We start from the raw sequence: 244,084 nt of genomic DNA, 5'->3' as shown, positions 1-244,084 counted from the left end.
TCCCTGCCTATTTGTTGTCAAAACAATAAGGTACCCCTGTAATCACATAGAACGTGGATAAAAAGAAGGGTTTGAGGGTGAATATAACTGCCCCTTTGTCTGGAGCACATTTGTTATTTATAGGTCAGCCACAATGTAACCTGTAGTGCTAAGCACTTGAAGTTGATGGACAGGAGCAGCAGTACTTTTAAAGTGCTCAGAAGTGCTAATTACCTTAAAAAAGAGATACTTAATCTCTCATATGGAAGTCTGTAAGTACACTTGAATTTCATGTGTTCACACTTTTTTTTTTCCCCAGTCCTAGAATGATGGTGGCATTACACACTTAACTTGGAAGGCAGTGTTAGAAGAACCTAGACATTTGTGAGGAGCAACACTGAAAGGTTAGCAGACAGTTTTCTTAGTACAAAGTTTAAATACTGTGCAATACATGAGTAAATAGACAAGGACTCTGCATGAATGCAAAGGAACTTAAATTTTGAGTGGCTGGTTTTTCACAGCATGCTTTCCATTGTGAGTGAGCTCCTAAAGTGATGCTTAAAGTAGCTAAATAATTCGAGTATATATATAGTAGTAAAGTAAACTTGCAGACACTTCTAACTTTTGTTAATTTTGAGGCCTTGGCAATCCTTATGTTCTAAACATTAAGCATCGTATTAATGTAACAGTAGTTACTACAAACTGAGCAATCTACTAAACAGCATTTACATGGTAGTGTGAACAGACTGTCACAAGCAGACTTGTGTAAAGTCTGCATCCATTGTGTCTTACTTGCCGGTCTCTTACTTGCTTTACATCTGGGGTAAGTATTGGCCAGATTGCAGAGGGAAGGAACTGAGATGCTGCAAGGTAGGTACATGTGCTGAACATCATATTAGGAGGCAGTTCTTTTTAGAAGACAGGTGCATTGCTTGTAGAGGTAATTGATCAAAAGCATAAGAAAGTAGTTGCAGAATACAGCTACAATATGGCTCTAAGTGAATTGCTGAGACTTTCCAAGTCTTGACTCAATCTTGCTTTCAATTCCTTGCAAGTAATTCTAAAGAAGACTGCCTAATCCAGAAGAAAAGCAACAGAACAGGCAGGTACAAGGTGTCAATTTTGGAAAATACCTTTAAGATGGATGAGTTTGCAGGTCTAGAGAAATCAAACACCTCTAGAATTAATTAACAATTGTTCCCAGTTTTTTCATTGATCCAATTTATACCTTCATCAAATTAATTTTTACCACTTGAACATTTGTGCAAATTTAATTTGTTCACAATAATACAGTAAGTAAACCACTGTGATAGAACAGGCCTGAAAAAATATTGGGGTTTTGTGTGTGTCCATAAACAGTAATTCTGCAAGAATTGAATGGTTAATTAGTTTAGCAATGAAGCAGTGCACTTGAGTAACCAACAGTAGGTAATTTGAAGACCAAAGACTAGAGCCATTAAGCCAAATATATAATATATGCTAAAGCTGTAAAAAGTGATACTTTTCGTAACAACTTGTGAAGGAGCATACACAAATATGTACATACAAATATATACATTGTAACATCACAATAGAGAGTTGATGCTTTGCTGGATCTCCTTTCTTCCTTCCAGCAACAATGTCTCCATACACTGCTGACTTTACAATATTCGTTTTATTTGCATATTTGAAAATATAAAACAAAAACATCAGTGAATTAGGGTAAAGCTGAGGGAACATACAACACATGTTCATTAATCTGAAACAGTCAGGCACCTTTATTGCCACTAATCACATAAAGTACAGTCCTGTTTTCAACTTGTGCACAGTGGTACATTAGGTCGATTTGGTTTAATTTCTAGTGCTGTGCACTTTTCAAAGAAGTTGCTGAAAGCAGTGATCTGTGGTAAACGAAGAGTAGATCACTATGGGTATTCTTGTTTTCAAAATGAAAATGTCCTACAGGAAACCTCTCTTTAAATAGCAGTCAAAGGACCAGGCTGTGATACACAGTTGTTCTTCATGTGACTTTGGATACCTGTGTTCTCCCAGGTGGAAATCACAGTCGAGAGTGTATCTGCTTTGGCTTCTTGTGTTAAATGTGAGTGCTTTTCTGCTAAACGTGACAGGTTGAACTCTATGAACTGCATCTCTTACTACTTAGTAGGTGCTCTTAAATAGTTTTCCATTACTTTGGATTTTCTTCTTTTAATACCATGTCCACATTTTGAGATGTTGAAAAAAATGATTAAAGAAGTCTTCATTTTAGCATTTCAGTTCATTAAGAAACTCTTACAATGTGTTTCAGTTTTGTTGAGTCTTTTGTGTTGTTTTGACTGTCAATTAGAACCAAGGAGGTGCGCTGATGATTCTCTACTATTTCAGCAACACTGTCAAAGCGCTGGATAAAGAAAACAAAAAATAATTAGTGCTGGCTTCCTTTAATGCTTTTTTATCTTTGATTTTCACATCGTTGAAGAGAGTTGAGCTATGACTGTTACCAGTTGAGATGCTGCCTTTTAGTAATAGCGCTGATCCTGCTTTTAGTTTTGATTCTAGTAATAAAGAGATTAAATTTGGACAGTGGAAGATATTATGGCTACTTGCTGTTTCATCCTTTCCATTTGTGACTGTCACCTGTACAAACTGAACCACGAAGTTTGTTACAGGCCATAGTACACTGACACTGCTTTGACTTTACCTCAGTCTGTACTAGGCTGCAGACTGGCAGTTTGGAAGCTGTGTCAGATGTGATTCAGACACCGAGGGAAGCCTGTCTCCAGTAACACGGTACAGACAGCTATCAATGAGAACCATTTTGGGTATGCAGTTTTAATGTTTGTCACAGTAAATTAATATCCAGAATCTGGTAGGTCTGTTGCTTTTCCTTTTGGTCTTTGGTCAAATACAGATTTTGGACTATCTGTTTATCCTGAGGTCATTTTTGACCCTTTGTTGAAGGCCAGGTGAGCTCTAGGCTGTTATTTATTCTGTAATCTCAAAACGATTGCCTGGGAGGCAGATACTTAGGCTAAGGCAAGCCTACTTTCACATTGCTGAAAAGCCTCCTCTGTGCAGTGATAACAAACTGTTTTTATTGGTATTTGGGTTCCAAGTTTCTGTTTTGCTGTCAGAGCAATTATCTGTGTGGTATAATAGCCAACTAGAGATTTTTTCACTACAGAACTAGAGTTTAACATTTTCTTTATGTGAAAATAGTATTAAAAGTATTCTCATTTTTTATAGAGTGTTTTGTTTTGATTTCGAATGTGGCTGTTCTTACTTTAAAATTTTCCAAGGAACTTTAATAGAGTCTTAGAAGGTAAATGGAGGACTATAAAGTCAGAAAAATCATGTAGCAGCTACAGCTCTGATCCTGTTAACTTTTTTCAAGGTAGTTCTAAGAGTATGTTTTAAATCTGATTTGTGGATTTAATTACTCACAGTATGCAGGAGCTGACATTACACTGGTTTCTGTGGCTTGACAGATGAGTCATTATAAAGGGTATACTTTTATCGTGATATATGAAGAATCTTTTTGGTCACAGGGCAATGTATCTTAATCATTTGCTTATTAAAGATATATAACTAAAACTATTTGGAAAAACACCCCCTCAGCATCTCACCTCTTCACCACTTTTTTCTCTGCCCAGTGCATATTGTCGTGTTGATTCAATAAATCTTATAGGAATGTTGTATACTCTTCTGTTGTAAAAGACAACCAGTGTGTATGGTTGCCGTGAGTCCTGCCCAGAACTCTTTCTTATTAGGAAAGATCCATCCTGAAAAGAGAAAACTAAGTAAACATTTGGCTCATTTTTTCCAACAACTTAGTTTGCTTTTAGCTTAGTATTTTTATTTATATTGGCATTAAACTCTTTTCTCCCATTGGAAAAACTGTACAGCAGCAGATGAGAAGTAGCTGTCTAACAGTATCTTACAAAGGTGTCATTTAAGAATCACTTTTGCTTCTACGTGTCCTTTCTTTCAATCAGAGAGAAAAAGAAGAAATAAATACACAGTGGCAGCCATCTCATGGGGTCCACAAATTATTAGGAAACAAAGGTGCTATCAATGGCAGGAAGTAGGCAAAAAAGCAGAGGTGGAGATACTGCTTCTCCAGAGCTGTAAGAAGCACTCTCAAAGTCAAGCACCTGCACTACTGACAGTGTAGCCTGTGCTCACTAATGAGCAGCAGCCTACACTTGGTGGTAAACCCTGTGCTCTGACCCTTTATTCTGCTTTGTGGAGTTAGGCAAGAGTGGGAATGTACCTGATGCTGGGAATGCAAATCTACATGTTACTATTCCCTCTTGGGACACTAGTTTTTGCACACAGAATACCTGAGAGAACTCAAATTCTCCAAGTACCTAAATGCACAGCACAGCTATTTCAAAATGCATGGCAAGGTCAGCCTTTCCAAACACCTGCTGTTTTCACAAGAGCCATTGGACAGTGGTGGAAGTCACTTAAAAGTCATGGGGCTTTGCATTTCTTTCAAGGGATGCTCGTGAGCTATCAGATCTTTCTCAGCTCTCCAGTCAGTAATAGCTTTCTCTGCAGAGTTCCATCTTTGAGTTACACTGATGTAACTTTGTCTTGTGAGGAAAACTATAGTTAAATAGTTTTGCCACAATAATTTCAGTTTTGACACTTGACAGTACTTGCATGGCACAATATTCTGATTTAATCAAAGTACAACTCATGTTCTTAAGAACATTTTGGATTATCTTTACCTGTTTTTGAATTTTTGGGGTTTTTTATACAATAGACATGTTTTAAAAGTGACCTACCTTGTTTGAACGGTACAATGCATCTTCTGCCATTTTCCTATCACAGGCAGCAGCATACCATGCTTTACTGTGAACACCAGCATCCTAGAAAGAGAGTGTTTGACTTGTAAAATAATAACAATAATGAATATGGCCTGTAGGGAAGTTACTACTAAATAAGGACAGCTGTGAAGGACTAAAATGCAAAACAGAGTCAAGAAAAGTCTTTGCCAGGAGCTCACTGTTCTTGTTGGATAGAGGGTAGGACAAAAAAAAACCCCAGTGTCAAAGCAGAGGTAACGTGTAATTGAAAGCTAATAAATGAGAGGAAAGCAGTCAGGTTCAAATGGAGGATAGTTTGATATTTAAAGAAGGAAGCTATTCTAGTAGAATTTAAAGAGGGTATCCGAAAAATGTGGAGGAATAAACAGACCATTATCAATTTAAACGCTGCTCAGCTGTGGCCTAGCTAATGAGGTATTCAGATTTGGTAGTCATCTGAGCTTCAGGAATGAAGTTTCCTGTATACTTGATGCTGTTTGTGAACACAATCATGATTGTCTTCACCTGGATGTCATGAAGGTTGGGTAAGTGCGTCTTTTGCTTTTTTTGTTGTTATTAAGTAAGGACAAATGGATGGAGTCCTTACAAAACATCGGAATAATTAATGTCTTCGCTCTAATAATATAGCAGTTCAGCCCACAGAGCTTTCACCTAAGACATGGATTCAGTTCTGGTTCTCTGTTGGATTGATTCTGAATGGATCCTTAGAATTTGAAACCGTGCTCTTATCTAAAAGGCATAAACCCATGTTTACTGTGGAGAAGGATTATATCTGTGACTCAATACAAGAGAGGCTTACGTTTTGTAACATATTTCTTGGGTGCCTCATTTCTATGTGTTAGCCCTTGTAAACACCTCACCAAGATTATTCTCCTCCTCTCCCTTCTGTTAAATGCTTGGCAGTGTGCTGTACAGCAAATGAACTTAACCTGTCCTTCCAGTGGGAAACATGGCAGAAAGGACTATGTGGATGCAGGCACAGGTGCAGACCTGAAAGTACAAGGTAACGAGACTTGACAACCTAAAGATTCTATTTTAGAAGACAGAAGCTGTCATGGCAAAGGAAGTACAAAGATAAAAAGATGTGAGGAGGTGATGGCAATTGGGAGTGGTACAAGAATATAATTTGAGTAAGAGAAGTAATGGTAGAAAACTGGGTAGTGAGATGACCCAGGATTGAACATACATTTGGGGAACAGGAGTGGAGCTTAAGGGAAATGTATGGAGGATTTTAGAGAAGTATGAAAAGGAAGGACAGCATGAGGGATTAGAAGCAACATGAGACTTACGCATTATCAGTCTTCAATAGCTAGATGAGAAATTAGTAGGTTATCAAGGTGAGCCCTTGCTGAGGAGGCTGATGTAAAATCTAACTCTTAAGTGAGTGGAAAGGCTATAGAAATAGTGTTGAGAGCATTTCCTAATGAATAGATCTGGGTATTAACCTTTCTGATTATTTGAACAGTTTCACTCCAACTTTACAGTAACAAATTTAGTGAGAAAATTAATTTTCACGCAAACTTTGCCACCTCTATACAAAACAGATTAAAGATGAGGTTGCATATTATGGCTGAGCTGGTCTAGCTGGCTTATTGCTGCCAAAAAGGAAATATCTTGGCTTCTTCTTTGTGCTCATCTGATCCCATAGTGACATAATTCACTTTATTAATCTTGCATTTGAAAAAAAAAATCTGTTTCCCGTTTTGTTTTGCCTTGTTTTGTGTTTGACAGTCACATAGGTTTTCTGTCAGTTTAATGAGTTGGCTCAGCCCTCTGAAGGATCAGGAAGGAACACCAGAGAAGTCTGTGGCTCAGGGGAGCTCACAGTAAGGAGAGAGCATTGCACTGAATTCTTAGACTGGCTCAAGCCATAACATGTAACTGTACCTTCAAAGTTCTGTGTATTTCTCCAGTCACAGTATTCATTGGAAAAAGAAAGGATGAGAAGAATTGCATGTATGAAAGGTACTTGTCCATGTAGAGAATGAGTCCAGTAAACAGATCTTTTGTTCAACAAAAAAAGGAATCAACTGCCCCCACACTTTTCTGCTACTGTTTTCTGTGGCCTGTAATGTAAAAGCAACCAGCTGCTGCCCAAGTTTGGATGGCAACCAAACAGTGAATCTGCAAGCACCTGTATTGTGCAGGATAATACAGCAAATGATACCATGTACATAATTGGAAAAATAACACTAACAGGTTTTTTGTTTTTTCTTTTTTTAACAAAATGGTTCTTTTATTAAGCTCTGTTTTTGCCCATGGCTGCTACATAAAAAATGCAAATGTAATTGCTACAAGCTGTTTTATTTAGAGTCTGCTGGATTGTTTATTTCAAAGTAATTCTTGTAATAAATATCCAGTATGATATAGAGTTAAAACTTTTCTAGCAATTGAAATCCATTGTGTTTCTTCATAGTTGTAATATCTTTGTTATGTCAGGCTTTAAAACATTTAATGTTACTGGCTGTGCATAATAGAGCCTTTGTTTTATGGTCAACAGGACTATTTTTACCTTGTTTGTGACTACTAGGCCAGTAAGAATGGCTTTCTTCCTGCATTTTGTAGTCTCCCTTCATCCAAAATGAGAGTAAGGGGAATAGTAGTACTGAAATGAAAATAACTTTGTATTTGCTTAGATTGTTCAAAACTTAATGTTGCAACAAAACGCATAAAAGAAGAATTGGCCATAAAACTGACAGCATTAACTGTAATGAGAAGAGATCTGTTTGAAGGAACAGCAAGGAGAAGGACTTGGGAGAGACTAAACCAAATGGGCAGAGGCATCATAGGATCATTGTATCTGCTGACTGCACATTATTTTTTTTCTGTACACAGTATGTAGAGCTGTAAGTTTGGAAAAAAAGAGGCAATTAAAAACTCTTTATGGCCATCTATATAAAAGACTGGACATGTACATCACCACAGATTTTCGTGTTTCATTCATGTTAAAAGTATGAACTGAGAAGTCAGGAAGACATGAATCTAAGAAGCTTCTTTGAGTTTTGTTTAAAGTGACTAGTAGAGTGCCAAGGTTTGGTATACATATTTTTCTACAGTTTGTTAAACCTCTCCTATGCTATATGTTCTAAGAATTTTTTTAACTCAAGTTGACATTCAGACTTTTTTGTGCTACAGAAAATCCTCGCTGCCAAAGGGGACATAAATGCAAGGAGTGTCATTTTTATTTTGAAAGGGAGTAGGGGTGGGAATGCTATTTTAAAATAAATGATAAGAAGATTTCTGTAATATGAAGTTAGCTGATGTTATACCTGGTCTGCAGAACTTGAGATAGACGAAGTGCTGCTGTGAGGGGAAGTACCCAGAGAACGGTTTGCAGCTTCTGGCACTTCTAGAAAAGAGAAAGTGTGTAAGTTTTCAAAGTATGTTATGATGTATGAAATCAATTCGTTACAAGGGCTTTGGAAGATCTGGAAACACTTGACCTCTGATATCACTCAGGAAAACTATTTACTGTAAATGGATGACGGCTCTGTGAGTGCTGGGACACTTGCCTGCCCAAAAGAGTTAGCCTTGCTTATATAGAGAGAAAACCAGTTTGGTTAACAATTTGGTTAATATTCAGATCTAGACATAGGGTACAAGTAAAAACTCCACCAATGTTACAAAGGAGATCATAAACTGACCAACTTAAAAAATTCAGTGGGACCAGAGAGCTCAGAGACAGCTGCGTGGAGGAGGTTTAGAACTTCTTGTGTAGTACAGATGCAACTGTCTGAAAGCTGCATTTCAGGTAGAGGGGAGACATTATAAGGAGCAGTTTCAGCTCTCAATGAATTAAAATCACCTGAAGAAGGCTAATCAATATTAAGAATTTTGGGGGTTTCTGTAAAATTTTGACTGATTAGCTGCAAAAGCTACAGTTGAAAAGTAAGAACTGCCAGAAGTCAGCATGAATTAGACTTGACAAAAGGACACTAAAGTAATAAAAGGACATTAAAATAAGTAATAAAAGATTCCTTAGTAGTATAAAAAAGGAAAGGGCTTTATGCAGTAAAAATTTATTGATTTTAAAGGTAATCTAGGTACTAAACAAATACAGTTCTGGTACAGAAATGGAAATTTCCACCACAAAATTGGAAGCAAAGTTTAACTTAGTACAACTGAACTGGTAGGCCCACATGATCTTTAATGTAGAAATTTAAAAAAACTGGCATCTGAAATTCAGGGGTGGAAACAGTTATTTTAAATAATTTTCAAGTCAGGATGGTACCAAACGTAATTGTTGTACCTAAGGTGGAAAAAGTGACCAGAGCATCTACAGGCCTTTCTGTCTGATTCCACAGAATACAAGGCCCTAGGAGAGAATTTGAAGGAAATAACATTAAAATTTGGAAGTAAAGGTACAAAAAGCAAGGCAAAATCTGAAACATACCCCAGAAGATAAAGTGTTACAGCTCTTTCATAAAATAACAGTTCTACAGAGAGGGAATATGGCACTACACTTACTCCGGGCTTCAGTGGAGCATTTGATACTGTGCCATGTGAGAAGTACTTTTATGGAAGAAGGAAAAAGTTAGGCTTGTATGGGGCAAAGAAAAGATGGCAGGCTATGCTGAAGGAACATTAGTGATTAGAGACCAGTTTTATGTGTGGTAGAGTTGTTATTGGACCTGGCACAGGAGAAGATTATATTAAAGAAAGTTTACTGTTCAGAGCATCATTTAGCACCAGATGATCTCAAAGAATAGCCACACCTCAGAGAGTAGTAAGAACTCATGCTTCAAGTTGAAGCACATCAGTTGCGTGACAGGAACAGACCAACTTAAGAGCATCAGTCGATTTCATTCATGTGAACCATTGTTACGCTTCCTCAGCACAGGAGAGATAATTGCACCGTACATCAAGCAAACATTTCCAGGAAATAAATGCACTAATAACAGCATATAAGTTCAAGCTACACCAAATGCAGATTTCTATGTGCAGTTCTCAGCATCTATTTACAATGTGAAAGATATGTTGAGGCTGAATATGTGGAGTAAAGGGCTTACAGGAAGGTCAGACAAGTGTCTGCTAAAAAGAAAAAATCTGAATCTAATTTACACTTCTGTGCAAATAATGTACATATTACTTAATTTGTTTTAACTATGAAGTGAAACAAAGTCCCTCTTGGAAAGCACTACTTACAGAAGAACTTCAGCATTGTTATTATAAAAATACCTTCTTTTTCTTTCCCCTTCTATAAAGAAAGAATAAATGAAGGCAATAATAGTCTGTCTGTCTGTCTTCTGGGCAACAGAAGCCTGCAACAGCCCAGATATGTCATATTTAGGATTCTTTTGTGGCAAAGAAGATTGATGGTATCTTTATTATTCTGGGAAATGATCCAAACTGCCTCTGGTAGAAATTTCCAATAGTCATATATGGAAATGAAGCACCCAATTTCCGTCAATAACCCTGACATGCTCCCTTAATTTCAGTAGCTGAGCTAAGACCCTGGATACTTGATCCTCTCTTTGTATGCATTACAGATGCATGAACTCCAAAGTAATTAACATATGTGGCATTTTGAAATAATCTTAAGTCAAATATTAATATGAAATTACAAGTTCATCACATTTTCATTCAAAAGCTGAATTATACTTACTTGGCAGAATTGAGGACTTCTGGAGCAGAGGCCTGAAATAAATATCAAGAGATTACGGAAAGGTCTGAGGAGATCTACCCTGCTCCGATATCAAAATTGTGTATTTGAAGATGCAGTGATAGAATGTGTTCCATCTCACCCACTTGTCCTTTGAGAAATAAGAGTCTGATACAGGAATTAAAAAATTATATCCCACTAGTACTAAAACCTAGGAATTTAAACAAGGTTTAACTCTCCATCACTTTATGAGAGATTATATCCTTCCATCCTTCTGGTGATGGTTATAGTATTTGGATGCATTCATTTGCCATGTTTTATTTTTTTTGCTACTATGAGTCTTCAGGAACTACAAGTGTCAAAATTAACAACAGAAGGCTACAGTGAAAACAATGCTCCCCTTTAAGCCTCTCATAGCTGCGTTCAGACCAAGCAGTAGGTGCTGGTGCACTGAAATACTCAAAAGATGGAAAGGGATCTTACTTTTGGGGAACACTTGGAAGGGGTGGAAGTGGAAGCTCTTGGCTGGAACCTCGTCGTCTTTCTGCTGCTGTAGGTTTTTCTGTAGTTTGGGAAAACAAAGGGTAGAATCAAGATTTCTTCAGAAACACATTGTCCCAGATAAGAGAGTCCCAGTAGCTGACGGAGGGTTTCTCTTACTATAACTTTTTGGGTTTTTCCTTACATGGCAGCTTGCCATTGTGCTGCTTTCTTTGTTAACTAGAGGCATACCACCAAATTTCTTGGCAAATAGCTGTTCTGTGAGTTCCTGCAGGGGCTCAGTGGGAGACTTGCCTTCTGAGAGACGAGCTGTGTGACACAGGGGGAGGATGCTGGGGCTTCCTGGCTGCATCCCACCCTGGTGTCACACAGCAGCTCCTGCTGAACTTTTGCCTGGAGGAGCAGAGACATCCTCTGTTTTGTGCCTGTGCCAGGAGCTGGCTCTGTGCGAGGTGCTTCTGGCTGAGTTCTGACTGATGTGCTTGCCTGTTGCCTCCCTTCCCCCTCCGCCACTCAGAGGGCTCCATGGCACAGGGCTGGCCCATCATTGTCCTATGGTACCCCACCCATAACCTCAACAGTTTTACTGGGAGAACAATGATATTCAGTGCAACTAAGGCTGGCCAGATCCAGTCTGAAACTGCTAAAACCAAACACCCCTCAACAACCTAGCAAAAGTTGAATGTGGTGTTATTTCTTTAGTGTTTTTAATAAGAAGGAAATTTAATTCTGACAAATGTCAGCTTTTTCACAGTAGTGGAGATAATTTACCTTCATTTGCAATGAAGTTCTCTCTGGAAGGTAAACATGGTTTCTGCAATAAAACAGAAGGACACCAAGTATTAAATGGCATGCCACTTGTACAGCAAATGTTTAGTTTTTATACTTTTTGTGAACTGGTTTACATTTAAAATTGACAACATCCTGGAGGAATTAGGAGGTAGAGGCATAGCCATTTTGTGAAGAGCCTCTTACTTGCACAATCTTGAAGTTTGGGATTTTTCAAAGTAGATGTGGAAAGAATCCCAGTTTGTGGGTAATGGATGGAGAAAAAGTAAAATCCAGAAATATGTGGGGCTGGGGTTTTTTCCCACTTCCGTTGGTAAGTTTATGGTGAAACAAATTCTTATCTCAGGCCCAAAAATGAAGAGTCTATTCCAAATACTTGTGAATCAGAATTTGATTTTGACCCTTAGTGAGCTATGCTCACGAATGTCTGAACACATTTCTTTTTACTGAAAGTTAGACTGTCAGTTTAGCTCACAGTAAAAACTCAACCAACCTGCCAGTTTCAATTTTTTTTTTTCATTTTGAAACAGTGATAATAAACTGCTAGTTTTGGAACATTTTTCAAATTAATTTCTTTGAAAATTGCAACCACTCCTCTTACTTTCTCCCACAAGAGATTTTGGGATGTTTTTCTAATGATGAAATACTGAAAAATGTCTGACAAATTCTGGTAAAATTCTGCATATTTCTTGAGCTGTCACTCTTACAGTAACCTCATGTTCCCCATAGGCAGCCCTGTATATTTCCTGGAATACTTCTGAATGTCCTGTGTTCCCATTTATTTCTCATTTATTCAGTTCTTGCACTGTGTTTATTGTTACATCTTAGAGTATTGACTCCAAGCATCCGTTTAATCAAATTACTTTTCCACTTGGGTTTTCTCACTACTCTTATTTCATAGAAATGCACCCAAATATTTCTTTTCATTATAACTCTCCCCTAGTCTTTGTATGCATGCATGTTGTACCCAAACTTATGATAAAATTTTTATAATAAATTAAAAATTTAATAAAATTAGCATTTGATAACGCCATTACAAGTCAACTTACTGGTGAATTTACCACATTAGAAGTTTTCTTGCTGAAGATTGGAAGAAAAAAAAAAGAGTATGGTTACTTAGCAGTTAAGTGAATTCATTTAGCAAATGAATGAAACTAAGCATCAGTTCTATCAATCCCCAAGGTATTTCTGTCTAAGATGGCATGCAGGGGATAGCTGTAGGAGTTAGAAACAAACAAGCATAAGAAAAGAATGAGAGTATCCGATGTAATATGGATATTTGAGAAAGGTACTTATGCAAGGAGCTACATTCTGTCTAATACTTAAGACGACAAGTTGGGTGGAGCAGAAGAACATTAATGAAAAGCACAACCCTCCATGTTTATAGGCTTGATATGCTACTGTTGCAGTATGAGACTAAATGAAGCAAGCAAGCAGCTGCCAGTGGCAGGCAGTGAAGGGCTATGCCATACAAACAGTATTCCTCTAGAAATAACAAAGTATTAGCTTGCCTTTAATTCATTAGGATGTCTGTCTTGAACAGCAATAAAAATTATTCCCGAATTTCAATTACCACAGACAAGGATAGGAGTTAGCTCCTAATACACCTCGTAAAGCCCTCCCCATCAAAAAAGTAGTTTTAATATTTTTCACTCACAGGCCCCTTGGTAATGGAGATGGAGCTGCTCCAGTGGGAAATCTGGATTCTTGTGTATTACTGGACCTCTGACCTAGAGATGCAAACAACATATTAACTATGCAATGTTAACTGTATCTAAACAGTGGATTTTCCTCAATGCCACTTTAATGTTAATGTCATAAAAGTAAAAACTATCCATTGGTTTAACTTTTGTCTTAATATGTATTCACTCTAATTATACTAGAAAACAGTTCAGTAACACTTCTTGCTTACTGCTGACTGTTACAGATAAAATTCACATTGACACACTACACTGCTATATTAAGGTCACCAGTGGCATATTAATCCCTATTATATTGCCATACTTACTTTCATCATTATTGTTTGCTTCATGTTCCTGTAATGAAAAAATAGATTAGATTTGACATGAAGGAACTAAAAAAGGAATTCCTGAGTTCAGGTTTGGGTCCTCCACTTCAAGAAGGACACTGAGGTGCTGGAGCATGTCCTGAGAAGGGCAAGGAAACTGATGAAGGATGTGGAACACAAGTCTTGTGAGGGGTGACTGAGGGAGTTGGGGTTGTTTAGCCAAGAAAAGGAGGTTTGGGGTAACTTTATTATTCTCTACAACTACCTAAAGGAGGTTGTAGCTGTGTGTGTGTGTCAGTCTCTCCTCCCAGGTAACAAGTGATGGGACAAGAGGAAATGCCTTAAGTTCCACCAGGGGAGGTTTAGATTAGATAACAGAAAAAAATTCCTCACTGAAAGGGTGGTCAGGCCTTGGACAGGCTGCCCAGGAAAGTGGTGTGTGGGAGGAGGAGTCCCCATCCCTGGAACTGTTCAAAAGGCATGTGGATGTGGCACTTGGGGATATTGTTTAGTGGTGAACACGGTAGGGCTGGGTGAACAGTTGGACTCAATCTTACAGGTCTTTTCCAGCCTTAAATGATTTTTGATGAGAAGTGCATAAATAATCAATATGGCTTTGGTATCTAGTAATTTTTAAAGAAATGTGGGGGTGACAGTGTGTGTGTGTATCTCTTAAGGTCTGAGGTGATTGATGAATGCATCCTTAAGGACCAGAGAGGCACCTGTAGAATGTGGATGCCTTGTAACCAGTAGAATCTTTCCATGTATGTTAGGTGAACTACTGACCAATAGTGTACTGGCATATTATATGCAGAAGTGGATAAAAGTGAAGCTGTTACTAAAAATAAAGTCCTTTGTCTTCAGTGAGCCTTCTGATCACACTGCAGCCTGAGTTGTCTCTGCCTCCTATGACCACTGCTAAACTACTCTACATTACCTCAAAAAAGGGTGACCCCAATAAAGAGATATTTGTACAGAATGCATATAGTATGCTTTTAGTCAGCTTTTATGATGTCATATGGAAAATTTTAAGCAAACATCAAAGTTTGAACTTTCTAATAGTCTTGAGATTCCCTGTAGCATCGAGAAAATTGGGGCCTGATTTCTGCTGTGAGACCTTTTTGTTTGTGTTTAATTTCTGAGCTAGAAGACAGAATTTTTGCAGCAGATTTGAATATACTAAAAACACATCTTCCACTGAATGGAGGAAATTGAGTAATTGTCTTTTACCCATGCTAGAATTGAAGTAATCCAAATAATTTCCTGGCTTCTTTTGGAGATGCTTACTTTTGGCTCTCATTTCTTGTCTTTCAGGGAACCAGACTCCCACATAATAAGTACCTTTCAAAAAGGCACCAGTTACTGATTTGTCCATCTTCATCTACTCTGTTAATGGCTTTTCACTAATGTTGGTCACAAATGCATTCATTCTCTGGTTGGAGAGGTGTAATCCATCATCCAACAGCTAGGGAAGTGAAATGCGGAAAAATTATTCTCCTAATCAGCCCAGGCTGTCTAGAGGAACAAGGGTTACAGTTCTGTGCACAGGATCAGTGCTGGTTGGTGTTGACAGTGGATTGAATGGGAGCAGTTAACAGATGTTTCAGTTATTGTTTGGCTTTGTCAGTGTGCCTAGTCAGGGATGGAAAAGCACAACACAGCATTGGACAAACATCATGCTCATTACCATGTTTTTGTTTAAAACTCTAAGGGCCAACCACTTATACAACAAGCAAAGACCCCAAAATTTGGACTGCATTGTGTAACTCCTTCCCAGGCTGTGACAAATTGGCTAACTGCAAGTACCCAAGAGCTGAAAATACCCATGGTACAGATGAGTGTTTGTTTGGGAGTTTCATCCTTGGAACTGTAACTAACTTGGTAAGTGGCTCCAGCAAAAGGATAGTCTCTTTTTATTCTCTGCAAAGCTAGGATGATATCCATCTCAGAGCTAACCTCTGAGGAGGCATTAATCGAGAGAGGTTTCAGTTGCAATATGGCACTTGAGTCTGTTCTGAAGCAGGAGCAGTATTTTTAGTGCTGCTCAGATAGTGGAATTCCTGTCCAAAACTATCCCTTCAGAAGCATTTGTTTTTCTAATCTTGTATAGGAAAAAAAAGCTGAGAAACTGTTTTATGAAAAAGAAATCCTGAATTTGGCACCACTTGAGAATTGTTCAGCATCCCACAGGATACAGATCTAAATGGGAAGAACTTTGTGATGGGGTGGAAGGCAAATGGAAATGCTGATACTGTTGTATGCACAGAATACTTGGTATACATAGAAATTGAAAATAAGACTATAAGATGTTCATATTCCACCTACACTATGTTACCATAAAATCTAACCCTATGGTATGACCCCAAATTCCTAATTTTAAGTGTCTAATTTCTCTGTATAGCTATTGGTAGACTGATTATATTTTAGGGACAATTCAGAGCATTAGGCCAGGACAGAGTTTGATGCACATGGCTTTTGGCACAGATACTGATGCAGTTACTGTCACCCTGGTTCTTGATAGTTGGCTCCTCACACACACCCTCTTGCCCTGGCACAATTCTGAGTAGAGCTACGGTGCAAAACAATTTATGGAACTAATCTGGCTGAAAAAGAATCTTATGCATTTGTTTTTGCTAATTTCTGCAGTCAGACAAGTTTCCAAGTAGTTTGCTTCAAAAAATCTTTGTTCAGCACAGTGGAAGGGACAGACTGGGGACAAGAGTAGAGAGAGAAAAGAATTGACTGAAACACAACCTTAGGAACAAAAAGCTTGTGATTAGTCCTTCATGGACTGCATTTGCTAGTGATACTGGTTGCTCAGACTACCCAGTCTGACATTTTAGAAGGTTCCCATTTTCAGAAAGCATTAATCATTCACCAACTGAAAGGAATGAGGCTCATGGAAGGTACTTCAGATTGGGCAAAATCACCCTTTGCTACTTAATGTTCCCAGGGTTCAACTGGTATATTGTAGTACAAGAAATTATTTTTGTGGACTGAGAAATATATCCCTTAAAACATTTGAACTTCTTCTTGGATCAATACAGATGTCCAATGCTGTTTTGTCCAAAAGATTAAGAATGGCAATTACAATATTAGATGAATCTGACATTGAGTAATCTGTTTCTGTTATTTAATCCAGATAATAAAAAGCATCCCTCTATTTAAATATAAGACACAGGACAGCCCAAGTTTAACAGTGGCCCATTGATTACTCACTGTTTTTAGATGAAGACGACTTCTGGGAAGAGGTAAAATATTTCTGAAAAACATGCACAATAAATTGAGTAGGATTTATTTATTTAATTTCTTGGTTCAGATATGTCTTTTAAGATCTAGAGAGAAGGAAATCTGCTGTAAATGGATTAAATTTCACCTATGCAGCGCTGCAGTGGTTGTGGTGATGCTCTGCCCTTGGTGTGGAACTACTCTAGAAGAGCTTCTGTCCTGGACCTTGGGTCCCCTGGGACTGTGCAGGACCTCACCCCACTGTAACACACAGAGCGTTGTGGGTGCCACCTGCTCTTCCTGGAGCACATATTTTGTAAAGCAATGTCCTGGACAGAGACAGTGGTTACGAAGCAGCTGCCTACACTTCTGGGGACACAGGAGTGAAGTAGGCTGCGTACTCAAGCATCCTTTTTCTCTTTTCATTCAGAGACTTGAAATATAAATTGTCGATCTACCATGTCCAGTTTCTTTACAGCAATCCTGTGGCCCTTGCAAAAACATTGCGTTTGCAAGAGTGGAGAGATGGCTAATAGGACTTTAAACTGGCTTGCAGAGATATTTTATCCCTGCACTGGATCTCTAAAGGGGTATTCCAGAAAATACAATCCATTTAGCAAACTGGCTTGACTACAGAAGTTCACAAGAAGAAACCTTTCAGTTCTCACCTTGTCCCAACATCCCTATCTGTGAGTGTCCTAACAATTGTTTGGTGTCTGAAGGCTACACAATAGAGAGGAGAAATTTTTTTCTCTGCTAATATTTCCTATAGATCTAAGCTGCTGTTGACTTACCTGGAAGTGTCCTGCTTGTGTGGCTCTCTGGTCACGCTGTGCATGTGGGACTGCTCTGTATTCTGAGCAGGCATAGACAGAAGTGGCTTAGTGAACCTTGTAATAAAATATGCATTAAGAAAGGAAAATTAACAACTGTGAATACAAAGAAAACCTCTCTTTCTCCTCCCCTACCACCTCAAAATTCTAAAAAGTACCCTTAAGATATTTCTTTTTAATACATGTTGCCTTTGAGTTATTAAAATTAACATAGAAATAGTTGATAATTGTATAGATAATCTGAAGAGATATTTACCCTTTATATATATTCTACAGAAAGAGTTATCAAATATGTAGTATCTAGATGAGAAAACAGATTTTCTGACAAGTTTTAAACAATGCACAGACATTCACAGCAACTGGTTACCTGGTTACCGGTGGTGGTGGTAGTGATGATTTTTCCTGTAAGAGAAAATGCACTGAGTTTTTTGGTCACTTTCTTCATAAAATACATTTGTATGATCCTATTTATGTTACCACATCAAGATATTAGTTTTGCATTGTGGTATAGATTTCTACTAGAGCTCTATCTGGTGATCTGCACTAGGACATGGATAGGACGTGCACTAGAAAGTGGATAGAAAATTATTCTGTCAGAACTGTCATTGCTCCTCTGATGCAGTTCTGCTCTGTAAAGCATTCCCTCAGGCTGCTTCTTCCCAAACTGGAAAACTATCTCACAGGACTTGCAAATTTCCAACCTTCCCATTTCCTCTTTTCTGCAGACCTTTAGAATTGGTCTGCCAGTTTTTCTGAGAAAGGAATGTCAGAAAGTTTTAAATGCAGACAGAGATTTGCTGCCATTCTTCCTCTTTGAAAGACGGATAATCTTTTTTCAGAATCACATTTGTACCCTGCCTGACAGCAATGCGAGTCATACTGTAGACAGGCCTCACCTCTTCTTCAGGAACCTCGTAGACTTCTGTAACACAAGGAGGGTAAAAAAGTGTTCCTTGGTTAGCAAAAACACTGCATTCTTACCAGAAAAACTGATCAAAATTTGTGTCAATTGTACTTCTGACTCTGGAAAAATAACTTGGGAGAATCTGCTCAGAACTTGACTCTGCCTCCAAAACCCCAGAGTAGCAACACCTCTGGTCTTCTAGGAGGAACTTCAGGAAGAGCCCCAGAAATTCTGATAAACAGTCACTGTATTATTAAGTTTCTTCCCCCCGCTACAACCTTCTGTTGCACTTTCCTTCTCCCCTCCCGCTTCCCCAAAGCAAGAAGAATGCTTGTGTTGTGCAAACCCAGGACAGTTTGGAAAAAACTTATTAGCACACCTGTGCCAGCGTTTAACGTCTCCTTGACTCTCAGGAAGAGATCAGGGAAATCATAAATACAAGCTGGCACATTTGTGTGGCCAGCATCCATCCATGAGCTCTGACATGCAGGTATGTTTTCATTCACAGGTATTATGAGCAAAACCCACAAACATTCTTATCTATGTCCATTTTTTTTAATGAAAATAGAACGTCAGGCTTCCTCATTATTGCGCCGAAGTGTTCCAATTCCCACCAGGGGGAGATGTTTTATTTTTTAGTAACATCTCTCAGGATCTGGTTTTTGCTTGACACTGATTTACAGAGAGGCTGAGATTGAAAAGCACATTTTAAAATGTCTAGAAAGTAACTCACGAAATCTTAAGTCATTCAGAAAAAAATTTAGTTTACAACTTGTAGTTTGCAGCTTGAAAGCTAAACACATTACTAATGAATATGCAAAGCTCTTTAAAGAAGAGCTGTGTGGTAAGTCTATAAAGGTTACATTCCAAGCAATTAATGGGATAATGAGGATGCAAAACAACTCTGAGTTGGCACTGGAAGATTAAACAAGTGTATCTGCACTTACAAAAGCAAATAGGATTCCCCTTATTTGCTTCTGCTTTTGTTTGTTTTGGTGGGGTTTTTTTTCCAAATAAATTGCTCTTCATAGAACTTAGATGGGAACACAGTTTTTAAAGGACATGAAAAACACCAGGCTATATGGAATTTCTATATGGTTAAATCTTAATGGGGTCTTAAAGTACTGGGTTTTGATTCCTATAGTGAAATGGGATTACCAACATAGTGAATCCTGTAATTGTTTTTGCTGTATTGATCTATTTGCATTCCTCACTACAGCAAAAGATTGAAAGTGAATTAATTTGGGCAAAGAACTTGTTCTAGTTTTATTCATGCTTAAAATGGATTTACTATTCAAGCTAGACAAAGCAACTGCTCATAGAAAAACTAAAGGGGAATGTATTTTTCTTTTACTGAAGTATGTCATAAGGTTTGTGTTATGGATATATAAAGCATAATTTAATATTCCTCAGTCTTAGATTATTTTATTTTTACAGTGATACAAACTCCACATACCTTGCATATTGGAAGTAAGAGAAGGCTTTGGAGAAGTAGAGGGGGGTGGCTTTTTTGTCTTCACAAATCTGTTCACAGGAGCTAAAACATATTTTATTCATGTACATACGTGCATATGTGTGTATATGCATCTATATTATATATATTTTTATCTATATATACACACCCATATATGTTAACAAACTAACAATGGAACATTTTTACAATAATAATGAATATTAAGTAGGTTCAAGTGGTAGCTTTTTTGCATGACCTTGAATAAATCAACTGAGTCGGAAGACAGCTCCTAGTTTTAAAAAGGAAACATTATTCAGTGTTCATGCCTTCCTGAATAGGTTTGATACTGTCAGTGATGTCAGAGAGCACAACTACATAGTCTTCTCTGTTTACTTTTCACCTTTGGACTGTAGTAGTTTCACTCTCCAGGTAAATATACTTCAAATAGTGAGATTAAATACAAAATTAAAAAAAATATAATCAAAGTCTGTCTTTATCTACTGAAATACATAAAAATGCTTGTTCTTCACCTGAGGCACTTCAGTAAATAAAGGATTTTAATGCTGTGCCTCCCTTGCATGAGCAGGGAGATCATGTGCCTGGTTGTACAAGGGACGGACTTAGAAAGAGCTGAGGGAGAGAGGCAGAAATTCCAGTAAGTTTAAAAGTAAAAACAATTAAAAATAATTTTCCTTGGCCTGGTCATGAGCCAAACAAGCCAGTGCCTTTTTACAAGCTGTGTTCTCTCTAACTGCTGCATCTTCACTCTTGAACCCTAGCAACAGATATTATTTGATCCATTTTTTCCACTGTTGTTCCTAATAACACAAAAATTATAAACTTAAATGACTAAAACTCACATTTTGCAGGTAGTGACATGCTGCTTTCTGTGGGTTCAATGTAGTTATCATCATCATTGTCCACTGGCACAATGTAATTATCCTATGAGAAATGCAGGACAAAAATCTATCCGTTAATCCTCCATCATGTCAACAAACTGTTGGGATTGAAGCCCTGGCAGCAGTTTATAATAGTTGCCATTTCACAGTGACTTCTATTTAGGACATTTATCATCCCTTGCAGATGGGATTCCCCATGAAAACCCTTGACCAAATAATTCCAGTTTTAGACTGCTGGATGAAAGCCATCCCTTCCCTTTGATCTTGGAGTAGTCTTTGAGGTCAGTGTTTCCCCATTGCCTGCAACTTCTTACGGATGATCAGAAGTGACTCTCTGGTCTAGAGTATCTTGTTACTCAGAGGAGGTAGATACACCCTAGGAATCAGTATAGAATTCACAGGTCATTGTTTGTGATGTACAAAGTGATTCGTCCCATAGAGGCTAAAGAGACCAGATCATGGCATTGCTGTAATCTGTTTTATTGGTCTGGGGTCACTGGACATTTAAACGGCCAAAACAAGAATATCTGTAAACTTTACCTCATCATCACTACACTCCTTAGGCTTCGGTGGTACTTTTGGTTTTGCAGCAGGAGATGGCAATGGCAGGGATGGCACACATGGTTTCTTTGGTCTGGACATGGCTGGACTGGGCGTACTTGGGAGAGGTTTGTTGATGGGAGGAAGCTGTGGGTGACTGGTGCGATTGTCTTTTAACATGGAAGAAAACAACAATTTTAGCAAAAATTACACATTAGCCTCTTCACTGTCTTCTACCACCTGTGCAAATGAGTCTTTTCTTGTGGCTGCAGCTCAGGTCAAGAGGCAGACCTGAGCACAGGTGGTCTTGATGTTGAGACTTGTGTGCAAATTGGTCCTATTTCATTGCTCAAGGTACCAACCGAGTCCTCTGTATCAGTCTGTTTAACTCCCTGGGGAAACAAAGAGCTACACAGCTCTCACACCCATGGCTGGCTGGTGTAGTCCTTTCTTTAGTATGTCCTGTGCTGGTATGAACTTTGATGATAGGAAGTGAGAAAGAACCTATCTGATATACCAGAAAAACAACTGTTACAGAGCAGAAAGGGTGGGACCAGAACTTAAATTATGCCAGGTTCTCTGGGGTGTCACTTTAGCAGTTCTCTCTACAAAGGACGCATGAATGAAGTGCTGATAAACTTCTGTGACTATGTATGTGGTTTTTTAGCATTTGATGAATATTCTGCAACCAGTAACAGTCTTGTATCATACAAAAATGAAAGCAGGCATTGTTTCAATGTTTCTCTTATGCATGTCTCTGTCATTCACTTCATTGCAATCTGTGCTTGGTTGAAAACAATTGAAACAGAAAGAAAAAAACCGCATTTATAATGGATGGATTTAAACTTGATTCTATCTGTTTTTTCAGGATATATATCATCCTTAATACCAATCATAAAGGACGATATGGAGTGAATATTTGGGATGTTTTATCCTCTGTTTTACTGCTTTTGGAATAATGATTGAAGTAACAGAGAAGATTCAGAAGTGAACTGTCTAGTCTTATATGCCTAATCTTCAATGTGAATTCCTGCATCATAATATGTGGATTAATCTGGAGCCAAGTCAGTGATCGCTCCCATACCTTTGCTTGAATTTTGTAGTTAGTAGATGTCTACCAAAGTCTCTGGGACACATTAGATTAAAATTCTAAACATAACTACCATCAATACTAGCTTGTTTCATGCTGTAATAAAAAAAATCCGTACTCCTGAATGCTTAAGATCTGATTGTCAGAATTAAAATCAAACTCTTGAGGAAAGGACAGTTAGTCCTTTTGAAGCCACTTGTCTTCTGGTACTGATCAATAAGCAATTATCAAGGTGACACAGTCAACTATTCCATAGCTACCTGCATATTCACCCCTAGAAATAGGGAATGCAGAGGGAATCTTCTTTTTCTCCTTCTCACTTGGAGGTGGCTCATAGCTATCATCAGGATTCTCTTCACTGGGGACCACATACATCTCAGAGTCAGAGTGGTCATCTGGATTTTCATAATCACTGTCCTAGAAAGACAGAACTTCCCATTTCTCATCTCATAACATACTTATGGCTTCACAGCAATGTATAACACCAATATCCTTGCAGGAGTGCAATAGCTAAATTACAACAATCTATTTGTGAAAGGACACATTACATTCTCTTTTAGTGCTTCCTCATTAAACAAACAGGCACTCCTGCATGCCTCCCCTTCTGCTCCTCCAAGGAACTTCCTGCTCCCTGTCTTCTTGCTGTCTCCAAGGAGTCCTTTCACCTCAAGAGCTCAGTCTTCAAATTCTGGACCAACAGCTTGTTTCCCTTCATAGGACGTTTTCTTTCTAGTTCCATCTAGGACTCTTGCTGTGTCTTGTCACTTCCTCTCCCTTTCCTATTAAAAGGGTAGTCAAGATCTAACTCCTGAAGGAAACTGGTTGCTTCAGGCTGACAGCTGCACCATTACTTTACATGGCTGATGACCATGACTTGCTTAATTCTAATGCTTTCTAAAATCTTAGGAGAAATCTTTCATTTTTAGGAAGTGGCTTTCCTCTCCTCACCTCTCCTACCCTCCCTCCCCCACATAAAAGATCTTACTGGTTTCAGAAATTATTGTTCAGTTTGAGAAGTCCCTCAAATTGATGCCATGTGCTTACTTTATCCGAAAAGCTTAGTGTCCATGACTACCATTGACAGTGCTAAAAATCAGTGGCTACTCATGATGTAACAAATTAGGTAATATTTCAGTAGATGATTCAACCCCAAACTTTTCTTATTATTTCTTGTCCTAACTTGTTGTTACAGTAAGCTCCAACTACCCCAAAATATGTACTTACAAAGTCATCTGACCATTGTTCCTCTTCATTGTCTGCATGTTCTAAACCAAACAAAGATTATTTAAGGTGATGGAATAGTGAACATAAATGTTTATCTTAATAGTTTTTTCAATCCATACTTATCATATTCAGTTTTAAAAGAGTGGTCAAAATTTCTAAACAGTTCAGAGCAACACATCTGGTAAATTAAATGCCTTCTTGCTTACTTTGGACAAATTGTTTCAGAGCTGTTGGAAAAACATTAGAAAATGGCAAACTGCACATGATCTGAACAGCAGAGAATGCACTTTGCCCACAGTGTCCTGCTAATGCATCTCATTTTTAAGTACGGGTGACAATTTCTAGATAATGGAACTATTGCTGACCCCCAGGCCCTACACTTTCTTCTTTCTTGGTTAAAGCTCTAAGATAGCACACTAATTACAAGTGTTTATGTTATATATGGACAGTTATCTGCTAAGTTCCAACCTATTTACTTTGCTTCAGTTATTGTCTTAACAAGATGGTTGTTAACTTGTAAAACTAGCCATGAATTAGTTTGTAGGCAGTGCTGTAGGACAGGCAAGTAGAGTTCAACCTCTAAGATAATACCATTAATATAATAATTACATAATGAATTAAGATTTTGCATCTGTGATCATTCATTTTGTCAGTTTTTCCCTGTTTACTTTCACATCGCAGTTTCCAGTAAGGAGAGACTGGATGCAAATTCTCCTTCATTTTTCACAACAGCCTACATATGGATAAAGACTCATTTTGAAGAGTAGTTACTTGCTATTTTTTGCTAGCCTTTCATTTCAGAGGTGTGAACCACCTTCAGAGTTGTTGATAATGGTATCCTCTTCTCTCATTAAAAACAAATTATGAGGGAATGTATAACTGAAATACTGTTAGGCATATACATAAGAAATTTACATAGACATGCAGTTTAAATTTACATTGCTACAGACTTACCTGAAGCATAATCCCTTTGTGGTAGACTTGGTGGTGGCTTTTTTTTAAGGCTGTAAATGATAATTATTACATTTATGATCTTATAAGTAACAATCACTAGAAGGGAGCATTAGCCAGACACATAAAAAAGCTGATAACAAAAGATACCTGCAGCTGAAGAAATACAGATTATCATCACAGATGGTTAGCAGATAGCTGCAGAAGAATGCTTTGAAAAGCTAGAAACAGATAAGACATTAAAATATAATCTAAGATTTTAATTTTTTTTTTCACTAAGAACACATGTTGAAAGAACAGCTTCCTTGCTCACCCCCCTCCTTTTTGTTTCCAGTTCAGAAACAGAGCAAAGATAAATGAATGTCTGTTGGAAGATGAAAATCTGTTCAGGTTCACAGAGGCTTTGCTAAGACTCTGACAAAAGAGAGTGATGTAGCACTCTCCATTGGTATTGTTAGAACTATAATTTTGTATGCAGTTCATTTGCTGATTAATTTTTAAAAGTACATCAGGTCTTTCAGTGCCAGATTCTGTTTCTACTTATAATTATTTTATGATGTTATGTCCCTTTTTTGGTAAAAACTGTTATAATGGCACTTTTAATACCAAGTGAATATAGAGATAATTTGCAGAAATATTGAGATGATTGCTATGGCTATACATATTCATATGCATATGTATGTGCCTGTATATATATTTAGCAAGTAGAAGTACACATGTATATAATACATGTGTATACATATATATATATATATATGTGGATATTCATATATACTCCTCCTTGCTAAGTTGCAGTTGTCCAAAGAAGACACTGAATTACAGTAAGTTGAATTATTTTATAATGTAACAAAAGAAAAGAATTTGAGTTTAAGGTCAAGATGGAATGGTGCATGTGTAACATCAGAGCCCAGACTAATGCCTCTGAAGATGAAAAAAACCCAACCCTTTGCTATTTATAACCAGATAACATAATCAATGAAATTAAAATGACTCTTCAAAGTGACTTTTGAACGTTGTCTGACATTGTCTGACAGCTGCCCTGTAACACTGATGAGACCCCACTGTGGACCTGAAGCTTTGTCCACTGAATTGATGGCTTCACTCGTTCTTCAGTCAGGTCCTAACAAATTCATTTGCACAAATGAGCAAGTCATTAAAAAAAGAATCCACGAAGAATTTAAAATGCTTTCCTATGATCTGTGAGCAATGGTGATGTCTACAAATTTTGCTTTACCACCAGAATTTGTCACTCAGTATTTAAGTCCTGGGCATGCTGCTCAGGTGTCATTGTTCAGGTACTACTGTAACTCAGGGTGGTTGGCATGCTGGTTCTAACACATCAACTTTTTCTACCTGTTCTAAGGAATGTTTTCGTTACTTCTGAGTTGAATTCATGGAATTCTGTTGTTCAGATAGTCACCTAAATCACTCCATACACATGCATGATTCAATGAATAAATGGTGTAGGCATTGCTAAAGCTCAAAAAAGCCCAATCACCCTCTTCCCTCTACTCCCTTCCCCACGCCCAACAAATAAAAAACAATCCAGGGAGATTATTTTTGCAATATTGCAATTCACAATATTAATTATTAACACTAATGATGGATAGTTGCTGCCTCCAAAGTTTTAACTTCTGCAGCATAACATAACAGTGTTCAAACAGTAAATTAAAAGCATTCTCAACAGCCCTGCTGTTCTCTTCCTTCAGGTTAGCACAGCCATGTTAGATAGAAAAACCCAGGGCCACTGCCAGGGCACATCTCAGCTCTCAGAGAGAGTAGACCAAGATCTATTGATGTACTTTGCAACATGTCTATCGTTAGTTGTTCAGAAATGTTAGAGACTTGGAAAATAGTGGAACTGAGGCAACAGTAAGAGGCTGGCTGGGTCATGGTGTAAAGTTACATGGTTTAAGCAACATTACACATTTCTAAGCTGCTAAGCAGAAGGCTTCCACACTTTGCCCCAAGCCCCAGAAATCCTGGCAGTGGCCCTGTCAGAAAATGTAAATATGTTATAACAAAAGCATATGAAGTACAAAAGTCTGTGTCTAAGCACCTATCATGCTATTGTGCAGCTATGAAATAGCATACCGATCCCAAGTATCTTTCCCAGTTTTGCAAATTAAGGCCACTTGTTCATTTTGGAACCTGAATATCAATAGAAGAAAAGAAATTATGCTTCTGTCACAGAGCTGAAACAGTTCACAGCCACATCTCTATTTGCTAGTATCTCTGCAAATATGTTATTTATTCTAAAATTCAAATCCACTTTAAAAGTAATTCTCACTGTATTTACTGAATGCTAGATCTGTAATTAGGCTCTTTGCTTTACAGGAGCCAGAACTTTACCCAGTGTGCAAGCCACAACACAAGCTCAAAAGACTTAACTCCTATTCCAAGGCATGGTTATGGAGCTATTTCAGATTGTGATGTCATTATCCACACAAATGCTGCAGAATGGCAATTGACTTTGTCCTGTTCCCCTGAAGTTTATGAGAAAGGACTGAAGAATCAAATGCCATCCAACTTAGCATACATACTGTAGTGTATTTAATTTTAGTATAAACATTTTACCTTCAACAAATAACCAAGAAACATTTGAGACATTTCAAGCAATGGGGTATAGATGCCTCTCACACAAGAACAGAATGCATAGTACAGAAATTTACACCAGCTTAAAAGAGAATAAGCTATTCCATTTTCAAACGATGTATTCCGAGATCGCCCCCCTATAGCATACTGAGCATGATCCAACAAAACATTTAGGCATGTGCTTAACTTTTCTCACATATATGGTCCTGTAGGAACAGCAAATATTAATTACATACTTGGAATTTGCAGCACCTATTTGTTTTCCTACACTAAATGGAGAATTTTTAAATAAACTCCAGCAGAGGTTGGCGTGTTTTGCTCTAGCAACACTTTTTTATGCAGGCTACACCCAGAAAAGTAACCAAACACATGCAGTAGTAGCCCTTTCTGCATAGCACTTAATTCTCCCACAGGTGCATTTCCCCACTAGTGTTTTTGCTCACTCCCTCAGCATTTAAGATGTGCCTGAAAACTCAAATGTTTTCAAAAATCCTTCAATTTTTCTATTTTAAAGTCTGTACAAAGACTCCCTTCTTAAGGGCCATTTAAACTTAATAGTTTTTACAAAAATTATACTGATATCATTGCTTAGTTGAGTATTTATAGGACATATTACTTTTAAGTGAACTAGATCATCACATTTGTGATTAAAAGATAAATTAATTGAACTTTGCCAGAAACATTGCTAGAGTTCCAAAAGGTGTGATGCAGCTGACAGATAAACTTTTCCTGAACTGTGTTCATGATCTAATGGAATAGTTTGTTGTAGATTTGGAAGTATGTGACAATTGTACAAGACAAAACTAATCTGAAACACTCTTTTTTTTTTCTTTTGGAAAGTGTTATTACTACTCTTTCACACATTTTCTTTACAATGTTCTATGATAGTGAAATAGCATCTAGCTGTGATTTATTTTTCTTCACTTTGACGAAATATTGTTATATTAATGAAAATCCTGGCACTCAAAATATTCTATTCAGCTACACAGTGACTTTCATGATTCTTCAGAATAACTCATAAAATTAGGTATGATTTTTTTTTGTCATTTTCTTTTTCTAAGTGTGGTACATCTTGATTTTAGTACATTTCTCTCATTATTTGGTTCATAGAACACTGCTTTTCCCTTTGCCAAGAACTGGATCATGGATTTTTTCTAGTTACAGCCATGCAGATCAAAGAGACATTTAGTAATGCAATGACCATTATTCTCCCTGAAGTTACTGCCTAAGTTGTAGTTGTAAATGGTATAGAAAAATGGGCCAGACAAATCTGAAGTAGACCTACCCAACTAAAAAGCTGGGCAAAACATCTTCTTTTCATTTTTAGGTCACATAGCAAATATATTGGCAAGAAATGGACATATTTGGATTGTGTACTGTAGACACGTAACTACAAGCACATGATTTCTGATGGCATTGCAAAGGAGGTTTTGAGAACATGAGATATTGCAACAAGGTGAGCAAACTGACCTTCTAGTTTCCTATTCAACACAGTAGGTTAGCACCTACCAAAACTTCAGGGTGAAGTCCTGACTTTGCTCTACATTCAGTATGACTTTTAGCACCAACTCTAGTGGAGCCAGGTTTCCACAGAATGAAGCCCAGAGGCTTAAAGCTTATGATTTACAGATGACTGCTATGTCTTTATGGCGTGTTTCAAGCATAGGCAACCATTCTGCAGCATGAAGCCTGTGATTTCTCTACTTCCCTCTTCTGTACTACCAAGGATGTGAATATGAAAAAAATACCCCCAGCTCTCGTTGTTTATACAATGTTGGCTACACCCATTGCTTCTACACCTGAGTGCATAAACCTCTTTGACACCATGATCTGCCCAGCAGCTGCGACTCCACTACTGTAAACAGTGTGGTATATAATTAAGGGCAAGCAGGTGACTGCTATCCTGCAATTTTTTACTGCCAGAAAATTTTGAGTCAGGATGGGGAACAAACAGGAACTTTTACCTAATGAAGAAACAACTTACCAATTTCTTTCCTGTTCCCACCACTGCTCAGGCTGCCTTCTGCAGACCTTTAAGAGACACGTGAATGGTAGAGGAATCCCTCCACACCTGCACCCCAGATGGACTAAAATGGAGAGCAAGTCTCCATGCAAGAACTCCTCTTACATTTCTGCATAATCAAGAGCCAATCCAGATTGTAGAAGTGTTTTAACAAATACTGGTAATAAGTCCAATGTATTTGAGTAGCAGAGGTTTACAGTATAAATCTGTGTGACAGCTTTAGGTTTCAAATATGCAAATACACTACTTGAATTCCCTCAAATTATTTTTACTTATAATACATTTGAATTTGATGGGTTTATTCCAGTATATCAACAGACTCTAAATCTGTGCTACATAAAGCAAATTTTTAAAAGAAAAAATCTGGCTTCAGTCGTGTTTAGTTCCTTAACACCTAATAAAATAATTCTGTAACTGAAATGGAAGTAATGGTCAACTGGTTAATGACATTTTTTGTAAAAAGTGTTTTAAAATAAAAATCAAACAAAAAGTCCCTAAAGGGCACATTGAAAGGAATACAGCCAGTTCTAATTCTGTAAAGCTTGGCACCTCTTGTACATATCCTCAGTGTTGTCAACTCAAGCTTTTATTGCAACTCATTATGTGCTGGGTTCAAGACATCGGTTCTGGAGTCATATGCAAATGTAAGAAATTCTTTCTTCAATTTTTTAAAAAACTAAATTTCTGATCTTGCTAACTACACAAGAGATTAATAGGATTCAGATGAAACAGAGTAGCATCAGAAAGATTATTATACGTATACTTTTTATATCTCAATTTGTATTCTTATAGCTGGAAGAGTTGAAATGTGAGCTTTGTCCTGCAGTCATACATTGAGAGAGTTTTTATGAGCCTGCTCTTTTTTATAGGTGTTTTTTTTTAATCTTGGGTGAATCAAAGAACTGCAGGGTTATATCAGCAATTTGTATCTGACATTTAGTGATGGTACTTCTGACCTTCCCAGCTTCCACTCACTACATTTAGTTCTTGTTACTTCACCCTTGTCTTTCTTCCCCTCTTACTCTGTAGGAAGGACACACAGAGCAATACTGATTAACAGGAAAATTCACATTCAGGCAACTCTGGGAGACAGTTTGCAGTCTCAGATTATAAACCTGAGATGCTTCTGTTGTTTTTGCCATCTGCTTTCCTCTCTGAGGCTTTTGAACTGGACCCACTGCAACATTATTAATTACACTTAAACTACTACCACAAAGTAGGAAGCCACTCTTCATTAAAAGGCAGCAGCAACAACAACAAACCCTCTTCACCCTCCTCTCCTTCAAAAACCCACCAAAACCCTTTTGACAGCCTACAAGCCTACAAGGACCCTGGGAGCAGGTCCTAGCTGAAACTACAAGTTTTTTGCAGTTGGGTCTCTGAACACAGTGGTCTATTTATATATACCCTGTGTTCGAAACAAACCCACACAAAATAAATTAAAGACCAAAGTAGATGAAAGAGGGTAATTTTAATGGAAAATCTCCTTTTGCACTTGTGTGGAAATAACGAGTACATACACCAAGTGACTGTGATTTACTGCAAATTGCAGCAGTGTTAAAGAGGATGAGTAAAGGAAAAAATTATCTCAAGAATCTTATCAGGTGTTTAACCCTCAGAGCCTGCTCAAGGTCTGTGGACAGAAACAGCTGTGAAAATAAGACCACAAAGCAGGGCTTGCAGGCTAAGGGAACAGGAGAGGCAGGTGATTGCTGCTGCTTCTAGAAATGTATCCCACTCCTCTGCCAGGGATAGCAGCCGCCCCACAGACACCAGCCCCACCTGGGGCAATAGCTGAGCCAGCCTGGCAGTGCAGAGCTCTTGCACAAACAAACCAGGCAGAGCCCTATTGCTTCTCTCGAGGGTGTACTGATTGCTTCATAGAGACCAAGTATTAGTTCTGCTTTTTCCTTTAAGTGAGCCATCGTGGTCACTTTGAGAACTATTTTAAACAATGTTCCCAGGTGCCTTTTATGTACAAGAGCTGTATTTCTAGAATTTAATATGGTCATCCTGGAAACACTGCAAGTACTGTGTGCTAATTAACTTTTCAAAGTACTTATTACGTTTGTTGCCAATGACCCATGTAAAGAAAGACATTTGAATGAGAAAATCACATCCAAATGGAAGTCCTTGCAAATGAGCTTTTGCATTAAGAAAGTGTGTTAAATAGCTAATTGGTTTAAATAGATGTTTGACTGGAAACAGCGAATAGTGTATTCATTTGACAGGGATGCACAATTACTGGAATTTCTTTCAATGTATAAATGCACATGAATATTTTATGATACTCCCATGCACGTGACATCAATATGCATGCTGTACAGCACTTCTTACTGGAATAAGGAAGTGGATAATAATGCTGGATTTTGTTTTATGGGACTGAATCACAAGAGGACTTAACATTTTTATAGGAATTTTACCTATGATGTCTGATGAGCTGGTTCAAGATAGAGCTCAAATTAAACTTAATTGCCATAGGTGGCCTAAGCAGTTGCCTAAGGAGAAAGGCACAGATCCAAACAACAGGCGATGACCCCTCCCAAAGAACATTCAAGAAAAGTCTGTTTCACTCAAATACTGTTTTTTCAGGGCTACAAACACAACCTGTTACTGGAGTCCAACTTTTCAGCTACTTTATGATAGTTTTAATACTAATGAGAATTCTGAATGTCACAGTCTGAACTGAAGCTCTTCACATACACTGAAGTACATCCCTCTAGAATAACATGATCCCTCCACTAAAGCATTATGTATTATGTTACGATGAGAACTTCCCCAAACTGATAAAACTAGAGACTGATTTCAAACTTACTTTTTGAACTTGTTTATTATGCCACTTTCATTTTTCTTGATGTCGTGCACCATCTTTTGAAGCTTCCTGTAAGATATTAAACAAAGCCAGCATTAAAATTACCAAGTGGTAGAACATCCATTTCTATAAATTAAGAAAACTATGCTTAATATATCCTCAATAAGTAGTTTAGCTGCTAAATAATTTGTGCATGAATTTTTCCTCCCTTTTGAACACAGCCCTTTAGCATTATTTGTGTTATCCTTCTTAGTACAATTAAATGCAGTTTAAACAATCAATTTAATAGTGAGTGCATCAGGAAGAAACATCATTGCCTAATATTTCAATGTTAACAATTTGCCCAGAACTGTCTTTAGAACACTGCACAGCTACAATGGGAATGCCCTCTGACTTCTGACTTTACATGGAACATTTTACCTCACGTTGATAGTGTTTGCAGTTACAATGGCAGGGAGAAACCAATACATTCATGGGCTCAGGCCATTTGAGAAACTATTAGAGTATTGATGACTTTGAGCTGTAAAATCACATGATCTTAGGACTCCAGTTACATGTACTGATCTGGAATTGTAGTTTGTTTCATTCATCAGTTGCACTGATCTCATGAGAATTTTAATCACAACTATTTGAGTTTCTTATTTTTCGGTCAGCAAGTATCATTTAGAATCCTACCCCCCCTTTTCATTTGAAAAGCCAACAACACTAAAATCAAGTCAAAGTCAAGAACATAGATAGAACTTTTTGCAAAAGACAACTTCATAGTGAAACCTGTCCAAAGTCTGCAGATACTAGAACCTTCTATAGAATGCATATATATTTTTAGTTTCTTCACACAGTATGTGTTCTTCCTGTTCATCTAAACTTAGCCTTTTTTATTACATGAATGATGAAGATTGTAGCACAAGCAATATTGTTCTTTTATTTTCAAAAAGCACTTAAAAAATTTGCCTTCCATTCTTCATTGTAAGTTATCCATGTCATTGCACATTTTAGTCATCCCTACTTCCTCTCTGATGCACAATCAGGGTACCAATAGACTCTTGGATGCTTTGCTTATAAAGAGAAGTACAAGCATCAAGGTACTCTTTCTTCTTTTTAAAGTTTTCTTTAAACTTGCAACCTTATTATTCAGAAGGTTGAGTAATGCACAGAGCTTCACTAAAAAGAGACAGCTTCCAGCTTCATCATTAGTAACAAAAAACTTTCTCTTGAAAATTAAAACAATTTTTTCATAGGAAATTGGAATTAGATGAGAATGAGCTAATGAAAATCTGGAAGTAACTGCACTAACGTGATTATTTATCTGCAGTCCTTGGTTTGGGCTGAGCAGACAAGTAGCCACTCAAGGCATCATGTAGCAGTTGAATATTGGGCTTATGCTGGAAAGGATCTTTCTACCTCTGCTACTGATTTTAGAGCAATTGTGTTAGTGCAAATTAATCCCATTTTATCAGACTTGCTTAAAAAGAACAGTTGAATAACAGAACTTCTAAGTTTTTAGAAAACTGAATAATGAAGACTTACTTTATTCTTAATAATGTTTATTAACGGAACAGAAAAAAACTGATCCTTTCACTATGTCAGCTGAAATTGAAGGATAATCCACATTTTTACCAGCCCTGTAATAGAATAATATGGTATAACCTTCTCTGATAAGCTGTATCATGAGTCTGATACTTGAAGAGTATTCCTAGCACCTCAATCTTTCCCCAAATTTACTTAAAAAGCCATTTAACCTATTCTCTCTAGGTGCTCAATTCAGAAAAAAAATAGTTATAATAATGGACAAATAATTCACAAGCACATCTTTAACTTTTGCTGAAAACTCAAATTATTAATTTACAGCAAAAATATACAGTGTTACGTGCTGATATAAAGAAATAAATTACTTATAGGTGTGAAAAACAGGTGCACAGCAAAATGTTCCAAGATTTCCAGCAACAATGTATTACTGTCAAGGAAGCTTGGATTATTATCTAAACTAAACAGATACAATAAATCTGGGGTGAAAAGCTCAGATGAACTTCTGCTTTTCTGTGGTATTTGTTCTTGGTTTTTTACCTAACAGATTCAGCTTTTGGTTATGCTTGAAAGATCCCAAATAGCCATTTTCCACAGTTTACTGTTTCTGTGTTGTGCCCCAGCTGGCACCTGGCAGTGTCTATGAATTAAAAGTAATGAGGAATGAAAAGACTGAGAGGAGATTTAAATGGTTTGGTTCCAGTTTGGGGAGAGCGGTTGTCTGCCAGCACTTGTGTTTCCTTCAGAAAGGCTCGCCAGACTTCAATCAGGCTTACATGGAAGCCTCAGTTACATTTCTTCCTGAGTTTGTTGTTCACTTGAGACAGGACTCAAACATCATCAACAACAAAAAAATCCAGTTGTAGATTTATATCTGAGTATTGCTTATTGCTCAGTGCTGACATGAATATATCTTTACATGAGCAAAGTTAGGGCTTTATTTTAAAAAAAGTGGGCTTTTTTCACCTTACCGCTTTTATTCTATATTATCATTTTGTTGCAAAAAAAAAATTTACACACAAATAAAACCCACCCCAAAACTGCTAACCACAAGTACTGGAACAGTTTGCTTTTCATTTGACCATATTTAGGTGATTTGATTAGAGTATCATGGATGTTCCATGAGTCTTGAATAAGGCTATAGATTAAAAGATCATTTTAATACATATTTCTATTTAAAAAGTGCATTTAAATTAGAGATAATCACATGTGCTGTTGCTGGGATGCAATTTTTTCTATGCAGATAGTCTGAAAACATTCCAATTTTTGCATAATCAAATTTCCTAAAAATCTATCTCTCTTATTCTTTTTATGGAGGCATTTCATTTCCCAATTACAACTCTGATAAACTAGAGAGTACCTAACATCTGTTTGTGTGAATTTTTTCAATCTTTAAAGTGACATAGCTCTTACAGGAGCTGTTAGAATACTTGTTTGTTGCCTCTGGACCATTTAACTTGTATCAAGCCTGTGAGAGTAAGCAGATAACCAGGGCACTGTGTAGTCCTAATTGTAGGAAGTCATCAAGCATGGCTGATCTCCAGTTCAAGTGGAACCTCCTTTGACCCATAAAGTTGAACATACTGCAAAAACCAGTCTATCCAGTCAGCTCGAGGCTGAGATTTCTTGAGGTGCCAGGCAATATAATAGGCAACAACTGAAAAGTGTTACAAAGAGCTATCTGACCTGAGATCTTAGAGAGTCAGTAGAAAAGTTGAGAGGCAGATAGGAAAGTCTATGGCAAGAGGATTCTCCAAACCTTTAGTGTCTCAATCCCAAGCCCAAAGGCTGTTCCAGAGAGATGAGGAAGGTGAAGCACAAACCGGCATTTATATGCGAATGTTTTGCCTGGATCTACGTATCTGACCAGTGCTACAATATTTTTTGTATGGCTCTGAAATACTTAACATTTTACTCCAAGTAAAGAGGTTCTTTGTGGGAGGACTTTATCAGAGCAGCAGCCCTGAGAGTATCTAGGAAATGGAGGCTACCATGGCCAGTGCAGACAGCCCTTGCTTCAGGTACATAACTACAACCCTCTTTCTTCACAACATGTCTGAGTCAGGACCTCATTACCAACTAATGTTTGTTCTCTTGTGTTCTCTTGGGATGAGCAAATACAAGAAACATTCAAGGACCTCAGTCAGCTAGTACTGTAAGTGAAAATAATAAGTAATGGTAGTTTTACCTTGCATTGCATGTAATTAAAGATAATTAGAGGTCAAACTTAAGAGTTGCTTCTTAACTACAAGCACCAACTCTTCTTTCAATATGGTTGAGAGCTTTTAATGTAAAATAAGGCTTGCAGGTAAAGGTGCAGTCTGTGTCACTGCTAATCTTTGAAACACATTTCAGCAATAGACAGATATTTTGAGATCCAGCTTAATTGTGGCAGTTACAGACTGCATTGGACCGTTGGGATCCCAAACTCACTGCAGACAATAGATTTTCAAAGTTTTACAGATGAGAAGTTTGGAAGTCTTGGCTTTAGGTACTTCTAAAAAATTATTAGGTTTATTCCAAATACCTTAGAAATTCTACATGTTGGAGGGATTAAAAAAAATAAGAAAGAATCCTAAAATGAAACACTTTCTGAATGAAACAAAACTGTGTTGCAACTTTTCATACCTTACCAATTAGAACCTCTAGTAATGAAAGGATTATCAGCTCTACCGACAAAGTGTAACGGAAGGAGGAAAGTTTGGCCACTGCAAATACTGTATATCCTGAAAGAAGGATTTGCTGTGTCACAAAATACCTAGCTGCACTTAAGGACTGGCAGAGCTGCCTTGAGATGAAACAAAATGAAACAAAACCACCCTCCCTTTGATCTGGTCATGGCTCAGTGTATGAGGAATGTATGATTAGTGAAAGAAGGATGCTGGATGAACCTGGCCTGTGACACATCCCCACCTTCAGACATCAGCTGGAAGCTTTTGGCTCTTTTGCATACACACTATCCTACAAAAGTTTCTGAAGTTAAAATAATTTTTAAAAGAGAAAAATATAACTAACATGAAATAACGTGTGCAACAAGCTTTCAACTCAGACATGAGATGAGGTATAGAGTCCCCAGACTTGAAAAAGAGGAGTCTGTCCCCATTTCAGACAGATCTGTTGTAATATGGAATTTTCCCACCATTTAGACTAATTTTTGAGAAACTGTATTTATTACTATTATAAATCTGTGAAGTCATATACAAATATATATTATGTAGCTATGTGTATTATGGCTCAGAGCAGTCAGCATGAATGGTTCCTCTGTGGTCATGACCTTTTACTGCTCCTGGGAACAGAGAGGGATCTCCTGTGTGCATGAACAGCACAGTTCACCTACCTGTGCTCAGGGAATCCACTACTTTGCACCTTCCATGTGCACACTGATTGTATTTTAGCTGCACAGCTGCCTGTGTCACAGGGCAAGTGACAGCCTCCAGCAAGTGACACCCCTCTGACCTTACAGGGTCTCTGGGCAAATGAGGCACAATTGCTTCAAGGTGTCTGGCTGTGAGCACTTGCAGCTGGGAAGGGTCCTGATAATGTTTTTGGATGTCGGGCTGAACTGCAGCAACAGTATGGAGTTCTGGCAAAACAAAACCCAGTTTTAAACGATTCATAGGAAGGCTTCTCTATTACAAGCATACCTCCTTATCTGCTTATCTGGAGGATTAGAATCATACCTCCTTAAATTTCTGGTGTTTACAGGGCTGTCTGAATTATCCATTTTGCCTCTGGAAAAATCCACATCCCTACTCACAAACCCGTTTCTTTACTTAAAGAAGGGCAGAATTGTGAACGTAACACATTCAAACATATCTGGAAGGGAAGATTTGCAAGCAATATTGAGACATTCAGCATTAAGGGACCTCAATATTCTTTCTCCTCCTCACATCAGTTCAGTCTTTAACTGATAAAGTTAAATTAGTTTTAAATAGTAATATTAATTTTAAAAATTAATCCAACTGTAAGTCAGACAGTTTGCACTCCAGTTTCCATTCTTGTACCTTTTTGGGTACATCTCAGAGTTTCTCACTGACAGGACAACCTGTAGTTCTGTGCCTAGAAAGTAATATTTTCTGAAGATCATCACTATGTCCATTCACTTAAAGCAAGAGTGTAGGTAGGTGTAGCACTTATTCTTGTCTTAAGAAAAGCAGCATAAGAGACCACATTAAAACAAAAAGTAGTTTTTTCTTGAAGGTTTTTGTTTGTTTGTGAGGGTTTTTTTGCTATTTCCAAGCAAATTCAAATGCTTAGCATTGGAAACCTAGAATGGGATTCAGTAAGTGCAAATTTAGCCTTAAAACAAAAACATCTCCAAAAATACACCCCTTCTTCAGCTATGAATTTTTACAGAAAAGAACCACAAAACAGAAAGCAACGAAGAGTATAATGGTATTTGGAGCAGAAAAGTTATTAGAAGATAAAAACTACAACTCAAGAGTAGAAAATTTAAAATTAATACAGCTACCTCTGTTAATTAAAAAACCATGTTAAAATATGAAACTAAAGAAGGAACAACATGCCTAGCCCTCTCCTTTATGGCTTCTCACAGTACAATTATTCCACCACGTTCACCCCAGCTGGGCTTTGTTTTGTGTTTCCATTAGCCTTCAGTTTTATAAACAGCTATGCAGGTGACCAAATTAAGAAAGAAAGTTATTGTTTCTGGACAAAGGGGAAGACTTCTGCTTGCTTTTTCAGGAAGAACCTGCTTTCCTAGAAGGGGATTTGTAAAAGTACCACTTAACATTTAAAAAGCTTGAAGCTTTTATCTGGACCTTTCTTATCAAAATAAATTAACAACCAAGAGAAGTACCACCTCTCCCTTGAAGAGCTTCCATGAACACAATGCTCCTGACATGGTCTCTCTGGGAAAGAATGTGGATCTTAGTGAAATGGGTGTCTACCTAAGATGTATTTTCGTTATTTCTGCCAGTTTTGTGTATCTAAGACAATCCAATTAAATGATATAAAACAACTGTATCCCCTTCCACCTCCCTTCTAAGTCCTCAGTAGAAAGCAAAAGGAAATACCCAAATGCAGAAAGCAGCTAATTCCTCTCATTAGACCTCCTTCAGATATAGGGGCACACCCGCCCTATATGCCATGATCCCTGAAAGAGCGAGACTGAAGTCCTCTGCAAGGAAATGCACGCTGTCATCAGCCAGCTGGGTTGGAGCTGGTGTTTTCAATGACTGTTACATGTGTGCAATGCATAAAGACAGGGTGAATCCTTGAGGTGCAGTCAGATAAACTACTTCAGTTGCTGCTGGTCCAAGATACAGCCCCTCCTCCACTCTGGGGGCTTATCGCAACTCATCCCCTGCAATGGCTTCCATGATGGAAGAGAAGGAAGTTTGGAGCTGGAGTGGTAATCTGTGATACCAAACCTTCCATTCAAGGCCCCAAGCCTTTGATCTTTATCTGTAAAGCTATCTCAAAGCTGTGAAGAGAAGTTCAAAGAAGCTTGCTTGTGGGGAGAAGTCAATTACAGCTACCTATCTGAGAGGAAGAGGGAACAATGAATTCTTCTGAGGTGTTCATCAGATGCACAAGGGGGAATGACTATAAATAATTTATAGTCACTTTGCTAAGAGTGTTGATTTTTTAAAAAGTCTCAATAACATCCTATTCTGCTCACTTTTGAATCATCCACTATTTTGCCTAAAGGCACACCTCATAATTAGAGCAGGTGTGTGTTTACATTGTACACACAGAAGCACAAAAAGGCTAAATATTGATTATACTTTTCATCTTCATATGCCCTCTACATAATCTTCACAAAGAAGTTGTCAGTCCCTCTTGTACTACTAAGTATCATGTAAAGGCACAATACATCCTTGACATAAATCAGTCCTGACATGAAAGAATAAGTACTTCGAGGTGACTGTGAATTCTGCATATTGGAAGAACCCATGAAGATTGATCAGTGGGACCAAGACAACTAAGGCCCTGACAATGTCACCAACCGAGTGGTGCAACTACTTTCTCATTTTAGATCAAGGTTGAGGCTTGTTCTGAGCATATATGGGCAGTATATTAATAATAAAGGTTTCATGTGTTTAAGTTGTACAGTATTTTTTGCAATGACCTTTGTCTTTTATTTAGCAGAGGAGAATAGTAGACCTGGTTTCTGTTATCTTTCTTTACTACTGTTGGGAACTTCACAACCAATTTTGAATATCAGAAGGCAGTGATGGCCAGGCACTTTTTAGCACAACTTTGAAAAAATACAAATATTTATCAACAGCTGGAAGCATTTGAGGTTTGGACACCTCTTTCCCTTATCCAGATTGTTTTCCCCTTTATCTCAGCTGAATATTAGTGATACTGTAAGGAGCACAGAAAAAAATTAGCTATATGCAAGTGAATATTAGTTGTCACTTCTTGACATAAAAAGTTAAAGTATATTTTCTATTCTGTAACTGCTCTGTTTGAATCTTTTTTTGTTTTGCTTAACTGATCCCTTTTTTGCACCAGCTCTCTGGATGTAAAGTTAATGCATTATAAAACAAACAAAAGAAACCACGCACAGAAGCCACATTCACAGGGCTTACCCATCTTTTCTGAAAGTTTTGCAAGCACCAGGATGTTTCTTTAAAATACAGTTAAAACTGAGTGCTCTGTCTCCCTGAATGATTAGTACACTACAGCCTGGTTGGTGAAGGAGAGCAAGGGCAAAAATTTAAAGAGTTAAGTGGGGTTTTATATTTCACCAAAATTTGGAAGCACAGTCATTACAGGGAAGTGAATAAAGACAGGATTTGGTATGGACCCAGAAAATTACCACTGCACTGCTGTACTTGGGCTAGAAGTGTTGTTGCTCAAGCTACAGAAGCATTATATCTACCACAGATGTGGGGTGGCACTGGCAGGGATCTAATAGAGGCTACTCATGGACCTGTTTTGTTTATTTTGTTCTGAAGCCTACCAAATGTTGCTAAAACTTTGGAGAAGTACTTTGTTCTCTAGGTCACTTAAATGGAGCCCACATGGGCTGCCATTGAAAGAGGAAATTCCACCCTTGAATGCTCTCGGTGCTTCCCCAGCTATGATGAATCATGGAACTTCCAGCTGGGAAATTAACTTCTTTTTTCTTTTGCCAATTTAGATATCAGCAGGATCAGATCCAGCTTCATCACATGGTCAGTGGATCCCTAGTGCCGGTGTGAGGGTGGAGGTGAGTGGCAGGGTGAGCAGGGCTGTTGGGCGGATGGAAGAAAGGGACCTCTCTTTTGGCAGCAGCTCAGACTTTCGCGGAGTTAAACTGGCCATGTAGCTACAGCTCCAGCAGCGCTTCCTCATCTCTGTGCTTCTCACAGAGATGCCTGTAGCATCTATATTTTAAGTCATGAAGGAAACATTTAGCAACATTGTACAGCCACTTGTATTCATAGCCTACTTCACCCAGTTGCCCTTATATTAAGCTTGAAAAATGTATGCTTATGTTTTTCATATTATTGCCTTGGGATGCATTATTTTAATTCTTTCTAAAGTGTTTACTGTGTTCTAATTTATGTTGAGGTTATCAACCTGTGGCACTGCACATCTGGGTTTGTTTACACTTGGAAAATGCACTTGTCCAGAGTGTATAAACTAACAGATTAGGATAAAGATGTTAACAGAATTTTCAAGCTTCTTTTACCCCTCAGGTAATTTATTATGGCTGTCACATAACAAACCGATTTACAGAGTATGTAAACTTCTTTTATAGTTTACCAAAAATCTAAGATGATTCCATGCAGCCAAATGTGAAAGTCCTGTCACTTTCAGCCACGGTTTTCCATCAGTTTTCCAATTCTCTTGTCTGCTGAGCACATAAAACCAGTGATATTTGCTTTCTAAAAGACGTAATTGCTTATCTGTCATATTGTGACATGCTTTAGGGTACTTAGACTATGGGAGATATTATCCAAAACTAAAATCAGTCCTCTAATGCAGCAATCATTTAAAAAAAAACACATAAAAACTTAAGTAAAAAACTACATAATGAGCAAATACATTATTTTTCCCAAACAATCAGTGACTTCTAAATCATCCACAAAATATGATTTAGACACCTGAATATGGCTAAAAGTTATTTTTGAATGATTCTTGAAGTCATACTTGAAATGTTGAGGTATTTCCATTAAATACACCAAATAGAGCAGATACAAATTTTCCTCATTGCAGTGTGCATAAAATAACGTGCTACAAAAGAGAAGCATATTTTAATCCTGAACTGTACCAACAAATTAAAAGGAAACATTCAAATTTTTTAAATGTCAAAGATTTCATCTAATGTAGCATTGTGAACCTGAAGTAAAGTGATCTGAACTCTTCAAGTTGTCATTTTTTCAGTTTTTTTTTTGTCATGTAATTGAAATGTTATTTCCCCCTTCTATGTTTGGTCACAATGCTGGAACTGCCTTCAGTGTTAAAGCACCAGATTTCACTCACTGTTTAAACAAAAAGCCAAAACAATGCTTAGGATATTTAAAAACGTTCCAATTACATCATGTATGGCCTCTTACACCCATGAAGATGAAGCAGTGGTGGAATAAGCTGTGCCAGTGATCGCACAATTTTGCTAGCACAAATAGAATGAAACTAAAGGTATTATATAAATATAGCTCACCTTGTGAACAGACCATACTCTTACAGGGCTGTCTACACAAAGAGATTAAACCAGTGCTTCTCACCACAGTTTCAATATTTTACCACATCATTTTGTCCACATTGCCATATTTTTAACACACAGGTAGATCACATTCAAACATACTTATCTATAAATATCATTATAGACAGGAATTTCTGTGTGAGAATAAACACTATGTGGTTATTTAATTGTGTTTTAGGCGGTTATAGATTTGTGGGTGTTTGTTTTGATTTGTTTTGGTTTTTTTCCCTTGTGAAAAGTAGCATGTTTGAGGTTTGGGGTTTTTGGTTTGTTTTTTTTTTTTAGCCTGGAGATAGGTCTAGGCAGGATGACGTAGCTGGAAAGAAGAAAAGAAGCTTTAAAGGGATTGGTATAATGAAATGGTGCAGAGAGAAAGGAATAAAGGAGAATAAATATAGATGGGATGGAGGCTGTGCTATGCTGAAGCAAGGTCAAGAGGATTTGACTGGAGAAGTAGCATTGGGAATGAAAGAATGGATTTTTGCAGCAGTATCTGGGGTTGGTTTGTGTTTCTTATCTCATTCCATTCCAAAGTCCAGAGATGAGAAAGATTCATGAACTCTTTAAGCTGACAAAAAACTAGAAGAAATAAAGAATATATAGGTTTATCTTTTAATCACAGTCCTGTGCTTTGTATAGCAAACTGGACCTAACAATCCTACAGAGAGAACTTTTTGTACCCATTAGCATGGCAAACATGGCCAGTGACCTCCTTTTCCCGTGTCTGTGAAATTCAGCTTTGAAGACTGCACTGGACTGTGACTTCATGTGACCTTACATTCAGCCTACATTTTGGTGGGCTAAAACGTGGGTGTGCCACAAAACCTGCTGTCATCACAGCTAAATATTTTGCTCCCAAATGAATTAATTTTCTACTATTCTCTTTCAAAAAGAAACAGTGCCAGAAAATCCTGTGGTAAAGAAAAGACCTAGCAGTTACAGCCAAGCTATCTCTATCAGTAGAATATTCGTGAAGACCATAAACATACAAATTTAATAGACAATTAACAGACATTCAGGCCTTAAGGAAACACATCTTGATTTCATAGAATTAGGGCTTAAATCTTCCTATTTAGCAAGAGATGTGAATACAAAATACTGCAAATAATTGAACACACTTGTTCAACCTGAGAAAAAAAGTCAGCTGCTATTTTTTTCCACTTGCTTTTACTTGGGAGTTTTGGTTGGAGGTAGTGATTTTAAGACTTTTTATTGAGTGGGATGGTGGGGAAAGAACTGCTGCAAATTAACAAACATGAAACTTCTTCTGGACAAGTCTGTTTGCAATCTGGAAGTTGCTAGCTGCATGACCTGAGGCAAGTGAAAACATGTGGCACACTTCTGGTTCATGCTGTGGTTTGCCCATCACTGGAGTGGTGATGGAAATCATGCCTTTGAAAAGGACTTTGTGATATACAGCAGAAGACAGCAGAGGGCCATTATTAAGGTTTGTGGTCATAATAAAAAAAATGCAGCCAGTCTGAAGAGATGCTATGACACAGTCATACATAGTAGCTAGAAATCATTCAAATACCAGGAATCACAGGCTCATAATCGAAGGAAGTTGAACAGCCTGCAAGTTTAGTGCTGTATCTTTCGAGTTGCTAACTTCCTGTTACCCGTGTCACCTACTGTCCCTGATTATGAGTGAATCTATTCATGTATATATTTGTAGTATAAGATTTTTTCCCTGAAGTTCAGGCCGAAATCAAGGCACACTAGGCAGCATGGCTATTGCTCATGTATTCACTCCACACTTTACAAAACAATTCAAAGTACCAAATTATTTGCATGTGCCACCCATGATAAATAACTAAGCCTTGGAATTCACTTTTTCTGAGTATATGGAAGCAGTCAGAATACACAACGTACTCTGAGGAAATATTTGTATAATAATGTGCATGCCCTATAAGAAACATTGCATAAAAATTAATACTAGAATTCCATGAAGTTCCAGCGTTGCTATCTGACTGATACTGACATGAATAGAGTGACTTAACTTCAACAATGTACATACCACTATATATTGGGTGAGAAGCATGCAAGAACAGTTATATTTCTTATTGTTGCAATAAACTTAACAAGCAGAACATATGTTAAGAATTCAGATCTGACATAAGATTTGCTACTGCAACAAAAAGCTAGGTTGGGTAAGCTCAAATATAGTTGAAGCTTATAACAGCTGAGCTTAGTAAAGCCACATAATAGCTAGTTTTCCAGGTCTACACTTGAAAAAAATCAAAAGATCTATTCTCAGACTAACTCAACAGCAGTAATTCTTTAATTTTGCTGCTACAAAGCAGAAATTTTAAGAAAGTTGTCTTTAAAAAAAATGTAAACTGTAATTACTCCAACTGAACTATGTTTGGCAAGAATATTTCTTGGCATTGCATCTTAGCATATGGAGAAAGGTATGATTTAACATAACCATTTAATTCATGTTACATTCGGTAGAAACTGAACCACCTGTGTGTCTTCAGTACAGACAGAGGCTATATTAGGAAGTCAACTACACTGTCAACAAGTCACGCAGCTCAGAGGGGTATTGAGCTGTTTCAAAGCAGGAGGAAAAGGCTGCCGCCATATTATGCTGATCTCTTCCTATATTTGAATATCTCTTCTAAATTTATCCCATGAATATCTATTAATGAAAAGTTCTGCCTTAAGGTGTTAAAATTCTGATACTGTAGTAAGATTATGTAGCCAAAAATCCAGGTTTCTGTTTAAGGATATATTTTGACATGCTCAGATTGAAGCATGAATTCACTTTCACAGCACCTGGTGAGAACACTCACATTTGAGAAACATGTGTTCCTGTATTCCTTGCATAACTAGAGTGAATTGGCCATAAGAAGGGGAGAAAAAGTAGCTTTTAATACTTCAAGTTAATACAGGAAAGCAGAGCTGCTTCCTCCTCTTCCTTATTTTACAACAATATTAAAACCTTAAACAAGATGAAAAGTGTCACCTATGTGAAGTGTCAGCTACATGAAGATGCAGCAGAGGTGTGATGCTGCCTTTCTGGTTCAGGGCTTTTGAACCAGTTTACAAACAAGTTGTGGACTATTATAAACCTCACATATAGACAGTCCCTCTCTGAATACTTGAAAGTAATCCTGCTGTAATAGTTTGCAAAGTGCAGAAGACTCATCCAAGCTACAATTTTATGATACCAGAGAGAATCTGCTTTACTTTATGTACCAGTAATTGCTTCTCAGCTTGTTATCTTAAGATCACTGGTTTAGACCAGCACTGAGCCCTGACACCATTTAGATTAGTTTACACTACTTAAGGTGATAAATTGCAGACAATGAGAAAATTCACTGTCTTCTTACCCCTGTCCTTTGAGCCTTACACAGAGTTCTTGCCCAGGCTGTAGGATGCAGCCTGCTAAGGTTTTATTAGGTGTGCCTGGCCGAAGAACATAAAAGTGTCACTGCAGCCCTAAGTACACCCCCTTGCCAATATTTCAACAGTATGGAAAGAATAGATATCAAGAAATGACATTGCATCAAAATTAGCTGTACAAGAGATTACTCTAATTTGAATTTGGGAGAGGGAGAAAGACCTGAGAACCACTTATAAATTGGTATTGAATGCTTAAGTAGGAGTTACTTTGTGGAAAAAATATTTTTCAGTATTTCATTCTTATTTTTCAGAAGACGAAAAAGTTTCTGTGCTCCTTTAATCTGAAACAGAACCTCTTTCAGCTATTTCGAAAAAAAAAAAGTCAAAATGAAAGAGCCTTGAGGTGCCAGCTGTGCCAGCACACCAATCGAGTCACACTAAAAATACTTCAGTAATGGCCAGCTTCTGCTTTTTTCCTCTCAAACCCCATATTTAACTTTGTTCTTCACTTAGGAACATTTCCCGTTTTCCAGTTCCCCCTATTCCACCAGTTCTTTCGAAGATGAGGAAATATTACAGAACTTAACTGCAAAAGCGATCTTCATAGGGCATTAAACCATTAAGTAATTAAGTTTTCCTAATTTGCATAAGCCTCATCTTAGTGAGTCATAACAATTTTCTTACAGCTTTGAAAACAGACACTTTGAAAACATTCCTCTTTGCTCTGCAGGTGAAGCCGGACACACATTTTCCTTTGAAATCTGTGTCCGATTAATCGTTCCTGACCTGCGTTTCCCTCCCACGCTTCCCAGCAGCGCCCTGGCCACCGGTGAGAACTCCGTTTTACTGCAAAGCTTCTGCCCACCCTCCCGTGCCCCAGCGCCTCCCGTGCCCCAGCGCCTCCCAGTGCCCCGGCCCCGCCGCTCATCTCCCGGCCGCGCTCCCGCAGCACCCCCGTGCCCTCCGCCGCATCGAGCGCGGGGCAGCCCCACCTGAACTTCTCCCCAGCCGGCACCGTCAGCCTGTTGAGCTTGTCCATGATCCTGCGCTGCCCCGGCCCGGCACTCGCCCCGCTCGCCGGGCAGGGCAGAGCCGGGTAGGGCAGGCTCCTCCCGGGTCAGGCGGCACCCCCGCGCTGCTGCAGCCGCGCTCCGTCCCGCCCGCGGGCACCGGCGGAGGAGGGACCCGCTGCCCGGCCCGGCCCCGCCGCCCGCCCCCGCCCCGCCCGGGGCGTGCACAGGTGGCTGCGGAACCGGGAGCCGAGGTGGAGCATTTGGAAATAGGAGTATGAGTCCTCGCCAATTAGCTCCTCGCTCTGGAGCTGTCGGAGCGGAGCTGGGTCGGGTGCGGGGCCGGGACCCGCCGCTGTCACCTGCCAGTCACAGGTGACTTCGCCGGCTGCGGGGAGCGGTGCGGGCGCCTGGCCTTCCTCTCCTCCCCGCTCCTCTATGCCTCTGGTGAACGTGTGCCAGCTGGGAACATGCTGCCGTGGGAAGCTTTCCTTTCCCAGAGGTTCTCCGGCAAAAGCTAGAAAAAAGCCATCATCTTATGCCCGTTCTTTTGAATATAACTGTGAGGAAAAGTAAGTTTCTCACTCTGTTTCTTAATCTAAGGCAGGAGAAAATCCTGATCCCTCTAGGGGCACAGGGCAAGACTCTTCCCACCCAAGATGCAGACAACTGACTGTGTTTTATGGCCCTCATATCTCTGAGCCTGGGACTTTTTACTTAGTTTTGGGCTCAATCTTTTTTTTTTTCTTTAAAGATGATATTTGGAAGCAGCTGGTTGCTTCTGAAGGGCAGCGTAGGCAGTTATTCACATTCTGCCTTTATCCTAAAGGGTTGATTACTTTGAATACTGCACCTTTGGAGGATGACCTGTCCACAGCTTAGTTTACAAACTAAGGCTGCTCTAGGGAGTAAACCTACAAGTTCTTTAAAAAAATTACGTCTGCATCATGTTAATATGTTTTGGTAAGTACAATGTGTTTTGAGGACACACAAAGTTATTTCTTGGTGAGATTCTCATTGGCACGTGGGCCAGGTTTTCACGTGGAATTCGCAGATGGTACTGACTACATTTTTTCTTGTGAAATTGCAGCCACAAAACAGACTTTCCTGGTTAGTGCAGATGGCACTGGAGAAATAGCCTGCCATGAGATTTGTGTCTTTAATAACAGTGTTGCTCTGATATTGGCAAGGCTGATGTTTTTGGTGTCTGAACTTTCAGCATGGAAATCACTTGATATTTGAATTCGGTATTTTTCTAGAGTGGGCCCACAGTGTACAAATTGCCCATTTTGGTGTGTCTTATAAAGTTTATTGGCTTTAAGAAATAATATAATGTTGAATGTCATTTAATACACAAAAATTTGGAATTCCACTTTGCATTGTATTAGTTGTGAATCGGACAACTTTGCAATTTTACTACCTAGAAGTTACTTTGAAAATTAAATTAATTTTTAATTAGTTAAAATTAATGCTCTGACAATATGAAGAAGTGGATATGAATCAATTTCTGTGTTGCTTTCCCTTTTGCTCAGATAATCTTCCCACTCATCTGAACACGTCCCAGAATAAGAGATTTGCTCAGTATGCTCATGCAGTGATTTCTCTTACACAACACCTGCCTCTTGCCTGGCTGGCACAGAAATCCCAGGCTGTTTCCCTGTGACATCTTTGGTGGCAGCCTGTCATTTGCACTGCCATGCTGGTTTCACCTGATTTCTTCTTTACTCAACGGAAATTACAGGTCTAGTTTTAATGCTCTGCAGTGCCCAGTGCAGAGGACTTTTATGCCTGTCCTCACAGCACTGTCACCTCACTGCTCCCAGGAAGGGGCTGCTGCTAATGCTTCATGCTGAGGGCAGTCCCTGAGTGCTGTGAGCTCAGGGCTTGGTGACAGTGTGACTCACACAGGATTTCTCACCCCTGTGATCTGCTGGCCCCTGTTCGTGTAGCTGTGCAGTAACATGGACTAGAGGAGTCCACTACCAACGATCCACCAAAAGGTCATCAAAATAAAGGTTTTAACTGCACCAGTTCCTTGATTTGATTTGATGCACAGCTGTTTGTAAGGGTGGAGCACAGGGCTGGAGGAATAGGGTGAGGAACTGCTTAGACTGGTACTGCTGCCAAGAAGTTACTCCTAATAAAGTCTTCATTTCACAAGACTGGTTCATGAGATTTTATGGCACCTGCTGTGGGGCCTCTCCACTGGTCATACCTCAGCCTGTTTGCTTCTTCCATGCACATGCATGACCCAAAATGAAGCTGTTTCACTTTTAGTACCTACACGGAGTGTGTAGCCAAAAACCCCCAAATCCTTTCCTACTACTCCACCAGGGCTTGTTTTTACCTGCCTGGAAAGCAGTACAAGCAATGGAGGTAAGTGCTTCTCCTCACAACCCTTACATTCTGAATAGTTCCACAAGGCATATCTTACTTCCCCTACTTCCCCACTCCTACCAAGACACACTGGCACTCGAAATTTTTCTTGGGGAAAAGAGTCCTGGGCTAGAATTAGAAGAAGTCTCTAGTAGCAGGTAATGTGACTTCGGCTGGCTCTTTTTGCTCATGCAGAACATTGGCAAAAGATCTCTAAGACTGAGCGCAACCATTAACCTTAGAATCACTGTGTTTGAATAAACCAAATTCCCAAGTGCCACATCCACCTGCCTTTTGAACCTTTCCAGGGATAGTGATTCCATCACTTCCCTGAGAAATGTCTGATCATCCTTTTAGTGAAGAATTTTTTCCTAATACCTAATCTAAACATCCTCTGGCACTTGAGACCATTTCCTAGTCCTCCCCAAAACAGCACACATGAGACCTAGCATCTCCCATTTATCTTAAATCTGAGGCATCTGAGAGAGTGGATTCTCCTGGCCACCTTGGAATATACCGTTCCTGTGAAACCGGTGGAGTCAAGTGCAGGTGAAGTCCTGAAATTAGGAGAAGGAAGCCACCCTACCCCAAATGGCAAACAAAACCTTTCTAGTTACAGTGAAATTCCTCCTCTTCCTCACTGTAAATGTGTGCATGCATCAAAAATGTCTGGATCTAATCAGCACAGACTCACCAGAAAATGCCTACAGCCTGCTTAGCTCTTTCTGGTCTTGCCTGCAAGTCAGCCTATCTGGCCATCTGTCCTGGTGCTGAGAAGGCTTGGTTGGCTGCAACAAGGTAGGAAAACCACTAGAGAAAAAACCTTAAATAAAGAAGAACATGGCCAAGCCCCTTTAAACAGCCCTAGGCCTCTTCTTTTTGCCAAGCAGGTGTTTTCAGAGTCTGAACACCTGGCCCATGTTGGGACCCATCCTGTCTATGTTCAAGTGGGCTTTTGTGCAGCCCAGATGGAACACACCACAGTGTGCAGCTGGCAAGGGTGGCCCTGCAGAGCTGCACCAGTGACAAGCAGCAGGGGTTCCTCCATCCCTCCAGCATTACTCATCCCCCCAAAAGGGTGGCTCTGGGGCCCAGGCTGCAGGGGTGACCAGGGCCTGACTAATCCCACTACAGGAAACACCCTGCCTTCCTCTTCAGAGCCTGGAGGTGGTGGCAGATTTTAGCCATGCAGCAACATAATGATACGCTATTTTTGTAGTCGTAACCCCAGCAACTGTCCCTTTTTGACATAATATGCTCATTTGGATAAAAACAAAGAGGAACTGGGATTTGTTTTACCATGTGGGTGGCATCTTGACCTCAGTGATGGTTAACACAAAACTCTCCCAGCCACAAAGACCAATTTAGGTCGGTGGGCCTTCTTTTCAAGGGATGCCTGTGTCATCAGTGTGCTTCCTGGCATGTCTAGGGCTGGGAAGGACTCTCCCCATGTGGGTCTGCCCTTTGAGCCTGCACAGTGGATTTTTTAGGTGAGGCACAGCATGCGCAGAACTGGCCCCACCCTTTAACTCCTAAGGTTCATCTGCCACGGCCGAGCGAGCTTGGACGGTGACAGTGAAGTCCTTGGGACTAGAACCTACAGCCCCCAGTATTGCCAGGAGGTCTCCCCAGGAGGTACTAACTGGGGCTGACCCTGCTGAGCTTCTGAGATCTGATGGGATTGATTGTCAGGGTGGCCTGGCCATAGTTAGATTTCTTGCCTAATGTTTTAAGAACCCACATCCACACAGACTCTGCCATTCCTGTGATTACGTAGATAGTCACTAATTTTATTTTCCTGTATGTGGCTAAAAGAAGATAGAGGATGAATTCCTGACACTATTACCTAACACAGGTAATGCAGGATTTGCCAATAAATTCCTTGGTAGGATGGCTTACAGAATATGTATGCGTTTTTATTACAAATTTTTGATGCTCAAAATGCCATTGCAATTTTGAAACAAGGTCTTCTAAATTGACTGTTGCAACAAAATTCCTCATCACTGCATGTGTTGTAGCTTAGTCTGTTTTTTTTAGTCTTGTCCTCTCCCAATATGACTGTGTTATTATCCATTTGTAAAGATTTTTGAAAGAAACTTCTTTATCTTGCATGTTCATAAATAAACCCTGTTTTTTATCCCCTCTGCTATTTTCTGCTGTTTATTTCCCACTGGCTCGCTCCTTCCACGTGCTGCCTCATTCTGGCAGTGTTCTGGTTTCTGTATAAGAGCTGTTGAGGCCACTGAGGTATGGTCAAAACCAGACTTAGTCAAACAAACTGTCCCAGACGGTGAGTATCCTACCTTCATTTGGCCAAAATTTGCTGTGAATTGCTAGGTATTTCCTGTTTACTCTATATCCTATTGTTAACACAATTTTTGGTTTGAATTTCTGAGTAGGTAGAAAACTCCTGTAGCACAGAAACAAGGGATCAGACAACTTGTCTAAAGCATTTTAGTTCTTGGTAAGTGGTGTCCCAAGATCAGAACAAGCACCTTCATATAAAGCCAATTGTAGAGAAACAATTAGGCAAAATCCAGAGTTTGACTGCTATCACTGACAAGACTGGTATTTTTTCTTGTCCAAAGGTTTCTCTCTGACCCCTTTGATGACTGCCTTTTTTCCACTGAAATTAATGCTCTCTAGTCCAATACCTTCTAGGACATGGTTTGTATGATGATTTTGGCTTTGTCAGGCATTCCTGCTTGAAGCTACTAGTGTTAAATATAATATATCAGCTGTGCATATGTCCCTTTTAGGGTCATAAGTCTTGATGCTAACACCTTTTTTTGAAGACTATTCATGACATTGCTTTAATGTGGATTACACATTGACTGTGCTTAGTGTAGGGAGCCTGGGGGGCCGTTTGTGGTTCTGATCAGCCAAAGCCACATCCTGACTGCATGGTGGGTGAGGCTTAGTGATGAAACAGCATTTATCCATAGCCTCCTCTGCCTGGCAAAAAACCCTAGAAATGTGTCCCACATGGGATCTGTGGCACTCAGGAGAGAAAGGCAATCAGGCTGTGGGAAAGAGTGGCAGAAGTCCAAGCCAGGGTATAGGTACAGCCTTGGCTCTCAGTTGCCATTTCTGAACTTCTGGGATTTTACACGGTTATAATAAAACACAGAGAATCATAAACTGTATCATATAGCATAGATGTTTAGCAGTGAGAAGGCAAATGAAAAGAACTGCAAATAGATTCCTTTCAAACATCAATTTACAGTAAATCTTTTTAATGTTTATTTTTATTTTTAATGCTTTAGGAGACAGTGCTGTGTCAAAGGATCTCAATGAACTATGGATGACTATTTCAAGAGGAAGTTATTTTTTAAGGTTATTCATGCCCATAGGTAAGGTCTAGTGCCTTCAATGTATATGAAACAGATGAGAAACCTGATTGGAAGTGAGCAAACGGTTGATAACCAGTTTTCAATTTTATTAATAACATGACCATATAACACTAACTTTTTCTCCCAGTCATGTTAGAAAACCAATTTCTTAACCCATTCCCAATTAACAAAGTTTTGTCTCCAACATTCATAGAGATGATTGGGTCAATTTTTTTCTTAAAAGTACCCAGAAGTCAAGGGTGCAACTGTTTTTCATAGAAAAGAAGTTGTCAAGAGAATTTCATGTACAATCTGTCTTTCTTTTGACCTTCCTACTTCTGGGGAATGTGGAGAATCACAAGATATTGCGTATTTTGTGCTTTAAAAGACAGCTTTGTGAGGTTTTGTGTGGCTTTCCCTTCAGGAAATCCTGACAATAGAGTAGCAATGTAAGCTCTCCTGAGCAATATGTAAAATGATTGAAAATTCACTTTGGAATATCTCTCTGATTTTACTGTCTTGAGCTAACAGTATTTCATTCAGCTCAGAGATGCTTCTCCCTGCCTATATCTACATGCTGTCTTTAATTTTTCTCAGACTGAAAATTGCTTCAAAGAGCATATTTATTCATATGTAGAGGTCTCTATTTAAAATATGCTTCTACTGCTTGAACTCTGATTTTGTGCTACCACTGGAATAGCACTAAAGGGAGAGCTCCAACCATGGAAGCAGTGTAATGTGAATGTAAGTGTAACTGGTCAGTAACAGGAATTAACTTGATCAGTCTGCCTTCACATGAAAGTCAGGAAATTACTGCCACAGTTCTGTTTTTCAAGGCTGTAGAGGTTTAATGAAAATAGCCCAGATTAGTACCATCTACATCTGAATCAGAAAACGGCCCAAAATCAAACCACCTGAATCTGAACTGGAATCTGCAGTCATGTAGCAGGCACAATTTTTTCCTAATGGAATCAGCTATTTGAAAATATTTTGTATATATTTGATGTCTTCTGCTTTCAGAATATCCGTAAGATGTGCCAGCAGTAAGCTGTGGTAGTGAAGAGTGGAGGGGAAGCAGGTTAGCAGTAGACTGTCACATGCTGTCTGTGAGGGTTTTGTGCTTGATCATATGGATCTGAATGCAAATTTGTGGTACTTTTTACCAGGCCAAAGAGCACTCAGACTCTATTGTTTAAAACTGTCAATTTAGACATAGTTCTTTTCCCCCTCAATTTCTATTTTAGTTGATACACTTCCTACTTATTATTCAGCATCCCATAGATGTATTTGGAAACCATGAGTTTATGGAATATGATTTCTCATGAAATGCTTTATATTTGTGACCTACTGATTGCAACAAACAGGTGAAATGGTACTGCGTCTTGTTTAAAATAATACATCTTTTTTTTTTCCAACTGATCTATTGCAATGGATTTTTTTATTTTCCAGGATGCATGTAAGCTGTTTTAAACTAGAGAACATTACTTGTATGGGAAAATACTTGTAGGCATTTAGTTATACCTTAGCAGATGAGAGGAAGGAACGTTTCTTTCCCAAATATTTTTAAATAATACTGATTTTCAGAAGTTTTAGTCTCCTCACTGTGGGTCAAATGGCTCAGTGCCACAGCACTGATTTTGGAAGACTCTTATCAACTGCCCTAGAAATCTTGAAACTTTTATCCCTTGTCACTTTGTACACTAAATGGCATATTCAAAATTCTTCATCTAGTAATTGTAGTAGGAGGTGCATTTGGAAATGCAACTCTAAATTTAATTGAATGGGATAGGGTTTGTCATTAGGCTCACTGAAGGAAACAGGTCATACATGTAGGTGTGTACTGTAGGATAGGCAAAGATGTGAAAACAGTAAATTTAGTAGAATTTTCTCATGAAGGATCTTCTGTGCAAACAGATTTTAGCACCTGCTGAGAAAATGTGTCTTATTTCTCTGGGGATTGTGTAAAAAGCTGCACTTCTGCTTTTCAGTTTTACTGTCATCTGTTCCACATGTGCATAAAGAAACACAAAACTGGCTCCTGCAGACACACATTGTTTCATGTTAAAGTCAAAGCGTTGGAGATCAGATTGTCTCAGAGGCAGTGACCTGTGTTGGAGCCAACTGACAGCTACTGTGACTCTTAGGAATGGTGCTGCTGGTTTTGCTTCAAATCTGATCCCCTTCCATAGTCAAGTGACTGCAATGGAGGTGCTCCCACCTGGCCAGCTTAATGTCAGTCTGACCCTCACCATGGAAGGGAGGGTGCAGGCACAGGCTTCTGTGCAGTCTGGCAAGTCATGCTTGTTTCTGACTTTTCCCCAGAGCCTGTATACCCTGCTCTCCTTCCTCCTCACCCCTTGTTGCACCAGCATTACACTGGACAAGTTTGCTTTCCTGTCTGTCCTCCTGTTTGGGGTGTGGATTTACCCTGAAGGGTACCCAAGAGGCCTTTGTGGGAGTGCTTAGGAGCTTGGGTTATTGGACCCTGGCTTTGAGGATGACACTCACGTAGGGCAGAGGAAGATCAGAGAGATCCTTTCAGCATGTGCCTTCCAAGCATCAGTCAGCATTCAGGTGCAGAGAGTGAATGGTCTAAATATGTTTCTGTCCCCGCTGACAAAATTGCTCACACAGACAAAAGGTTGCACAAAAACCAAAATGGATGTCTTGAAATGAGATAATTTTTGAATAATGCTGTTACATCACAATGCCTTCAATTCCTGGAAGATACTGAAAAAACCAGTGCTTTTTAGACCACTTCTTTCCTGCACTGGCCTGTAATACATACAGCCAAGGGAAAGGGTTTGTATGTGTATTCTCTGGCATAGTTTAGTATTCTGCACTGCTTCATTGACTGTAATTATGCTGTCTGAGCATTTTCCTATTCCTGCTAAAGAACAGGAAAAATACTTTTGTCTGTAGTATTTTCTGCTTCCATGTGTTTCCATCTTCTTAAGACTGCTCTGTTCTGTTTCTTGGATAACTAGAATTGCCTAACACTGTGTTTTCAGAGCACAGATGTCACCACACAGAAGTTTCAAGAGTCCTTCTCACCCCCCAAAAAAGTGAATCTGAAATACCATCTTCAAAAAAAGACAACAAAATTATTAAGGATATGGAGGACTTTCTCAAGAAAAAAATAATTCTTATTAATTAAATAGTATCAAACTACTATTTAAAATAATAACTAGAGAACATTTTATGACTAAAGAGTTTCATGGTATCCTCTTTTCTGTGGAGAAAAATTGATCAGACTTTTTACTATAGCCATTAAATTTTTCTGTTGTCTAAGACTGCAAATTTTATGGATTTTTTCTAAAGATATGCTTACACAGTTGGTAACTTTAACTGCATTAAGACCACAGAACTGTAGCAGATTAATAGAATTGCCACAGTATATCAGAGAGGGTTATTATTTTTATATATCCTAATTTGTAACATTTATTGCTGTAGTACAGCATTTAAAAGACTTACTTCATAAGAGCCTACATCTTTTTACTCTTAGAGTATATAGGGAGAAAAACCTCCCCATACATTTAGAATCAAACACTGGATTTCAGAATAATGTTTCTGCTTTTGTTTGTTTGATTGTTTTTGTTGTTACCATCTCTTTAGATTTAAAATATAAAGGGAACTCAGACAGAAGTGAAAGCAGAAAGAAAATGTCATAGAAGTCTACATGTAAAGAAACACACATATGTAAATTTGAATATCCATTATACTCCATTGTATTATTATAAATAAGTATCCCTTTTCTTTTTTTATTGTTCTAAAAGAGAGCAAGAAGGTCACTGCAATGAGGAAATTGCAATCTAAAATATTTTGTGATTTTAAAAAGTTTCTGACTGTTACTTTAAAAATAATATCCATGAATGGTAGCTGTACAAGATATTTAATTTCTGGTCATTAGTGGATTTTACCAACATCTACAGCATAGACTTGTGTACTTGAACCTTTCTCTGTATTGCAGAAATTTGCCTGGGGTTATGTCATACATTTGAATGAGTTCTGTTTGTTATTGCCATAATGATGTTGAGTCAGGACTATGTTTATAAATAGACTGATGAGTGAAGACTAGATTGCTATGTACTATTCCTAATTTGAAACCATTGACAAGGTATGTATTATTTGTATAGCTTTTGCTATAAAAAGATCATATTATTTAGCAAATAGGAAGACAGCGATACAGTAGAGTCTTCCAGGGAGAAATTATTGGTTTGTAAATTATCTTTTCCTTAAGGGCTGTGATTTCTTTCAAGCTTAACCTTTCCTTGAGATTGGTTAACTTTCATTATTCTGTTCGTAGGAGAATTTCTTCTTTCGTGAAAAAACCACAAAGTATCATGAGCTTCTAAAGAAATTAAAGATTTCTATTATTATTCTCATTCTTAGTGGAACTGATAGTAGCAACACTTTACTGAATCAAAGTCCACACTGTAATTTCATTTGTTTTAGCATGGCCCACTGGGGTGTTCCATCAGCTCGGCGAGTGATGTACTGTTCATGCTCGTGTGTGTAGACACCCACTCTGCTCATTTGCCTGTTCTTTTATTCCTGAGGTGTCTGATGCAGACTAATGTCACAAACGTCACAGGAAATAGACCTTTCATCAGACCCAGAATTGCTTTTCTTTAAGTAAGCCGAAACTCAAGAATGAAGAATTTATTCCCATTATTCATTGTGCTTAACAGAGGATCTGATACTATATTCACCTTGATGATGGTAGAATAGTGTTTCTGGAAGGACATCATCTGTAAGAGCTTTGGTCTATGATCTGCAATTACCTACATTTGAGGGTTTGTTTGGTTGGTTTTTTGTTTTTGATTTTTTTAATAAAGTAAAAACCAATAAAATACCAACATGTTGGAGGTACATCATATATTTTTAGTACTGCTTTATGTTAAAAGGTGAATTTGTTGAAATTTTGGTTTATCTGTAAATTTCAGTACATCCCTGGAAGGGAATTATCTAGCAGAGAGTACCTGTTACACCATACATGTAAATCATACTTCCATTTGTTTAAAAAAAAAAAGTAATGATAGGAAATAATTGACTTTGAAATTATTTTCGGAGTGTATTTAAATCTATTTGTGGACTGTATGTGGACATTATTTGTACCAGTAATATAAAAGAAACACAGCTAATAGTTCTTGCTGACATTTCAGGCAATACAAAGAATCCTTTTACTTCTGTGTTCTTCAAGTATAATATCTAATCTTTTAAGCAACAGTATGGATATGTCTTACATTCCAATGTATTTCTCCAGAATATTATTGCTTCAGCCAGAGGAATGAGATGAGGAAGTCATATACTGATAAAAGCAATCAATTATATCAGCCAGATCAGTGATTTAGAGAGGGATCTGATTATGCTTATGAAATGTATGGTAAGGTAAATTAACTGAAATGGTAACATTTTTTTAGGTTATCATCTGTATTCTGAGAGATTTGCAAACTAATAAAAAGCCATGAAACTGAGAAGTATGGAACTAAATAGGAGAAATGACAGAGATGTGGTAGCAGGTGTCTGGGGAAACTGAAGTGCCAGAATTGTGAAGAAGAAACTGAGACTTAAAGCTCTATCAAGGATATAATTGGATAGTACCTAAAATATGCAATGGCAGTGGGTGGAGGAGAATGGAAGACAGAAAAGCTATTAAAAGAACTGCAAAATACATAAAATATACTTTTTTTCCCTACTCTCAGAACTCTTGGCTATTAGGAACAGAAGGAGATGGTCAGGGTTTGAAAAATCAGGCATGGTTGTGGAAGAATAAAATGAAATACTTTTAAAGACATATTAGATAATACTGTTTCATTATAATTTTCAGCAGCAGTCTCAGTCCAGACCAAGACAGCTTTGGTCAGGGAGACTGACCTACCTCCCTGCCCTAGAGAATGTCCTTTCATCTCTCTGTCCTCCAGGCAGTTGATAAAATAACCTGTGAGATGTGGTCTGGGTAGTCCTAAACTGCAGCATCCTGCAGGGAAGCTGCTGTTGGCATGGCTAGAGACTGGCTGTAGTCTGGCCTGAAAAAGTTCTTCAAGAATTTTTCAAGAATTCAGAGCCTATCTGAATTTTACTTCTAAGAATTACAAACGAACATCAAGATTGTAAAGTTAAAATGTGTTTACACTGTGGAGCAGAGCACAGTGCCAGAGTGATGACAACAAAGCAGTTTCTGGAACAAGATGTAGCAGAACTGCACTTTGAGACAAGATACTTCTGGTCATGTACAGCATACAGTAAAGCAGCTTTCTTGCTTCTGGCAGCTGAACAGCTCCTGTGCTTGATAGTAGCTCCTCAGTTCCTATGCTGCATCCAGTGCAAGCATACAGGTTCTCTGATGCACTGAAAATGAGCATGAATGTTCCTTATGACTCATGATTTTTTAATATGTGCACTATGATTCTGTCTGTATTTAGGTGGTGGTTACAGGTGATCCATCCAGAGAGGCTCTCTGATGCCCTGAATCATGTGTTGACAAGTGTTAATACCATCTGCATGCACACAGGTATTGTCATGTCAGTGTCAGTGGTGCTGAAGTAGCACTCCGTTCCTCACATTGGTGCTGCTCTTGAAAAGGGCCTTTATGGGGAAGAACAAAGAGGTATCTATTTGCATGCTGAATGCAATTTCTGCATCTTTTGAGGGGGGTGTGTGGGAATATTTGAAATATGTATTTTGGGCAAATTTATTAATTCTAAGGGGTTGGCCCCTGTAGCTGTATAGGCTGTTGGGTTTCAGGTCTTGAACTCTGTTGCACAAAGGGCTGCTGTGCATTCCTACCCAGTGCATTTTGTCTCTTGCCAGACCAGCTGTGCTGAGCAGCCTCTCCTGAAGCTGTTTCAGGTGACTGGTTGCTACAGCCCCAACTGTCTGGTTGCAGCTGCATCAGGGCCCTTCTGCCACAGTCCCATAACTTCTCCTTGCAGCTCATCTTGTAACTTCTCTACTTTGCTTGTCTAGATGACCCCATTTTTAAACCCTGCAGTTTTCATTGTCAAGTATCTTATCTCAATCTGTTCTTTTCTCTTTTCTGAACTGAAGAAAGTTTGAATGATGAGGTTTAATACTTTACTTCATAGCACAAACATACAAACTAATGAAGGAAGCTCCACATGCTTATACAAAAGAGAGGGTGTGTTTCCACTCATTTGCACAGAGTCTAGTCTAAAGCAAGAATAATGAAATGTCTCTCCTGCAGAGAGCATGAATATATGTTGATAACACACCGTGAATTAAATATCGTATTTCTTTCAAAAAGTGAGAGGACTTCAATTTGGACACTTGGAGCAAAATGAGCCAAGACATCTGTTCTGTGTGTAGTTGAGCTGGGGCACATGTGGAATTCTGCTAAAATGAGATTATAAATTAATAGCCCTTCACACTTCATTGCTTCAGTGAGCTAGAAGTTATTTTTTTCTGGTTTTGAGTCCCAGGTGCAGCACTTTCTGTCTACCAAATATGATTTTTCTAAAAGGGAAGAAAAACCAGTAAATTGAAACTGCAACAACCTCTTCTCTGTGGTTTGAATACAGCCATGTAATAGATAAAAGGAAAACATATCAACAGACAGAGCAGATGAAAGGAATTCTGTCCAGACTTATGATGCTGGTGAAGAACTGGTTTGTGGTTTGGGCAACAGCTTCCACTTCTGGTCCTGCCTCTGGCTTTGTGTAGAAACATAAGCAGGTCATTTGGATATGTGTCCTAAACAGGGGACCCATTTCTTTGATTTTTGGTACACAAAAAGAGTTGCTGCATGACTGATATCCTATTGCTATTTAGGCTCATTTAGAATACTAACAAAGATAAACGTTTCTAAGCTTTGCTAAAACATAGTGAGATGAAGCTGTTTCAGTCCCTCCAGCTGGACCAGCATAGGCTTTGTTCCTAGGGGCTGATCCACCCTTGCTCTTCAAAAAGAGTTAATGGATATCTAGTATTATTTAGCACTAGTCTGTCACATTGTTATGAGAAATTATCTATAACATGCTTAACATTTCTAAAAATGAGCATATTGTTTCCAATATTAAAGAAACTCTTATACTGTTACCTCTGCCCCACCCTGTCAAATGACATTCCATAGATGGCTGAGCATGGTAGGGTACCATGAAAAGTGATTGGACAAGGTTGACTAATTCTGTAATTTTCTAATTTATAAATGGTCCTGAAAATGCTAATGTTAATGTGTAATGGAAAATCATGGGGCTGAAGAAGAGGAGACTGGAGAGAGTTCTTGGCTTGTGCTGATTTATATGTTATATAGAGAGACATAAGTCAGCTCGGATGGCAACTTCTGTACCTCTCTCTGTGTTTTCCTAACTGGGACAAGGAAGACAAAATGTGCAAAGGAAGATAGACAGCTTAAAACTGGTCTCCATTGCTGGCATCAAGGGTGTTGGGAAAATAATTCCATATTTTCTCCAACATCTTCATACAATATCAGTTCTGTGGTGACCTGTAGATAACATCAACTGGTATTTCATCTGTTTGAGAATGGGATTGTTTTCAGTAAGAAACAACAACATTATTTCATTGGAGTTTCGAGGTGCAATTTTCACAAAAATGGAAAAACTCCTTCAACTCTGACAATATATCTGTAACCCTAAGGCATTCCTCATAATTACAATAGTGAATATGAACTTGTATATGATGTGTATTTTTGTATATTTTCAACTTTTGAAAGCACTGTATTGCTACTATTTATAGTATCTCTTTTCAAAGACTGCTGTTTTATTTGCGATCTCCAGTGACTTCCAATGATTCTTGGTATTTGTTTTCTCTCTAGAAGCTCTGCCAAATGTAGTATCTAGCTACATCTTTACTTTTATAAGAAATACAGGCTTGTAATCAGTTATTTCCTGTCAGCTTTATTTAGTAGCTTTATACAATTGCAGTTGAAGAAATTCGATTTGTGTGGTGAGAAAGGCCACTTAAAAAGTTGTATTAACTTAAAATATTGTTCATTTAAAATTTTAAGGGATGCTGCAAGTCAGGTAAGACAATTGCCTATGTACTGCATCCCTGAGATGTCTGAATTGTGAACTATAATCAGGCTGACAGGAGGCAAGTCACTTGTGATCTAAAAGCTACACTGCACATAACTGAATAAAATGTGATGTACATGGCTCTTCAGCTGAACATATCAACAGCTTGAATGTCTTCTGCGTTGGGTTTGGGTTTTCATCCTGCCTAGAACACCACTGATGTAATTCCACTTTGCATCTCCATGTCCAGTTCAGAAAGATCATTTGAAAATATCTTGAATGGTTGCTGTCATTGGATAATGTGATTTAGAGAAACAGTTTCTCCCTTGTACAATCTTCTTTATGCATTGCTTTCAATAGAAACTGATGGATAAAATGTAAATTCACTGTTTATCTGTGTAAAATATCAAATGTTATTGGTCTTAAGTAGTGAATGTCTTATTTGGCCAAGATAGACTGTCATAAATTTTCGGCACTTTTCAAAATTGTGGCAAAGCCTGGTTAGAATATTGGATTGAATTTCCTTAGTACCAGAAAAAATGCCCAGTTATAGATTCATAGTATTGGAATGTTTCTGTATGTGTTTGCCCGAGTAAGGACTTATTTTGACATGGAACTGAGATGGGGAAGATGTTATGATTAAGCTGTGGTTTCAGGTTCAAATACATGTGGTTTATGGTGGTGCCACAAGGCTTTTAATGCCGTCATCTTTCCATTCTTTCATTGCTAAGCTTTGGCAAAACACTTCAAAAATTATTTCAGAATACTAGTTTTGCTTGGCAAAACTTAGGTCCAAGATGACACAGGGAACTGTCTAGTTACAAGAGCAGAAGTGAGCTGCTGAGAACTTGGAATACAATATGCTCCTTAGTTGTGAGGGAGCCTTTCCTCCTTCTCAAGTAAGTGGTGTCACTGCAAAAATCTCAGTTGTTAATGGGAGGGTGGGAGAGACACTGCTGCAATGCAAGTGCCTGTTGTCCCCTTTCTGCTGTAGAAGTGCAACATTTTCTGCTTTAAAAGGAGGCAAGGTGATGTTGCTTTGCTGAGCAAATATTTCCTCCTGTGAACAGGAGAACATCCAGAATTCATTCTAATCAGCAAGCAGTGCCTGCCTCTGTTAATATTTGACACCTAGGTAGACTTTTGTCATAGCTTTTCTATGCTAAAATGAGTGAATAATTTATAAAAATGTGATTCGAAGTAGAATTCAGATACTTTTTTATTTTCCTTTGGAATGTATATAGCTACCAAGGAAGTGTCCTGTCAACACTAAAGTTATGTATTGAAAACCTCTTTTGGTCTCTTTTAGGTATCATTTTTTTTGGGAGGTCCCAGTGTATGAAGAGGTATCTTCTGAATTTTGCAGCCCAGGCCTTTTACAGTTTTGGGAATAAGTGAAGATTTTTCAGTAGCATTTAAGCTACATCAATAACTAAGGAAAGTTAGGACCTAACAGCCCATCAGTAATTGTATTTAAAGGATATAGGGTAGTAGAAAACCATCATGGTATATACCAAGGAGAGGGCAAAACTACTGCTGCGTGCTGTGTATGGGGATAAAAGTCATCCACAACCTTTGCTTTTTCATCTTGGAGCTTTCTCTGGAGTGGGGAAAGTCCAAATGTGCATTGTCACAAGATTTCTGCACTGCTGCATCTTGCTTAAAGAGACAGCAAAAGCTCTTTCTTTTTATTATTTTTTAAGGAAACAGATTAAGCATAGAAATCTCATGGATTTTATTATTTCTTTTTAGGAGTTTTCTTTCTTTAGGCAAAGTAATCCACTGAAATAAAAATACAGGAGCATATATTCAAAGTGAAATGGAAAGTATCATTATGCACATCCTACATTTATTAATTGAAAATAAATTTAATAATGATGCCTATGTAGTCCCCATCTCCAAGCAGGATTAGAAAATTCTCTGCATGTGCGAATTAAATGTCACAGTAATCTGTTAGAAGCCTATTGATTTATTTCTTTTATTCTCTTTTATTCTCCATTTTAACTATTGTCTTAATGTTTATGCCTTCAGTTTTTCCTGTGTTTTACTGAGAAGTAAAAATGTAACACAAGAAAATGCATTATGAATGCCAGTTTAAGACAATGATTCTTGCCGAAAGCATAGCCAGAGTTAAAATGCACTGCTGTGTCTGAGTAAATTGTTGAGAAGAGACACGTAAATCTCTGTCATGTAGGCTAGAATTAATTTTGCCAGCAGAAAGCTGTTTGCCCTTTAAACTATCATCTCCTTTTGTTGCCAGCAAGTCTGGAGTGGTCCTTGGCAGCAGAGAGGTCTGCCTGGCAGCTGCTGCGATGGCAGCGTTGGCCACTGCTTGGTCCATAATTGCTGTAATATTCAGATTTCCCCAGTGCACGCGGCTCCTGTGCCCTGTGGCACCACAGCCTGTGGATGGGACCTTGGCAAGCAATTAAGGCTTTCACCTGCAGGGCAGTTCTACAGTTTTCCTTGCTAATTTAAGTAAAGACATCTCAATTCCCGATGCTGGTCCATTACAGACCTCCCCATAAAATAGAGAAATACTATTGTTTCCACACTGAGGGTAGGAAAGAAAGCAAGGAATGCTGAAATAATTTAGCTGAGTTTACTCTGGAAAAACAAGGTCTCAAATCCCTATGTATGAAATCCACTAGTGAGTACTGAACACCATAACTATAAAAGATTTTGCCATACAGACTCACTTCTGACCCAGCTACAAAGAGTTAAGAGGTGATCCAGGACTTTGCAGCTGGTCTATGGAGAACTTGTCCCTGTATTTAAATGCTGATGTTTGGAAAAAAAGTGAATTTTCCACATTAGGTTGTTTATCTTCCTAATGAAGAAATAAAAGAAAAAAGTGTCAGTGGAGGGGACAGAACAAAAAACGATGTTAATGTGTAACATTTCTAGTGCTTCCAGTTTGAATTATGCAAGTGCAGACATCTCAAGTGGAACACCTCAGCATTACAAGGTACTTTCCAGATATGTAACAGCTCTCACAACTGAGAATTTTTTCAAGTGTCTCAAGAAAATGCATTGACTATTCTTGGAAGGCAAGAATGGAAAATTTCAGTTTGGAGGTATTGAAAATTCTGAACAAATGGAAAAAAGTTAGAAACTAATCTAGAAATCAGTCTTACTTACAGAATACTTGCTTGATTTCAGATCAGCAAATTTTTCTGCATATACTATAAATTCTTGGTAAAATAAATAGCATTTGTCACAGCTGTGAAAATTGGTAGATGTTTATTTCAGGCAAAGGAGATCAAATGCTGCCCACACCACAATTAAACATAACTTGGAATTACGTGTTCCTCAACACAGCTCACTTATTACCCGGGATCTTCCATAACTGCATGTTGCTATATACAGACAGTAAACTCGAGACCTGACACCTCCTACCTGATTGGCAGGTGTAGATTTCTCATTTACCTAGACAGTCAGAACGGGCTTTTGAATTAGTACATGTGACAGAGAGCCCTGATTTTGTGATGAAAGATTTCAGTCCTGATTTTGGAAAACAGTTCCCAGAGCTCCTGAGATGAGAGCAAAATTTATTTTGAGTTTGACCTGGGCTGAATTTCTAATCACATTAGCTATAAAGGCAGCCTTTTAATTTCATGGTCTCTGGGAAAATGGAACTTGAGTAAGCTGAAAGCATTGAGAAACAACTTCTGCATAAACATCTGATACTGTAAGTCTTGGACTATCTACGCTGAGGCGATAAAGCTGTAATTAAATTTCTGTCTCAAGATGGGCTTCCAAATTATGGAGATTTATAATTGAATTATTGCTTATGTGCCATTTTCCTGAATACAGTTAAAAATACTAATCTTACTTGCACTGCTTATTAAAATGTTAAGTAAAAACAGCAAGACAATGTGTTTGGAAAGGACATAAATTCCAGTATTCTGAGGTATCTGTGGCATGAGGTTGATTTTGTTATCTACACTTTATTAAGGAATGCTCCTAAATGTAGTGTGATGTTCTACATAGTGTTCTTCCTGGCATAAATTTTAACAATGAATAAATGAGCCCATGACTGTACTCAGTGGGATGTTTGAAACTTCTCTGATGGGAAGTATCTGGAAAGTGCAGTTGTACTGGCATTCTTGGGAGTGAACTTGTTCAGTGTTTTGGGTACATCAACAGAGCCTGCTGCGTGGAGTGAAAAATACAGTGGTGCTTCTGCAGGAGGAAAGCTCAAGATTTCAACATGCTGTCAGCTCTGCTGAAAACATATAAACCTGTGAGAGCAGTTTGTTGCACAACCCCAGCAGGCAGCTCCAGAGAATTTGGACTTGTGACTCAGAACTCCTCTGTACTGTGCTTGAAAGCAACACCTCTCTTCTGTTATTGTTTTGGCAAGTGGGGAAGAAAATCTTTGATTATTGCACTTCAGGGGTAGGATGGGACCGTGGTAGAGATGGCACCTGGATAATTTCACTACAAGATTTAGTACCTCCTCAGAAGCAATCCAGGTAGACCTGTGGCTTTAAGTGTTGGTGGGGACTAGTTTATATCAGGCTGTCAAAGCCAACACTGATTGATAAAACAGAATATGTTAAGAGACTTCATGAAAAGTGTAGTGCAAAAAAGGTTTACTTCAGAGTATCAGAATAGAATTACTATGATCAACTCTTCCCAGATAAACCATTTTGTCTCTTTTGGCCTTGTAATCTCTTCCTGCTTAGAGAACAGATGTAGTACTGAACAGAGGGCAAAGAGCCTTGCATTAAGTTAGTGGAGGAATTGGTGCAGAGGTCAGGGGAGTTTAGCCATGCGTGGCTGCAGATTGCTCCTGGTGTATCTGTGATGAGATGTCCTAGCAGAATGTAAAATAACTGTTTTATTTCACAGAACCTTTATAACCTTGTAGACTCAAAATCTTACAGAAAATAAGAATGCCAAGTGTTGCAGTAGTGAGAACTAGAATGGGAAAGGCAAAGAGCTTTTGCTGGTGGCATGTCAGAGGACCTGACTTCTGCTTAATGAAGTTCCATGAAGAAACTCCATTGAGGAAGAGACCTGAATCACTGGCCACTGCCAGGAGAAACACAGGATTTTAGTCTCACCTTGTCTGGCAGTTACTCTTCTTCTGTTTATCTGTCCTTAGTATTTTGGTCCGTTGGAAATTACCTTCTTTATGAACAAGCTTGAACAGGCCAGTTCATCTGACTCAGGTGGATCAATATAGACCTCCTCCAGTTAAACTGTTTGAGTGCTACAAACTCAGGCAATTTTTGCAATAGCAGGTAGTACGATGTAAGAGTAACAGATTTTAGAGTGGAAGCTGGTACATCACTGTGCCTCAGTTTAGTAGATTTCTGCTTGCCCTGATATTGTAGCAGGTCAGATTCAAATATATCACAGAAACATAGGACATATCCTAGGTTAACTTTATATTAATTCTTTCTGCATTATCCCTCACAAATGATGTCCCATTAGAGTTAATTGCTTTGCAATAAAGTCCTTTGATATTTTCTTTACTTTCTAGTTAATTATTAAATTAAACCCAGAATAATATTTACCTATGCGCTTGTCAAATTCCTATCAATAGGAATAGGAATTTACCCATAGAGTGGAATTTAGAAAGCAATTTGTACATATGTACAATGTTTTCCCATGTAGCGGGTGAGGGGGGAAGCTACATGGAATAATAATAACCATTAGGTGAAGAACAGCAAGACTCTATATGAAACTGAAGTCTTGTTTCATTGGTTCATAGAGAAAACTCTCTAATATTATTTCTGTGTAGTATTATAAGAGAAATAATATACTTAAACATTTAAGGGTATCCTTCTAAATGAACTTATTTTCTCATGAAAAAATGTGAAGGCATTTCCCAACTGCTATATCTGTATTTGCCTATTCTGTACTGTATTTAAATTCAATTTAAATTACTTTCAACATAGCACTTGGTTAAACTGATCACTTAAATTGATCCTTAAGCAGTAGATGAACCATCTCTGAAAATCTGACCTCATACACCATACAAGTAAAGAGCTTTTGTACTCTGGAATAAGTTGAACTTGTGTTTTCCCTAATATGAAGGTTGTCCTTGTCTGTTCTGGGGAAGAACATCAACAAGCAGCTGGTGCAGCAGAGACTTCTGTCAGCTGATCTGAACCACAGCCCTTGTAAACATTCCAGTATCCTAATCTGAGAAAGTTCCACCCACATCAATTAATGCTGTTCACCTGGAGCAGCATGAGGAGGTTTATATTCTCATTTTTCCTAATTTATTAACAGAGAACAGTCAGAGTACAACAGTGTAGTTATTCAGTGGGGAAGCAGAAATAATGAGAAACTTACGGCTGGTGCATTATTTTGAATTGGCTCAGCTCACAGTCTGATATATTCTGAAAAGAGAGAAAACAGGTTTTATACTTTTAATCAAGAGCTACCCATGAAGTGAATGACATGATGTTTTTAAGACTGAACTAAGCAAAGACTTGAAAAAACAGTTTTTAGTTTTGTAGCTATGCACTTGTCTCATCTTGGTTAATGCTTAACTTTTTGTATTGCCCTGGTGTAACATTTCTGAAAAGGCGGTAGCACACACTACCTTGTAAAACTGGAATTTTGCTGGGCATGTGGCAGATTAAATTATGCTGGTTAATGAATCACTCAAAAAGTGACAAGCAAGCCAATTAATATGGTCTCTCCAGCACAGAATTTCTTTGGATTTCTTTCACTGAAATCGGCAGATTACTGTAACAATGGCTGAGTGGAAGATACTTTAACAATGGTGGGGATATTATTAACTCCATGTTTGGTCAGCTCTTGTGCTAAAGTTCTGCATGACTTCTCAACATATGAAAAGCTGGTGATGAAAAAGGAATAGAATTTGTAGTGTGCCACCTTGGCACTTACAGTGCCCATTCTAGTGCTGCACTAATTCATCCACTGTAAACCGTTTCACCAAATGATTTCAAAACTTTGTGTAGCTGCATATAACTCAATGTAACAAGGAGTCCATGCACTGCTTTTGATATTCAAGCTAGTGTGCAGCTTGCAAGCAAACTTCTTAAGTCAGAATTCCAAGATAGTCTAAGTAAACCCCTTTTTTTCATCTATGGATTTTCCTTTAGTGCAAACTTTCCAGTAATGTCTCTGGATTGCACCCAGTCTGAGTGTGGGATTGCATGGCTTCAGTTTGCAAACCTGCTGATGATACAATACCCTTCTTTTCAGCATAGACTTCAGCAGATAGGTCAGGCTGAAAATACGTTGTGGTAGTTTAATAGTCCATTTAATAGATTTAATTCTAACCCTCCATCTATTTTTGTGTTAGGAAGAGCAAATTAGTTTGCCTATTTTCTGCTATTTCCTAGGCACACTTAATAGTGGGGATGAATTCTTGGAAACAGAGTGACACTGAGTTCATTATAGTATGATTGATGTTTGCCCAGCTTTGTTTTTCTGAATAACATCCCAGCCATCAGTCCCAAACCAAACTATTTTGCCTTTTCTCTCACCATCTCACCAGCATTATAGATAAGTTTGTATCAGCCATACAAATGAAGATACTAATAAAAGTGTATCAGAGGATATCAAGTACATGTAAGTTCTCAGAGAAAACATTTTTCCTCAGTCTGTATTTAAATTCCGGCCAATTTCTACATCTCCTTGACATATTTGTTGTGAAAATATGCCATTTCAGACAGTAGAGAACTTCCTACATTTAATACTTAGCCTGTAATTATACTAGGACAAAAAGCAGCTGCGTATCTTCATGTAGAGGGTATGGTAATTAGCAGATGATGTAGCAGATCTAGAAATCACCAAATTCCTGAGGAAATTTAAAGCTGTATTGAGCTGTCTGATTGCCACACAGGCCCATCTGAGCTTGTTCAGACCACATCAGCTGTAGTGATGACTCACCAAATTGCCTCTGCATATCAATGACCAGGAGTATTGGGGCCATTTCCTCCCCACTATTGCACCTTTTACATAAGGGAAGGAGGAGGCAGCTGCGCTTTTTGTTGTAGGGATTTAATTCTTGCTTGTTTTTCTTTGCAAAACAGAATATTTAGACCTTTACTTCTGTATATTAGGACTGTCCGGTTATAATTGCTTGGTGATTTCAGACAAATAGCTTGTGTAAGTCTCTCTGTCCTTCGAAGGTGAAGCTTGCTGGAATGTGCTGCCTAAACACATTTGCATTTCCAGGGAGGCAGGTGCTGTGTGTATGGTGGGATCTTTAAAATTGCAATGGGGCTTGATAGTGAAGGAAGCTATGGATCTAAACAATTCCTATATTGCTGAATGTTTTATAAAGAGAGTTTTAACTTTTTCTTATAGCACTTTTCAGTGGGAGGATTAATCTGTGAACCTCTCTGAGGTTTGAAGAGGTTGATATCTATGGGTCCAGCTGAAAGCTATTCTATTTTTTGGTTTAGTTTTTTTTTTTTCCCAGTAAAATGCACTATTGATGGAAACTAAGAGTTGCTGCTGCTTTTTAGCAACAAAATTTTGGTCTTAGGAAAGAGTACAAAAATATCTTGCAAACTCAACACTTCTGAAATTACATCGTAGCTTCTGTAGGAAGATGACTAATGCTTCCAGGTTTTAATTACCCATTGCTTCTGCTGTTACCTATGGTATACATTGTTAGTGATTCATATTGGCATGAATGGAATAAGTTACAAATGAATATGTGTAATAAAGAAGAAGTTAAATTAGTTTCTTTCCTGGAGGGATTTGAGTTGCCAAATATACAATGAGGAACTAAAGGGACAGATTGGGGTGTTCATTTTTTTAACGTTTATAGTTTCATATTAAAGTGAAATTTAGAAAGCATATTAAAAATTATGTTCTCTTTTAACCTGCTGTTGGTTTCCTCATTTATCTTGGCTGCTTCATTCACCCAACATCAACTTTCTCAGTATCTCACTTACTAAGCTCAGTAGCTAAGAACGATCAAAATTCTTAGCTTGCAGATCAAGCTAACCAGCATTAGGGAGTGGGAGAAATGCTGTAATGGTGCCAATGTTTGAGGTGTGTCTCTTGCTCCTTTACTTGCAGAACATTTCTTAGATCTGAGCCTGTCCTGCTGTAGCTGCTTGCCAGAATGGGAGCTGACACAGGGGACACCTTACATCAAAAGCAGAGAGAAGGTAAGTTTCTGTGTGATCTGGAGCTGCAGACCTGTAAGTAGACTTTGTGTATTTTTGTTTGGAGAAGTTTAGACTGGTTTATGTACATGGACTGTGCAGTACATCCAGGGCGATCTGGCACGTCTGAGGCATGTGCTTGTACTTATGCTTGCAAGGGATCAGTGTGCGTGCATGTGGCTTACATGCCTTGCCTGGGTGGGACTTGGAGCATTTTGCAGTCTTGGGGACACGTAGGGCATGACTGGTAGGTGGATAAGGGCTAGTGAGCGTGCAAGACGAGTCCTGGTTTGAGCAAACTGAGTAAGTGTGGTAGCAAGATAAAAGGAATGGGATAGTATGTTGGAACACAGTATGTAGCACATATGGCACCTTCACCTACCCTAGGCATAGCATTTTGTAGGGAATGACCCTAACTCATAAACCCTGCTGTCAGAGGTCATGGGACCTCATGTATTTTGGCTTCTGTGTTTGCTTTGGACTTTTTTGCCATGTTTTCCTAGCTGGGTTTGTGTTACGGGATGTTTTTAACAGAATGGTTGCTTCAAAAAAGTTTTCATATGTCTTTGAAGAAGGTTGTTGATACAGTTAATTGCATGATACAGTCTTGAGTTTTGAAGAGCACACCTTTTGCCTTCCTTATTTTTGAACCCTTTCTGATGGGTAAGCACCTGTGTGAGTTGGTTATGTCTGCAGGTGCAAATAATGCCTTGAACAACCCAGGAGAGCTGTGAAGCATCAGTAGGAGTTTAAAAAGGTCAGATTTTGATGAGAATGAGGGGATTCCTTTGACATTATGATAAACAAACATACTGTGTTGCTAGATAAGTTCTCAATCTCTGGGCAGTAAAGCTGCATGTAAGGTGACAGTCTTGTCATTACCTTACAATAACGCAGAGTTACTTTCTGTAACTGTCTGTTTTTATCAGGGATGACTTTGGGGATGTTTGCTGTGAAATGAGTTTGTTGCTTTTTGTGTGTATATACGTATATTTGAATGTAATAACGTATAATGAATTTGACTTCCTCCTAATTGTTTTCAATTTTTTCTTTTTTTTAGAGGGGGTGGGGGGACAGGAAGGAGGGGAAGTAAAGAGACAAAGCAATTTCATTTTGTTATGGTAAAGTAAATGCATGATATAGAAGTTCTGTATTAAGTATGACCAAATTTTTTGTTAAGACTAGCTTATGTAAACTGTGTGGTATTGACAAAAAGACCTGTAAGAAGGCAGGATTAGGAGGAATCTACAGCTAAATTTTTCACTTCTGAGAGACAGAAATTTGGAGTGTAAATAAAAATGATATAAATTTAGGCAATCAATATAAATAAAAAGCTGAAAAATGATAGAAACGTAATACACCCTGTTAATGATATCCTTCATTAACTATCATAGTAGTCTACCTGTAATTAGTCAGAGAAGGTACGACAGTTCTTAGTAAAAATGTCCTTAGGGAATATAAAAATAACTCTGTGGAATAAAAATAAGATTTCAGTGCTGGCCTCTAGAAATGCAGCCTGAGGTATAGACTTTTGCTAGCAATATTTGGCAAAAAACTGTCAGAGTGTCTCAGACTGAATAAATCATGGAATTAATGCCTAGTGGAAAATGTTTAGTTCTTTATATATATGTATTTATGTATTTAATGTTTAATGAAAGGAGAACTGTGCCGGGGTGGGGGTAGCAGGAGGCAGAGAGAAGAAGGTAAATAAAATGGGAAATCCTTAAAACTTAAGGTCAGTCCAGAAAGGGTGACGTAATAGGTGTTTCTATTGTGAACGGACAAGTACTGTTTTTAAGGTGTTGGTCCTTCTTAAAGTGTGTAAAACTGACATCTAGTGGTAGCAAGAGCACTTTGTGTGCATAGTGGCTTTATAAGACCACTTTTCACATCAGATTAACAGGTTGTAACTATTTTACATTATAAAACTCCAGTTTTCTGTACTTTAGGTCGGTGTTACAGAGCAATTAAAACTAAATTTAATTATTAACTCACTTATCTAATGCAGGGTGCTGATTCATGTTTATGAATGCGTGGTCTCCTGCTAGAGAAGAGTCATCCTGATGAACAGGTTCATTGGCAAAGGCTGAAAGGAACATGAGGATTTAAAAATGGTGAGAGTAAGGGTTAAAGAATTTCATCAGGGTCACTTAAAAATTTCATAGCTACCAATTTTAGATCTCTTATGGATGAACAGGAGAAGTCTGGCTTCAGAGCTGTGATGCATGTCTCAGGTGTGGCATTACTCACAGGTGCAAGCTCCTCAGGGAGGGGAAGCAAGGCTTTGTGGCCAAACCTGAGATGATATATGAATTCAGGCAAGATGTGAGGGGTCTGAATCAATAGAGCACATAGGCACGTGCTTAAATCATTCCTATGTTGATTGGCTGAATCATGGTTGATATTCTCATTTCTCATTCATATATCTATTTAAAGAGCATTTCAAAAAATATCTTTCTCCTTTCTTTCATGTTTTATCTTGCTTTTTTTTTAATGTCTTTGAAGAAAAAATCCCCTTGCTAAAACTCTGTGTGATACCTACCCCACTGAGGCTTTAATTTAGCTTGGCCTCCAGTGCCATTATATACATAATGGATAAATTACTAAAAATGAGGAAGAGCAAAGATATACAAAAATGAAATATTAATTTAAAAAAAAATACTTTTAAAAACATGGCTTACCTATAATGCACCTAAAGTCAAAAGTTGCAATTTAAAAAGAACATGGAAAAATATAGAAGCATCATTCAAATCTGAATCAGCAACAGAAGGCTGTATGAAGGCATAAATCTGAAGAAAGAAGGAAAGCAAATGTGCTTCGTGCTATTAGAAGTGGGCAAAAAAAGAAAAAAAATTGTAGTTGGGGTTTTTATTTAGGTTAGCAGTTTGTGGCAAGAATTTTTAAACTATATTGGTCAATTTTTCGGTTGCAAATGTTTATTTTATAGTCTTCTCAGTTCGTAATAACTATTGCAAATATCTGAGATTAAAATTATTGGTATATAATTCTAAAGAAATGAAGCTGTGTGAAGTTTTAAGTCTGTGTTGAATCATATGCTGCCTCTATCATTCCATCTCTTACTTTCAAAACATGGTGAATCATATTTGTTGAACACAAATGTTGACATTCTGCCGTGAAACTAAAGTCACAGTTATAGAAGTGGTATAAGAAACAGCAGCTGTCATTTCAGATAGACGAGCCTTCTGCTTTAGCGTGAAAGCACAGCCGAGCAGCAATCGTGTTTGCTGCAGAGCTGCTCTCCAAGGACAGGATTAGGTGTTAACAGTTGTGCCAGCCGGCGCTGGGAGATGCAATCTTATCTGTCCTGGAGCTGGTAATCCAGTGCAGGTGCTTAGCACTTCTAATATGCCGTTGACCTTTCAGGTCTGAGTGGGAGCAGTTGCACTGTCAGGAGGCCAATTGCTCTGTGCAGAGTCACTCTGGCTGTGTCTGCACTCCCTGGGGCTTCACCTTACCACTTGCACACTGATGCTTTTCCAAAGGAGTGGAAGCATAAGGATAAATCGTGTTAGTAGCACCAGAATTGTTGATATACATATCTCTGAGATTTCACAGCAACTATCTCTGTATTTGGCTCATATAAGACTTCTTGTACAAATGAAGTTGAGAGCCGTGTTGGTAGTGAGGGAATATATTCAGGAAATACTTGTAAATAGGACTACTGGGGCTGCTTTACTTGGCCCACTGTGGAATTGTTATTCATCAGGAAGTGCTGCTGGTATTTTGTCCTCAGGCTGTTTTTTAGTTAAACTCCTCATCTAATGTGTGCTGTGTTCAACATGTTATGGGAATTTGAAGTCTAGATGTCCCTTGTGCTGGAAGGAACAGCGGAGTACTTCATGGTTTTTTACTTTATTACCACTGATGGAGCTCTGTCTGTAGTATTGTTGCTCTGACATTTCAAATGAAAACTAAGGGTTTTTTTAGTCGTTTGATTAGGTTTAATATGTATTGAACTGTGTGGTTTTGCCAGAACTCCAAGACTGAGGAGTCTGTACTGCCTTTGTTACCATCTCTTTTCAACTGTTGAGATGCTAGAAACTTGTTTTTAAATTGAGAGATATTTTCCTGCAAGAGTAGCTCAGTGAATCCTTGTGGTTTGCATTATTCTGAAGAAACTGTCAATTACAAGAGTACCTAAAATGCACACCTTAAGACTATGCACTTTGGCTTTGAAAGAGTTCCAATGAAAGCTGCAACTAGTTGATCCTTTATTTCTATATGTGCTATGAGTGGGTTCACCTATGATTTACTTGTTTATGACCTAGAGTTTCCAAGCCACTGTAGACTCCAGGAGCTGCTGGCTCATATTTGACTGTCCAAGACTTTTTGAACTTGTCTTATTCAATCTCACATACTAAATGAATAGTCCCCTCTTTGAAAGCTGGCTGCAGAAATAGCCTTGTTCTAAAACAATAAAGCTTGATTTGCAACATAGATCTGTTTATATAGTGCATAAAATGGGAAACTTCATGTTATTTTTCCTAGAACATAGGTGTCTCCATTAGTCTTAGGCTGACTTGATGGAGAAATGAGGTTTCCACAGTTCTTTCAAAAATTATATGGTCTTCCTCACTGACAGTGTAATGTTCTGTAGGCTGAGCTCTACATTTGCATATCCTTATTGAAAGGGCATTTACTGGAACACAGAAAATAAACCCACTTCCCATATCTTTATAGTAATGCACCACTATATCCTTAAGCAAATTAAAATGGGTTTTAGTGTTTGAAAAAGGAAGCAAGCCACCACATACAGAAGTATCTGTGACCACTAGAAATTTAGCCTCAGCAAAAACCAGCAGAGCCTGTGGTGATGTAGGCTGCAAGATTAGGAAATCTGACATCTTTTTTAGTGAGAAAAGAGAATTCAGAAGAGCCAGCTAAGCCTTCTAGCAGAACCATTTTTCTCTAAAAATGCTTCATCACTTAAAACAAATCATTTTGCAGGTCTCCTTTTGCTTCACTGATTATTAGGAATCTATAAAACATTTCAGTAACATTGAATCAATTAATTTTGATGGTTTTTTTAGTGTAAGGTAGAAGACCCAAGTGTGGCACATAAGTGCTACTGCTTCTGTGGTTCTGAAGCGCTTTACTTTTGTGGGAAGCTTGAAACTATTCCTTCTGATTCAGAGCAAATGAAAATACTGAAGTGTCAGAAGTTCCACATCTAAGAATTAATGGCCCAGAAAATATTTCTAGTCTGCAGTCAAGACACCAGTCACCTCTCCAAGAAACAGGACTTGCTGCAGAAATGTCCTCAATATGGAGTCCTGCTGGAAGCAGAACTGGTGCTTTAGGAACTGACTTTTCCCCAGGACTCAACCCAAGGTGGGAATGCAATAGGCTATTGACCTAGTTTGATAGTGACATCTAACAGAATTGACACTGTCAGCTTCTATTAATAATCTTGCCCTGTGACAGGGCTAAACCAGGTCTAAGGCCAGCTGCTGCTTCCAGCTACCTGCATCCTATTCCAGTAATTGCATGCAGGTAATTTTAGTCAAGTGTGTCTAGCTTATGCTAAGAAAAAGCCCTCTTCCTTGTCTGTGTGGTTATGTGCAGTTTCGTTCTCAGCTCATCATTCCTAGTGAAACAATCTGGTTTTTCTATCTGCTATTTCCTTAAGTGAGCAGATGTCTCTGCCATGGCTCGTCTACCAGGCTCTTGCTGAGGTGAAGACATGAGGGCTCTTTCAGGATCCTCCACACCTTCCACAGAGTTGCTTGTCCCTAGATAACCTCAGCAAGTTTTATTTTTATTACCCCATATCATATTTATTGTGTGTGTGTGTGCGTTACAAAACACATCCATGATGGGGCCTTCCACTGGATACCAGTGAGATGCCACCAGGCAGGGCTGGGGGGAAGTGGTATGAGACACCAGATTACTGGGTGGCTGCTAAAAGGGCTGGTCCTGCTCTCTCCCTTCTCCTTTGGCCTTCTGGTTTGGAGGGAAGTCTCCCATCCTTTGGTGCTTCTCTGGTCCTTTTGTGAGTTGAACCAGCTGTAAATTACTCAAGGGAGCGCCCTTGAACCAAGGGAAGCTTCTGGCTAGAAAGGCAGAGTGGGATGGAGAAAACAGTCTGTGAGGAGACCCACTCTCATCCCTGGCAGCATCCTCTTCAGTAGTCCTGTGGAATCTCACACTGAAGTTGTGTTTTTCACAACGCTTAAAACTTCCTGGAGAGATGTATTCTCTGGGCACTGTGCCTCCTCTACCTCCTCCATGCTGGCACCAGCAGTTGTATCGTGAGCTGGATTAGTAGAGGCGTCTGGCTCCAAAATAATCATACAGAAAAAAGTTTCCAACTGGATAAAACCTTGAGGCACCAAGTGAGAGCTGGTGCTACAAGAGTCTGTGTGTAATGGATACATGTGGCAAAGTTGGAATGAAGAGCAGGTATGAAACAGTCTCTTCCATTTAATTTGCTTACAGAGGGAATGAAGGGAGGCAAGAGCTAAAATGGATGGTTGTGGTGGCAGCAGCATTTTCAGTATTTGACTTAGTAGGAAGAGTAATGTCTTGGTACAATGGCCTAGGCTGTCTTGGTGGAAGGTGCTCCGTGCATTGCATTGAAACACAAAACTCTGTTTACTGGGTACTAATTGTTTCTATCCTGCTCTCAGGAGGGAGGCTGAAAATGTCAACAGGAAATAGCCCAGCAGTAAAGTAAACAATTCTCAGGTCACTGACAGGTGAAACTGGCGAGGACCCTTGTTTCTCGGGGAAAGTTGTCATAATCTTATTTAAATGCTGTTCTACAAGCCAAATAATTGAATACAGAGGCTCCACAGGTATCTTAGGCTGTTGGGAACAATGGGATCCATCTTGGAGAATCCCTGAAAGTGGAGCCTTCAGCTTTCCCCTGCTGGCCGGGGCCTGGGAACTGTGCAGATCTGCTCCCTGCTGACACTGCCTGCAGAATCAGCTGGCTTCTGCTTTCCTGCATCTCGACAAAAACAATAATTATAACCAGAAGTGCTGGGAAATAGCTGAGCCTGAAAAAGCTGCAGAGAAAGGGGCATGAGAATGATCTTCTCACAGCAAATACTGTGGCAGAAGCTGTCAGCAGCAGTCAGCTGCACCAGCAGTCCTAAAAGCAAAACCTATACGTAAGGGTATTCTTGAAAAATTAAGACAGAACATCTGCATAATTGTAAGCACATTAAATTTCATCAAGGGAAGCAGCAAATCTTAATGATAAGAATAAATGCCCTTGCTGCATCAGAAACCAAATGTGACATAGTACATACCTGTCAACTGTAAATGCTCTGACGGCCAATTGCCTTCTGTTTGTAAAGAAGCCACTTCATAAGCTCCTTGCCCATTTACTTTTAATAAACAATTTCATATGCCCACCCAGAAATCTGCTGAACTACTTGACTTTGAAAGTACCGCCTGCAGAGTGAGATAGATTTGCTGTACCTTCTCTCCTACTTGTTTAGATTCTTGAGGCAATGCTTTAGTTCCAATGTTTAGTTTCATTTTAACAATCACAGTGGTTATAGCTATTAAGAATATTAAAGATACTCTTTAATTCATACAGTCACAAAAAATGTTATGCATGTATATCTGTAGGCATCATGAAAAGGAGCACTTGATCTGCTTGATTCATGTTACCTTAACCACAGCAAGCAACATCATTAATAATGGGTAATCCCTGACTCTATCAACAAGATTGTGACTGCTGCATTTCGGTGGCTGAAATAACTTTGTGCAAAGACAGACCTTAAGGTGCTGCCAGTCATAGCAAGTAAGAGAAAACACCGTATGTAGCTGTGGTCATTTAGGTAAGCAGCTGAAATACCAAGATTCACTGCAATTAAGACCTGTAAAGCACGTGCTAGATCTAAGTTGCTCAAGAACTCAGCCTTCATCACTGTTATGTGTTGAAAAGATCATCTGCCAATTGTGCAGGCAATTGTGCGTGGCCCTGGCTCAAACAGAAGTATTTCTACCACTGGATAAAGGCATGTGTAGTTGTTGGTGTCTGTGTATGTCTTCATGCAAAGTACGAACAACATCTGTGTTTGCCACAGCATGGTGAGTGTGGATGAGGACCTCTAAGGTGAGGTGGAAGCAGGTGTGGCACAGGTGATCTCTCTCCTGGTCTGTGACACAATGCAGAGTGCTGCTTGGCACTTTAAGGCCAGGACAGCCCCAAATCGTGAGAGCAACTCCTCAAAGGGGTGAAGCCAAAGGCTGGTACGTTATTAAGTGCTTATCAGTGACACAAGGAGCTTTAGGAACTTTCTCAGTAAGTACTTGGCTAGAAAGTAGTTAAGGATATTTGATTTGAACATCTGTTTTTTTTCTCAGTTTGGAAATTTGAAAGGCAGCCTGTAAATAAAGGATTCCTTCCCCCACATTCCAATGTCCTCTGCCTTTCTAGGATGCCATTAAAATTGCTAGTGTGCTTAAATGATTTAATTAAAGTCTTTTCTGGTCTAATTCAATCAACACTGCCTTCTGCCAGTGCAACTTATTTGATGCTAATGCTGCTTCTGGATGACAGATGCTGTGAGGACAGCTATAAAGAGGAACTTAATTTGAGAGGTTTGATTTCCTTTTGCTTTAGCTATCATGAGCTAAACAGATAATGTCAGTTAGAAAGAAGCATAGGAAAAGGTGATTTGAAAATTTCTCACCTCCTTTGTTATTACATGGAAATGTACCACTATAATGACCTATTGGTCAAGTGCTGTATGTCTGTCTAATAAATCTTAAACTGTTAGTTGATTTCAATAGGAAAAAGGAGATCTGGTTTTGGATACAGGACTCATCCAATTCGTTTGAACAAAGTTGCTGTGTTCATATGCATATATATTTCTCTGCAGAGGATCATATGTAAATGATACAGTATTTGTGGTTTTTATATTTCTGTATCACTGCCTGTTCTTTATACACAAACACTTATTTGGATTTCATGCAGGATCTGCATGCTTAATCAAGGAGCACCCAGTATGTACATCACTCCCTTCCCTCTCAGCATGATGAATCTTCAAAAATATAATTATCAGTCTTTTCTCTTTGACACTTCACGTTGGCCAGTGAAGCCCATGTCTCCATCTGAAGTTCTCAAACCTTCTAAGTATTCAGAATGTACGATCCCACTCTTAGTATTTTCTGTATTGGTTTTGTAGCATTTGATACTGTTCAGGGATGACTATGAAACAGACTTTTTTGGCTCTTTCCTCAAGTGACCCAAGTTATTTGTGAATAAGGCAATTAGAGTGAGTTTTAAAAATTATGGCAATTATAACCGAAATGACTGTCAGCTATATATAAGCATATGTGAATCTCCTTTAGAAGAGAACTTTTTCTAGCAATTTTTAAATTTTAAATTACAGCAGTTAGCAAGCATGAGTCTTGAAGTGAAAGAAATAGTAGCATATGTATTTAACGTATCTAAAAATAAATATTTTTGTCTCAAGGCTTTGTAAGTCAGTGACCCAGCATGTTGTTGACAACCAAGATTAAATTCTTACAAGAAATCCCAGTTTTTCACTGACTTACAGGCACTGTTTTCTTTCCTGGCAGTTCTTGAAACAAAATTTGAATTTCAGTCTGCTACCATTTGACTGTTTCAGAGCAGTGTATCTTTAAATCTATTAGCAAGGCTTGTGCAGATTTCAGAGTGGGAGGAGAAAGGGAAAAATGCATGTTTTCTTTGAAGAAAGTTGAGCTTTGAAAGCTACTGAAAGTTTTGGAATGTTAAAAGACAAACCAGCTGAGATACATTAATGGGCAAAGAGCAAGAGAAGAGGTCAAAACTGTACAGGCAAATGTCCTTTCACATGCTAGTAATTTCTGAAGATTCACATGGCTTCAAAAATAAGCTCATTCCAGGGAACAATACACACGTTTGTGACCAGTTCTAATATTAGTCCGTCATTACAATGGTATCTGAAAGTCAGTGATATTTATGGTAGTGTGAAAGTGGCCAATACATTAATTTTAAATTACTCTCTGCACCTGAGTTTGCTTGTGTGTGAGAGTAGTTTGTTTTTAGGAAAAAACCACTGTTGGCTGACTTTTTCTCTCCCTTTCTTACCCTTGAACTAGACTAATACTGAATTTTAACTTAGAGTGAATATTTCCATTTTTCTGTTTAAATGCTTTAATCAAGGTTTTAAAGGAATCTATAATTCAGAGTGACTGTGATGTGAAATTGTTTACGTGCAGAAACAAACTAGAAATTGTATGGACACCAGACAATAATATAAAAAAAGTATGCTGCTCTCTAATAATTTGATGGATTTGTGGAAATCAAGTGGCAGTAATGGGTGATGATGATATTATATAACAACCTTTCTTACAATTGGGCATCTACACTTGTAAAACAGGAAAAGAACACGGAAAGAGAAAATATTTGAATTTTGATATGAGTCAATTATCAAATGTTGACAAATTGTGCATGTTTATTAGAAGTTAATCCACCACTGTATTAAAGGTTTTTAATGAGTTTAATATCAATGCGAATCTAGTTCTTTTTTTTAGTTGACCATAAGCAAAATAAAATAACTTTATTGGATAAAACTAGTCAATTTTGAATCTGTAAGTTTCTATAGTTCAACAAATACTGTAAGTACTGTTTTCAACATGGCTTTTCACCTTCACTCTAGTGACTAAAGCTGGTAGCAATGATCATATCACTTCAATTATAGGATGTAACTATTTTGTAGCTATTTCTGGTGTAATAAAAGTGTAAAAAAAGTTTTTTTTTTAAAAAGTATCTCCTTAATAATTTAAGATGGCCACAGGATGGGTGTTGTTGCTGAATCTATATTTTATCTTCATTTATTTTTCTCAGTATTGAGGGGAGTTAAGCACAGGTTTTAAACTTCAAACATGCAGAATTAGAAAATGAAATCCATTTAGAAACTTCTCCTTATAAATTAATGAAACAATCCATAATAGTGTACACCTCCTACATAAACCTAGATGGAAGTGGTGTATTTCTACAAATAAAAACATTGAATAATAGAAAAACATTGAACAATAGAAAAATAAAACATTGTTATAAATTTTATTTTTATTTTGTACTTCTTACTGCTTTCTATGTGTGACTAATTGCCCAGCCATATAATACACCTGCATAGTATGTCCAGATGCCTTCTAGAATACTTAAATAAGGAAAAGCAAATGATATTTTTTCATCTCTTGCACTGCCTGCTGAGTAAACGACCTTGGCATTTCCCACTGTAAGATGTTTGTAAAATGACTATTGCTTCCCACTATTTTCTGTGTGTGAGTGTGAACCTGCAGCTCATTCAAATGTGTATGTGAGCATGCACATGTTCAGGTGATGGATTTTGGGATAGTTGTTGGCCTTCTGACTGATAACCCAGTTTATGCAAAGTGTTTGTGGATCTGGGTACCATTTAGCATGACAAAAGTGGCTCTATTTGGCATCAGCTTGTTAAAATTCATGAATAGGCATTACTTCAAGCTGAAGCTCAACAAAGACAAATCATATTCAAGAAACTCTTGACCTTGCAACCATACTTCATGTTATGTTGTGGAAATCCAGGTATTGTCTGCAAATGTCAGATTCTACCAGTTTTACCTGTACTACCCAAATGGATATTTCGCCCATTTGGAACCAATGTGGTGGTTTGTGTGTTATGATGAAAAACATAGGAAAGTATAAAAAAAACCTCCTATGATCTAATTGTTGAGTTCCTCAGTTTCTTACATTCCTGAATTTATTCATGAGCACAGTCATAAAAATCCTTCAAGACCCAACAGAAAATGTAGCACTACACTGTAAAGTTCAAGAATACTTAATTGGACAGGGAAAAGGAAGAAATGATAACACCATAAATAATGCATGGTACAGTTCTAAAAAAGACTGAAATGCTGTCAGTAGAGGACTTTTGGTTTGGAAAGTGCACATACAAGCAAATACAACCCCAGGCTTTGGGGATGATACCTTCATTTTTAGGGTATTTATTTGCTCCCCCTACTTCTTTAAAATTCAGTGTTGTGTTTGTACAGATGCATTTCAGATACTCTGAAACCACCTGAATCAAAAACATTCAGATAAGAGATTGAGTTTTTCAGGTTGATTTCTTTGTTTGTTCCACTGAAGAATCTTCTTCACTTGCCATTGTGATGCTGGCACATATAGACATGTATCCAATCTAATTTTTATATACCACGGGACCCAGACAATCTAATGCAGAAATAAAATGTTGCATTTCCCCCTTCACAGGAAACTAGGGATTAAGGGCAAATGTCAACATTTGCTTTGAGTAGTTTTGAGTGAATGAAATAGGTCATCAGCTATAAGTGGATAATTTGCATTTGTAAACTAACATCTGTTTATTTTTTAAACAAAAAAATTGTAAGACTGGTTTAATTTGTTTGTATCTTGTCCTACATTCAGACAGTTAAGTACCACGCCTACTTTGTATTATGCTGATCAGGTGTTATTCTAGTTTACAGGGATATTTAAGTAATTTTAATGAGAAATCAAGTTTTTACTCATATCATAACAGATTAACCCTGGCCATTTGTAAAGTTTTACTAGTTCTCAGTCTTACCCTTTTGAAGGATTATGTTACAATGGATGCAGACAATAACACCTTTTGAAAGTGTAAATTGTGCTCAAGTAGCAAAATAGTTAAACTGTTTGGTGAAAAAGTCCAGCTACACATGAACAGTGGAGGAAATAAACAGAAAAGCAAAGAAACAAAATAAAAATAAAAACATTCTGCAGCAAGTCTCAAGAATATTAGCAAACAATTTAAAATATCTTTCATAGGAATGTTGTGCTTACTTGTTTACTAATGCAAAGTCAAATGCTGCAGGTAATAGTCCCTACAGGAAACCACGTACCCTGCAAATAGAAGCTGTGTTTCTGCATTTGCCACACTGATGTGAATTTTGGATAGACTTTACTCTTTAGTGTTTCAGAGGTCTAAAATACATGAAATGATTGAAATTCTTATTCTTTTAAGCACTGCTTTTGTAGGACCACTGGGAATTCTGAATTCTTTCCAGCATGCCTCTTCCTGAGCACCAGTGTGTGAAGTGGTTTCCCAGCAATGCAAGCCAAACTTCAAGCCAGATTCCCTAATGGTAATGTCTGTGCTTATGCACAGAATTGGCACTGAGAAAACTCATTAATGAAAGATCTCTGCAATTGCATTTGTATGTGTTTTGTTTTTACTTTTTAATGTGGGTAAATTCCATGAGTTTTTAGCTAGGGAAAGATTGATAAATATTTAATAGTGTCCTCTGAGCCATGCTAGGAATGGCTGGAAGCTTTGGTTGCTCTTAGCAGTATGCAGATAACTGACAGGTTGTGCAAGCCATCTGCTGATCATTTTAAAGTAAAGACAACTTAACACTGAAATGTAGCAATCATTACATTTGTAGCAATCTTACAGGTTTGCTCTTCCTGTTTTGTTTGCCTTTTTTTTTCTTCCCCTTAACATCATGCTTATTCAGAGCAGATGTCATCCTGTAAAAGAAAACAGGATGGCTTAATTTTACTTAGGGAAACCCCCTGACACTTGGTAATTTGGTCTTTCTGTCTCAGTGTTTCTAATTTCTATAAATTTGCATTGCAGACTTGATGGATTTTCACTTTAGATGTGCTAAGCCTTTTAATGCAGCCATAACAGCTCAGTCAGCATTAGCAAAATGTGCTCAGGCTATTGTGGGTTGTATCGAGTTCCTAAGCTGTAAGTGTGTCTATGTGAAAAATTTACCAGCAGAACTGTCCTGGCACAATTGCCCTCCTCACATAACACCACTGTGGATGTCCTGTTGGGAGTAACAATGTACTTGTTTTGCTTTAGTCCATGTCACTTTACATTTTGTAGCTTCATTTAGTAGCTTTGTTGTAGCAGTATCCAGAGGTTTAGAAGCTGTTTTAACAAAAGGGCAGGTTTAGAAGTTGTCTTAACAAAAGGGCACTCCTTGGTGGTTTTTTTTTGTTTGTTGTTTGTTGGTTGTTTTTTTGTTTTTCTTTGTTTGTTTGGTTTTTAAATTTTTTTTTAAATGAAGTTGCTTTAATTTTTTAATAATTATTTCTAGCCATCTTTCATTTCTGCACTTAGGACTCCCATTAGATCTTCCTTGACTGATTAAGAATAGCAGCTTGAAATACATCTCCTTGGAAATTTAGCTCATTTTGGCACTACCATCATCCACTGTCTCAAGTAGCATTTTAATATTTGGAGCCTTTTCAGGTTCCCTCTATATGGAATAGAAACTTACCCTAAAGCCAGCTATATTTAATGCAATTCTGTTTTTGCAGAGAAAGTTGATGAACTCCTTCCTTTCTGAACCCAGTAGAAATAAACAGCTTAAAACTTCAGATTCGCCCCAAACTATTCCCAAGAAGCCTTTTCTCCCTGCCATATTGTCTGGTTCTCACAGGATTTTCGTCTTTTCAGTGCAATTGTATGTATTCCTCTTTCCAAACCAGTGAAGCCTTAAGTTATCGCTTTCTTGGAAAAGCTTCTCTACAGCATTGATTTTTAACCTTGCTCATGCTTTCTCATGAGAATTGATAATATTCAGCTGGCTTTAGTCTTTTCAGTAGAAAAATGTATTTTCCCAGAAACCTTCAGAAATGTCTTTCAGGTTAAGAGCTCTGTGGTCCCCCCTCACCAAGAAGACAGTTGAACCCATGTGAGTGCATTATCCTTGGGAACTCCTGGTTTAATTAGATTGAAATTGCATCTACTTCAAATTTATTGTCAGCTTCTTTCAGTTTTTGTGATGCTAAAGAATGATAATTATCAGTTTATTCTGGTCAGTGAGGCATTTCTGTAAGATGATTACTGCATTTCCGGTATTTATTTTTGTTCTTAAAAAAATAAAAGATACTACCTAGGCTAACTCTACAGACATTATAAATTGATGTACATGTAAATTTTCTTATAAATTAAAATTTATAGTAATAATAAATTTCTGAAAAAGAAATAGGACTAAAAAAGATCGTAAATTCTTTACTGTTTTCCTTGTTTTATTTTTAATGTAACACACCCTTTCACAGAATGAGCATAAGCTCTGTTGTTCATTAAGTAGCTTGTACATGTAACAGCTGTGGATGGTACAGTAGCAGCAAGAGATTCTTTCTTTTTTTGGTTCTCTAATAACTTTCAGTCATTTTGGTTTCATAGAAAACAATATTGGCATGAGGAGATGCTACTTGCAAATTTATTAGTGTCCCCAACAGTCCTTTTTCAGTCTTTGAAAACATCTTTTAATTTTTAAAAGCCAAGTGCTCCTGCAAAACCTTTGTTACTGAGCTTTATTTTCTTCCACTCTGCCAGGAAGGTACAGTAGCCATCTTAGAAAGGTGACCTTGCCTAAGTCTTCATCTCTGGGAAATTCTCACTGACTGTCCCAGTGCAGTTCTCTGTCTATGCAAGAGCATGAAGTGTAACTTCTCAAATGCTTCTGAGCCACCGTTGGCTAATGCTTTCCAACTGCTGTGTGCCTGCAGTGGCATTCAGCCAAGCAGAGGCAAAGGTGTCTCTGCCTGCTTTGGTAGCTTTGCATTGGTGGAGCTGCAGCCATCAGTATGTAATCCAAAACTTGATCCACCCTTATATCTGCTTATATTTATAAAAGTAATTTTAATAAGTGTGTGTTGGGAGAAGAGAAAACCTGCTATCTTCTCTGAGATATTTTGCAGACTTCCTGTGGGACTTGCTCAGTGAAACTCATAATTACTTCGTTAAATAAACCTTATGAGACTTACAATATGCTACTGATGGTTTTTCTTGCCTTTTTTAAAATAAATTTTGTATAGAAAATAAACAATGATAAAATGTACTTGGCATTTTAGTTTCCCACATTCACCTGCATCTTTAAGGAGAAAATAAAGAGTGAAGAATTAGAAGTTTATAGCTTTGTATTGGAGACAGATGATGTGAAAACAGAAAGAAAAAAATTCTGATTCGTGATGCTAGAAGATTTCTGAAATGGTTAGCAGCTGGTATTTAACAATGGGAGAGTGATTATAGTTTCTGGCTAGATTTCTAAACATTACTAATGATTTTGAGCATTAATGTTGTGAAGCTGCAACTGAATGCATTTTAAAAGCTTCTGATTTTTCAGCAAGGAAAGAGTACAAAAGCAACCAAAATGAAGATTCTTCAAGTCACAGATTGTCTCACATGAGGGGTGCACTTATATAGACAGGATATTTGAACAAAGCAGAAAAAGGAGGAAATTAAAAATTACAAAGCCTAAGACTCTGGAGTTTTCCTACTTTTTAGCGAAGATCTTACAAAGTCCATATTAGAAAGAAACTATGACATAATGGCTCAAAAATTTCTACAGCTTCTCACATTCTTTTTCATTTCCATGGACTTGAAAGGTGCACAAAACTTCATAACATTTAAAATTACCAGTAAACTTTAAGAACAAAGAATTCTGTGTCAAAAGATATTTCTTTAATCCATATTTAATGTAATTATGACTAACATGACATATAGAATTTGATTGGATTGTTGTGTGCTGGAGCTTAAAGACTGGAAAGCAGGCAAACACTTCCCATCATTCATGGCTACTGCATAAAACAAAATGTATGTTCAAATAATTTCTGTCAGCAGGATTTGGAATATGAGTAGACATGCTCTTCTGTCACAGAAAAAATTAAAGGACCACTCCTGCCATAAATGCTTTTGCACTGGCTCCAGATTTCTGACTGTAGGATTACATTTATAGATTATGGCATTAAAGAGTTTTATTAAATTGTTTTTGAGATGTTTGAAAATGCTTGGTGGGAAAATAATTCAAAATTGGATGAAATTTAGTTTCTAAGCTAACATTCATAGCAACCTGGTGATACTGATGTTTGACTTTGTATCTTAGTCTAATAATTTATCCTGGTTGTTTGTTTTACTAATATTTATGTATTTTAACTAATACATGAATAGCTAAAATCACTTGTGTTCTCATGTGCTAGATAATGATGCATAACTTCATAGTGCCCTGGATTTCAGAAATTATATCTACATTCAGTAATCTATCTTTGTGAGCTTTTTGAAGAATAAGGATAAATATGCAAATTTTGCTTTTACTTTACGGTTGCCTAATGCTTTGTTGACAATACAAGAAGATGTAAAGCTGTTGTACCTTACCACTTAATTGAAGATGATTGATAAGCAGCAGAGGCGCTAAGCTATAAAATATATCACTCTTAGCCCTGGTCTCTTTAAGGTCACTCTTTGCTTCTAGTTATTTTATAAGCTAAATAACATTTGCCTCCTTTCTAAGGTATGTTCTTATCATTTTCCTCTTCTTGAAATGATTGTCAGTAACTATGATTCTGCTTTCTGAAACAGTTTCCTCTTTGGTTAGAAACAGTAAGAAACAACCAAAGTCTTCTGTACTTGGCAGCCAATGATGCTCAGGGCGATCTGGGGAGCTCTTACCTGGGGAGTTACTTGCCCCTTTGCTCAGGCCCCGTTGCATCATGCTGCAAGAACTGCTGGGGGGCAAAGCTTGCACTTCTCAGCTCTCTGTTAGGTTTTCTGCCTTCTATTTTAATGCTTTGCATCCATCTCTCTGGAGGAGAAAGTATTTTCATTTTCTACCTGCCTGAAAAACTTTCATTTTAAACAGCTTTATTTTAACCGTTTTCAAAGCTGTAAAGCGCTTGCTATAGGGATAGGTGCCGAGATCACTTGCCTTTGCACAAAAGACATTGAGCTCTTAAGGTGCCCAGCTCCTACCATTATCCAGGCTCTTCATTTGGAAAGTGAACCCAGAGTCTGTAGAAATACCTGGAAATTAAGGTGTTTCTGAAAAACTGCTTTTTGTATCTGAGCCACCTCTGCTGCCTCTGCTGGGAAACCTCTACATCTTAAAGGATGGAAATGAGGGAAGCCTGTAGGATTGCAAATCCATGAGAAATATCAGCAGGAGCAACTTCTGTCCATGACCAGTAGAACCTAATTAAGGAGCGAAGGGAAGGAGGACCTTGGCTAGAAGAGGAACAGAAACAAAGTACTGGATGTTGGGAGGCAGCAAAGGCAAGGAGGTGTAAAGGGGAGAGGGCAGAGAGAGGCTCAGCCCTGAAAAAGTGCATTGGGCAAAGGCGAGTGGGTGCATGTCAGATGGTAGATAAATGTGAATAGGAGAAAGCAATTTCAGAGGAATAGAAATAGTGAAAAATGCAATTAAATTAATGCAGTTAGATGGCCTAATCATATTTTGCAGCTGAGAATGTGTATTTTTTTAACATCACTTTTCTGTGGTGAACAGTTCTTTTTTGCTATGATGACCTTCTGTGCTTGCCAAAGGCATTGCTTCCACTCACACAAAATACTTGGATAAACCAAAACATTATTATTTAGCTTTTGTGTGACTGTACAAAGCTTATTTTTTAGCTTTCTGGTATAAACAGTGTATCATTAAACCCTGGCTATGGACTTGTGGCATTAAGTTGTCAACAGCAAGCCTAAGAGTGGGACTCAACAGTACCTGCAACTTGCACCATATTTCTCTGACCTTCCCTATATGCAAAATTTCTATATCTGCTTGATAGCCAGGGAAAACACTACAGGAGGTTTTTGGCCCTTTCCCAGAAGAATTAGGTTATAGATGTACTTAGTAGGTCTTTAATTTCTGTTCTTTATGTAAGACCTAGAAAAGATTCTCCTCCTTTCCCCCTCCCTGTCCTGGAAAATCAAGACATTCATGATCCTAATTTTATTTGTAAAGCTAATTATATAGACATGGAAGTTGAATAGAACCTGATGTTTGTTAGCTTTTGTGCTAGCAAATATCCAAGCAGCCCGAACCAATTTTAGTCTGTCCTTCCACTTACTCCCCTACCCTATGCTGTTACGAGTCCCAGCATTGGGAAAAAGTCCTTTAGCTGAAACTGGGGAAGGTGCTGTGGGACTCTGCAGCTTTCAAATAGCAACAGGAGAGCTCTAGGTGTGATGTGTTTAGTTGCTGTGGTCAGTGGAGAAAGCAGATGTGGTTCCTGTCCTTTCCTGTCTGCTGCTTCTGCATTGCAGGGATGGAAGGGAGCATCCAGACGAGACAATAGTTGCTTTTTCTCAGTAGCAATGCTGACAGAAATGAATGTCAAAGGGCAGGCTGGGATGAGTTGAATCTGGCAAGCTCTGGCAGTGTTCTGCCCTGGCAGGGAGTCAGGAATCTCCCACGGGAAGACACAGGTTCTGTTCTCTAAATATTATTCAGAAATACCCAACAGACCCAAGTGATCCACCAATACTCTGGTTTTCTCTAAAGCATTCTTATTCCAGTCATGCAATTCAAAACACATTTTGAAATAGCAAGAAAGAGGAGAAATACATTAAAGATATTTAGAATTAATGCTGACTATTTTGCTATGTTTGAGATTTCTTTTAGTAGATTTCTATATAGAAATCCAATAAGAAAATCTACGTTTTTTCAGTTCTGAAGTTCAAGTCAGACTTCACTTTTTTTATATTTTTCAGTCTGTCACTGGGAATTCAAAACAGAATTTGAAAAAAAAGCACCATCAAACAAGCAATCTACTCTTAGAGGGAACTGAAAAACAGGAGTACAGTGCAGCAAGTTCAGACATTAAAAAACGAGAGAGAATGTAATATGGTGTGTGCAATGCAGCTGTGGCTAAATGCTGATTTGCACATTAAGACTAGATTAGCATCACTCTGATGTGACCTGCATATTGAGTGACTATCACAAGTATGGTTCTATTGATGAAAAATGAAATTGCATGGTAGACTTCAGATCTCATATACCACCCTTTTGCATTTTTAAATTCTACAGAAGTGTAAAGGAAGAGCTATTACTTCTCAATTTTTATAAAATGCATGTAATTTGGTTTCTTACAAAGGTTCAGTTTGATACCCAGTATGTTTATAAAACAAAATCTAATATTACCATAAAAGTGATTGTCTTTTAGTCACTCAAGGACAAGAAATATTCAAAGAAATGACCATGTAAATGTTGATTATTTCTATTCTGAAATCAGTCAAATCGATTTAAGGTGTTGTGGCTGACTTATCACAGATTTTGTGGCTATAATGTCTGCATGATTCAACTTTGAACACTTTAAACTTCAAAAAGACCTTAGTATTGATAAATTGTCTGATTCACTTTCAAATGAAATGTCATTTGCATTTGACATGAAGGACATGTGCAGGATGGCCCTGTTAGAGGTTCTTCATTAGTTCAGTGGTAAGCTTCAGGATAATTATTTTCTGCAGCATTTCCCTAACATCTGAAAACATTCCTCTTTAGAAAAATAAAAAAGAGTATCCTCACTGAGACCACACAGGAAGCAGCAGAGGCACATCTAGTGGGTGTTTAATCCCATGGTACAAGTGCAGAGTGCAAAGCTGCCTGTGTTTCTTTCCAGGAAAAGTTCCTTCCAGTGCTGTGCCCCAGTGGCCCAGCATGCCACTTCCCCTAAGGGGCACTGCCTCTGGATTTTGGCTTATCTCACTGGTACAAAATACCTGTGCTGCATATGCTTAAGGTGTTAGTTCCGTAGCAGGGATTTGGGACAGGCTGGAGGAGTTTTAAAGAAGGGCTTGTCTGAGAATTGTGAAGGGCTGTTGGTAGGTATCAGAATGGGCTCCCTTTGGGCTGTTCTGTCAGCCTGCACAGCCATTCTGACATGCCTTCTGCAGCAATACCATTGAGGGAAGACAGTTCTCAGCCCATGGAAAGGTAAAACAGTTAACTTGTGCCTCTCGGATTGTGTGGCAGGGGAAAGTTCGCATGGCAGATACCAGAGAGTTGCTTTCTTCTTTATCAATCTAGAAGAAATTTTCTGTCCAAAGATTCCTAACAGATGTCATAGCAAAACCAGATCTGCACCTAAATAGTCATCTAACATTGGGTAGATATGTAGTAACACTGCACATGTATCAAGAGGTCTACATGTGTGCACAGTGTCTATATGCCCATTCAGATAGTGGCAATCTTGTATTTGCTTTCTAAAAATTATTAATATGTGAAGAAAAATCTGCCACCCCTATTTTGTAGATGGCATCAGGCTTGCTCAAGTGTTTTGTTTTCTGGTTTTTTTTTTGTTGTTGTTGTTGTTGGTTTTATTTTGCTGTTTTTGTTCACTGCTGTCCAGTGATAAAGCTTTTTCTAGTGACTCTGAGCTCAATGTCTGAAAGCGATCTTGAGCTTCTGTGTAGACTTTGTAGACAGCAGAAGAAGGAAATCGTGTACCTCTTATAACTCAATGATAAACTGAAGTGCAAAACCTCAGGTTCTTGCAAAATGCAATAAATAGGCAAAATAACAACATAAGGATTTTTTTAATTTTGGAGTTCTGGACACCCTGCACAAGACAGTAAATCCAGTTAGGAAATCACACTACAAGTAATATAGACAGAAACACAGATTTTCTGAGTGGAAATGTGTACATTAGCCATCTGGTTATTCCATCATATATTAAGGTAGATCTACTAAGGGTGTGCTTTCTAAATCACACCTTGTAACATAGAAGGAACATTTAATTCCTGGTGTAATACAGATTTCTTGTGTATTTGACTAGGAGCTTGGAATAAAAAACTCTGCTGTTAATTACTTTCAAGTAAAAATACATACTACATATATACATATTAACTTGTACATAGAAAAATAGCATCTTAAAGTTACTCAAATAATGCTATTAATGATAGCAAAATATAGCTCCTTGAATAATTTTTTTAAGTACTGTTATAAATAATTCTGTTTCAAGCATATGGATTTGTCATGTTGACAATGCTACTGAAGAATTCAATTAAATAACATATGAAATTTGTAGTCAGGTTTCTGGCTGTGTGTGAGACCTATCTCATTTTCTCTATAACAACACAAAAAATGGATGTTGCTTATTGTATCACACATATAATGCCATGTTTTCTGCAGTACAAAATGATCTTTAAAGACATGTAGAAGAGACTACATAGTTTGGAGAACATACTAGTGAATGCTTTCATTTTTAATCATACTGCTTTTGGTATTGCAGACTCTCACCAAAGATCGTCCATTGTTCTCCTTGCTTTTTTCACTTGTGTTTTGAATAGGTTACCACTAATATCTGAAATTGCTTCTCAGATCTTTGTGCACTGCTGCTGTACAGCTTTTTTGCAGCAGGCATGACAAACCAACACAACCACTCTTAGGTTTAACTCCACTGCCTCTCATCCAGCAATGGAGACTGCAGCACCTTTAGTGATTCAGTTTATAATAGATGGATGGCATAGAAATCAATCCATATTTGACAGCTTTCTTAGCTCTGCTATGCTAGTATGGATTGTCAGTGCAACCCAGTTTTACTCTGTAGCCGTGCACCCACCTGTGCTTTAATGAATCGCTTTGCAGGACTGAAGGCCTTGTTAGTGTAAACAGCATGTAAAATGCCCGATACACCCAGGAAAGAGTTTGGGCAATGAATTGCCAAGCCAACATAATATCTCTCTAGTGCATAAATATAACAATATCAGTAATTATGCCTTTAAAACCTTTGCTTTAATAGCTGCACAACTGTAATTAGGGGTAGTGGAATTGCTGCAGTTCAAGGAGTTATTCTATTCCTGTCTATTAATTAGTTGCAATCAATTAAACACAGTGTTATGCAAAAAATTCTAAAGGAGTCAAGAAAGGAATTTTTTCAGACATTTTTTTCTGATATCTCCAAACTCTTATTGTAAAATTTATGCAGAATTTTGTACTGGCAAATGTTCTTAATCATGTGAGTTTTGCAAAAAAACTTTTACATACACAAGGGCTTTAAATTATGTATATGTTTAAACAAACTGCCAACCCCTCTAAGTCATATTTCATGAGACACTTCCTGCCACACCTATGGGCTAGTGGCTGATACTACACATCTGCCCTTTTCCTGGAGCGGGGGAAGGTCTGATTGGGATTTATTTTGTGTAGGGGGATTCTTTGAGTCAGAGGTGTAAAACAACCCACTAAAATGCCAAAACAGAGCAATTGATGAGGTGTGTATAAAGAAGGAAAAATTCAGATTATTATGGCGCTGTAAGGAACACAATCCTCATGTTGAAATATGTATTAATGACAGCTCTTATGCAATATTTGCTTACCAAGAAATGAGATCCGTTCATGTGCAGTTTTTCTATAACCACAGCAGCTTCAGGCATTCCAAACTGAGGTGAGAAAAAGATATTATGAAGCTTGACAAACTAATTGTAAACAAACTAATTAATATTTCCATACTCAGATACTCAGGGTTGTGGAAGTAGTTATACTATTTGATAAGGATAATTAAAAAAAGGATATTGGACAGAGTAACTATAATGCTTCTGCAGTGACTTTCTCATGAGAGATGACATGGTATTACCTCTTTCTTAGGGAAAAGTATTATAGGAGATAAGGATCAATAAAATCATGAATGGAGTAGATGAGATGAAATTACAAAGCAGCAAATGTAATATAAATGGAGCAAGGAGCCCAGCAGAAACAAACTGTGGAACTTCAATTGCTATGAGATGAGAGAAGCCAGGATTAGAAACAGGTTAAAAGGTGTTTTGCAGCAAAAGTTTATCAGGAGCTGTGTCATCATCCCACGGGCCTGTTTACCAACCTTTGTATGCATTGGTGGCTGCTTGGCTTCAGCACCAGATATTTGGACTGTTTTGCATTTACTATAATGATGAGCATTGCTGGAAAGAATTCAGGTTCAAAAATAGGATTTCTTTTCTGTATCCTGGTAGTGGTGGTGGTGCTTTTTATGAAACTTTGTCCTGACTATAAATTGAAATGAAACAGGAATGCCCAGACATGGTATTTCTTTAAGTGGCACTACTACTAAATAATTTGGAATTAAAAGTGGACACATCAGATTTCCTTTATTGAAAAACATGGAGCAGGGCTGAAGTTGTCCTAAAAATCTCACAGTGTGTTAGGTGGTTTAGTCCAGCTTTTCAAAGAAATTACATTGTTATGCAGGGAAAGTGGCAAAACCCCCTTCATTTATGAGTGTAGTACTCTTGAAATGAGTTTTAATACTTGTAATGCTTAGCTATAAACGTCTGTAGCAGTAATGACCAACTTTGACACTAACAGAGAAATATTAGGGGAAATCATCATCACCGTGGCTAGACATTGTTAGGGCTCTCCCCATGTGGGTCTGCCCTTTGAGCCTGCACAGTAGATTTTTCAGGTGAGGCACAGCGTGCACAGAACCACCCTTTAACTCCTAAGGTTCATCTGCCACGGCTGAACGAGCTTGGACGGTGACAGTGAAGTCCTCAGGACTAGAACACACAGCCCCCGGGATTCCCAGGACGTTTCCCATCCAAGTACTGGCCAGGGCTGACCCTGCTTGGCTTCTGAAATCTGATGGGATCAGGTGTCAGGGTGGCATTGAACTGCCTCCTTAGTGGAAATAAATTCTTCTCATAGACATATTTATGTGGCTTTTCCAAGATAAATATTTATTACTAGACTACTTAAAACTGATCATGTTTAAACATTCAAAGTGTGATTTATCTACTTTTTGATATGGAAATTTCACATTCAGATGTATATTCAGAGTGTTTTTTGGCCTACTAGCTGATATGCCTGAGTTTATAATCTTTTTTTATACTATAATTGGGAGAGTGCTGCTTATTTGCAATACACAATAGATCACAATTTAATGGAGAGCGTTGTTATGGTGTTGGACCAATGGCTGGTTGTGGATTGTGTTCATTTGCCAAAAGTTGTACTGATATTGGCACAAAGAATTAAGGCTATGCACGCTCTCAGAGCAGGCCTTTTGCCCATCTGTTTGTAGTTATCGGCTCTGTCTCCAGTTATTGGCTCTGATGAACTGCTTTTGAGCTTTGCCTTATGCTATTAGTCAAGCATCTAACTTTTGTGTAAGGGAAAATTTATTCTCTTTACAAGATTAGCTCATCAGACAAGTGGATATCCTGCTACTGGTGGTTAGTGATGACCATGGAATCTTTAATTTTGTTATGAATACATTAACTTTTCTTACAAATATGTTAAGATCAGTACTGAGGAGAGAATCAGACTACATGGCAAATGGAGGCCAAACTGACAATGCAACATGGAATATCTCAGAGTTGTTGCAATTATAGCATAGATACAAGATAACAGGAAACTACATCCAGGTGGCTAACAGGTTTCCATTACTATCTTCATAGTGAAGTTAATGATTTTATAGCAAATGCCTTCCATGAGACTGGAAACACTTTTGCAGAATGGCTAGTTAATAACCTCTGTACTTAGAACACACAAATATCTATGTAATTTAGACTTGTAAAGTTAAGAAAATGCTAAAACTGCACTGTACATATGTACATACCAGTTTTACATATATATCAAGGCAGCAACGTCAGTACACCTCTTCTAGAGAACCCAGCCTCAGTCACAGCATATGAAAGCTGATGTTGACCTACTGTTTGATAATATTATGTTCTGTTTAGTGCTCAGTGCTTGTCTGTTATCTTGTATACCTGTAATATGCAGTACTCAAAGACCTTCTCTGAACCCAGAATGACTTTTTATTTGAGCTGTTCTACAGCATTCTTTATTTTCCAAGTGCTTCAGAAACACTAGTAATTGCTTTTTCTGGGACTACCCTGTGAGATGAAAACTCCATTAGTAAAGGAAGTTGAGGTGCATAATAAAAAAAAAAAAAACAACGCTCATACACTATCAAGTGTTTTTGAATGCTTAACTGCAACTGTTTAGATCAGTGAAATATACATGTATTTTTGTATATTCAATATTTTGCCATTTTTACCTTCTGAGCAGATCTGCCACTGTGGTTGCAACTCTCACCTCTCGCTGCCATAGGACAATACTATGTTTTTTAAGTGACTTTCATGACTTCAGGTAAAAATATTGAGCTGAGGCAGTGTCAGGATCTGATATTTCATGGCAGAATTAAATCAACATTACTATGTTTTCATTCTCTTTTTCACCAAGCCCTGGCCTTGTGCACCTTACGATTTCTGTTATAGCCAAGACAAGTGCATAAACCTACTGTTTCTCCTGCACTGACAGAGACAGGTCTTTGTGAATGGAAAAGGTAATATCTGAAGCAGAAATTACGGGCTATTGTGATGTGCATGTAAAAGGTGAGAAATTCAGGCTATAGAGTTAATCCCACTTCATCCATATTTGAGTGCTTCTTTCTGTAACCTTAACATTATTTTAGTGTTCACACACATGTATGGCCAGTCTCAGGGTGGGGAGATCCAGCACAGCCCCCAGTGTGTTGTCTGACTATGGACATGGTGGTTGTACATGGTGCTGAGGCTCTCTGGGATGTGCTGCCTGTGGCAGCTGACAGCTCTGTGTGTGGTGGCCACAAGCAAATGCTCCCAGCGCAGAATGTAGGTTATACTGTAGTAATTTGGCTGCTTTAATCAGTGATGAGAGTGTAAGCATAGGCATTAATGGCTTTTTATAAAGTTGGAAGATTCTCTCTTAATAAGTATGAAGCCAGTACTTATGGCATGCCTGAAATTTCCCTGAAAGCCTCTGGGTTGTTGAACAATTGTTACTAACTTTCTGTCTTTTATTGTGCCATAGAATTCCAGAACTTTTGAACCATTATAACTTCTATAAATTAGTCTGATTTCCTTTAAACTGAAAGCCTTTGAGCTAATTAGTCATCTGAGTAGCTGTTAACAGTAACAAGTTCACAGTTTAGCTGGTATGTTATCATTATGGTATGAATTGATTCCATGGAACAGGTTAGCTTTCCTTACATGAGGACAATATTCCACCTGTGATACATCTCCATTAGCAAACTGTTTGTGGTTTTGTTGTGTTGGTTTGGTTTTTACATTACATGGGTGAGCATGTGTATTTATACACAGGCAAAATGGAAAAATAATAATACAAAATGAACATCTCAAACTTTGCATGGCTGCAAGTGGAACTCCTACAGAAAGATTGCATGGTGCTATTATTTTAATTGACAAAGATTGTATGCTCCTTCAGTTGAAAAGGATGAGAAATCTTAGTGACAATAAATTCTCAGTGTTGGTATAAAGTAGATATTGAAAAAGATTGGTGCTTCTACAGATAAAATTAGAAAATTTCCTATATATAAAATTATATAGAGAAACTTGCATAAACCTAAACAAAATGTAAAGGTAAAATGAGACTATATATCCCATTGCAGTGAATGGACATAAGTTACAGGTAGAAATCTAAAACTCGAGTCACAGCCTTCAGTAAATTATAAAAAAAACATGATGTCAAAAAAAGGTTATATCAAGGAAGACATATTTTATATATCTGTGAGGAGATTATTAAAGTAGTGAAAGATGTCTGAGAATGAGCTTTCTGCAATTCAGGTTATTTTACATATACTACACAGGACATTATAGAACTAGGAAAGGCACAAGCCAATAAAAGAATGAATAAAAAACCCCCAAAAGCTCAAATACATTCAACTTAAGAAACATTTAGCAATTACTGTGGATATATGTACATTGAGAAGGAAAAATGAACAAGAGATTCTTATTGACAAGCTGTAGACTTTAAAGTGGTATTCAAATACACAACCTAGACCTATTTTCTGTGAAATAGTTATTTCTTCCCATCAGGAAATAAATTTGGGCATGAATACTTTTCTCTTAGAAGAAATACCTCCATGAGCAAACATTTTTTATTATAATTTGTCATGTAGGAGATCTTAGCTAGCAGCTTCTGCCATGAATTAGGTTTCTATAGAAAACAGGAGTGTATCAAGAAACTCAAGTAATATTAGTAAGTTCTTAGAGGTGAAAATTGGTGACTAACCTGTTTTCAGTGCTAATGAATATTTGTGCTAGATTTAGGATAATATATCTGGTTTTCAAAGATCAATCCAGTAAGAGTTTCTGCTAGCTGAAAATAGACTGAACTGTCTAAAATATTACAAATACATTCAGTACCTGTCTTAGGAGATCTGCAACTTGAAAAGTTGTCCAGTTCTCAAATTCCTCCTGAGATGGTAGTTTTGTGGCCATGTTTCTATCCAAGGAAAAGGCTTAATCTATAAGAGTAACACTGAACTATTGCCTTTCTGGTTTTACTGAACTGATGTAGAAATGCTAGGAGGAAGTCCCTTTTGCAACTTTTTTCCTGTTTCCTCACTTAAAGTGAACGCCTATAAAGAGTGATTTAGGAAGTAGCAGTGTTCTTGTGTGAGTAACTCCAGTATAAGGAAACTAAATTACGTTATTAACATATACACATATGTGATTACTGAAATCAGTTGAATTTTGCTGAAATCACTATATAAAACTTTTGAGTCATCAGCATCTTACAGGTTTAAATATGGAAACTATTTGTCATATCTTTTACAAAAAGAATTAGTGATAGATAACTGTCTTTTACCTACCTTGAACTCCTTGACCCAGTGCCTTGGTTCTGCCTTCAGATCACATTTGACTTGATTGTGGGTTTTGACATATTGTGCTGTGGTGTTTAGACAAAAAAGTAGAGCTCAATTGCACAACATTCACTTCCCTGTTGTTATATAGTTTCATTCTTTGTTGAGTTTGGACTTAGATAAATCACTCAGTTATTCTAAGATGATGTATGATCTAAAATCTGGGGGGGGGGGGGCTACGGTTTGTTTTTGGTTTTTTTCCCCCCTTGTCATTATTCTTACTGCTAAAGAACAAATTCAGTCAATTCATTCCAATGCTACCTTATCCTTTCAAAAGGTGGGGCTGACATAAAATGCTTGTACTGAATCAGACCATGAGCTTACCCAGCCCAGCATCTTCTTTTCTGGCTGCGGTCAGAATTGAGCTACCTAGGAAACTGTTCAGAAAGAGGGCAAGCATGTAAGACTTCCACAGTATTATCCCAGTTTCCAACTATTTTGAACTTGGGGACTTACTGGCCTGGGTACGGTTTCTACTTACTCTGTGTGTGTTTGTGCTGCACCAATGATTCCCAAATGGGGCTGTGCCCCTTGTTCAAGGAGGTGCAATGAACTTGGCGTGCACAGCCAGGAATTTCTCCTGGGCTACAGGAGGAGTAAGACAGATGTTTTTAGTGGAGATTGAGGCTCATACGGGGTTGAGGGACTAGTGCCAGTGAGGCTCAGGATGGCAACTTCTGGTCCTTTCCCACCCCTGTCCAGACATCTTGTCTGAGCTGCTTCCCTGCCACACTCAGTCTTTCTCTTCCTTTTCACCTCTGACACAAACACAGAATACACTTCCAGCTGGAGCAAAACAGGATATAATTTTTTTTTAAATTGGAAAAGGGGGCAGGGTGCCTATTCTAATATGGAAACGGGGGAAATGTTTGAGAGCCATTGCTCTATAAAATGGCAATAAAATTGTGAAGATGCAGCTGTTGAAACAAACCCAGATTATTTTGCTCAGCATTCTGAGTCACCACAACAGGACAAATATTAAAGCTTCCATAAAAGGCCAGAGACCAAGGAATGTTATATTCTGCTTTCCAATTATTCTTCCTGTTTTATTTCCCAGTGCAAAATGAATTTGGGGCACATGTTCAAAGATTAAAAAGGATTTCAGCTAAGTTGAAATGTCTCATCTGCCATCCTTCAAATTTCCTTGCATGTAGTTTTAGTGTTAGAGGGACTGACAGGTCAGTTATTGACAGTGAGTGGTCTTTTTGCTATCTTGTGACTGTGCAGAATGGTGAATCTGGCAAAACTCAACTCCTGGAATTTCAGAAGTGAGATAAAGCCCTTGCATCTTAAATTTGGCCTCTTTGGAATAATCTCCAGAGGCCTGACTGGCACAATATAAAAAAAATAAATGTTTAATTTTATAGTGTTTGATAGTGTTCAATGTTTCATAGTGTTGGCTGTGAGTTTTTTCAAGGGGAGCACAATCTCCCTGGATGACAGGAGGCAGCAACACTTTCTTCCACTGTGCATAGGACCAGAAGAAAGGTGAATATATTTCTTAAGAAATTTTGCTTTCCTAGTTTGTCTTCAGGAGGCATTTTGTCAATTGTAGTATCATCATGTATGGTGGAGGTGGGAAGCAGCTGGGTGGGAGATGTGAGTTACGGGTTTCATTGTCGCTTATGGGAAACAACAAAATACCAGATGGCTTAAGGTGTGAAACATGAATAGTGGAAAGTGCAGCAATGGTGTTATTTATGTTTGGTTACTGAGTAGGTATAAGCAGTTCTAGCTCAGAACATCTCAAAGGCAAATTAAAAATACTGCTTTAAGAATTTTTCAGTTCAGTGCTTGCTGCCAGCCATACCTGCCCTGCTTCCTGCCATTGCCAAGAGCATTTTCAGAAACCCTGACACGTGAGGAGCTGCTCTTGGCTGCCTGCTGCCCTCCGCTGTTGTATTCCTACACTGTTTGGTTGTCTGCAGTGTGAGCTGAAGCTCTACCCTGCCAGCTCACTCACCTTGCTGTGCCCAGGCCTCCCTCTCCCATCTGGTTTCTCTCTGATTGCTCTCCCCCAACACTAAATTCTGGCTAATTCTCCTGTCATTGCCTACGTTGACATTACCTTAATTTGTATTCTAGGTTCTTGGGAGGTTACTCTCAAGAAACCAGTGTTTCTGCAGTTCACCTCTCTCCACTGAGTGAGACTGAGATCTGAGAAGGTCATGTTAGTTTTTGTGTTCACAAAGAGTCTGTAGCATAGATGATGGAACTAAAGGGACTGTAGCTTGCAAGAAATATTTTTCAATTTGTGTTTAGTCAGGGTAAAGATGATGACAACAGTAAAAGGGGAAAAAAAAACAGCAAAAAAACCCCAGAGGCGTGAGGAGACTCATCTGGGATCCTGCCACTTGTCTCTTGATGCCAATACTGTCCTTGGCTTGATCGATACTGTAGTTTTCTTTCCTCAAGTGTGCAACAGAAATGGAGAGTATTATCATGTGCTTCCACTTGCTTTCTACTACCCCCAAGGGATTTATTTCAAGAATTGCTGGCTGGAGTACTCCGGCTTTGTTTACCAATTCTAGTTAGTACCTACATACTTCTAGTTACTTTGTGCAGTGTATCCCCTTTCATGGCAATTCAGATAAATAACATCCAGGTTATATAAATCTTTGAAGCAGATTATAGATACTTGAGTGTGAAATGACACTAGTCAGGCTCGCTTGCTACCAAATATTCCCTGGCACATCTTGATCTGGCATGGACACTGGCAAACATAAAAATGTGTTTGGGTATATGTACAGAGTGTAATCTGTTATTTTAAACTTAACTCTTATTGGAGATTTTAACATTTTTAATCTGTATTCTTTACGATTTCATTCCTCAAAAAAAGCTAACAATCTGATTCTCCATGTTAAGACCTTCCCCCTGCTCCCCTCTGCCCTGAGCTCTAATCAAAAAAGACATCTAGTACTTGAGAACTACAAAATTTCAAAAGTTTCTTGATGTGTGCATTTTATGCACCTGGTAATTTGACCTCTAAACAGAAATTCAATCTCACATGTAACCTGTGTATAAAGTGGAGTTAACACATCATTAAAGTATATATTTCAATAAGTTTGTTTCCTAGAATCTGAAATATGCAAGCCACATAACAGACAAGTTTTACAGTCCACAGCTCCTTGGGTTTTTTTTGTGAAATAGGTTCTCAATTTGTGATTTCATAGGAATACTTAAAAAGCAGTATAAAAACTGGTTCCTAGATCATACCCCTGTCATTTCTTAGCAAATACAACTAACTTTCAATTTTGATTCATAATTTTTTTTGAACGTAAGCAATAAATGTGTTAAACCTAGTTCAAAACTTTCAAAGTCAAGTTCTGCTTTGCAAAAACCTCTAGCAGCTACAAACAACTAGTTTTACTGTATGTAACACTAGAATACTGCTCTTAGGAAAATATACTTGAGCAAAATATGAATCATTGCCACTGTTTGCTTTATTTTCCCATTTTATACAAAAATAATGAAAGTAACATGACTTACCACGTACTCATTTTTCTGCTCCCAGGCACACATGTTGCTTCCAAGTAAGTTAAAGGAGCAGTTTCTCATGTCAGCTCTTCCTCCTTAAACTGTCCCATATGTATTTTGTTGTTGTTATTGTGATTGACAGGCTGGTGAGTGGGAGAAAAACATTCTTAAAGTAAAAAAGCAAGAATAATCTCAGCCTGAGTAAGTCTACAAAGAATGTTGGAAAACCAACTCTTGCTTACAGCTATCTGTCTAGAAGTTTGATAAAAATTTTGCTAATGTTTTTAAATTATTTTTAATTTTCCGCTTAACAGGAGGTAAAAGTAGCAACATAATCAACAGAAATCATAGTGTCTGAAAAGAATCTTGGGAGATCTTGGCAAGACTTCAGCAGAGAGGCAGGATCAAATACAACTAGAGGATATTGGGTCAGTCTTGGAAAGAAGTTTGATAACCTATTTTTCTAACTTAGATCTTGAAGAAGCATTGGGTTCATCATGTTCTTGAGTGGAACAGCAGGAGGAAATTCTGTGCTATACTGCTGGAGGGAGCAAGAGAAAGGGCATTTTTGTAAGAAAAATTGAGGTCTAAGCACCAGATGGGCTCGACCAGGGCATCCTCTTGTTTCTGGAGAAGCAAACCCACTTTCATTATCATTGTTCATAAGTAGTGATTTGGGAAATTCTTGTTTAGTCTTTTCACTCTTTAATATGGCTCAATCTTAACTGAAAAATAAGGTGTTCAAATTGGTCCCAGGATACTGTTCTTTATCCCCTGGAAACTGCTACTATCTCAGTGCTATCCCAATGTACTTTAGGAGTATCCTCATTAAGCAGCATCTATGTTATTAACTAAATACTGAATATAATTAGAATGAGAATAAACTCATGTGCAACTCTACTTAAAATACCCATTGAGTTTGGAAGAGATTCACAGATACTTTCTCAATGTGAGTCAGATGGGCACTTAAAATATACAGACATTAATCCCATTTCTCTAGTTTGTTTGTTGATTTGTTGGCAGAACCTCCTTAAAAGCCTCAGGAGTTTTTCGGAGGCCAAAGGGAACTACATCTGCCTAAATACTTCATGGATCTTTGTATATCTCCTTATTTTCTGTTCTAGTGTTTACTTCCATTCCTGTTTCTGTGAGTGTGTACAGTACAGTAGCAGGGAGAATTATAGGAGGCTTTAATGTATCAGTGTTTGTCCAAAAGTTATGAAAGCTTTCATGTAATAAAATGGACATGTGAATTTTAGACATCTGTTTTTCTGGTTTTGGTATGTGAGTGGCATGGTGTTGTTGTTGTTTGGGGTTTTTCTTGTTTTGTTTTTTGTTTGTTTGTTTTTTTTAGTAAACAGTATCTTTCCACTTCTACTAACTGCATGTTGTATTCATTGTTTTGTGCACTGTTTGTACACAGCAATAACCTATAGAAATTATCTGAGGACTTGTATTACAAATCAACATAAATTTTTTGAGGATTCTGGAACCTATGTTACTGAAAAATAATTAATTGTTCATGGTAAAGAATGAAAACCATCAACTTGGATACTTAATTGAAGTAATATTGTTTTGGTTTAACATGACAAAATGTCTGCTAAGGAGACTGGGTACCTTCCTGGGGTACAAAGAAATCTCCTTCCTCCAAATCACTGTTACTTCAAGATTAAAAGGCTTCAGCCACAAAATTCAGAAAAAATGAAAAAGAACAAACAACAACACCATGACGAGAACTTCCAGACAATTAAATGCTCTCTTGCCCTTCGAAGCAGTTACAGTTCCAGCGAGCAGGGGGCGCTGGCGCGCCCCGGGAGGCGCGGACTGCAGTGACTCGCGCAGTCACCAGGAGGCGCTGGCGGGCAACGGCGAGGCAAAGGTGCGGCCGAGATGGCAGTGCGGGTCTTAAAAGCAGAGTAAGGACCCTCTCACCGCCTTCCAGAGTGAGGGGAGGGAAAAGGAGGGGAATAGAAGCTCCTCTGCAGATGGCATTGGCCATTGAAAGAGACTGAAGGCAAGACCAGGCAGTGGTGGCAGTCCGCAGAGGAGGCAGCACAGGACTGCAGAGCCGAGGGCGAGTCGGGCTGCTCCCAGATCTGCTGAGAGCCCCAGCAGGGTGGCAGCTGAGCACCAAAGCCGATGGGGCCAGAGGCGTGTGGTACCGGCAAAAAGGAACGCAGGGACACTCTACAACACCAACCCCACAGCCAGGGAAACGTGAAGTAAAAACCTCCCCTCCCAAGTCCAGAACTCCCCGCCTGCGCTTCCCAAGCAATTAAGTTGACATTTGGGAGCTATTAGCTACTCATTGTGTAGGCTGGTCATTGGCTAAATGCCCCAAGCTCAGCTCTGGCAGGGAGTGGAAAACTCAGTTCCAACAAGCCACTTCGCTTCGGCCCGCCCATTCCACTCAAATTGCTGTGTTGGCAAGGGACAAAAACATTCCATGAAAGACTTTGAAACTATAACAAATATGTAGCCCTAAACAGTAACACCAAAACCCGTTTCTTTGTTGTGATCACTAAAGACCCAGATCCAAAGAAGACTCAAATAGGAGAGAACACACCCCACGAAAACCAAAGCCCGCACCCCAAAAAGGTTGCTAAGAGTGGTTAGCACCATCAGTACACCAAGGCTGTACACTGATTTGAAACCTATTGACTTTTAATCACTTTCACTGTATCCAGTTTGCTACATAAATATGCCCTCTTTCTTTATTTCACTCATTCTTCAACCCAGTCCTGGGCATGTAGTTTCAATTGAATTCTAATTATTGCCAAATGCTTGGACATTTTTTTGTATGTTTTGTCACAGAGGCTGGATATATAACATGAACCCCATTGTCTTAAGGACAATTGCTCTATGTTATCAATCAACCTTCTGAAATATTTTTATATGGATTTTGATTGTTAGTTTGACCTTCTTTTTGAATCTAGCAACAGATTTAGTCTTTATTCTAGAGAGCTTTGCTGCAACTAACCTTGCATTAAAAATGTTCTTATTCTCACAGGTATTTGTAACCTGGATTTTGCACCTAGTTATCCTTATTTTTTCAGAGATTCATGTTATTAACTAGTACAATAAAATATAACAATAATAAAAAACTAACCTGCTACAAAAGTGACATTGTTCACTAGAAATTCTCTTTGTTTTTGAAGACTTGAATTGATGCTGTAGTGCTTGGTTGTGATGTTCTTTGCAAGTACTCAGTATTCTTTGCTGTTTAACTGAGACACTTTTTTGAGTTTTATTCTTTTGAACACCTTGGTAAAAGCTTGCTGTCTATTCCTCTAGATTTATATGCTGACTTGTATAGTTTGCACTTAGACTTTATATAGTTTCTTTAAAGGACCTTTCCTTTGAAATTCATCTGTGTTGACTCTTATAAAATACAGAAAAATGTGTATGAACAGATTTCCATCTGGCAACATTTATATGCATTAAAACCTACTGAGTAAATTTAAAAACAGAAAAACAGTCTTATTTCAGTGTCTTAGCTTCCTTAAATAAAATTCCTAGGCAGTTTAAATTTGAAACACCATGGCTGGTGCTTGTTTTAAATATTTTTTTTATTATTTTTTTGATGCATTTTGTTAGTATAATAATCAATTCTTGTTCAACCACAATTCATTTTCTTTTAGGCTTGATCATGGATATGTGTGGAAAGTATTTCACCATGCATACGACTCTTGAGATAAATGGAAAATTGTCAAAGTAATACTTCAGCTTGCAGTGGGCATAGTTGCATGGTATTTTACAGTGGAAGATCTCAGCAAAAGTTCACCCTGTTGATGTTGAAGTGTGTCACAAATATTATTTAAGAACTCAAGTAATGATTGCTGCATCTGCTTCCTGGATCTGGAGTTGTCTGTCATTGCAATGAACTTGGCTAACTCCAGCTAATTGTAGTTAGACAAAATCTGAAATGGTGTTTAGAAGAAATCTGCCTCAGTAGAAGAGGGGTAGATTTAAATAAAAATATACAAAGGTGTGCATTTGCTTCAAGTGCTATGGATACCACTGGTTTATTTGAGGTATAGGCACAGAGGCATGTCTCCGTTCCCCATATGCACCATACTACCACTATGCTCCTTACAATCCTTGTAAACTTTGGAACAACCTTTGATATTTTAGTAAATCCATCTAGCAAGCTGCAGTTCCGTTGATTTCCGCAGTGAGCTAATGATACTGGAGTTTACTGAATTGATAGTAGCTTGTACCATAAAAACATCACCTACAACAGATTCTGAAGTCATAACTGAGGTGTTTGTTGTTGGGATGCATTGTTAAGAGGAAATGTACTGTATGTAATGGAAAACAGCGTTGCTTATGTTTTGAAGAGGTATTTCTTTCAAGCTGTGTGGTGTAGTTGACATTCTGGGGGGAAGGAATGTCATGCAAAGGAACTGACAGGCTTTAGAAGTGGGTCTATGGAAACGTTATGAAGTTCAACAAGGCCAAGGACCTGCACCTGAGCTGGGGCAATCCCAAGCACAAATACAGACAGGGAGGAAAATGGATTCAGAGCAGCCCTGTGGAGAAGGACTTGGGAATGCTGGCGTGTTTCAGCCCAGAAAGCCAACTGTGTCCTGGGTGGCATCAAAAGGACTGTGAGCAGCAGGTAAAGGGAGGTGATCCTGCCCCTCTACTCTTGTGAGACCCCTCCTGGAGGGCTGCACTCAGCTCTGGGGCCCCCAACAGAAGGACATGGGTTATAAAAGATCAGCAGAGTGCTGGAGCACCTGTCCTGTGAAGACAGGCTGAGAGCTGGTGTTGTTCAGCCTGCAGAAGAGAAGGCTTTATGGTGACCTATTGAGGCCTTTCAGTATCTAAAGGGGACCTACAAGAAGGCTGAAGAGGGATGGCTTACAAGGACATGCAGTGATAGTACAACGTGTTATGGCTTTAAACTGAAACAGCAGATTTAGATTAGATATTAGTAAGAAATTCTTTACTGTGAGGGTGGTGAGGCACTAGAACATGTTGCCCAGAGAAGTTATGGATGTTTCTCAGGGTTTTTGGACTCATAAATAAGGCATTTGCATGTCTTCTGTCCTTACACTGCTGACATAGATAAAATTTAATGTGCAGGGTTTATTTGACAGTTAACAGAGAACATGATAAATTTTCAGTAAATAAAAAGGATCTTAAAAGCTGAAAGATGTATTGGTTTTGTTTGTTGGGTTTTTTTAATTTATTTCTAACTGTATTTGGGGAGATATCAAAGTGATATTATGTTAATGGTAATAAATTGTAAAGGAAAGAGCTATCAAGAAGAAAAGGACAAAAAGCACTTTTGAATTTTTCTTATAAGTCACAAAACAAACTCAATAATTTCATAACCTTTTATTCTAGATCCTTTAATAGCTTGGTTTTGTTTATAATTTAGGTAATGGCAATGTCATTCAACATCTCTATTACCATAGTGTTAAGTGAAATTACATCTAGGCAAAATGGTCTTATGATTACAGGAAAGGTACTAAGGGAACAAACACTCAGTGACAGATTCTTCCCAACACCAAATGTGAAGGAGTGTTCTACTGTTATGTACTGAATAAAGGCAGAGTTTAATGTGCTTATGTTACTTTGCCTTCCATTTTTCTTGTGAATTAACTTTTGCTTTTTTCTACCTTTTCCCTATAGCTTTAGCATCTGCAATTGTCACAGAAAAACTGTGACTATTCTCTCAGGTGTTTTCTTTGCTCAATGCCCAAGTGCCTTATATGAATCACTGACAATACAGAGCTGTTTCAGTTTTCTCTCTCCTCTTTTCCAAAGCCTGAAGCCATCCTAATCATATTGGTTTATTTCCAAGGAAATATGTGTTGCCTTTTGGAAAAATGCTGGGGGGGAATTTTGTTGTACCAGCTGGAATTATGGGAATGAGGGTAGTAGTTGACTAACACTTGGATAGTACCATTAAAACATATCTCACGATTTTTTGCTGTTTCTAGGGAATATGCTAGGAAATGCTGGACTCGGTATCCATGCATTTTGGAAACTAATGGAGGATACTCCTGTTATACTGCTTTTGTGTGTTGTAAACATTCCTCCGAGAAGCCTTTTAGGGATCTAGATATGAGGTGTTTGTTATGCATCCATCTACTGACAGCATTATAAATATTGCATTTCTGACCTTCAGATTTTCTCTCTTAATCTCTGGTTAAATGATGTATTTGCCAGGTTGACACTGCTGACATTCTGTCTGTTTGGTCTAGCATTGTTATATCATGATTCCCTGTGATCCCATTGTTGTGGGAATGACATGTCTCAAATGATGAATATACTTTGAAGCAATATGGGGGATAAACTTCATTTGCAACAAGACTTTTTTTGTGGCAAAATGCCTACTTTAGTGTCCAGTATAAATGATTTATATAACATCTATTTATTTAAGAACACTGATCATCAGATAGTATAAAGGAGGATAAGCTATTATGGGCTGGATACTGATTGTCTTAATTATGGCTTGGGTCAGATTTCCCTTTGTTTTTGTTTTCCCTCAGCGATGAGGTTTCACTTGTCTGGAATATTCTTTTCTCCAGAACCAGTAAACATTAACTTCTCTTCTAGAGAAGGGAACCATAAACCATATGAAGTGAGAAAAAGTAGAATTGAACACAAAAATTTGCACTCTACTGTAATAGTTTTTATATGCTTCTTTTATGTTTTTGAACACCTCAAAAGCAGCCCTACCTTAGAATTCCATGCCTGTTTTCAAAAGTTGATTAGATGTATGATGTGAATAAGAACTTTATAATGTTACCTGCATTCCTGATAAATTGAAGTCTCTTTAGATTCAAGTATTTTATGAAAAGCCAGTGGGAGGTTTTTACTCATAACCTTCATGTCCTTGTTCCTTTATTATTAAAATGAAATGAGAACTTAAGAGAAAAATCAACAATAAATGTCAGGCTGATAAAAACCTCACCACTGACCTTCAAAGTAGTGAGATTTGACTCTGATATGGTTGTCTTTTGAAGTCAGAAGTTACAAATCAGATGATGCAGTGATGACTTTTGTCCTCTGGAACCTACATATTCTGCATAACATCCCATGCCTCATTTGTCACCCCTTTGTCACTGTCTGGAGCATGATCTATTATTTCTGCTTGTAATTTTGCATCTCTCTGTTATTGGGGAACTACAGCAAACAACTGAATTCTCTGGCAATTCTCTCCCCTTGGTCAGCTGTGCCCCAGTTCGTAACCAAGGCTCTTCATATGCTGTGCCTATGACTGGCACATGAGTGCAAATGCTGAGAGCACACACTGACCCTGATATACCTGTATCAGCAGAGTGAAATGGAATGGCTCATAGCTTATAACACATTAGAAATTATTTAATGTAGTTTGTCTCTGCTCTTTCCTGTTGACTTGGGTGGCTAACTTTAGCGTAGTTGGATTTACAGAAATTATCTTATTGTTTAGGGTTAATGTTCCATCCCAGCATGTGCTGCAGGAATTCTGATCCAGTGTCCCTGTTGCATCACTGGAATGGTGCCATCAATGTGGCTTAACCAGCCCACCCAGCTTTTGAATTTCTACTGATAGTTTACAACATACTTACATCACCTTCTAGAGTCATGTTTTTGTTCCTGGTTTTAAAGGAAGCTCAAGAGCATATAAGGGATAACAACTACTATGTAATTTTAAGATTATATCTGAAAAGCCCCACAATCACTTATTCCTTAAATAACTTTGTTCTTTACTGAGGGATCTTCCTCACTTTTCCTCCCCATTACTTTATCTACCAAGACTTGGGCAATAATTGCAGGTCCAAGTGAAGTCTTAAAATTGAGGTATTTAAAGACTTAAGTGCTAGAAACTGAGGTTCTGCTCTGGATGGACTGAGATCAGGAACTTCATGATACTACAAATAATTCTTTTCATTTTCCTTTTCATTCTCATAACAGATGAATTGCACTCAACTCTCTTACCTCTTGCTATTTCTCACAGCATGTAAACCCATGTGAGTCAACACTCTGTAAGAGCAGAACAGCAGGACAGAAAGGCCACAAAGAATGCAATAAATTTGTGAGGGTTTTCTTAGATTAGTCTCCTTCAGATTTCTTATTTGTATCCCAGGAAACTTGAGAGCCCAGATACTTGCTTGTCAAACAAAGCAGGCTGAAACACATTGCTTCTGCACAAAGTGTGTTTATGAATCTCTGAGAAGGCAAGGAACATCCTAAGAGGCATGTGGTGGCCAGCTTTTGCTGTCTCTCTGAAAGAATGTCATTCACCCTGCTACTGATGGAAAGCTGACTGAAAAAAAAAAGAACCAGACCCTTCTGTTTGACGTGAGCCAATATAGTCACAAGGGTTGCCTATCTGCCTTTCCTGAGTTTCTGTCAATTTGTCTGCCATCAGATTGCACATTGCCTCTGGGAGCGGGGTGTTGTCCCCATCTTGATAGATTAAAAGCATCTCAACAATAAAGTGATTCTATTGTGGAGAAGCTGCTTTCTGTGTTTGCACACCCTGTCTGAAAGTCAGAGCTTTAGTGTTTATGACTTTTAATCCTCTAACACAAACATCCTTGCCTGTACTGCCTATAACTAGTAAGAAAATACCTTTACAACTAGTTTTCACTATTAACTCCAGCTTGAAAGACTCTTAAAAGTATTTCTGTGCAACTGCATGTAGAACATCTGTCCTACAAAACTAGACTGTTCAAATACCATCAATCCTAGAAAGAGAAAAGTTGAGATTTAGCATTTCATATAAATTTCCTCAGTGATATTTCCTAGCTTCATAATAGTAGAATTTAAGAGAAATGTTAAGTAAGCTTCCCTGTTTCAGAAGGTAGCCACCTTCTTTAAGACTTTGTTGCAAAATTTTAGCCTTATAGAAGAATTTTTTTTTCTTGTAAGGCATTGCTTGGAAACTTGGAAAGCAAAATCAGAACTTCTTGAATGGAATACTTAGTGAGGGGATTTTAATAGGTTTTTGTCTCATTCCCCAGATGATTTTATCTGTTGCACTATTCACACACTTTGTTTTAATAAATGTTCTAAATATTTTTTTACATTCATACTTAAAAAATATGTCATAGAAAATTGTTAATCTGACTCTTTTGTTTAGAGATCTAAACAACAAATCCATCGCAAATAAACCCACTCACTTTTATAAATGGAGTAAGCAAAGATAAAAGCACTTTCAGAAAGGATGCCTTTTAGCGAGCTTTTTCGTCAGAATGACCCCAGAACCATTCATTTAAAGTTCAGGGAGAAGAACTTGAATCAAATGAAGTGCTGTTTATTTCCGGAGAGGATCTTAATCCTTAATGTGCTTTGCTTAACGTTACAGGATCTTCTGGGAGAAGTCAGTGCTTGCTGTTCTTTGAAGTTCCCAGATGAATTCTGAAGACTTTGCAAGAGAACAGAGCACTTTCCTGGACTGACACAGCACAAAGGAGGTGAAATTGTATCACTGTTAACAAATGTTTTTCAGCACATTTTGAGAAGATGAGCTGGTGTTAAAAAGAAGTGAAGAGGATCGATGCATTTTACTGTTTGAATAAAGTTGCAGATAAGGATATCAATATACTCCCCCCCGCCTCGTATCTCCCTCACCAAGCGTGAGGAGGACACAGTCATACAGGGAGTGTATGGTAGCACAAACTGCACTGAGGAATAAGGTATTACAGTCAGTTATAGCAGGTGAGATACCCGGTGTGTTTTCAGTCAAGGGTAGAGTGAAAAGAAAATCAGTGGAAGACTTTGAATGAAGAAAGGCATTTTAAGTTGAATAGCTTGTAATCTAGTGCAGCTGATCTTATATAACGTCTGACTACTAAAGCTTTCTTCTGAAAGAGTAACACAATGAAGTGGCAAATCTGTTTTGAAATGGATTGCTTGAGTTGAGGGAAGAGTAGTGTACTCAGGGGTGAAAGTCATTCTCATCAAATACATTGAGTGAAGGTGTCAGTGGCCACATACAAATACCGTACAGTTTTTTCCACGTCTTCAGGAAAATTTATTGAATGCCATTTAAATGATATTTCATTTCACTGTGCCACACTCATTTCTTACTGGATTAACTAATGAGATTTCAAATAATTGACTTCAGTGGCAAATCTCCTATCAACAAGGCATAGATGTATTTATTGTCCAGAGTAAATCCCAATAAGAGCCAAACGCTAGTCAGCCAATCCTGACATAATAAATTCTCCTCCTATATATTTGTTTCATATATTTATTCTGAAATTTAATAACGATGCTCAAAAACAAATTTCAAAGTGCAGCAATGAGTGACAACCAGCAGCTGCAAAATTCTGGTATCACAGATTTATTCAGTGAAACAGTTTTTAAGATGGGTTGTACTGCTATCGGCCTGTCTTAACTCTGATGATATATATACAGTGCATGTAGGAGATGCTAGCATTTAAAGAGGAACATAAAGCACTGTGTTCATGTGGTAACAGACCATAAGGGGGAGTATTTAACTACATTGAATCATTAGTGCTCAGGAAGACAGATTGAAAGCAGGAGCTCTAATGCAAGGCAATAGACCACAGGTAATCTCATCAACTCCTGTTGACAATGAAAAATAATAGCCTAAAAGAAGAGTGTGGCAGATCTTTAGACTCAAAATAATTGTCACCCCATGTATACATAAAATCAAATAGTAAATGTCTTACTGAGCCAGAACCAGTATAATTAGCTTTCAAAATTGGAGTGGTGGGGTTTTTTTGTTGCTTGAAAAGGAGTGTAATAGTTTCTTCATTTATTTGACTGGATGGTTAATTAAAGAGTAAAATTTGGAACATTTACACATGCAAAATTACTGTTTTACTTTCTTTCCTATATTTATGTGGGTTCTACCTGTAATTTTACCATAGACAGTATGTTGATGGTGTTTACAATAAGACCTTTTATTGTTACAGCTGTTACCTTTTATTGAGATAAGAATCTAGCCCACAGTACACTTACATGCAGGAGACATTTGCAGCTGTCACATAGTTGGCAGCTCATTGGCTTGTTTTGAGATCTGTGGATAAAACCCAGTGCAGATTAATGACAAGATACAGGATTGGGGGTTTTTTGATAACTGACACTTGGTATGAAGGGGGCTTAACATGACAGTTGACTATTAGTTTATCCTGGCAAATTCTGTGTGGAAAACAATAGTAGAGTAATGCCATGCCTTTGAAAGAAAATGATATACTTTGCCTTTTATTTGGAAATTTTCATCATCTTGTTAAATGCTATTTACACAATTTAAGCAAGTCATAAATACTGAAGTTAGACATGCTAATGTTCCCCAATTTGCCAGCAGTGAAACTAAAACAAATACAAAATTTTGCTCTGTACGGGTCTGCAACTGCCTCTCACTGTACCTTTATAAGCAAAATATTGTACTAACTCTGGAAAATGTTTTCAAAATTCACTTTTTAGTGTGACCAGTATGTGAAAGGGAGATAAGTGTTAAAGTGCTCAGATTCATCTTCTCATTTGCTCACTTGTCTGCCAGGGCTGATATTCCCAATGTGCATACATCAGCTTGTAATCAAAAGCTGTATTAGGATATGCTAAGTTCTGACTTTGATACACTTTCTGGTGAATAGATGTTTGCCAATTATATAATTTTAGGGTTTATATTTGTTCAGTTTGAAATGAGGTCTTTAGTGAAGCCTTTATTTGAAGATGATCTACAGCCACTGATAAAAGCCTAATAATTTTTGTCTTCACTTTTGGATTGATTAAATACTGATTTCTGAGTTAGACATTTGTGAATAAGTGATATTAAACACAGACATTTCATGTATATTTTTATGCTTTAGCAAGTCAGGTTCAAGAAATCTGTCAACAGTGTATTGGAAACCTTTATCAAACCATCTCTGAGAATTGCCAAAATTTTGAAATTTACATCTTAACAATGAGCCAAAGGCAACTGTTGCATTTTTGAAAGGATTATTTTATTGAAATAAGTTTGGTTTTAGGGGAAAGAGGGAGTTGTCAGTCTGGAGCAGTAGTTCCCCTCTCTCAGGCGAGCAGATTTAAGATTTTGGCATTCCTTCCCTTTCACACCAAAACAGTGATCACAGGAACTTGGGATTTTAGCTGAGCTGTTCTTAGCACAGAATTGTTCTCATGTAGGAATTTCATCCCTTTTTGTTTAAGTAAGTTTTTCACTGAACAATTCTTTCTTCATTTCAGTTTCCTGTTCAACTATTTGCTGGATAAAATATTGCAAGATTTAACCCTGGAATCTGGCTTTTAAAAAGGGTATTTCCATTTTATGGACAGTATTTTTGGCTTACAAGTTGCAACTAAAATGATGAGATTAGGTCCAGAAGAGTTTATATCTGGAACAAATCCCTTGAAGAAACATCTTTGGATACTACCAAAGTTTCTGTGATGGGTAATAAGCATAATCAGACTGGACTTGTCATATCTTAAAAAGGCATTTAACATATTCAGCCATTATGTAAAATACTACAGTATAGTGTTCTTTCCTGTATGGTTTAGTAATAAATATTTGGATGGAAAGAAAATGTGCCCCAGGTTAATGTACTCTGTTTCTGAACCTCTCAGGAAAAAGTCACTGTCCTGAATCTTTGCTGATAGATGACTGCTGTCTCCACTAAAGTGGTACCAACTAAATGATAAATGTTTTCAGCTTTGAGCATTTGACCTACCCAATACAGAGAAAATGTTTTTAACATTCATAGAAGTGAGATGTGGATACATGTGTATGCACCACATGTTAAAAGCACATTTTTTCTGCACCAGTTGTGTAGTAAAAGGCACCACTCTTCTCTAGTTCTTCCTGAATTCTTGTTTACTTATTTAGGCTTCTGAAAACCTTAGATGAGTCTCTTATTGAAACACAAGTCTTTTCTTGACATCTTTTCAAGTTTCAGTTGTATTAGCTGAGGCAGAAATAATCCAGAAGCTGGCCTTAAACCAGGAATGAAAATGGAAACTACTTAGTGTAGAAATCACAGCACTCACCTTGGTCGTCTTTTACATGAAACCTTCAAATAGATTCATAAATTCATAGGAGTTAAGGTTGCAAATGACTAACAGTCACAGAACATGACCTTTTGCACACCAGAAATTGACTTACGTAAAAAAAAATAAAGTGCTGTTTTTTATCCTATGACTGTGATTGAAGTAAAGCATATACTTTATAAAAATATCCAGCCTTGATAAAGAGTTTCCAGTGTTTGAAACTTTGCCACCAATCCAGGTGCTAGTCCTGATATGTCAAAATATGACTATTAAAAATCAAGATCATAGTATAAGGAATTCTTGCACTTGTTTAAACAAATGCATATGTTTAAAAAGCCCCCAAATAAACAGCCTCCACCCCAAAAACTGTTCAGTGCTGTTACCAAAATCTAACAAAGGCCAGAGATCCAACACATAATATATGGAACTGATAGTTCTGGGATTCATGTTGCTTATGCTCATTTAGGGTTCAGTGTTTAAAGAACTTAGATAAACTAGTAAATGTAACAAGCAGAATAAGGTGATGATTTATTTTTTTTAGCTTTTTGGTTTAATTTTGTGGACCATATTTTGCCTTTTCCAATCAAACAAATATTTTTTCAGCAATTGTTCAGAACCACTTTCTTTATGTACTTGCGCTCCTATACCACATGACCTTCTCTGCATTCCGTAAACTGCACTTGCCTATATTAATGCACTGATTTGCCCAAGAACTGTATTTAATCTGAGGCCTAATAAGATCACTTTACAGGGTGATGAAAAGAGAGTAGATTAAGTAGAGAAGAGGTGCAAAAGGTTGGCTGAGAATCCAGCAGAGGGAAATTATTGCTTGTATGACCACAAAATGAAGCCTGATGGCTTCTTCTGAGTCAGGTCTGACTCCCATCTGTTGGACACTGTTAACCCAAACACCTAAAACTCTTATGCAAACAGGAAAGTTTCTTTATTTGCACAGCAACTGATTAACCATAATCCATTTGCTAATGTGGATAAATAATCACAGCAATCCTGACTCCGAACATTGTCCGTATGCCCATAATCGCTGATCCTATAGTACTTTTAGGCCATGGGATCATATTGCATTTAATGCTTAGCTCTGCTGAACTCTGAACTCTAAAGGTTTAACCTGTTCAAAATGTTCAAAAATATTTCCTTTTAGCCAAAACCCAAGCACAGGTTGCAGACCCTTGCTTGCATCAGTGTTCAATCCATTTTCTCTTTTCTAGACTTAGTCAAAAAGGCAGGCAAATGAGCCTTGTTTTCCCAAACCTAATGAATATCCTAACCTCATTGTTGATATGGATATATTGGGTCACTTATAATAACTAGAGGCTGCTGGCCCCTTTCATTCTGATATCTAAGGGTAGATTTTTGACCTTGTTGATCTGTACCCTTATCTGACCCTTATCCCATATTTAGGCTTTCTTATCTTAGGTACTCTAAGTCCAAGGTTATTCTTACTGCTCTTGTTTGTATCCATACTTGACATCTCTTCTGGATAAACAAACCCCAAACTTAAATCCTAGTATATATTTCTGAATATACCATAATCCCTTTTTGTTCCCTCTTGTGTCTTTCGGCTATAGCTGTAACCTTGATCCAAGACATCATCCTGTTTTATTAAAGTGTAAACAAAATATCATGGCCAAGGAGGTAAAATCATGTTAAGAGCATTGATTTTGGTGTAAACATAATCCTAACCTTATGTTACCAGTTCCTGCAGAAGCCATTGCCCTTGATTTTGGGTCAACACTGCTTTGATTATTTTGCTGTATTTAGAGTTGGAATAAAAGTGGTTCATCAGTTCAAGCTTTGTATACAGATGGGCTGAGGTTTATGCTTCAGGTACAGAGTTAAGACAATATCTCAAAAGATTGTGGGGCCAGAGACATATATCTGGGGGTCATAGGATTGCTGGTTAAGAGTTTGCAGCATAGGCTTTCTTATATATGTAGGGTTTTAGCTTGCTGTCTTTGAGTCTTAGGACTGTGCTGGAAAATCCTTGTGTGTTCTCATAGCTGAAAAAGATTGGAAAGCAGTGATCTAAATAGAAGGTGAATGAGTTTGGAGCTTCTAGTCACTTGTGAAAATAAAAACTGCTTAAAGTTACATATATGCCTATTTTGAAATGTGAGGAATGGGAAGACTGTCGACTACTTTTCAGGCATATTCAGCATGAATTAGCGTGAAAAATGATATATCACTATTCAGGTGTATCTAGTTTATTTGTAGTACTGAAGCAATCTTAGGTTGAGTGTTTTTAATGTATTCGTTTAAATAGGGGTCTATTAAATGTGGCTTCTTGGGAAAGACAGCAACAGGACAGACCTTCAGTCATTGCTGTAATGAGAAAATAGTCTCAAATTTGACAAGAAAGCCTGAGCAATCACTACTTTAATGTATTGGTAAAATCTTGCTTGCTCTGGAGATGATTGAGGAGGCTCTACAGCCTTTTGAAAAAGTAAGTAGTAAAGCAACTGGGTTTACTCTTGTATGAAATAACTTCTCAGCTGATTCTTCTTACCTCTGTTTGCCCCAGTTTTACAAGAGCAAGGTTTTTCAAATTTTCCTTGGTGGCTTACAGAGTCAGGTGCAGCAGTTGACTTCTTTTGGCTCAGACATACTAGAGGCAGGCTGAGTTGTAGGCTTTGATGTCAAATGTACAGTATTGAGTTGTGAGTGACAGGGTTGTGTACTGGGTATTTAGTAATCTAATTTTATAAATTTACTTTTCTGTTATTTTCCTAATAATTTTTACTCAATGAATGTTCTATATTAATATATTGCTGTTCCAAGCAGCGTAAAATAATACTGGAAGCGTATAATGAATCCAAACACACAAAGTAGAACTGTTACTGAAGCAGTAGACAGTTACTTCTTCCTTCTTAGTTCTTTTAAACAGTTTTCCTCAATTTGTGTCCTCACTTTACCCTTCTGCACTGTGGTGCTGCCTGTTTGCTCTGGTGTTTGTGCTGTACCACCCTTGTGGGTAGCGCAGCTGTGGAGGTGGTGGGAGGTGATGCTGCTGTGGTTTGCTGTGAAGCACAGGGAGTGTGTGCAACTCACCACAAAGGCTGGCAGGGCTGTGTTGTGTTGTCTGTTGGTTTTGACCAGTGAGTAGTGAAGAGAATATGTATAAAGGCTTGCTAAACAATGTTTGCCCCAACAATTACTACGTGTAACTGTTCGAGCTGTAATTTTGCTTGACTCTATGATAATTTTGGCACCTTCTGGTACCCGCTCTCTGTAACCATTAGCATTGTCTCAGGATTTAGGCCTTTCTCTCCTCTACATTGACCTGATTTTGCAACTTTGTAATTCCACATATAACACAATTTCACAGACTAATTTTGCCTCTATTTTGTTTATCATGCTTGTATCAATGACATTCTAATGCATGGTAAACATCGCAATGATCTGCCAACAGCAAAAACCCTCTTGAATTGTGTCCTTAATAACATCACAAAATGCAAAGTGACTAAAAATGGCATGTATTTTCAGTAAAACTTTGAGTAAATTGTTGTAACAGATCAGTATTTAACTGCTTTATGTCCTTCCTGCTGTCATGCTCCATAATATATGATAATAATTAGTTTAGCATAGGAACAGAAAACCAGAAGCATATAGGAAACCTTATGGGAAGAAAGACATTGAAACTTTCAGGTGAAGTTCTTTAGTATGGTGTGATCTTGTGATTTGCCAATTAAATACTGAATTACCAGCTTGATTAATAGTTTTGTGGTAGTACATTGAGTCTGACTTTTCACATAGAAAGAAATTAACTTTCATTTCTCAAAACTGATTCCTCTGTGCAACAGTAAACACATGAAAGAGGAGTAAAGCTCATAATATAATGACTGCAATTAGGTGGAATTATCCTATCTCTTTGAATAATGTAAAATGTGTTAAAACTTGTGATGGAATTTTCTCATAAGCAGGTGTGCATCATAAAATAATGGCACGAGACTTGCATCTGTCATTTAAAGAGTCAGAAAGATGACTCTAAAGGCTGTTTTCTCAAAAATGTGTAGTACCAGTGTCTTTTAAAATAAAGATAGATCAACATGTGTTCATAGCTAAATAAACACTGGGGTAGGGTTTCCAGCGGCTATTGCAACTTTGAATTGACTTAGTAATATTGAATTTTCTGCAAGATGAAACAAGGGAAGCAAATCTTGAGACAGCCTGGAAAAAGAATTACTGGTGGCTTGGAGAATTTTTATGAAGTAGAAAAAAAACCCCCTTCATTGTAGTTTAATGTAGAGCCCTGAAATGCACATTGCAAAATAAAAAACGTGTAAGTATTTTGTGATACTCCAGTCAGTAAGAAATGGAAACAATGCTTTTATGGAAACTCTGTCAAGAGTAGTTTTGGGTTAAAAACCTCTGCTGGATAATGCTAAGTTTTCTGCTATGAATTAATTACCCAGATAGGTTACTTCTGCTGTAATTAGTTCTGCATTAGCGGAACTCTGAACCTCAATAAATCAAAAAGGTGAGAATTCTGCTCTATGCCGTTCTGCTTTTCAGTTTCCTTCGGTTCAAATTTCTACAACAAAAAAGGCTTCTAATTGATTTTTCCTTCACCTGCAGAATTCACAACACATCACTGAGATGAACATCTGTTTTGTTTTCTCTCTGTAGATAACACAAAGATATGTCTAATCCTCATCAGCAATTCCTTCAGCTTCTGTGATGCTGGTTCTGACTTTTTTCTCCAGCTTACTTCAGAGGAGTGTGCAGGAAGAGCTCTGTCAGGACTCACCGTGCTGTGAGTTGTTACCTGTTGCTTTTGCTCAATAGCCAGAAAGTGAGATAAACTTGGCTTGATTTGCCTAAACTTTGAGAAGGGAACATATTGCATAATATTATGCGCTAGCTTTTCTTCCCTCTGCAACAACATTATGTATGGTACTTACTCTTATTTACTTCTTTCTTTTATATTACCTGGTCTTATGATCTCCTCAGCTTGATGATGTGGGAAGTGCAAGCCAAAGAAGCTTTCTACTAAAAATTGAGTGTATAATTGAAAGTTTTTTGTGAATCATGGCAATAGACTTTTTCTGAATGACAGCAATAGCCTTTTCCCAGTTTCCATTACTTTGGTTTAAGTACATTTATCTTTATTAAACGCATCATGTCTTACAATCTGTAAAAGTAGAAGGCATATAACTCACACATACTACTGTTAATATATTCTGTAGAGTAAACAGATCTAGAAACACCACAGTCTTACTGCAAGGTGCATCAATTCTGCCACCTGGTAACTTTGATAACAACTAGTTAAAAGATAGATGAACAATTTAGATATTTTATTTACAGTGTCCTACCAAAGGAGCAGAGGATGTCTTTATTACAACTGTATTAATTTATAGTATGGCATAGTTATATAAAAAGTTTCTGAAATGTTCACAGAAACATTATTGGGTCATTGTTGAGATGAAGAGTCTTTACAGGTACCTAAACATAGACCATGCAACCCCATTGTGTAGCTTCTCATCTCCGGAAGGTTGTTTGGTATTTCTTAATTAATAGAAATGTCTTTAATACTAGCAATGAGATAAATGTTACTGTCTAAATAAATGGTACTCAATATCCAGACAGATTTGCCTTTGTAAACTATGTTTGGGAGAGATGCATAACTGTCAGATGACCTCCTGGACCATGTATATTGATGGGATTATGCAGATATGTCTCAGCTTGCTGCTGAAAGGCGCAGGAAGCTCTTGTGAGACTCCAGGATAAAGAAAACCGCTGATGTACCACCAGAAAAAAAAAATCAAAGAATAGTCCAATAACAATCACAACAAGGAGCAGCAGCTCCTATAAGCAGAATAACTAAAGAGAGCATTTGTAAACCTTGTTACTGAACAGAGAGACTGACTGAAGAGTGAAAATAACAGTTTCCAGGGAATATAGGCATATTGATGTGAGCAGGAAGTAGCTCCTGCCAGGATTTGTCACCAATTACTTTTCCCCATGCTGTAAGGGAGAACCCTTTTGCTCTATTTAATTATTCAGCACTATGATATTGCTCTTTCCTAGTTTCCTCAGAAAGGGCTTAGAAGAACAAACTCTTTCTAGAATATTTGTGCATACAGTAAATTAAACAAGCTGTCGGGTCTTCGTCTGATTTGAGAGATGTTGCTAAATAAATTACTTTTATTCAGGTTTTTATCTCCAATTAGAGAGTTTAAAAAAGGAAAAAATAACAAGCAGCTATTCTGACCATATAAATGAGAAGTGTTGTACATTGATGACAGCAACTACAAAATCAAGTAAGCAGATTCAAAGCACACTATGATTTAATCAGTTTTTAAAAATTCTTGGTTATGTGGCCATCTTATGGAGTTTATCATATTTGATGTGAATAATTCAAGCAGGTATATCTCAGAGTTGCCCCCTGAAAATGTTCTAGTAATCCAAAGAACATAAATACCACAGAATCAATTAGGTTGGAAAAGACCTCTGAGGTCATTGTGCCCAGCCTTTGACTGAACACCAACTTGTCAACTAGACCATGGCACTGCGTGACACGTCCAGTCTTTTCTTAAACAGTTCTAGTGCCTCCACCACCTCCCTGGGCCGTTCATTCCATTGTTTAATCACGTTTTCTGTGTTGAGATGCCTCCTAATGTCCAACTTGAACTGCCCCTAGTGAAGCTTGAGACTATACCAGGGGATGTTGGAGAAGTAATTTTTAAATCGGGGAAAGCAGTTCCCATATGGTTTTTAAGCACTGAGAGATTGGTAGAACAGGTAAAAACAGCAAATGGAATGCTTAGCATCCAAGAAAGCCAGAATTTAAACAAAAATAAAGTAATGGAAATATCTGGACAAAAACAAATCTCAGGAGGATTAAAAATTCTCCTGAAATTGTTCATTGGAAAAAGCTAAATTACTAAATTTTTAAATTGAAAAAGATGAGAAAAATTAATCATCATGAAACTATTTTGTATGAGAGGCTGTTAAACTTATGTGAAATGAAAAATTATCCAAACAATCACTTCTCTGATTTTTATTGATAGTACTTGAGAGATGCTTTCTCTGAAGGTTAACAGATTGCAGTGGTGTATTAAAAAGCACCTTTCACCATTCTTTGAATGAAAGCTACATGAAATGGGCAAGTAACATTCTATAAAATATTTACAGTGAGTTCATGTGAAAGCAGGGCATTAAAAGACTGTCTGACAATAATCAAGGTGCAGTCAAAGCCTCTGTGAATGCTGAAATTCAGAGAAGCTGAACTGTACTTTCCAGAAACTGTGTGTTCCTGCACTTGTCCTCCCAAAGAAAGCCCCTTTGAAGCTGGATCAGTACTCTAGGCTTCAGGATGTGGTACAAGACACTGTTTGGGGGCAGTTTGGGATGCTGTTGTTGGCATCAACATCCACAAGTGATGAAAAATGTCTACTTAAATGTCCATCAGTATTTGTGTATGTATCAATTTTTGCCTTTGATAGTGTGCAAAACTGGTCCACAGCAAGAAAATGAAACTGTTCTGGATTCCTCTTCAGGGATGTGAAATACTCTGAATTCCAGGGGACTGTAATGAGGCAGAAAAATTTCTGCAGTCTTAGGCCACTAATCATATGTGGTGTCATGACTCAGATAAGAGGATACTTTTCCATTGTCATAAAAGAGACATGTTTTTTCTCTACTGTATTTGCTCACTAATGGATATTTTACTTTTTTGGTACTGTCAGAAATTTTGTAATGTAATATAGGAGAGTAGGATATTCACTCACCTGGGATATGGAAGTCCTGTTAATTTTAGAAGGTTCATTTAGGAAAATTGCATCATTGCCAGAGACTTTTTCATATTATACTGTGTTTATTAGAGAAAATCTCTTTGCATTAGGTTCAAAGCCAGAAATTGATTTCCAAAGGAGCTGAGTGCCTAGGTTGCTTAGATATTTTGAAAATCCCACTAGGTCTCGGCAGCTTTTTGGCACTTAAATACCCTTGAAAATCTGGCTTAAGACTTATAACAGTAACACAAAGGAATAATAACTTGTTATTCATGCCAGAAGGATTTTACTGGCACTGAGCATATTGATGTTACACTGGGGAAAATTATATTTACATGTTTTAGAGCACTGAATTAATTATAACATAAAATAAAACTTTGTTTAACATATGTAAAGAATCTGTTCTCAAATACATTATTCCTTGTAGAGCTTGAGATGAAGCATTTTACCAAGCCTGTGAAAGCTCTAAACAGGGAAGTGACCCGTATTCAGTTGTTCATAAGTAATCTGGAAAAAAGACATGGAACAACTGAAACAGTTTGCTCAGCCTTAATACCAGATCCATCACTATTAATTTTTTTCTTCCTTGCTGCTACTCTTTTGCTTAAGCCTCTTAATGTCTGCTTGTCCATTTTCCAGTTCCTATGAAAATATCTCATATAATTTCAAAATAACCTTGAAATGATTTATTTTGACAATTTCAATGTTATGAGTCTAAAAAAGGAATAGATATTTTGGCTTCTGGGTTATCCTTAGGCAAGGGAAGAAATGAATGGAGTCTAATCTATATACTGCACTATGTATGTATTTTCTTCATGGCCTCAGGAAGACCCCAGAGCTGAAAGCTCTATATTAATTTTTGATGGTTAGTTTCTATTTTGATGAAACTTGTTTCTTTGTATCGGCAATAATACAGTTGAAACAGTAAGAGCTGCAGGGCTTGGGAAATGTCTGTAATACTTTTATAATTTAATTTTAAACTCATGGCTGTAATTGCAGAAAACATGTTTTGATTAATTTTCCTGGAATTCAGGTAGTATACCCGTCTGTGATAAAATGATTGAAAATAAAATTGATAGATCTGACTTAGGCAGGGGTTTTTCCACCTTTCTTCCTGAACACGAGCAATGAGAATTGTAAGCTATAACATTTTTGATGTGTTCTGAAGGACTGGTAAAATCCAAATTCTCTGCTACACTAAAAATAAAAATCCATCTTGACATGGGAAGGGGGATATTTACCACTGAAGTAAATTTGTGCTGAAACAGATGCACATGCTGTAAACCAGGTTGCTTGCACTCACCTTGCTCTGATGGAAATTCAGGGACATACTTAACTGGATCCAGCATGATGTGGGCAGCAAACTTTAGTGCAGTTCTGTGGCAAGCCCATAGTCCAGGGGAGGATGGTACATGGCCTCCATAATCTCCTCTGTAGCTGTTTGGAGGCCACTGGGTGCTTAAAAGCAAAAAAGTAGTTATGCTTCCACTTCTGTAACTGCCACAGATAGAAGTGCATTGCAGGGCAAAAAGTAGGGAGCAATATTGGCAATGCGTGCCAGAGGTATATTTAAACACAATTTTAATGATTTCACTTTCTTTGCCTTAATAACAAAACAGAAAATGACTTCTTTTATTGTAACTTTAATTTCAAAATCTATTTTTTATTTTGCTCTCCTAAGAAAAAATCCTTTTAAATCCACTTAATTACACAGAAGCAACAAGTGTATGGGCTATTCTACAGTATTGTACAAGGTAATTGTATACTGTTATTTAGTTGTATTCTGAAGCATAGTTCTTAGATAAAAATAGGCAGAATGGGTTTGGTTTTTGGTTCTGTTTGTTTGTTTTAGTAAATTGAATGTAATTTAAAGAATTAATGTGCTCTCTGATTTGGAAAAGGGAGATTCAGAAAAGATTTGAAGGCAGAAATGGATGAAACTGGACCATTAAAATGGCTGAAGAATCTGGTTGATATTTTGAGATGGTTTTACTATGATCAATATTATTTGGATTTAGTCTTTATAGGCAATGGCTGTTTTAAGGAATTAAAGCATTTTTGCACCTGTCTGGAATATTTCTGTGCAAGAAGTCCCAGCTGGTAGAGAGCAAGTGATGTTTCTGCTTGTGTAGCACCTGTTTTTGATTTCACAGGGGAAACAAGAAAATTACTTCAATGGGTGGTGACATTAAATACAGCTGCTGCCTGGCAGAAAGAACTTATCTTCATTTTACCCAAGTGAAAGCACTTCCACCTTTGCATCATGGATAGGATCAAAGCTTCAGCTGTAATCTCTCCCAGGAAGAGGAAGAGAGGGTTACATTCCCCAGAACTTTCCCATAGTTATGAAATAAAATACACTAAGTTTGTAATTTTTATTATGCAGAGGAAGATGGGAATGACCAGAAGGATGTTTTTGATGGAGTTGGCAAGAAGAAAAGGTTTCAGAGTAGAAAGTGAGCTAAGGTAGGAAAATGTTTGTATGTTTTGAAATAACAGTGCTGTTTGAAACATTCTGATTTAATGAATGCATTTATACAAGTGATTGTAGTTGAAATTTTGTCTATGTACTTTTGCTCTTCCCATGATACGATGATTCAGGATTTCAGTGGGTGTTCCTAGTGAGTGGTTCTTTTCTATTGTCTTCTGGGCAGGGAGAGCACAACCTTAGCAAAATTTCTGATTTTTCACTTTTAAAAACTGTGGTTCTAATTTATCTTAAGTCTGTCAATTTTAATGTGTCTGCATATGAATTGTGTCTTTAGCTCATCTAATTCAGCCATTGTTTATGTCCCCCTTGAAGTCAGGTTAAAATTAATCTAAATTTTATGGCCAATTTCTAAAATGAAAAGAATTAAATATACAGGAATGGAGAATGTGTTGAGTTGAGGTGGGTATTTCTCTGCAACACTTACTGGTATTATAGTATTTAAACTTTTAGTAATACCCTGATGTGAGTCTCAAAGTTTCTGGCTTACCCTTTTGTAAAATCTTGGAAGAGCATTGGAGAAAAAAAGGTAAGGAGTAAAACACCACAGATGTGGTATTTTAAACTGAAAATATACTCCAGATGCAGATTTGTCTAGTGGTGTTTCAATAAGCCAACTCATTCTGAAGGAAGCTTTCCTCCAAACAGAGCTTTATGTGAGTGCTAGTTGTGATTATGCAGTTTTCTAAAACCCCTGTTTACTGTGTAGGTTCTCTAAAGAGCTGAAGGAAAAGCAAGTATTGATCATGTATCTGTACAGTGATAGTATACAACTGGGTCCCCCCTATAAAAGCTCATTTCCACCATTTTTTTTCAATCCCATCTACTTTGAAAGCCTGAGAAAAAAGAGAGGATGAAATAATTTGTAAAGCAAGATTTGGGTAGGTATTGAACAGAAGCAGGCAATTAGCATCTGGTACAAAACTAATTGGATTCCTGGGGAAAAAGAAGTAAATTGTGATGTTCTGAATCCGACAATAACAGTCTGTTGAGGACTAAGTAGAGGCTTTATCTGGGCTGCTTTGACAGATAGATATTGTCAATATTTATTGTCATTATTTCAGACTTTCTGTAAGTTGTATGAGGCAGGTGTTATATTCAATTTCAGCTTAGCTGCTACTGGATGAAGCAACTATTTAACTGTTGATTTTTGGTTTTGAAAATGCCAGAGGAATGTTGTGTGCCAAGAAAAATACACAGCTGTACAGGTACCAGAGGAAACCGGAGCACAGCAGCAAAACTGCTGCTGTGAGGATAGTGATGGCAAAGTTCCCAGATCTGCAGCTTGACATAAATACATTACATATGAATATTTTATATGAAGTGAAATAAACCACAGGAAGCAGAAGTTCTATGTATCTAACTGATTTCTTTTTTTTTTTGTTCAAGAGATGTGACAGTTTAATTAAAGGAGGGCGTAGCAGGGTTAAATAATAGTAGACAAAACAAAATTTAATGGAGATTCACTTAATTTACATTTGTAATCTCCTAGAATAAAAGAAATTGGCATTTATTCTTTTCAATGGGCTCTGCTCTTCAGGTTCCACTGTATGGAGACTAAAAACCTGTGCTATAGCATTACAGCGCTCGTACTCCTGAAGTATAGTACATTCAGTATTTTAAAAATATAGTATGTTTATGCATTGGAGACTTCTGTGATAACAGTTTCTATGGAGTGATTTATTGTGCTATTATTACTTAATGAATTCAGTGATTGTTTGAATAAGGGTCACAGGGATGGGCTAAAGGACTTTCTTGGTCTTCTGGAATGTACTTTGCTTTGAAAGGTTGTGCCTTTAACAGCACGCATCATTTTTTGAAGTCCATGCTAACCAGCTGTCTCTACTGGTGGTGCCCTCTCTGCTTGGACAGGTTGATGGCTTAACTTCTCCAGTTGTTACAGAGGGGTTGCAAAGCAGTCTGTCAGCTCTGTTTGAAATGTGTTGTATATGCACAAGGCTGTTACCAACATGGGCTAGCAGGAGGTCACAGAGGCTTGCAAATGGTGGTGGCTGCTATCAAGATAATTTATGTTCCAATTCTAGCTTTATTTCTGTGAAAATAGTGTTAAATAGTGACACTGTCTGTCTGTGCCTTTCCTCCAAGAAGTTTAGGAATCTGTTGACTGGTAGAAGTTAATGCTGGCATATACATCAGAGATACTGAGGTCTTACAAGTTCCATGACAGTGAAGAATTTTCTACTTTATCTCATGCTGTTTTCCTGTGTGACAGCACCCTCATGGGATGTGTAGGGAGAGGGAACACACTCAGTAACATTCAAAATTTCCTTCCAAGTTAGTACTTTTCTAAACTTGTTGAGGAACATCACCAGGCCAGATAGAAGCTTACAGATCATTCTAAGTATGCATGTAATCTTGTCCTAAAACATAACTTTGTCCCTCTCTATTATTTTCTTGTGACAGGCACAGAAGTGTCTTTTTAATAATGTGATCCTTTCTGATGTTATTCTAGTACATCAGCCCATATTTGCTGCTATAACCTTTCTGCTACCATATTTTCAGGAATTGTACAACATATAATGTACTGAACAATAATTCAAGCTCTAAAATTTTATTTTTATTGAACTATCAGTTTTGTAAGAGACTGGTCTCTTAGCAGCAGGAAAGTGGTGTTTAGGTGTAGCATGTAATTCATAAGATTTAATTTATGAGCATTTGAAAATGCCGTATGCAAAGAGCTTCATGTAAGTACAAAAAACTAAATATTATAAAAGATAGTAATAGCTGTAAAGCTTTAAATAATTGTAATTAACATACTTTTAATATTGCGCAACTTTCACTTGTTAATGAGGAATATTGGGAAGGGGCTGTCAGGTATCATCAAGCAGCTTTTTAATTATGGTACTGCTTGTGCAAGCCAAATGTTTTCAGAGTTGCAAAGAATATATATTAGGATAGTGTCTTATGGAAGGTAAATGATGCTGAAAGAAAGAAAATGTTGCACTTACACAAGCTGTCAGACTGTAGTCTCTCCTCAAAACATGGTCAGTGACTGGAATAGATTTATGGTGATATGAAAACATAACAGCTTCCCACTTCTTAACATACAATATATGCTAAAATTTTTAGGAATTAGATGGTAAGTCAATATGGAAATAACAGCTCTGTATCTGTGTACAGTTGCATTCAGGAAGGAAAAAAAAAAGCGTAATATTTTTGCATGCTTCCCGACAGTGACTCTGTTACTCATATCGTGGCTGAGAACAACTCTTACTTGGAGGTGCTGGACTGGCTGAAAGGACAGACTGTGAGTGACAGCTCCAGGTTTGAGCTACTGGATATCTCCTGGTTTACAGCCTGCATGGAAGCAGGAAGACCAGTTGATTCAGAAATGAAGTATCGTCTCATGGTAAGAGAGATCCTGCAGGGTGAATACAGTAACACTCAAAATGAGCTGCTGTGATTTTTTTTTTTAAACCTAAAACATATGTACTTGTGTTGTGATATAATTTTTGAATTTTTTTTTGAATTTGAACTTTCCCCCCTAAAGTTTACATCAGTAATTCACACAATTCTAATAGATTAAAAACACCTTCCGTACCTTCTCTATCAGTGTCTAGTAATGCTAAGTTCCTATGTCACCACATTGCAAAATGGTTTGGGCTGGAAGGACCTTAAAGATCATCCAGCTCCCACTGCTTGGCCATGGGCAGGCACACCTTCCACTGGATCACGTTGCTCAAAGTCCCATCCAGCCTGGCTTTGAACACTTCCAGGGATGGGGCCTCCACAGCTTCTTTGGACAGCTTGTTACGGTGTCTCACCACCTTCACAGTAAAGAATTCCTTCCTCATATCTAATTCAAATCTCCCCTGCATCAGTTTGAAACCATTATCTCTTGTCCTATCACTATGTGCCCTTGACACAGGTCTCTCTCCAGCCTCTTGTGGCCCCCGTTAGGTACTGTGTGGCTGTGGTTTGGTCTTTCTGGAGCCTGAAGAGGCTGAACAGCCCCAACTCTCTCAGACTGTAAAAATCATAAAACGTGTTGTTCTGGTGTTAAAAAGGCCTCTTTTTGGTGTTCTGGTACTTGTGGTATTTGCTCAAATACTTCAATATTATGGTAAATATCCCACTGAGAGCAGCGTGTTTAATGGGCTGTTGGCGGAATAATTCGCCTTCTCAAGACAATGCAAAAATAAAACTTTTGCTGTTGTGAGGTGATCAGCTAACAGCTGAGCCCTTGAAGAACCTGTGAAGTGAAGGCTGCTGTAGTCTGTGGGCATGCATTTACAAACTAGGCACCATCAATAAAATTGCGCCAAGAGAAAAGTTTTACTATATTGTATTATGTCTTCATAGAGCTGTAGGTCAGAGGATACTGTGAATGGCAGGTGGATTATTTGATGAGCTGTATTTGACCTTGAAGCGATGGATGATGACGTGTTGTCCTCTGATCTATATCTGACAAAATTATCTCTAAATTCTCAGATTGGAGCCTAGTCAGAAGCAGTGGTACTCAACACCCCCACTACAGACTGTAAATGCTGAGGGTTTGGTAGGGATGCCTGGGCGTGCTGTGCCCAGCACGGTGACTGCTCGTGCACTGGGCCATGAAATAGGCTGTGTGCTGCAGCAGGAGGAACCTGCTCCCTCTTTCTGCACACACTCGAGTCTCACTATGATGGATTTAACGTGTACTGGTGAAGAAATTAATGCATATGACAAGAAAACAAGTCTGATCTAAAGCTCTCTGAAGTAAAGTGAGGGATTTCTGCTGATTTCTGAGGGTCTGGCTTAGGCTCTGTGTGAACTGTGACCCCACTGCAAACACTGAGGCTGTGGCAAGATCTGCAGCATGTGCCTTCCTGTGAGGCAGAGAATGCCTGAATGTTTAACAGCAATATTCCACAATTTGCTGCTGCTTCATCCTGAGGTTTAGGTTATGAAGGATGATTCATAAATACTGCCCTTCCCCAAGAAAAACTATAGCTTCTGATTACCATTTTCAGTCATCTTTCATTTTCATCGCCAGAAATTATTTTCCAGGTTTTTACATATAAGAATTACTGTTTAATAACACTCTGGGCTGTGGGGAGGGGGGAGTGAATACACCAGATGGAGCTGTCGCTCTCAGACTCAGCATGATTCCATGACAGAATATGTGTTTATGTTTGAAATCCTTCCAATGAAATATTTTTGCAGTGTATTTATAATATTTTTGGTGAGACTGCTGGAGGGAAAATAGAACAAAGAAATTAATAGAAAAAGAAAAGAAAAGAAACCTTGTAACTACTGCATTATGTTATCTCACAGGCTATAAAAATATAAATACAGGGAATGCAAAGAAGTTGTCTAAACAAGAAATAAATCAGGAACATGAGGAAATTCTGTGAACTTTGCTGAGAGTTTCACATCATCAGTAAAAGTAAATCGAATTACCTTTTATGTACATTTTTAACTTCAGCAGTGCCTGAAGACCTATAAATTCAGATATCTCAGAAAATGTTTAAATTTTTTTTTCAAAGCAAGAATGTGTTTCTACAAAATTCCTCCATTGTTTTTTTTTTAGTCAATGAGGAGGCCACTGCCTTTTTTTTTTTAAATATAAAAAAATCTTCTTGGTGTACTGCTGAAGCATAAACTTCTGCACTGTCAGGAGGTCATTATTATACTTGGAGACTGGGCTCTGCAAGTAAGAGTTTCTGTTTTTATTGAAACATAAAGATTTCATGCTAATAAATGTAGAATACAAATAGGAAGCCAGTGACAGCTGTACCATTAATTTTAAAGCTTATAGTTATGACCAATCTTAATTATGTTTGCTCTAAAGTAATAAGCATTTTTGTAAAGTAAATAAGGCAAAAGCAAAAGGACTCTAGAAGTGCAGCAAATCTAAAAAGAATTTTATTGTTGCAGTGTCATTGTGTTAATTTTTTTCTACCTTGAGAAATGAGAAAGATTTGAAGTAAAAGGTAATTTTCTTTTTAAGTACTAGACTGAACTCATACATAATGTAATTTAATTGGCGTTTCACTGAAGGCGAATTTGGTACATTATGTCAAACTTGTAAAATGTGAAATGAAAGTGAATTAACAAACCTTGAACTTGGGCTACATCATAAAGGTTTTGAGGTAAAAAGAATGGATTGCAGTGGGGTAATGTTTTGGGTGAAATCTTGTCCACATGTAGTTAGTGGTAAAATTCCCATTAATATCAATATCAATAGCAGGAAGATTTCATCTTTCAGATCTTACTAGGTCTATTTGGAAGGTCGTTCTTCATGCAGGACATTTCTTTTAATGCATTACTAAAAAGAGATGTCCTTCTCCATGCAAAACAAGGGGAATAAAGTCAGAGTTACAGACCATTAGCTAACATACTAATTACAATTGTCATTAAAGTACATCTTTCTGTGGTTGTGAATGATCCGAGAGATGCTCTGATGTCAATGATTTATAGCATATTAAAGATTGGTTGACCAGATCTAAGATGGTCTGAATAATTATTGATTCATTCTGTAACAGTTGACTTTTATTGTTAATAGCCATCATTTAATATAATAGTCTTTGGAAATGTGGTAGCCAATCAGCCACTTTAAAGGGAATTCAAAATATTTCTCTGGCAAAGAGAAAGGTGTGCCTTTGTCCAGAGGCACCTCAAGCAGACAGATATTCTTGACAATAGCGGGACATGGGCATTAATATGTATGCAAGGGCATCCCCACATGCTGGAAAGTACAGCTGTTTCCTGGATAATGGAAAGGAAAAAGGCAGAGGGGAAGCTTTCAGAGGGGCAAAGAGGAAGGGAAAGTACCATAAGGTGCTTGGCACACTCAGTGACCTTAAGAACTGTGTTGTGACTGCATCTTTTCTGCCTCCTCCTCATTCAGAACCAAAGAGTTATTAGTTAATCAGACTGGTGTGGGGTTCTTTTGTTGTTTTTAAGGTTTTTTACATTGAGTTGTTGCTTTTCAGGGTTTTTTTTTTAATCCTTTTTCTCCTAGAAAGAAAAAGAGATTTATTTCTTTGAACAAAGGGTTTTCCTCCACATTAGGAAAAGGAAGTGCCATCTTTTGATCTCTTGCCTTATTGTGTGTCAGGCAACTCATATTTAACATTTTCTGAAGCATCTCTTTCTGTTTTCTTCTGAGAGAGGGTGTAACTAATGGAAGAGATTCTTCATACAGTCAGTCAGAGTTTTCCAGAAAATAAAACAAAACCTATAAACTGGCTGCCTTCTCTTCATCAAATGCTAGGTATCAGTGGACTTTATTATTTGATCAGTGCTCTCTGGGCTTTACAAAGCTGCTGGCTGATTGTATTCTGTGCACCTTTTTCACTGCTGCTTCATTTTCTCTCTGTTATTTCCCTATGTCATTATACTGTAATGAAGCCTCTGCTGTACAAACCAATGCCAGTGGTACTGGCTGATTTTCCTGCCAAAGGAGTGGCAAGTGACATTCACCATTACTGCAGCCTGGATATGTGGAGTACAAATTCTGACTAGCTCTAGTGACTAAGTAGCCTGTACATTTGAAAATTTTTCAGTGCTTGTCCCTGTGCAGTGTACAATAATTTCATTTTTATGTAGTAGAATTACTGTGTGTGTGTGTGTGGGGGAAATGTTAATGTTTACACTTTTCTCATCTCTGTAGTTTTTTCTTCCCAGTACTAGAAATAATTTTTGATGCAGTGAGTTTCCAGGATTCCCTGTTCTATACTGTAATTCATGAAACTTTAGATTTGCCCCATAATCTGTAAAAACAATTTTTTCTCATCTGGTTTTCCCACCAAAACCCAATATCAGTACTGTTCATGTTCCACTGCTGGTAGATCATCACTATAGTCAGGCATCATAATATTCCCTAAAAAGCAGGCTATAGTACTTACTGTTTACTAGATGTTTTTGCTGTTGGTTTCTCTCCAAGGTTTCTTCTGTTCTTATATATAGTCAAGTCCCTCTAATTAAATGCCAAACTCTTACTGATTAAGAAAAATGCTCAAATTTCTTTGTCAAGGCAGGAAGAGGATATTTATGTCCAGTTTACCATCCTCTTAAATGCATAGATTTTCTGCATTAATTTTTCTCTCATGCACAATGCTAGTTAATGCTGCACATAAGGCTCTTGTTCTTCATGTGTTTGTGTCCTAATGAAGATAAAAGCTTGTTATATATTCTATTCAGTAACATTGTGTTTGTTCACTGTCTTTGCAGCTGACGCTATCATTTCAAGCGGTGTATTAGCGCTAATCCATCATAGTTTATATGACTTAAAATCAATTTTAAAATATAAATCATGATTGTGTGCAAAACTGGAGAGTTGTGTTGTTGATCCTGACTAAAACCCGAGTGGTCTTAGACATAAAATGGCTTTCTTCCTTTCAGTGTATATTATGAAAACTACCATGTAATTCACTGCTCTTTCAGTTGTGCAATGCGTTTTGTGTGTGTGTGTGAATACTGTTATTTAACTACTCTGTATCAAATACAAAGGCAATTTAGCATGAAATTATGTGTGTATGGGGGGTGTGGTTGTGAAGGCACATATTTATAGGTTTGCTAGCCTTTTGTTTGTATCTTTGGATGCAGGGGAGAAAGGGCTTGTTATTCCATTATTGGAGCAAAAATTTCTTCTCTGTATCTTCATGATTGTTGTTATTGAAGTCTTTCCCTCTGGCCTTTGGATAGTGCAGTGCAATGTGTCTTTGACAGATCTGCCAAAAGTTTTCAGACAAAAAGACAAATAGCCAAATATACACAGAAATGCTGAGGACTCTACGTGTGTCTGCAGATTTGGCACATTTAATGAAAGCAAAGGAATTAAGACTGGATATATAAAGTGGTGGATAATTCACAAGATTGCCTTTTTCCAAGTCCTCACTGCTCGGGACACTCACATGTTGAGGACTCATGCTCAGGACTCTTATGCCAATGGGGACATGACTCTGTATCCTGCCTTTCAGGAGAATTCCCTTCTCTTCCTTCAGGGGTGGGTTACCTAGTGATTAGGAAATGCCCATTTAAGATTTGGCATCTAGCTTGTTTTACTTGCTTCACTGAGCATCTAAAAATGATGTCTGAATTGGATCAGCATCTATGGGAATCGGCTGAATGAGAAACCACGTCCTAAGGTGAACATTGGCTGTTGGATAAAAAACGTATGGAGATTGCTCTTCTGTAGCTGTTTAGAACTGTTTTCTTCACTCTAAAATGAGCCCTAAATAAAACATTTAGCTTAATGAATTAAATCCAAATAAATTAGCTGCAAGAGGGGAGAAAACCCTATTTTCAAGTCATACAAAGATTTTTCTTCCACCACTGAATTTAGTTAAAGACTGAAAAAGTCAGTTATTCGAGAATTTCTCTTTTTTAGTTATTTTTACTCTTTGGTCTACCATCCCTGATCTGTTATTGAATAATCTAATGTTTTCTTGGAAAACTCTGTTCTTTTGAGTTTATTTGCTATTAAAGGATTGTAGTTTTTCAATCTTACTGCAATGGTTAGAGTGGTAGAGACACACACCATTTAGAAAGACCTTTTTTTCTAAATGACAATGCAATTGGAAACTCCATGTAAGAACTTACTGCAGAAAAATCAAAAATCCCAGTAATCACCAGATAGATTGGTACTGTCAGTGCAGCCAGTGGGAAATGAAATATTTTCCCTAGGAGTGTGGTAGGAACATTATTATTCTCTTGCCTTATTTTTAAAAGTACATATTTTGGGCTCATGTGGTGTATTTTTTTCATTTTAAAGCTATTTGATCAGTATGCCACCAACTCTTCTTTTTTTTTCTTTCCTTATTAGGAGCAATGTCAATCTCCTTTGAATACACCTGAATCAGAAGAGCCATCATTTATTGCAAGAAAAGTATCTCAGTATTCATGCCAGAGGAAGACAACTTTAAATAACTACAACCAGAAATTCACGGTAATATTTATTCTATCCATGAAATAAAAACTAGTATAAGCAAAATATTTAATGTAGTTCTTGCATTAGTATTTTCTATGATGCCCTCAGCAAATTCATGAGCAAACAGGCAGCACAATAACAATTAAAAGTTATAAATCTGCTGTACTTAAATTAAAACTGAGTGCAAGCTTAATTGCATCCTCTAAGTATTGCTGAAAGCTTAACACAGTGGATCTTTAAATACACTAATAGCTTGTAAACACATGAATTTTTAAAACAAATTATAGAATAAAAATCTGAAAATGTCTTTTAGTCTTTCTTCACAGTCTTATTTGGCAAGTCTTCACAGTCTTATTTGGCAAGTTGGAAGAGATGATAAGCAAAAGTTTGGTTTAGGTCTGTTCAGGGTGCTTCACAACTTCTGTACTGCCTTCGAGTTTGCCCAGGGGTTTGGTTCTTCAAAGTTTGGTTCTTAATTTTAGGCTTTCACAATTCCATAGTTACGAAAATAGATTGCGTGTTGCTTACTTTAACATGACAAAAAAGCCCTCTTGAATTGCCTAGTTAAATCATGGCTAGGCTTCGCGAACGAAGATTTGAAAAGGGCACTACCCACTCTTGCTGCAAGTGTGCTGGTGGCTAAAAAGGCCAATACGGGATAGGCAGGTCCAGTCACAAAAGGCACAGCGGAACGTCTCCCTAGGTTACATTGGCAAGGAACGGTTCTTTCTGCGTTGTCTTTTCTCCTCCAGACTGACTCTCCGTGCATTCTCAAAGGAAGCAGCAGCATCATGAATGGTGTGTCTCCATGAATCCCGATTGGAGGCCAGAGTGGACCATTGGTGGCAGTCAATATGGCCAAGGCTGAGGTGTTGTTTCAGGGAGTCCTCGTATCTCTTCTTCGGGGCTCCTCTCTTGCGGCAGCTGGTGGCAAGCTCACCATAGAGCACAATCTTCGGAAGGCGGTGATCCTCCATCCTGGAGACGTGCCCTGCCCAGCGCAGCTGCGTTCTCATCAGCATGTCCTCGATACTGGTGACCCCTGCCTGTTCAAGAACGGACACATTGGTCACATAATCAGACCAGTGGATGTTTAGGATTGAATGGAGGCAGCGCTGATGGAAGCGTTCGAGAAGCCGCAGGTGGTGGCAGTAGATGACCCAGGATTCAGACCCATATAAAAGAGTAGACAGTACAATGGCTCTGTAGACACTAATCTTTGTACTTTTCTTCAGGTGTTTATTGGACCAGACTCTTCTATGGAGTTTTCCGAAGGCTTTGTATGCCTTTGCCAGCCTGTTGTCTATCTCTTTGTCAATCTTACTGTCTGAGGAAATGATACTTCCCAGATAGGTGAACTGCTGGACTGACTTAAGCTCTGAATTGCCTATGGTGATGTGAGGATGATGGAAGACTTCTTGAGGTGCAGGTTGGTAGAGAACTTCCGTCTTCTTCAGGCTGACTTCCAGCCCAAAAAGCTCAGCAGCCTCTGCAAAGCAGGATGTTAAGCGCTGCAGAGCTGCTTCTGTGTGAGCAACGAGGGCGGCATCATCAGCAAAAAGCAGCTCACGGACAAGGTGATTCAGGGTCTTGGTGTGGGCCTTCAGTCGCCTTAGGTTGAATAGGCTTCCATCGGTACGATATCGGATGTAGATGCCGTTTTCTTCATTAAGGTCTGCTGTGGCTCTTTGGAGCCATCATGCTGAAGAAGATTGTGAATAGAGTTGGTGCAAGAACACAACCTTGTTTCACACCATTGGTTATTGGAAAGGGCTCAGAGAGTGCATCGCCATATCTGACTTGTCCACGCTGATCCTCATGTAGCAGGATGATCATTTTGAGGAACTTGGGGGGACATCCTAAATGTCCCAAGATCTGCCACAGGCCTTTTCTGCTCAGTGTTGAAAGCTTTGGTGAGGTCAACGAAGGTTACATAGAGACCTTTGTTCTGTCCCTACACTTCTCTTGCAGTTGTCTGAGAACAAACACCATGTCTGTGGTGCTCCTATTGGCTCTGAAACCACACTGGCTTTCAGGTAGAAGATCTTCTGCAATAGTGGGTACTAACCTGTTCAGAAGTATTCTTGCAAGGATTTTACCAGCAATGGAGAGCAAAGTAATACCTCGGTAATTTGAGCAGTCTGATTTTTCTCCTCTCTTCTTGTACAGGGTGATAATGACTGCATCACGGAGATCTGGTGGTAGTTCCCCTGGTTCCCAGCAATGCACAACAAGCTCGTGGAATTTGGCATGGAGTGCTTGACCTCCATGCTTCCAGATTTCAGGTGGAATTCCATCAACCCCAGCTGCCTTGCCACTTTTCACCTGTTGTATGGCCTGGAGTATCTCTCCCATAGTAGGGGCTGCATCCAATTCATGTTTCACCGGTTGTTGTGTAATGTGCTGAATTGCTGAGCCTTGGACTACATGGCTGGCACTGAAGAGAGTCTGAAAGTGCTCAGACCATCGGTTCAGGATGAAGGTTTTATCTGTTAGAAGCAGTTGACCATCTGCACTGAGTAGGGGGCTTTGAACCTGGTGTGTGGGTCCATACACTGCTTTCAGGGCTTCATAGAATCCTCTTTGGTCACCCAAATCTGCGCATAGTTGTGTCTTTTCTGCTAGGTCGAGCCACTATTTGTTCTGGATGTCTCGAAGTTTCTCTTGGAGCTTACTGCATGCAAGACGAAAGGCGGCTTTTTTTATATGGCAAGATGGCTGAGCAAGGTGTGCTTGGTGAGCAGTTCTCTTCTTCTTCAGCAATTCCTGGATCTCTTGATTGTTCTCATCAAACCAGTCTTTGTTTTTCTTGGAGGAGAACCCTAGGGACTCTTCAGAGGACTGCAGGACGCAACTTTTAATATGTTGCCAAAGCGCTGCAGGAGAGGGATCTATGGGATTATCTTTAAGTCTAGTTTGAAGGTTTACCTGGAAGCTGTCTCTCACTGTGGCTGCTTGAAGATTGCTGACTTGGAGCCTCCTCCTTGGAATGCCGCCTCTCTGAGGTTTGGGCTTGAAGTGGAGGTTAAGTTTGCAGCGCACAAGGCGATGGTCTGTTTGACATTCTGCACTCAGCATTACTTGAGTATGATGGACATCACTGACATTTCTCTGTTGTACTAAGATATAGTCAATGAGGTGTCAGTGCTTGGATCAAGGATGCATCCAGGTTGTCTTCGGGCTGTCTTTCCATTGAAAGATAGTGTTGGTGATGGCGAGCTGCCGTTCTGCGCAAAACTCTAGCAGGAGGCGTCTGTTGTCGTTGCAGTTTCCAATGCCATGCTTGCCCAGGACTCCTTTCCAGGCTTCAGAATTCTTACCTACTCTGGCGTTGAAGTCACCAAGGATTATGATCTTATCATCTGCAGGAACATTTTGGGTGAGGCGGCGCAGGTCTGTGTAGAATTTGTCTTTTTCCGCTGGGTCAACTTGGAGAGTTGGGGCATATACACTAAAAAGAACAACATGTTGCTTGTTGTGTAGAGGGAGGCGTAAGGACATAATGCGATCGGAATGACCTGTCGGCAGATTTTCAAGTTTGGAGGCAATGGAGTTTTTAATCATGAAGCCAACTCCTGAAAGGTGTCTGACCAGTAGAGTGTGTAGCCAGCACCATGTTCTTTAAGGCTGCTTTCCTCATGAAGATGAACTTCACTGAGAGCAGCAATATCAACATTGAGCCGTGACAGTTTGTGGGCAATTAGAGCAGAACAACGCTCAGGACGACCACTATCCCCAGTATCAAGCATGGTTCTGATGTTCCAACATGCGAGTGTTAGTTTGAGCACACCTTTGCAGGCAGCTGTATGCCTTTGAAATCTCTTTGTTTTTGTTTGACCGCATGGAAGATGCCGGTTGGCCGCGGTTATCCAACTGAGTGTGGAGATGAGCTTTGTTTAGGCCACCTTTGCTAGGCCCTTTTCCGTGTGGAGCAAGCAGTGCAGTCCCTAGAAAAGGCTGCTTGGTCATTCAGGATGCTGCCGCAAGAGACTGTCATCTCCGGGGTCAAGTCTCTAATGACCCATATCCTGAACCGCCTGCATGCAGGGTTGGGTCTGTGGCTTCCAGCTGCTTCCTATCACCTGCTGTTTTCGACCCTCACCTGTTGCTACAGGGTTTTGCAATGTGGGTGAACCCTTCAAGCCTGTGCAATGGATTTTTTAGGTGAGGCACAGCGTGCGCAGAATTGGCCCCACCCTTTACTCCTAAGGTTCATCTGCCACGGCCTAGCGAGCTTGGACGGTGACAGCGAATACCTCAGGACGTAGGTTTGGTTAGAGTATCCTTCTCTTAGATGGATGGCCTTACAGGGCTAAATGAGTTCCATCTGACCGAGTTTGGGGTTGGAGTTGTCCTTCTCCTAGGATGGTTGCCAGACGGCTGGTGAGCCCATCCTGCCTGTGGACACACTGTCTGACCCTTCAGCTGAGACCTGTCTGGCATGGGAGACCCTACCGGCGGCAAAAACCACCTCCAGCATAGCTCTCAACCTCATGAGGGCACACAAGCTTCAACTCCGCGACAGGGGGGTGTCCCCGGAGAAGTCTTAGTTAAATAGAGATCTTGGAAACTGTCTTATATCCTGGTTAATGCTCAAACACACATTTCAGTGGGTATGAAGAGCTTGAGTCCTCTGGTCCCCTCTTGGCTGGCTCTAAATACTCACTGCCCACTATTCTCTAGGAAATTTTTGTCAGAGACTAATGTAGTATAGTCTGAATACACCTGGCATAGTTGTGTGCGTAGGTTTCAACTATAACATAAAGTACCTCCTCATTTTTCTAAAGCTTTATTATTTAGTTATTATATATGAATTTTATGATTCTGCTTTGTGTCTGACTATAAATAAGCACAAATCTTTCAAGTAAATATTATTTGTGAGATCCATATAAAAAGAATAGCAATAGATATCAGTTATTTGTGAATAAAAAACATTGACAAGGTAAATACTAAAAACTCTGGGAATTCGAAACTAAGGATAAACCTACAAGCAACTCCAAAATGTCTTGATCAGGGAATGCATAGATAAAAATGAAACAACATAAAATTTGCCTTGTAGTGATCCTTTGAAATCATAAATTATGTCAATTATACGATACTGTTTATGGTACTCAAGTAGGTTAAATTGTTTACTTATTTTTAAAAAGTCCCTTTTTGAGCAACATGATAGGAATAGAATTTTTGACCCCATTTTGAGTCTGAGATTGGACTAGAGAGCTCCTGAGGTCTGTTCCAAGTCCAATGATTCTAACTTTCCCTAAACTCCTTTTGAACGGCTCTTGTGCCCCACATCCCCTTAGAAAAACAGGATTGTGAATGTTACCCTTTAACCTCTTCAAAGTAGTCACTCTTTTTCACTGTTAACAAATATCAAATACAAGCTGGTAGAGGGGGAGATGTCATACCAAACATAGGATTACTGAAAGATTATAAAATACTAACCTGCTTGGAGAAAAAGGATGTGTTTTAGTTCTACACTTGCTGAAAATAGTGGAATGTGGGAATCTGGCTCTTTGTTGAATTTTCCATATTACAACATTTGTCAGACATTCTAAAGGTAATAAAAATCTAAAAATAATTGGGATGGATAATGGCAACGTAAACCGGTTGCTGCTAGAAGGCACAAAGTTGTTGATTTTTAATTATCATTAACATTTTGAGCCCATTCATTGGTAGTTTCAGTTATATCTGTGTTTCACAGAGACAGTCCCTAAATTACTTCCAGGTTTATCATTGCAGTGTTCTTAATGTCACAGTACAACTTGTATTTGATAACTGAATTTAGCTGAACACATTAGCAGCAGGGCAGTTTGATGACTGGAGCACTGAGACTCCCTTCTGTTATCCCATATATGAAACATTTCTGAGTCAGTTTTTCATTTGCGTACTTGGAGAGTAACCATTCTGAGTTCATGCTGGAGATGGAACTGGACAAGTTCATAATGCTTATGAGTCTTCCTAACCTTGAGAGTTGTTAAGGGAACTCCTTAGGCCTGTTGCTCTTGTTCCTCACAACCAAAGCTTGCAATGACAGCTGAAGGTGTTGGGTGTTTATGGACTGCCAGAGCTGGCCCATTCCCTGGAGGTCTGCCAGCTAGTCTGCCTAATGTTACAGGAGCCTGATTTTTAGATTTGCCCTTGTTTTGTCAGTCTTATATTAAACCTGTAATCACGTTCTCAAGTAAAAATGTTCCAACTGATTTTTCAGTGCAGGCACTTAGCAAATGCACTGAAGCATTGCGGTAATTCACTTGTGTATGCTGTGGGCAGCCAACTATTAAATGACAGATTTTTCCTGGCTCAATACCATACGTCTGCAAAATTGGGTCCAAACCATCTTGAGTTATGCGTTGATGGTAGTATTTTATTAGAACAACTTTATTCTGTAAGTCAGGGTTTTTCCCTTACAGGTTCTCTGTTTTCTTTGGTTAGCTTGACAAAATTGTTTTCTGATCTTGCCTATAACGGGGATACAAAGCTATTATTTGCTTATACATTGTTGAATGAATGTGGATGACTCTTCCTTTTACTGGACTTTGCCCTGTTAGGCTGTATCAAATTCCTCTTTCAAATAAGCAGTAGTTGTGTTTGAGAAAGTGTAGTTGTTACATTGGAACAGTCGCTAATAGGCAGTGATGTGCATACAAGGATTTGGATGTGCTTAGTTCTTGGGAAGGGCATTTTTGGGGAATTGATTTCTGTAGAAATTGATAATTAGTGATAATTTGTAATATTGAGTCCTATTCTGCACGTATTTCCCGATGAAAGACCACTTATTAAAATAGCGGAGATATTTGGTGAGAGCTTGTGAGGGAAATGTGGTGGTTGAACACACTAGATGCAGTGTCTGAGTTCAGCTGTCTCATGTTTCCTTTCTGATATAATAGCCAGAAAATAACTTGCAGGAAGTTGCAACCATGGAAGAAGCTGGCAAAAACTGTGCAGATGTCAAGGTTTTATTTTTATATTCAGTGTGGGGCAAATCCTAACCAGTTTATTTTTAATGAACTGTTGAGCAGTAAGGCTTGCTGTGTGAAGAACAGAGTAAGTTTGTCAAACTGTGTGCTGAGGAGGAGACAGTGGCATTGTGTGTCAGTTCACGGAGTAGAAATACAGTTGTATCAGCCCTGGGCTTGGTGTCTGAGTCACTGTGTGTCATGCACTGGGGCTTTGTGCTGCTCAGGTTGAGAACCACTGCCACGGGCCTGACTGACTTGGGTGTTCCAGGAGTGCACCTGAATGCATAACCCTGATTCCACAGGGGAACTGGGGCTGTTCAGATGGGTAAAGCTGCAAAACAAAAGTGCAAATCCTTTCAGTGGAGTCTCTACCTTAGCATGTTTTCTTTGTCTGTCTTAAAAGTTAATGTTATTCTGGAATATAGTATTAAATATTGTTCTCTGGCTCGTTTGCATCTAGCCTCCTTCTCCCACTGAAAATTTACACTTGGAGGCTGCATTCTGTTTTCTTTTACTAAAATAAAATGAGTCTTTCTGCTGTGTCTGAGAGGGATTGATGGATTTAAATATTAATACCAGACAGCAATAAAATTTGGAAAGACATTATTTGTGAGGAAAATACAATTTAATTCTTACTGAAGAAGGTAATTAAGTCAGAGGCAAATGGTTCTGTGATTCTGAGGCTTATTGCTAATGCTACTGAATGTTACTTTGTCTTGGCTGTTACTCATGGTAATGAGAATGTGGATGTTTAGCATGGCAAAGACGCCTGGCTTCCTTTCCACTCTGTTAGAGGAAAAAAGTATTCCTTTTTTGTTTTTCTGCTTTTCTATCTACAGAAACATGTATCAATTATGCCAGTGGCTCAAGCAATTATTATTATTCCATTTTAAAACAGACGTAAGAAGAATCTCAACTTTAGTTTTATAACAAACTTGGGAGCTGTACAGTAGAAAAGCACAAGCTGAATGGATACCCTTAATAACATGTAGTATCTTACTAACATAGCTTACTCCAGTAAAAATTCTCCAGATTGCACCTCAAAACTGATAATTTTGTAAATGTATGCAACATGTATACCTATTCAAATTAACTGATGTTTTGGTCTAAGGAGTAAATAGCTTCTGATTTTTAAGGTAAGTGGAGGGTGCTCCCTAAAATACAGAGTATAAATACACCTGTACCTTTCAGCAATCCAAATTTGTATGTATACATCAAGTCTGTGTTGCTTTCTTTGACCATATTAATGTGTAATAGATGTTTGTATTTTATGTATCCTATCACACTGTTTTTTATCTAGGGCATCTTTATGTAATTTACACTCTAACCATTTTTGTGCTGCCTCAGCAAATTTTTTCTCACAATTGTTTTCTTTTACATTATGTGGAAAAATGAAAATGTCTCATGAGTTCCACTCTGTTTTAAGGAATGAACCTGTTATTATTGGTTAATAAGAGGAGCAACTGGAGCTAACATATTTATTTCTAGTAACTGTGTATGCAAGGACCCTAAGATTGTGCACATTATGCTACTACTGTTGCTCTCAGCTCCTTTGTTTCTCCACCTGATGTAAGATAACATGGTAAAATTTTTGAATCTGGGCAAGTATTGGCTTTTTCAGTTCAGATTAAAAGAAATCAGACTGAATAAAAAATGAATAATTTCATTTGGTTGGAAGTCACTTTAGTCAACAGTACAGGTTGGCTCAAATTGCCTAATTCTCCTTGAAATAAACACCTGAAAGTATTTATTTTCTCTCTCCATCTATACAAAAAGTGTATACATGCCACATACGTCTTCCCACTGAAATGAAAAGTAAGACTTTACACTGAGGATGAAGAGAAGAAAATTATTGGACTGAAGGTGCATTCTAGGACTTTGATCAGTTTTGAGTGGGCATCAAATACTAGAGAAACTGATGTGATGAGAACTAGGGCCATCCTTTGGATTTGTAACTTAGTAAACAAACTTCAAGTAGAAAACAGTGATTGAGAGGGATAGCAGGTAACATGTAGGATTTTTGGTTTTTTTTATTCACGTTTTGCTGTTTAGCTCTTTGGCAAACTAAATTAGAGCAGCCCTTGTAGAACACCCTGAAGATTATGAAAATCCCAGGTGCTGAAAATGTCTAGAAAGATAGTTTCCTTTTAAACTGGTACTTGTGTAACAGGAAATCTGATTGTTAAAGTGACAGCAAAGTGCTTAAGGTGAGAAAAATATAGCTTTAGAATAAAGGAGGAGTCAGTAATCTTTCCCTTTTATATTGCCATAAGTAGACTTCACCAGAGATCTACCAGATTGCTAGGTTTTTCTCTGCTGATATAAGAGTTCTATATTCCCCTCTGGAATATTATTCCATGTGAACTATACTATTCAATAAACAGAAACTCCAGCAGCTTTTTCTTTTTCTTTTTTTTTTTTTTTAAAGCAGTTTTACATCAAATGACAGATCTGTCATTACTTGCAGCATTTGCAGGACCTGTTTTTTTTCTGTAGGGATCAATGAATATTCAATACTCTTTACCTGTTTAATTTAAACACTGTAATGAGCTTCACAGTGGCAGGAAAAGACTGAAAAATGCAAACTAGATTCATAAAAATGCTTTGATTGTATTTTCTCATTGGCAATCAACAGCCTCCAAGTAAAATGCTGCATGAGATGGTCTTTTTCAATAGTGATGGTGACACAGCTTTTCTGAAAACTGGCCTCCCACTAGTAGGAGGGGACTAACACCTCTCTGAAGCAGCGGTGGGGCTGGTATGTGCAGACATACTTATCATGATGGCTGATTATTCAGTGTAGAATACATCTATTTAGATGTGCATGTGAGAGGCTGCCTGTAGGAAGTGAGAAAAAACATCCCCAGATTTTTAAGCATCCTAATCAAGAGCAAGGTTTTACAAGTCTCTGTCATTAGTACATACTGCTGAGCACTTACTTTTGAGAACTGTTTTTTGACTATGTTTATCAGTATAGACTATTATAACAAGAAGGTATATATTATATCTTTTTAGTTCTGCCCCTGATTAATGCTGTTAGTATTGACCAGAGTAACAAATCTAAAATTCTTACTCTTTATATAAATTAATCTTCATTACAAATGAAATTAAATTTGAGGCTAAACATGAACACTGAGGGCAGGGAAAAGAGGTTTAGTCTTGTTCCTTCCTACTATCCACTGTAGTCATTGCTCTGGTAAGCCATTTGCTGTCTCCTGCTGTCTGTATCACAGAGTTTTTACTCATACTTAGTCCAAAACCATTTCTGAGCAGGCACCTGGGCTACAGCTCTGTGAAGTGGTACTTGCAGGCAGATGTAAACTGACAGCCAATTCTTCAAGCTTTTTTAGTAATGCCTTGTGGGTCAAAGAGGAAATGGGAGTAAGGTGGAAAACAGGAAGGATATGCAGCGACTGCTGCAGTGGAACAGAAGACTGGGATCTGCCAGCTGCTCTCAAGAGCCTGTCTGAAGAGAAGAACTGGGCTCTGCGGCAGGAGCACAGGACACAGTGCAGTGTGGGCTCAGTCCTGGTCTGTACTTGGCCTGCTCTGTGCCATTAAAATCGTGCACAAGAGGATCCTGAATGGCCAGGTGTGAGATGCATTTTAGGTAGACATTCTGAACAGTGAAAGTCTCTTCTGGAAATGGTTCACTCTTAAACATTTCTGAAGAAACTGCTTAATTTTGCAGTCTTGGCCATTTTAGTTGTTTGTGAAAGGTTTCATTAAGAACTTGGATTTTCAGCTGCTAATCAGCTACAAACCTTCATAAGCTCTTAGGTTATTCACAAACTCATTTTGAAGCATTTGTTCTCTCTCAAAACCTGGTATACTTAAACGGGAAACAACAACAACAACAAGCCTCTACGCCACTGTGTGGTCTGTTCCCTTCATTTCATTTCTAAAAATTACTGTTATTTACATATAGATAGATATATATAGGAGATACATGTGTGTATATATATATATGAGAGAGAGAGGGTCCTCAAAGCTGCATAAATGGCATATGCATAGTTTAAAAGAATGTTATACAGATATTCTCCAGGTATTTTTGAGTGCAATGTCAAACAAACCAAACCATGGACAGCTGTAGAACCATAAGGAAAATGTGTTTCTATGTGCATGGTTATACATCTGAAAAATGATGAAAAGAAGAGTTTGTTCCCCAAATTACAAAGTAGAAGCATGGCTACATGTTCAGAAAGAGGGTGATTTCCAAAATTGCCACAGACTCCTATTTTGTTGTGTCTGAAAGCAAAGATGTTACATACTGACCTGCTGGATTGTTTATGGTTGAGCCTAATTCTAGAAACTGTGGCTCTATTTCACATTGATTCAATTAGATCTGCACAAAATACATAACACATATCTCACAAAATATTTTCAAGTTTGTCTCTTTTACAGATCAAAATATTTTCTTACATTTTTCTTTAAAATAGAATTTTTATGTTACCTGGAAAATTTCAAGTGGTTAAAAAATAAGGCTACTTTTTCTTCTTCTTTTTTTTTTTTTCAGGTGAACTCTATATTTTCACCCTAGTATAAAGAAGTAGTTCTTGAATTAGCATACAAAGTAACCTTTCTAAGGAATATATTAAATATTTTAAGCTTTTATTAAACTTTAATTTTCTGTTTTATATACCTTCCCCCACTCCAGGATGCCTTTGAGATAATGGCCGAAAATTATGAGTTCAAAGAAAATGAAATATTCTGCCTGGAATTTCTGAGGGCAGCTTCTTTGCTGAAATATCTTCCATTTCCTGTAACCAGAATGAAAGATATACAAGGGTTGCCCTGCTTGGGAGACCACGTCAGAGATGTCATTGAGGTAATGCACCTCTGAATTATCTGCCAATTGATTCTTTTACAGATCTGCATTTAGAGGTCGCAGAGAGCAGCGTTGTTATCTGAGTATATGTACACAGGCTTTGCTATTTCCTGTAATAACAATGTATTATTCTTGCAACTAAGAATGGAATGATTTCCGGAAACCTTTTGTAGTAACATAAGGTTCTGTCATGGAACTCCCACCCTTAGGAATAAAGGTAACTAGTGAATAAATACAAAATAATAATTAATGCTATATCAACTTTGCTGTATCAACTTTTTAAAGGCTCACACTGATTAACTGTTTTTAAAGGCTTATGCAGGATAACTGTTAATAGTTTTGCTCATGTGACTTGCCCTTGGCAGCATCACTTTGCTCACCTGAATGCTTTATTAGAAATACTATTTTTGCAAAACTGGTAAATAATTTATACTTTAACATTAAATCCTGCCTTGCTATGTTATAGCAAGTTATATATAGTTGTAGCAGAGCCTTTTATCCAGGTGATGGATGAACTTTACATTCTTCTCGGAACTTTGACTATTCCTTACATTTTGCTTTAATTCTTAGCCTTTCCGGGACACCACATCTTAGGTGATGTTACTCCAGCAGGCAGCTGGGCAGGGAGTCTCAGCTGTCTGGAGGGTCATGGCTGACTGTTGTGCTTAGCTCTGTCTCTGTGTTTGCCTCATTCCACCAGTCAAGAATGTAGTCTCTGAAGTGCTCTTTGTACCTTTACCTGGGGGCTGGAAATTCAATTATGATTCCACAGAAAATAAGATGGTTTGTTGGGGGTGTATTTTTTTGGGGGGGGGGTGTTTTGGTTTTAGTTTTTGTCAGAAAGGCTAGAAGAACTGTACATTCAAGAAAAAATACCTTTGTTCTTACAATGCTCTTACTTTTAAGAGAAGTAAACTCAACGAAATAATGAAATCCAATTTTCAGGACAAGTCATTGATAGCTTATGATAAATAACTACTTTCTGGCTGTGAATTTATGGGCAAATAAGTACTGTGAAATATATTCCATGGTCTTAGTTTCTACTTCATCCTTGAGTAAATTTATGAGTAAATAAGAACTGTGAAATTTATTCTGTAGTTCCAGTTTCTCCTTCATCCTTCAGTAATTTTCTGTCTTTAAAAGAATTCCAGAATTTGATCCTAGTGGAATAAAACAATGTGCTTGCTTAGAGTTACTTTCAAGTTTGTACAGATTGATAAAACTTGCTTTTAGATTATTTTACTAAATCTTGTAATTTTGGTAAGATCTCACAAATTTTTTTAATTTATTTTTTATAAGTAATGGTTTTCTTTGTTTAGGAGATTATTGAAGAAGGAGAGAGCTCTAAAGTTAAAGAAGTGTTAAATGATGAGCGATACAAGGCATTTAAGGTAAATCCTTTTGAGTTTTGTTGCTGTTGTTTAAAATTTCCCTTCTTTTCGTAGAACTTAGACATTGCCATCAATTTTATTATAAAGGAACAACTGATATCAAGTGTAAAGAAGGAAAGGTCTTGAATAAAAAGAAGGGGAGAATAAGAAACTGACAAGAGTAAGAAAAAAATGGTGAAATAATTTTCTATTTTTAATTAATGTGATCCATATGTAGTTTCTCTTAAGCTTGAACTAAACAATTGCTTTTTCATGAAATCCAATGTAATGCCTACTGTTTTGTGTAAGTTTAATGCCATCTTGGGTTTATTTCTGCCTCACTTGATTATCATTTTGACACTATGCCATTTTACGCTGACTTCAAGAAAATACCAGATGAAAAAGATGACTCGAATCTATTATAATTCTCTTTTGTGTGAGGCAGAAGGAAGAGGACTGGAGATATTTCTTCCTCAGGCATATTGTAGAGTCATAGTCATACTATTTTATAGTTGAAGGGAATCTAAACCACAAATATTCCAGTTCTGAAATATTAATTGATTTTTTTTTCTGTTGAAAACATATAAACTATATGTATGAACAAATATATTTTCTAATTTTATCTGGAGTTTTAGTCTGTATAAATACCCTGTTTCTGTCTTCAGAAAAAATTCAAACAGAGAGTAAATCAAATGGGACTGTTTAAATCTCCCCTGCATTACTCACTTTTGCTTGAGCTACCAAAAGAGTCTTCCATTTTCTCTGACCTGCAATACAGGTATGAACAGATGTCCAGTGACAGTTGTTGATGCATCTCTAGTAATATTCAGAACAGAGGTGTAGATTCACACCTATAGCAGGATTCACAAACCAGACTTGCTTGTTAAAGCATCATTGCATCACTGCATGATAGAGGAACAGCCATTAAATCTGATATTTCAGGATTTACAGAAGTCTCTTGGAGATTAGAATGAAACCTATTAGGGGAAAAATTATCTCAAATACATTTTAGGACTTGCTTCACATGCAAAATTATAACAAGCTTAGGTGGCTTTCTTACTAGCTGAGCACATCTCAACATTTTGGCTAAATTGGTTGTAACCAGTTGTTTCAACCAATTTTTATGAGTCTCTAGGAAAGCCCAGAAGGATCCCATATTAGTGAGGTCCTAGATTTTACTGTTTAGCCTGGTTCTGGTGACTACTGCCTCACACATTATAACTTAAAAGATCATTGCTGACCCCAGGACCAGAGTTATCAAAGGACTGAATTAAATTATAGTCCATGTTTTTGAGGCAGGGTGCATGAATTGACACGCTCATTTTGCCTCCTTATGGAAGTGGATTCTGTGGAGAATGAGTTCATATAATTCATTTCACCAGCTGACAAAAAGTAGTGCCCACATACACAATCGAAGAAATGGGCTACTTGCTACTTGTGCTGCTCTGCTGGCAGTGTCTCTAAAATTGACATCTACAAATATACCAAATAATAATAGAAAGGAAATAATGCAGTGGTTTGGGATTTTTTGTCCCCCAAAATTTGGATAGTGGCATAGAATTCATTTTCCTTAGTTCTCTATCTCAGCTTTAATTAAGTCTCTTAGAATCATTTAAAACCCATTAATAGACCCTTTTGAAAATCTTTTAGCACTAGCAAAAACATTAAAAGATAACAATCTAAGTATTTAAAAAAATCACATTCTTTCACAAGCACCCATGATTCAGACAAAGAATAGGTTATTTCATCCATTATATACAAAATGTTGGGTAATTTCTATTTAATATTATCCATTATTTTAATTTTTCTCTTTGCTTTATCTTAATTATTTCCAATGAATTAATCTGTTTAGAAAAACACAAAAGAAACCTAATGTAGCTGGAATTCAAAGGTTGTAGATTCAATGAAAAAGAGTAGTTATTTCTGTCTTACACAGCTCCTCATTCAGTTCCATAAAAGTACAAAGAAACTATAGAGAGTTTCAGTATTGACAAATTGAACATAAAGAACGTGCTTTCAGGCAAGCATGAAGGTTTTCCCTCCTGCTTTCATATCACTGTTCATCTGAGATATTGATCCATTGAATAATGCTTGCAACTGTGACATTTTTGCTTTACATCCTTTTGTAGGGGATAAGTTAGTGTACAAAATTACTTTGGAATAAATGGAACAACCATCCGGAAACTTCAGAGACTGGTAGATCTGTGTGTTTTTCATCTTTTTTGTTTTTCCCAATAGGCAAAATAGTGAAATATGTGCTCCAAATAAGATGCCTAGGGATTTAGCTTGGCTCTTGTGAGGACTGAGAATTGTAAGGCTATTTACAATATTCAAGAAAACTCAAGTTACTGTTATTACTTGAAATTGGAAAATAATATCGTGAGTGACCTCCAATATATGTCTCATAGAATCCAGTATAAGAATCGTAGAATGGTTTGGGCTGGAAGAGACTTGAAGGATCATCTCATTTCAAACCCCCTGCCATGGGCAGGGAAACCTTCTTTTAGACCAGGTAGCTCAAAGCCCTTTCGACCCTGACCTTGAACAGCTCCAGGGATGGGAAAATAATAGATCAGTTTTCTTTGTCCTTACGATCTTTTTCCATGTTGCATTGAGACCCGTTTGTCCTCAGTGCAGGATTTCAGGAGCCCAGGATTCCCACTGATCCCATCTCTTGGTAGTGGTGCAACACCAACATCATGCGTACAACTGACAGCTGGTAATACAAAATCATAATGTCAGTCATGTTATGGATAGTCTTTTGACGTCTCTTATTCTATGAAGGGAATGTAAGTGAATCCAGACACTTAATGTTACTGTTTGCGTTTTTATTGAGAAATGGAGTAAAAATAAAGACTACTACCCTTCTTTCAGACTGTAGCTGAAAGTGTACATTTAGGTAAATTTCATAAAGGTGCTGGACTACTACTGTATCCTTGTTTAGATTTCACTTTAACGAGAATTGTCCATCTATAAAACCAGTTCTCTGTTTGACGTAGCTATGTAAAGAAGGGAAGCAGAATTTGTATACTTGCATTACACTATTATATATTTTCAATGTAGGATTAGGTCTGCCCATTATTTTCCTTGTGAAACCTCATTCTTACTTACTTGTTATTAATTCACCGTTCCTTTATAAAACTCCACTGAAATGTGTGGTTTTCTACTCACCTTAGCAATTTACATCAGTCTTTGGAGTGGGAGTGAAGACATCTGAGAAATGGTACAGAATGGGTTTGCGGACTGTTGAAGAGTTGAAAGCTGACAAGACCCTGAAGCTGTCAAAAATGCAGAAAGCAGGTAAGGTGAAAGTGTCACAAAAATTTGTGTCAGTGTTCTCAGAACTTGATAACAGAATCACAGAAGGAAGCAAAGTTCATTTATGCATTTGTTTTCTTGCTGCAGGATCTTGTGAATATAGAATTATTAGGTGAAAGTAATATTAGGATTAACAGAGATGCTAACTAAAAATGGTTTAATTTAAAACATAGGAATATACGTTTTTTAAATTGCTTGCACAGATACCAAATGAAATCTCTCATACACAAAACTATTGTTGGTTTATTATTGCACTGGTTGTGAAAAAGCTACGAAATTGAGAAAATCCAGAACTACTTTTCAAAGGAGACCTGTCTCCATCAAGGCAGCCCTACTTTAGTGATAAATCAAGATTTGTAATAAAATAATTATGAAATTCTTCCCATAATCCTAGCACATCTTAGCTTTGAAATGTTAAACATGGTCACATGCGTAATGTTGCTTCCCCATAGATTTTTTTGTATTTGCCCTGTTTCCTGAAATAAACTCATTTAAACAAAGAAATTAGTTGAACTGAGGAAAAAATTATATAACATGAAATTATAATAATGTAACTTTATTTTTGCATTAAATTCGTGTGTTTTACATCACCTCAGAATCCCTTGGATCAACTTTCCCACATTCATGCTTCTTTGTCCTTTTTTCTTTTATGTATCATGTTCAAATGTGCAACAAGTTGCAGGACTGGGCTATTTTGGCACAAACTCTCTTAAAAGATAGCTGGGACGTTTCACGTATTTCTCAGCTTCCTTGCATTGAACACCATAATTTTGGGAAGACTGCCTTTTGAAGCAGTGCATCCAAAAAGACCATTGTTGGGAGCCGGTAGGGAAGTCAGAATAATTTATAAATATTCAGGTACTCAGAAAGTGGAACAATTATTGTGACTGCTGTATTGACAAATGACATGGCAAATAATAAAGAAAAATATATATATGAACTCTAAGGGCAAAGATGAGGGAAGGAAGGGGCTGTCTCTGGCCTGTGATCCCTCACACCTAAAGCAAGAGACTGACTTCAGGAATGGTGGGGAGGAAGGAAAACCTGAACAGGCTGGATCTTCCCACAACCTGTCTGAAAACAAACCTGTAATTTCAGGTTCAAGATGGAGCATTTCTTAGTTCTTGCCATTAGATAGGGTTCTCTTGCCTATTGTATGAGTAGTGTGGTTTAACTTTGTGATGAGAGGGGACTAATCACACGGGCCTTGCATAATGATGGGTAGGTTTTGCTAATTCCCTGCAGTGATCAGCATCTTTTGCCTTTGGTTTCCAGGGTTTCTCTACTATGAGGACCTTGTTAGCTGTGTATCTAAGGCAGAAGCAGATGCAGTAACCTTGATTGTTAAGAACACTGTCTCTACCTTTCTACCAGATGCTTTAGTTACCATAACTGGAGGATTCAGGAGGTGAGTGAAAACAAATGGAGTCACTTGGCTGTTTTGTTCAGGTGCTCACAAAAGAGATGTTTATGCCTTGGGAAAAAAATCAATGAAACTTGGTGGGAAGGTGTTAGAGTTTGTTTTCAACTTTTTTTATCTTATTATTTTCTGGATTTGTGGTTTGTTTGTCTTTTCAAACTGGGGAGCAATTCTATGACATTCCCGGATTGCTGTGTCTTGTTACTGTGGATGGTTGGTTTGTTAGAACAAAATCTAAGAATAGCTTGATGGGAAAATGATATTTAGATCATATACTGTACTTGAGCATCTTTTTTTCCTCCTTCACTGAATTTGAATTCCCAAGGCTGAGACTATTGTAAGGCCATGCTTAAAGGAAAGATACAATAGGCTTAAGGCAGTTTTTTGTTGTTTTTTGAGGTGGAGTGTGCTGGTTTTGGTCTTTTTTTTCAAAGATATCTTAAGTGACAGGTGTTTGAGCTGTGCTGATGTGGTTTGTAGAGGTATAGTTTAGAGTAAACATTTACTAAAATGACTGTAAAGCAATGACTAAACCAAATATACACTAACCTCTCTATAAATGAGATGATCTCAGAACTTCTTTCCTGGATGATTTTGTTCCCAAAGCTTTTGGTCTTGCTCTGTAAAACCAAATCTGAAGCTGTTGCTCAGATCATACAGAATTCATTCTTTCAGCACCTAAACTTGAAAGTTTTTTAAAGCCACAGGGCAAAGTATTGAGACTGGGAATAGTCTTCAGGAGTTCTGGTTTCCTTGCTCTATGCTTGGTCCCCTGCTATGTCCTACTAGTAGTACCTGTCATGCTCATAAAGCACCTTAGATTTCTTGCTGCTTAGTTTGTTAGTTTGTAAAACCTTGGCTTCATTTTAAATGTAAAAGTATTTTTCAAAAGTAGTATTCTCTTAGAACTCAAAATACACAGTTATGTAACTCCAATGAAACTAAAATGGGTATGAGAACAAAAGTTAAGAATGTTAATAGTTGATGTGTCACCTGTGTGATTTAGTATTGTGAGCCTAGATAGGTTTGCATAGACTCAGTCCAGTGCTAAATTAAGACCTTACATAATTTGAAATTTTTGTATATTTGCACAGTGATTGTGCTGAATGTTTTTATCATCTTTGTGTCATCTTATGATATTTATAATTATTCCTTGTATATTCCATGTTTGCAGCCTGCAGCTACACAATTTCTATAAAACAGCGTGGTCAATCAGAAGCATTAGGCTTATGCGCAAACCCTGACTGAAAGTATAAGAACAAGATAAAATTTTATATTTAAAACCTCAAGTGCCATCATTCTCTGTGTCTTTAAGAGGGAAGTGATGGCAGTGTCTTCCCAACAATGCAAATCAGTCAGAGACCTTGTGTTGTCAGTAACTTGTGTGTACCTGATTAGCACGTCTAGATGGGTTGGAACTTACAGCTTATTACACCGAAAACTCCCAATTTCTTCATTATTTAAGTATCTAATTATGCCTTCCAGTGAGCAATTCTGTTTACTAATTACATGCCTTTATATATACAGGAATATATTAAACTAAATTTCAATATGTCAGTCCTAAATTATATTTTACCAGCCCATGAAAAATAAATGCTGAAGTTTGGATTTGTAGCAAACTTGATAGATTGAGCTGCCTTTATCAGACATCTATATTTTAATTGCTGAACAGTAATAGAGTTGATTACATCTGTTTTTTTTTTGCATGTCTCCTATAGTGGCAGTATTCTTCAACAAGAAGTATGTGTAAGCTACATAGCTCTCAGTTTTCAATTAGCCAATTATTATTTGTTAAACTCATCATTACATAAATATTTTAACAAAAGAAATAGGCGAATTTGCTAAATTGAAAAACTTGATTCTCTTATACTATACCTTTACACTACGAAGATAAGAGGAAGAAATAGCTCCTGATTGCTCTGAATAATATATTAATTCCCAAGGATCCGGATTTGCCTTTCTTTTTATACCTGTTTCATAACTTGAATGAAATTTAGCAATTGTCTGTTTTCCTCCATATTTGACTGGAGAGTTGAAAGTCAAGAGTCTCATAAACCTTACTTTACTATGCAGGAGAACTGAATGAATTATGAGGAGCAGAACTCCATGGTGATCCACAGCCATAGAGATTCAATAGGGTAGAGAACAGGGAAGTTATGTTATTTTCCCCAAAACTATTGAGCACACACATGGCTGGATATATTTAATTGATTTACTAGACATTTTCCTTTAAATTCCTGAAATTTCATAAAATCAAATAATGTAGAAATTCTTTTAATCAAAATTAGGAAGAATAGTATAGATTTCAAAGAAATAATAGTTTTTTCTTTTTTTTTTTTTAAATCCCAGAAAACGTGTTCATAAACTTTTTTTTTGTTTGATTTAGCTCTCACCTTTAGTCTTCTGTATGGTTTCTTCTATTAGTCTTGTAAAAAAAAAAGTGTCATGATGGCAACCCTTCAATATCTTCCTACTTTGAAATCATTCAGGAGTAGAAATTAGTAAAGTAATGAAGACTGGATGAGTTTATCCCTTGTTGCTTTCTTATAGGAACCCTTAGCTAACTGCCTGTAAAACATACTTCTTGAGTTTCAGTCTATTTTCATCGGAGAGGTTGGGAGAACTTTTTTTTCTTTTTTTTTCACACTTTTCCAACACTTATCTGGGTCTTTTTGAAACAGAAATTACAATACTGAAACACAGGGAAATACAGAAATATGGCAATTGTAGTTATGCAATAGATAAATCACACCCACATGGTGTGGAATGTATTTCTTTGTCTATCTAGGGAAAGTGTCAGCTCAACTGCAGAAAAGGAAGTGCTGAAGATGCTGATAATGCAATATAAATCATACCATGGACAATGTTATCAGAAACACTGAACTTGTCCTGCACTCTGTTTGAATTGTCATGGCATTATTTTCAGTACTCAGCCTTTCTCACTTTGAGATTTAAGTTAATAGGGCAAATTCCAAGGTAGGGAATAGCATCTCATATTACAAGTTAAAAAAACCACTGAGAGTGAAATTTTCCTTCCAACATTCAGTTAAACAGAATGACAAGTAGACCAAGAACTTTGCAGTAGGTATCATGGCAGTGGAACTGGAGGAATTCTCCCCTTTTTGCTGTAATTCCATATTACTGTACAGCTTCAGAGTAACTTCAAGAAAAAGTTGTCATGAGCTGAAGCATTATCACCAGGTTTTGTAAGACCCCAAGTTTTAGCTAACTTGATTTAGCTGCTGATATTTGGTTTTGCCACAAGAGGTGATCTAAATTGAGGACTTCCTAAGAGCAAAAATATGTAGTTTATGGCTTTAGTCTTTTTACTAGTTATTCATGTTCAATACATTCACTCCAAAAAACGAAATTTGACTGGAGAAATTCAGAAAAGGATCTGGAATAACAATTACATACAGTAATGAGAATCTTATATATACAAACATATAGTAAGAAAAACTGCACTTTCAGAATTTCTGTTAGCTTTTCTGTGTGCTCTGTTCATATGATTCACAAATAATTTGCAAATTATGTTTCAGTTTTCCTGTGTTGCATGTAGCACACTCATATAGTTGTGGGTAGCTCTGCAACAGCAGAATTGCTGTGATGTGAGGACATAATTACTGTGTCATTAATAGGCACTTATTTTTTAGAAAATTGCTTAAGCATCCTCTTGGTATTATGATTTCACTTCCGACTTTCTCAAGTGATATTTACCTAAACACACCTTTGTTGGCTTCTCCTATCTTTGCCTTAAGATGGAGTGAAGTAGACTAAGGAGACATTTTCTTTTAGGTAATTCTTCATACTGCAGTTCTTAGGAAGTTGTCCAAGTGTCTTGGGCAATGCATGATGCAGAATAATTACTGCCTCTTGTCTATTTTTGCTCTTGGTGGGAGGTTGATTCCTCCATGCTTTATCAGTCTTCAGGGTATTTTTTATCTCAGACTCTCTTATTATTAATTCTGTTCTAACATGAACCTAATTGATTGATAGATCACTATCTCCTTGGTTGAATTTTGTATTATCTTTTAGAAATCAGGATTTGACACCTGTAACATTTGTAGATAAGAACTGTTAATAGAAATGCAACGCAGAGAGCAAAGGACAGGGTCAGTGTGTTTGTCAGGCACCACTGCTGTGCTTTTATATGTTCCAACACGAAAGTTTCTTTCCTGTGTGCAGTGACATTTCCAAGGCAAAGGAATGCATAAAGGAATGACATGGATTAGCACTCTGTTTTTTCCTGTTCTGTACCAAGAAAATAAAGATATTCCTCCCTCCAGTCTTGGAGATAAAGAAAATGGACAGAGCAGGGACAAAGAAACAGTTTGAGAGACTATTTTACAGGTTCACACACTGATAAATAACCAGTGTTATGGTGGCACCTTCATTTCAGACATGTGAATTGTATGTGGCACCTGGAATCACATTTATCTTACTGTGTTTGCATAGGCCCATAGATGAGAGAATGAGATTGAATGTATGCAGAATATTACACTTCCCAGGCTTTTGAGACTTTGTGGTTTATTTAACCCAGCTTGTCATATGGTCTCTGACTGAACTTCTCAATAAACCATAGAACACTTGAACACAGTACTGATCCTGATAAAAGTCTCTATTTGAATTTTTGTTTTGGATACTCCTAGTAAGAGTGGTTTTTGGGGGGTGTAGATGTTCTATAATGAGACTAAAACACCTGGCATGACACATTATTTTTTTAGGGTTGTCAGAGTAAATGTTATTTGAAGTCCTGTTACACGAATTGTTTTCTTTCTGCACAGATCTAGGATTAAAGTAGTGCCAGACTTGCTAAACTTGCATAATTAGTTTAGTAAAAGATTCTTTCATTACGTTTTTAGGCAAACTCCTAATCAGAGGTTGCTTATTTTGCTTACACTTTGTTAATACAGTGTACCTTTGCATTTACACTGTTCTTAGATATATTTATTTCTATGGGGTTTTTTACTCCAAAACCCAGACTCTAGTAAGGGAAGATACGAACTGTACCCAGCTACTCAAGTTCAAATACTGTAATTTCTTCTCACTTTCTTTCACTGCTGTTATAAGAAGTAAATTTTTTTTCTCTGCGCTATTGCCTTTTTTCAGGGAGAAATCTGCTCTCGCAGATCTGTGAGGCAGGCTGCTCACTGAACATTGGAGCTGATATGGTGGTTTGTACACACTATAATTTAAGCAGATCCTCTAATAATCCAGCAATTATTCCAGCACAGACTGAAGAGACTTCTTGACCATCATTCATGAGCGTGGCTTTCCCTTTGATAAACTACAGACCACTTTGGATGAGGCTTTTAACCTGGAGATGGTTTAACCTGATCTGGTTGGTTTTAAATCTTAGTAAAACAGCTTTGCCTTACCAAATTATCTCAATTTAAGAGTGTTTGACCTTGAGGTATTGGGATGTTGTGAGTAAAAATATTCTGTGACTGGAGTTAGAAACACTGCCACTGGCAAGGAACAGAGGTCCTCACTAGTTTCTGTTTTTAATTTTCTGTAACCCATTAAAAATTAAGTTGGGAAAGGAGAAAATGAAATTAATGGCTAGTCAAGTCAATTTAGAAGATAATCTATTGGAGTAATTCAGATCGTTCCTTTTGTCATTAGAGTTTTGATTATTTTCCCACTCATTTAATCTATTATTAGCCAAGATGAATCATGAAGTAGAAGCTGATGAATAAGGTATCTGGGAGCCACAGACAAAAAGAATGTCGTAAGAATCCATGAAATCACTGAGTACTCAGCAGAGCATATTCTTTTGAAGCTTCTCAGGACTTGTTGATTCAAGTTCTTTTACATGCTGTACTCTACTCGAGCCTTTACCACTTTCACAGGTTTTTTAGCTCACAGGAAGGATGCAGTGTAGCTTACCTCTAAAGCTACTTCAAGGGATGGGTGCAGAGTGGGGGTGGCAATGCTGCTGATTTCTGTGAAGCCAGAAGTTTTACGCTGTATATGTAGAGACAGAAAACTCCCTGGCTTAGCCCTGCAGTTTTCATGATAACCCTACATCTCCTGGAATGTATTTGTAAAAACCTTTAAGGTGTTTAGTCTTTTCTGTTTCTTGTCAAGACTGACGATGACTACTAGGAAGTAAGATAGAGCAACATGAGCAGTGTTATAAGGCAAGATATGAAATCCCAGATGTATTATTTTGTGACTGTTAAGGTCTCCCGTATTAGCTTTTTAATTTTTTTTGTTGTTTTTTACTAAAGTCCTTGGAAAAAATGAGAATGAAAACAAAAAGTAGGGTTTTGTATTTCCTTGTCAGGCAGTCAATCAAAAATTTTAGTTATGTACTGATACATGATCAGATTTGTTACCATTTTAATTCTAACTTTTGTTTGAAACTGATGAAAATTTTTTAAATTACTGCATTGATGACTTTGTGCTCTCACAATATTTGTCACTATACAGAGTAAAAGGAATACTGGCAGTAGCATTTTCAAATTGCAAAGGCAAACTTGTAGTGGCAAAGTAGCATATTGCAAGAACACTTCTAGAGAAGAAAGAATATTGTCTTGAAAATAGCTTATTTCTTTACAATTCCTGTCTTGTTCATTTAATACCCCAATCTGATATTCAATGTTAAAATGGAAAATGAAGTGTGCAATTAATAGAAGACACTGTATTTATGAAGAAAGAACAGAATGACAGCTAATAATGGTAGTCAAATAAGTTTTCTTTTCCTTTTTTTTTCCTGATTTACACTTTTAAGGTCACTTTCAATCATTTTTGGTATAAGGGTCATCCATTTGACAATTCTAGGTTTCTGAATTGTATAGAAAACTTTTCAGAATGCTTGTCACTGCATAAAACCAAAATGTTAATGGCTTCACTAAGTCAAATTAAATTTTAATGGCCATGGTTTAATTTTTCTTTTAGCCTGTTCACATCCTTTAAGTAGCATTAAATGTGATTCAGTTGTCTTCTAATATCACAGCTGACCTGAATAGCCTTTTCAATTAGCCTTTTATATGAAGCAGATCTGATACATTCTAAATAAATAAAGATCTCTTTTTATTGGTTAAATGCTGATATTCACAGCTCATTTAATCCATTTATAGACATACAATGTCAAAAGAACAACAGTTTTTTCTACAATACTAGTGATAATATGTACAGATGAGACAAAAAAATCACAGCGTCTTTGTTTTGTCAGTGTATGGAAACAAAGAGGAACTCTAAAAGGTCTATTTAAGACTTTAAGAAGGATGAATGAATAAGAAATGATGAAAATTATTTGGCAGGATGTCACACACTGAACACATTTTACAAAATGGTGTGAAAGATAGTGAGCTAACAATGCAGATTCCCCTAATAAATGTATTCTGATGGCTTGCAAATAATTTAATCCCTAAGCAGTAGATGTCCAAGTGTTTTTTAATTGGTTCATTCTATATTAATATAATATGTAATTTAATTTTTTCATAGATTGTTTTAGTGTTTACAACACAGTATAGCTTTTACTTATACAAAAAGTAATAGAAATTGTTAGAAATCTATGATAGTTTGTTCAAAAGCATCTTTGATGTTTCCATAATTCTGTTTGATGTTTGTTCTCATTTTTGGATGACAGTTTCTCAAAACATTCACTATATAACAGAGACGACCTACTGTGATAAAACCTTCACTGTGTATGAGGGCAGGCATAGGGAAAGAGGCTTCTGGGTTTCCTGCTCAGCATGGGAGACAACAAAAGCCATCTGGGGTGTCTGATATGTAGAAGAGCTGGGCTGAAATGGTTTGGACTGCAGATGTATCTTTTCCAGTGGCTTTAGTTATCAAAATGCAAGAGAATGGTGTTGTCATTATCTAGAGTGGATTTCAGCACCGACTTCATATTGCCATGTTAGTTGCTTGTATGAGTGTCAGATTATAACTAACAACTAACTTGCTTTCTCCTGATGTGAAATCCCAGCTCTGAAACAAATACCAATCTCTCCTGACGGCTGGCTCATTAGACTCACCTAAGTGGAAAGAAGTGGTGACAGCTGTCAGTATGAATTACAGTACTCCCAGCTCCAAACTCCAGCGGCTTCTGCAGAGCAACTCTTTAAGATAATATACCATTAGAATTCCAAAATGTAAAAACAGATTTTGCATTATTTACATGATTTTCTGGATAAGTTTGCAAAAGTGAAGGTTTTGAAAACTTATGAGAGAGTGTTATAATGCAACTATTTATAGTCTCAATATAACAGTGAAATATACTTTATAGCCTATATTCTACTGACCATTCACATTTTAAAATGTTGGAAATAAAAATTGTTGTGATTTTTATAGTGTTAGGTTAATGGAAAAGTATTCATTTGGCATTTTAGAGCAATTAGGATACACAGTAATGGTTACTATTTGCATTATGAAAATTAAACATATAAATTGGTATGTTCTGGTATGACTTATATTGAAGACACTTCTCTGGTGTTTCAGAAAGGGAAATGCTTAGTCTTTCCTTTAACGCAATTTTTCAGTGAGCCTGAAACAAGAGGTCCTTTGCACAGGACATGGGCACTGGTGGTGAGGCAGTTTGAATAGGATACCATTTCTTAAAAAAAAAAAATCACATCATACTGTCCCAGGTATTATGACATATAATCTGGGGCTGAGACAGGGAGTCAGCTTGCATGATACAGTGGATGCACTAAAATTGATTTATCAGTGTAATTTAATATGCTGGAAAACCTGCTTCCTACACTAATGTTGAACTGTTGCTCTTTGAATGTTTTGGTAATTTGGGAGTAGATTAGTATGATATGTCATGGGGGAATAAAAACTGTTCTGATTAAAAAGGAAGCTGTATAAATAATTGGTACCTAACATTAACAGGTACAGAGATGTATTCATATACTGAAAAACTCAGGCAAGATCAGTGAGGGTAACCTTAGAACTACTCTGTAGCAGAGTTGTGTTATATGTGCTGCAATTAAAGTGCATAAAATAGGGCTCATGCAATTTGCAAACTGATTCTTTTCATGTAACTGATATTAGACACATAGCAGGGCTATTATAAGGGAACAGTATATATAAGTAATTTTCAGTAAGTTTTGAATTTTATCACATGCTTCACTATGTGTAAAAAAAGTCTAAATTCAGTGAAGATTTGGTTAATACTCTTTGAAATTTTATATTAGTGGCTTTTCAGTAATGTTAGGTTTGTTGCTTGGTTTGGGGTTTTTTTTGGGTTTTTTTGTTTGTTGTTTTTTTCGTTGTTGTTGTTGTTAAATAGTAGGGGATAGGAGAAATTGTATATTGCTGTTTGGGAAGAGGTTGGATGAAAGTAGATGCTGCCAATGTGAATATGGCAAGCCAAAACTTATCAAAGATGTTATAGAACAGCTCTGTACACAGAAACTAAGTTATTGAATGAAGTAAATCATGTATTTATATTTAGGGTTATCTGGAAGACAGCTATCAAAATATTCATAAGTATTACTTGTTTTCTGTAAAAATGTTCAATTCTCAATGAAAAACTGTGCAGGAATGTAAGTCCTTTGCCTGGTAGGGCTATAATTCAAGTGATTTTTCTTTCTTTAGCAAAATCAGGATTTTTAGTCAGAATTTCTCTTCCATGAGTAGCCTCAGATATAGAAATTTCATACAGATGTTGTGTAATTTTGCCTAAAGACAAGGGTATGTGCATCATAGAAGAGGTAGCTGGAAACACAAAAACCTATTGTGAAGTGTCACAATATCTTTTCAAGATCACTGTAATATTTTGATACATGTTTTAGCCAGCAAATTGAAATGACAACTTGAATTAAAACATTTCTGTCTGATTTCTATTTAACTGTCCACATAAATCCTTCTACTTCCTCTCATTTTCTTGACCAAATCTATTACATGCTCACTGTAAATAATAGATTGAGTGATTAGAGAGAGAAAATAAACTATCAACTATAATTATCACTCAGAATTTGTAGCAAAATCAAGCACTAGCAAATATTTTGCAGTCATTGGTGATTTTTTCAATTGTTGGGGTTTTTTGCCTTTTACATGAATATTATGGGGAGGCATCATATTTTGAATTGCTGCTCTGAAGAGTCACAATAATTGGAGTGCCTCTTATAAACATTTGACTTGAATACAGCTAATATAATTCATTGATTTCTGAAATGCTCAGCCAGAGAAATTAAGTGGATCAATTATGTTCAAATATAATGTTTAAAATGCACTACTTGAAAAATATTTGCTGTATATAGATGTGCACTAAGGGTCTTACAAGCTACCTCACAGATAAAAGCAATAGAGAAAAAGATATTCATGATACTACATAAAACTGGTAAGTAAAAAAAATCTTCTACAAGTTATAGAACATTAGGTATAAGGAGGGCTATTAAAATAGTGGGATATATTCAGGGAAAGATAAAGTAGCAAGATTAAAAAATAAGAGAAGAGAGACTTGAGATAAAGTAGTAAGATAAAAGAGAAACATAAAGCACAAGAGGTCAAATGAGACATGTACATGACCCTGATGAGATGGCAGTGTCTAGTTTGATAGATAGTTCTTTTCCTTATGCTTCCTCTCAAAAATGGTTTTGTTGGGGTTCATCTGCTAAAAAGAGGGTGCCTTAAAAAATCCAGGCCTCTCAAGGTGGAATGGAATGTTAGAGATAGATAGTAACACTGTCTTTATGACACCAAGAAACATGCAGGAGAAAGTGGCATACTTTCTAAAGGAAAATAAAATCAAAATTCTGCGTAAAGGATAATTGAAATAAAAATCTGGTGTCATTCTTGGACTAAGTTCCAAGCAGTAAAGTCAGCAGTAAGGTATCATTAATGGGCCAGAGATAGGGCCTGGATATGATTAAGAGACTTAATGTGTTAAGACAGAATAGTGCTAATGATGCTTAGCCAGCTTTCTGCCAGACACATGTAGGTGCACCAGAAAACACGAGACTCTCTTGTTTTATTTTAGACAATGGTGCTTAAGCATCTCTTTACCTATGAACTCTGATGCCTTTGCCTGAGTGACTCAGGACAGAAATATAAATAATTCAATATGTTTTGTTTTATGTGCAGTCTTTTTTGAATGTGTGTTCTTTTCTCTGAGAGATTTCTGATGTGACAATGTTATTGATTATATTTGTTACCGTAATTTTCTTGGTTGATGTGTTTTACTACGAAGTGTTTCAGGGTATCTGTGTCAGAGATGAAGTTGTTCTGAAAATTTTGCACTCTATTAGTGAACATTTACTAAGAGAAAAAATAGTATTCTGTGGTTCACTGTTTCCAAAAGAGGATTTGCAGGCTCAGGTGGTTCAGGGTTTGCAGGATCAAATGCCTGTTGTTTAGAGTCAAGAGATCAAAATCAGTTCTAATTATACTATGTAATGTACTGCATAGTTTTTTCCATTATTTTATTCCTGGCAACCTAGCTTAAAAACAGGACATTCATAGCACAGTTTACTTATTGCTGATATACTCTTTAGCAGAAGTCAAAGTTTATTATGAACTAGTTAGTTACTGTAAAGATGGTTGACAGCCCAAGCAGAGAATGATGTTTTCCTGGCAGACAATCATGAGAAAAGCTGCAAACATCAGTGACCTTGCAACCAGGGGATACATTTTGTAGATCCCTGTGAACAAGAGTAGCCGTAACATTTTAATTAAGTGTGACGTGATCATGCCAGTGGTGTTGGGAACTTGATAACAAGGAGGTAACTGCTGCTTGATTTTTTTTCCTGTTATAATATGAGTCAGACAGGAAATTTTCTACATGTGGGATAACAACGAAAAGACTAAAAAAGTTTACAAGAAATCATGTACAAAATGCCTGAATTAAAAGATATAGTCAGATATAGTATTTTAATTTCTTTCCATTTGGGAATGGTGGAATATATTATGGATTGTTGTTATACTGTGAGAGAGTTGAATAGAAATGTTCCACGCAATCTTTTTGAAGATTGGAAATTCAACATTAAATAGAGCAGCTAAGCCTGGTAAGATAAACTTGGCTGTAACCATCAGCTATTGTATCTATTTTGTGATACAACTAGGGGCTGGTTTGGACAACAGCACAAACCTAAAGCCTTATGGATGGATTGCTTCTTCTCATATACATGTTTATAAACTCATGGTAATTGACAAACTAATAACCTTACATTCTTTATCTTATGCTAATGATCAACAATGGCAGAACATTTCCCTTTTATTTTGGAATGTCTTACACCTAGACAGAGTTCTAGTTGGTAAACACAACAGACATTCCTGGTTGCAGAGATTTCTGTATCTGGTTGCACCTGATCTGTTTACGTTAGTAATAATACCTCATTGGATATAATATCTTCGTTATTGCTTGTGAAACGTCTTGATGTTGTTATAGTATGCATTTGAAGGGCTACTATCAGTAGTACTGCGTCCAGACTGTGTAAATGTAGATCAAACCTCCACCATTCTAATATCATAAACGAAATGTGAACAACCTATTGGTGCATTCTGGCTAAAAGGTCAGTGGGAGCTTTGACACTTATCTTAGTTGAATCATGACAAAATAAGAGGACTCTTTCAACTGATTGTTTGAGAAGCTGAATTGGCAAGAAATGGTGATGCAGGAAATGCATCTTCACATTTCACCCCCCAAAATTAAAATGTATACTCATATTGAAGATGCCCTTAAAATGTCCCATTACTTGAGGTGACACAACAATACAAGCTGAAAAAATCAGGATTGTATTCAAAAAGAAATCAGAACAAGACTTAAGAGAACTATGACATGATTGGTTCTTTGAGACACTCTCTGAAAATATATGACTAGAGCTTTTCAATTCCTGGATCAGGAAAAGGGGCACAGAGAATTCTAAAAAATTGCATTCTCAGAGTATTTCCTTGCCATGGTTTGAGAATTAAGGAAGTTAGTTAATAACAATCAGAGAAGTTTTCAATTTAGAATTAAATCAATCGAGTCAACTTCATGAGCTCCTTAAACTGATGGAGGGTCACATCTTGAAGCAGAGCAAGGGAATTTTTTAAATGAGAGTAACAAGGTTTCACAATGGAAAGATTTACTTAAGTTAGAAGTTAGATTTAACACCAGGCTTGTCAACACTTTAAAAGGCTTTTCTGGCATGCTTATACTTGTAGAATATATTGGCAGCCTTTCTCTGTGGAGACGCTGTGTTCCTTTGATAGCATTGTTTAAATGATTTTTCCAAATGGAATAACCTGGATTGGCCCAAAGGATGTAACTATTTCAGCTTCGGGGAATTGCTGGCTAACAGTGTGCATTTACACAACACAGCTATCTTGGCAAACCACTATGTAGACCAAGTAGCCAAGTTCTGAATTTCAGTTTGTATTTGAAAACTGATCACAAAACAGACATAGTTGTTCTGTGACATAATTATAGTCTAAAATCTGTTTGTTTGTATTAGTAAATGTTATTTTCTCTGTTAAAGTCTTGTTTTCTAAGTGTATCCCATAGATTAAGTGTAAAGTCCTCTTCCCTTAGACAAAGTAAGTAGATCACACAATCCAAATTAGGTATCGAAAGAGAATAATCTCTTTTTCTCTGGATTATGCTTCTGTAAAATTCCCACCTACCTTACATGCAGTAGGGATATGCAAGTTTAGTTACAGAAAATCTGTATGTCAGCCCAGTCCTGGAAAGTTTTAACAGTTCACTCTAAAAATTCAAGTGAGAGAGCAATGTGCTTGAAATTAAACAAATTGTACACATACTTGGAGTTTAAACTGTGCATATTTTTTCAGAAGTACTTGAATAAAACTTCGTAGTCTTGAAAGGCTAGGCTCAAACTCCCCATCCTGCAACCATACAAATCTTTAAATTGAAATCAGTGTATTATATTCCGTTAGATAGAATAGATTGGTAAAATATGTTAATCACAACTATAGTAGAATTACACATATTGCCACAAAATGCTGGAAAGTTCAAGTTTGTTAATGGGCTTCTCATGTCTATGTCACTAACCCAAATGCACGAACAATTACCTACACTCCTCAGCCATCACACCACCAGCTCAAACAGAAGTGTTAATCCTGTTTTATGTTAGAATTTCTGGGAGATGTCTTTTTTGGTTGTCTTTTCTTCTCCTCACCCTACCCCCACCTCCCAGAGTGGTTGCAAGCCCTCTATTTCTCAGTTCAAGGAATTTTAATAGAAAAACTGTCATGTTTATAGAACTTCCAGTACAGCTGAACAGGAAGCAAATAGAAACCTTTATTTTTATGGTAGGCTGATTCTACAGATTGTCCTATCACTGCCAAGTAAGTGAAACCCAGGCTGAACACTTCATATCATGCAGACATTCTAAAAAGGCATGTTTCCTTCCTTGCATGAACATTAATATTGTCTTTTAAATTGTTTAAAGTGAATATTTTAATTTTGGAAATGCCAAAGTAGACATGCATAAAAAAGAACTTCTTAATGGAATTTTCTGTGACAAAGAGAATAATCCTTTCGAAACTCTTGAGAGAATTAGCCAGAAAGAATTAAAATGAACTGGGATTCAATGCACATTTTCAGTCTGCTGCCAGAAAGCTTCAGTGCATCAAAAATTGTTGCTATGAATTTATTTGTTATTTTTTTATAGTATCTGTATAGAAAAATACATTTTTCCTTATTTTTTAAAATACCTTAAATATTAGCTTATATATATTTATGAGATTCTGAGTAAGTAAAAACAGAAATGTGATTCTGGACCAAGCAATTTTCTCTTGGACAAAAAATAAATCTAAACTTGTAAATGCAAACTGCCTTAGTTGCAAAATCTTTTCTTTTTCTAGTTAAAAAAAAAATGTGGCAAGTAGCTTAATAAAAGCATTTTTAATATACATATTTCAAAATTAATAATGCAGACTTTTGTCTACTGATTTCAGTAAATAATTAGAATGCAGACGGCCTTTCTGTTTTCTCTGCTGAATTATTAATGAAGTGGAAGGAATCATTAGGTTCTTGTTCTAGCAATATATATCTCACTTAGCTGAGGTTTTGGTTTGCAACTAATGCTGTTTGAATTGTGGCACCTGAGCAGATTTTTCACCAGCTGAGATGGAAACAAAAAACTGGAAAGCTTTCTGACTTATAAATCCAGAATGTCAATGCATTTCAACCATTCCATTCTATCTTTAGGCATTTGGAGTACGTGTTTAATCTACAGCCAGCTCTGGCCAACTTCCTTTTCTGGGAGAACACCAGCAGAATGTGGACACTGCACTTGAATTTGCCTTGAAACAAAGCAATATCTATGAATAATCTACGTCTAGAAAAGCCCAGCTCTTTCCAAGTTTGTGGTAGTCTGTCTTGACAAGTGCCAGTCACCAACTAACCTCCAAAGAAGTCAGTCCCAGAACCCTTAACTTTCTCTTTCTTCAGCTCATATTGGTTGTTTGATAGAGGGAGGGGTTATTTTCTTTACCTTAATTCCTTTGTGGTTTTGTTTGTTTTTTCCTGAAATGCATAATAATCTCTGAGAGTTCATCAAAACATCTGATGTCTTTGAGTACCCTGACCTCTTATTCTCTAACAATAAGAAGTAGTTGAATTTCCTTGTCTCCCAGTTAGCATAATTCTAAAGTCCTCATTAAGACACTTAATTAGGCCAAAAAAGACTGTGTATTTCAGGATGTCTAAGCAAGTCTAGTCTGAGATGCGTGCTCTTATAAATAATAAAAATGTACCTTCTATCCAGTCAAGCCTGATTCCTCAGTATTTTCTATGTATTGGAATATGTTCTTTCTTCCTGCAGGTTTCAGATTAATTAAAATTTTACAATTTCTAGTAGCCAAGGATGCTGTACTGTCTTAAAGATTGTTTTTTGAGAGTGAGAACATTTCTTCCATGCTATCATAGCATGTGCTGACCGTAGAGTTTATGCATGCAAAACTAGATAGATGTTTTAAGATTAATGAATCTGCACACCTCAAATTTCAGCTGAATGTATGAGATCCCAAATCCGCATCAATACTTATTGGATAGTATGTATTTTTCATACAGTGTTGAAGAGGTTTTGTTTTGTCATTGATTGGCATTCTGCAAAATTCATGTATGCAGGAAGTTTCTATGATGTCATTTGAAATGCTTGATTGAAATGAAGTGTAATTTAAAGCATTTGCCAAGACAGAAAAAGCAAAACTTCAGCAATATATTTCATGAGGTTTAAATAAAACTGTGACAGATTGGTATGGTACATTTCATAAGCTTTAAAAGCTTGAAATTATACAGACAGCTTCTAGGTACAGTTGCGTAATTTATATGAAATTGAGACAATGCTTGCAGTGATTCAAAGCTTAAGCAGAGTTTTGTTTTGGTTGGTGAATAGTGAATTTACTTCAGCTGAAGGATTTGGAGAGGCTAGAGCTGTTAGCAGCAAAAAGTTCTCTTGTGCACAAGCCAAAAAAGGATAAATATTCAGTGTCGGTACAATGGGTGACAGCCACATCCAGGCATCTATGTCGCAGGAAGAAGAGAAATATGTTCTTCCCAGAGTGGAATAACTTATTTACTGTGAGTGTGACCACACACTGGAACAGACTGCCCAGGGGCACAGAGGCTGTGGAGGGTCCCTTGCTGGAGATGTTCAAGAGCCATCTGAGTGATATGCCATGCAATGTGCTGGAGGATGCCCCTGCTTGAGTGGAGAAGTTGGACCAGAAAATCCACTGTGGTCCCTTCCAAGCTTACCCATTCTGTGAAACCTGGAAGACAGCAGTGCCATCCAGGCTGTGCAACTATTACAGTCTATAGAAATAGTCGTACTTTGTAAATAAGAAGTCGGTGACTGAATTCTTACATTGGCCATTATCCTATTTTGTTGTCTCAGTAGAAACCAGACTGGTAGAGGACTAACTTTATAAACTATTTTAATAGTGTACAATAAATTTGAAATATAATTTTGCATCAGTTTTTCACAGTAATTACTTTTGTGGTTTTTAACAACCTCAAACTGAGCTAAGGTTGGAGAGAAGTAGTTTCAACAGGTGAAAAATAGGTGGTTCTCATCAAGATAGTACATACAAAAATAGGTGAATCAGTTTGGTTTTAATGTTTTTTATTGGTGATCAATTTTTCTCCATCAGATCTTCAATTTTTGATTACCATTAATATTTTCTTAAAGTTCCACAATATATTGTTTTTTCTTATATATACATGTATTAAAGAATCCTCACACAGATTTATTTTAAACTGAATATGCTTTGAAATAATGATTTGATTAAAGGTACTCAAAAGCCAATATATAAAACACGTCTTTCACCATTCATTGCTTTCATAAGGTAGGGAAATATTTCCAATGTTTTGCATTATAATATTTTAACGCATTAAATAATTCTAATGCAGATAATCTAATAGAGCTTTCTAAGATCAGTGGATAATTAAGTTTAGATATACTGCTGGTCATTTAAGTTCTTCAGTTGAATAACTGTTTTCTGATCTATCATTTCTTATTATTACATTAAATTAAATATCTGTTAAAGCAAAGCTTAAAGGAACCCCATCATCATAACATGAAGAGGAGTACTCAGGTGTCTGGCACTCTGAGAACCTGTCTAGGTTTCCTTTGGGTCATAAACGACACACACAGTCAAGCATAACATGACATCCTTGGTCTTTGAAAGTGCATTTAATGACACTAGGTGAGTGCCATGCATTGCTATGCTTTTTTTGAGGCAATGTGGTCACTGAGGGTGAAATTATGTTTCAAGTAAATCTAAGTGGTATTGCAGAGGTTTTGCACTGGTTCTCTTCACTTCGGTGATTTTCACTCTCAGAACAGAACTTGTAGAAATAATCAGAGATGTGGTCCCTTCTGCTTCTTTATCCTGATTTGATACAAGGAGATCTTATAAGTAATTTGCTCTTTGCATTGTTAGGTGTTTTCCTCAGTCTCCTTGAACAGCAGTTACTGATGCAGGATAGCAGTGGTGTCCTGCTGGATAAATGAGCTACCAAGAGTGCTTGTTTTGTGTATCCAGCATTAAAGTTATATTCCCTTATGCCATCTAAGCAAAGTTTCTGCTCCTAAGGGGAAAGGGATTTTTCCCAATGCTGCTTCATTGCAGATTTGGATTAACTTCAAAAATAAAATAAATAGCTTCCACAGCCGTGGAAAATGGGTTCTGCCTCCAGTGAATTAGAATTACTGTTACACTGGGCAAGAAAAACAGCATTTTAATGAAGTGTCCAGCCTTAAGCACCTCTTCCAGAGGAGATACCTGTGAATCTTTGCCAAATACTTACATAGTTCAGCTGGATTTATGTTGAATTACTTGGTTGGGTGAAGAAGCTGCTATATGCTATCTTTGGCAATACAAACCTTTGTAGAAGCCTGATTTATGGGTACCCAGGGGAACACTGGCTCAGTTTTCACTATGTTTTTATTTCACAGACAGTGTAACCTAAATTATTTTATTCTTAAATCACTGAGAAAAGTAATTCTGCAGACAAAGCTATGACAGCAATTTTTTTACCCACAAATTGCCTCAAAATGAGTTAGTGTATCTCTCATAACTGAATGGTGTCTTTTCAGTTAAATATATCATTATTTCAGTTTTAATTTTAATTGTCTTTGCTGGTGGCAGAATTTATTTTAGTTAATTTAATTAGATTATTGCTATTTCAGGCATTAATCAGCATCCTATTAAACCATCTCAGAAATATTAATTATACCCCAAAAGAGCTCTGTAATGTACAATCAGGGAAGCATTAGCCCTCAAGGGACAGGAATTCCAGAATTTCCTTTGATATGGAATACAGCCTCTTAGTCAGTCTGGGTTTACATTTCCAGAAATACTCAACTCTTATTTCTTATCAGTTGGTGCCAACCAAATGCAGCAGGGTGACTGAAAGGCCAGGCCCAAAAATAAGATTCCAGCTACAAAATGTTTGTGCAAGTATCTTCCCACCCTGGCACTTTTCATCTTGCCAGGAGTTTTATCATTTGTTATCACTTATGTGGCATTAGAAAGAAAAGAGAATTTATTTTGACACTGACTGGGAACTACTGATGTCAAACTGCCTTTGAAGGCAACTAAGATTGAATTCTAATAACAATCAGGAGAGCAGAAATTATCCCAAGAAGACAGATATTCTCATACTTATATCTATCTTCTATGGAGCCCTGATCAGATCTTGGTTTATTGTTTTCCTCTTTATTTCAGGCATGCTCCTTTATTTTTGAAACGTGGAGACTGTTGGCATTCAGTCATTCTGGGTGATACAACAAATGACAACTGGCATAGATACTTGCAGTGCTAAAAGGGGAAGGATCCTTCTTGGTTGTTATTTTTTAATAACCATGGTCAAAATTATCATCTAGGACTTGTAATTAATCCTTGCATAAAACCCCTTGATAATCTCTTCAGCTCTGTCTTCCTATTTACCATCCCAGTCCTTCAGTGGAAACTTTTCCTGAATTATGGAATCAGTGCAATCTTTGGGAAGCTTGCTATGTCTTCTTGTGTCAAATTGTATAGATGAGCCTTCTATCTAATTTGATGAAGTATAAAATGGCACCTTGCCTCTGACATCCTTATCAGTCCTGTGTCTCTGTAAGGTGGAGGCGTAAAAATCCTGCACAGAGAACAAATGAAGCTGGTGGTAGAGTTTGTCGCACTTGAGAGCCCCTAGTTTATTCTGACTGAATGTTCCTGCCTCCCATTCCCCTGTGCTGACAGAGTAGTCGCTGGACAATGCAAGTCAGGCTCATGAACAGTTACATTTTGCATTCTGCTGTCTCTGCTTTCTCTGTGTCAGTGTTTTTGGATTGTTAACTTTGGTTGAGCTGCTTTTGCACTTCAATGAGCATTTATTTTCTTGCTATCTACTCTAGATGTATGTGAACCACCATTGCATTGACACTGTTGAATGTAAATGTTGTTTTCAAAACATGGAGCTGACTTGAATATTAAGAAAAACTCTAAAGCTAAAGCTAAAAGTGATTTGAAGAACAGCTTATGTGTGGTGTACAGGGTTTAGCTGGTCATTGATGCTAGCAATGGGCTGGCACAGTGTTATGCTGTTACTTAGGCTGTTGATATTCTACAGTATTTGTCAGGATATGTAACTGAGAGTTTCTGAGGAAACAACTTCAAATAAATGTCACATTTTATTCCAATTTGGGAGACACCTTCTGTCACAAAATAATTTTCTAACTTTTTTTAGCTATTACTCAGTTCCTGTTGCAAATGAAACAATCATGTTGCAAACGTGAGACTTTTCCAAATAAACAAAGTCCTTCAGCGTGAAATAACTGTTGCAGAAACCCTACCACAGATACGACTCTGCTCATTTCCTGTCAGTGTACTAATGGTATAGCAAACAAAGGTCAGTGTCCTTCCAAGTCAATAAAGCCACTTACTCTAGGTCCATATTTTAGACCTGGAAAAAGGTCAGGAAAAAAGTGTGTCTAAATAATTATTCTTTTATTAAATTCTGAATTCATTAAATACTCTTTAGGCAAATTATTCCGAGACTTGTACTTATTTTGCATTTCTATTTTATTAAAGAATTGGTAACATACCTGAAGATGGAACATTATGGAACAAGGTTTTGAAAATGTGCAGTATCACAGCCAAGAATTCTTCTCCACTGAGTGAAATCTGTGACGACTTTGCAGTTGATATAATTTTTCTTCTTAGTCTGTTAAAACAGTCCAGGATTTCACAGTCTATTTAATAGTTGTAGAACTGTGCCACTCCAGCACTTGGAGCTTAAAGACTTTTTTCCTCTTTATATGACATTTATTAAAAAAAAACCCAACCACCAAAAAAAACCCCCAAAAATGGTGTAGTTCTGCATAGTTTGAGTGATAGTAACTCAGAATTGTTTTAATATCTGTCTGCAAGGAATTGTCTATCCCTTGTTCGAGGTGTCAGTAAAGACTGCTTAATAAACAAATCCACAAACAGGAAGCCTACCTGGTACTTGGAATAAAAATTTATGTTCCTCTTCCTCTGAGAAAACATATGGTGGCTGGAGGCAGGTAGTAGGAGTAACTTAATCAGGACTGCAGTTATTAGAGATGGAATTACCACGCCACTTGTATTTGGTCAAACTCTACTGAGTTCAAATAGTAGTTCTACATTGCTGGTAGAGTGGGAGTTAAATCAGACCCAGCACAGAGGATCCCTCCCTAGAGTAAAACTGTGGCATTGATATCAGAACAGACAGAAAGAAATGTTTGCACTGTGTGTGCCTGTTCCATTAGAGCTGTAGTTGGGTGTTTGACTGTGCATGCACACTGAGGCTACCAGGGTTTTCCCTCAGGAACATGCATTTTATGGTACTTATAAATTATTTGTTTACTATGTCTAAAAGCTGTGATTCTGCTACTTATCCAAGCTTTCTCTTTGCTGCTCAAACAAAAGGTCTTTCTGCTGTATCACAATTTTTCCATTTCTTCAGCTATGTGTAATCTTCTGCAACATTTAATTCCTTTTCCATAGCCACACAGTCATCACTTCAGCAATTGCATTTGTTCTTCTTAGATGTTTGTGTATATTGCTCATCTATATTCAAAGAATATTCAAATGGCCTCACATATATTGAAATCACTTGGGGATGTCTGTCTAGAAGTTGTCCTCCCTGCATTTCCCCAAAGAAGAATGCAGAGAAGATGACACTTAATTTAACATATAATGAATTCCCATACTTGTTTCAACAAATAAAGGACTTGTCATTTTTTTTTTATATCAGCTTCCAGCATCTTAGGGAGTATCCACCTTGCTATACAAATGAATTTCAGCTGTATTGCTTTTAATCTGAGCTCTTTGTAAGGAAGGGAGTTATATCCTCTCATATTTTGTGCAGACCCTCCACGTGTTATCTCAGGCCAACTCCATGTAGTACTGGTGGGAAATTACTTTTACGGATTATTTCACCTTTCTGTATCAAAATGCAGATGTACAATAAAATTATCTGGAAAGTGATAGCTAAAAAATTTTTCCAGTTTTATGGAAATATTGGTTGCAGAGCAATTCCCAATGATCTGATTTTTTTTCTGCCCCTTCTGAGAGCAGTCATTCTCAGGAAGCTACTTGAGTTATTGAATTTTTCCTATTCAGTGTAAAGGCTGCTAACGTTATGGATAAAACATTGATTGACATCTGAATATTGCAATAAATTTACTGTTTTAATAAACACAATCCAGTTTCATCAAACTGAATAACTCAGGATGTTAGCTAGTATCCAATGCTTGAGAGTTCATATGCCTTCCTCTGCAATTAATATTTTCCACAATTTTCACAGGAATAAAAGCTTCAGTCAGATGGAAAGAAGCCTGAAATACCTATGCCAAGTCTGTTTCTTTACACCATTATTTGCCCCCACTTCATTGTGATATTTTGTGCAGTCAAGCAAATGTATTATTTGTAGATTTATTATGTAATTAATTATATGCAATTAATTTGCTTAATTCCAGGAACCCCACATAAATTTATGCTTCTTTGTTATTTATTGTAGTTGATCAGAGATTGGAAATGAACACCTCTTAGTTGTCAGTCTTCCAGGTTCTTAAATAGATATGCTTGAGTTCATGCAAGTGAATAATGGCTCTGCTATCAGTGGCAGTGTTCTCGTGTGAAGCTCAGAATGAAAGCGTAAACACTGAAGGGTTTAAAACACATGAACCCCATTCAACACTTTTAATGCTGTCATGCTAACAAGAATTTTCTCTGAATAAGGAATAGATAGTATTTGCTTAATAAATACAGTCATGGCTATGCTTCAACTGTTACAACATGAAAAACCTAAAACCAACAACACTGTCCCCCTCCTTCAAATTATCTGGAAAGTTTTCATCTGTGTTTTTTGAAAGAGAGAAATACCAGTTCTTCAGCTTGTCTCCAGTCCAGACTCTGAGGCTGCAGGACCAGTGGGCCACAGATATCTCTAATGATTTTTCAGAACAGCTAATGAAAATATTTTTCTTCTGAATATTGTGCCGTCTTTCACAAAAAGAGTGTTCAAGTGCCCTTCCTAAGATGATTTTGAGAATCAGTTGAATTATGCAATATAGTAGCTATGATGAAACAGTATTTTTAGACTGCCCTGGAAAGCATGGTACTAAACTGCATTCCTGGTCCAGAATTTCCAGCCAAACAGCAAAGTTCCCTTTGTGTTTGCAATCAGAAGTCAGGCAAATCATTTGTTATATAGCCAACAGGGACAGATCTGAGGTAAATCATTTAACATGAGATCTGTTTTCATGCAGAAATGAAGTCAGAGTTTTGCTTGAGAAGGATTTTTAAAAACTGTTACCACTTCACTTTGAATGAAGTGTGAACCTCTGAAAACAGGAAAATACAGTCTGTAAAGCAAACTTGTCAGAGTGACCCATTACCGAATAGCCTAAGTAAACCACAGACAAATTTAGTACATTGTTAAATATTTTAAAGTCATTTTTCTGATCATCTAGTACTGCAGGGAGGCCATTCATTTAATCATTTCAATGGTTTGAAGGACTTCACAGAAGAATTTTATCTAAGAAGTTATCCTGTTCCTTCTGTTTTATTTCACAGCAGGGTCACAGTTGGATTGTCCAATAAGAGAAAACTTCTATGTGCATTGGAATATAATTCTAGGAACTTGAAAACTAGTAGGTGCATTTTAGAGAGCTATGAATGAAAAAGAATGAGTGAGGTGCACACAAGAATAAAAAAAATCTAACACAGAGCCTGTAAAATCCAGCTGGAAAAGAATGCCAGGGAAACAAAAAAAAAACAAACTGAGATCTGTGTATTGCTTCTAATTGTTCTCATGGTCTCTAAGTGCTAAGCAGGCAAGACTGGCAATGTTACTGCAGTAGATCATAAAATATTTTTTAAAATAAATTATCCATATTATGAAAAAATGGAAGAATCATACTGTAGGGCAAAATTATAAAGACCTGAAAGAAAACTGGAAATAGAGGAAGCCAGTGAAGAAAACATACAGTACAGCTTAGCTGGAAAATACAGGGCTGAGTGTATGTGTCGTGAAGAGTGGCAGGCTTGGATACATCTGACAATGGCTACAAAAAGGAGCTGCTCTAGGACTTGGGCTGCAACATTTCAAAGGAGAAACACCTGTCTTTGGTTAGCAGGCAGAGTCTAGCACATTTTGGCAGCTCTGAGAAGTGGTAATATTTCTATGTACAATACAATGTCAATAGTAGAGGTAATAATAAATCATCTTTATGACAAATACATCCAAAGCCATTGTGCTATCTGACTTTACTTTGATGACTTTATTTCCTAGAAATATGCCTGAGCAGGAGATGCAGTTACTCTTATAAACAAAAGCTGTTGATGTTCACTCTGTATTTCACACACTTCAAGGGCTTGGAAGGTTAAGAAAAGCTTACAGTTTTAGCTAATGCAAACACATGTGGAAATACAGTATCATCCTCTGTATCCACCTGAACTCTCTGTAAGTAAAAAGATTGCTAAGTGGTTTTCAGGGTTTTGACATATAACTCATTGCAGCAAAAATTGATTTAACTCCTCCATTAGTGAAGTCTTGTGAGTGGCAGAGAAATGTCTGTCCATTTTCCTCAGCTCAAGTCAGTTTATCAGAATTGTCATTGATATGGCTTAACCATTGTGTACTATCCTGGTATTTCAAACTACTCAGCACACATATTACTCTTAAATGTTTATAGAAAAAAAAGATGAGGAATCTCTGCACCAGTCACTGGGCTACTAAATATTTTAAATGTCTAATCATACAGATGTTGCCATTGCAGATTAAGATAATATGAATATACTTTGCCATATATTCATATATTTAAGTTTTAATCATAATGATAGTTATGTTTGATGACTTGGCATCTAATAACAACAAAAAAGAAAATTCTAACAGCCTTAAAGACAATTAATTGACTACAGAGAAACATTTACTAGCTTTATACAAGTTTAGTCAGCCAAGAATTGAATGCAGGTAATTAACAGTACACTGCCTTTTATAGTCTTCAAGCTTGAATAAATTATTAGGACAAAAGCTAAGCTGCAATTTCAGTTCCACAAGGTGCTGGTTTTTTATAGCTCTACCCCTGCAATGATTTAGGTTTGGGTTTAAAGGAAAGAAGAAGATAGTGTAAGTGCATGTGAATAGGAAATCCAGAACTTGAGTCTGTGTCTTTTCCTGTTCAGAGCCTTAGAAACCTGAACTCCCATGTCCTGTCCCTAACTGCTCTGCTCCTGGGGTCAGCTACACTCTTGGCTCTCCAGAACACCAGCATTTCCAGGTATAAGCAAATAGTTTCCCAAATCCTGCTTATAACCAGGTACAATGTACAAACTACACAGATTAGCACTGTCATTTCACAGGAGGTCTAGAAAATAGACAAGGACTGAGCAATTACCACACACATTAAGAGGGTTTGTATTATTTTTATTAAAATGTAACTGTAACTCTTTTTATTTTCAAAATAGTACTTAAATTTTATATAAAATCCTTGTAATATGTAAAAAGTGGTGTACCAGAATCAAATTCCTACGTCTCCCACTCTTTATTAGTGGATTTATGCCACCCTGCAGTAAAAAATGGGAGATCTGTAGATCCAGAGTGCAAAGTCACATACTGATTAGGATGCCTATTTAGAGAGGAAAACTCTTAAGACTCTGCTCCCTGTACCAAGAACAGGCTCTGTGTTTTGTATTTAACAGCCAGTGAATGACAAATAACTCGGCTGTGTAAACATTAAACAGTGCTCTCCTTCCTGCCTGAGTGATTTTAATTCAACAGCTAATAACAAGTAAATAACCTGTGGACACTGGCACAGACCCAAAGGCTATCTCTGGTCCTGGGACTGCACCCCAGTAGAAGGCAGAAGGAGAGGAGCAGAGGGAGATGCCTAATGTGAAGTAGGAACAATGTCAATATGTGTAACTGAGAAAAATAAGGCAATAGAAAAATGAGGAGTCCCTGCAGTAAATACTGGGCTACCAAATGTAAGACAAAACCAGGCAGTAATAGATTTAATTTGGGGTTTGTTTTACAAATGAAGTAATTGTTTTTGTTTCAAGTAAGTGATGCTTATTTAACTCCCTTCCGTCTTTAGATTGTGGTGGAGACTGTGTAAGGAACCTGCTCTTTTGAATTTGGTGGGGATTTGAAAAAGACTGCAGCGTGCTGTGTTCTTCTTGGCAAGCTTCAGGAATGAACAAGATTGAGGTTTCAAGTACTGTGCCATATCTGGTCTTTAGGTTTATAGATAGCTACTAATACATGTGTTTACTTTCTTCCTGAGCTGGGAACAGAGCACCTTGGCACTACTCCATCCTATGTGCCCTGTAGGCAATATTATGAATACCCATGTTTGTATGCATACACACACAAATACATGCACACATATACATACATGTGTGTAGAACCCTACTCTGCTGATATTAATGCCCACCTTCCCTACAGCTTCAACAGGATGATGGTCTGAGTCTATGCACACTTTGCTGCACCTTTTTGCATGATTTACAAGCTGTAATATATATTATACAGCTTTTTAATTTACTCATTATTTTTCTATTGTAAGGAAAGTAATACATTTTTCTAGGATGAAATACATTATTTGGTAAAGAGTACTAGTGGAAATTAGACTAAATGTTCCAATAACAGCCTAACAAATTTAGTCAGAAATTAATCCAATGTGTATTAGTTAAATAAGAACCTGAAATATAACTCACAATAACAAATATTTTATATTGTGTGCTTTTATATGAGATTTAAACTCTCTAACTCCACCAAAAAAAGCCATTTCAATAAGTGCTCTCTGTCTTGGGAAACAGGTGACCAGTGAAACACCTTGGGTTTCCTGAGGTTTTATGGCTGGATTGATGCAGGATTCTTTAGATGTAGTTAACCTAAAATATGCGTGTGTTGAGAAAGCATTGGGAATCAGCTCCCAGTTCTGTTATCTTCCAAATTCTTGCTTTGATTTTTTAAAAAATAATTTTAGGCAAATTTTCCTATGCTGCTCTACATCTCTAAGATAGGAACAGTAAATTCTTTCCTTTCAAAAAACATTTCGAGACATGTAAGTAAAAAGTGCTATGTAAGAGCTTTGCATTATTATTGTAATTTTAGACATAATGAATGGCATCCTCTGAAATAACTTAGAAAGTGTTACATGGAATACGAAAGGTTTCCTGATTTCTTGAGTTTGAATTGCTGCTGTTCGGTTTCTAAGCCTAGACTGATGCTTTGTTTGAAACTTCTTTTGAAATCATTTCCACCTGTTTAAGCAATTTCGACTTTGCTGCAGACACAGCACAATAGTTGCATTATAGTGAGTTAGGCTGCTTGTCAAATGCAAACCCTAGACTTTCATCTCCTTACATCTTTCTGCTAATGCTGTTCAACTATTCCATCAGTTGAATGATTTCCTGTCACACAAATGGTGTTTGACAAGTCTGCCTGTCATTTCTGTTCCTGCAAATTCCCAAGTTTAGGAAATTAGGTTTAGTTTCATACAATATTTTAAGACAATAAATTATTTCTTGACATAATAATAACAATAATAATAATAATAATAATAATAATAATAATAATAATAATAATAATAATAATAATAATAATAATAATATATTTTCCAGAGCTTTTATTTTTATTGCTTACATAGCAGTTTACAAGTTTTCTGAATACTTGACAGTGTTGACTGAAACATGCCTGAGCTATCATGTCACGTACCCTTGGGAACATCAGCAAGAGCAGACTTTTCCTGTAAACACATGAAAAATGGTTGGAGATATGCCACACTTAGGTGCTCCTACTGCAGAGTTCAGGTGCTTCACCACCTCCATAATGCATCTGGTTGCAGAAATATCTCCTCTGCTCCTTTCTCATGAGGCTGCTTGATTACAGTAAATAGAGATGTGTGTGAAGTTCCTGTATTTAGACAGAAATGGAAACCTGCTTTTGGTGCTGCAATGCTCAGATGAACTGCACTGTAAGGCAAATTTTCATATGTTCTCAAACATTTTATAATGCTGAATAGTAACATTCCAATAATATGTTTTTGCCCGTTTTTCAATGATCGCTACATCTTAATCTGATTTAGGTTTAACCTCTTTAGTAAGTAGATGAAAGACGAATGGAATGGTTGCACTTAAATGGAGAAAAACAAGAGGTTATGACATAATTTTTCATTAAGAATATTTACAATTAAACTTTGTGCTCATGGATTTAATTGTGAAATCCTTACTGGGTGTAATAAAAAAGCTTTAGTCATATTAAGGATGAACTGTCCTCAAAAAAAATTTAATCTCTGTAAAAAGTATTCTTTTATTTTAAGAGAGAAAAAAATGCAAAATACACAAAGGATTTATACCTGCTGTTAAAAGGAACAATAAAATTATTCATAATCACAGTTTTGTACATTAAAGTGTCTATCAAAAGCAAAGAAGAATATTTAAACCTGTGGTAGTCAGACTGGCAAGTACATCTGCTGTTACCGTACTGGATTTGTAATATATAACATGTTTTGTTTTGGTTTGGTTTTTTGTTTGTTTGTTTTTTTTTAATCCAAGGATGACTGAAACCTTCTTTTCTGAATCTTAAGTGAAAGATAGAAATTTAATATCTGCCAATGGATCTGTAGTATCTAGCCAAACAATAGAGGACATGCATCAAAAAGCTTAAATTATTTGAAAAAGAACACTGAGGGACCCCATAGTAGCAATAGAAGATTCCATTTTGGTTATGTTTCAGGTAGCACTGCTATCACTTTAATCTGAAAACTTCTTTTATAATGCAGCAAAAATATTCTCTTTGAAAACAGGAAGTTAACTCTTTTAGTCTCCTTGTATTTATTTCTTCTAGGGGTAAGAACATGGGGCATGACATTGATTTTTTGATCACAAGTCCAGGACCAAGGGAAGATGATGAACTTCTGCATAAAGTTGTTGACTTATGGAAAAAGCAGGTATGAACTAAAGAATATTTGGCCAAAGAGGTTCTGAATTAAGTCTACATACTGCTTAAAGGATGTTATAGTCTTTTTTACAGCTGGCTTCAAAATTTTGAAATTGGATATTTTTCTACTTGGTTGTGATCATGATGATCTACGTGCATCCTTCAGCTCTGAATGCTGAAGATTATATCAGAATTGCTCTACACACATTCTGTTATATCTTACCCTGAGAATGTGCAGCTTGTCAGAGATTAGAAATCAAGCTAGGCAGAGTTTTAAGTGACACAGAAAAACCTGTTTTGATACTTTGAAACAAAATTTTATTTGTTTAATTTCTCCTTGAGATGGGAGGAGGGTCTCCCAAGGGAAGCTACTTCTGGGAGATCCAGCTTTAAGCCCAGGGGATTTGAGTGACCTTGTGATGTGAGGTGAGTGAGTCTGAAAAACTTAAGTAGCAAAGTCCTGGAATTCTGGCTTCCTTTCAGACCATAAATTAGCAATTTTCCTGGCTTCCACTGAAATTTTGGAAAATTGACCCTAACCATTTTATGATTCTATGATTTCATAGAGGAATTGTTTATCTAAAGGTGTGGGCCTTTGTTTTATTGTTGTTGGTTGATTGTTTTTGGTTTTGGCTTCCTGATTTTTCTTTGTATTCAGCTTTTTTCAATTTCAAGGTGCTTTAAAGTTGGAAGTGTTTGAATTACAATAGGTGCAGTAGCTAAAAATAATCCTGGGTCAGAAAAATATAGTTGGGAATAATAAACTTTTGTTTCTTCTTCTACTATTCCTACCAGCTAAGATATTTTTCAACATTTATTATGGGTTCTGTTCAAAGGAATGGAATACACTTCAACAAGTAAAAGGCCAGCAATCTGAGGTGAATCATCAAATACCTCAGTGCTAAGTCAAGTCAGTTTGCAATGCAGGTATCCTGGAGAGAATGCTCTTGAATAAATTCTTGAGCTGTGTACTTTAGTTAAGGTATAATAGGTTAACACATGAAAGACATTAAAAACATTCAACTGGGCAAATGCTTTTCTGACTGTATAATGTTATCTGTTTCAAGGTGGTCAGATCTTTCAGCTGGCTTTAATGGAAGGACTTCAAACTTGGTTCCTGATAAAATACATTCATGGAATCCTCTTCCTCCAGTTGACTTTTGGTCTTTGAAATGTTAAGACTATCATTAAGTTTTTTTATTTCTCTCACTTCTAAGTCTGTATGGAGAGTGTATGTCTTGGAGTAGATTGGCAGCAGGTACAATTTAGAGTACTCCAGTTAAAAAGAATGAAACTACAGCACTAATGAGTGCTGAGAAGATGCTCTATTTTTATCATTTTATTATTGTGTACAGATTCTTTTGCAGTCATTCTATTCCCTTTACTCTGAGAAAAGTTGCATTTTTTTCTTGAAAGGTGTCTTACCTTCTTAAGCACACTTGAATCTCTAGGAAACCATGTATGTGTCCTCCAAAAATAATGTTTATTACAGTACAGTGAAAAGGAAACGTGACAACAGACCAAGGCTAGAGCCTGCCCTGAGTGCAGCCTTTCATGCCTTCTTCTCCACTTACATTACTGAGAAAACTGGCTGATCTGAGAAGTCTGACAACTACTGAAGCTTTTCAGTTCACTCTGAGCTGCTTTCATTAAATGGAATTGAAAGGAAAGAAATAGAAAGTGAATCGTTCTTGCTGATTCTCTTGTTAAGGATACAATTTGGCAGAAAGGAGTGCAGACAGAATATAGGATGTCAGTAGTGGCCAAGAGTTTGATAAAAATACTAGGATTCCTCTAGAAATCCCAGGATGAAGAACACGTGAGAAGCAGAGATGAACAATGGCCATAGAACAAAACCCAAACAAGCTGGGAATAGTTTAAAGCTATGGACAAGGATTTCCTGTGTTCTGTTTGTCCTCCAGACTTATGGTTTATACTACCAGCTATACTGCCTCTGTACTGTGGCACTTGTGATGTACAGGCTTTTACTGGTTCTACTAAAAAATAAGCTGCTAGCAAAATCAAAATGCAGAAAGAGAGGGATTATACACCTCTTGCCTTTTTATTACCTTTGATTTCTAAGGGGAAGAGGAAGACACAAAAAAGCCCCAAAACTAAAGCACTGTTATACTTTTTGCAGTTGTCTGCTTCACAGCTTTCCACTTTTGTGCAACTGCTTCAAAGCCCAAATTCATCAAAGTACATCACCGAGGTCACAACGTTGACTTCCTTTTGGCAGCTCTTAGTGAAGGATTCCACAGTGTTTAATTTCTGAATTTATGGACCTTGGCCTTATTTAAATAGTTTAAAGAGCCTTTTTCTTAACTGAAGAGTTTAATGTAACAAGATCCTTCTGTTGAAAGCTGCTGAAAACAAAATGGCTAAATCAACACCATCACGCTCTTTGATGCAGCATCACCACAAATAAATAGGCTGAGGAACAGAGAACACAAAGTCTTCAAAGTAGAGTGGCAAAATGAAAAAGCTGCTATGGCGTGCAGTTATGGTTTTAATGCTTCCAAAAAGCTTCATAAAGAAAGTGGGAAATTACTTCTGTGGGTTAGAGCTTGAAAGTCTGTGGGCAAACAGGCTGAGACATCTGTGTCAATGTAGCTTCATTCACATACTGGGAAAAAATATTTTCTTTTTTTTTTCTGAAAACCTATATATTTATATATAGCACTGTTCTAGTTGTTATATACGTACTTTCAGCAAAGGAAGAGATACTGTTACTGCGGGAATTCCTGCAGTATTCAGTTTTCCCCTTTGTATTCGTGTAAGTATAATCCTACCTTTTTCTTTTGGTTTTTAGGAAAATGAGGAATGCAAGTGCCTGCCTGTGCTTACTTATTTTTATATATTAGTGGTCTAGTTTAAACTAGCATTCACCCTTGCTGAGATGATCAGGAAGGGAAGGCTGGATGTCCCATTAAAGAGGATGGTGAGGAACAAGTAACGAGTTTCATTTTTTTCTATTGCTGGAAACAGATTTTTGGAAACAGAGTTCACAGAACAGCAGCACATTCATTTTTGTGTGACAGCTGGATTTTAGCAGCATCAAAACCTTTTCCTAAGACAAGACACAGAACCTTTTGTTTCAGATTAAAGGATGCATAAGGATGCAGAGCTCCTTTGTGAACACATATTGTCTCACCTTTCTTCTTGATACATTAGGAATTTTTTTCTTTCATTCTGGATCAGCTTCAGCAGAAGCTGAGGAAATTCTTACCTAAAATAGGCTATTGCAAGGTGGTTAGAGTCCTGGACATGAGAGAACTTGGCTCTTTAGGTGGAGTGTAGGGCTGAATCTGAATCTCCTGCTTTTGAGGTTATTGCGCAAAGTAGGCAGAAGCATTCCATTTCTTGATGTGTGCTAAGTGAAATCTGGGTACTAGTGGTATTCTTAAGATATGTGATCTTTCTAGGGTCTATTGTATAGCTCTATGTGGATATGGATAAGTTCTGATCTGTCTGTCTGTCTCTATCTTGCTCAGCAGTACAAATGCCCATGGCACAGAGAGGCAAACACCTTCATTCATGTATCCAGCGCTGACCTGTCCATTGCTGTCAAAACCAGGCTGCTCTGGGCATGCTCAGAAATACACCATTCCAATGCACAGGGAACTTCTAGATGCAGAAGGCACCAAGGCAGCTGTGTGGTTATGTGGCAGCTGCAAGGTTTGTTTTGCTGAGCAAGCTTTGATGCCAGTTTCTAGGGACTCCTCACCGTTACAGGTCTGACTGCTCCCTGGCATCAGTTCCTTGAGCTGTTCCACTTAATAGAATTCCATCTGTCTCACCTAGGTAGAGACTTTTCTGAATTAACATGCTACATCCTATTTTGGATTAGACATAGGCATTCTTCTGGAAAAAAAAAGAAAAGAAAAGATACCCAGTTTCATTTTATTAAACCATCTCAGGAGGGAATTTAGAGCAAGAACGTATATACCTTTCAGAAGAACATACCGGATTACATTTTCAGGTGATATAAAGTGATCCTACTTAGCTTTAAAAGAATTAATCTGGACACCACCAATTATGGATAATGACAGCACGTCACATTAAGAATGGAATAGGATTTCAATTAACTATAACTGACAGAGAATTCTAGTGACTTTATTTGGATTGATTTTTCAGTGATTGAATTAATATTTTTCTAAAAAGTCATACTTTTCCTCAGTTTGATCATGGATTTACTCCAATATCAATGCTATTGATGTGCCAGCACTCAGCATATTTAAGTAAAAGTGCATAGTCATTCTAGAAATAGAAAATTGCTGTGGGTATTAGCATAACTGTCCTAAAAAACACATTTGGTTTAGACAGTACTGTAAATTTGAGAAATTAAAATGCCCACATTTTAAAACTAGATTGTGTAAACAAGTTCTACAGCATTTTATGGTGTATAGATCAAGCCAAAATTTGCAAAGAACTGCAGATTCCCTGACAGAGAATGATGAGAAGGCTCCCGTTGTGCAGTTAGCAGTGGCCAGAACTTCACACACTCTTCATAGCTGACTGCCCCTTCAGGCAATGCTTTTTCAAAATGGACGGAAGTGCCATTTCAGCTTTAATTTATGGGGTGATGGTGATGTTCAGTGCCTAATCAAATCAGCTTAATTGGAAACATTATCCCAATGGATATGACCTAGGCTTTGGCTCCTATTTAAAGGTGATACCCTGACTTTGAATCAGGTTTTAACTGCCTTTTGAATACAGTATTTGGATAATTGTTGCTTCATTGTATTTCTTTTAAGTCAAAGTAGATATTTACAGAGAGATATTACTCTTTTACACTTCCTAACAGCTTTAGAAATTGCCCAGACAACAAACTACAAAAAACCAGTACAGAATAACCCAGAGAAAGGTAGTCATAAAATAGCTTTACAGTCACACTTGCCAACCATGGCCACCTGCAAATACTTAAAATGAATTCAAGTAGAAGACATGGTCTAGTCAGTAAGGGGAAGGAGCAGTAGGAAGGTTCTGATACTGATTTGTTGTATTTTTTTCCTAATTGCTTGATACTGAATCTCAGGGATTGGATCAGCTTGAAATTCCTAATTATGAAAATAGGATGAGAAAGAAAAAAGATATAAAGAAGACACCCATCTTTAAAAACTGGTTTAACAAGCAGAATTCGTGCTCTTCAACTAGGTGAGAGATCTCAAAAGAAGGACCTTTAGGAAGTGTGCTATCCAGGATGACTTTAGGTAAAGGGAATTCCTTAATTTTTTGTGAGGGCAATGTAAAAAAGGCATTTGCTCTGTTTTCCTTTACAACTGTATATTCCTGTAATGAGCAGAAAGCTGGAAAAAATGACTCTGAAAACTGAGTGTAGCTTGGAAAACATCATCTAAAAGATGATGATACAGCTAAGTGTTAGGATTAAGATTTTGATGAAGCAGAGGATATAATATATAACTAAAAGTTAATGAATGTCTTAATGTCCTGATCATTTTATGCCAAGGCCATTTTATCTGTTACAGATACACAGGTAACACATAATGCTATTTCCTCAAGAGTTTACAGGCTAAAACTCCAAGTATGGGGTACTGGTAACCAAATGTGACTGTCCCCAGATTTCACAGAGATTAAAAAAAAAAAATTACTAGGTGCTTGTGTGTGTCCATGAAGAGAAATACCACAGCACACAGTAATATCTTGATGGCTTTTCCAAGTGATTAGAAACAAAAGTCCTACTAAGGCTTCCAACATACAGTAGAAATTCCATTCCTTTTGCAATCCATCTAAAGATGAGTTTTAATTCCTGACTTCTTGCACCAGAATTGAGATTTCCTTTAAAGAAAGAGTACACAAAGACTGGTATAGGCCGTGGCAAGTGTATAAAATTGGTGATCTGAGCACACAAACACCATACAGGTACTTGAAATGTAGGTATTTGGAACTACAAAATAACTTTGCCAAAACTCAACCTAGTTAAGCTTCTGTCTAGGAAAATAAATTATTTAGATTCATTCTGGGATATACTATGTAATGTCCCAAATCTCACAGAGCAAAAATTAAAATGAAGTGAAAGATAAGAAGTACTGATTAAGTAGCTAAAAGGTTTTAATAGACAATGGGAAGATTGTCAGTGCTTACTGGAAACCTGAAGCCATCAATGAATAGTCGGTGATCAATGACATTGAAATAATTTTTATTAGCATTAAAAGCAACATAATTAACATGAAGGCAGGCATAGTTTCATCAATAAAAAGTGAGATGATATGTGTTAACATTCAATGACTGTTTTGAGTCTCTATTTGGAAATTGCAAGCATCAGTGCCTTGTGACATTGGGGTAAAATTAAGAAAAAACTGCAATTTTAAAGAGAGATGTGAGAGAGCATCTTCCAAAAGGCAGACTTGGAAACTTGTAATTCAAGAGAAGAAGCTACATAAGGAGTTTTCTTATATCAGCTTTTATTAAATCATCATAATCAGGAAAAATCCCAAAGTAACAGGCTATCAATTCAAATCAAATAATCATCATTAAAAAGGTAGCCCAGTGACGCATAAAACAGCCTGTAACGGATTTCCATTAAAACAATGGTATCATTAATTTGAAACCATCATCAACAAAAACCTGGAGGCTGAAAATGTAATAATACCTGTCCGTGTCTCTTCATGGAAATCATATCTTGTTAAGTGTTTTTGTTGTGCTTTTTTTGGTCAGAATTATAGCTCTGAGCTATGAAAGTAATTTTATTGCTGTAAAGTATTCTCTAAGGCATTTAATGTGTTGTCCTGCAAAATTACCACACTTGCACTATATAAAAGAAATTATCCAAATCAAGTGGTTAATAAGGGAGTATTCTTCCAAAACCAGTTCATTGTTACCTCTGATCATAAGAGGTTGGATGCAGAGCCCACTGTAGTTAACCACCGACAGCCATCAAATAAAACCACTTATATATAATCTCAGTTCAATATTGTAACTAACCCCCCCTCCCCCCCTCCAACACACAAAACTAATATGATTCTTTACTATATATTAAGGGATGTGTTCATTAAAAGTCAGGAGGCATTCTTGTCCATGTTTTTTGATGGTGAGACTAATATCAGAATTTCTAGTGCAAAGGAAGGAGAATGTATAAACATTTGAGGGATTTCAAAACAGAAACAAAAAAAAATTCATCCAAAGACCCAAAGAGATTGTGCACTCCCTTTAAGGAAAAGGTATGATCGGACCCTCCTGTCTCTCCGGAGACTCCAGACCTTGTCACAAGGAAATCTCATGCAACAGATACAGTCCATTGCTCACTTTGGACTCTGTCAGAAAGACTGTGCTCTGGACTGACTGTTCTTTCTAGATGTCTGCCATGTGGGAATGTATCAATCCTTAGCCAGACGTTTCTGTTGACATAACTACAAAAGCCACAGGAGAAAAGGGTGGTGGGAAAGAATCACAAATACTGTCTCCTTAGTACAGGGCAGGATATCACTGCTGTCAGATGCCTCCCAGTGCAGATTTCCCACAAATGATCTGCTAATTTTTTTTTCCAGAAGCTGCTGCTGTTTCATGTTTCTGCTTAGCCCAGAGCTGGCCTGGTACAGTTCAGTGTTTACTGAAATTACATTTGACATGAATTTTTAAGACAACTGTCTAGAAACTCTGGAATGACAGTAAAACCAGTCCAGCAATTCAATGTGAGCAATGTCTTCTCTTTAGGGCTTACTCCTATATTGTGATTTCATTGAATCAACGTTTGTAGAAGAACAGCTACCAAGCAGAAAAGTTGATGCCATGGATCATTTTCAGAAGTGTTTTGCAATTTTAAAATTATGTCAGCCAGGAGCAGACAACAGCAGTTACAGCACATCAAAAAAATTGGACATGGCAGAAGACAAAGACTGGAAGGCAATCCGTGTGGATCTGGTCATAACCCCCTTTGAGCAATATGCATATGCTCTATTAGGTTGGACAGGCTCCAGGGTAAGTAGCCACAACAGCCTGAGTTTTCCTAGCATTGCTAACCCATTTTTGTTGTTTCAGGACCATTCACAGTTCATGGACTTTAAAAAACTGTTCCTGATCTCCACACATCAGATTTTATGCTGCCATCAACCCCAACATCATAGGTTGGAGCTGATGAATTCATCACTGACATTTATGAATGTCTCCCTAGAGGGGTTAATATCTACTTTCTTTGAAGCTTAGTGTTTAGGTTCATGGACTGGAGGACTAAATTTTCAGTCAGTTGTGTTGTCTTTTTGCACCATACTTCTTTTAACAAGCCATTTAAATAGTTACTGAGTACAGAGATGATTTGAAAAGTGCCACAGAATTTTACAGGAAATTAAACATTTGAGGAATAGGTGTTCTGAATTGGAACTTAATTTGTTTTGTAGTAAACTGAAAGCAATTTGACATCTTTCTTTTTGGATTAGATAAAATATTTTGTTCCAGTTGCATTTTCATTGACTGTTTTAAATTGTAAAAAACTAGAAAAATTTTAAATTTACACATTAGTTTTGAACTAGAATATTTTGATCTGTTTTAATAAGTTAAGAAAACTTGAAATGACAGCTACCTTCACAATAGACACTGTCATCAGTTGGTATAAAATAAAATAGTACACTATTTTCAAAATAAAATATTCTATCTAAATGCAAACTCAAACCTCAAATGATTAATCTTTCCGCAGACAGAATTATTTTTTTAATCTGTTCTACATGCTTGCCTTCTGATGTTCATTTTCTTAGGGAGTGATTACATGGTACAGTGGAGAGCTCCTGTGCCTGCTCTGAATGATCTTTTTGATGTGCTGGATGCAGTACAGGTGCATTGCCACTCTGTTCTACCCAGGTTAACTGGAAGCAGGATGGTTTGGACCAGGCAAAATGCTGAAATTGATGTGTTCTCCTGCTGAGCTTATGAGTTACTTCAGTCACTTTTCTTTTTGAGATAACAAAATGTATTTATTTGGACCTCAGATTACGTTCTGCAGACTTTGAGATTCTTTCTTACCCTGGAAGTTTTGGCTACTTAACAGCGCTTTTCTCAACTCTGTAGGTGGGTGTCTACACTAAAAATGCACAGTGTGAGGCCCTTTAGTTGAGTAGGCAATGACTTCATCTTTCTCTGCCTCACTGAATTCCTACTCCCTGTTGAGCTAATTCACCTGCAGTCTGTGGGAGCCCATCATAGGTTTACTTTCTCATGGTGTGCCCAACTAACCCACTGAAGTGATGGACTATTCCCTACCAAAACATTGTCCTTCCAGATGATTAATTTTACAAGTCTACAGTCCTTTAACAGAGATAACTTTTACATGTTAGTTTATTGTTTGTTTTGGTATTAGGACTCTTACACAAAGGCTAACAATTTTGGTTTGTCAGAACAGCTGATATGTGTTGTATCTTTCCCAGCAATTTGGCCGTGATTTGCGGAGGTTTGCAACTCAGGAAAGGAAGATGATATTGGATAACCATGGGCTGTATGACAGGAGAAAGGTACTGTTTATTCTCAGAAACAAAGCTATTGTGTTTTTATTTCGGAGCCTACATTTCCAGATTCCTTTTGATATTCAAGTACATAAGATATTTTAACTTGATTATCCATTTTGTGGTAAAACAGTCCCACCTTCACTAGATTTAGTTTCACTGACAGAGCCTGATTAAATCTGAACAAGTAAGTCTAGAAATCTTTTTTTGGCACTGGACAGATGATTTCTTAAATTTAACGAGAAACATACATTAGACAATGGTGTTTTTCTAGACTTCACAAAACGAAAGATAATTATCTACAAATATTTGAAAAAATGTACTTTACTGCCCTATTTCAGGAAGAAAGGTCATTTCTGTGTCTCTGTCACAATTTCAACTGGTATTTTGCTGATGTTTCAAAGGAAGAGGGGATATTGAGTTGTATAGGCTGAGCTAGAAGGCTTGAGGAAGTTTTTACAGGGTATAACACTAAGTAGAAATGAGAGATCATTCTGCTTTTAAAGCTCTGCATCCAGAAGTCTGTGTAGAATTCTGTTTAGTCAGGCTTGCCAATCTGGGGTAGTGTTTGGTATCACTTCCGGTATAAATGCTTTTGGCTGCAGTAATACTGATCTCTGCATTTATCTGGCTTAATGTCTGTATTTGTATTCGTGTCTGTATTAGACCATTTAAATAATAAGCAACAATCAATATTAAAGATGCTTATTGATGTCATTATAGGGGAAGGCAAAGTACTATGTCAAGATTTTACATTAATCTTTCCTCTATATTCCTTATAGAATGGAGGCTGCTTTTAGCATTCCTGCTTACATGCAGTGTTGTCTCATTGCTTGTTTGTGAGATGCAGCAGTTATCTAAGCCAGCACTCCTTTTCAGTTGTCTCTATACATGCCTTCAGATTCTGATGCTATAGCATCCTCATTTCATGTAGAAACCCAGGGAAATTATCTGGCTAATTACCCATTTAGTCAGATATCCTGTCTCCAGAAATTGTCAATACTAGATGCTTCAGAAGAAAACATAAAATTACATAGTAGATAAATATGCTATCTAAGGTCTAAGGGGAAGTTTCTTCACCAACTCAGGGATCATGTCAGTTTATTTCTGCCTGTCTTTTATATTTTGAAATCATTCAAAACATAAACTCTTTCTTTGCCTCAACATAATATGGCAGATGTTACTATTTGTTAATTAATCTGTGCTCTGTTAAGTAGCTTTTGGGGTGTAACAGATTACTGCACTAGGGAAACATGAAGAATTTAAGGAATGTTGGTGTTATTTTTGTGTGCAGCAAAATTTTCCTTCTTGGTGTATGAGTATGTATCATATCTGCTGCTTTTACCTGGAGCCCTGAGGTATTCAGAGATGCAAAATGGACACTGTTCATTCATTAGCAGCATCAGTCAGTATTATTTTTTCTTTATTGTGTTTAGGCTTTATATCTGGTGTACCATTCAAATCCTTCTGGGAAAGAAAATTAAGTTTCCTTGAGTATTTCAGTGGACTAGCCAGGATGTTTTACAGATAAATAATCAGTTTATCATCACAATGTCCTCTCAAGAGAGATGATCTTATCTTCCCAAATTTTAAAGTAAAGAGATGCGGCAGAGAAAGATTTGAGGCTCTAAAGATCCACTGATTTCAAGGGCCCTCTGTTTGCAGTGCCTGAAGTTTCCTCTGTTGATTATCTGCCTTGGGACTTTGAAAAATACACAGAGATATGTATGTCCAGCTCATGTCTCCCAAACCCAGCAGCTATAGTTTTAACTCAGTGTTCAGATCCTTCTACATGTCTGAGACTCAACTTACACTTCCTCAATTCCTCAATGAACTGCTCCTTAATGATTTTCCTTTTTCCTTATTATAAGACAGGAGTTCTTGACAAGGACAAGGAAACAAACAAACAAAAAACTAAAACCCAAACTGAATCAACCCCCCCAAAAAACCCAGACCAAACCTTCAGGGCAAATTTCAAGTATCTTGACCATAAAATCTTTAATCTAGGATTTCCATATATCTAATGAAGTATTTGAATAGCTCAGGTTTCCCTTTCTGGGAGGGACGTTGCTTTTGAATATTTACCTGTTATCACACACACACACACACACACACACACACACACACACACACACACACACACACACACACACACACAATATCTAAACCTACTGTTTCTCATTTAATCCCACACACAGCCAGTTTGCTTCCACATTTTACTTTTTTGCTGTAAGCCACAGATGTACTACAGATTTGAAAACAAGAAGTCATGTTAATCTGTTGACACAGCAGAATGCTGTTCTTGTTTCTACTGCACTTTCAGAAATAGCTAAGTTACATAAACTGAATTTTTCTGCAAAGAAAGTTCTAAGGCAGATATGGAATATGCAAAATTTCAGACAGGCAGCACTTGAAGTTATAATCTGCTTAACACAGGATGTTTTATCAAGTAGTGTCATTCTAACAAGAAGCAGGGAGACAACTTTCCAGCAAATATCTTGATATTTGTAATCCAAAGCGTTAAATTCAAATAACTAAAAAAATTGTTTTTAGCTTTCCAATTTCATATTAAGTTATTCCCACAAGTGACATTTTGAACATAAAACCTTGCCTACTGCCATCCAGCATGTAATAAAGTAAAAAATGTGCAGAATACAGCAATGGTGTCTGTAACTGTGAAATTTGAGGTGATGATGCACAGTGGAAGAGGAGAAGTTTGCAGTAACTTGTGTGACTGCCAAGGTCAATACATTTTTAGCATAATCAGATTAATAAGCTTAAAATAAATGATAAAAATAATCAGTAACTTTACAAAAGGGAACATATGGCCAAATCATGAAATGTTATGGTTGGTTTTGATTTTTTTAATATTCAATCATGAAGAGTAGAGAATCTACTTTATGGTAATTCTAGTGCTTTTCTTTTAAAAATTAAATACTAAACCCCTGGATGTTTTATCTGTACCATCTCTTAAAATTAGATTGGAACATGAACATGTGTATTTCGTAAGGACAGTTCTCTCTGTGTCAGGGAACCTTCCTTTCTCAAAGCCAAAAAGCAATCAGGAAGCAGATATCCTTTGTGCAAGCTGCTCAAGATCCCTCAACACAATCTTAATTAAGGTTAACTAGGCACCATAGGTAAAAACAGCATCACATCTTTTCCATGTTTCTCTCCTTATTTACAGAAGAGAGGTTACCTTATGTCACCAGACCTGTCTAGGCAGACAAACTTTCACACACAACTCTGACTGTCACTGAGGTATTAACCAGGATATAATTCAGGAGCTGGGCCAAATCCTTTCTGCTTCATTCTTCTTTTATTACCCCGTGTGTGTGTACAGCAAAAGGGATAGGAAGGTCAGGGAGAGTCAAACTAATTCTTGATCCTGATGAAGTCCAAATCCTTTCCTTGAAAATACTTGTCTGTCATCTTTTAAAATTTTGCAAGCTGGTATAAGAAGATAATAAACCATGTTATAGCAAATATACCGTGTTGTTTTTTTTTTATGGAATGTAACAGTGCTTGTAAGAGAGCATCATTCATTATAAAAGAAAACAGTTTCCCGATTTGTTCTACATTTCAATATATAATCCAGTATTCTTTAACATTCTGTATTAATATTTATCAGCCCTTTGACACTGAAGCTTGCACCAGTCCACTGCCTGAAATATGATGAGTGTCAGAATCCCAAATTCCCGCATTCAAAGGGGGTTGCATCACAAGAGAGTCCTGGTTACTTTAATGTATTTCCAAAGGGATTCTGACAGGAACAGGGAGCATTAACACAGCAGTTAGGAATCAATTACATAGCTTTGCAGAGGGGAGCAAGAGGAACAGATATTTTCTCCTGGGACTCGTTACAAAGTTACACTGTGAAATTATTCCTTAGCCTTGATTTATTTTTTTCTTTATAGTGTGACTCTTTTTCATATATTTGTTGGTTTTGGAAGACAGTGTGCAATTATCAAACTAATGATTTTTTTCAGTTCTGTAATAAAAAGGGCTGTTTGTAGATCTTCCTTTGGCAGGGTAATTGTGGAAAAAAATTGAAAATTTACTACCAATTATCTGTCAACCTCTTACATAAAAAGATTAGTGGATGTCCAAATCTGTGTCTCTTTAGAACTGTACTAAAGCTATGGAAATCAGCACTTACATATACGAACATGAAGTGTGTTGTTTCTGTGATTTACATCAACTGGAGGTCAAACCTCACTATGATCTCCACTCCTACAGAACGGAGTTCATTAATCAGTCATGAGGAAGAAAGAGAAACTGTGCATTCCCTGTGTCTTATAATATTGCTGTTACAAATGGCATGACTCTTTTATGAATGGGCCAATAAAATTCTCATTGTAAAGCTTTCCTGGTTCATGAATGAACAAAATGATCTCTAAGTCCAGTAGAAGTGCTTTTGGAAAAGAAGAATTTAATTATTCTGTGTGAACCATAAGTCAGGTCAGTTGAACAGTAGTCTCTTCCTCAAAAAAATTAAGGTACTTGAGCCGGAAACCATGGCATCACTGGTTGTTTTGACAGTCCTCTGTGTTGGTTTTGGGGTCAATTATCCCTTAGCCCACTATAAAGAATTTTTCTTTACAACATGCATTGTGTCTAGAGTTAATCAGGAGCTAATAAGATTACAAGTGCTGATGTCATTTTTTTTATGTAGTGTGGCCATCAGTTCTCTGTCTGAACTGCAGCTTTTAGTGTGCGTGCATATATACAGTTTGCCACATATTGAGACCTGAGGGGCATTTTCTTTAAAATGATTAAAAGTTTGTGGTGTGTAGGGCAGTCATTAGCAAGTTTTGATCACATCTTGACAGCTTTTTAAAAAACTGGGTGGTATAGTGAGAGATCTAGTTGCTCTATCTAAAGAATATAAAGCTCTAAACCCTGTTTTATTTTTAAATATCTGTCTTTAAGCTGAATTACTATTATCTGCTTATGCAAAAGTGCAAGAAATGTGTGATTTACTTTCACTAAATGTTTGATTATCTTTAAAGTGATTCATAAAATCTCTGACAAAACACAGGCTTTCTATTCTTAAAGGAGCTGTTCTTGAAGGAACAGTACATCTCCCCTCTTACAGTATCAACAACCTGAAATAAAACTCAGGAACCACAAGGGTTTTTGGTTGCTTCTTTACCAACTCTGGTGCTGTTAGCTGGAGTAGAGGGTCTTTGTCATATAGAAGATCACTGCAGAGAGTATCTAAAGCTGGACTCTATGATACTGGATTTTTGTACTGTTTGTCAAGGGAGTGGGTAAGACTCCATGTGGCATTACTGTTCTCCCATGAAATGGCTCTTGGACTGAAGGGTGTGCTTTTCTTCAATAAGAATATTACTTAAGGGAAAACTTCCTTCATTAGCAGAATGTGAAATCCTACAGTCCAGTTGGCTTTTAAACTTAGCATCATCTTTGATTTTGAAATTGGCTGCATCACAAATATAACTTCTTACTATCTGTCTGTATTCTCTATGCCTTTACTTTGTCTCTAGGATTAATCTCATCCAAATCTTAATTTCTTCTTAATTTGACATAATATCATTCAATTTTGAATCTTGAATGTTATTGCCTGCTTCCTCCTAGGTAGTATTAATACCACTTCAAACCCCAGGGAATGTCTGTAAAAAGAGGGTGGCTACATCTTAGTGTTGTAAAACGACAGTTTGAGAAGTTACTTTCCTTACCTCAGTGTTGAAAGGATCCAATAGGCTATAGTGAGTGACCTAGAGAGGTGCTGTGTAGCTCCGGAAGGTGTAGGCTATGTTGAAATTCAAGTTTCAGAAGTATCATCATCAAGAGAAGCTGTTTTGTTAATTTAAGCACTTTTTTTTTTAACTTCTGTTATTCTGACATTTGTTAGCTTCTATTTGACATTGCTGCAAAAGAGTTTCATTTCTAGTTGCTCTTAAAATTCCACAGGACTATATGTTGGATTTTTTTCATTCTGACCCTGTATCCCTGGATGTTGTCTAAGGTTGCACTTTGCAGTTGTTGTGATCCTGTTCATCCTCATGGCTTGTCCATTTGAAGCTACAATTTAGATAACAAATCTTTTTTATATACAGCTGTAGATTTGCTGCAGTCTGACTGGTGGAAGCTCCTTCTGCTCCCTCTGGTTATTTGGTTATTGTGTGTAGTCACTGGCATAAAATGTTATTCTTCATCTTCCAAAAAAACCTGATAAACATGGTTGTTAAGACACTCTGCCCCTCACTGGAACCTGAAACAGCTCTCCCAGAAACTTCCATTCCCATTGAGGAAACACGGCCTAGATAACTGTTAGTGCTTAAGGAAAAGGTTGAATGAGCAGGCTGGAAATAAGGTGATGTTTTATCCATTAAATTTTTCAAGGTTTTGCACTGTCTAGGCTCTGAACTTGGAAAAGTCTCAAGGGCATGGCCAAATTGTATTTATGTGTAAGATTTAGCACATACTGCTGGTGGTTTTGGTTCCAAGAACAATCAAGAACAGCTGTTAACATATGCAGAAGGCATGTTAACATGTGCAGCCTGGAAACAATATCTGGAGGTCACCTGCCCTACTTGTGCCTTTTCATACTCTGCACTAGGTCTCTTCTTGCTTAGTACATTTGTCTTTTCTTGTACCACTTTTTAACTGGGCATCGTGTCAGGTTGGTAGACTGACAAGATTATGGTCAGCCAAAGGATCATGTACCAGTTCAGACATGTGACATCGGAGGGCGTATTCAAACAACTTTCAGGCTTTCATGTTCTCTGAATGATTTCTGATCCCTCTTTTAATCCTAATTTGGCATGTCAAAAGGCAGCATACGAAAAAATTTTGACACCTGGCATGAAGTGATGACTGTGTGAGCTTAAGGGAGCATACCCATTGTTGTTATATGGCCTAAGATAGGGGGATGGTACAGAGGATGACTATTGGCTTGCAACTTGTGTCACACTGTAGCCTAATTTGCTCTGTAGTTTTAAGCAGATCGTTTAGCCTTCCCTGATCTCATTTCCCAACAGTATAATCTAATGCCCATGATGGAGGATGCAGTAAGGGCAAGTAGTTAACCACTGCAGCATAAACTAGTTCAGTTTAATGGAGGATTTGGATCACCCAACATTTTGCCTTGCCCTATAACTAGGAGAAAGAACAAATGTTTTATGAAGAATTCAGATTATTCAAAATTTGCTTGTTCTCTTAATCAGAGGGAAAGTCAGAATGTTGACACTTTCTGCAAAAGGAATTACCTTCTGAATCTCAGCTTTGGAAACAGTTCATGGGTCAGATTGTGTCAAACCTCCAAAGCTCAGACAGCTCCTGGGGCTGCAAGGTGTGAGGCACTCACTTGGCTGGCTGCTCCAGGCTTGTGGAGCCAGGAAACTGGGGATCCTGGCTCTGAAGTATTTAAAATGACTTATTTGAACTCAGGCTCCCAGTAGCCTGTCAGGCATGTTATTGAGGAGATGTGCAAGCTGGCAGGAGTTCAAATAGGCTTAGATTTTTTTAAGTGCCTGGTAAACTAGATTTTATGGGATTGTGCTTTTTTTCAGGGCAGTTTTTTGGTAATTACATCATTTTTATGGCCCAATCCGGTTTAGGTGAGTAAGAAAATACCAACAGACCAAAATTCATTAGTATTTTACTGATTAGATCTGTTCAAAGGCAATGGGATATTAAGTTGTTGTGACTATGCATGTGTTAAGGAGAAATACTCTTCCCTATAACTGTCTCTTCTCTGGGAATCCTAGGAAGTGGGTTTTAGCCAGCAGAACCCACATACCATGTTTCTCAGTACAGCTTGCTGTGAGGATGCCCCAAACTTAATTACAGAAGATGCTTCTGAAAGATTTACTGTTCTGTGCAAAACCCAGCCCTACCACTTATACCATGGATAAATCTTACATTTTAAAATGCAGGGTTTATCAACCCTTTTTACTATTGCTTCCTAACTAAACTCCTTTTTCTGAATTAATTAAAAATTAGTATAATTTCCAAATACTTCAGAACTCCAATGAAAATAAACTTCCTTTTTGTTGTTTTTACATTTAGGTGGCTATTTGGAAACTATTCTTCAGAGCTACAGGTAAAGAAAGAGGTTTTAAACTTCCTCAATTCATAGAGTTTCAGGTGCAGTGGGATTTGCTACTGCTCTTTCCTTTCATTCAAAGTGTATTTATTTTTCTTGATGCCATTTGCTGTTCAGCAGTTAGAGAGATCCAGCTCTGCAGAAAACAAGAACTAATTTCAATTGCCCCACGCCAAAAATTCTGAGTGATATAGTGCCTTAAATTGTTATCTTTTGAGCATGAAAATTAAGCTGAATGAGCTGTGGAGTGGGGATGGCTGGATGCATCAAGCTGCTGCAGACGCTTTTCTCTATTTCTGGTTTGTGGCAGGAGATTTCTAGGATTGGCATATGGAACAGCTTCATGGCTAGATCATGGACATGTAGGAAGTGTCTCTACCCTTCACCTTGGAAATCCTCAAACCTATTGTGGGTTGTGAGGATTGCATTTGTCTTGTGAATTCTGATTTTCATCCTCTATAAATGTATATATTTTTACAATATTCCAGAAAATCACTTTTAAGTCCAATTATTACTTTCTGCAGTTCATGGCAGCAAAATGAAGTGACGTAAATAATTAACATTGCTTTTTTGTAAAAGAAGGGATGGGGATCCTAAGGTATAATAGATTAATTGAATTATTAGCATATGAATGTTCTTGCACTGACACTGTAGGCTGATTTTTTTGTAAGAGAGGGGTCATGAGCTCAGTGTTATTTTGAAGAGTCATTGGAGCATAATGCAGTTATTAATTTTATGTCCTGTGTCAATTTCAGATGGAAAATAGCTTATGTTTTCTACTAGGGAAATATTAGGGAAAAATATGACATTATACAGATGACTGATGATGATGACAATTTTGCATTTAAGAAACCTTGTGTGAATTTGAATGGCATTAAATGCTATTTAGTTGTTGAATAATAAAAGAGGTGGTTTAAATAACTGCTCAGAATAACAAACTCACAAGGGGCACCAAAAACTTCATAATGGGACCCGGCTTTGCAAGCCATTAAGTGCTGTGCATTTATACTGAAAATAGTAAAATTCTGTCATCCCCACTTTTTAAAGAGACTATTTACTTTTTTCCTTGAGAAACCATTATAAGCATGAAAAGAGTAATTTATCCTCAGACATCTTCCATGCTGTGAGGCTCACATACATTCTATAGTCATCATCACTATTGCACAGTCTTTTACCACTTGCCTGAAGAATGAATTACTATTTAAGAAAAACCTGACTCATCAGACAGGGCTTACACTGTCTGACTTTGCTTCTATCTCTAAAGCCAAAGGAAGGTGTGATTACAGCCCCAGTAAAGGACTATTTTATGTCTGTCATGTTCTGGTCAGTGTCTGTAAACATTCTGAGTTCTGTTACTGCCCGTCTTTTGCCAGAGTAGCTGCTCCTCAGACAAGAGCAGGATTTGCAGTCCATTGAGTCATGCCTGCCAACATACTTGAGCTACTTCCCTCCCTCGTGACATGGCTGAGTCTAAGTCTGTATGGTGACTTTTACAGTTACAAGCCAGTGACTTTTATTTGAAACATGGCTTACCTGTCAGCGGCCAAGCCGGTGTGCAAAGTTGTGTTGTACCTCCCTGTGATGGCTTGGCTGAGGGGAGAGAAACAGCTCTGAGGAAGCCACTGCTTGCAGATGGCTGGGCGGGTACCTGGACTTTCCAGAACTTTGTAAATATGTTTCCTAATAAAAAACCAGCTTTGTTTTCCAGGCAGGGATTCTTTTCTTTCACTACCCAGTACATTATTTCTCAAAAACATGTATCACCAGAAAGAAAAACTGTGTAAGATTTTATAACCTCATTTTTTTACATAAAGTTGTGCAATTTTCACGTGTTTAACTGTATATTCAGTAGTTACTGTCTCTAAGTTAGTCTGTGTCATCTAAGAACACTTACTCCACACTATCTTTCATTGACAAGAGATGCTTGCAAAAGTTTACTTACACAGTTAAAGAGACATTTTTTATGCTTCTTTAAAAGCTGGATATTGCAGTCTTATTTTGTCAGATGCTGCTCTAAAATTGTAAAGTTATAATGGTGATATAATCAGCCTTGAGAGCATCTCAATGAATTAAACATGCTGCAGCTGCAGAGTTTGCTTTAGATGTCTGCAACAATGCCTGGATTAAATCTACAGTAAACATAAAGATCCAAAGTTTATAATATTGATTTCCAGTGTGCTCTCTACAACTGCCTGAAAGGCTTTTGTAGGCAGCTAAGGTTGGCCTTTTCACCCAGGCAAATAGCAATAGGATGAGAGGACACAGTCTTAAGTTGCACCAGGGGAGGTTTAGGTTGGACATTATGAAGAAAGTCTTCACAGAATGTGTGGTTAGATATAGGATTGTACTGCTCAGGGAGGAGGTGCAGTTGCAGTCCCTGGAGGTGTTTAACTGGATATGGCACTCAGTGCCATGGTCTAGTTGACATGGTGGTGTTCAGTCACAGGTTGGACTCAATGATCTCATAGGTCTTTTCCAACCTAATTGATTCTGCGATTACTGTAATTAAACACTGAGTCATTGTAAGCAGTTGCACATACTTTCATTTATGTTCCAGCTCTTCTTTCTCTCAGGAAACTAGAAATTGCATATGTGATTTGGGTGATTTGTTTTTTTTGCATCTGATCTATTTTTTAAAATTGAGAATTGAAATAATCTACTTTTTATATCTCAAATTTTTTTAAAAAATTAAACAATTATTATGCATTTTATTCCAAACTGTGCTTGTCCTCAGTGTTCTCTTAGCATTTTAAGTGCTTCATGCACAGCATATGATTGTTCATTTTTGCAAAGGTTGCATGTAATTCATGTATATGTTTAGCTAAATTTAATCTCTTTGTATAACAAGCTATACATCTAACACAAAGATAAATATACCTAATTGTTGTTTCCCTTGCTTTGGTGTGTTTTTTGAGCAGTTCAGTGAAACCTTTATTGCTAAAGAAAAGAGATCTCTCAAAATGCATAAGTACATACAGGTCCTGAATATTTTGACTATAGTTTTTTATTAATTTTAATTTCTAGGATAATACAGAACCAGCCACTTTCACTTGTTTCAATGCAATTATCCAATCTGTGTGCTGGGGTAAGTTATTGAATGTGGAGTATGTAAAACAGTCTCATACTTTCTATTGAAAGAAAATGAAATTAATTGAGAAGAAGCTAGGTAGAAAGGAAGCTGGAAAAAGAAAGAGCCAAGGGCCAGAGAAGAATGGGGAGTCTGTGGTGGATGTACAGATTTGGTGAGGAAGTGCAGAGTGGCTGGAAAAAACCTATGGGGAATGGAAAGAGTATATTTAATTAGCAGCTGCACTGTGGAAAGGAACCTGGGTTGGTTGAAGAGACTGAGAAAGGGCATGAAAAAAGAATGACAGAGAAGAGATATGAATGGAAATTTGATGGACTGAAAAATAAATTAAATCCATCAGGATAATGCTCTAGGCTGGCAACGAGGAATGGGTAAACTTTCAATTGCCCCAAATAACTGAGTAAACTATGGATATCTCACTTAACTCTGAATATGGCATGAGTGGAGCCTTGAGTTACATTAGAAATCTGAGGGGAGAAACCATCAACTTTGTATAGGGAAGTAGTGAAGAGACGGAGCTAGAAAAGGTCCAGTCTATAAAAGCTCACTTTCCTAAGAGTGATTGATCCCACATTGGCCTGCAACTCAAGATTGTGTCAGTGCTGTTAGCAAATATTTGTTAGCCCTGTAGCACAGTATATTTCCTGCCTAGTGAACAAAGCCTAAGAATCTTACAGGATTTGAAGTAAGCAGTATTTCTTTGAAGAAAAAAAAGTCTATGCATATACATAAGAAAATTGAATTAAGGTTAAGATTCGATCAACCACATTCTGGGATTTCTTAAATTTCATGTCTTTGATTTTGCAATCCCAATGATGTTCTTCTGAAGTGGTTTGTTTATAATAATCCCATATGATTTACTCTCAACTAAGATTCATAAAATTCATGATTCTGCATTTTTCTTATTTCATTCATTCATATGAAGATTTACAAGGCAAAATACAATAAACCAACTTAAAAGGACTTTGTGATAGTACAGATATTATCAGAGAACTGCAGGGACCAGTAAGTTTTTGTTCTGATTTTGTTTGCAACAGTGTTAAAACTTTTGCCTGGGTTGTCAGATAGGAAGTTCCAAGTTTCTTTTCAATTTGTGTGCCCCAAACTGAAAACATATTATTATAGTCTGGATGGAAATGTATCTTACTCTCTATTTACTGTGGAATGTTTTTAATTATTAAAATTGTAATTGGAGAGTGGATGCATAACAATGTAGTGTTTTGTAACAAAGTAACTACACATCTGTCATTTTTAAAGGAGACTAGTGGCATTTAATGTACAGCATAATCTTGCTTACAAATTAATTTTAGCAAGTAGAAAAAGTGTTTGTTCTGTTACGTCAACAGATAATGGTTTTCAATATTTTATTTTTTGAAGTGTCAGTGTTTCAGCACTGGTCTTTTTCTTTCTCTTTCATTAAAATTACTTAGAATGAGTAGATTGAATGTAGAAAACATGGGGATATTTTGTTACACCATGTTGCCTGAAAAGTCTGTGAAAAAACTTCAAGTCAATTTTGCAGCAGATTAGATAAGCAGACAGTGACTTTAATGAGCTGTGCTCACCCAGGAATACATTGATGCACGCGTGGGCAAACTCTAATTTTCGTGGCTTTTATAATATAATCTATCCTATCATTATTTTACACATCTTCAGTTCAACCTTTTCCCGCCCCAGTCCCATCCCAGTTCCACCCCCTCAGGATCTGAGTCAGAGGTTGGTGGGATCTCCTCTTCATCAGACTCCTCTTCCTCGGACTTCTGGAATTGTTTTTCTGAGTCACTCTGCCCTGTGTTTATGTCTCCTTTTGATATTCTTCAACCTTCTGCCTTGAAAAGAGACTAAACAGCTAAAGAATTCGAGCTATTGATATGGGACAGGGGTAACAATAGGAAGACATTAAACTCAAGCTGTTAGAAATATTAACACACTGGATCTGCCTTTGCTATAGCTACTGTATTCCTAAAATCTATAAAATGTGAAAATCAAAAATAAAAAACTCTTCCTGCATCACCATGTTATAAAATAGTTAATAGGATAAGTGGCTAGAATATCCTAATATTAGCCTGATTATTTTATTTTACTTGATTAATTTATTGTTTACTCTTAAGAAATTTAATATCAATAAGCCTATAACTAGAGTTAGAGAAAAGTTTAAGTGAAACATTCCAGTCCGGTGTTTCTGATTAAAAGTACAGGGCATGTCCAGTGGTAAAGTGAAATGAGAATTTATGATTCTGGCTTCTATTACCTTCAAAAATTATTCATGCCCAGAATTATTAGAATAAATTCCACTGCATTATTTTGCATCAGTACCATTACACATGATTTTGCCTGAGGGTATCAATCAATGGATAATGCTTGCAACACTGCGTTTTTTAATCATGGTTTGTTATAATGCCATTTCAAAGAGTAATTTTTTTCTCTCTTGATTTGTTTGTCATCTTATTTGTAGTTGGATTAGGAACAGATTAGTTTTTATTTTAAAACAGGATGGTGATGTGAATATTACTACAGAAAACACCAGTTAACCACAAAATTACATTGGAGGTAGTACATTGTCAGAGGGACTGGTTATTTACTACCAAAAACTGTTATGATACTATCAAATGAAAAATGCACAGTGTCTACACAGTATTGTGGAATATTATTATTGAACTTTATGACATGCTTCACATTTGTAGCAGAAATACTACTTCACCATTTATGCTCTGCACTTATAATAAAATTGTGCTGTTGATAGTCTCATTCATAAACATAGCATCAATATTTAGTAAATGTCTAATTAAAAGCATAGAAAAAAATCACCAATAGCCAGTCTTAAAACCAAACCTCTCCAAAAAAAACCCAAATGAAAAGATTGGGAAAAACAAGGAAGGAAAAACACCTGAAAGCTGCTAGTCATATTGTTTAGAAAAGTACTAGAAGAGAGATGCTCAGCTATTATAACAATCCAAAGAAATGTAAAAAATGTGTTTTGACCATAATGAAGCCAAATACTGATGGGTACTACACACTTCCTTCGGGCTTGGTTCTGTCATGGATTTTTTCATCAAACAATGTCTCATGCTGAGAATGTTGTCTGACTGACCAGTAATGGCATGAGGTGCTGTCCCTCGCAGGCTGGATAGCAGTATGAATATTAGGGCCATGGAAAAGATTCATTTTTCCATGGTACTTTCTAGTAGCATTCATTCTACACAAGACAATCATTGAATAGAATTATCTGAAAGCTCTTATATAATGACAGGATTGTATGGATTTTTATCTGGAAAATGCTTTACTTAGCCTTTTTTTCCCCCTTTACTTCCTCCACTCCCTCGTCATAAAATCACTTTGCTCACTGTGAAAGTTACTGATTATAGTGATTCCTGTTAGCACTTTGTCTACCCTAATGAATCAGCTAGAGATTCCAGAGAAGTAGCCACTATTATATGGATTAGTGTTATGTTGTATTCCCACATTTTCTTTGTAGACTGAAGGCACTCAACCTCATATCACTCAGTGAACTGCAAGAATTTATGCAGTGTCTTCCATAAAACTTCCTCTACAGCTGCTTTACAAAATTTTGTGTCACTGAAGCTCAGAGATTTATGTTTTCCACCAAAGATGTATAACATAGGTTCTTGTGAAGTTAACAGTAGCATAGATGAGGAGGAAGTGAAAATAGCTGGCTTCCTGATCAGTGTTTGCAAAACATGCTTTCGTCTTGGTCATTACAAGTCAATAAAGAGGGAATGGAGCTGGTTGCAATGCTGAAGGTAAGCTGCAAGGCATGACATGACAGACCTGAATGACAGATGGAAATACTGGTGCATGGGCTGCACCCATTTATAGATGGATCGAGGTGACTCAAATCTCTCTGTTGAAAAGAAATAGAATCATAGTCCCCGTGGTTTAACATTGATATCCCCAAATTCTGTTACTAATGTCAATAATTTTTAAGTGTTGACAGCAGCACTGGGGTCCTCATAGTTATCTTCGTAAAAATGTCTATATACTACCATGCTACCATGTATTCCATTTTGACATGCAGCATATAAATCACAGGGCACTCTGTTTAGGGTGGTGCTCAATAACTGAAGTTCTACATGGTAAGGGTAGCATGGAGCTGGGTGTTTAGGGAAGATTTTAAAGCAATATGGCTGGTAGAGGTGATCTATCTTTCACTCACACCACTTGTGTTGTTACAAATCATACTAACCAAGTAATGATGCTTGTCTTCAGGTTAGTAAACTCAAATATAGACAGAAACATAAAATAATCCTGCTTTCTTAGAAATCAGTTCCTCACTACTGTTACGGAGAGTTATCATGCATTTTTTCTGGGTTTCTTCAGACCTTCTGGCTTATACCTTTGAGAGCTACTAGCTGCACCAGTTTATCCACAAGATCTGTCTGCAAGAAATCACTTGAGAAAGTGATTGCTTTTGATTGATGCCTGAAGTTCCTGCAAAATAGGCATTCAAAACATTAGTGGAGAAAGATAAATAGGTACTATTTATTTAAAGCTGTCAAAGGTGCACATCATGGAACATGCACACATGATCAGGGGATGTTACAGATTTTATGACCTTTCCAGTCATTAGCATATATATTATCTACAGCCAAACCAGGGTACCAATTTCTCCAATACCCCACCCATAATGGTCCTTAGAACTGCCCCTTTGAAGAAGGTTCAAGGGCCCTGGGCCCTCTTCTATTTTGTCTTCAAACTATCTTGCAGGTGGCTTTCTCAAAACAGCGTGTCTTTGGCATAGCTTAAGAATCTGTGAGAAAGTGCCCAATATGTGAGCAGTCTGGGAAGAGCCACGTAACTTATATAATTCTAAAAATTTACAAAATATACAGTAAAATTCTTAGGCATCATAATAATGAGGAAGGTGGATGAAGGACAAAATATCTTTTTGTAAGTAAACAAGTTTTGAACAGAAAATTATTGAAACACTTGAAGTTTCCAATATCCTTCCTCACCCTCCCTTGCAGCTGCTCTTTTTGTCGCATCATTGCAGCTAAACAAAAACAGGTTAGTGCTTTTCATTCAATCTGCTGTAGGTCTTTATTAAGATCCAAATAAGTTTATCTAGCCTGTTGCTTTTCCTCCACCTTCTCTTTTCATTACTTTCTATTCTAGGTGGCCCTTCTTGTTTGGTAGTGGTTCGAGTAAATTTGTGTGGGGTAGATTTGGGCTTGAGTAAAATTTTCTGACTCATATTAGAGATTTTAGTCTGAATTTATATCTACCTGAAAAAAATCAGTTCAGAAATGTCTGAGCTAAAATTCTATGGAAAAATTCTCTTCACTGTTTTCTTCAGTTTTACCTCTTTGTCTTGTTATGTGTTGCATTCATTCTGCATATGAAAGCACTGAACTGCATGTTCAGTATTGCAAGAAGTGTTAGCATAGGAGGCAGCAATAAGAGGTCATGTCAAGTCAATCATTCAATAACTCCTCCATCCTGGTTTGGGTTTAATCTTTTTCTAGCCCATTACTTACATTTTCCATTTTGTCCTCTCTCCTCCTTCCCCCCCCCCCCTTTTTTTTTAATTTATTTTTAGAAAACATTACTATCGTCTCCATATGTGTGATTCCAGAATAGACCTAATTGAATTTGACAGGGATCAAGGATATATGCAACTCAAGGTCTTTATTTTGGGACTTGCAATAACTGAATTGTCAATAAATAGAATCTCCAATTAGTTGTGCCACGGAGTGAATTGGATAATTTTTCATCCATCAGTCTGTGTAATCTGATTACCTCTCTTCCAACTGGCCTTTCTGAGAGAAGATATGAGATTTCTGAAGCAGAACATATGTTCTCCCCGTCTGTATTGTCTTCTCTTGGGCTTTCCTGACTCAGTTGCTTTGACAGTGATCCTTGTACTTGTCACATCCAAGGATTCCTAGACATCTGCATTCAGCACGTTCAGTGGTTGGCTTTGGAACTCCAGGTTTTATTTGAAAACTATGCTTTCCTTGCCAGAGGTTGACTTTTTGTGACCTCTGTTTTCAAGTTTTCTTTTGATTGTGAGCTAATGGAGATATTCAGGCTAGTGAGGCAGAACTGAATTCCCAGGTGGAAAGCAGCAGTGAATCTGCATGATTTTATAAGGCTTGTTTGTTAAGGTTGACCAGAAATCCATGCAGCTCACAGTAATCAAATGAAAAAGCCTATAGCACTGAGATATCTTTAATTTTGCACTGAGACCTTACTTTTCTCCTCACTGAATTTGTGTACTGTCAGTCACAGGAACTTTTAACTCTCAAAAGTAGGAAGCAACTGAAATCGTATAGGTATAAACAATTAGGTGGGTGCCTACAATTTTAACAGTTGATGTAGCAATGTGTTTTTTGCTTTCTGGTCTTGTTCTTTCTTTCTTTTACCTTTCAATCAGATTTCATTTTTGTTTTTAAAGAATTTCGTAGTGCAAGCCTCAAAACTTTTCCTTGCAATTCTGATCATGCAGTAAATGAAAATGTGACTATTTTAATCTTTCAAATGTCTGGTTTTTTCTTTTCTCCTCAGTATTTTGTGGGTTAGAAGAAGTTGCTTGTGGCTGTGGTCACATATTACATTTAATAATAATATATCAAGAAACAATTTTATGTACTACAGCTACTGGTTTAGAAAAATTTCAAGATGGTTATTATACAATTCATAGAAATTCTTCCACAAAAGTGGTGGTTGTTTGCACCTATTCTAACTTGTTGGTTTTATTTCTGTGTATGGCTATTTCTAACGTTTTCACATATGAGAATTAATTTAATGCTCTATCCATTTATTATCATAATCTTGACTAAACTGAATAAAATATGACCATTGAGTATAGAAGGTAGTTACAGTCAATCTAAGAATTGCAGGAAATGTTGCAACAGAAAGATTTCAGTGTATTGTTTTGTGGACATGTCATTATGCAGACATTTTTCATGCAATGATCAGACAAGATCATGAGCTGAATACTTTTGGCACGGTGTGCAGGAGTTTAGGTCAGTACAATCTGAAAGCCACAAAATAATGAAACACATACCTACATTGCAAGGTATACATTATAAAAGGCTGCTTTAGTAAACATAGCAGCTTCCTAAAAGTTTCTGCAGTACTCATGTGACCTGTGTGCCATGGTGGTGTATCAAGAGTTGCTACAGCAAAATGGCCCAGTGGCAGGGAACAGACAGGATAATGCTCAGGTCGGGTAAACATTCAGGAACATTCCCATTGCTAATTGTGTGGAAAGTGCTTGCTATTGGACAGATTTTAAGTTTCTGCCTTCACAATTCCTTTTGTATGCTCATTTTATTAATGTAATTAACAGATACTTATATTTTTTCAAGGATACAAATGCTATTTGAGCAAGTGGAATCAGAGAAAAAGGGATCGTGAACAATTTAATTGCTTTGTACTACTAATCTAATAAACTATCAGAGTACATTTAATCTAATAAGCTGTTATAATATACTCTGTCAGTTGTGGATCTGGTGTTATGGTGCACTACTTCACTGAAAGCCATAGCCTTTCATATCTAAAGAAGGGCTTTCACATCTTGGAAGCTTTTGCAAGGAATCCAAGCAGCATTATTTCTAGTCTCAATTACCTTTAAATAAAAATCTTCAATTCACTTGGCATAATTGATTACTTGTGAGGATGTTACTACTAAAGTCATAAATACATATGTGAGAAATTTAAGGTGTATTACTATGGCTGATAAAGCAAGTCTTGTTATTATCATCATTCATCTACAACTGACTTTACCCATAGAACATTTTTAGAATGGACTCTGTCCAACCACAATGAACAGTTTAGTTCCAAGTTTGCAAATGACAGTATGGCCTCTTCTTTTCTGTTGTTCATTCATCATTGTCATGCTTACAGCCTCTGTAATAATTTCAGACATGTAAAGTGATGGGGGTTTAGGCTGCTTGTCATTTATCATTCAGTCTACTGGAAGAACTACAAAGTTAGATATGATCATATTGCCATTATAGCTTCATTTTAATGATTTTAAAAGGAAAGGGAATATTAAGGTAATTAAATTGACATGCATAGGCATCACATGTAAAACAACAGGAAAATCAGTGAGAGAAGACAAAAAATTAGATTATAAAATCCCTAAACACCGTATGTAAGAATTTGCCATTTAAAGTATGCAACATAATCCTGGAAACAAAGAAAAGGTCAGAATAAATGTGTATGTTAATGACATCCCAGATGCTTGTCTGGAAGCAAAGTTGTATCAAAGGTTTTTTTAAATTGTTAACAAGATACTGTTGGCAATATTCTCTGTGCCTCTCCCTTCTCCCAATTTACTTGATGTAATAGTATGTCAGAAGGAGTCCGGTCAGACCTTAATGATTTTGGCCCTTCAGGGTCTTTTGCAAAAGGAGGGGATGTGCCTCCTACTCAATGTCATAATTTTCCAGTGGATAATGAAATCTACTAAAGTATGACTGCATTCTTTCTGAATTGCAGCTGCAAAGCAAATAAAAATCAGGACTAGGAAAAATGGGGTACAGAAGGAAATTATTTGGTCTTTAGAAGGGCACAATTTGGCTGTGACATTCAAGAATAAATGTTCAAATAGTTTATAAAGCAGATTTGTGCCAGTAATCAATTAGGAAACTTCATAGTTATTGTTTCTCAGCTAATACCAAGGGTTATAAGCATTTAAAGAAAGAAATTAGTCAAATTTCCACCATGTATCTCATCTTCAGAACAATGGATTGCACATGTACATACATTGTACATGCAAACCTGGAGTACTTCACTCTCCAGCAGATCCTGTTGGTTCAAACAATGAAATCTCATTTCATCAGAGGTGCTGCGTGGTGCTAGCTTTTATGTTGAGTTATTTGTATTCAAACCAGTTTTTTAAGTTCATCTCAAGATGGGGCAAATAGTAATGAAATGCTACAGTGACAGGCTGAAAGTTACTTATAGTGGTATTCAAGCATAATAGATTACTTACTCAGCTTGGTATTTTGCTGCATACTGTTATTACCAAGCCATTTGGTAATAAACAGTAGGATATCAGTCTACTTGGAATCCAATTAAATGTGTGCTTTCCAAGAAGGCTGTGCTGTTGGCCATTGCTGATTTATATAACTAAAACTAGAATTCTACTTTATCAAGTAGTGGTTTTGTTTTGTTGCCTTCATCATATTAAAATGTGATATGAAACCAAGTGACAATAGTAGTACAATATCTGTTTTAGCTTTGGCCATGACAGTTAGGATATCATAAAGTGGTGTCTTCTGTGTCTTGCTCTCTGCTTTCTTTCATTATTATTATTGATCATTAATGCCAAAAAGAAAAATAAGAGGTAGCAGTTCATATAAGAAAACATTTGGATTGCAGCTTTTCTACATTAGATGTAGTTAATGGTTATATCTGCAACCACGGATGTAATATTTACATCCATTGAAATTACAGAATTGATTAAATGGGATAAGAGAAGAGTGATACCAGCTGCTCCATCCAGCACATTGCTTTTTGTACATTTGATTGATGTTGATGGGATATGTTTTGGATCTGCAGAATATTAGTTAGATGAAAAAGAATCACAACTAGGCAAGCAGTTCATTACTTGTCTTGAGCAGAAAGAAAAGAAAAAAAGCAAGAAATAACAATAGTGAATGCAATAATCAAATTTGCATCACTGCATAAGGTCTGCATAGATTGACATAGAAGGAAAATCATAGGTCATGATTAACATTAATAAAATAACACTTCCATTGCTAAAGCAGCTGGCAGATACCAGCTAGAGATTCACTTAGAAACATGTCTCATAGCTACTGGGAATGGTACTGAGCATCAGATACTTTGTATTAGAAATTTTCTCTGTCAAGCAAATTACATGGGTTTTGCTTGAAGGAATATATAAAGAGAGAGAACAGAAGAAATGGGATGTAATTCAGGGTCCAGAGTTATGAAGAGATTTTATTAAAGAGTGTCTATAACATCTCTCTATGAGTGTAAGATTTTTATTTTTTTGTTGGTGTTGTTTTCCAGTATTTTAGTTGTATGGATTGCCCTCTTTTTCTTTGTAATAGCAAAAGAGAAAGCAAAAAAAAAAATTAAATCACTAAAGTCCTGTCCTTCCAGGAGACAGTTGCGGAATAAAATATCCCCAGTCTTTTTATTCAATTAGCAGTTATCAATGTCTTCTTTCCTTTTATATTGTTCTGTTCAATATCTTATTTTCTATCATTGTTTTCTGCTCTTGTATGCATGAAAAAGTATCAGTTTTCCCTTGGTCAATGTTATTTGTAGGTTCCTTTTATTCCAGAATCTGACATTTGAACTTCCTATGAAAAATGAGTATAACTTTTCTATGCTTTATAAACAGTCTTTATTATTCCAGACACACCTTTGACCTGGCACAAATGTGAATCTCTGGTGCCAGAAGTCATTCCACCATACCGTGGGCCTGCTCTGATCTAGTTCTGGACTCCTTTTCCTGACCCATTCCCATGGGTATGCCGGACAGCACAGCCCTCACTGCTTTGCAGCTGAGAAAGCAGAGGTGCTGCCACACATGTTCCTAAACTTTACAGAGGTCAGAGATTTTCCTGACTCAGAGGATTTATTATTGGGTTCTCTAGGCAGGATCTACTCTTTCACAGTATAAGACAAATCTAGAGCATTGTGAAGCTTAACCCTGAAGTTTTCATGACACTGGAGTTTGAGATTTTTCAGAGCTCAGTACTGGTGAAGACTTAATAAGCATTCTGTTTGAATACAAACGAGTTCTTTCTTGCTTTCAAGCTCCTCTAAATTGTGAGGTTCCACTGTTCTAATATTCACCTATCTTAGCAGCTGTTTCAATTATTATTATATTTAAGTGATGAAAGGAATGCATAAGGCTGTGTAATTTACTATATCAGTCATCACAGGGGAGGGAGGCTTGTGATTGTTCCTGTATACTCTCCTGTATTATCAGAAGTGCAGATATGAAAAAAACGAAACTGAATTTTACTGTAAAACATTAGTTAGTAGTGTATATGTAACAACAACAAAAAAAAATTATTCTTTTAATGCTTGGCTATACATAATTATTATAACCATTGAATCAGCTTGAATGCACTTATAGAGAATATTACTATATTAATTTAAAAAAACACATGGATGATTTTATGAAGGAAGTCAAGCTACTGACCCTCGTGGAAGGGAGATGATGGTTGGATTTGAGTTCTAGTCCTGATACTTGTACATACAGTCTTTGAAAACTAAATCAAAACAAAGTGGTAATCGAGTCATTAGAACTGAAGACATCAAGAAGCATTAGAACTTTATTTTAACTTGCTTTCACATTTAGGGTTGGCACACTGATGAAGACTGTATTCTATAGAGGATACAATGATTAGAGCTGTCAAAAATTGACTCCTTTTCAACAGCAAAAAACATCAATTGAAATTTCTGTCTAACACCCTATTGACTTATTCTTTAATTTTTTCACAGCGGATCTTTCTCAAAGCTGAAAGTGAGGAAGAAATCTTTGCGCATCTTGGCTTGGATTATGTTGAACCATGGGAAAGGAATGCTTAAAATGATTTGCCAGTGTACATTCATCAAATGACAGCCATTGTCTTTCTGCCCATACCGCAGTCTGTTTTAGAGATATATATACAAAATATGTGTTTCTATGACAACTAAAAAAATTAAATATGTATTAGAAGTCATTTGCACATGCTAATGTTCTTAATGCAGTTTAAGCTTTTCGGAATATTTCTCAATCTTTTCTGTTTTAGTTTTTCAAGTTTCTATATGGGAGTGATAAGACAGAGCTTCTTTTTGGGGGAAACTTGCAACTAGTGAGATTTTTGCTTTTGGTAGGAATTTAATATTCCTATGAACAATACTTGCTTTTTAAATTGTCAGCTATGACAATACCTAAATAATTCAAAACATTTGAGCCGAGTCAAAAAAATTACTGAAATGTATGCTTACCTTTAACTGAATTTCTTAAGTATTTTGCTGAATCTGTATACAAAATTGCTACTGTATATAAGACTTAATGACCTAGGCAGGACCTACTTTGCAGTCTCAGCAACTTGAGGCTTCAGCTGTATATATTTTTCCAGGCAGGGCTGTAAACAAGTTGGTAATTCAGTGAGAGTTAAAAACATTTCTCAGAAAAGGATTTTGAAATGAAAAGTAGAGTAACTCAGTAGTCAGCTTCAATTATGCAGAAAAATACTTTAAATTTGGAATACTGATTTGGACTAAAGATGATTCAGGTTATGTAGTATGGTGGTCCTCAGTCATGAATTTGAATCATAACTACTTTAACTGTTAGGCTGGTAACTCTCCAAGATGAAAGCTTTTAATTATCTGTGCTCAATTTATATAGCTGGAAATTTATTTATTAGTAGATATATATGCATTGAAATTAAAGTTTACCTGAGCTATTGGCTGCTCTGGAATGGTGTTCCCTCTTTCTAGTCAGAAATTCACCTGGAATGTGACAGTCTTTCTGATAAAAATAATTCTATGAGGTATTTTGATTTCAGAAAATGTCCATATAGCTTTTGTGACTATAATGATAAGGAAGAATTTGTAATACAGTTATCCTTTAATGAACAAGGGCATTTAGTGCTTTAGGACATGCAGTGCTTACTGACCAGTCATTTGTCATTTGTATTCTTAAAGGTGATTGAGAACACCAACAATCATCAAATAATATTCTTTCTTAAAAGTTTGATTTTTTTTTTCCTTAATTGAGGCTGATTACACCTCTTGACATGATGGCAGAAGAACGGCAGTGGCAGGGCCATGAACAACAATTATTACTGACATTAAAGATTTTCCATATTCAAACCATATTTGATACTCAGAAAAAGAATGCTGAATTTGTTTACTCATTCCTTTCAACTGGGGAATGGACTTTTAGGGGACTGCATCGTAAAGTATTCTAAAACCTCTGTCAGGAATGTAGAAAAATGTGATAATGGCAGGAATTTACTTCTTGTCTGTGTCATAAAACCATCCTTTTAAGTGCATATTTGCTAACTGAGCTGAAAATAAAATGCTACTTTCTAAATTGCTCTAACTGTAAAGCACTGGCATTGCTTCCTGCTTTGTGGTGCTGATGTGTGAAGTACCATCTCTGTGTTTTGCATCAGGATGCTGACACTTACATAACAGTGGCATTTTTTAGTCCTAGTGGAAGAGAACAAAAGCTACCTTCTCTGTTTCTATTTGGCTAACGTGTATCAGAAAATATACATTCTAGTTGTGCTGTTTCTGCATACTTTAAGCCACAGAGGACATATAAAACAGTCTAAATTCCACATAAATAAATAATTCTCATCTTGTCTGCCTATATATCACTTATACCACCTGTGCAGGAGAAGATACCAACACAAGTTCTGTCAGCTCCTTCAAGACTGGAAGAAAACAGCTTATAACTTTATTCTTTTATTTCCCTCAGCTTTTCCAAGCTTTAGTTAGAACTATTGTAAAAAAATATGGAACTATTAAATGGGGGGTTAACCAGAAGAACAAAGTAGATGGCCAGGAGGGTTTGACCATGAAGAAGATAGTTTTGTTATGAGCACCTTCACTGAAGAAGCTGGTACCCCAGTAAGTATCAGAGGTACCATATGCAGGATAATCCATCTTGCATGCACTGGCAAACCCAGAAAAGCAGAAACTCCATTTTTGGTAAATAAACTCTGAATCATAACATGATGCTTCTTGCATCGGTTAAATCTAGTCCTGCAGTTCTGAACAGTTTCAGCCCTGTAATCATTTCAATGGTTCTTGATGGCACTAGTCAGCTGAGACTGTAATTAGAAAAGATAAAAGTCATATAGGAGAGCTGGGGTGGAACAGGTTAAAGGAAGTGAAACCTTTATCCTCTGAGAGTACCTGAATCCATGAGCTAGTGAAAACCCCCTACATGTGGTGGAACTTTTGGAGTCAATGGTAACAATGCTTCTAAACTCATGAAGGACAGGTGAGGCCTCAGGGCCTGAAAAAGGGCAAACACTTGTACCAAGAACAGACCAATGTTTGTAACAGGAGGAAGGGAAGAGAGAATTCCAGATCAGTGCACTTAATATCTCCTAAATTGCTAGGATGATTAATAGACTATATTTTTAAAGCACCTAGAGGAATATAAAGTGATAGGTTATTGGTAGCTTATTTATCAGAAACAAATCATATCAAACTAATTCAGTTGTAAAGTCCCTGGAGGCTGTTTTTCTAAAATGTCTGTCCCTCCTCCCCTGCTTCTACACCAAGGTAATTTGGCAAGTGGTGAGTGGAGAAGGATCATTGGTTTTATAATCATCTGTAGACTCACTCTCTAAAAATTATCAGTAACCCTATTTCTGAGAAAAAAGGTAAAAGTTAAAAAGAAAGCCACTGTTATTTTTTTTCATAGTTTGCAGTTATTTATAATTTACCAAATAATCTCTTGAGGCAAAAGCAATGAGATGTATTTAGATTGGTGGGTAGTAAGGTAGTTATTGTCGAAAGGACTAACATATTGAAGGAAGAGTTAATTCTATCTACAAAGCTTTGCACACAACATAAATACTCTTACAGATGAAGCCATGTGGACTTTCTGCAAATTACTCGAAATTGGAGAACTGTTGTTACTTTACATAACTAAACTCCAGAATGTTAAAAAAAAACCCAAACCCAAAAATTTGCATACCTTATAATCCTAAAATTAAATGTGTTTTCTATGTTTTATGGGCAGAATTGTTTGGCTTTCTCAGGTAAGATCATTTTATTCCTCAGTATGAAATGTATTCTTTCACTTTTTGAACAGCTATTTCTTTCTATTATACGGTTTTCTTTGGCAACTGCAGTTAAAATAATCAAGTCCTGGGTCTAAAAGGTTAATTGAAGGCACACAAACAAATGAAGACAGAGGGCTCTGAAAACCTTTCTCCTTAAGAGGAAGACCAAGCAGTCTTTATCCCTGCTGTGTAGATGCACTAAGTGTCTTATTTTAATCAGCATGCATCAGATGTAACTTATTTTAGCTGATGAGGCTCCTTAGGTAAAAAGATCTGTTGACAGACATGGTTAGAATTCCCTTTTGAGTAATTAGTTTACTTAGGATGAATAGTCTGATGCCTATTTAAAGTTTCTTTTGTGTGATTTGTGGTATTACATATTAGGTCTTTCAAATTCTAACTTTGGATTTGGTCTATTTATTTTTAACTAAAAATTTGGATCTTTGAATGAGGAAATGAAATGTCTTCAGGTGTACTGTATCTCTGCCATAATTTTGCTGTGCATGTGTTGCCTCACATTATGCTTGGATCTTTACAAGGGGATTGCTCAAGGAGTGCCTGCTCTTGATACTTCAATTCCCAGATCAGTCTAGATGGATAATTTGTTCCACATTTCCATTTTACTCTACTATTTCAGCTTCTCTTTCCTGTATTTGACATTACAGTGGTTTGCAGCTAGAATGTCAGCCTAAGCATCAAACATTAAAAACATAAACCTCACAATCTATTTGTCAGCTTCTGTTTGTCCCTCATCTCCCTGGTCTTTGCATTTTTTTGGTTTGCATGATGTGCTGGTTTGGGTTGGAGTAGAGTAAATATTCTTCACAGTGTCTGGTATGGGGCTGTGTTTTGGATTTGTGCTGCACACAGGGCTGATTGTGTAGAGATGTTGTTGCTGAGCAGGGATTGCACAGAGCCAAGGCCTTTCTGTGCTGCCACGCTGGTGAGGAGGCTGGGGGTGCATGGGGGGTTGGGAGGAGACACAGCTGGGACAGGTGACCCCAACTGACCCAAGGGATATTCCAAATAATTTGACGTCATGCTTAGTATATAAAGTGCAGGGAAGAAGGAGGAAGGGGGAATGTCTGGAGTGACAGTGTTTGTCTTCCCAAGTAACCACTACACGTGATGGGCCCTGCTCTCCTGGAGATGGGTGAACACCTGCCTGCCCACGGGAAGTGGTGCATTAGTTCCTTATTTTGCTTTTCTTGTGTGCGTGGCCTTTGCTTTCTCTATTAAACAGTCTTTATCTCAACCCATGAGTTTTCCAGCTTTTACCGTTCCGATTCTCTCCCTGATCCTGCTGGTGAGATGAATGAGTGGCTGGATGGGGCTTGGCTGCTGCCTGGGGTTAAACCACAACACATTTCCTTTTCTCAACGTTATGTCAAATACAGTGAAAATGTACGTTGTGCCACCCTGACCTGAGGTCCTTTGCTAAAGCAAATCAGAGGTATCACTTCACACAAGGTAAAATGATAACTGGAAAAGGCTCTGTGAATGCTGCTCAGACCTCTTCAGAATACTTAATTAAAATATAGTTAATGACTTCTTCAATAAAAACGTATTATAGACAACCCATAAAATCTAACACTAGTTTTCAGGAAATGCCTCCAAACAAACAGTATTCTTAAACACCACTGGTGATACAAACAATCCATATGAGTTGCATTGAGGAGAGATACTAAACTACATATCTCAGAAGACCAATTTCCTCAGGGAAATGTTATATCCCTTGGCTGATGAGAATCAATCATACCTGCAGCTGAAGAACGACCATGGGCAGAGAGGTCACATGTTGGGTAAGTACAAAGGCTCCCATTTTGCTGTGCTTTAGTAAGTAAATACACTTATTTGAAAAACAAGCTACGTTGGGTTTTTTTGTTTGTCTGTTTTAATTATTTCAGGCATTTTATTCTAGTTCCTTTTCAACTGTACAGCAAAAACCAATGCTACATAGAGTGTTTCCTTTTGTGTTTCATTCTCTCTAAAACCAAAATGTTAATTCAAAGGGATTTTTGGAAACTGCAAACTTTCCCAGATCTTTTGACACAATTTGAAGTTATAAGGTAACAACACTTACATGAAAACAACTCAGAAGCATGTTTATTAACTAAAGAAAGCTTTTCTAGCAGGAGTAGCACTGTTTCATGTATTAGTTGATATACATACACATAGTATATCTGAACTATCCAAAACTATCCAAAATTTTCAGTCAGCTTCAGTGTCTTTATCTTCAGGACTCTATGCACTAAGATACAGTAGAAAATAGTAAGAGAAACCTCAACTTTTAAAGAATAGGTGATTTTTATGCTGGGAAGGTGTAGATTATATTTCAGAAATTGGTGGTTGCAGCACTGGGGAAAAAAAAAGAGCAAATATTAAAAACCTTATCCCAACATTTTGAAAATAAAATAATCTTTGTGTATTTCCAACATGACAGATTATTTGGAATTATCTTCACAGCTGGGTAGATATAACTTCAAAAATGAAGCTTGCTGAGGTTATGTAATTGTGTGACTAGGCAAGAGTGTTTCTGCACCCGGAAATGGTTGCTGGTGATACCAGTCTGAAAGTGCTCAAATTTTAGTAGCCTAAGGAAGGGCTGAAAGACTATGTGGGCCTGTGGCTTCCATAACTGTACTCTCTGAATCCCACAGTTCAACCTGCAGTGGCTACTGCTTTTGCACTCCTCTGACATGCATAAGATCAAAGAGACCATGCTGAGAGGATAACTAGGATCTTCTGCTTCCAGTAATCTTGAAATCCTTTGGTTCTGCTTTAAATTATATTATGATATAGGAATTTGACTTCTGTGTTTTAAACTAAACTAAGGTATCAGAGACATAATTATCTGTCTTTTGGCCTTTTACAGTATGCTTTTAGAGGTGTTAAAGTCTGCCAGAAAGTGTATTTTGTGTTGATGTTATGTGAGTGGGAAGTGGTGTTTTTGGAAACCCTTACAGGCAAGTCGTGGGGCTGTAGCAGTTGCAGGGCTCTTGACAAGTGATGGATGATTTAATAAGAACACTTCTTGATACCAACACTAAAAAAGAAACCAAATACCACAAATATCAGTATTTTTTCCAGCAAGACATCATATTTAGAGAAGGAATATGGTTATTTTTCTCCCATTAAGTCTCACCCCTTGCCCCCCATTAGATCTGACTTCATGAGGGGAAGAGAATATGTATCTGAAGGACTCCACTGTCAACCCCAGAGCAAGTGCTCTCCTCCCTGTTGACGAGGCTCACAACCCCTTTCTTTACCTGTTCACCCTAAGGACCTAGAGGTTCCCTTTGATCACATACCAGAAGTGGGATTTTGAAAATCTTTAACAAATTTCTATCAAATGTTAATAAAGAGGCCTAATGACCTATGTATTTAGAAAGATATGCTGCAAGTCCCACTGGTACATGTGTGGGTACAGGGAAAGGTTTTCAAAAGCACGCAAGTGAGAAAAGAACTGAGTGGGACCTTCCACTGTGAAATTTAGAGACAGATGGCTTCTAAGACAATCTACACTGAATGGCTATACATTAAAGCTTGCACACCACACAAAAAATGCCTCCAAGAAACATTTGAACTGCAGCTTAATGATCATACAAAATTACTAGCAAATCAAGGACTGCAAGCTTTTAAAAAGTAGAAAGGCTGAACAAAGAATAAACATTTTTCTAATGCAAGGGAGCCATGAACAGGTATGAAAAGTATCAGAGTCATCAGTGATGAACTTAATATTACAATTATTCCAGCCCCTGAGACACCAAAAGAACCTCAATGAGGTGTAGTAAATCCCCCTAGAAGCAAATACTTCTCATGCCCAACAAGGTCAGTACAGGTTAAATCCCTGAAAAAACTTTGAAGTACAAGGTAGGGCAAATAAGCCACAGACATGGGAAAGAATAACAAAATTTAATAATAGTGACCTCTTGAGTTAAAAATTTTAAGATAAGTTTGTAATATTTGTAAAACCATAATGGAGGCTCACCTGAGAGCTGAAGTATATTACATTAAATGAATAGCGTTCAAAAGAATCAAATGGCTTGTAGTATGAAAAACATCTATCTCAATGAGCTAGTTGTGAAAACCCATTATTATGAGCAAAGATTTCTTGCTGTTAAGAAAGAGGAATAGTATATTCGAAAGTTTCTAAATTCCAGAATCTATAATTTCAGCAATTCCTTTCAAAAGAAGCAAATAGAATTGACAGTTATTTTTATTGCAACAGTACAACTGTTCATTTTCCCTTTTTAGCTCTTCAAAAAGATCACACAAACAACCATGTGATGTTGAGTACTAGTTGAATTTCACTGCAAATAATTTGTCTAAAAGCAGAGATAGCAATTTCAAATGATTATGCTGATAAATCAATCATAGTATGCCACCAGGTTCTCTGAGGGAACAGAATTTTAAGCCTAAAATTCTTAACTTTTTATATGTGGTATTCATATTCTTGCTGTTGCATGGACTTTTGATTGCAAAATGCACAAGTCTTGTTTTTAGCTTTTGATCTTCATACAAAGCTGATCAAGAGAGTACTATTAGGAATTGCCATGTCACATCCAACCAATGGTCTTTTTATTGTTGTGTCCTTTCTTTGATCTCGGGGGGGGGGGGTTGTGTTTTGATTTTTTTTCACAATTTGTGTGAAACTCTCAGCCTCTTAGTGCTCAATTAAACATATTAATTATTTCTGTACAAAACAAAGCAAACTGTGTAAAAAAATAATATGACCTCTAAGAGTAGCACAGTAGTGGGCAATGGTTAACTTACATTCATGAAGAGATATTTGCTCTCACCCAGTACAAACCAGATTTTAGGCTTCTGAATCAGGAGACCCATTTCAGCTTACATGGTGCTGGTTTTAACTGATAAAAAGCTATTTAGAAAAGGCTGGACTCATGCCAGTAAGAGAACTGCTTTGTGCTTGCAGTGTCTTTTTGGAAGGAAACTCATGGAAGAAAAAAGTAATCTGATAATAGGAAGTTTGTTTGACTCAAGGAAAATCTGTAATCATAGTTGTAAAGTAACCAAATAGAAAATTCATTTGTATGTATCTGAGATACCTTGGATACTGTAAAAACAGAATACTGTTGGGACCTGCACATATTATTTGATCAATCCCTTTTTGGAAGTTACTTAACAGGGTATTCCAGACACTTCTGAATGACATTCTAGATTTCAGGATCCAGAAAAAGTGGCAAAAATAATGTAAGTTGAGAATAAAATCCAAAACAATTTGTATTTTTGTTTTAATTTAGCATTCAGCTAAATTAAAAAAAAAATCATGCCTAAGAATAGTGAAGTTACTAATGTTATTTAGCAATATATTGTTCAATTTGTAATTATTTCACTTTATTAATGCACGTGAGGACTTAATAAAGTATGTTTATCAAGTTTTGTTGCTGAGAATGTATTACTCAAAATTAGCTCATAGCTTATAAAATTGAAAATTACTACAAATGTAGTTCCATCTTTGAAGGTGAAGATTTAATGACCAAACCTGAAATAAGTAGGCACAGATCAAACAAGGGTAGTAACAAACAGTTACCTCTCTTGCCACTTCCATTTTATTCTTGAGGATTTTTTAGAAATCTTACCTTTATATAATAAAAACCTTATCTTTCTGTGCAACTGAAAAGAAATTTGGTTCCCCGATTGTATTATCAAACTAATTGGTTTTTACAAAGATGCTATGGTTATTAAAAATATCAAAACAGAAAACTCAGTTTATGGAGTGCATTAACATTCATGACTGATAATGCAAATGTGAATTATATCACAGTACACTCAATATACCATCTGCTCCAGAAAGAAAAACATCTGTTAGTAAATGTAAACTGTGGAGCTTATGTGGTATGCAATATGTTCAGATACTGTATGGAATAAATAAATTGGATGTTGACAATCTATTATGTTAGAAGCATTCAACTACTTTCTTGTTTTGAAAAGAGGAAGAGCTCAGCTGCAAGTATGTTTTGAAATGGTGCGGGAAATTATTCTGCCATGCCCCATCCAGATGGCTTTTGCTGAAGCCAGTCACTGACAGGCTGCTGCAATCATCACCAGCAGTTATGAGAGGCTTTAAAACAGCATGGACATAGATGAATATACTTCTCTAGAGTAGAAGTTTCTGTGCTTGAATTTTCATGATGGTGATGACGCTGCAATTTGTGATGTTATTGAAGTTGACTGTATTTTCTGGCTTCTAGGATGAGAATCATGTACATGAAAAATATATATTCACATGCATGAATGATAAAGATGATTGTTACATCTTTGAAAACATAGTTATATTCTTGTGTTGATGCTATTTATAATTTTTAATGTGCTGCACTGATATAAAAATGGATAATGGGCACTAGTTTTGTAATTTTAGGGGCTGTGCTAGCCCTTATAAAATCCAATCTAATCTTAAAAAATCTAGCCCTTGTAAAAGCTGATGTGTTTTTCTTTTCCTGATTCATTTGTTCAATATATTTTAAGCACTTAGACAAAGAAATTCTTTTTCTTTTCACAATTGAGTGCAACAGTAGAGGCAGGGCTTAAAGTCTGGGAATGGCACTGTTCTGAATCCATATGCTGTTACAGAAAAGGATAGAACCAACACTACAGCAGAAGTTTCCTTGACAACTCTCCATTTCTTGTCAGCTCATGGAAAGCACAAAGGCTTTCTCACATATTTAACAAACTGTTAAGCATGCAGAAATGCTTATTTGAGCATATAACTAAAAAGGCAGAAAATTTACCAAAATGCCAGGATTTTTATTTCATTGTGAGAAGGAATTCATCATAATATGTTGTTAAACAAGTCAAACTAATGTTTGTGCTAGTGATAGTTTGCAGGTTCTATTTGTTAAAGCATCTTAAAATGCAATGTTTATTCACAAGGGAATATAAGCACTTCTGTGGTATGCACAATGCTGATATTTCTCCATTGTGGAGTAATCCAGAAGGATGACAACCCTTGCTCAAGACGATTTGGGTTTCTGTAATTCTTCTCTGCAAGAACATTCATTGTTGGTCTCCACATTGCTTTCAAACAGCTCTTTAGCTTTTGACTTCAGTGCTGTCCTTGAATGTCATTGGTTTTTGTTTTTGATTTTTTTCAGTTTTCCAGCATGTTCTCATTAATTTTCAGGCCCCAGAAAACAATGGAAGAATGCTGTGGACAAAACGAGTTTAAACTCTTCGTTTGGATCAAACTCATTGATCTGCTGTTCTTTTTGGTACTGCTAATACCTGTGGTGCTCTTCACTCCATGTGTTCATTATCAGAGAGCTGCTTATCCTTAGGAATGGTAACTGAAACAAGCTTCACAAATCTTTTTATTAGTGTTAGCTGACACATTTAGTCACCTGCAACAGAACTGACTGGCCCAACACTTAGTGAAAAATCTGCAAAAATAAGCACGAGAAAAGGTTAGATGTAGTAGTTCTTATTGCTACTTTGCAAGAAAAATGTCATAGGTATCGATAGTCAAAGCACTAAAAGGGATCAGTGTGTGGACTAAACTCTGCTGCTTATGGTTTCTTCAGCTGTTCTACCAGTGCTCTAGCAAGGGTACCTTATTTTAACCCATCTGTGTGACATAAGTGAGCCATATATTTTCTCTCAGTAGACCTAGCTTCAAGTTTTCCTTCTGTCAATCCTTTTTGGGACTTGTGGTCTATTCTGTACACTGTTTTAAAACATTGGGGTGCAGATATATTTTTCATGTCTCCTCTGTACAACCAGAGATGAACTGTAATGTTGGATATAAATAGTTTGAAAAGTTCCAGAGAAGGCACAGGCAACAATGCTTTTTTTATAAGCTCAACTTTGTCAAAAAAATAGATTTGGAAATATGGAGAGGTTCACACCTGTCTTGCTGTAAGAAATAGAAGCACAGCCCAAGATATTAATATCAAGATAAAAGATTAGTTAACAGAATGGACATAAGCTTTAAGTATCAATCACCAGACAAGCAGCTCTCTCCTCTTTTTCTTATTTAGACTGAATGTTCAATACAGGATTGGTCAAAGACAAAAATAACAGCTTAACAACCTTTGCCAGTAATAATAACCTGCTTTTATTTTTTCGGTTGAATTTAGATGGAAAATGTTACAACACATCTGGTAGTGGAAATCAGACAAACTACTGAAGAACAATAAAAATGCTTGAGGGACAGAAGGTGTTAAAGAAAGATAAGTGGAGCATCAGCATCCGTGAAGGGACACATAAACAATGCCAATGACTTTGTCCTCTTAAGTGCCAGCACATAGATTAGAGCAGTACTGGCTCAAGAATGGAATGCTCTGAGAGGCATCAGAGCTGAGCTCATGGTCTGTAGGAAATTTAAAATCCTTCAACAACCTGGGGTCAGAAAGTGACCACTGGTGTCCAAATTACAGACAAGACTAGCACAGGCAGTGTAGGAAAAAGCCTACTTTAAATCTCCATGTCAGAGTCATGTGGTACAGTGAAAACAAAGAATACAAAGAAATGGATGAAGTATTGGAAGCATTTTGAAATGTTTGTGTTTGCTCAGTCACACAGTTCTGAAATAATTCTAGACAGATATAAAGGAAATATGGCCTTTGGATGTAAAAGACATCTAATTGAAAGCTTACACAATACAGGAGATTTTTTATTGAGTGACCAGCAAACCAAACCAAATTGGCAGTCAGTAACATTTGACAAAAATTTAAAAGGTATAAAAAAATTATCAGCAATGAAGTTTATGAATTATTAAGGCAACTCTTCATCTTGAGGAAACAAAAGTAAAACTGTAGCTATATGATCAGGTGGGTTTTTTTTAGTACTATTTAATGCAAGTCGCACTCTGTAAATCTGGGATCTTCTTAGGTTTCCACACTTGGCAGAAAACACAGAAGTGTGTGTTGAATTGTAGGTGTTAGTGACTGTTTTGGAGATGCAAAATACAACTTGATCACTGGGAATCTGTAGAATATGTCAGAAATCTTGTTTGACAGTCCTTAAAATGAAGGAGGAAAGTCTGAGCAAACAGACAAGGGAGTAAATTTCAAGAAGCAAAGAGAATGTGAGGAGAGAGACAATAACAGAATTCCTAAGAAGCTCTTCTTTCCTGGGAGAGATTGGAGCTGCTGGCAGTTCACAGGCCAAAATGAAAGGCTGTCTTTATATTTGACAACAGTGGGAAATGGAATAAAAGACCTGGAGAAATGAGAGTTTTTAAAATAATTTTTTCTAAATAAATCTAGTAGAGAGCAAGTTTCTATAAAGCTAAATACAAATAAAAGTGCAAGGTTAGACTTGTAAAGAATCAAAAACAATGGCTGTGATTTTCCATATCTCGGTTCACCAAGCAGTCAACCTGTCTTTTTTGCAAGGCTTCAACAAGCAGGACAGTGTAGGAGTTCTCTTCCAGTGTAGGATGAGATTTAGGTACAGTGAAGATTGCAATGTTTCCTCCCATGTGATCACAAAAGTCTTTCTCTCAATCTATTTTAAGGTAAAAATGTCACATTGCAAAGTCAAAGTAGATCTAAGGCTTCTATGAACCCTCCACTGCAAATAAGACATTCAACAGTTAAAATGGAATCAAAGAAATTGATAAGCATTATGTAATTTACTTCTAGTTATAAAGGACGATTTTCTGTAGCTTTCATGTTAGTTACATTCTGCACTTGAAAATGCTGCATTATTTATTGCATGCATAAAACTTCATTCTCTAAAATTTGTGAAGAGTATTTTTATTGAAAAGAAGTGGCAGCAGCTTCTATTTCTTGGTATTGCACCAACAGCAATCAGAGAATCTTGGTTCTAATAAACTGTTGGATATTTAAAATATGAAAGATGACAGGTTGATAGCTTTTTTTTGACAACCTTTAAAGCTAAGAATGTAATATAAATAATACAGTATATAATTTTCAACTGGTGAAGAAACAGAACAGCAGTTACTGAGAACATCAGTTGCTGTTTACCAAGATATTTTGGCAAAACTGTGCTGCTGTGGTGAGACTATTACATACATATTCAAGCTGTGTGTTTATTATTCCCAGTAGTTAAATTGAAATTATTTTGAGCTATTTGACATTCTGGCTGCCACAGGAAATACCATGTTTTCTGGCTTTAACAGTGGATTGTATTTCTAACAAAGAGAGATCTTGCAATATGGTAAACTACTATTTTCAGTTGGTGTCCACAAGATACCTTTTAGCCTTTCTGTAACTTCCATGTCTGCTCTTGTTTCCTTACTGTTTATGTTCTGAGTTTTTCTACTCCTCTATCAATTACAGACATTATCAGGTCACTCTCATTTAATTTTTGAAAACGTTGTCATTTTCAAAGAAAAAGGAAATAGGAATGCAATATGAGTATATAATGTGTATAAGAAACCTTTGGTTTCTTTATTGCTAGAATGCAGTGGCAGCCAGCTCACGGATTTGATGCTGGGTATAGTTTTCAGCTTTGCCTTGGAAAGGCCCAGATTTTCCTCAGAAATCTGCTGTTTTCTAGTTCCCTATGCACTGATGGTCCTAGGGTTGGTCTACTGCAGGGGGAAGAACTGGAAGCTGTGATGGTGACCCAGGACAGTTCAAATGAGAAGAAAGAGCCTGTCTGAAAACAACTGAAACACAGGTCTGGAAAGAGGAATCAGAGATCTTAAAATTAAGTGAGATTAAATATGAAGCTGAAAGAAAGAGAGGTGACATTTCAAAATGCACTGTATTTATCCTCTTCTGTTTATCTATTTATCTGTTAATCATAGTAGTATTGTTTGCATCTGCTCCTTCGTAGTTCCATAACAACATGTATGATCCAATTAACCATTAAATCCTTTATAATGGTTTACAGTGGACAACTTCTTGTTCTGTACTTCCAGATTGTGTTCCCTTATTTGAAGAGCTTAGTGTTGTGATAGTTTTGTCTTCCTAATTGTTCCAATCCTCTATTCTTCTATGCTCCACAAGCTTTTTCATCTTATTTTCTACCTTTTTGTCCTCTGGGCCTATTGTCAGCACCTTCGTATTTCTCCTGTGCTAGTAACCCTCATCCTCTATCACTTGACCCTCTCATCCATCAGACATCTAACTGGTCCATCAATTACACTTATTCCATAATAATCTGACCAAATAAAGCTTCCTGATGATATCTTTTCTTGGAGTTAAGTATCATAAACCTTTAAACATTTTGTATTAAACATTTTCTATTTGTAGTAATGCCTAAAACTTCTAAATGTTATTTGAATTGTAGAAATTCAACTGATGAAGCATGCACTCATCTCCAGAGCATTACAATTTAGGAGCTCACTAATACTTAAAAACTCTTTGCAGTGTAGATTTGAATCATATTTATTACATGAATTAAGAAACAGAGACACACAGTAATATAACCGATTGTTCAAGGTATCTGTCAGTAAAGCAGAGAAAAGGTCTTGAAACCAATCCTATTGTTGATATGAGAGGCCATACTGAGAAAACACTTGTTCGGACAGGATTCTTTTATGTTATTAGGACTAGTCAGGTTAGCTACTATTTTGAAAATCTTTGAAATAATATTGAAAAATATTACTTTTTCCTTGTGGAAAAGAATCCTGAATAGAATCATGCTGACAAGTTTGCGACTGTGCTAATAACTCTCTGCTTGTTCTCAGTGTTTCATTATTTTCTAAAGCTATTGAAGGAACAATCACTTAAATCACAGGAAGAAAAACAGAATTAGTTTTCTCCTTTTTAAAATATTCAGAGGGTTTCAAGCACATATGAAATGGAGGGCTGTGATCCTTTTCCCAGAGGAAATGACCCTTCTTCTTCCTGTGGGCCTGCTGTTGAGTGGTTTTTTTGTTTCTTTTCTTCAATACTTGATATTCTTGAAAATAATTCCTATGCCAGCTTGGATGCCTCCCACTCAATGTGCATTGGTAGGTGGGATGTATTAGATATCTTCCTGGAGTGCATCTCCTGCAAGCCAAAATGTGGTGAATAGGAAGAATCAGGAAATTTGCCCCAGAAAGTAATCTGGAGCTGGACTACAACAGTAGCATAGGTGCATCCATGAACTCAAAAAGTATCAGAAGATTTCTAAATGTCAGACCTCTGTTTCCTTCCCCTGAGGGTCAAAACAAAAATGGAATGGTATAAAAGGTCTGCAAAAACCATCTATTCCTTCTGTAAGCCTTTGGTGGCTGTTCTGTTAGTGTGCCTTTCACCTTAGAAAAAGAGACTCTTGGTCATGGACATTTGTATAACTACAAATTAAAGCATACAGACGCAGATTTTCTGTTAAGCTAATTCTGCTAAGGTCAGTAGCAGAAAATTTGGTCTCAAGAGGAAAAATTTATCACATTTGCTTTTTCAAGGAATTCTCTATCAGTTCTCTGTAACAACTGGTGCAGGAACAAAAAGCCAAGGATTGCCCTTGTAAAAAATTCCAATATCACAGGTCCTTTTACTGTAAGGTTAAAATTTGTTCCCTAACATTTTTACTGGGTTAAAAGATCAAAGATATGAGCAAGTTCTAGTTGCCCTTTTTTGGTTTGGTTTGTTTGCTTTTTTTTTATTATCCTGCAATGTCTATCTTGTGCTTGCAGAAAGACCTCCAAAGAGGTAACTTGTCTCCACTTATGAAAGGCAGGATGGAAATCCACCATGGATTTAGTGGGACCTTTACATATGGAGAATGATAACAAATTACTCTTGAAGCCTAACAAGTCCCAGAGTCTCATAACCTAGACACCTTAAATACCATGAGTTAAAACCTACACTGGAGTTTTTGGTTAGACAAATATTCTAGTTTTCACTCTTGAAAATTCTTGTATTATTGTACAGCTTTCTTTGTATGATATTAAGATAATACAATATTGAACATCTGTACGAGTGCCTTGACTGTACAGAATGCTCAGTAGGGCAGTAACTAGTGATAAGAATTCCTTTACTTAATGACTAAGAAGCATGTTGGAGACATGGCATGAAGATATATGCTAGACTTTGTTCACTAGGTAGATTGTATAAGAGGTACAGGAAAAGCTACAACCTGGAAAGATCCTGGTTTATTATAGGCTATAAACCTTCTGGATTATTAATGAACAACCAATACACTACTTTCAGTGAAATTAATAAATAGTAGGACTATTTATTTTTTGGTCTTTTCATAGACTGTGCTTAGTTATATTGAGGACCATTTAAATGAATGTGTCATCAGTATAATCCTAAAAATAATAAAATGACAGAATCGGCATCTGCTGGTTTTTGCTTGCATTGTTTTGTTGTTTGGGTGTTTTTTGGCTAGGATACTAAACAGAGTAAAAAGCAAATCACTGCCAACTGTATAAATATGTAAGATGACATATCTTTGTAAATATTTAAATAACTATTAAAATATCCTTCTTAGTTTTGTACAATAATTAGTGAAAACTGGCAAGTATGATTCCAAATGTTCTTCTTTCCCAGTTCTGTAATCAAAGCAAAGGTATAATGGGCTTTAATTTTAAAGGAGGATTTACCCAAGTGTATTGTGTTTGTTTTCATGGTATTGTATGACTTTAAAAGATTTGAAAGGCAAAGTAGAATTTTTTGCAGATGTACCACAGGGATTTGAGTAAGCATGCAAGAACATTTTTTGGCTTGGTAGCTAATAATTCCTCCTGAAAATTAACACATTTCACATCCCCACCCAGTTTCACCTTTCTCTTGAACCAAGACATTGACCCCATACTCAGCATCTGCAACAATGGCTGAACCTTCCAAGGGTGCGATTGCATCTTTGCCAAGGTCACATACTACCATGCTGACTTAGAAGCAAATCAATGACTAAATCACTGGTTACTAATATTTTTCCTGTTCCAGATGTGTGTCCATCAATGTTGCAGTGCCAGGGGAATGGAAAAGCTGTGGAGAGACTTTGTCTCTTCTGTGATGCTGCTAGACTGTGTCAAGCAGTCAGTAGTTGTTCTAAGCATTCTGTACATGAGGAACTACCTATTTTACAGCTATTTTGCATGGGTTCTTTGTTAGACCTACTTATTCCCCAGGATGAATGTATCTTTCTTTAGCCTGCTTTAGAAGCAAACTACACACAAACACAGAAAGACAAGGGTACAGAAGCACAGGTTTGCTTTCAGATGAAGCCAGTGAGAAAAAGCTGTTATACTTTAAACTACCACCAAACCTCTTTTACAAATGCCTTCTGATACAAATACTAAAACTAAAGCCTTCAGGGAGTATGAATGCAATATAAACTAGTGAAAAACAGCTGCTAAAAGGAAATAAACTAAATGAATCAGTTTGATACTTCTGTTTAACCAACAGTGCATAAAGCAGGAAAAAAATCCACATAAAGAAGTATCAGGATATTGTTTTGCTTTAAGAATATTTTCTATTTTGAGATCCATGTTTCACACTGGATGTAGGTTGTGCTGTACAGTGATGAAAGAAGAAAATATGGGCAGGGTGATACTAAAATGGGCTGACACTATGCTGTGCCCTTAGTTATTTCAGTCTCTAATGAATTGGGCATAATTCTGCCTTTCTTGGTATTTTCCTTTTCTCCATTCTGATAAATGTCCATATGTAAGCATGGAACATGCCTAAAGTATTAATAATTACATATAGGATATAATTTTCCTTTCTCTGAAAGTAGTGCTGGCTTCTCAGAGATGATCCTCTTTATTGTTCAGTCATCATTCCTTAGACTACACTTAAATTATGACAATGTACCTTAGAGCCACCCCCAACCTTCCACTCTATATTCACATTTCATTACAATGAACTCTGGTACAGTAAGACCCTGGAGAGTAATGTTTTTGCAGTCTCATTACTATCTAATGTATTAGACCATGGCAAACCACAGTTTAATGAAAAATATATCCTTGTATAGAGAATGATCACTTGGCAGCAATGGTTATTTTAAAACTTTATCTAAGGCCTCTAAGCTAAGCTTCCACCATCTGTTCTGTCTTCTAATTATACAAGCAAAAAGAACATAATTCAGAAGTGTATCATAAAAGTAGATAATGTAATTGATTAAGTGATATTGCTGCATGTATCTGCCTTTGGTTATTCAGTGCCTTTATTTTGGTTTTAACTCATAAATCATTCTGAATATATTGTATAGTGACATTTTTTTGGCAAACAGACAAAAGATGTACTCTCTCACATTTGAGGGGAGGCAATGAACTGATGATAATGATGGATGGAAAGAGAATACCAGAGAGGTTCAAATACTGTCAAACTTCAAGTATTGCATGCTCCAATTCTTTGAAGGAGTTGGACCAAACTCCTTTCTTTCACTACTTCAGAACACGAGGACCTACTTGCCAACTCTTTCACATTAAATAAAGAGCAGGGAAGAAATTGCTTGCATAATGGCTCCTGGAATTCTGCACATAACCTTTTGCATGACATTCCTGGATCGGTGCATTGTTATGAATGGAATTCTGGGAGCTTTGTTTTGCTAAGTCATACAGGTGTTAAAATTATTTTCAGAAATGCTCCAATGAATTCCATTTGTATAACATGCTAACTTTAAGTTCAATGTGTTTAGGACCTTAGGGAGTAAAATACTTCCTGTAGTGGCTAGGAAAAAAGGAAAACCCACAAGTGGAAAGAAAAATTCCTTGTTGTTACCACAAATAGGAAATGTATGAGTTCATGGATTTCAAATAGTAGTAAACCCCAAATAAAAGTGTAGTCTTTACAATATTTAATTTACATAATATTTTAAAATCCTTAAAACTAGCAGATTTTAGTGAATTCACAGAAAACTCCAGTTGGGATCTGACATCCCAGCTTAAAGTCTATTTTAATGAAAGCTTGCTTAGGCAAGATAAAATAGAAATTTCAAGTGTCTTCTATAAAACACTAGTAAAACTATTGATTCCCTTTAGATTCAACTGTCTGAAGATGTACTTAGTACTATCTGCATTTCCATTTCACTTTCAGTGTTTCTGCACTAACTTTTCTACAGTAATATACTTCACATACATTTTGCTACACATGGTGTTGCCTAAGTGTGAACATAAAACACATTGCACAGGAATGCATTTGTCTGGAGGAAAGGAAATAGATTATGAGTTCTGTTTTGAAAGATGCTTAAAAATAAGCATAAGAATATTTCATGCTGACAATTTATTTTAACAATCTATCCATCTAGCAGTCTTTCCATTTGTGCTGTAGATTCTGTGATTCCCAATAGGTTTTAGCTGACATCCTCCCAAAAAGTGCTTCTCTATTGTTATCTTTGTCTCCTGATTTAAGCAAATAAGGAGAGAGAGTTCTTTGTGACATTAATGGATATTTAATCCAGATCATTACTTCAGTAGTTTGGCCTCAATCTTCTTCCAAAGACTATAGTACACACTGCAGTCGTGTCTTGTCTGTTGCCCTTTCTTTAATGTCTTCTTCCCTCATTCTGACAGGTAATTTAGAAGCCTGCCACAGCTTCCTTACATCTGATTCAGCTGGTTGTGAATGGATTGAAATATGGAATGCAGTGGAACAAAACAATCTGTAGCATGTTTGAGTATTTTAATGAACATTTAAAAATATTTGTATTGACTTCACAAGTATTTTATATGTATTAGCAATGCAGTCTAGACACTACTGTGATTTTGTCAGAAAATAATATGTGGTTATTTCCTTGAGAGATTTTTTTTTTAAAATATCAATAAATAATGCTTTCCTCTTGTACTACTATGTAAAATAGAAATTTATGCTTAACATAAATTGGAGATAAAATAAATATTTAATTGAGTTAAAAAGCAAACATGAAAAGTTAGAGAAGTTTAAAACCCCTGCTAAATTTCTAGATGGCTAATAACACTGTTACCCATAATCTGCAATGATGTATTGCTAGAAAAACAGACAAAATAGGCAGATATCAAACTTGACACCTATATAAATCAATAAATCCCACTAAGTAGACATGATACTTGATCTTAAAATACATGGACATATGTGAAGTCTCATTTCTTTCGTAGGGCTGAGCTAGAACACACACAAGGAGTTTGGAGGTCCAAACACAGATTTTAAATGGTAGGATTAAAGCCATAGGACAGAGCCAAAGTCACCCTAATCACTGGAACTTCTTATGCAAATTTACAATAGGCTGTTAATGGTCCCCTGAATTATTTGTTCTGAAACCTGGATATTCCTCAGTTCAACCAATCTGTTGCTTATGAATGTAACTTTTGCAACTAGCCACTCCTCTGTCATTGGCACATTTTCACACAATCAGCTTCACAAAAGAAACTACTGTCTGAAACCAGAAAAATAACTAATTATACCAAGTTCAGAGCAGGTTGCTATTTTTGAGGTTCATTAGACCAACTCAAATGGTCGAGCCATTTAAAATGTTCATATTTTTCTATAAGTCATCAACAAGTGAGAAGTCTTCTAGTAAAAAAAGAAAAAGAAAAAAAAGAGAAATTATTCTGAGTGCAAATACCTCCAATCTACAGCTATATTAGATCTAAGCATGACCTAATTTTATCTTCTTTTTCCAGCTTTCCAAACCACTATTCTCCTTTCACATGTTCTGTATTCTGCTGATGTACTATGCTTCTCTTCATCTTTTAAAAGATTTATTTAATATAGGATTTTAATTCCTTTTTATTGTCTTTTTGTTAATTTAGTTTTTGAACTTTAGTAGAATGTAATTCTTATACTAGAGTCAGAGTTTAACATTCAAAATCTCTTTTTCCTTTTAAGTTTGAAACTGCGAAAAGTACAAAAAATATCCTTATTATACTTAATCTTTAAAAACTCAGGAGAGTCAGAAAGGAAATCTCCAAGGGTTTGACACTTTTAAAAAGAGATTAATTCTTTCTCTAAAGCAATGACTTAATATGGCAGATCTTTTGAGTTTTTCTGTAACCGGGGATCAGTCTTCTTTTACTTTCCAGTAATGAACAACCACACAGACACTGACTCTGCTTGACGGTGTTTATAGTAGATGTTATTTAAGCTATAACATAAATGGTTTTGAGATATGAAGTGGGTTGCAGAAAGAGTCTAAGAGGCTCTCAGATCAGCAATGAGAAAATTTTCCACAAGATAACTGTACGTCAACTGCAGAGCAGAGCTCTTTTGGTCAGCTACCCAAATTCACTTCATCACATGCTGAAGTTTAACAAGACTTTGCAGACTGATGGATTATAAAGCCAAAAGTGGCTATTGGGATCATTCCTGCTGACCTTCAGCATGGACTGGAGACTTTTTCTCAATAAATCACTATTCCAAGAACAAAAGTCTTTTCAGCAAGGTATCCACTGTTGCTGGAAAACTCTGGTGGTAACTTGTTCTAAGGGTACAAGTGTTACCTACCTACCCTGTTAAAATAACTTCCTTCCCTGAAGCTTTATACCAGCTAAAAGCAGCCCCTGAGTTTACTGTGCTCACAGGGTCCTGGATAGAGCCTTTCCTAGTGACTTGTGGCTTTGCACTGCCAAGGCTAACAGTGTGGCCAAGTCTGACGGGCTGTGCTAGACATGATGGCAATGGCAGACACTGCTGGCTGAGTATGAGGGAGGCCAGTCCTGACTCTGGTGTTTGGCACCGTGAAGAAATGGCTCGCTGTGCTCCGGTGGCTGCCTTACAGCCTGCTGCCACACACACTCATGTGCCAGGATGGGAGCAGTCTATGCAGAAGGTACTTTTCTTCTTTTTTTCCCCCTCCAGCTCTTAGAAACAAGGATTTTAGTATTGCCCTTTCTGCCCTGAAGTGCCAGCAGCATTCCCAGTGTGAGTGGAGGTGACATAGCCATGACTGAATCCCTGTCAGGACCTGGCCCGGCTGTGGATCTTCTTTGGAGATAGCTGCTGCCTCAGTCCTCCCAGCAAAACTGTGCCCATATGTGGGAGCAAATGAAACATATCGCTCCTTAAAAAGGTCCCCCACTTGGACCTTAGTACTAGGTAAGGACAGATGGAACCCAGGAGGTTGGCCATTGTAGTTGTATTTTAGGATTTCTGAGTGGCCTTTAATTAGCAACTTACACAAGTAAGTCCCCAAATGGGGAATATAGGTCTACTTTGTAAGTAAGACTGTCAGCTAAATTCAAATGAATACATAAGGCATGCAATGGTAGGAAGGGATGCCATATAATACACTGACTGCTGATAGTCACGCTTGCCACAAGTACCAAAAGGAGCTGTGGACCAACTGTTAATACATGGCTCACTTCCCATGGCAACCAGTGCAGATACTTGGAAATCAAATAGTGTGCACTCCAGGTGGTGTAATAAGCACACTGAGAGCTCCCTTTCTGGCTCACCAAACTTAAAATTGAGACTGTGTTGATTCTGCCTTTGGAAGTAATCATGTTCGTAATTAATTCTAAAGGGTATTTATTTTTAGACAGAAAGAGTCTGTAAAAACTGAAGGAACTGCTCTTAAAAAAAGAGAATGAGAAAAGGTTCTCAGTTAAAATGAACAAACAGTACTTCTGGGTTTGGTTGGTTGATTGGTTGCTTTGCATTTGGTTTTTTTACATAAAAAGTGAGTAATAACATAGAGTTATTTACTTTACATGCTTGTATTTATCTGTACTTTCAGAAGTTTTGACATTCAGACTTAAAATGGCCATGGTTGCAAAACCTGTGTCTGTACTTGAGCCTGATTAGCATTTATACTCTGCAGCCGATGATGAGAAAACTCAGCTGTAGCTTAAATTTCCATGAGGGTCATGATGACCACTTTCTCGGTTTGATAATATATGAATAACCTTCTTAGACTAATACTAATTAACTTTGTACAGTTTCTGCTGTAAATTATTTTCTGAGCCACTTAGGATTGCTCTCAGCCAATTGCATGCATGACAAAAGGTTAATTGTTTGTGAAAGACAAAGAAAAGGGCACCTCTGTGACTCCCAGTAGAAATTAAGAAAATAATGAAGTCTTTCGGTGGGAATTCATCTACTTCATGTATGATGTACTGACTACAAAACTTGCAGAATATTCCAATATATATTTTCAAGAGCAGTGTTTGACAGAGGATACATTTATATAAAATAATGTCATGGATTTCTGCTTTGTTCTGAAGGCTGGCTAGCAACAGATGCGATAATTTAAATTAAATAAATTTTGAGAGGAATTATATTGTGGATACATACAAAATACATGTATTTCCTATGCTGATCAAAGCATGCTGGGTTGTTCAAATTTGCCTACAGAGAGCAGGAAATTGTACTTATATACATGGCAACCACTATCAGACAGAGATTGCATAATTATTCTGGCATGCAATATTTATGCAGCATATAACTACCAGAAGAGATGTGATTTGCCAATTGCACCCAACAAATGACAAAAGGAACTGCATGTGATGCCACAAAATGGTGTAAAGTTTTAGAACTTACTTAGATCTCATTTGTAATGCAGACTTTATAGAATCATCTTCATTTACTTTTAAGTCATTTATAATACACTACCTCTTTTGTTTCTTTCTGACTTCCTTTATGAAGAAATTAATTTACAGAAGCAAAGAATTCTGAAAATAAAATTTATTTCAAAAATTGTGTAAAAACCTGTTTCAAATTAGAGCAATAATTGTGACCTTATCAGGAAATTATTTCTTCATCCTTCAGCCAAATTACTTTTCTTCTGCATAAGAAATGTGTTTCCTTCTCCCTCATGCTACTGTTTGGGTTTATACTTCCTCCTCTGTTCAGGCACCTGGAGCTAATTGTGTAAGCAGAGCTGATGAGTTTTACATATGTAAAGAGTTCACGTGATGAAAAAGGCAGGTTTTTGCAATCCGCAATTATAGAAAATTGTGGAATTTTGTAACTTGTGTATATTTACACATACTCTTCTGTAAAAATAATGAATGTCTAAAAGCTGCAACACATAATAAAGGGCAGGAAAAAAAACATTTTGGAAAATTGATGGGGTGAGGAGATAAAATATATAGCTAGAAATCTAGCATGTGGGATAGCTGGTAGTGAAAGTAAGGTAGAAATAAAAGTACGTGCTTTTGGTGGTAAAAGTTATTCTGATGATTTCACTTTGCATGGCTGAAGTGATTGGGCAGGTTAAAGTAACCTGGGCTTTGGGTGGCTTTTAAAGTGCATTGTACATTTATGTATATTTACATTATATATATATAACTTAACACTACCTTTATTTCTTGGTCATCAGTGTGTGATCATGTCCTGGCTGAAATGCCATGAATTCAGTGGGTGTTTCTTCACTTCACTGAAGACAGGCCAGACTTCATGCTTCTATGTATTTACTTCTTTACTAATGCTGATTAACCATAAGAAGAGAACAGTTTCTAATGGAAAACTCCTCTTGATTTCTTCATAATGAGTATTTTCAGCTGCTGCTGGTTCTCTAAATTGGCAGACTTGATGTTTCCTTGTAGGATAGACCAGCAGCTCCTCTCCTCACCAACAGCAGTAGAAGCAGCAACACCAATGACAAGCAGAACTTCCATTGCTTCTAAAGCTTCTTAATAAGTGAGTAATATTTGAACAGATGTTATTATGACTGCTGTGCAGATAAATAAAATTAAGTATAGAACAATGCATTCTATTAAAAAAATCACACATAACTTTTAAGAAGTCCTTCTATGGTTGGAAAGGAAAAATGGGTCATTGCTAGATCAGAGGCAGCAGAGAGAAGCTGTAAAAACAGTTACATTTACTGAAAATTTAACAAGGAGTCATGTCATACTAGTTTGAACCGACAAAGGTATTACCTTCTGGACAAAGTCTAATTTGAAAAACTGATTAAAGCTGATTTTGGAGAATCAAATGGATTTTAGGCTGGAGTATGGGCTGATTTTCTGGTTGTAATCTATACAAGCAATAGCCTGAAAGTTTTACACCTTTAGGTTCCTGACATTTTTTCTTATTTATGGAGCTCAATAAGTGAAGCTTTAGTACTAGGGGTTCTGAAACCTGTTTCTGAACACATGGTAAAGCATAATCATTATCAGAGAGATGAATATCACCACTGAACATTTAGAACTAACAGAATAAACTAGGAAATATCCTCTTCTTGTGGAAATGATACTTACCAACTCCCTGAGATGAAGGTTGGAGTCTTTTAAAGTCATACTGTAGAGAGGGCAGTGTTTAAAGGATTGATATTGCTCCCATGAAAATAGAAAAAAAATTTAATAGTTGGTACAGTGAATAGTTATGATTGCATGCAGTTCTTTTGTAGTTAAAGTTGTATGCAAGAGATAAATAACAAAATAGACAGTGACTTCTTTTTATGCTTGAGACTGGCTTCAGATTTTCCCACAGCCTTCTGCTGAAACATTCAGGTTACATAAAAACAATAAATTTGGCAAATTGACGATGCTTGGCCTTTTTTGGCTTTCAGTCATGCAGTTGTTTTCCTGTCCTCTGCAGACAGGTCTGACTGAGGAAGTGCTACATTGGCTCACATACTGCTGTTTGAAATTCGGTGTGTGGAAACTCCTAAGCTTTAGGATAGAATACAAACTACTTGATGAATATTTTTATTTTTTGGCAAGCAAGTAGATACACTTTGGCAGTGTCTGTAATTCAAATAAAGGAAGAAGGTTCACATAAGCACTCAGGGAGAAAAAGGCCTATAGGAATCTGCAAATCTGGATATGTAACAATTTCTACAGTAAAGATAATTTTAGCAGAAATCAGCGAATGACAAAAAAGATAAATAATTACAGTATTCAGTGGTTACTAGTCTAAAAGGTTAAACAAATACATTATAAGGGACACTTGTTTCATTTAATTTTTTTTTAATATATTTTTTCTGGACAAAATGACTACTTAAAGCTTTCAGCACTTCCCCTCATATTTAGCTCACAAAACTCCAAATACACCAGAAACACTAATTTAAAAAATCTGTTTTGTTTTAAACTTTTAGAAATGTTCTGGCTGGAATTATTAGCAGAGGGTGATTTTTCTGCACATATTTTAGATACTGTTTTGTTCTGGGTTTTTTTATAATTATTAAGCCAGAGTTTCTTTTTTTCAAAGAAAAAATTAGAGACATTTTTGTAGATGTGTAGTCTTGAAGCTTTTCTTTCTTGGTATTTTCACAGGTTAATTTCCATTGTATGCTTATAATTCTTCTATAACAAAGAAAAATATCTAGCTATTATCATGAAAATGTAAAACTATTAGTCATATAATACCATTTAAAAAAATGTAACCCTTATTTATAAATGCAGATTGGATAAAACATCAATAGAAGTGTCATGAAGAAGAACAAAGAGGACATAGTAACATTTGCATTTGATTTATCTGCTTTTAACAAAATTGATATTTTAGCCTTAGTTTTTATTTAGTCTTAGATTATTTTATGGTAGAAATTTGCATTTTGGTTTATTCTGCTGGTTTTAGATGTGTGGTGTTATTAGAACCACTGCTTCTTTTTTTTAATTTTTTTTTTAAAGACTGTTTACACAAACAAAGTGATTTGGTAAAAATGCACCTGTGTTAAGACATATTTCAGATACCCTTTTGCAACTTAAAATGTGTGGAAGCTCTGGTTTCATCTGTTCCTCAGTTTAAAACTAGAAATACTTACAGAATCTCTGTTTTAGGGGTTAAGTCACTCAGACAGAATTTCTGTTTATTTTAGAATACACTTTATTCATAGCAGCATTCATTCCTTAGTCTGTATTTTGCTTAACAAGCAGAAGGTAGTGTCTTTAGGTTTTCAACTTAATGTACCTATTTACAATTAATTGTTACAGTCATAAGTACAGCTGGGCCACATAATAGTGCATTATGTTCTTACAAAGACCACAACTCTTTTGCAAGGTTGGTGGATTGAAGGCTTACAAACAACAGAGATTCTTAAAGTAATTTATATCAGTGTGGCAACGATATTTGCATTTGTGCTTGAAAATAATATGCACAACGCAAGGGGTGCAGCTCTTAATGCTGTGGTGTTGTGTGTCAGGCTGAACCAATTCCACCAGGGCCAGAATAAGGAGAAAGAAAAGGAACACTGTCCAGGATTAACTGTGTGTTGAGACAAACAAGTTCAATATACCACTAAGTGCTTCCTGAAGAGCTGACACTGCACTGTTCTCACCAAGGTGGCCTTAGAGATGAGGGGAAGGCAAGTGGTAACAGTGACAAACTGCAGCTATTTGACTAAAAGAGTAGCTCCACTGGAAGCTTAGCAGACTTAAACAGAGCTGTGATCACTTCAGATGGATAAGGAGATGAACTTTCCAATTACAGCTCTGAGTGAATTTCATTCAGTGCCTCTACCATACAGCAAGCCTCTCATCAGCTCACTCAGCCATCCTATGGAGTTGCCTAAACTGTTCTTCTATCTTCAAGGAATCAAAAAAAAAATCAAGGGAATAGTTCCATAGGTACCTATTGAGAAATTCAACAGAGGTTTCAACAAAGTTTTATGGTCTAATCAATCATCTTTAGTTACTTTCTCTCATCCACTATAAATGTGACATTAGAATTAAAATTAGAATACTATTAGAATTAAAATTGAGTAATAAAACACTGTATTTGGAAGTATTATTAAGTTGGTTATGATCTTGAAGAAAATGAGATAGGCAAGTTTTGCACAAAACACATTAATTTAACTGATAAAATTTGTTAACTTTTGGAAATGTTTGAATATTTTCTTGTAAATGTTGTAGTCCAACTATCTGTCATGTTTGGAGGTTAAGTTGGATTTTACAGAGGCTGGAGGAATTAGTGTATATGTGCACTGTTACAACTTGAATGTCCTGGTATTAATAAAAACTACTACTTTATAGAGGAAGAGAAATCCATTGTTGTTGCAAAGAGAATATTTAATATGGCATACACACTCTATTTTTCCTTTCAAGAGCATCTAGGAGAGACTTGTTGCTTTTCAGAAGTTGTACGACATGATTTATGCATGCTTCTGAAATGCTTGGGCAATAATAAATATTAAAATATATTTATCTGTGCCTTTGAATACTCAACCATAATGTTTGATTCATAAACAAAGTTTTATTCTAAAAGTAAAAGCACACAAAAATTATATCAGCAAATCCTCTAGATAATTAGAAATATTTTATGTGAAAAGTAGTTAAAAATAATCTTCTTTGCAGTTAGAAGTATGACTAGAACTTGGTTTGTGGTACAGTGGAGGATACTCTTTTTCTCAAGACTGAACAAGTTCTATATCCTTGGTAAATATTTCATATTACAAACCTGTAAATACTTCTTCTGTTGGCTGAAGCAAATGGGAGAGTTGCTTATCATCTGTTTAATTAGACATATATTCATTTTTGAAGTTTGCAGATATAAAATCTACATTGTTCAAAACTTCTAATCCTTCTCACTAGAAATGGCAAAGATGATGGCAGAAATCACTTGGACAGATGTATCTGAATTTACTTATTAGTATTTTTAGTATTCTTCCTGTAATACCAGAGATAACAGAGTGTTACTGACTTTATTAGTTTCAAAACAGTGCAATTTGCTACTGAACATGCTGAGAAAACCACAGCTTTGATAATGAAAGCTGGAAAGACAAACGTTGCAATTTTCAGTAACATGGTATAGTTTGTATGTGGCTAGAGATTTTCTATGCATTACACTTTTTATAGTGTTTCACATGTGCTGCTGACATATCTTTGTTAGTGTTCTGTATTTTAATCTTAACAAAAGCAGGATAATGCTAAACAGTCATGTTTGTGTGCCTCTACATATAGGAACATAGCTACCAATTTCATAATCTGCACATAATTGATTATTCTGTATATGTATTGTATATCATTCTATACCATGGTACATTAAATTACATGTAAAATATTCTTGGATTTTTTCTTTATAATCTCCTGGCTCTTGTAAAAAGTTAAAACAGTATGGTTGGCAATGTAGGTGTTATAATACCTCATATTCCCACACTGGCTTCAAATCAAGCAGGTTAAGACAGCTTTGAGTTTAGAAACATGTTTAAGCATCCTTGGGTACCTTTTGCTTTCATGAGGTTTTATTTCTAATGCCAGAAATCAGTTGTCATCTTATTTTAGGCTATGCTCAAAATAAAGCTGAATGTTTGATTCTTAGTTCTGACTCGTATAGAACAAATGATAAAAGCGAGCTTTGATCTGCAGAATTGAATTGTTACATGCCTCTGTCTTTATGATCTCTGCAATTTACAATCGTTTCTCTGACTGACGCTACTCCTTTTTTTAATTTTATCTGTTTCTACAGACTGCTATGAAGAAAGCAGGCAAGAACAGTTCTGACATATGCTCTAGGGCCTTTGCTACATTGCTGCATTAGGGAAACTGCTTACGTACTGTAAGACTAGGTTATTAGTTGATTGATCAAAATTAGAGGGGCCTAACAAGTAGGGTTTCTATAGCACATCTACAGAAGAAAGCTCATAGTATTAAAGAGACCTGAAAAATTCAAAAGGCCAGGGATGATGGACTATTTGTATCCAGGTAAAGAGGCTGAGAAAAAAATAAAATGTTAGCCAAAGCCC

General features: G+C 37.1%; 2 protein-coding genes across 11 annotated transcripts; one reads left to right on the top strand and one right to left on the bottom strand.

Annotated features, from left to right (window-relative positions):
• Positions 1 to 1,095: 1,095 nt before the first annotated feature.
• BLNK (B cell linker) lies at positions 1,096 to 102,587 on the bottom strand. Of its 9 annotated transcripts, XM_071564022.1 has the most exons (26): positions 102,495 to 102,587; positions 98,955 to 99,031; positions 93,685 to 93,747; positions 67,803 to 67,849; positions 32,249 to 32,314; positions 26,910 to 26,966; positions 24,819 to 24,868; positions 23,865 to 23,905; positions 22,901 to 23,057; positions 21,551 to 21,720; positions 20,972 to 21,053; positions 20,115 to 20,195; positions 18,651 to 18,676; positions 18,122 to 18,156; positions 17,716 to 17,811; positions 16,913 to 16,955; positions 13,694 to 13,721; positions 13,343 to 13,415; positions 12,735 to 12,765; positions 11,668 to 11,710; positions 10,879 to 10,957; positions 10,399 to 10,430; positions 8,063 to 8,142; positions 4,752 to 4,835; positions 3,585 to 3,740; positions 1,096 to 2,359 (listed from the first exon to the last, which is right to left on the bottom strand). In XM_071564022.1, the coding sequence occupies exons 3-26, from the start codon at positions 93,739 to 93,741 to the stop codon at positions 2,240 to 2,242; spliced, it is 1,734 nt and encodes a 577-aa protein (XP_071420123.1). In that variant the 5' UTR covers positions 93,742 to 93,747; positions 98,955 to 99,031; positions 102,495 to 102,587; the 3' UTR covers positions 1,096 to 2,239. The 9 variants fall into 9 exon arrangements, with proteins under 9 accessions (XP_071420123.1, XP_071420124.1, XP_071420120.1 ...); XM_071564023.1 differs by lacking the exon at positions 98,955 to 99,031 and having other exon boundaries at positions 102,495 to 102,521; XM_071564019.1 differs by lacking the exons at positions 98,955 to 99,031; positions 102,495 to 102,587 and adding an exon at positions 98,506 to 98,644.
• DNTT (DNA nucleotidylexotransferase) lies at positions 65,903 to 218,382 on the top strand. 2 transcript variants are annotated; one of them, XM_071564031.1, is made up of 14 exons: positions 65,903 to 65,968; positions 70,518 to 70,609; positions 111,793 to 111,901; positions 125,580 to 125,659; positions 128,877 to 129,051; positions 135,454 to 135,576; positions 147,175 to 147,345; positions 148,665 to 148,736; positions 151,892 to 152,015; positions 153,309 to 153,441; positions 182,225 to 182,327; positions 189,992 to 190,255; positions 191,692 to 191,775; positions 214,383 to 218,382. In XM_071564031.1, exons 4-14 carry the CDS (start codon positions 125,586 to 125,588, stop codon positions 214,467 to 214,469), a joined length of 1,410 nt encoding a protein of 469 aa, XP_071420132.1. In that variant the 5' UTR covers positions 65,903 to 65,968; positions 70,518 to 70,609; positions 111,793 to 111,901; positions 125,580 to 125,585; the 3' UTR covers positions 214,470 to 218,382. The 2 variants fall into 2 exon arrangements, with proteins under 2 accessions (XP_071420132.1, XP_071420131.1); XM_071564030.1 differs by lacking the exons at positions 65,903 to 65,968; positions 70,518 to 70,609; positions 111,793 to 111,901 and having other exon boundaries at positions 125,442 to 125,659.
• The last annotated feature ends 25,702 nt before the right edge of the window (positions 218,383 to 244,084 follow it).

This window comes from Pithys albifrons, chromosome 9, assembly GCF_047495875.1.
Source record: "Pithys albifrons albifrons isolate INPA30051 chromosome 9, PitAlb_v1, whole genome shotgun sequence".
Classification (NCBI taxonomy): Eukaryota; Metazoa; Chordata; class Aves; order Passeriformes; family Thamnophilidae; genus Pithys; species Pithys albifrons.
This window is presented reverse-complemented; position numbering and strand designations above follow the sequence as displayed.

What these genes read in the sequence shown, in the direction of transcription:
- DNTT (XM_071564030.1), top strand. Translation starts at nt 125,457, where the DNA reads ATGGATAGGATCAAAGCTTCAGCTGTAATCTCTCCCAGGAAGAGGAAG. An exon ending in ACGTCAGAGATGTCATTGAG is followed by an intron (nt 147,346 to 148,664) that starts GTAATGCACCTC and finishes TTCTTTGTTTAG; the next exon opens with GAGATTATTGAAGAAGGAGA. An exon ending in GTCAAAAATGCAGAAAGCAG is followed by an intron (nt 152,016 to 153,308) that starts GTAAGGTGAAAG and finishes TTTGGTTTCCAG; the next exon opens with GGTTTCTCTACTATGAGGAC.
- BLNK (XM_071564019.1), bottom strand. Translation starts at nt 98,580, where the DNA reads ATGGCCACAAAACTACCATCTCAGGAGGAATTTGAGAACTGGACAACT. An exon ending in TTGCAGATCTCCTAAGACAG is followed by an intron (nt 93,748 to 98,505) that starts GTACTGAATGTA and finishes TTCTCACCTCAG; the next exon opens with TTTGGAATGCCTGAAGCTGC. An exon ending in TCTCAAGTTCTGCAGACCAG is followed by an intron (nt 4,836 to 8,062) that starts GTATAACATCAG and finishes CTCTCTTTCTAG; the next exon opens with GATGCTGGTGTTCACAGTAA.